Source organism: Anguilla anguilla, chromosome 14 (genome assembly GCF_013347855.1).
Source record: "Anguilla anguilla isolate fAngAng1 chromosome 14, fAngAng1.pri, whole genome shotgun sequence".
NCBI lineage: Eukaryota > Metazoa > Chordata > Actinopteri > Anguilliformes > Anguillidae > Anguilla > Anguilla anguilla.
This window is the reverse complement of record NC_049214.1, coordinates 14,769,575-14,981,832: the sequence shown is the minus strand read 5'-3', so window position 1 is coordinate 14,981,832 and position 212,258 is coordinate 14,769,575. Positions and strand designations below refer to the sequence as shown.

At 38.7% G+C, this 212,258-nt stretch overlaps 3 protein-coding genes and 1 non-coding gene across 7 annotated transcripts; all 4 read left to right on the top strand.

The window, feature by feature from the left end:
• Positions 1 to 64,048: 64,048 nt before the first annotated feature.
• On the top strand, positions 64,049 to 175,707 carry LOC118213465 (netrin receptor UNC5D-like). 4 transcript variants are annotated; one of them, XM_035392472.1, is made up of 17 exons: positions 64,049 to 64,410; positions 124,730 to 124,942; positions 129,741 to 129,884; positions 130,620 to 130,723; positions 137,979 to 138,159; positions 141,042 to 141,209; positions 143,151 to 143,315; positions 143,795 to 143,827; positions 146,275 to 146,379; positions 148,382 to 148,762; positions 151,089 to 151,173; positions 154,833 to 155,004; positions 157,038 to 157,265; positions 163,761 to 163,910; positions 165,242 to 165,406; positions 165,882 to 166,060; positions 168,013 to 175,707. In XM_035392472.1, the coding sequence occupies exons 1-17, from the start codon at positions 64,329 to 64,331 to the stop codon at positions 168,197 to 168,199; spliced, it is 2,742 nt and encodes a 913-aa protein (XP_035248363.1). In that variant the 5' UTR covers positions 64,049 to 64,328; the 3' UTR covers positions 168,200 to 175,707. The 4 variants fall into 4 exon arrangements, with proteins under 4 accessions (XP_035248363.1, XP_035248361.1, XP_035248364.1 ...); XM_035392470.1 differs by having other exon boundaries at positions 146,275 to 146,460; XM_035392473.1 differs by lacking the exon at positions 143,795 to 143,827.
• A 3,173-nt stretch (positions 175,708 to 178,880) lies between these two features.
• On the top strand, positions 178,881 to 195,501 carry LOC118213458 (tumor necrosis factor receptor superfamily member 10B-like). Its single transcript, XM_035392459.1, has 10 exons — positions 178,881 to 179,084; positions 186,499 to 186,661; positions 187,085 to 187,213; positions 188,119 to 188,230; positions 188,330 to 188,472; positions 188,811 to 188,903; positions 189,927 to 189,967; positions 191,842 to 192,108; positions 192,835 to 192,862; positions 193,406 to 195,501. The coding sequence occupies exons 1-10, from the start codon at positions 179,034 to 179,036 to the stop codon at positions 193,696 to 193,698; spliced, it is 1,320 nt and encodes a 439-aa protein (XP_035248350.1). The 5' UTR covers positions 178,881 to 179,033; the 3' UTR covers positions 193,699 to 195,501.
• Positions 195,502 to 206,356: 10,855 nt separating this feature from the next.
• Positions 206,357 to 210,459, top strand: LOC118212446 (cytochrome b ascorbate-dependent protein 3-like). The gene is made up of 6 exons (XM_035390310.1): positions 206,357 to 206,649; positions 207,783 to 207,981; positions 208,326 to 208,534; positions 208,851 to 209,005; positions 209,327 to 209,492; positions 209,889 to 210,459. The coding sequence occupies exons 2-6, from the start codon at positions 207,795 to 207,797 to the stop codon at positions 209,901 to 209,903; spliced, it is 732 nt and encodes a 243-aa protein (XP_035246201.1). The 5' UTR covers positions 206,357 to 206,649; positions 207,783 to 207,794; the 3' UTR covers positions 209,904 to 210,459.
• A 902-nt stretch (positions 210,460 to 211,361) lies between these two features.
• trnaa-ugc lies at positions 211,362 to 211,433 on the top strand. The gene has a single exon. It is a non-coding gene; the product is annotated as a tRNA-Ala (tRNA).
• The last annotated feature ends 825 nt before the right edge of the window (positions 211,434 to 212,258 follow it).

Here is a 212,258-nt window from a genome sequence, read left to right as displayed (position 1 = left end):
TGTCAAATGACATAAAACTGTCATACTTTTATTGTTTAATGTTATGGCAGTAACATCTGTCATAACATCTACCAATAACAGTGATGACTGTTTTATGCCATTTGACATAAACTGACATCATCTGTTTTACCATCTTGTGATAGCTGTTATGCCAGGTGTACAACAGTGTTATGTTATGCTCAAGTAAGGTATTACAAAACTTGTATTAAATGCTGGTCCGACTAAAATTACGCTCTTGTCCAGAGCAAGAAAACATTATTGTGATAATGCTCTTATTGAAAAAGTATCTTGTTATAAATATTTGGGAATCTGAATAAATTCACCTTTAAAGTCCACATTGACAATCTGGTAGAAGAGAAAAAGCTGCAGATAAATCTTGGCTTTGTCTATAGAAACAGTTTGCTTTCTCATGTTTATTAGAAAGAGGGTAGTCTTTCTTTCAGTTCTAGACTATGGTAATATAATTCGCAGGCATGAAGCTGTCACCACTGCTTAGCCAGTTGTCAACCATTTGGCTATTAGATTTATAACTGCTGATAACTATGGTACCCATCATAGTATCCTTCATAAAAACATTGGCTGGGCCTGTCTTTCCAGATAAAGACCTTTTATCTCACAGTCAGATTCCAAGAGGTTGATACATGCATTATTATAAACAGATTTGATTACTCCAATGCTCTGTTTGCTAGTCAATTGATGGACTATAGCTTATTAAAAATGCAGCTGCAAGAATACTGACCAGGACAAAAATGAGATCTTACAGTTGCACTGTCTGTGCTACCCTGCCTTGGCTACCTGCAGCATTTAGATTTGATTATACAGTTCTTTTACTTGTTTTTGTAGCACTAAATGGCTTCACACCTAAATATACTCTATGATTGTAGGGGCCAATGAAAGGCTGGTTGTAATGTAGAAAATGTTCACAGAGAAGAATTTGGGTTTTAGAAAGATGAGCTGTGGTGCAGGATGGAAAAAATAAAGGCAAGTCTACAGAGATGTTTCATTAAAAGGAAATCTTTACTTAAAGTGAGCTGCAGTAACGATGAAGTCCACGCTAGCATTATAACCCCACTGGCAGATGTGAGTGGGGAGGATAGGATCTGACAGAACATGCACAAAGTGTAGCCCTCTAATGCAATGACTGTGCTGCTCAGCTCTTGCACTGAAAATTGAAAAGTAGTACCATCTCACTGGAACCACAGCAAGAGACAGTACGAATTTTCCCAAAAGAGGATTCTACTGAGATAGAAGATGGACTCCCCAAATTGGGGAAGAGTAAAATAGGGAATAGAAATTGGCTCACAGAAAAAAGGCAAGCTGCATTTGTCATTTTTTGTCATATGTCAATTTCTCACTAGGTTTGATTTTCTCATCTGTATTTCCTCTACAGTGTTTCTGTGAATCTGTTGCATGCACTAAAAGTGGATTTGCAACTGAACTTGAAGTACTTTGATGGACCCATTGACAAAATGTCTCACTTTGTTTCACATTCATTAAAATCCATTATGGAAGCTGTACCTTGTCCATTCTTGTTATCGAATGGAAATGTTGCAATAGATGGGGGGTCAAATTGACTAGCTGCATGTCCTGATAGATTAGAAAACGCTAAGGGGTGTAAATCAATGGTGACATTTAAATAAATTGAGAAAAGGTGCTAAGAGTCTGGTCATACTGTACAGTACTTTCAGAGATATTACTGATACTGTGATGGGCTCAGGATCATTTCCTTCATATTCAAATACACAATAAATAAATAAATAAATAAATAATAATAATGATACAAACACTGGTAAACACTGAGATCAACCCTCCCTAAGATGAGCAAATATGTTTAGCCTTACGAACAGCTTCTGCATAGTCATGTATATGCAAAACCAGAACTTCTAATATGTTGAGTTTAAGAAATAAATAGTAGGCGGAAGTGTAGTATAATGGCTAAGTAGGTTGCAGGTTCAATTCCCTGGTAGGACACTGCCGTTGTATCCTTGACCAAGGTGCTTAACATGCATTGGTCCAGTATATATCCAGCTGTATAATTGGATGCAATGTAAGTTGCTCTGGATAAGAACGCCTGCTAAATGCCTGTAAACTGTAAACTATAGCTGTGTTACTACTGTGTTACTACTCTATCTACATTTCATCTTTCTGCTCAGGGCAGTGGTGTGCCTATGTATTGCGCAGCACCACTGTCTAACCCATGAATCACAACGCCTTTGGAATAACACAAATATATAACTACAGGAATTCTAACAGATAATAGTCAACAGCCTTGATTAAGCAACATCTAGACAAGCCTATTTGACAAAGCCAACAATTACTGAAGTGTCCATTGACACTTCGACCCTATTGCACTTTTTTGAACGTTTTCATTACACTAATTGCTTATACTTCCTTTGATAAACATTTCAAAAGAATTATGCGTTGCATCATTGTCTCATTCAAATTCATATTTAGTACAAAATAAAGACCAGTTTATGACAGTCTAGCCTGCCATAAAGGGTAGTGTCAGCATTTGAACAATGACAGTGTTAGTTATTTCCTCACAAAACGAGTTTGGAAGGTTAATCTTGGTGATTGCTAGACTTAAATTGTGATTGAAAGGAAAAACAAAACAAATAACAAAAAATAACACTTGCATTTTTTGATTGAATGAGAAACCTATATTGTTTTCAGGGAGCAAATGATGTAAAATGCTCACCCTTCATATTCATCGATGTCAGAGCATACAAGGTACTTCAACGCTAAACTTAAATTCAGATTATGCTACAGTGCTGCATGGAAAAATTAATAGCCAAAAAGGAAATACCAATGTGTCAAAAAGGGGTTTAGTTTGCCATTCAAAATAGTAAAAAAAAAAAAGGAAAAATGGCAAACAAGTGGGAGTCCAAGGCACTCTTAATGGTGAAGTTAAAGCCTTTATTTAAACATGGCGAGAAGAATTAGAACGTGCTGGACCTGTGCATTGCAGCCGCACACGGCCTTCGTCAGGGTGGGTAAAACTAAATTACATTTACTCGGGTAAAACCTATCCTCTGTGAATAGGGATATAGTCACGATTCATCTTTATTCTATTGAAAGTGTGATCAATACATATCTGAAAGTAAAATGTAATTCTGGGTCCCAAGTGTTTTCTAAAAGTTTGTCCTTATGTTTTACACATAATGCTGTTCACATTCTGTCATGGTTAGGATGCCTCTGCATTCAGTGTGTGTCTTTGGTCATAGTTCTTGCCACAATCTGAGCCATTTATTATCACTGTCATTTACAGCTTTCTGGCTGTGCTTTTCAGTTTCTGTTTTAAACACTGATATAGAGCCTAGCTGGCTGTTTTAAGTACTCTCATAGACTTGTATAACCCTGACAAATCTTGGGACTTTTTGATAAACGTTTGGCCTTTTCATTTCCCAGTGGTTGCAACCAGTCTCTCCAGTTGAGGAATCAGAACCACTGAAATGTATAATGTTTTCCTTTTTCCAAGAACACGCCATGACACAATGTGGCAAAAGTATGGGAGAGAACCCAGGAAATGGGTGAGCTGGCAGCCTTCAGTGGCACTGAGCCACTGCTACAGAAAGGGGCACATCCCAGGATACACTACTTCACACAGGTAGTAAATCAATAATGTTGACTAGTTTGCACTCAGCTACCAGGGGACACAGAAGCAGCTTGCTAGCAACTATGAGTGTGGAGTATCTTGGCAGACTGGATCCATACCCACTCACTTTGAAGGAGCACTTGGCCTCTCAGCTTTGCTGAAAAGTTGAAAAGTGAATGCAACAATCCCTTATTCCTACATTACATTACATTTATTTGGCAAAAAGTGACGTACAATAAGTGCATTGGAACAACTACAAAACGCAGGTCAGATAAGGTACAATACTCATTATGTAACAGTTATTCATAGCCACGAAGACATTAAGTCCAGTTGACACTGTAAGCAATGGCATATTTGTGCATAATATTTCATTACAAAAAAAAAAACAGAGGCAGCACCTTAGTACAAGATGACATTTCCTTCTTCGCTCAGACATCAGAACTCATATTTTCTCACTTTTGTGAACTGAGGTCTGCTTTTTAGGCCCCTATCCTTGACATCTGTATCGGGCATTTCTCAACTCAGACGAGAAGCTTTCTGATTTCTATTCCCTACGGTTTGAACTAATCAAACTTCCACGCTGACATTTCACGTCCACAGAGTGGAAAGTGCCTGACCTGTCTGTTCCCTCATCTCATCTTTTCAGTTATAGCTTCCAAAATATTACCAGTGTCTGGAAAACTCAAAATGCCCCTGAGACTCATAGCTCTGAAGTTTTTATTTTATTTTATGAAACTGTGAAATATGGAATAAGTCTGTTTTCCTGGGACAAATAAATGATATTCTTACATTTTAATGCGCATGCTTATTCTTAAGCATTCAAATATGAATAATGGTTTCTCACCTAGACATTCACTGAATGCACATTCAAATTTTGCATTTAAAATTGTGATTTTAGTATTATCCCATTAAGTCATATGCATTACTCATGTTGTTAGATGGCTAATGTTAGCCAGCTACTTGTCATTACCTTTATAATTAAAGAAATTATCCATTGGAAAGCTTTTTATCCAGTTTCATCCATTTGAACTGAGTGTTTTTCCACCACTGAGACAGCTTTAAAATATGAACTTTTTGCCGGTGTGAGACACCATTTCACACACTGATTAAATGAAGGTTACCATTACCATCTTCACACATACAAACCTCAGCTGCATGCATTTTTCCTCGTGTCTCAGTATGATGTAGCATTAAGCACATTTGGAAGAAAAGGAACAGGGGAAAATGGTAATGGTAAAATATTAACACATCAGTCATTTTTACTTCTTACTTGTAAGCATCCACTGGGACAGATTGTAAATAAGTATCGAGTAGAGGTTTTGCACTTGACATAGTTATATCAAAGGAAAGTTGATGAGTGATGATGAATTTATTTTAATATCATATTGTTAACATCTGTATTTGTAATAATCATTACATTTATGCATTTGAGTTATGGTACGGACATTGCTTATTATGGTGGTTATGCTGCCTGCCTATCTTTTTTTTTTAAGAACCTTCAGGAAGCAAGCATGCAGCTCAGACCCAGAAATGGACCACATTGGTTGAAATGTGTTGCTGCATACCACACTGATTGCAAGTATCTATGGCCATTGGTTGATAATTGTCCACCATGAAATATGGACAGTAATAAACATACATTTGGTTAGTGTTTACATGTACTGACCAACATGGGGGAATTGCAAAATGTGTTTTAATACAAGATATCCTGGCGATTAAGTTATGTCGCATGACAGTCTTTCCTTGAATGACTTATTTGTTCAATGTTTCAACACAGCAATACTATCAGACAAGCTTAAGCAGCCAGGCCAGCTAGCCAGTAACTTTCTACAATAAAGACAGTTTCCACATAATTTATATTGTGAGTTAAGAAGCTTAATATTTCCTGGGAGAATAGCTTGCCCTTGAAGATTTAAAGTATAATTTCAATTAGATATGTGTTAAATGATAACCTTAGGGCAATTACCAGTAGTATTTAAGAGAACAGCCCCAGGTGCCATAGAAATGTCTCTCTTAATGACAAATTGATCAAATTTAATTATGATAATCCTTCCCCTTACTTTCCTTAAAGCCTTAAAATGAACAAGAATTATTCCCCCCCAGCCATATAATACTGTGTGTGTGTGTGCTTTTCTATTATTATTATTATTATTATTTTATTTATTTATTTTATTTTATTCTAGTTATTATTATTACATACTATGTTGGTTTTACTGTCGCTATATTCTGTGATCTTTTATTATACTTTACATTATAGGCATTTTTTATAGGCAATACTTATTGTGTCTTAAATGTTTTTGTAATCTCGGCTACATTGAAAATGAGGGCCTGGCCCTCAATTGTACCTCCGAGAATTAAATAAAAGTTATGATGATCTTATGATGATGATGATGATGATGATAATAAATATTTATACACTTTGTATTCCATTATAAGTCTGTGGTAGAATTTTAGCTACATCTGAAGCTGTATATCGTGCACCATTGCCAGCTGCTTCTCTCACACCACAGACTACAGCTAAGCTTGCACAGAACAGTCAAGCAGTCCACGGTCACCCAGTCAACTAGCAGGGGTCACTAGATGGCAATGAAAACGGATCCCTAACCAACTGAATTCTCCCATCCCCCGGGACGATGCAGTTGCCAATTGCAGGTTACACTATGAACCACAACACACACCACACTCCGTGCCACACCCGGCACTGGCACGGTCCGGATTTGTTCCAACTTTCTAAGATTTTTATTAAATCACTTCAGTTTCCATTAAGGAAGTAACAGACAGGCAGCAGTCTTATACCAACCCCCACCCCCACCCCCACCCCCACCCCCCCCCCCCAACCCCCCCAACACTTTACTTTCTCTCACCTTCATTTACCATCAACCTTCTCTGAAGATTGATTTTCACTGATGGGCTAAATGTAACGGATGGAGACATGCTGAGAAGATAATTACATGCGCAAGTTCATGCCTCTGCCATATTCAATTTGTACTGTAATCAAGTCATTTTATTAAAAATAATGCCCTCTATGAAACATTTATGTGTAGGCAGTCCTGTGCTTTCTTTTAATAAGAACCTTCCAAGCGGGTTCATTGTTGCAATTTCACCATGTGTGTACTGGTACTTTCTCAAGATGATTACATTTGTGTCAAGCTAACCAGACACTCCCCCTGCTCCCAATACTGAAGTGTGTATTTTACACTGCTTATTTTACACTGTTTTTCATAGCTTTACGTTCACACAAGAAGATTTGAATTTAGACAAGGTTGAATTTAAAGTGAGAAATGATGTCAGCAATGTCTGAAAAAATGAAGACTTTGCATCTTCCTGTCTGTCAGAATGGGCAGAACCCTGCTAGGCTGCAAGAATGGTGTTTTTGTGAATAATTTTGTGTATTCTGTCAAGGTATGCCATTATCATTCAAAACAGCACCATGGATGGAAAATACATATTTTGGCAGTTTAAATATAAAAGCAAAAAACAACATCAACCAAAAATACTGAAATGGAGTAAACAAGGTCAGTGGCATCATTACAGTCAATGGCACTATTTTTAGAGAAATTTGGAGTGCAAACAATCTCAAATTTATAAATGAGACTGACATTGATTGACATGACACATGTGCCACAAACACAAATCTGACATTTAGAGATGAACTTGTGTGGTGACATATTAGATAACCCAAATACATAACCGCACAACTTCTAATATGCCATGCTGAAAGGTATAGTGATTTTTGGGATAAATTTAAATGAAATCTTCAATAAGCCTCAAACGAGCTGGGAAGCAACAACTAAATATTTCATTTTACAAGAACACACAACTGGATACCTCTGTCAAATCCAAGCTATTACTGAAAGCATTATTAAAAATCAATACACTAGGTCCATATCAATCGATAAACCTTTCCCACTGAAAACCTTTTTTTAAAGGCTTGAATTGAGTCTACACCTACTTTCTGAAAACTGTTGGAGCAGATGTTGTTTCAGATGTTTTTTTTTCCCCCTGATTACTTTGATTGACTTAATCAAGTATTTGCACTTAATATGTACGTATTTGCACTCATCATCAAAGCAACTATCTCCCTGCCAAACGGGTGTTACCTGTGGATTCATCATTTGAGCATATTATGACTAATCAGTTTCTTTATTTAACAGGTGATTTGCTGTAATCAAAAACTGACACACTACTGACACTGAGGGGCAGACTGAAGAACTTAAAAAAACAATGAAGTTATTTGGCACATTGAATATATCTTCAGGCAACTGGTAAAAAATAAGCTTTTTCTTTTTAAAAAATGTAATTATTAGTATTATATTTTGAGATTTTTTGGTGCATTTGATACGTGGGATGGTCTATTCTCTTAGTTTCACTAAAATGCTGAAACAAAACAAGAAAAGTTGGCCTAAAATATGAAAACCAGGACATTAAATTCAAAATGCAGTTAACATGTTTAACTTCCTTTAAGACAGCTTTGTACAAACCTAACCTCAAGTGGAATAAACCTAACCTTAATTCACTGTACTGCTAGTTAGCCAGTAAGCAAGCTTCAATGAGTTTGCCAAATACTGATTTAAACTATTGATTCCACATAAGTGTTAGGTTCAAATCGGCTAATGCTGTACTGGTTTACTGATCTCCCCCACTTGGAAATTCTCTGTTCTCCCCCTCCCTGACCTGTCTATATCCACTTTTGAATACCACCCTGTCTCTATCACCTACCCTACTAACCTCTATATTGTTGTTGTTTATCGTCCCCCAGGGCCCCTGGGAAGTTTCCTGGATGAGCTGGACACCCTGCTCAGCTCCTTCCCTGAGGACGGCACCCCGCTGATCCGCCTGGGAGATTTTAACATCCACCTAGAGGCCTCCCAGTCTGCTGCCTTCCTACCACTACTCCACTCCTTCGACCTCTCCCTACAACACTCTCCCCCAACCCACAAGGCAGGCAACCTCCTAGACCAGATCTTCCTGAGGAACTGCTCCAGCTCCAATCTCACGGTTACCCCGCTGCATACATCTGACCATCACTTCATCTCCTTCTCCCTCCCTCTCGCTCCCCATCCTCCCTCTCCTACTCCCACCCTTACTGCTTCCCTCCCCCCTCTTCAATCACTCTCCAAGCTCCCCACTAACTCTGCATCATCCACCCTAACTTCATCTCTCTCCTCAGCACTCGACTCCCTTTGTCCTCTTGTCCCTAGGCCAGCACGCTCATCCCCTCCTAGTCCATGGATGTCTGACATCCTACGCACCTCCAGGGCCAGCCTCTGCGCTGTTGAGAGGAAGTGGGGAAAATCCAGGGACCCATCCGACCTTTCAGCCTATCAGTCTCTCTCCTGACAGAGTTTTCGTCTGCTGTCACTGCCGCTAAAGCAAATTTCTATCAAACTAAAATTCATAACTCCATTTCTAACCCTCATCAACTGTTCTCTATTTTCTCCTCTCTCTTCAGCGTGCCACCTCCCCCACCCCAGTCTTCCTTCACTGCAGATGATTTTGCTCCTTTGCCCCCTCCGTGCCCTCCGCCCCCTGTTTCTCCACATTTTCTCTCCTCACAGACTCTGAAGTTTCCCAGCTCCTGCTCTCCCACCGCCCTACCACCTGCGCCCTAGACCTTAGCCCACACTAGACCCCTCAGTCATCCAGAACTCTCCTTCCTTTTCTATCCAAAACACTTGAATGAGCTGCATCTAACCAACTCTCTGCTTTCTTCTCTCAGAATAACCTGCTTGACCCCCACCAGTCCGGCTTCAGGCCAGGCCACTCGACACTCGAGACTGCACTCCTCTCGGTCAGTGAGTCACTCCATGCACGAGCAGCCTCCCTCTCCTCTGTCCTGATTCTTCTAGACCTCTCCGCTGCATTCGACACTGTGGAGCACTCAATCCTCCTGTCCTCCCTGGCAGCAACAGGGATCTGCGGCACAGTCCTTGACTGGATGAAGTCTTACCTCTCCGATCGTTCCTTCCAGGTTGCCTGGGCTGATAAAGTATCACTGCCCCATCCCCTCGCCACCGGAGTTCCCCAGGGCTCAGTCCTCGGTCCCCTTCTCTTCTCCTTATACACCAGATCCCTTGGCCCTGTAATCTCTGCCCATGGCTTGTTCTATCACTGTTATGCCGACGACACACAACTCTTTCACTCCTTCTCCCCATCGGACACACAGGTCCCTGCCCGCATCTCCGCTTGCCTGAGGGACATCCAGAGCTGGATGGACAATCACCACCTGAAGCTCAACCCGGGAAAGATGGAGCTTATCTTTATTCTTGCTCTAACCTCTCCCCTCCTCGATTTTTCCATTTCCCTAGGGGACACCTTAGTGACATCATCACCCTGTGCCAAGAATCTCGGAGTGGTGATGGACAACAGGTTGTCCCCCTCCAAGAACATTGCAGTGGTAAGCTGGGCGTGCAGATTTTTCCTGTATAACATGCGGAGAATCCGCCCCTTTCTCACCACCTACTCAACCCAGCTCCTGGTCCAAGCAATGGTACTATCCCGCCTGGACTACAGCAACTCTCTTCTGGCTGGACTCCCGGCATCTGCCATCAGACCCCTGCAACTCATTCAGAATGCTGCAGCTCGTCTGGTCTTCAACCTCCCCGGAAAACTCCCACGTCACTCCCCTGTTCACTACCCTCCACTGGCTGCCTGTTACTGCTCGCATCAAATTTAAAACATTGGTCCTAGCATACCAGGCAGTCAAGGGATCAGCCCCAGCATACCTCCACAAGATCTTCAAACCCTACATGCCAGCCAGACCCCTCCGTTCCGCTACCTCAGGACGCCTGGCACCTCCCCCTCTTCGCATCTGCGCTTCCCGAACACGTCTCCTGTCTGTTCTGGCCCCACAATGGTGGAATGACCTCCCCGTGGAGGTCAGAACAGCTGAGACAATGACCCACTTCAAGCGACAACTGAAGACTCACCTCTTCAGGCTGTACCTCTCCCCATCCCTCCCTACCTCCCTGTAATCTCTAAATTGACTGTAAGCTGAGGGTTGTAACTAGGTAGCTGTTTCGTAGGTGACTTAGTTAATGCACTCGTCTTAACTACTGCTTGTATTTTTGCATAGACTGTGTTGTTGCTGTTCTCGTTTGTGTTAATGTTAATCCGTTTAACCTACAGGGTCCAAGTTGAACTATGCGGTTGTTCCCTGCATTCTTGCAGAATTTCATGATGCCAGTACCCAGGAGCCATGTTCTCAAATATAAGCATATATAAGTTTACCTTTTCATTTCCCTTTTCTCTTCTTGATTAATTTAATGTCTTTGCCATGTCTGGAAGGCAGCCATGTAGAACAGATGTGGAAAGGTTATGTTTGCCACCAGCTATCAAGCAGAAAGATTATCCAGTTCCTTACATTTCATATGTTTAGGGACATTAAATTACTGAACAAAAGCAAAAGAAAGTCACATATAAATGGAATAATCCATTCAGTCTGTGGGTTATATAAATTACCTATCACAGTGGGCTCTGCAGTTACATTTCTCTACACCTAATTCTGTGTTCTTGTAAAATTTGCCAGATGGCAAGGTTCAGGATGGTGGTTGTCAATTAAGTTATAACTGGTCACGTGGCTTTCCTCCTGTTTGAATAAACTGAAATATGATCCATAAGCAAGACACACTTCCCACTGTACTTTTTTGGGGGATAAAAATGATATATCTGTGTGCCAAATATAACAAAATCCACCAAGCGGTTCTAGGGATTGTCATATATATACATAAACAAATATGAAACATCAATACAAAACTAATGCCTCTGAAATGCCCAATAGCTATTGACATTGCTGGATACAAGCTTACAAAATACAGTTTCAGTTTGTGTACAATATGAGCCGGAGCATCTGATTTAGAGATAAAAAGGAGCACAATCAAAATGTCTGTGAAGGCAATTGTTTTCCTCTTCTTTGCAATGATGTTGGCTGTCCACATTTGGCCAGTCGACATATTTTATTTTAAACCCTGTCATGTTTTATTGCACAATCACGGACCTGGTTGTTCTTCTGTGTCCTGTAGTTTTTCACCTCCAGGCAGGATTATAGATTGCATAATGCACTTTTGACATCTGCCCGCAAAGATGATTTATGTTTCTAAATCTATTGGTGATGCACAGTCACAACCACCCAAAGGGAGGGGGGGGGGATTTCAGATGTGTGGAGTTTGACACCAGACATCAAAATGGTGTGTGCAGTAAGGAAAACCACCCACTACTGGCACAAAAAGCCACTGTCCCCGGCATGAATTCTGAAAGTTTTTTTCAGAGGTAATGTTTTGAGCCTCGGTAACCATGCTGAGTCAGATATAGGGGATTGCATATTGCACATTGTACCTTGAAGCACCGTTGTATGTTCAAAAAGTAATTCACCTTAAGATGCTATTTTAAATCACTGTTGTACTCACTAGCCTATATGTATGACTGCTTTGCATCTCTTATTTACACACTAAAACAATTTAAATATCTTCAGTGCTCTTTAAACAGAATAAAAAGTATAGAAAACACATTCAATTGGCAATACATTTTATGTAACGGCATAGAGATTCTCAAAAGTGTTCATCTATTTATCTTATTTATTCATTGGGCCTCTACTGTTTTAATCTAGAAATAAATGCTTCTTCATCTTATTTGAATCAGTCCTTGGTTGCAACTATGTGTATGTTAGTGCATGTGTGTGCTGAAGGCTTAGCATTAGTCTCTTTATCAAATGATGAGATTTGTTGTTACTTTAAAATCTTGCTTCAACTGAAAGCTGAATATTATATCTTTGTTAGTTCTGTGATGGTCTGTCTACTAGTGTGTCACTTAACACCTTTCCAAAAATTCATGACATTGTTTTCTAAAAATGTGTATTGCTGTCATGAAACATTAAGGGATTGTTTAAAATAAAAGAACAGACATTAAGCTGAAAATTATGCAATGATATTTTATTGTAAATTAACATTGGGTATATCCCAAAGCAAAGATTGTGTGGTATAAGAGCGTACGCAAGACACAAAGGTGATTTTATAATAGCTCTCAACTAAAATATTTTAGACATCTGCAATTTATTATATGCATAGTTATGGAAAAAATGGCTGTCATATTGGGTTTCGTAATGAAACCATGTGACCTAGGTAAACTAATTTGTGGAGCCCAGTCAGATAGTGATAGAGAGTGATAGATTCTGGTAACATTGAACCTCAGAATGAGAGAAAATGGGTATGGTGTCAATTGACCTGCCATGGGCTACAACGCCCGGTGGTTGTTATTAGTGAAGCAGAATCAAGCACTGTAAGTGATCTGAATGTGGGGGCATGACTATAGTTGTGCATTTTCCCATTTTCCAACAGGCATTTTCACACACAATGAGGATTTTTTTCCCCTTTTAAGACTCTGTACTTCGGTATTGTACATTGTATATCTATATTGTATAACATGTGTTGTATACTGTGAACTTTGTGCATTCTGTATTGAGTCTTGTTCATCAAATGGGCATTTGAAATTAATTACTGTGTATTATTGTGCATCTGAAGCTGGGTCCCTACCAGCCCAGTTCATAGCTGCAAATTGCAAGTGTCACTGGACTGCTGTGGCACCTTAGTGCTTTATGACTCCTCAGAGACTGAAGCACCAAAGCTAATCTCTGAGTCCAGACTATATCAGGGAAGCTTGATGTCAGGTAAGGACGTCTTGATGCCTAAGTTAAAACACTCTGCTCTCCAACTGTGCCTGTGAACATGTCTATGCTGGTATGATGAAGTTTCAGTTAGTTGGTGTATGAAGTGCACTTTCGTATCAAAATGAGATCTTGAATAAGTATGAATGCTAAGTCATGTCTTTTTTAGGAGATCTACTCAATTCCGAGAAGCAACAGAGAAAGGGGAAAAGAGGGGTAACAGGGCATCAAATTTGGAAACTCAAAGTGCTTGTCATCCCCCAAGGCTGCACTAATGAGTTGAAGTCCTGCATATTTGCATACATTCTATCTTTATGTAAGCAAATAAACACAGACCCCCTGCTACTACTGTCAGGCAAATTGATGACACCAACTAGGGAAGGTCATGGGGGAGAAACAGACAGTTAAACCGCCATTTCTCATAGAATGCAGCATTTGTAATGCTTGAGCCTATTACCAAATCATCAGCATAGCTGTGATTTGGTCATAGGCACAAGGCTTGCAGCCAAAGATAATCACTAAGATCAGCATGACCTTGAGTGTGATATTGCTTTTGTTGAACAGTTCCACTTTTAATCAACCAATAATTAAGACAACAGATTATGGTTTTGTATTTATTTGGCCCCATCAACAAATATGGTTCCTTCAATTATAAATATTTATTCCTCACAAAGTACCAATTTGAATATAAAGTGGAATGATACATTACAGTAAAAAGTTCCAGTGTTGTTGTACTATATATTTCAGCACTCACGGAATGCTTTTTGTTCAATTAAATTACTGGATCTGAGCTAACTGTTGTATAATAATACATAAAAGCTCTATTCATTAAAAATAATAATAGATAATTTAGTAAAAAAAAGTTAAGGAAACCATTACCAAGACAATTTCTCTTATTTCATATAGTCCCCGCCCCCATTAATGTTAAGGTTGAGCTGAATTTGGGTTGGTTTAAATATTGCTATATGGCATGAATTGGAACCTCAGTCTCTCTGTCTGTATTTGTTCTGAAATGAATGTTCATTGTTGTGGAAACAAGAGGAAGCAACTTTGGGGATGGGAGAGCACATGACCTAAACAATAAGCCTCATGTGATATATATTTTAACTAAACTGATGATGATGATGATGATGATGATGAGAATAATAATAATAATAATAATAATAATAATAATATGAAATTCTCATCATGGAAAATGCATGTGCTCCTGAACAAAATCTTGTGCTCCAGAACAGAAGCTATTTCTGCCAGCTGTGTTACCTCTGCTAATTGTTGTGCTGCTATTTTGCAGTGGTGTGATTTTTCCTTTTATAAATACATGAAGAGCTGTCACATTCTGTGCTACCACCCCCATTTAAATGTTTCCAGAGTTGCCAGGAATTAAAGGAATTTAACACAATTTCCAATCATGAGTGGAGCTGTTTATCTTGAAAGACATGCATTTCTCTCAGCACATTGTTTCAACTTCTCTTTAAAATGATCAGCAGTTAACCTCACAATTATCCTTGATTGTGTCTGCTTTTTTGTCAGGTTTTCTTGGAAATTACAATATTTGAAAAAAAGAACCACAGGGGAAGTGTTCCTTTTGAAATATAACTAGGACACATTAACTAAATTGATCCTAACAACAATAATTTTCAATGCTTGTAATGTTTAAAAAATACTTTGTAGATCCCTGGTGCCATTTAAAAATCATTCAAAAATGTATTTATTTAACACATGCAAAGTCCTCGAGCCAAGTAGTTGCCTCCTGATCTGCTGTATGGAGGGTGACTAATCCTCCTTTTAGTCTTGGGAGAGGGCAAGCTTCAATGATGTGTTCCATTGTTTGCTCCTCTCCACATGCAAACGGTGGACTTGGGCTGCTGCCCCACCTGTGAAGGCTGGCCAAGCAGGGGCCGTGGCCAGTCCTGAATCTGTTGAGGGTTGACCACTGTCTCCTTGGGAGCTTGGTGCCAGGGACCTGTTGAGTGGGGTCTGACACCAGATGTTTGTTTGGGGCATCCTTGGACTCCCATTCCTTTTCCCAAGCAGATTGGGTGGTAAAGTCAGCAGGTGGGGTTTTCTTCCAAATTAGTCATCTAGATGGGAGACGGGCAGTAGGTGGATTGAAGATGTCTGCGTGGATTGGTAGATGGGGGGAATCTTTGACCTTTTGGAGCACCCTTTGAATAAGTGCGACTCGTCGGATATGTGGGGGGGGGTTATGTTGGATAGGACTGGGAGCCAGGGGAGTGGTGTTGTGCTAATAGTCCCGGTTATGATTTGCATGCTTGTGTTAAGTTGGGCGTCCACATGGTGTGTATGGGATGACCTGGACCAGACAGGGGCACAGTGTACTACTGCAGAGTATGCAAGGGCCAGTGCTGAGGTACCTTATTATTTTTTTATGATCAGGCAAAACATAAATAAAAAAAACCATTTCGTAACTACCTTCAATACAGAAAAATTAAAATGTTGCACCTAGGATGGGTTTCTTAAACTAATTGTCAGTAAGCCATGGTCATTATCTTATGTGTCTCTAATAAAAAATTAGTCATATAGCAACAAATACCTAAGTAAATGTTAATTAATTATTAATTAATTAATTAATTGTTTTTGATCAAAGAAAATGTAGTTTTGACTATGCTGTAAATGGGCTACCATAAGCAGCAGGAAAGGTCTGTCCACACACACACACACACACACACGCCACTCAGAAACACTGAGTGATTGATTGTTCATTCATTGATTTATGCACCACACACACATTTTATACCTTGCCTAATGACTTATACATGACCATAAGTCATTTATTTCTTGTCTCATTTGTGTATAGAATTATGCCTAACCAGGCATATAATGTAATGACCTTCAACTGACAATTGCTATAATACTGATATGTTTCTTAATTACTTTGTCAAAAGGGACACCTTTTGTTGAGGAATAAGCTTGAACTTGTGTAGAAACATAAAGATTAAAATATAAAACTGAAAAAGACTGATGAAATGAACTACATAGGTTATAGTAATTAAAACCTAATACATTAAACAATGCAGAAATTCACATTTTTGCTGGTCTCAGTGGCATGAAATAGCCATTATGCTTTTCCTCATGTGTGTAAATAGTGCCATAATACCATGCAGAAGAGTTTTGTTTTGAGAGGAGAATTTTTCTCGCAATAAAAAAATCTATTCAAAATGAAACGGTACCAAAATGTTTTGCATTGTAAACATGCATGTTCATTTTCATATTTAATTAATCTATTTAATTAATTGCATACTTATTCCATTCTTTTAAAATATTTATTATTAGAATGTTATTTGTCTATATATATATATATATATATATATATATATATATATATATATCTGAGACAACTTAATTATTGAACAATTAACTGACTCTAAACAACAGAAAAGCAATAACATAGTATAATTTTGTTGAAATTGCTCTCTTGCTATCTGCGGCATTTGGAATGGTGAAATTTATCTCCACACTCTACTCAGCAGTTAGTGACTAAAGCGCTACAGAGGGGCTATTAATCCCAGCCAAGCAATGGAAGTGACATGAATGGTCAACAACTGCACCATCAGTGAACCCTTGATGGCCCATGGACAAATTCTAACTGACATGGTTAGAACAAGAGTACTGAGAGAGGACGGCATTACAGTCTGGATTGGAACTGATAACAGCTAAAAGACATGCTGGTTCCCCAGTATATCTTGGTCATAGTAATCCAGAACTGACCATTGTAGTCATGATGGGTTTTATGCATGAGAAAATGGAAGTACTATCAGATAGTTAACTTGGAAACAAGTACTAACAGACAGGAAAGCTTTTCTAGTATGATTACATACTAAAGTATGATTCCTGTCATCTATAATCATATTTACCTGGGCATGATTTCAAGAAACAAATCTGTCTCATCCAATGTTCTATTCCTTACAGTGTTCAGACAGCAGTGCAAAGACAATGTTGGTTATCAGTGACCATCACTTTTATATTAATGTAAATGGTGAAAATCATTGGGGATATAATCAAATTGTATTTTTTCTTTAGAAAATTAATATAAAACATTTTATCTTTTTGATTTGAGCCCAGTTTGTATTTAAAGACTCAGTACTGCTTGGGACACCACGAGCCATATTACCTTCACAGTTGAATGTCTAAACTTTCGCAAAAAACATTTCACCAGACAGGGTTGTTGGGTGAAATTCCTAGGCCCGGGATAATAATATCTACCACAAGTTCATGGGCCACTGGGCCCCCCGTCCATTACATTACATTACATTACAGGCATTTGGCAGACGCTCTTATCCAGAGCGACGTACAACAAAGTGTATAACCATAACCAGGAACAAGTATGACGAAACCCCTAGAGAGAAGTACCGGTCCAAGTACAGGGAACAACCGCATAGTTCAACTTGGACCCTGATGGTTAAACTGATTAACACTAACAACGAGAACAGCAACAACACAGTCTATGGAAAAATACAAGCAGTGGTTAAGACAGGTGCATTAACTAAGTCACCACGAAACAGCTACCTAGTTACAACCCTAAGCTTACAAGTATGACGAAACCCCTAGAGAGATGTATGTTGTCCCCCCCAGGGCCCGGGACAACATACGGTGACGGTGGCCCTGTCACCAGATGGTTGTGAAACGTGATAAATGGACCGACAATACTTGTTGCCCTGGCACATCTCACTGCTCTCCTCTTCAGATGTTCAACACTGTTTAAAGATCCCATGACAAGAGTAGGGGGTTCCCCAGTGTCCTGGCTAAAATCCCAGATCTGGCTCTCGCCAAAACTTGCCACCTAATCATCCCCTGATTTAATTGGCTAAAAAATGTTCTCTCCCTCCAGTGGAGCTGCTCAGTGGCCAGCAATAGAGGATTGTGGTTGTTCTGGGCAGCTCCCAGGTGTGAATGTGTATGAGTGTGAAGCAGGGCGTTGCTGCAAAAGAGCATCTGTGCTCAGTGAACCTACCCTGGGTAAATAAAGGTTAAATAAATAAAATAAAAAAGATAAATAATCATAAAAAAATAATGATTTTCAATATTATAACAGTACCACTTCATTTTTCATTGCAGCCACCTACAATTACACATCTTTTAGACCAGGTACACGATTGCAATACAGCTATTATGGCTACCGTTAAACGGTTACGCGATCTTATGAGGTCCCTTAAATACATGACAAGCTAGGTACTTTAATGGCTAAAGACTGCTTATACAAATATCTCATTCCTACTTCTAGGAATACATTTCCTTAATCCTTAGTATTCATTCACTCTGGCAACTAAAATGAATCAATCCATGTATCAAGTATATGAGCCACTTCCTGTGACTGGTGAACGTGCATATATAAACATATCCACCTTTATAAACCCATAAAATTGAAAAAAGCGCACATTCCTGATGGGTAATGTAAATGTCTTTACAAATCCTGGATGAACTTATTCTTTACTTCTTTGTGCCATGTGAATGGTGCTAGAGAAAGTTAAGGGGTGTTCAGAGGGCAGCTGTAAATTCTCTGGGGTAACACAAGGCAGTGACCTTTCACTGACCCCTTTCTGTTCCACTCCCGTGTCATGTCACCTCAGAGTCACCCCCTTGGGCCACAAAGGCAAACATAAAAAGGCAGTTTCATGCTGAATGAGCTGGGCCCTTTCTCCATTTTATTTTTTTCCCCTTTTTGTCCAGTAAATCTAATGTTGAATGAATCATTATGGTGACCTTGATATTTGCTGTCAGCAAGGACTAGGATCAGCCATGATGTGATAACATTCAGCCATTGGCAAGAGAAATCATTGCATTTGTGTAACATATATTTATACTGTAAATCTTGCTCTGCAAGTCGCTTCGGATGAGAGTGTCAACCGAATAAAAAGATATGGGTCTGGAAAGCATTGGAATTTAATGTGCAGCAAGGAGGAAGCTGTTATTAAGTAGAAATAAGTCATAGAAAAAAGAGAAAAGGAGGATTGACACACATATACCATGAGATGTTTACCTGTGCTAGTATTTCATATTGTATGTGTGACAGCCTTAGAGATGGAATGTCAAATCTGGACTAAGCATTTTAACCATGTCCAATTTCTCCCCAAGCCTCACTTGGCATGCTGTTTTATATGTGACATTAATGTTTTGCATATAAATGAGGAAAGTATTGTGCATAAACTACATTTCCACTGTTTAAATAGCAAATAGCTAATTACACTAATTAGCTTACCCTAGGTTTTTTTTCTCATTGTTTGTAGTAATTAAGACACATTTATTGTGCTGAGAATGGTTTTACTGAGATGTGTGCAACTCTTTGATCCCTGTGCATACATAACTATGACTCCTTTAGTATACCTTGATTTTATAGTGAGGATCATTTAAATCATCCAAGTATGTGTTATATATGTACACTATATTTAAGGAAGAAAAGGTCATGGTTTTTATTTTACACTTAACATTACATATGTCACTACCTACTGGATTCTTATTGTCTCTGATGAATGAAATGCATTCAAAGGTTCTAAAATCAGGGCATCCAAGATAAAATAGGCATTGGAGACCCACATTAATCTTTTCACTCTGCATAAACAGCTTTATAAATCACAAGACAGTGGAAACCAAAAAATTACAAAAGCATTTTGACTTCGAATAAGGTAACACATGCATCTTACCTTTCACATGAAAACATTTGCTTGTAAACTTTGTAATGACATGCATAATAATACATAAATCATGCAGGAATTAATTCACAGTTATTCAATTAGGTCAGCGTCAGAACCAATTCCTCATATTTCTCTTTGTGAGGATAGTAAAAGACTATTTGGGTGATGTAAATTAGTAACAGCATGTTGACAGTTTTTGGATGCTAGTCTCAAAGGCAATTGCCATGAGAATATATCAAAGAAAAGTTTTTGCTTTCCACAGCAAAGTTGAGTACTTTTGCATTCAAATGGGTTTTCAATATCTATACCCTCAGTTGCTCTTAAGCCTGACTTGGCTAAAAATAAAAGCATGGGTATTCCACTTAAATAGAAGCAGAAAAGAATTATCATTTGTATCTCATTTCAGTAATTCAATGATTCAATTGTATGTGTTTCTTGCAGTCTTAGAGTGTATTTATTTTTCCAGGACTTTGAGAAAGGCATGTACTTACAGATGTAGGTGTTACAGCAGTACACCTTGAATCAGTGACCGATGAAAGCAATAATTTCAGAGAATACTATTTTTAGATGCCAGCGTCTACTTGGGACGATAACAAATTAACTATTTATTTACTTATTTTTTAATTTCTCATTGTAGGGTTACTGTGTAGCATTACATCATGCTAGGAAAACCACTTGGCATGCTTAGAGGTGCTGGGGGAGTATATCAGTGACAAGTGCTTGTCCTGAACTGTAAAGCCTTCTGGTCTCCCATATTGTTGAGGTTTTAAGTTCCCTAATCCATATCAAATCCATGGGCAAGGAAAGAAATGTGAATCACATTTTTATCATGTACCCTGCTGGCCTCTGAAATATAGACCAGATCTCTCTATCACTGAACCCTGAATAGATCATGTTATGTCTTTCAGCAGTCCTGTTTGTGCAACAAACTGAATGTCTTTTCAGGCAGCCTGCAGGTACGCCCCACTCTCCCATGCCCCAACGGCAGTTCAGTGCAAGAGGAGCATACACCATTCCCTCACCTCCATCTTACTTGGATTTCCTCTTTGTTGGAATTTTCTCCAGCCATAGCAGGCTTTACTGAAAAATCCCCAGTTATTCATTTACCTCCACAGTTATTAATTTAATAACTTGTTTGCATTATGTTTTTCCTTTTTCCCTTTTGTGTTGTATTTATTTTTTTATTTTGTTTGCGTTTTGGATGCTTTTACGTTTCATATCAGGGCTTTTCACCGGCACAAAATTTTTTATAACCATGTTCGATTTGTATTTCTCTGTGTGTGGTACTAGTTGCATGGTGATGACTTGACCACTTTCCTGAGAAGGCCACTCAGAACTTTAAAATGGTGTGATAACAAATTTGGTTTTCTACCTCTTTTCCTATTTTCACCAATAATTCTTCATTCATGCTGATATGCTATTGCACCTTATTTGAGTGCACTGTGAAGCTGCCAGTACTTGTAATCCCCAGTAATTGTATAAATTCGTTATGACAGGTCCATAAAAACAGATTACTTTCTCTGTGAAGATACTGATGGCTATGCCAGTACAGCAGAAGCATCTCATCATATTAGCTCTGAGAGGTTAGACAGATCTTCTTTTCTGCCTCAGTCACCAGTTCTTATTACTTATTTGAGTTTAGCTCTCCAGCAATCATTTAGCCAATTATTTATCCTACTAAGATGTTTCAGAAGAAAATAATATTATACTTCATGTTTCCCCCTATTGGGGATGACAAAGCCCATCAACAGAGAAATCAGCCCAGTCAGATGAAATTTGCTCTATTCTTTAATTGGCATGAATCCAAAGTATAGGTCTCAGCAGAATGGGATGTTCATGCATCCCATTCTTGAGTAAGGTTCATCACTCAGAAACAATTCTAGTTTGAGGAAAGACAGGTGGAGGCTGACAAATGACTCAGATTTTGTTCATTATTAGTGTACTGTGGCTGTTTAGTTTCTACAGAGTCCCTATGCACCGTAGGTAAAAAAATAAAAATAAAAAATTCAACGAGGAAATCCATAGTCTCGATTTTGCAATCCATGCACATGGTTTGAGTGAGATCACTCCGATTTGCAATGTTAAATCCATATATCACTGCTACAATTCACACTCGAGGAAATGAGATATTATTAAAGTGATAGGGTACAAGAACCCATGGTAGACTAATGAACATTGGCACGGCTAGGGAGCTGATGTCAGGCTTGACTCTAATTGGAGATCCCCGGCCGTGGCTATATGCATGGTATACCAAGGGTTTGAGTGCCATATTGCTTTTATAAAACGGTGTCTAAACTGTATATACAGTATGTTTTAATAATTCACCAGAGAAAGAAAACACAACAATTTTGAAAATATTTTTTTTTATAGATTGCATGCTGTGTCATTCTGCTGAATTCATTAGAGAATAAAGATAATTTCTTGTATGGACCTAACTTTAACTGGCTACATAGAAACTATGTTAGCTTTTTATCTATTTAATTGGATGCTGGCTATGTCATGGTTCCATATTCCGTTTGCTACTCGGCATCGTGATTTGTGCTAACCGACGCCTTTTTGTGCTAATCGACTACTCAGTATCCCTGTAGACGAAACTGAGTGCTTATTCAGGTAACTGAGTGTGGTAATCTTCAGGACTGCCTGAGGGTGCTCCGTGATTGCTTTTGATCACGACCGATTGTTTGCACCTGATTGAGAGAGCTTATATACGCTCACGTGAGATCTGTTCTTCACTTTAGTGTCTACTCTTGTTACACGAAAGCCAGTAACAGTGAAAAGCTCTCTTAGAGAAAAGTTTGGTAAGGAAAAAGGTACAGGATTTTGAATATAGCTTTTTGTTTCGACTATAAGACTTTGGTCCTACTAGTCACTTTTCTTTATTCCTTATTTTCCTTAATATGCCTTTTTGCCTTCCTCATTACGAGGCACTGCAGTCTTTACTAAAATTCTACTCACTCCTTACGTCTTAGTTTCGTTCTCATTTACATTGTGTTGGGATATTCTCCCTTGGGAGTTGAGTCATTTCTTTTCCTTACCCCCTCCTTAAGTCTCTTACTGAGACCTAGTGGTTTCCACTTTGGTGGTTAACTGAAAGAAACCCCCTTTTTGAATTCACTGTAGTTGCGTGTGGTCGTTAACACTTCCCCACCCTCACAGGCTAGGTCCTATTATAAAACCATGTGCACAGATTGCAAAACCGAATGCATGGATTGCAAAACAGAATGCTAGTATTGCAAAACAGAGAGTACAGATTTCCACTTATATTATCCACAAATATTTTTTCTCACTTCACAAGTTTTCAGTTATATAACATGGACTATTCAAAAACAGACCCAAACCTTACTTTGTGCATTTACTTCGAAACTAATTCAGGTTTATCTTGCATTGACAAAGTGTATTAATCAGATATTTAATGGTTTAGGGTTACCCAGTGACCTGTTAGACCATTGGATTATGTGAAGAGAGAACACAAGCTAGTATACTGAGCTCATAATAAAATTGGTTCTGGATGCTACCAGTTTAGTGCCAGTGTTCTCTTTAACAGCAAGTGCAAGCATCTGCATGCCTGACTACCAGTCAATCTTGAAATATCAGTGTACCTTTCTTCTGTGTGTGAACAGCCACCTCTAAACTTTTTTTGAAGGTCTCCTGTTTCTGTTCCCCTTTGATAAATCCTAGTACTCGAGGCTTACTCTGTATTCATGGCATAAATGCTTCTCATACCTAATGTTTCCACATTTCCCTACATGTTGGAAACTGTCAAAGTATGGCCTCATGTCAAAGGAACTGAGTTTGGACTTTTATTGATCTCCTGACCATGAGGGTAAAAGGAAGTACAAACAGACATGCAGTTATATATACTTGCAAAAACATGCTGAGTCAAATGTAGCCCTATGTCATAACATTTTGTACAGGGTTAAAATGATCTATCAATAAAATAAACATCACACCATCACACATTTCATTTATATTTTTAAAGCACACTTTTAATTTGAATGGAAAACTGTGTACAAATTTGAAAAAAGGTGATACATCACAGCATAATATGCTTGTGCTTATGGTAGTATAGTATGACTAAAACATTTTATCCTGTGGTGGGGGGTGGGTGGAGGGGCTATTGTGATAAGACTGATGGCTTAAGTTAGGTGATTTTCAAATAAATTTTTTGAAATATCCATGCTTGTCCTTTTCTACCCCAATTTGGAATGCCTAGTTACGTAAACAGCATATTATACTGTATATCTGAAAATAATACTCCAAACACAACACTACCAAAATCTGATATTGGTTCAGGAGTGTAGTCAAGTATGTGCTCTCCTGAGGAGCATTAACCTCCACTTCTTAACAGTACAGTTTGCAAGGCAGGCTTGCACAGGCATGAGCCTGTGACATTAGGAACACATCATGTGAGGATCACCATGCAGACTTCTGGACACCTGATCGACCAGCAGGGGCCTCTAGTGAGCAATGAGACACTCTAATCCCGGCAAGCTGAAACTCTCACATCCCTGGATGACACTAGAGCCGATTGTGCATTTCCCTGTTGGGCTGCCGGCCATAGATGGCACTGCCACAGTCCCGAATCAAAAACAGAGCACGTGGTCCATCTATCCACTAGAATGCTGCCTTAACAGAATGAGCTACCCAGCAGCCCCCAATTTATGCAAAAGTATGTCTATTAAGTGAATATTTAGTATTGGATTTAATTTGTTTTGGGTGATTTGCAACATGTGACATGGAAATAATTAATTGATTAAAAAGACTGAAGGAAACCATTCTTTGTCACTGGGAAGTGTGTAATATATTTTACATTTCTAGAAATGGAAATGTAAAGCACATAACAGAAGGTGGCAATCTAGTATTGATATCTGTATTCATACAGAATGAGTCACTGATCATATTGAATTTTAAACGCATAAAATAGGCAATCATCAGTGGTTATATATCACACACACTACACACACAAATGTGACAACAGACTATTGCATTCACAGGGCTTGTAATTTGCTGACTGGACCCCATTTAATTTTACAAGAAGCATACATGTATGGTGGATTAATTGAAAAATATTTAACATAAATATTCATTAAGGGACTTACTTACAGAATGTAGAAAAAGGACTGAGGACCTCTTTGTGAATTAAGACGCTTGAAGGAGGTGTGGGAGATTCTGCTGCTGCAGCTGGAGCACTCAAACATGCTGTGGTTAAGAATGTATTTGTCGTGTATATCCTATCTTCTGTGAAAACCTGAATCTTCGCCTCTGCCACTGTAGGTTTTCCATCATCACCACACATGTCAATCTCGCTTCAAGCAAGAGTGAGACTTTTGTGGGATCACTGTTATTATCAGTATCAACCATGTGTGTCAATTCACCAATAGCAGACTGAAGCCTCTGGTCACAATCCCATACTTCAATATCAACTTCAACCTCAATATCAGTACTGTTGCCCTGTTTACCACAGTTTCTCTAGTGAGACACACGGAGAATGGTTCAAATAAATTACATCCAGGAGAGTTGGCAACAGTGGAACTGGATGTTTGGTAAGGAGTAGCAGTGAACATGGATTGGCCCTGCAGCTAACAAAGCTCAGTGTTGGCTGTTCAATGTACAAGTACTCTGCATTCCCATTAGCTGGTTCTGTGCAACAGCTTGTGAAGATTATTCTAGCTTCAACCAAATTCTATTCAGAGGACCTATTCAGAGTATACAGACCACCACCACCTACCCATTCCTTTTGTCCACAAAAAGAGAATTACCATGCCAGTTAATTGTGCATCTTTCAGATGTTGAGTCAATAAAATGTTTTTTTAATTAAAAAATAAAAAATAAATGACTTAATAGAAGTACCTCCGCACTACATTAAATTTAGATTTAGGCTGTAATGAATCACCTGCTATTGTCTTGAGCACGTCACTTAAACAAAAAAGAATTATCCCTCATTTAGTAGGCCATATATCAACATGGGAGAATTAAATGAGCATTTACCCTTTTCTGTTTCCTTTTAGAAAGACTGAAGAAGTGTTCTAATGGAGAATGAAGATCCTAAATTGCTAGGCAGTCATGGCACGGAAGAAGTAGACAGAAGGCAGAAGATGAGGATGAAGAGCAATTGATGCTAAAGTACTGTGTTTGTCTATACTGGTGTGTGATTAATACCATAAATATCACTTGTGGAATGGAAACCATATAGCTGAATGATTAAAGGTGACCTATTTTAAATAAATTGAGCTATTAGCTAATGCTCTTCAAATAAAAATGTCATTCATTTTTTATTTAGTTCTGTATCAAATTGTAAATACAATCACTTCATTACTGTGACATAGCAGCAAGTAGCACATGTTCTGGTATTATTTTTCTCAGACTATGACCTTCAATTGTCCCTTATGTAGAGGCACATAACTATAAAACCCAATCATCAATACAGTGATCCATCCTACATTTTATGGTGGCATCAATATGGCCTATTCTTTACAGCTCAAATAACCTGAAATCAATATGTAGCTAGGAATCAGTCTGCTCTGTGCTTGTATAGACTCAAAGGTGAAGAGTCGAACATCCCCTGGGCCTTTTCCACCAGTCCTCATAAAAATGAAATAGATTTCCTGTAGGTTAATATTGGGAATGTCTTAATACAATAAAACTTTGTATTTTCTTCCAACACCAAACCTGTAAAATTGATGTTTTCAGCCTGCAATCCATGTATTCTCTCCTGGCACATCTAAAAAATAGGCTGATATCACAGAGACAAAATAGGGTCTTTTTCACGTGTACCTTTGATTGCTCCCCCCATGTGCCTACACTTCCGGGTCACATCTCCTGTATGTTCTGGCTCTCCCTGTGGTGGAATAAGCTTCCCACTGAGGTCAGGACAGTAGAAGCCCTACCCATCTTCCAGACAGAGACTGAAGACTTACCTCTTCAGACTACACCTTAGCTCATCTGAGCCTCTTTGACTATTCTCTTTCTTTCTTTTTTTAAATTTCATTTTGAGATGACGTTATAGGTGTAGCTATGTAAAGATATATTGTGGCATTTACTATGTTAGGCTACTTCATACAGTACTTTTCGGTGATATTGCACTTTTGTATTGCTGAGAGAAACACTGATGTTCTTCACTTTTGTAAGTAGCACTTACAAAAAATAAAATTAAAATGACCATAATCTTAAATACAGTTATCATATTTAGTACTTGGTTGTACAAATCCTTCTCATTCAATGACTGCCTGAAGTCTGTGGCCCATAGAGAAAAACCAAATGTATGTATGTATCTTCCCTGTTGATGCTCTTGCAGCCAGGCCTGTACAATAGCCATTTTCAGTACCAGATTGTTTCATGTGAATTATGCCTTCGGCAAGTGAAATGCATGAAAATTCAACTTTTTGGCTCTGAAAAACTCCTTGGTTGCTTTATGTTTGTGGTGATCGTCGTACTGCAGGTTGAAGCACCTATGAGTTTAAAGGCATGTGGTTGGATCAGGGCAGATAAAGGTGTTTCTGTACACTTCAGTATTCATCCTGCTGCTGCAGTCACATCATCAATGAAGACAATACTACATCCACCACGTTCAAAGATTGGGGGCGCTTTAGATGATGACCAGTTCTTTTCTCTCAGCACATTTTTCTTTCCATGACTTTGGTACAGGTTAATACTCATCTCATCAGTGCATAAGACTTTGTTCTGTTTTTCCCACGGTGCAGCAGGACTGCCACCACAGGCTATGCGCTGCAAATTGTGGTCACTCACTCACTCACCTACTCACTTACTCACTCACGGACAACCTTTGTAGGTGCATGCGCAGGATGTGCGCCGTGGGTTTGGACGGTTTCGTGCTTGTTCATGTACTTTTTTAGTAAACTGTGGATATGCCCCCAGCAGCTTCCCTAGGCTGGATTGTCTGTTCAAAGATCATGAAATGCTCTGGCGTACAGCATTAAGTATACAGTCAGTCTTAAATGTCTGAGATGAGTTACTGTTCAGCAACAGAGTCGATACCTTGCGTCAGCCTGTGAATTAACTCAGTTCATCACACGTAATGAAACCAAATCCTGACATCCTGTTGGTTTTTTGAAGTGAAAAATACTTCTATCCATCCCTTCTGATAATCCTGGATGATTATAATCATATTAGTTCATTAACTGAAGCTTTACAATTTTGAATCTGGACAACAAGAGTGATCTAAAAATTATTCTGTAATTTGAAAAATACTTAAACACATACTTTAAGCACAGTATATGTTTATTGGTTGTTGTTTCTCTTTTTTATTTACAAGCCTGCCAAGTCATTTTAGCATGCTGTGCACATTACAAATAATATTTCACTGTTGTTCATAAAACTGTAAACATATTCAGAGGAGGGTTTAGCCCCACAGTTATGTCCTGTCCTGTTCTTGCTCGAACAAACCGTCTTTGACAAACATGATAATACTGTAGTCACTTCAAATAAACAAGTAGCTTGATAAACTCCTGGACTCGACAGATTGTTTACTCCAGCAAAGAAACATACTAATTTTTGTAGCTTGGCATACCAAGCTGCAAATGGTACTGCCATTCTTCAGACAACGATCACACCATGAACCCCAACCAGACGTCTCCGTTAAACATCCTCTCGCCAGCTTTTTTAATCTAACAAAAACACTGAGTTATGTAGAAACATTTGGATGTAATTTGAATGTGCTCTGAGATATAATTTGGGTGAGGAGGACAGAGAGGAGGAGTGGCTGAGGCCAGAACGGCTGTGAGGAGCAGCTGCTGGGTGCTGACAGGGATGGGACAGCTAACCTCTCCCACTGTCTCGCACATACTGTACCTTGACAGTGACACTTACATGATTGTCACCATAACTATCTCAAGCTCTTAAGATGTGAATATATTCAGTGACTAAATAATAATTTATAGTACTAAAATCTCTTGTTTGAGAAGGTTCCGTGTTGGAAGATTACTTCTCCAATCTTGTCTATGTGTTAGAAAGGCTCAGGTGAAAAGCATGATGAAATGCATAACCTTTACAGAGTGACCATGTGAAGTTGTCAAGACAATATTGCCTGTTTCTTGAATAGATCAAGCTTTGCTTTTAAAGGTTTTGTATTATCTTTCATTTTGTTTGTTACATTAAGTGTTGGCCAAAAGCATTTTATAGATATTTATTTGCTTTATCTCTCTTCAATTGTATCCATTTTCAACCAGAACACATTTCTGACGGGCTTGGTGGGGCATAATTTATCCCACTACTGCAGGCGACATGTACTGGAACTGCTCAGATACGCTGGACAACATGAACGGTCATATGAGTAAATTCACCCCCCCCCCCCCCCCCCACCTGCCTATCTCAATGTGCTGTTGCAGTTAGTTGTGGAATAGTTCAAAGGAATAAAAACGAGGATAGTAATTTATGCATTCTATGGTATTTTTTAAACTTTATAAACCGCAATAACCGTGCTCTGTTTTACATATAAAAATAAGTCCCGATTTGACTGGTGATATGATTAGAATGATATCTATAATATCTGCAGTTGCTTAATTGAAATTATGACGTCACATATGGCTTTATGTTGTGGATGTGCTCTGTGTATTTACAATATTTAACATAGTTATAATATTACTTATAGTGTCATGACTCATTACTGTATGCTGAATATATTAAGGAACAAAACTGATGGCTGTTTTGAGAAAACCAGGGCTGGGATATTTATAGAACATACGGTTTAAAGCATTATATTTTTTTAATCATCAGTGATGATCTAGCTTTTAGGGAGTTCATAATCCACCTCTAACACTGAAGTGACCTCAGGAAAGCCACTCTTCCTCAAACCCAGACTTATGTAGGCTTTTAAAAAAAAAAATTTTTATAGTGGGACATTGGAATTTGAATATCATGATCATTATGTTAAACTATAGTAGTTCCTGCAAATCAGTTGAATGTAGATTATCTTAAAGCAAATATGTTTGCACATTAAGTGTATAGCCACAGTTCTCAATTCTTTTAGAACATAGGTGATACAAAATTTCTCTGTGAGCATGAAAGCCAGAGTTGACTGCTGCCTACTGTGCTACTTACAAATAAAGCACAAACACATACTCACTTTGCACTGTGTACAGAAGAATTGTATTGCAGCTTTTTAAAGAAAATGTACTTCCTTAATCTCAGACACATGGGGAAATAATTATAGAAACCTCAGAGCTTTATGGCCATATAATTAAAAAAGCATGAAATTGGCTGCAGATTTCATAGTGTCGACTGAACGTGATTTTCTAACAGAGGGAGCCAATTAGACAGCCTTGTATGAGCTTGATTATGTCAGTTTGTCAACTGTCAATAAAGCTCCTTAAAAGCATGTATAGCTCATTAACAATTAATCAGACTTCATCATTTATACTTAATGAATTGTATGCTAACCATGGAATGCGCATGCTAAGTATAGTTACTCAACCAAGACCACAACTAAATGAATGAATGAATATCAAGCAGCAATAATCGCATATTTATTAGAAACTATACTTCTGTACTCCTGTAGGTTCCAGTAAACATTTTGTCATTCTTTGAAATTCATTGTAATTGTTTTTTTTTTTTGCTTTACCCAATTCTGGAATAGTGGCATACTACATATCAGAAGTGGGCAAAATAGGCTGCATATTTTTCTGGTTTTCATGCCAGCTTCTGGCCTTAGTTAATTAATTAACCATAACATTTCCTCCATCTGACATTTTAACTAGATTTCTTGAAACGTGCATGAATGACAGCCAAAAAGGTCTTCTCTTGTGTCCCCATGTGAAACCTTTTACTGTGAACCAGTTATGTTTATTTTATTATTTTTTTTACAAACATAATCAATTGTGTAGTATAACATGCACATATGATATTTCTCATTGTACTCTTTGTTGGCTTCCACTGTCTCCTCCTCTTGGTCAGGTGTCTTGCATGTTTCCCCAGGTGTCCATCCTAATTGAACACACCAGGATTAATTATACCTGAGTGAAACCTATAAGAGTCTATCATGTAGTGTGTTTGCTATTTGTCTTTCTTGCCTGATATGGTGCTACTTTTACTGGCACTAGAACTGGTTATTCTGGCCTATGGGGAAAGTTGTAGGGCTTATCCTCCTCTCTTTACTTTCTTTTGTTGTGCTTTGAGTGCACTTTAGCTGGCTACGCTCACCCTGGTTGTGGTGAAGGGTATGGGAGCTGAATACGCAGCAACCCTGATCCATTCTGGGAAGTGAGGTCGGTTTGCCAACTTTATAGATTCATCAATTACTTATTGATGCATTGTTCACAAGACAATACCTCCACCCTCCTCTGTCTTCCCCCATGCTGGTAAACAAGGAGTTTGATCTTCATGCCTTTGTTGCTGATCCTACTTAAAAATTGATTAATTACTGGGGTAAACGTCATGCCGGAAGGCTGAGCATTATAAGCATGAAAAGGCTAAGTTTGCTTGCAAATTAAAGTTTTCAGTTGCCATTTTTGCTATGGTTCCATTCAAAGTGCTTCCTGTGCCTGAGTCTACCTCTTGTTCATTTTTTTTTTTTCTCCAAATTGGCTGCATCTGTGGCTGCTCGTCAGGCTGCCACAGGAATGCAATAGGATGCTTGCATTAAAATAGAGCTTGAGCTCAAATGAAGGTCTAATCTGCAGATTTGAAATGAAGTTCAATTCAATTCAATTGTTAAGCTTGCGATTTGACCAAGAGACTCAGCTTCTAAATAGACAGGCGGTAAGACCAGGGTGAATGCACGTGAGCTGCAAAGCAAATGCATATCTCCTCTGTTTATGACATGCACTAATGCCACCTTTCACCTTCAGTGGAAAAGGTTGACCATTTCTCATTGATTGGATTTCTAATTCATTGCACTGGCCTAAAGATGTGGGCATTGTTGTTGCATAGTCACTGTGAAACTCAGCTGGTTAATACTCTGGCAGTCCAATTTTCTGACTTAAAAGCTTGCAAACTGGTCCTTGGAGCTTTTCAGACGTTTAGTGTATAAAAGAAGCATGTGGGATAAATGCCTTTTTTTCCCAAAGATCTTGACTATGTCCCTTCAATGACTTTGTGCTGGAGGAGAATGTATGTATGCGTGGTTGCCTAAAACTAGCAACAGCGCATTCTGCACACATAGTAATTTACATATAGTGCAGGGGACATAAGACATACATTGGACAGAGATTGGTGTTGGAGGGCATGTTATTATAGAAGATCATAAATGTAAATGAATGAATTTGGATGTAGCATGTTCTACAGCATATCTACCAAATTACCCACCCAGACATAACTTTTGTTTAACAATGTACATTAGTAAGCTTTCTCATAAAATGCCAATAGTACACATGTACTGATGTTGTCAGCTGAAAGGTCACTTAGCGTACAAAAGAGATGGTACAGTAGAATGGGCACATCCAATTTGGTCAGGTACAGGGCATACAAAAATATGTACAATAAAAAGAAAATGTCAAAATTGGCTTCACAAATGGATGACTGCTTAAGTTTTGGGGGAAAAGGTTGTGTACACAATCATCCAAATTTCACAAATCATCCTACACATTTTGATGTGTGAAATTATTCCTCATTCTCAAAATACATATGTAGTGTGGATGATAGTTTCCCACTTAGCTGTTGTAGGCTTTAATTCATTCATAATCTATTTGTGGTGTGCTGCACATTTGACCCTACCATAGGAATAAATGGAAATCTTGGACATGCTATGCTACATTGATCTTGTCTAAATGTGACTAGTCCAAAAATTTACACACCAGTTCCACCAGTCATTTGACACACACTCTTGGCCACCAATCTCATTTGATGTGCAATTCAAAAAAAGTAGTCATTTTCTGCAGTAGAATAATTGTGAAATTTGTCAACCATGGTGTCCTTTTGGTCTTGGGGAATGCTATGGGATGCCAGTCTTATGCTCAGCAGGGAGTCCACCTTATTTCCTTTTTCATTGCTTTAAGTTGCAATTATTTCAAACAGTCAGGGCTTTTAAAAATAGAGAATGCAGCTTTCTTTCATGGCACCTTCACTCACCCGAAACAAAACATTTTTTAGCTAAAAAGTTTTAGCTAAAAATTTCGGGTCTGGTTCAGGTTTCAAATTTGGCAGCACCATTCGAGCTTGGTCTGGTCGGGTCTACAGGGATCGGGTTCGAGCTTCAATTTCATGCCTGTGCAGACCTCTAGAGCGGGAATAAGGTGTTGCATTTTGAAACTTTTCATGGGCTTCAGTGCATCACGCCTTTAAAGCTTGAGCCAATGCACTAGACACTGCATGTGCCTGAAATGCACTATGTATGGAAATGTATATGAAGACAGCTGCGCAATGAATCTCAGCAAAGCTCCTGTTCACAAGCTATTGATTGAGACCGCACTGAAGAAGCTTCACTATAGAGGGCATAAGTTGTGATAATGTTGGCCCAGGCAGGGAGTAACAATATGTCAACCAATATATACAGATTTACATTCCCATATGAGCATGTTTTTAATAGCTGGTTGTGGTTCACGGGATTCCTTTAACTACCTGGATAGTACCAACTGGCAGTTTATATATCATCAAAATGTCTAGTAAATTGCAGTTAAGCACTTCAGTTAAGCACGAGTAGATAATCCTACAGTCTTGTTTCCACATCAAAGATGGTTTTAAAGTAGTCCTGATACTGGTTGTCCTGTTCAGAAACTTGCAAAATAGTCTTAAAAAGGCAAAAGGCAGGAAAAAAAGTTTATTATTATATATGGCTAAATATATTTAGTATTATATTTTAGCCATATCACCTACCCATACTATACACATGATCTCTCAGTATTTCATTTCAAACTGAACAACTTATTGAACAAACTGCATTTGTGGTATTATGTCTACTTAAATGAAGCAAGACACTTGTACAATTTACATTAATCTCATCTAAGTTAGAATTGTAAGCAATTTTCAGAGTTTTTGATGCTCACATCTGGAGTTATAAAGTACCCTCACCCCCCAAATGGGTGAGGGTTGCCCAGATTTTATATCTGTGCAAAGGGGTTAAATAAATTGACCAGAAATGCATGTGTCACCACTTCCACCCCTAAATAAGCATAATCAGAACATGCACTAACAATTCAGTAATTAGATATGACTGGAACATCTTCACTGTTCTGGCAGGTCCACAGCAGCATTGCCATAAAGATGTAATTTATTCTGGAGCTTCCTAATCAGCAGCTGGCCTTTTGATAGAAGGACATTCAGGAAGTTGAGTTTACAATGAAATAATTAACATTAGTAGATATGCAAGGGGCAATCTGCTTAGAAGGGGGTACAGTTTCAAGGGGGAAAAAATCATATTAAATTTAAGCTATACTAGTTCCCAAGTTTTTTTTTTTTCCTTTCTATTAATTATGCCACGCATATTTGAATTGAGTTGAAATTGTTAAGCCTAAGGTTAACAAAAAACTATGAATTTGCAGTGATGTGTATCTCTGGGGTACTGATAGCCATGTCATTATTCCAAAGCATAATGATAACTCTCCCTGAGTTCCTGGAGAGTTGTTAATATTCTTTGTCTTTTGTTCAGCCAACCAGCAAGCAGTTTCAGACAACCGGACTTTCATACATCAATAAAAGTTGTAACCTTACTCTGTGATGGGGGATGGGAGGGGAAATGGGGTCAGACACATACTCTGTAATCGGAGACAGTGGGAATGTTCACTTTTCCATGGCTTAGACCACATCCTATTTGCTCTCATTCTGAAAATGAAATTCCTGGAAAACGAGAGGTATAGTAGGCTGCATAGCTAGATATGTTGGCTAGACATGTCTTTTCATCGCTGTGTACCATAATGTAACACACACTTTGTGAGGCAAAATAAACATACATTTCCCGATTTGTGCCGAACGTGGCTAGGCATCTTCCATGACAACATCTTGTGGTTGATCAGGCTCATTGGCTGCATACATACACTACATGACCAAAAGTATGTGAACACCCAATCTAATTAGTGGGTTTAGCTACTTCAGTCATACCCGTTGCTAACAGGTGCATAAAATCAATCATACAGCCATGCAATCTCCATAGACAAATATTGGCAGTAGAATGTGGCAGTAGAATGGGTCGTACTGAAGAGCTCAGTGACTTTCAACGTGGCACTATCATAGGATGCCACCTTTCCAACATGCCAGTCTGTCAAATTTCTACTCTTCTAGAGCTGCCTCCGTCAACTAAGTGCTGTTATTATGAAGTGGAAACATCTAGGAGCAACAACAGCTCAGCCACGAAGCAGTAGGCTATACAAGCTCACAGAACAGGATCACAAAGAACTGAAGCGTGTAGCGCATAAAAATAGTCTGTCCTTGTTTGCAGCACCCACTGTCGAGTTCTAGACTGCCTCTGGAAGCAATGTCAGCACAAGAACTGTTTGTCGGGAGCTTCATGAAGTGCATATTTCAACAGATTGTCCAAGACAATAAATGACCGCTAAATCTTGAAAGGGATGCGTAAACCAATGGTAGGATTGTGTATTTATTCCATATTTTGTAGTTGATATTGATAGTAAAATTATGTGGTTCAATTACACTAGAATTTCACAAGTTTATTTCACTATTTAATGAGTAGTGTTATTCACTGCTGTTTTGGCAAACTGATGGCCTATCGTTTGCTTTCTTATTGCTGTGATGGAATACACATTTTTGGTGGTGAAAGAATTATGAGCAACCCTTCTCCAAATTCAAACTCCATAACAGCATGTGAAAATGAACCCAAAAAGTGGTAACTTGAAAGTAAACTGCCTGAACATTTACCTTTCACTGATAAAACATAAGTTGCATGAAAGCAGAAGGTAACTGTTAGTTGTCATCTGGGAGCAGTTCCCTTAACCTCTTTGTTCAGGAATCTCTTGGGCATGCCTGCATTCAGACATCTAACTGCACTCTCTACAGCAGGCACTGGGCCTACTCAGCAGGACCCCTCAGATCTCTCCAGACAGCTGCAGACTAATTGTGTGGGCTCTCTTTGGCCTTCCTCATATTGCTGCTTTGTCCTCTTTCAAGTGGCCCTTCAGTGTAGTGCCTAGGCAACCTAAACTAACAGACAGACAAGAATGAAGTGGAACCCTTTGCAAATTCAGCTTAATCTGTCATCATAATGCAACAGAATTGAGCAAATGGTTTGATTGGAAACAGAGTGAAATTTGCTAAACATGACATTCTAAGGTTCAATTTTGACTGTCCCTGGATGTTGATCAACCCATTACCTGCACTCCAGTGGAGTCATAAAGATCAGAAGGCTGTAAACACTGCTGAAAAGACAATTGTTCCACAGCCTGGAGACTGCCATGGGGGTGTCTTGTGACCTTTTATCCCACCACTCCTGGCCTGGAGGAACAAATGAACAGGACATGGTCTAGTTTCGTGGAATAAAAAGCTCCCACAGGCACCGCTTGGACCTGGGTTGACCATGACCAACATTATGGACTAAGAAGTATGTGCATGCAAATAAATGGAGATGATATGATAAATGTGGTGGACTGTGAATAACATGAAAGCACCTGTCATCTATTGTCTGGTTGTCATCTATTTTTCTCATTTTGTCATTTATTTTTCTCATTTTAACAATGCAGTTATTCTAAGCCAAAATATTCAGGAAAGCTCTGGAAGGAGGAGGATATAGCAGTTATGGCATTGGAGTAATTTTTATTCTAAAGTCCCCAAACCCTGATGGCATCGCTCTGGCCAATCTAGTGTTAGGGGAACCTCACACTCTCTGTCTCTCTGCAGGTGTGTGTGAGTGTCTGAGAAAGTTAGTATTGACTTCTGAGCAAATTGCATCAACGAGGTGGGGAAAAAAAGATCAGAATCGAATAATAGTGGCCAAATTGTTGTCCTACATCGTGGCGTATTTATGCAGGTTGTCCATTTGCCCAGTTAACTTCTCCGCCGAAGCTAGGTTTGTTACAGTATTATTGACCTTAAAATGCTCATGCATGAACAGCTGTCAGGACGACAGCCCAGACACAAATCTTTGAATTATTATCCTCAGTTCTTTTCCATTATGTGCTAAACATTACTTTAAATATATCTTGATAGAACTAATATGTTCATTTGATTATTTGTTTGTTCTTTGCTTCTTTCCTTTTCTCCTTCCTTCCAGTGTCTCCCTGATTAAACTGTAAATCAGACTGTCACATCAGAACCAGCCTCAAGTGCTCTCCACAGGGGCCACTGGCTCAGTATTCTCGCTACTAGAAGCACTGTCAACCACAGACTTCACTCATTGTGCAATCCCAGCCTTAGTCTTCTTTTAAATCTGTGTTGCATGCATTTCTTATATGCACATACTTTTCTCATGCAAAGCTTTTCCCACTTCAGACATAATGTAAATTGTACACTGTCACCATCAATAATTTAGAGAGAAACTTAAAGTGCAACATTTTGATTAAGAATCATGGATGTTTTTCTACTGCATGACATGTTTTAATCTAGGGTGATTTGCAGCCAAGAATCACTTGTCATCTCAGTCATCTCACTATAGCACCTTAACACAGTATTTTAGCAATTGAATGACCAGTGCTTTGATACAAATTTCCAGATAGAGCGCTATCAAAGCTAATTTTTCGCACAAATTTATCACACAAAATTCATTCACTGTAATTGAGATGAAGTTGAAGTTTTTTTTTAGAGTGGGGATAAATAATTGTGGATGCTGTAGTAATAGGCTTAGAACTCTGCAGAGATTTTTGCCACCAACATATTTTCGGGTTTTCATTGCAACTGAACAGAATAGCTACACAACTGCGTGAAATATAACCGATTTGTGTGCATGCCTGTTATGGCTGTATAACATAGATAATTGTTTGTTAAATACAGCTTTAAAAAGCAAATGACCTGTTTAACTGGATTATTATTGATGTCATTGTAAAACCATGACTTTAATGTTTTAATATCTCAACAATTGGAGTGCCTGTGATTTATAATTGTCTGTGGACTTCCAAAACACAGAAAAAATACATGCTACAAAATAAGGAACCATTGGCGCTAAAACATTGGCATGGTAAAGTAGTTTATAGAGAGAACCATGAGTTTTAACAATTTCAAATGGTGTATTGTATCATGTGACCAGACTGACTGAAAATTTCACAGAAGGAAAAATGGAATGAATGCAAATCAACCGGGGCTGGTGCAATTAAGCGGTTAATAATTTTAGAGTGTGCCATTACAGAAATGTCGCTGAATATTGCTCAAAAATGAGAATATACACAATGGTTTGGCTTGAGCTAAATGTGATGCATTCAGATTAAATCATACCTCTCCAAGTTATGTTTAAATCTAGGTTCTTGCATATGACGAGCAGTTGTGAAATGCATTGCCTGTATTCCCAAGGGCATACATGTGAGGCTTGAATATAACTGAAGTACATTGTCTTTGAGCATAGAGCAGTCAGGAGAAAATGGTAAATGTATTAGACCTGAGAGGCATGGGTTCATATACAGTACAAAGCAATAGTGTAATACTGCTCTCTGTATTGGGCTGTCTAGTCAGCTTTCATATCCGACTGGATTAACATTTTCTTAGATTTCCTATGCATCTAGATTCACATGCTTACAGCAAATTAAATTTCTGTTCTTACTTGACCTACCGGGTTAAATAAAGGGTAAAACAAAAATTGTCATTTTAGAAGGCAATGTACCTCAGTTGTTCAAAGAAATTCTAAGCCCTAAAGATCATTTCAATTCATACATGTCAGTTTTTAGGTACAAGTCAGCGTGAATATTGGATATGGCTATGGAAATATGCTAGACACTGCTTTCAAAAATGAAGAATGAGGTAGGAAGAAACTAGGCAACAATCACACAAATAAAGTTCAAATTGTCATATTCAGGTATAGGCTGTGTTTCCCTCAACAAATTACGAACATCTTGTTTCTCTCCATAGCTTCTCACGTTAACTGTGCAATTATTTAATTTGTCAATTGACATCAATCACAGGGCAAAAGCTACAGCAGACTGACAGTTCAGCAGTCATTAAGTGGTATTACACTTTATAGATCCATTAATCTAAATCAAACAAATGGTTGCCCTGAGGGGCAAAGACCTCCACTTATCCTAGTCATGAATCTGAGCCCTTTCTCCTGTGCTAAATCAATCAGTGAGTACATAGTATGTGAGGGAAAATGAACAAAGGCTGGACAAAATAGACAGTGACAAGTACAAATTGACAGCACACATGCTTCTATAGGTTCCTTTCAATTTAGAGGTTAGCGTTAGGTTGTGCATTTGAAGATTATTGTGCATGTTGCAGTACTAAATAAAATTCTCATTTTATAATTTGTGATCCCTTCAGTTTTAGCATAAAAAACATTGAATCTGTCTGTGCTTTATAGTTAATGCAAAATATACAAACTGTATAGGTTTCACATCCATGTCCCATTTTCTTCATATGGATACACATGCATTTCAATGTCACCACTTCAATAGAAAGCTACTGTACATCACTTTTATAATACAATTTGATAATTGGCACAGGGCTGGATAGTCCCGATGATGCAGTTGTTTTATCATGCATTTCCTTACATTATACAGATAGCATCTGTATTGAGTTCAGGTCAGGACTTTGATTAGGCCCCTCCAAACTTTAATTTTGTTTCATTTCACCCATTCAGATATGAACTTGCTTTTGTGTTTTGGATCATCGTCTTGCTGAAAAACCAAATTATGCTTCAGCTTCAGATCACGGACAGATGATCGGATACAACCTCCTAATGAATTTTCTGGTACAGAGCAGAATTCATGGTTCCTTCAATAATGCCAGATCTTCCAGGTCCTGAGGTAGCAAAGCATCCCCACGCCATTATACTACCACCACCATGTTTGACTGTTGGTATGATGTTCTTACTGTGAAATGCTGAATTTGCTTTACGCCAGACGTAATGGGTCCCACATCATCCAAAAGTTCCCATTTTCATTCCTCTGTCTGGAGAACATTATCCCAAAGGGCTTTGAGATCATTCAGGTGCTTCCTTGCAAATGTGAGACAAGCATTGATGTTTATCTTGGTTATCAGTGGTTTCTGCCTTGCCACTCTTCCATGAATCCCATTTCTGCACAGTCTTTCTTATTGTGGAGTCATGCGCACACATCATAGGGTGGTTTCATTCACTGTTACAATTCTGCACCTCTGTAACAATCATACTGACTGGGTATTATGAATGTAACGTCAGACTGCGTGTAATTTGGTTTTAATTGTATCTGACTCGATTTAAGTTATAAATGGACTGTAATAGAGGCGGCTATTGAGTACTGACATGCCAAAGCTGTGTGAAGTAAAATCCAAAAACTGTTAATTTATGGTGACTCTACCCTATTTAAATATATTCTGACATTTTTTAAAAAATTGTTTCCACACTGAGAGCACTATAAAATCCAATGGTACTATTCTCCATCTCTGTCTGATGTAGAAACAATCAAAAATAATTGCCACTTTTTGAAGAATCCATAAAGCACATTCATATCACTCACTCAATATAGCAGGTTGCATACATTGTACTGCAGATAAGGACCTGAACAAAGCAGCAATTGGTTTCTTTCATGGTGTATTAGTTGTAGGCTTCAAGTGTAAACAGCATTACAGACCTGCAGTACAATGGAAAATGGTCCCCTTAAGTCCCCTCAGTTTTGCTCTTGGCTTCTCAGAGTATTTTCAGAATGTAAATGAAGAGCAGAACTGGCAGATGAGTTTGCCCTATATAGGTTGAGGTAGTCAATGAATACGATTCATCTGAATAAAAATAAATCATAGAAGTCATACATTTTCATGGTTTACAAAGCACCTAACTTCCATTGTGTCCAAATGTTTACTAATAGTAAAGCAAGAGTGTGTGATGCAGACCCACTAGATAACCTTCCTGATGGCCTCTAGCAAAAGAGCCTTTAGTATTTGTCAAGTTTTGAATAGATGTGTATTTTCCTCTGACACTATGTTCAAAAGTACACATGAACAACATAAAGGGCCCTATTTTGGTGACAACGGTTGGGCAACATGAATGCTAATTTAATTACTAATCTTGTCCTGCACGAATGGAATATTTCTAACCTCTGCCCAGTTTGGTAATTTTGATCTCCTGTAAAGGTATCTGCATCAACATGGCATGGCTGGTGCATTAGGGGTATGTTGATTTAAAACATTTGACACTGTGCTAATTGGGTGTAGCATAATTCACTTGAATTTTAGCTCACCCAACTCAACGCAAACACAGAAGTTGTATTAATTTCCAGAGTTGATACTAGAAAGGAGAATTGAGTTTAGAGTTGACCTTACAGAGGTCAAAGAAAGGTTTAAAAAAAATTAATTCAACGTGACGGTGTGGCATGGCAACCTATGTGTGAAGAGAAGAAGCCTACTGGTTGCAGTTGTAAACACAGCAGGTGAAGACAGCTGAAACTGCTTGGTGACCTTTTTAAATAGTTTTTTTTTTTTTTTTTTCCCCCAATTGCTCAAGCCATCATTGAGGATTCCTCAACACTTTCAATTTCAAAAGCCCCTTCAGCTTACTGTGGTTGTCCATAGTACAAGTCATTCATCCTATATGCTACAAATGTACTAAATGGTAAAATGCAATATGAATAAAACATGTTTAAAAAAATAAATTAATTAATTAAAAAAAACTTTTTTGACTGCCATAAAACTTGTTTTGCACTATTTCATTCAGAACATTTTTTTGTTCCTTTTTATCTCTTATGTGGTTGAGTGAAATATCATTTTGCATGAAAGGAACAGTGTTGCCTTTTGGCAGTAAATCTGACTTTGCAGAATGTCAACACTTTTTTGCTTCCGAAAAGCTCCTATTTTAACTTTTCATTCGGAACCATTTTAAAAACCATGTTTCATGGCTCTCAAAGGCCAGATGCTGTGCTACTATAATTGTTTTTCTAACTGCCCACAGAAAACCATGGCAAAAGGATAACTGCCACAGTATTTCATTTGTAATTGGAACAATGCATGCATGTGTAAGTGCCATGACTTGTCCAACAAAACATAATGGCTCTTTGACAGTGCACATTCACATGATCACTAATCAACACTTGGCAAGGTGCAATTTACAACAAAATACAAGTGTTCTCAGTCCATCCAGTAGTTTATTTTATTTTGTTTTTGGATCCACATTATGGTCAAATAAAATTGCACAATTGAATATTGACACAATTAACAGACATTAAATAAGCCTAAATCTTGTGATTTCTCCTAAAAGTAATGAAATCATAAGGACAGCAAGCCTACAGATTGTAAGAGGGCTGAAGGACATTCTGAATTTTTTAATTCATCTATTGGGTGTGGTTTGGCTTCAGTGGTGCAAATCAAATTTACTGAAGCAGTACAGGCTTTAGAGCAGGGGTGGCAAACTCCAATCCTGGAGGGCCACAGTGCCTACTGGTTTTCAGTGTGTTTCAGTATGAATGATTAAATCATTAAACGGCTAAAGTCCACACACCTTATTAAAGGCCTTCATTGGCTGCTGATTGAAATCAAACTGCAAACACTGGCAGACAATGTGGTCCTCCAGGACAGGAGTTTGACACCCTTGTTTTAGAGGGAGGTGATGCAGATTAACATTATTCCCACAGCATCAGGACATAATCATTTAGGATAATTTTTGATCAAAAGGAATTCTGAGACCCTTTCATTTTTACACTCAGAATTCCTCACAGATGTGTTTCCTATAATTCACCAAGGTTATCTCATATTCTTGCCTCTGAAATCCAGGCTTTTCATTGTACAGGAATCCAATTATTCATGACAGATGTGCCACTATTTTTATCTTTGTTTTGATAAACGCAGAGGATGCAGAGATCACATGAAAATGTGCATACCAGCTAACTGTACCACTGCATATTATGCAGGGAAGCAACTGAAGCATCGTTTATATGGATTTTGCTATGTGAACAAATGTTTTACAGCCAACCATTAATGATTGTTTTAAATGTGAGTGGTTGCTACTTTTAGACAATATCATTGATATTTTGTTGTAAAATACCAGATACTGACACTTTCTGAAGCCTTTTTTGTACAGCCTGACAGCTTTTTTTAATTGTCTCTGCACATCTAAGCCTAACTCTTCCTCCTTTGCCATATTTCTTGCAACTTTAGTGCCTATTTTACTTGCATTACATGCCAATGATTTTAGGCTCTCGTTTATAAAAAATAAAAGAATAAATAAAACTTAGGGTAGATAAGATTTCAATCAATTTAACTACCCCCCACCTCCCTCTCACCCCTGCACCTCCCACTTTGCAAAATGATTGGATAGACTTCCAATAATTTGTTTAATTCTAATTAAAGCCAAAAGAGGCTTTTTTGAAGGAAAGTCATGTCTAGGATTATTTTTAAGTAAAACACATCTTTTTGAGTTATTGTAGATAAATTGGGGGAAAAAATGTTTGTTATGCAATGAATGCACATAAATTAACTGAATTCTTCTGAAGGTTCTAAATTTATATATAACTAAATTTGTAGATGTTTCTTTGTGCTATCCAAGCAGAGGATGGTTACTAAATATAACTCTGACATAGTAGTTTTTTTACTGACAAGATACATTGTGTACATGGGTGCCAGTCAGTGCGGTGAATCACGTGTTCTTTATTGAACACTACTTACCCTACCTGCCACAATCCCCCATTCAAGCAGTCAATCATCACTTGCAGGTGAAGTTCACAATTATCAGCACCATTTATGCCTAAACTGTCTTCCTTGAGATATCTAATGGTGACCTGTGTCACAATCTATCACGTTAGCTTATATGTCCGGGTAAAGGGGCAAGGTGAGTCAGTCATAGGAAAGAGCCAGTAGAGCTCATTGTTATTTCTTCCCATTCATCTTCATTTTGTCACTTCTCATGCACTGCACCGGCAACGTGGTGTTTAATAATCTTGTGATGTAAGAGATTTTCAAGGAAGAAAATTCTATGGTGAAATGATTATAAATTGGAATATTATGGCCTCTGCATCTTCAACCTATTGTTTCTATAAAAGGGTCAACTTTTAAAATTCATAAATATGCATGTCCAGATTCCATTGTGGACCACAGACCACTAAATATTCAGTCTAAGTGCATGGATCAAATCTGTGTTTAAGGGACACCGCTTAAAAAGAGAGAATTTGAGTATAAAACCGAGCCAGCTAACTGGCCTCAGAAGAACCAATGTGTCTAACGAGCTGGTAAAAGACTTTCACAAGCAGAGGTGGAACCTTGCCTAGATATTCCTTTTGCTCTTGTGAGTGTGCCTTAAAAACAAAAAAGGTAAAAGTTAAATACACTTCCATAGGGTCATCTGTAATGTCATTTGCCCCCAATTTGTTTCATAATGTCCCTCAGTGCTGTAGGAGATGCTGTCTTTCAGATGAGACATTAAACCGAGGGCCTGACTCACTGTGGTCATTAAAGATCCCATGACACTATTCGCAAAGAGTAGGGGTTTTCCCGGTGTCCTGGCTAAAAATCCCAGATCTGGCTCTTGCAAAAACTTGCCACCTAATCATCCCCTGATTTATGCCTAAAAAATGTTCTCTCCCTCCAGTGGAGCTGCTCAGTTGCCGACAATAGAGGATTGTGGTTGTACTGGGCAGCTCCCAGGTGTGAATGTGAAGCAGGGAGTTCCTGCAAAAGAGCATCCATGCTCACTGAACCTACCCTGAGTAAATTAAGGTTAAATAAAAATAAAATAAACATAATGTCCAAAGGGGATTTAAGGTAAATGAACTTAAATTAGCACCGTTTCAATTAATATTTTCTCTCAATGTTTTTCTGTCTCAGTCCAAGCTGAAAGTACTCCAGCATCATCTTTTTTTAAAATCAGAGAACAGACATTTGACACAATGTGAAATACAAGTGTCCACAGGGAGGTTACTCAATAAGGAAGGGAAAATGCATGACACATCATTTTATTGTTGTTGTTTTTTTTCTTCCTTATGCATTTTCAGGGCATTCAGGGCTCCCGCAAAATAATTCCTATTCAGCAGTACAATTCTCTGAAAATGATTTATGAATTTATCCCAGGCTGAAAACCAAATGGAGTAATATCCGATTACTGTATTCTAGAATTTTGACATTACTATAGAACAGTGGTTCTTAACCTTGTTGGAGGCACCGAACCCCACCAGTTTCATATGCTCATTCACCGAACCCTTCTTTAGTAAAAAAACTAACTAACTGCAGACTAGACTGAGGGGTGGACCTCTGCGGCGGAGGCTCCACCGAACCCCTGAGACCGACTCACCGAACCCCTAGGGTTCGACCGAACCCAGGTTAAGAACCACTGCTATAGAAACTGTTAATATCACTTACTATAAGTATTATTTCCTTTCCTGTGTTGCCTCGCATGAACAAATTACATGGACTAATTACATTAATATGATTGACTTCCAATAGCAGTTTGCTTGTCTTGATTCCTTTAAGCTTTTATGATCAAAATGATTTTTCAGTTTTTTTTATCCACTATAATCAAACATAGGTCTTACATTATAAAGTTTTTAGAATCAAAATACATCTCTGTATCACAGCTCAGTGTCAATGACGCACATGCCATTTTTCTCCTTTATTTTCCTTCTTTGCCAAATGCTTCCGTTTTGCATTGGATACAAATCTAGTGTTATAGCTGGATTACCAGGCAGAGGAAGGCTGAACACGTGGTTCCCAGTAAACTGTTTGGGAATCAATGAAGCAAGGAGGCAACTCAGCCTATGTGCATTTCACAGTGCCCTTTTGTGTTAAGAATGCTGTAATGTCAATACCAAAAAGGCTGCTTAAGTGCTGCTCCCTGGAGTCTTATTACTGCCCTAGCAGCTGTCATTGCATGATGTGGTGTCGGGGTCTGGATCTGTGTGAGAAGTCTCCAAGGAAGAACTGAAATATGCCCTGCAGCCCTGCTTTATGAAATTCCCATAATTGCCTTAAAAAGCATCTGTCGTGTGAGAGCATCACTTGAACCATATTCACTGTAGAATTGTAGCTGCTTGCAAATTAGAAACACACTTCCCAGAGTATGTCCATGTCCACTCGTCTCCTTCAGGTGACCTGCATCAAATTTTAGATGCTAGCACAGGTTTACTGGGAATTAAGGAGACAGTTTAAGCATGGCAACTGCCATTATTTCAGTATGTGAATGGTATGCATGAATGAATTTAAGTATTTCCAAAGGATGTAGTATTTATTACCAAGAAAATTTGATTTCAGGTGTTACAGTGGAAAATAATTGTTTTTCAATATGAACACTGAACATTTGTAAACAATAACTCAGATAATATGAACTGACAGATTTTTTTTCACCAATCTGTGGAAATGTTTCTGAATTAGCTTATGTGAGATACAAAGAACTAGCAATAAAATGTAGGCTGTCACAGTATATAGCTATAGTATATGAGGCGAATTAGTGCTCTGTATGTTCAGACACTGGGCAAATCAGGATTCTGGAATTACAGTAAATTGTATACAAAGATGTTTGCTTTGATTTAATGTTGCTGATAACATACGAATTAGTGTCTCAATGTAAACCACAATGTGCGGTTCATGTTTGTTTGTTCATGTTTGTCAGTTTCAAGCTTGATTTGGGGGCTCCTGGTTGATAGGTGACACTTGGTCACCCTTACAAGTTATTTTGCAGCTTTAAATGGGCTGACCACGTGTAAGACCTGTGATTGGCTATGGGCCTCTTTGTGGTCTCTTATGGCAGGGCTACTTCATCAATAATTGACATCAACTTTTATGATAGAGAAGCAGATAAGCTGTCTGAATTTTCTTGTCTCTTCATTCTCTCTCTTCCTTCACTCATCTGCTCCCCTCCTTTCCTCCACGTACTTCCAAGTAGGAGACAAGTGGAGTGGAGGGACACACCCAGAGAAGCTTGGAGCAAAATGTGACTCAGATATGTACCGTTTGAATTCACCTGGCCTACAAGTTCTCAGTAAATACAAAGTGACATTAGAGTGGCATGGTGCTTTTACTAAAATGTCCCTATTTTTCAGATATTAAACTCTTAGCTACTAAAATGTTTCAGTTTTGGATATGTTGGATCATGCAGTCATTCAGCTCTCTTCATGACTAAACGAGAACAAGCTCTGTGAGTACCGTATTTAATTAACTTAATTAATTTACCATCTAGGGTACATAAACTGCATTGATAACCATGGCTCAGACACATCATGCAGTACATTAAGACTATGGTATGTTTTGAAAAGAAAAATGTTTTGAATCATGGTTCTGATCATGTTTGAAGTGGGAAGAAAATGAGCAAAAATGTGCATGAGTTCAGTTCTGGGTTGGTGAAATATACATGCATCTTTCATCATTTAGTTTAGTGAACAAGACATTCTGAATTTAAAAAAAATAAAACTCTGGAAATATTGCACTGTGGTACATTTTGGCATATCATAAAGTAAACAGGTGGCTGCAGATGTAAAATTGTTGACTAAAAAGGAGAAAGGAAGATGGAAAAGACACTTTGAAACTACATTTGGGCTCAAACAATCACGACTGCAGGCCTGCTCAGTGCCTGTTGTCTGCTCCTTTGCTGATAAACACTTTCACAGACAGTGCTCCTATATTTTTTTAACATTAGATTATGTAGCTGGCGGTGATGCATGTTTGCATATGAATGCAGTGTTAAAAAGGTTTTTGTCTGGCTTTAGGTTTATATATTGTGTGTGGCAATAGAGAATTGATAACAAAAATACATTTTGACAGTTTTTAGTCTACAAATAAAATAGTCTCAATACTTTTAGCTATTGTGTATAGCATGTTAACCTACTGCTTCATCAGAATTGACTGAAGATTAAAAAAAAATGTTCTATTTGTTTTACCAATTTGAAGTACAGAAGCTCAAATCTTGACTACTTCATTTGGGCAGTTTTCTAGAGTCTTCAGGTGATTGATTCAGGTTGTAAACAGATGTACTTGTAATGCATAGAGGGTGAATTTGGGTGAGGACACACAGACATGCCTTGCATCCAGTCCCAAGGCCATCATTTTTCCAAACTGGCAGCAACTAATGTCCCGGAAACCATAGCAATGAATCCATGGTTTTCTAGATGCCAGTGGTGACTCATTCACATGTGGCAGCATGGTAATATGCTATAATCAGTGTGCTACATCACTTTACCTGGACAGCAATGGACTTTAAGACCCAAAGACGCAAAACATTTTTATACATATTCAGGAAAAATGTTAAGATTTTGATATTGATCAATTAAACCATATGCAGTGCATATGGTAGCATATTTACTGAAAAGTTTCATGAATTAACGCTTGCCACATTTTAATTGACCCGTGTCTGCAAGAAAAAAAAAATTGAAGTTATGTAAATGTAGGACAGAAGTTAAACCATTGAAATGGTGGGTTTCATTGTGCTTTAATCTTGCTATCTTTTGATAAACAAATCAACAGAAAATGAATATTTTGTTACCAGCATGCAAACATAACATGCCTGTTTGAAATTAGGCTCTCTAAAGTCTGGAAGATGAAAACATCTTGAAAAAAATCATAATTTACAAGTCAAGCTTTAATATGTTTCTTCTGGGTTTTTACCACAAGCCATGCATGTTATCCATTTATGTTTATCTGTTTTACTGTCAAGTGAGGAAACTGGTGGACATTGATAGTTTACATGTAAATTGATGGAAATGAGGCTAACCTTTCTTATTTAAAATGTCAAGTTCAGTTGATGGAAGCATGAGACATCACCGGCCTATATACAAGGCACAAAATGACTTCTGAAGTGTACTTTCTTTGTATACAGTGCTTATAGCTGGGTCTTTCTACAGGAAACTATGGTACAGCAAACTGTTTCTAATGGTTGCATCATATTTTTGAGTAATTACCTGACCTTACCTCTGTACACAGGTTTATTTGCCACCACAGATAGAATACTGTAAGAATACTATCGATACAGAATACTATTGATAACATAGAGAAATAAGGTCAATTTAAATCTTTCAATTATTTAGATCCTATTTTGATTCTCCAAAAATATTCGATAAACATAAAGAACTACAGATCAGCAAAAAGAATTTTAATGGTTTATGACAATTGGCTTTCCTTTTACACAGCTTAGTTATTTCTGCATTTTGAGATCCTTTGTTCAATACTGAACAAATATGGTTTCATAAAACATCAACTGTGTTTGCCTGGTACGTGATTTTCTCAGTTAAGTTATGATATTATTTTGCAAAGCTTTTTTTAGATGTTGATGCATGTTATCCAGCTAGTGATAATCATAAAGTTGCAGCCATCTTTATAATTATGGACCAATCGTACATTTGTCATGAAATGCAAATTATTTTTAATGGAAAATTATTTTCTGAAACTACATCACATTGATCATATATACAATTCATAATATACCTGTGCAATAAACTTCCTTTTATGTAATTAAATCAGATGATCAAAAACCTTTCTAGAGATGTGTAGTGTTGTGGATATTGCCCATTGCACTATAGACAATCACTTTAATACTCCAGTACAATGTGAGCAATTACAAGAGATAAGAGGAAGAACATTACAAAAAAATCAATTGAATACCAGCCTAAATTTTTATGGGAGATGGAATTGTATTGGTTTCTAAAGTCACAATCAGTAAATAAATGTCAGCAGGACAATTGGGTATTGATGGAAATAGGTTAGAGGTAAATTCCTCAGTGCTGCATTGAAGTATGTATACATTTCTCAGTGTGTGGAAAAGCTTGTCAGGTCGTGTTGTCAACGCAGAGATTCTTGGGGTGTTCTAACTCTGAAGCTGCAAGGTTCAGTGAATGTGCCAATGTAATCACACAACTAAAATCTGCTAATCATGTGAAGGAGCATTATTGCCATTTCAGAATGGCTTCTTCAAAAAACCAATGGCTTTCTTTCTCTGCTTTGTCACCGTTGACAACAGCAAAAAGACAAATGATGTAGTCACTTAATACTGACAGTGGTGGCTGGGAACCTAACAAATGGTGGCGCTTAATGTGGGAAGTGACTTTCCTCCCCACAGTTCAGTGTCACTAAGAAAGGCTACCCATCATTTTGGGGTTGATTTTACAGTAGAGTAACAGTAGATTTCTAGCACAGTGCTAATTTTACAGTGCTATTGATTGCCTGTTTAAATTATCAGCAGCATGATTAGTGATACTGTACATTGTCAAACCCCAAGGTCAGTAAGTATTTCGGATGTCTCTGGTGGCATTTTATTGCAGTAAAAAAAGTTTACTACCATGCACATTTGGTAACACATTGGTTAAAGTAGCATAATTCAATGGAAAATAAAGAAATTCTGAAGCATTATTGCAATAAATTACATAAAATGATGGAATTTTTATGGTTGCTTATCTGGAGCAGGAATGTCGGTAGGAGATATGAGGAGTGCTCATGCCATTCCTGGTTATTTAAACTTTTACTGTTAATCAATGCAGAGCATGGGGCAAGAAACTCACTGGATTTATTTTTTTTAATTTTTTAAAATGTATTACAATATGTTTTTCATTAAAAACCTAATCAGCATGCTTGGTAGACCTTGTGGAAAAATATAAGATTGCTAACAAATAGTTCAATAGGGGACCATCAAAATTAGCAATAAGAAATTTCCCCAGGCCTGGTAGATCTCCTGATGCAGACATTGTGGTGCCAGAAGAGCAGCATTGGAGAAACCAGAACTGGCTCATCAGAAACCCCAATTGGAGGTTGCCACATGGAGTCCTGTCACAAACCTCATGTAGTGATGGGAAATATTTTTATTTTACCATTAAAAGTTGGCCATTTCATAATATAATTCAGTGGAAGAAAAGTGGAGCAAAAGTTATACTTAGAAATTTGACATCTGCCCAAGCAAATACTACCTTGCTGTAATTTGCTTGTATAGGGAGTAATGGCCCATCTCTAGGTAATATAGAAATGTGTGCTTAACCAAAGCCCTCCTGTCCTGAAGCAAAATGCAACATGGAAAGAATGTGTCAATTAGCTGGGTACTCTATGATAATATCTGTGATTCTCCTCCCTTTGAATGGAAGTCATGATCAAATCTCCAATGAAATCACAATTCTGTGTGCAGTGCTTTTCTACAGTGCAGGTTGTTTAACTGCAGAGGCTCAGTTACAAGGCACTGGAAATGATTTTTATAGTGTGACACCAGTCTTGTGAATATTCTGCAAAGTCACTGCCATGAAATGTTACAATGGTGTACACATGAATAGATTTGTGGGCAAACAGTGCATTATAGTGTCATAAAATGGCACACACTTTAATACTTGTGCATGTGCATCATTCATTTTGATTTAATGGTAGTAACATTCACCATGCTACCATGAGACAGTTAGTCTATCTACAAATCAGTGAGAAAATAGCAATGCTCAGCTATACTTGTTTGTTTGTGAGACTTGTGAAACAGGAACAAAACTTGAAATAATGTAATTCAAGTTGATTCAAACACGGGTGCTGTTGTTGTGAAAATTATTTATGTAGGCATCCAAACCCATTACCCTGCTTAAACATTGAAAGATGTATTGCATTGATTTGTGTTACTGCCTTCTGTGACCTTTAGGTGTCAAGATAACCTTTAACGATCATGTGCCGTTGTCAATTGCACGGCATGCTACTTCAGGTAATAATAGTTTGTGGAGAAATAAATGAAGAAACGTGAATGGATGTATTAATTTCAGCAATGGAAATTCTGAATCTACAGTTCATCTACAATTACACGCAGTGTTGTGGTAAATGGTTTGGGATTCTCTTGACAATTAGGCTACAATATTGTTCATGATTCCTTGTTTTTATCCTACTGGCAAATGCCTAATTGGTACCTTTCTGCTAATGCCATTCAGTGAGAATATCAGTGCGCATGCAATAACAAAATGACTGGTTTGTCTCTTGAATCTACATTTTTGCATTTAGGAGGTGCTCTTATTCAGGGTGACTTACATATGTCTCGCATCCTTTAGGTCTCTAATGTCCAATATGTTGTTTCAGTAAAAAATACAAATGCACATTATATTTTTCTGTCATACACAGGGTTTGAATGGTAATACGTTCAGTAAAACTAGCTTTGAAATAAATAAGTTGTTTAATTAGCACTGTTAATTTGGGAAATGAGCAATGTTCCGAATTCAAAGATGTACTAATTAAAATGTCACCAGTGTGAATATGATTTGCTAATGGAACATCTAATAAACCATGTTGTCTAGATAAGAAAATAACTTTCAGAGGGAAAACATCCATGGGTAAAAATACAAATTGCAGTTAAATGTGATTACTTCTGCTTCATTTAACACCGATGAAATCAGTTCCCTGTTCACTGTATATCCAGTAAATGGCCTGACAAAATAATTCTCACTATGTATTTATTTGCTTGATTACAATGAATCACTAATGGATATAGAAACAATAAACAATGCAGCAATGCATTTTGAAAGTACGCACAACAATATCTCCTATTATTTTTAGTCAGCGTAAATAATAACCTGCTTGTGTCTGGCATCTGATCTGGTTGCTGCACAGATGTGTCCCTGACATACAGGGTAAATACACCCAACACATTACCACACTACTCTGCAGTTTTGGGCTGAAGCTTGGATGGGAGACTTGCCAAAAATTTGAATGGAAGACCTTTGAAAAATGAATTTGCTGGTGGGCCATTTGGGGAAACTCCCCTCTACTTCAAATCCAGTGCCATAGAACACTGATGGGGATACTGTATTGTAGAATGTCCTCAGTCACTGTTTTCGTTAAAGATGCAATATTATTGAAAAAGCAGGGATGCTAACATCAGTGTCTTAGTTCCCACCTAATCAATCCCTACAAAAAATGAGAGGCTACTCTATTCCTGGCATTACCTTCCCTTTATATTCCTCTGGTCATCACTGAAAATGAGCACCTATAATGCAAAAACTGAACTGGTTTGAACCAGAGCATGCAAGCTGAAAAAACTGGGGAGTGTAGAGCAGCTGCATTTTTCATGTAGCACAGAGCACATCAGGCGCATATTGGTGTCGATATTCTCTCTTAGAGCTCCCCACCACTTTAGCCCCACAAGTACAGAACCACCTCTAAAAAGGCATGCAGGCAGCTGAACTATGCATCCATTGCGCATATGGACTGCATCTGTTATGTAGCCGGCTGAGTTAAGCTGAAGTTTGCTGATGAATTAATGGAGCTGCTATTGCAAGATAAGGCAAAGGGTACTCTGCCTTTCAAAACTTTCGTCCCCAGGCCAACAGTAGTTCTACCATGCTAGTAGCTTCCTTCGGTCAATAGTAAACTAAAGTTTTATATATTTCACACTTCGGTAACTAGGTACTGTACCACTAAGTTTTATTTCTTATCCTGAGTATATCAGTGTGAGAGGCTTGGTGCATATTTCACACCACACACCTCTAAAGTCCAAATAGATGTTTGTTTCTCAAAATAGCCCATTAATGTAGCAGCTGGGGAGAATGTTCATCTTTGCCTGATGCCTACCTCAGGGGAAAAAAATAAATTGTTCAATGTCTATATCAGTTCTCAGAATACTAAACTGTTATTATGCTCTTTGTTAGTATTCAGTCTGTATAGTCATTTTTTTATTTTGTTCATTTCTTTACCTCGAGCCTTCTCATTTTACTGGCACTCTGACTAGGCCAAGTAACGGTTTGTTCTGTTTTTATGATTTAAGCTCCAAATTAGATGCAAGGCTCCAATAGGGCAAGCAGAATCAGGAGAAGCAGGTCACCAAAAAAGCAGCAAACAAGCGGCCAGCTATAGTGTTTTAATGTTCGACTAACCAGCCGGTGCTTCCCGAACACACTGTTAATATAGAGGCTGCCGCTTGTAGCCAGCAGGGGGCCCCCAAGTCCCTGGGGCCCCAAGCATTGCATGGTTTGCATGGTGCCAAATTCCGCTTCTGCAGGTTATTTTCACATTTTACCAGTGCAGACCTCTAGTACGGCACCTTAGTAAATATGGACAAATTATATTTGTCTCATTAGTGTCCATAAAAACCCAGCAAATCCATATTAAATAAGGCTCTCATTTTCGGAAAATGCATGTCCGTAATTGAGAACTGTAAATGAGCACAGCTACACAAATCAGAACCACATTTATAACTATTCCTTCATGAAAATGCACTCGGATGTGTGAGTGTTTAAGTCAGGATCTTGTCAAATAATTTTGAATCTTACTTTATTTTCCCAATGTATAAGGATTGACATTTTTTAATGAATATGAATACATATGATACATACATGCTCATACTAGCTGAACAACAGCATTTGAAAAACTTAGGGTAATCAGCCTGACAAGGCTGATTACCCTAAGCAGGAAATAGGCCTAATAATCCTGATTCAGGTCTCAAAATCAATTGGTATACATAACCTTTTTATGAGAAACGACTTCAGTTCCAGGCCAGTGAGTTAGATGGCTGTATATTGCATTTTTGGGAAACAAATGGCTGTTATATTGCAATGGATAATGTTACCCTTAAGTGCAACTGCCCTGTTCGCAGAAGGACCAATTATAAGATGTATATGCAAAGGGGAATTTTTCATAGGGTGATCCCACTGAAAGTACATTTTAAAGTTTGGTGTAGCATTGCCTTTACTGGAACATTGTATACTACTAATTATTGCTGGTCCCAAATGCTCCGCATGCATTCTTCTATTGTTCTGATGATTCTCTTGAGAAATTTGGGACTAACGTATATAAATTTATATCAGCAGAGCAGCAACTGATAAGCACAAAAATTTCAAAATTAATGCACAATATCTTTGTATAAACATGTGCATTACACTCACTTAGGCAGAGTGTATATAGCCGGAAATGGACAGGAGTGGAGTGGGTATGTATAAAACTCATAGTGTGTCGAACCTAAGTAAGTCATTTTCTTTTACTAAACCTAGTTCTATTCCTTGACCAAGCTCAAATGAATAAATTTGATTTAATGTCGAAAAAAGGCTGAATAAAATCTAATGTTGTAAAACATGCCAACCTGAAATATAACTTTCGTTTTTACAAACTTGCAATTCCATAAACGTTTCAGTAAGCTAGCTCAGTGGCCAGTCCTGGTCCTGGTGACCCTATTTTTATGGGTCACCAGGAGAAATTACTGACCAATGACTGAGTAATCATTTGCAGTAATTTCTTTGAAGTAAGTGCCAAGTAATGATGAAAAATAGCATACCCTATGATCCTTCAGTATCACCACTTGCTACCCTGCTATTAAACCCCGCAAAACGAGTGTGTGTTTATTGGAGGTGAAGGCGGAGGATCACACTGATGTGGTCTACATGTCACAGCCTTCTCAAGCACCAGACCTCAAACCCAATCAAAAATGTATGAGATATTCTAGAATAACGCCTGAACCCACATTTCCCACTACATTGACTAAGTATGAATTGACTTCCATTCTGCAGAATTTCATATGCTGGTAGTCTATGCTATTGTACACATAGGCCATATAGACCATATGTGATGGCCCAACACAATTAAAGTTTCTATTTATTAATCCACGGCCTGTGTGTGTAGGCATTAAACCACAAAAATAGAAGACAGTGCATCTGCACTTTGCCCAATCATGCTAAAAAATTGATTGTCAGGTACACTTAATGTAACACACAGCATGACACACACATACACACACACACAAAGAACTTAAAAATAAGAAGCCATTTTCTATACTATTCCTTGACAGAAACATTGCTTCGGGGTTATAAATGCTGATATCATCAGAATTATAGGTCTGCAGAGGCACTGAGTCACACACAGTGTGCAGACCAACTAGGCCTGGAATTATTGAGAAACTCTGCAGTGTTGCAAAGACCAGAAGTTAACACAGTAGCTGTTGCTAGGTACCAAACACAGCTTTATGCAAGCTTGGTGTTTACCCTCTGTGCTTTGTGTACCAAGAGGCCTCTGACAAACTGCTGTTACTGCTCATGCAGAGTGACAGAGGAATTAACTATCCAGGGCTGTCTCTGGACTTTGAAGATATCTATATTACATATTGTATATACCTGGGGCTTCTGGTCTTTTCATAACTATGGACACCCTCATGGGCCTATGACGATGAAGAGATACTTTGTTCTTTTAATGCAGCTGTAATTTTTTTTTTTGTTGAATAATAGAGTATCTGAAACATGAACCTACTGTATGATTAATAGACGGGCCAGTCAACCAAAAAGGGTATGAACCCCGCAATAATTCATGAAATTAAGCCTTATAAAATTCCTTTATTATAAAATGCACAAGATTACCTTTGTAACCAAAAAAGAAAAAAAAACTTTAGTGTTAAGTGGGAATAAGTCACACTTTATATAGATAAAAAGTGAAAATTCAGTCCCTCTTTATATCTCTGTTTTGGGTTCCATGTAAAATCTATAAGCTTGAGGGGAGCAAGAGTCCAATACATAATGAATGGGTAACAATTTACAATAAGGTTGCATGAATTTGCAAATGTATAGATAATCATGTAACTAATACATTAGTTCATGTGTTTAACTACTAACCAAATTCCATGCATAATTAATGTATTTGTACATCCTAATTCATGTTAACAGCTACATTTAGTTTATGCCAGTTCATGTGACCTTATTGTAAATTGTTACCAGTGAATGGTCTTTGCATGAATTCTGCTGAAATTAATCATTGGAGCAGTAGGGAATGACATGAATTACCTCTACTGTAACAGCTGGAGAGTAGCCTATGTTAAAGCTAGCTTGTGACAACAAAAGCAATCATATCTTTCAAAAAATGCCTTTTAAGATTTCAAAGTTCTGCAATTTCTAATATCAAGTCATTGCCAATATTTTAACATGCATTTTAAAATGTGTTCAGAAATGTGTGCATAAGTATGTTACTATTTCAGTTTTGTCATTACTTGTTACTTTAAATTGGTCCACATAAAATTACATTTTAGATTTTTATTAGGCAGATACTGTGACAGTACGGGTGCTGGGACCCAGGCGCAGAGTGGGGGAAAAAAAAAAAAAAACACGAAACTCAAAAAGGGAAAATTAACAAGGATTTTACTCACACAAAAAAGGCAAACACAAACAGGGAACAGGCAAGGCCACAAAGGGCAAAACAACAAACTCAAAACATTCTTAAGAACAAAACACCGAACAGAACACAGGCAGGCAGGCAGGGTACAGGCAGGTGGAACACAGGCAAACACATAAAAGAAACACCAGAAAATACATACGGGTCAGGAACAAAACACAAACGGGTAACAAACGCAGGCAGGTACAATGGGTCTCAACAAACGCTAGTCGGGAACAAACACAAGGAAGAACAAACGCAAGGAACCAGCACCCGAGTCAAGGGAACAGAGAACTTAAATAGACAAGGGGTAACAAGACACAGGTGAACTCAAAAAACAATCAAACCAGAAGGAGGGGATAACAAGACACAGGTGGGAACAATGATGGGATAACGAGACAATGAAACAATCATACAATTAACAGGGAGGGAGCAGGACACAAAACAGAAGTGCCGCCATCTGGCGGCCCAACAGGGGAAACACAGACAGGAACACCGGAACATGACAGTACCCCCCCCCCCCAAGGGACGGCTCCTGACGTCCCAGGAGGCCGACCCGGGGAGGGAGTCAACAGAGGGTGGGGGCTGGAGACAGGACAAGACAAGAACAGGGACAGAACGCGGGAACAGGACTCTGACAGGAACAGGGACTGGACACAGAGCAGGAACAGGACTGGGGCAGGAACAAGACAAGAACAAGACTCGGGGCTGGAGGGGAACTCGGGGCTGGACGGGAACTCGGGGCAGAAACAGGACTGGACAGGAACAGGACGGGACTCGGGACTGGAACGGGACGCAGGACTCGGGACTGGACTCGGACGGGGGAACAGGACTCGGGACTGGGCAGGACCCGGGCAACACGGGGAGACTCAGGGCTGGGCAGGACCCGGGCGACACGGGGAGACTCAGGGCTGGGCAGGACTCGGGCGACACGGGGAGACTCAGGGCTGGGCAGGACTCGGGGAAACTCAGGGCCCGCACATCGGGCTACACGGGGAAATTCAGGGCCCGCACATTGGGCGACATGGGGGAAACTCAGGGCCCGCACATCGGGCGACACGGGGGAGACTCGGGGCCCGCACATCGGGCTACACGGGGAAATTCAGGGCCCGCACATTGGGCGACATGGGGGAAACTCAGGGCCCGCACATCGGGCGACTCGGGGGAAACTCAGGGCCCGCACATCGGGCGACTCGGGGGACTCAGGAAACCAGGGGGAACTCAGAAAACCAGGGGGGACTTGGACAGGGGCAAGGCAGACATACAGGACTGGACTGGGGCGAGGTGGACACAGGACAGCAACGAGACGGGGCACGACAACACTGGACTGGGTTGGACAAGACTGAGGGGGAAACAGACTGCCAGATACTGGCACAATCGGGAGACCTACAAGGACAGACACAGGGACAAGCAGGCGGGGAGGCACACGGCGACACCGACGGACACACAAAGGGACAGGCAGACAGGGAAGGCGAGGGGGGAGCCCAACAACTGACATAGGGACTGACACACAGGCAAACAAGACAAAACACACGCGGACTGGCACACTGACAGACAGGCAGACAGGCGGGCAAACACGTTGGCCGATGGGCTGACGGCTTGGGGGGCAGACAAACAGGCCAACAAACTGGCTGACACACATACGGGTAGACCAACAGACAAACAGGCGGGCAGACAATTAGACAGGGGGGCCGGGGAACACACGGACACACGGTTGGGAGGACGAACACCAAAGGGAGAATGGACACCAGGGGGAGTGACGAGACCGGGGGAGGGACGACCACTGGGGGGAGGACGGACTCCGGGGAAGAGACGATCACTGGGGGAAGGACCGACACCGGGGGAGAGACTACCACTGGGGGGAGCGACGAGACCGGGGGAGGGACGACCACTGGGGGGAGGACAGACTCCGGGGAAGAGGCGACCACTGGGGGAAGCGACGACACCGGGGGAGGGGCAACCACTGGGGGAAGCGACGACACCGGGGGAGAGACGATCACTGGGGGAAGGGCGAACACTAGGGGGAGCGAGAACACTAGGGGAAGCACGAATGCCAGGGGAAGCACGAATGCCAGGGGGCAAGGTGTGGACACTAGGGGGAGCGAGGACACTAGGGAAAGAACGGACACTGGGGGGCGTGTGAACACTAGGGGAAGCACAAACGCCAGGGGAAGCACGAACGCCAGGGGAAGCACGAACGCCAGGGGGCAAGGTGTGGACACTAGGGGGAGCAAGAACACTAGGGGAAGAACGGACACTGGGGGGCGCGAGAACACTAGGGGGAGCACGAACGCTAGGGGGAGCACGAACGCCAGGGGGAGCACGAACGCCAGGGGGAGCACGAACGCCAGGGGGAGCACGAACGCTAGGGGGCAAGGCAGGCGGCTTAGCCTGCGGGGCGGCCAGAGCAGTCTGCGGCGGCCCCTGCGGGACAACAGATGGGACCGTTGTCCTCTCCGGGGCTCTGGACGGCTCTGGAGGCCTCTCCGGAGCTCTGGACGGCTCCGGAGGCCCCCCCGGGACTCGAGGCGGCTGCGGAGGCTCCCCTGGGGCTTGAGGCGGCTCCGGAGGCCCCCCCGGGGCTCGAGGCACAAGTACAGCCCGAAACTTGGGTGTAGCAGGCGGCCTCCGCGGAAGGGTCAGAGCAGGCGAGGCCTCCGGGGCTCGAGGCGGCTCTGGGGGCCTCTCCGGGGCTCGAGGCGGCTCTGGGGGCCTCTCCGGGGCTCGAGGCGGCTCTGGGGGCCTCTCCGGGGCTCGAGGCGGCTCTGGGGGCCTCTCCGGGGCTCGAGGCGGCTCTGGGGGCCTCTCCGGGGCTCGAGGCGGCTCTGGGGGCCTCTCCGGGGCTCGAGGCGGATCCGGGAGCCTCTCCGGGGCTCGAGGCGGATCCGGGAGCCTCTCCGGGGCTCGAGGCGGATCCGGGAGCCTCTCCGGGGCTCCAGGTGGCTCTGGGGGCCCCTCCGGGACTTGAGGCAGAGCAGGCCGTGATGGCCGCTCCGGGACTTGAGGCAGAGCAGGCCGTGAAGGCCGCTCCGGGACTTGAGGCAGAGCAGGCCGTGAAGGCCGCTCCGGGACTTGAGGCAGAGCAGGCCGTGAAGGCCGCTCCGGGACTTGAGGCAGAGCAGGCCGTGAAGGCCGCTCCGGGACTTGAGGCAGAGCAGGCCGTGAAGGCCGCTCCGGCACTCGGGGCAGAGCAGGCCGTGAAGGTCCCTCCGGCACTCGGGGCAGAGCAGGCCGTGAAGGTCCCTCCGGCACTCGGGGCAGAGCAGGCCGAGGGCCCTGCCATCTGGGCTGGGCAGGGGACAGGAACACAGACCACAGCTGTAGGGAACCCGGCTGGGCAGCCGGACGGGACCGGCGGGACCCCCGCGGGCCGGACCCTGGGAAGATCGCAAGCCGAGACCCCTCAAAAGGGTCAGGATCCGCCGGCTGATCAGCTGGAGGTCTGGCCGACCGGGAGGCAGCCCGACCACGGCGCCTCCGCGACCGCCCGCCCCGGGCACTGGGAGGTTCAAGCTCCCACCACCCTGATGGCATTTTAAACAAAAAAAAAAAAAAAAACAAACCTCTGCTGGGTCCCAAACTGGCTGGTTCCTTCTGTGACAGTACGGGTGCTGGGACCCAGGCGCAGAGTGGGGGAAAAAAAAAAAAAAACACGAAACTCAAAAAGGGAAAATTAACAAGGATTTTACTCACACAAAAAAGGCAAACACAAACAGGGAACAGGCAAGGCCACAAAGGGCAAAACAACAAACTCAAAACATTCTTAAGAACAAAACACCGAACAGAACACAGGCAGGCAGGCAGGGTACAGGCAGGTGGAACACAGGCAAACACATAAAAGAAACACCAGAAAATACATACGGGTCAGGAACAAAACACAAACGGGTAACAAACGCAGGCAGGTACAATGGGTCTCAACAAACGCTAGTCGGGAACAAACACAAGGAAGAACAAACGCAAGGAACCAGCACCCGAGTCAAGGGAACAGAGAACTTAAATAGACAAGGGGTAACAAGACACAGGTGAACTCAAAAAACAATCAAACCAGAAGGAGGGGATAACAAGACACAGGTGGGAACAATGATGGGATAACGAGACAATGAAACAATCATACAATTAACAGGGAGGGAGCAGGACACAAAACAGAAGTGCCGCCATCTGGCGGCCCAACAGGGGAAACACAGACAGGAACACCGGAACATGACAAGATACTGAATAAAGCATGGCATAGCTATTAGACTTAAATAAGAAATTGACAATCCATGCCTACATCGCATTTAAAAAATATATAATGAGATGTGTACACATTGTAACACACTGTATTGGCAGTAGTCAGGAAACACTCATTAGGTCTCAGCTGTAGTACATACTAAACCTACCCATTCATTTTCAAAGAGAGAGCAATTATGAGTTAATGCCTTCCATGTGTGAATACACAGGCATTCATCCTTAAAAATGAGTGCACAAGAGATATGCAGTCTATATTAATTATAGGAAGACATATTTTACTGCAGTTTCCTTATTTCAAATGACAAGGACATGGATCAATGATTGGTCTTTTCATCAGCTGGCTGTGGAGAAAAATCAACAAAAGGATCCATTTCTAACCGACCAAAAATGCTTTTTTTATACCAACCTTTTTTTATATCCTTCCATATACCCATATATATATATATGGGTGTCTGTGCTAGCGTCTGATTCTGTTTCCAAGGGAACCATTTAGGATACATATTCGGCACATGTGAAAGAGAAGATCTGTGTGCGAATGCAATCCTTCATTAACCGAAATTGAGATTTTATTTGCATTGTTTAGTCAGAAAATAATTGCCTATTATTTGAATAATCTTATAAACATTATTGGATTGCCAAGCAACAGAAATACTGGTATGGTCCCTTAAAATTGATATCACTAATCCTCCTTTTCGCTTTTATGCTATCCATATTCTTAATAAAGGCAATTTAATGAGTCCCATGATCTATTTTCAGGCTGCAAACCCAATACAGTTTGTATTTTAAAATCTTTGTACATGTTTAGGCAAAATATTTGAACTCCAGGAGCAAGAATCATTTGAATTGAAACAGAAACTCACTTGTATCACATTTGTTTCATTTCAGATGAGAATTGCATTGTTTCTCAGGAGAAACAATGCTTGTAGTATCTACTGCATATCTGGCAGCGGCACGGTGGTTTGAGGCCCATTTGATACCTTGGACCCTTGATGAATTAAAGCCATTTAGCCAACAAATGTGTTCCATACTGTATCAGCATAATTTACAGCTGAATCTAGTCCCACCCCCATCCAGACTCTGATGTTGATGGGTCACAGACATCAGGAAGTCATGGCATGCAAAGGAAATGCAACCAAAATATATATAAATAATTTTAAAATGTATCATACCAAAAAGTCATCCTCAAATTACCGTCTGCAAAAGTAATTGAATTAGCCTGATGTGGACTGTCAATTTATTTACAGTGCCACTGTGGATGCTCTACCTTAACATCTATTAACTCTGTCTAATATTGAGTAATGCATTAAAGCTGCAGTTAAACATAATTTAAATGTCTTCCAAAGAACTTTCACAGTGCATAATTAAGAAGAGTGTACATAATGTATACAAACTGTACATACAAAATCACTTGACAGAAAATCATAGCTTACCACACTTACAGAACAATACTCTAATACAATGGCCTGATCCTTATTCCTTTGGTGCCCTCTACTTAAGGCACAAAGAGGTTTATGCACAGTTTGTCTGTCATTAAATATGTTTTTAATTTTGAGCTCTTGTTCTAACTCAATCCAGTCATATGTTTATTGACTTGGACAGTAAAGCAGTATTGACTTGGACAGTAAACTTAAGTACAACTGTTATAATTATGTAGGAAAGGATTAACCAATGTGATGTGAATACTAATATAGATTGGGGTCAGGTGCTGTAACTGGAATGACAGAATGTTTTCCTCTTCTATGACTGGCACCCTATTTTGTTTGCTATTCTACAAAGTTAACCAATGTATAGTTCACTCACTGATTCCCTGACCTATTAAATCAGGGCTCTCATACCATTAATTAACATGTTCTGCATTTTGTCTGCTGTGCAGTATGTGAATTAATAAATTAATTAATAGACCAGCACATGCATCTTTTATAATAGTTTGAAGGAAAATGGATATCCGCACACTGGATTACAGCTCGCAATGTTTTATTGACTAAAAGACAAAGCAACGTTTCAACCCAACAGGGTCTTCATCATCAACAGGGTCTTCATCATTTGCCTGAATAAAATATCCGGAGCTGTAATCCAGTGCGCGGATATCCATTTTCCTTCAATCTTCACATGTACGTTTATCCTGCACCTGGCCAAATAACTGGTTGGATGTGCACACAGCTACTCTACTGTGCTATCTTTTATAATAGTGCCAACAGGTGTGCTTTGCATGCCTAGGATTTTCACGTGCACCATGGTGAACCTGCTCTACTCTAATCTCTCCCATGCCCTTGTCATAAGGACTACAATTGGTTCAAGTAATAGGCTATATAGCTATGTCCGCAATTTCGGCATACAAGAAAGCAATCAGTTAGGAAATTATTTTATTTTAAGTAGCCTAAATGTATTTCGAGTTCCTTCTAACCATGCATGTAGAGGTGTTTTAAACAACGATTATTAGTGTAACAAGATGAACTACAACTTTCATATTCGGAAGTGTTTGTCTTCATGCCCAAGGGCACAGGGAAATGTGTCTAGTTGTTCATTTTTAAGCGTCTCTGAGAAAAAGGACGCATGCTGTTGCAGATATTCGATATCTTAAAAGAACAGGCTACTCGTCCAGTGGAAAACACACCAAACCATATTCTTCAAGCTCTCGCCATAAGACCGTATGCTGTATAAACAACGTTAACGAAGTCCTATATTGTGACTTAACGTAAGATGCGCTTTGCACGCACAACGGCATTGCGATAATTGTCAGTTTGAGCTTATTTCAGTTCGACGAATGAACTTATTTTAACATTTACAAAATGCCTTATGACTGGGTCTAACTGGTCTACCCATTCCCCAGCTACCGAACACCCTGATTAAACTACACATAACGCAAGGCTATGTATACAAAATCGTCCATCCCCGCCCACCAGTGTGCCATTGGTTAGCAGCGCTGGTTAAATTATTTCGCTCCACGGTACTTCCACAACCATGTTAGTAATTCAGCACAGAATTAGCCTAGAGAACGTACAGTGCCTCTGAATTGGCAACGACGTGGTAGAGAAAAAAGGCAAATGTTGATTCAGCTATTAGGTTGATCCAAGAAAGTGTAAAAGGCTGACCTGTGCAGAAAAACAATAAATAACAACAGAACAACTTGTGATTGTCATTGGGTCAATGATGGTAAATGTGTGAATCAGGGGGACACTCGCCCCCACTTTAGTTGGGAAAGAAGATACGAACAGCCATGGGACGGTTTTCAAAAGGACGTTCCTTCTGTTTGGTTGTTACATTTCTTGCATTCGGTACTATACCTAAGACAACTAAAGGTAGGGAACCGAAACGGACTCTTCATATGTTCTTGTTTTATGTAACCTCTATGTACATCTACGTCTGTGTGGCTGTAGTTATTTGGCTTTTCATCACATCTGTTTTCACCGTAATCTGTTATCGATTTAATTTAATCCAAGGCATAGCCTACACTATCAAACACACGTATCGACCGTACCTTAATAGCCTGCTGTAAGCGACCGCTTTCGGTGTAACAATTGCCCCAAAAGTTGCTGCAGTGCGTGTTTGTCGTGACAGATGTAGGATGTGAGGATAAAGGTGATCTGTACCAGATTCCTTCCATTCCTAATGAGTCCCATGAACTGCTTTCTCACATATAAAACACATTTCTGTTAGATTTACGTCAAGTCCGTAGGCTAAAAAATTATATAAAGGAGCATTGGGACATTATTATTATTCAAGTTTTTTTTTTCTTTCGTTGACAATGATTTTTTTATAATGGACCGATATGCATTAACTGCAGTGAGACTGTAGGCTCGAATGCGAAGGAACAGTCCACACTATCCGAGGCTGTTTCCCAAGAAAGAATGTCCCTCTCGTTGGATAATCTGAGACTAGTTATGTGTTTATGGTATAGCCTAGTTTATGGTGTTGTTTTAACCGAGTGTAAATCTATTTTTAAAGAGAAAATTGAAGCGTGTTTTAACATTCCCTGCATGGAAGTGTTTGTGATTTGATGGAAAGAGCATTGCTGTAATATGATTTCATTCCGACTGTTTTATGTGAAATGTGAGATGCAACAGGCTCCTATACGCAATGCATGCGGGATTCGGTGTTTCTGTTCTCTATGTTGTATATGGTTCCATGCAGCTTAAATATATATATAAAACGCATTAAAATCCTCTTGACTTCATACATGTATGGAGAGCATGAATTCCCGGTTCTTATGTGATAAATTGCCCCATATCCCAGGCTACATACTCCGTCATCTGTTGCGTTTATTTGCGCCAAATCTGCAGTTATTCTGTGTTTTAGGAACAGGTCACAAAAACATTTCTTTGACATTTAGCCAGATTGATCTTGGAGTGTGCGTGCTAATAATAACTCACTGCATCGATATCATCTTGGGCGAAGATCTTCAGCCTTTTGGGTCGTTCTACTGCTCGGCCGGTTAAGGGAGGAACAGGCAGGAATTCTCTAGCACAGTAAATTTGAGCCCGCCTAACTTGAACTGGCGGGGATGGGATATAATTGCCTTGCACAGGCGGCTAGTGAAGCGAAAGACCCATGACTTATTTAACGAACAGTATGCATCAGTGGAATGCTAACAGGCTTCTTTCATAAAACATTTTTAAAATGTTTGTGTCATTAATACATAAAAAATAAAAATGATACTACTGATATGCATAATAATAATAATAATAATAATAATAATATTTCTTCCCATGTCAGAAACCATCAAGGTGGTGTTATGACATACTAAAGCGCATGTTTCTTTCATAGCGTCAGTCCCATTCTCTTAGTTAGATTGGATAGTACCCCGTAGAGACATGATGTAGTTTATATATCAGAACAAAAAGCTTAAAGGTTTCATTTTTGCTTATTGGCTATAGGCCTACAGATTTTTTTTTCCCCCACTTCAACATTCCTTATATCCATGATTCATTTTGAATAGTATCAGAAAATGACCCGGAAATCTGTGGAATGTAGTATGTTATTGGTACCATTGAAATAAACGTATCATTTATATAAAATAAGAATTATTCAGTTTTTGCTCTCCATTATTTGTTATGTCAACATTTACTGTTCATTGAATGCCACCAGTCCGCAAACTGCACGTATTGCCTTTGCTGTCTTCATTCCATTTACATTACAGTCAATTGGCAGATGTTGTACAGTAGTGGAGAACATCAGTGTTACTCACAGGGATGGAAAAATGCTGTGTATCCAAGAGGGCACAGAGGTCTACAAGTTAGTGTAATGTTAACCAAACGGATAACAATTTATATTGTAACAAGGTCCTATCTTTACACAGCTATAACTATCATATTATCCAAAAGGAAATCCGAAGAATAAAATTCAGAAAAAAAAAAAAAACTATCATATGCACAACAGACAATGGGGTGTTTCCTCCTGTACACAGCTGTTGTAGTGAACAATCTTGTCTCTGATAATGTATTTTCTGTTATGGTTTGATTTATGGCTGGGGGCAATGGACCACATATGAATATTAAAGGTGTGACTATACACCCTAGGGTTTAATTTTAAAAAATGAAAACATCTTGAATTATGTAAGATAAAGCATGCGGTGGAGGTTTGCTTATACTGTTGTTCACCCACACAACTGCATTTTTAATTGTCTGCTATAGTTTTGAAACACATCTTGCACTCTACACAACAGGTGACACAATTACAGGTCAATGCTAAAGACTTAAGATGCCCAGCCGGGAAAACTAAGTGCTTTTGCGTTGCTTCTCCAAGGGTGATGTCACATTCTGTTGCAGGTGTTCACATGCTAACTCATATCTCTGAGCGCCTCTACATTTTCCCCTTCTAAACCCCTGCAGCAGCTTCAGCTGGCCGACTGATATTCCTCGCGTGATTTCAGTCACTAGCACCAAGCTAATAGGCATAGGTCTGCTGGGGGTTCAAACCACGCCCTCACCACCTGATCTGCCCACCTAGAGATACAATTACCCTGCTGAGCTAAATACAAAGATCTCCAGCTAAGAGAGCTAATTGCACTCTTATTGCTTCTCCGGGGTAATGTCACAATCTATGTTGGCGTTTCATTTGATATCTCATGCATCTGAACTCCACTGCACATGTTTTCGCAGGAAGGTTTTGTTAAATGAAAATGGCAACATTTCATAGAGCTAGTATCTTTATATTTTCATGTTTAGCTACCCACATCTATGGTGGTTGACTGATTTGGTAAAGGGCCTGTCTGTTGTCAGCTAGTTGACCTAGCTACTAAAACATAATCCTAGTTTGCTACAGTCATCATCAAAGCAAGGTGTTGTTATCAAAGTGACAGAAAATGATCACAAATGCAGACAACCTGTAAAGTATTTCTTTTACAGTGTTTCTTTTTAAAAAAAATTCTATTACACAAACTATTGGCTGACTGACAGACTTGAAAATTGTAATGACTGGTAGCAGAATTTATGGGGTGCTCAAATAGGTTACATTCTTTTAATGTATTTGGAATAATATGAAATAAATAAAATCACATTCAGTCTTAAAAAAAAAAAATGAAAGAAAAATGCTCTAATTCTGTTCCATTCCGAGTGATTACAATGTTTGCTATATTATTTTGTAAAAACTATTTCACTTTCCTTGTTAGTATTTTCACAGGAGAAATTTCAGCAGTAGCTAATTATAAGGTTGGAACTTTGTCACAGAAGGCACAGGTATTAAGATTTTGTGATTTTTGCCATTTTATGGCAGTTCCTTATCTTTTCCCATTGTTTTTGCCATTTCCGCGATTTCCTCCATTTTTAGTGCTTTCTGTGATTTTCTGGCAGTTTAGGGCGAGCTGTCTACCTTCACGTAGTCAACAGTGTTATTTGTATAGGCATTTGCTTTTTAACAATATTGCCAAATGTTGGGAGAAACAAAGTGTGACAATGTATACAGATGGGATACGCTGGTATCAAGATTCCCGACCGTGTCAGTTGTTGCAATCGAGCTGACTAAGTGTTGTATAATGTACTTTTGAACTGCGCTTACTTACAATTTGGTTATGTACTGTGAATCTGTCATTAATATGGCAGAGATAGCATTTGCAGCTGTTTAAACTTTAGCATGAACTGTGCACTGTATTATTTCTTAGTGGATCCCATACTTGTCTTTCTTCGGTGCTTAAATTAAGGCACATTAGCAGGTAGAATTGTGTGATGCCTACAAATCAGAACATTGCCTAAAATGGCTATTTTTACTTCCTGCATTAAAACTCTGCCTTATAAGTCAGAATTATTGGGAACTGGAACATAGCCATTGTCATGTAAACAACCTTTTTCTGAATAATCCTCCTGGAAAGAAACACACCTGTTTTATTTAGTTCATACTTAACCTGCTAGCTAGCCATCATGTTGAATCTGAAAAATTTTTCGTATCAGTAAACTTGTCTCGATCTAGGTAATAAATACTTGAAAATATTTACTCGCAGAAGAACTAGAACAGCAGTGTCTTTTGAAATGATGGGAAGATCATTTGATATTCATGGTAAGATGTTGGTATTGCGAATTATTGTAAATAATTATTGTTTGCAGTAAGTTATTTTGTGATTAATATAAGCTAATAAGAGCAAATGCAACATGACCATGCAAAGGTGAGCATCTCTACAAAGCTATATAGCTAGCTGCAAAATCCATGCATGTCCTACAGGGATAGTCTATATAAGGCTATTACCAGGTATACAGGATTAACAGCAACCATCGTATTTCATATTGCTTGTAAATAGCTTACTGAAAATATGACTGTAATCAGGACCATTATACAGAATATTATATGTAGGTAAATGCAGTCACTGTTGGTGTGAAAACAGAATGCTGATTCAAGAAATGTATAGTTAAGCAATCCACTTTCACTTTTCTATCATTTAGCTGACACTTATCCTGAGTGACTTACAATGCAAACACAAGGGCAAAGATAGGGGATCAAGGCACCGTAATTCAGGCATTCCAAGGTTCTGGTACAAAGAGTCTGGTTGGTGTGTACATTCTAGCGATCTTCTGAAGGTATAAAGGGAAAAATCCCTTTAGTAGCCCAGCTAGCATCAAGGCTTTACATTTGATGCAGCAGTTAAGGGTAGTCAGTTGAGGACAGGGGTTGAGAGGGTGATATGGAAATGTTCTCTGCGGTTGTAGACCAGGTGAGCAGCAGCATTCTGGATAAGGCCTAAGGCAAGGAGGTCAGTAAGAGACCGTTGGAGTAAACCAGGTGGGAGAGGACAGGAATCTAAACCAGAATCGGGGTTTAGTAACTGGTGAGGAATGAGCAGATTCTCTTAATGTTGTGGATTCTCTTAAGGAAGAATCTGCATGCACAGCTCACCACCACAGTGTTCGCAGTGATGTTAAGTTTGTCACAGGACCACTCGGAGGTCTTGGCACCGAAAGAAGCCAACAATGGTATCACCCAGAGGGCGGATATCACATAGGGGGTAAGACACGGCAGAGTGATTCGATGAATGGCATGGTGATTTTCTGTCCAGCACAAGATGTCAATCAGATTTTTCATCATTATCATTAAGGGGGATTCCTCTTCATTGAAAATATGTTTCAGTAACCAACTAATGATTTAATATCATGACAGCAGTGGCAAATTCAGTGAAGAGGACATGGATAGTTTGAACTGAGGAAAGGAAGGCTGTCTGGGCAGAATGGAGGGGTCCTCACTGAAAAGGATATGCACAGCTTCTTTGGAGTATCCTGCTCAGAAGCCCGACTGTTGGGGATCGAGCAGGTTGTTCCGTATGAGGAAAGTAGAGAGTTGAGTAGAGAACTGAATATTTCTTGAGTAGTTTTGAAAGTCAGGAGTCTCAAAATGTATTGAATTGTGTGTCGCATGACACGCACATGCTACTAGGTACCAAACATATTATGTGGATAAAGAATATACTTTGGAATGTGAGAATGTATGAATATGAAATAAAACTGTTCTTCATATAAAAAGAATACCCTTCCTTAAATTGAAGAGATTAATCCAAAAGGGCCGTCTTGATAATGATGCGCTTAGTCAAGCTCAAAAATGGACATCTGCATGACATGAATATGGATGGATGTCTGTCAGAGGATAATTTGCACAAAAATATGCACATTTGCCTTGCCCAGCATTTGATAGGATACTAATCAATTTAGCAGGAGAATCTATGTGTTTTTAATGGATGGATCAAAATCTAATGCCGAGGCTTTATTGGAACGGCTGCCCATATTGAAATGAGGGGCATAATTTGGCAGGGTGGCAGGTCTTGAATGGATTTTGATTTGTTGAGCTCTCCTTGGCATAGTAATGGACTTTCAATCTAGTTACAGACAAGACTGAGATTGGGATGACAGGTACCAAATTAAGAGTTGGCAGGGAATACCCCATACCTATACAGTACCAAACGTTTGGCACTTGAGTGTTTCTCACAGAAATAAGTGCTACTATAACTTTTTTTTTTTTAAACAAAAAAAATTAGAGATCACATTTGCATCTCTCACTTGAAACATTTAGCTAAATTGGCTAATGACTGAAAAACTAATGTTCTATTGCTTGGAGAAGTATAAATTCAGCAGCCAACAACATTTTTTTTTCCTAAAATTATACTTCCCGCACACACACACACACACACACACACACACACACTATATGACCAAAATTATCTGGAATCTGAATACTCCTTTGTCTGGGGCTGTTTTTGCATGGTTTGGGCTAGGCCTCTTTGTCCTAGTGAAGGCAAATCTTAATGCTATAGCATACAGGGTGTAGATACATGTAATGCGTGGATGGATGTATGTGCAGAGTATGCCGTGTATCATGTAAATTAAGACAATATTGAGATATTGTCCTTCAAACCATGTCTTATATTAGAAATACTGAATGGTCTTATATTAGAAGTACTGAATGGGAACTGAATTTTTTGCCATGGAATTCATTGGCTTCTTCTATGAAGGGTTCAGTCAGAACAAGCCAAAGTGACCTCTTCTGTCTGAGTGCTAAATCATGTACAATGCACTGCACTTTAGTATGTCACCCTGTAAATCACCAGGTTCTTACAGTCATTCAACAACTGCCCTTTATTCTAGAGGTTTAAAGGGATCATAGACTTGTAGTATTGTACCATGGGTCATACTGTAACTTCAGTCAAACCACTTTGACAGTAAGTTGGATGGAAACAGTGTTAATTACCATGTTTGTATCACAGCCTGAAACATTTCACAGTATGTGTTGATATTTAATGTAAGGCAATGAAAAGTAAGTAGGTCTTGGGTCTACTGCAGTGGATACATTTTAAGCCACTTTGAGCTTAAAGAGCTCCAGCAAAGAGGTGCTAAAGTGATGTATTTTAAAAGTAGTACTACAAATTAATTGAATGTAGTTGCTCTTAATTTGATTTAGGAAACAAGAGCAAAATCACACTGTACCTTTTTTAAAATCCACCTATAATATTACCTTTTAATGTCAGCTCCTATTACTCCTATTTTAAACACTGCCCATTGATCATTTAAATGCTTTAAAAAAGTTTGGCAAGATGACCAAGTTCCAAATGTAAGTTGACAAACTGAATAAAAACATGATTTGAATTTGTCAGTAAAAATAAAACCAGGCCAGTCTAACGCACACATGCCCCTCTTTGTATGCTTAGCTAGTGTCTTATTGTGTGAAGACTGAATATCTCATTCATATTTTTGCCTGGGCCACTAATTTTGCCTCCTTAATAAATTATCTGTGTTCTGTTCTTATAAACATTGCAAGGATTCTAAAGTAGAAGAGCCATTTTATATACACTACTGCTTGTTCTCACCATGGTCAAGCAGCCACACATTTATAAAATTCTAGTCAAGTGTGTGACTTAGTTAAACAGAAATAGAAAATAAAAATGGATATAATTCTACTAGTGTTCCGTGTGTTATGTACCAAGCACTGAATGCCCAGATTGCAGTTAAATAGCTTGTTTCCTTTGTCCTGAAGCTAAATGCCAAACAATTGTTGCAATCCTCACCCCTTGTATTACTGGCTTAGAACAGTGCTCTGTACAATCAATGTGGCAAAACTACCACATTCTACTTTGAAATAATAGGTCAGATTTTAAAATCCCCAATTCCTTGTTTAACTGGAAATGTTCTCAAGTTAAATCGGTAGCACTGTGATTTTGCAAAAATTAGCTCCTAGAAAATTTAACAGGAATGTTCACTTACCCACTCAATCTGAGCATCTCTTTTGTATTTTAGCATGTCATACGTAAAGCCCCTATTCATAATAGCTCCTATCAAAAGGTACTCTATTAAACCAGTGTTTCCAAGCATATCTAATGTAAACCAGATTGACTTCACTACTGTAGATTAGAGCATTGGGCATCATGGGGATTTTACTTTTTGAAAGCAGAAAATATAGCTAAATGACAGAGTATTTTCTTTTCCTTTTCTGAATGTCAAAACCACTGTTTTTAAAAGGTTAAATCATAAGTGTCTCAATAGTTCAATCAGCCTTATAGGTATAATTTATTCAGAATTCAAAACTGAAGTCTCCAGGTCACAGACTGTCCCCTGCCCCATTTGCTCTGATGTTAAAACATATGTCTCTTGTATATCAGCAGTACTAAATACACAATTCTCTGATAAAGACTGATTAAAAAATATATAAATAAAACTTTTCTTGCATTTGCTTGATTCCTCTTCTGTTTCTCTTCTTTATCTTCAGATTATACAAATACCATTGAAGGTGATTGCTATGTTTGGGAGAAAAAGTAATAGTGCATGAAAATTGTTGTAGAACCGATACCACAGAGGACACTAGGGTAATCATCCTTCTCAGCAGTATTTTTTTCCAGCACTAAGGGACTAATTACACCACAGTGAGTCCTGAACTACTGCTGCTTGAAGCCATCTTCAACTATAAAATTTATTAATATTCTGTCATTACTCTATGAGCTTCTCGATAGCCTGCTGTAATTCAAGTGCCATGAAATATTTTATTGATTTCATAAAATACCAATTTATGTATAGATTTCATGTTATAATGACTAACTATCACATTTCTTTCCATGAATTATTGTATCATGCTAATGTATCATTAGCCTTCCTTGAGTAAGCAAATGTGCCTGAGAAACCACTGCTCAGCTGCCTACTATACACCAGTCACAAGTTCACTCACAACCACATTGGAGAGGCTAATTGACCTTTCAAAGAGTTTTCATAATTGGTTGCCTTGTAGGGATTTTATTTATTTATTTTTTATGTTGTGCTACATGTACTGATTTGAATATTACAGTGTTTAAGATGACCCTCTTACTTAAGATAGTGACCTGACTGACTGCTGATATTTTGGCTTATTAGTGGAATATTCCCCTGTGAGCAATAATCCAGCAGTGTACTATTGCCCTCCCCCCTACTCAGGCAGAGGGGCCATGGACAAGTAGTGTGGATAATCTCATTGCTGTAATTGACTTTTGCCCTTTACCCCTTGTTTACACCATTTCCACGTGTTGCAGCATTACGGGTGAGTCAACGTAAGTGCTTACCCTGGGGAGAGTCTATGCTGCCAGTGGCTGACAAGGGAGAATTGGCTGTAATACGATAACTGCACAATGACCACGATCCATCAGTGAGGTTGGAGAGAAGGCAAGAGGCTGTCGCTCTGCTTGCACACTAATGGGGAATTATGTGTGCATAAGCAGGCATACGATGGCCATGGGTCCCATTTCTCCTAATTCTGCATTATATTAATGGGCTCCATTCTGATTTTCTGGCATGGTATATCGGAAGCAAGCAATGACTTCATAATGAAAAAGTAATGACATGCCACACAGCCTAAAATATGTAATTATTTGCTAATGAGTTCCTGCTGATTGCTGAAATAAGTGGCACAACTGGGCTTTGAGTGACTAAGCGGAATAAATTATGCTTGAAATAAAGTCCATCTCAATATGTACAGAAAAAATCTGTCTTGGAAAGTTTTTTTAGATTCTCTGTTTACCTGCTGAGCAGGTAAAAAGCCTACGGTTTAAGGAAAGGTTGGTGCCAAAAGAAAGTAGGTATAATTAGTAAAATTGTTCCAGCACTGGCCATAAAGCAAAAATTGTTGCTTGAAAATACAAGGGATTGTGATAATTGTGTTGCTTAGGAGAAAATAGATTGTCACTTATTAGCACTTTATTGAAATCATGAATATTAACTAAAATCATTATTTAAGTGTATATGATTGTAAATGTATATGAAAAATACTGACCGTATATTTTTATGCCTCTACGACAGAATAGCCGTGGCCGGAGGCATTATGTTTTCAGGTTGTCCATCCGTCCGTCCGTCTGTCCTTCCATCCCATTTTCCTGAACGCGATATCTCAGGAACGCCGTGAGGGAATTTATTCAAATTTGGCACAAACGTACACTTGGACTTAAGGATGAACTGATTATATTTTGGTGGTCAAGGGTCAAGGTCACTGTGACCTCACAAAACACACTCGTCCTCCTCTCCGCCACTGCCTCAACACTGTCCAGTTCCAACCTGATCACCTAGCTGGCCTTCCTTAACAGCTTGTTGAGACTGCTGACCTCCAAGTCTTGATACCACCACCCCAGCACATCACCGCGAAAAAAAGAGCACTGGCTACTGGTTGGTGGAGGCATACAACCGCGAGGCGGTATTTGAAGTTTTTTGTTTTTAGAATTGTTTGCATAAAATGAGTGTAACAATCAACTGCGTAAATAGTGTAATCTGGGATCGTTATTCATGGCCATAATTATCTTTATTCGTTATCTTTTTTCTTCCAGTTGAACAGCTAAAATGTGATCTGGGATTGTAAATCGGTTGTAAAAGCGGGGGAAAAAACTTACTGTTTCTAATACTAATCGGATTTGACTCTTGGTCTAGGCATATTTATTGAATTTGTGCGTACAGGTGATCAAATTTATTTCACCAACTCTGTGAAAAACAGTGGGAGAGCCTACAACACTATTGTCGATTTTCCATTTCAGTTTTACATGATGCCCCATTCAAGGCCAAATCTTCCTCACCGAGGCAGAAAGTGGTTAGCGAGATGCAGTTTTTGTATCATATCCATTTCATAAAGAAAGAAATTACAGTACTACCATATTCATCGAGCTAGAGGTTCTTTCTGTGTAACATTGCTATCCCAGAAGCTCTTCATTAAAGAGGCTAGGTTACCTGATATTTCATTGGCTGAGGAAAACACTAGTAAGTTTTAAGATTTAAGGAAAATGGTGAAGTATCAAATATATATTTACTCACATTTCTGTCACATTTCTACTACACATGCCTGTACTGAAAAGACAAATGGGAAAACAGTAATGGCATTATGTGTCCCAACAGAAAATTGATATTTTACTGTAATCAGATGATTCTGCCAGATGAATAAATAATTGTCACTAGCCTCAATTATAGACAATATTGGTGGAAAGTGAAATTGAAATGGAAACCAATCCCTTATAGGCCATTGAAGCCAATGAAGGACCTATTCTTCTATAGTGCCCCAATACTTTAAATCATCTGCCAAAATATAGATGTTTGGATGCAGACATGTTCTATGGCCTTTGGGGGCCCATTTCAGAATTATATCATAAGGCCCTTTCCTCTCCTTTCACCACTGCCCCACCAGACACTTGCCTATATGGGCCTAACACTGGAATTTCAACACCACCAAAAGCTTAAGAAGTTGCCAAACACTGAACCTCATACTTAAAAAAAGAAAAAAAACTGAAAGTTTAGTTTGTTCTTTCAAGAATTCACAACTGGAATTTTTAAAAGCTGTTTCCAAAAACAAACATAAGTCCATTGTGTGTAGGCTATGCATTTCCATACCTTTTGGGAAAGGCAAGACACTCTGAGGAACATGTAAAATATTTTAATTAGTTTAAAAACAAGCTTAAAGAAATTTAGTGTGCATCTAGAAAGAAGTGGTACAAATGTAATTTAAAATAAGAATGCCCATTATAACATTTTAACATAGGATGCATCCAAAACATATAACCCCTTAATACATAACATACATACAAATAAATTGTTGTACAGTGGTTGCACGCGATATTGCGTAGCCTATATGTGACTTCAGCTGATTAAGTTGAAGACGTCACACATACTTAATATTGTGTTAAACCATGTTCATTACTTTATAACCCAATTTTGTTTAACCCAGTTTTATGAAGGCAATGAGTTATTTCTTGATAATACTATTGTATGCAACCACTGTCCAACAATTTTTTTGTATATTTTATTTATCTTATGCGTGCCATCTAGGCTAGCTAGCTACGACAGGTGAATGTAGAAATTGCCCTTGACTGATACGGTGGTGCAATGGGGAAGGGCAAGCCTACATATGCAGTGTGCAATTCTTCTGCAGGTAGGGTCACATTAACCTTTTGCCATGATTCTGAAACTAATCTTGGAGTTTGTTCTCAGCAGTACTGTACCTTGCCTCTGGTTCTCCCCTCTGAACCCTGCAGACAGACCCAGGACGGGAGCTCTCTGGAGAGGCCACCTTTGATCTGCTGGGGCGCTCTGCAGCCTCCCAGCCATAACAGGACCTTTGAAGAAACTGGAGCACACAGAGAGGGAGGGGTACACCATTAGCCTGTGAAAGCACAGCATAATTGCTGCAATAGGCTTTCGCCCACAAAGCTAACTTCAGCAAAATTGCCCCACACCATATTTAGAAAATAAGCGATATCTTAAGAAAGCAAATGACAAAAGAACAAAGCTGGGCTCCCTACACGTCAAGCTGTTTGTTCACAGATTAAAGTGCTTTTGAGAAGGCTCTGTGTGGAACTTACTACTCAGGCTAATTAAGCCCTTGAGAAATTTGAAACTATTTATATTGCATTTTCCGTCCAATGCTAACCTTTCTGTGCACACAAACTTTTTATAGATGCTATAACAATAATGTATAGGCAATAAAACTTTGAATAGCCCAGGAGTAGTGATAAAGCAAATACATTTAAGGTTAACGGTGCAAGAGCCATTTCTCAGGCTCCAGCTGTTTTATCATAAATGAATGAGGTTTTGCTCTAAATCGTTTGGGAATACTTAATGGTTAAAACAAATTCCATACATTATGTAATTAGAACAAAATGGCATTACTGCATCCATTTATTTGTAGTAGCCTGTGAATTCCAGAGCTCACAGTAAATAACTGTTAACAGGTGATGCAGTGAGATGAATTCAGTAATTGTGAGTGGCCACACTTATCACAATATACTGTAAGTGAAAGCAGAAATTTGAAATCGGAGCCAACCAATTATATATGCAATAAAGCCAATGAATGAACTACTCAAGTATAGTGTGCCAATGCTGTAAATATGTCCCAAAATGTAGATGTCTGTAATGCCATCCTTTGGCAACTATATAGATTGGGAGGGAAAAAATATTGAATCTTAAAGTGAGAATATTAATAGTGGTTATTGTGATTTTTATTTTTTCAGTGTTGATATGTATTTCACAGAGAGAATTATGTCTTAAACTCAATTTTCTCAAATTATATACAGTACAATGCAGCCATGGTTCAAAGCATGGAATAAAGAGGACATTTGTACCAATATGACCAATACCACCTGAGCCTATGAAAGTCTCACTCTGTAAACATACAGGGCGTTTATTCTGAAAAACAACAAATAAATCCAAAAATCATTTTGTATTTCCTTTATTCTGGAGTGATTATATGTACTTCTGATATTGGGGAAACCAGATTTATTTTTCCAAACCTACCCCAGGATGTAAACAACACCCGGAAAAAGCTCAGATGTCTGAAATAATTTGTTAGAACACCAAACCTAAGTTGAATGCTTGAACAATGGCATTGAATCTTAAAATTATGTACTTACCAGCTAGTGTATGTACATATTCATGAATTTATTAATGAATTACTTACTCATTCACTTACACATTCAAGAGACTACATGTTAATTCAAACTAGTATTTGAAACCAGAGACAAATATAGACTCATTGTTCATTGTTTTTATAGTTGTGCACATACCCATATTCAATTTCTCACATTTTTTTCATCTTCACATTAAAATTAAGTAATTATTTAAATTACGAGTAAAGTAATTGGGCAGTGCTTGCTGCAGAATCAGATTTTCAGCTGTGATCACCTCGTGACATTCGTTAGTTCAGTTTGGTCTAAGGAAGTGCCAGAGGGGACTGTCACCTGTGATTACTCACAGACAGGTTTTTAACATGCTTCCCATTATCATATGGATTCTGCTGATTTCAACTACAGAATAATACTATATTCTCACTGCTGTCCTGAAGGCATCCTTTGGCTGCTATCTCTCTTTTCTGCACTTTTTCTGCTGATACAGTGTCAGAGATTATAGATGGTGGGCCCTCTGTGGTTTCTGCCCAACACCTTTATTCTGAGCATGCTGTGTTCATTTCAGACTCCCAGAGCCCAGAGTAACAAGGTGCTTCTTTGATTTTTATTTTTTTATTTTCCCCACATTTATGCCGCAGGTCAACTGATCCTTGCTGTTTGAAGCCTCATTTGCAAGTCACAAAGTTGGAAAAAGAAAGGATGGGAAAATGTATAACAGGATGACTTCTGAAAGCTCTTTGCCAAACCCCAAGTAAATAAACACAGGATAACAGTATATAACAAAATTGAGTTCCTAACCTCAGAATACAAGTGAATTATTTTAGTTTAAACCAGCCTGAACTGGGAAAGATGGTTTAAGCTATATTTTCGTCAAAGCTGGTTAACCCAGCTGTTCACCAACTGACCTGCCTACATAGTCAGCTAGTCCACCAGTTTGACCACATGCTTACTACTGTACCAGCTTATATAAACAGTGACAGCAGTTATCATAGAGGGGGGAGACATCATGATACTCGTCATGGCTTCAAAATGTGTGTTCAGTGACACTCCACGCAAGTGGAGAGTGGATTGGAAAGCAAGTGAGAACGATTGCAGCGCCAAACAAATTGAAAAACAATGGTTTTGTTAAGAAGCATGAATGTCGACCACAGTTAGTTGCATATGTCGCGTAAGCCAACACAGGCATAGTAATACTCGTATTGCAATTTAAAAATAAAGTAAAAGTAATACAATTAATAAAAGTGCACCAGTAGAGCTCCAACATTGACATTATTAAATGAATATAAGCACATTATATTTGCATAATGCTCAATACCATCAGGTAGGCTATAGTTAGTTATCCTCAGCTGCCTGTAGGCAAGTAATAAAATAATTTTAATTTGCATCACAACATTATTTAAAACTGTGGATGCATCTAGTATTAATTCTCCACACTGACACTCGGGGGGGGGGATTCATGGGAAAGATCACACACATGCAGTTTACACAGGTTGCATAGCTGTAATTATTTCTGTTCAAATAAAATGTTATACCCAAACAAATGCATGCAGTTACATTGTCTAATTACCTATATTTATTAAGTTAGGAATGCATTTTAGTCAAAACGCCAAGACCATGACTAAATCAAAGACTGGTGGCAAAACCAACACTTATATCATCCTCAGATTTTGCTCACCTTAGGTCAATGAGTTTTTGATCCAGGAAATGAATAGTTGTACCTGTTTTTACATTTGTGGATTTCAGTATGTCATTGAAAATAGGAACAGATTCATTTTTGCCTTTTTATTTGTATTCGTGGCACTTCATTTGTACCTAAATTATGGAAATACTATGAAAATAAACTCAGCCTAGTTAGTATTGTAAATGGTAATATTGTCTTGCTTCATTTAAGCCATTTTCCAAGTCGCTGTGTTATAAAGCCTTAAATAGAACACCCCCTAAACGGGTGAGGATTAGCCAAATTTGGCATCTACACGAAGAGGTTATTTAAGATACGTCAACATTTCTGTTTCTTAACATTTCTGAACTTAAGTCTAAAAAGGAAAAGAGGGACTTCAGTCACTGATTTTTGTCAGTAAAGGTCTAATGGATGCTAGGCAAAGCCCTCCAGCTGGTGGTATGAGTTCTGAAATCCCATGGAGTGGGGGGGGAAATCTGTTGAATTTATCAGTGTCAAACTTTGGCAAAGCTTCTATGTCATGGTGGTGTAGTGAGGGAGGGGAGAAGGCAGGTGTATGCATGTTGGCCTAGTGGGCTGCCCTGTGGCTGTTCACTGCTGGTGTGGATTTTATCATGTGCCGATATGTTTTTAAGGGAAAATTCTGCTCATCCTAGAAAGAGCCATTGGTGTATATAATTGTACATATTGCAAACATTTGGAAAGGACCGGTAGGTTAAACAGATGACAATTAAACACAACAACTCTAGAGGCACAATTAAAACTGTTTGCTGAAGGATAAAATTGCTTGGCAACTAGTATAGCATTGAGGCATTAGGTAATTAAGTGAAAAAAGTCAACAAATCTAAAAGTGAAATTGAACCCACTGGGAGAAAGGCTGACATTTTTTGCAAAAAGTTGTATTAACAGATTTGTTCAACGTACTGTTGTGTTTAATTTCAGAAAGGCCCATTCAGTGTCACCACAAACTGTGTTTCTGTTATATAAATTTCCACCTTCGTTCTAGAAGCCTGAGCGCGCTGTGAAGTTAGAAGTGAGGGTGAAAGCCATGGAGGGCATATGGATTTAATCAGAGATGACAGGAAACACTGAATTCAGTGCAGGGCATTTTGTGAAATGCTAAGATGAAGTGAATCTCAGTTACCAGCCAGTTTGACAAATTCAAAGTGATAAATAACAAGTCCAGGTCAAAACCTAGTATATGGCTGGACCGGCTGACCAATGGTGTGACGTCATAACTCGGCTGACCAATGGTGTAACTTCATCACTCACTCAGTCACAGATATTTGCGTTTGTAGGGCTGGCCCCGCTGTTGCAGTCCAGTCAATAATAGTGTGTGTGTGTGTGTGTCTCTCCATTTCTCTCATTTCTCTCAGTGCTTTGTGGATTAACATGTACCTTGGAAACACAGATGAGTCACATTGTCTGGAAGCTGGCTGAGGGTAGATCGTTCTGGGCTCAGGTTTTTCCACACTTTTTCTCTCTCGCACTGAACATACATTATAATAAAACAGAAATAATGGTACACTGAACACAACAAGGTTATATAAATTATATGAGCGCTGATTATCCGATTTTCTGTATGTACATACTGAACATGAAATGTTGAACAATAGACTGCACCTTCCACATTGGTCTAAAATTATCGATGTACATTTGTTTTATTTGAACTAACAAAATTAGCCTAAACAAAATAAATTATACCTTCATAGCCATGAGGCTACTTTTGTGTTGGTTATTTGTAGTATTGGGCTCACCAATAATATATATATATATATATATATATATATAGTATAAGAGATATTGCACGGACAGACAAACATTAAAGCCATTGGCATCATTTTATGGAAATATGTTACACAAAATCTTTGATTTTCCTTTCGGATTTGCGGCCATTGCTCAACTCTAATTTTAGTACTACAGTGCTTTCTTAGACCCCATGCAAAATAGGGATATACATTCTTTTAATCTCCATGCAAAAGAAGCTTTCCTAAGAATGTTAAAACCTTTCGGAAGTTTAAAGCATTTTTACAAAGCAGTGCAATTTCCATTGGTCTCCCATGCCTAGTTTGTTGCTTAAAGTTATTTAAAAAATAGCTGGTGCCAGCATTTAAATGCACAGGAAGTATCATTGAAATGACTTTATTTTGTTTGGTATGTCAACGTGTGGTGAATTGAATAAACATGTATGATCTCGGATGATGGATGTGTTTATAATTGTGTAATATCCTTTCTATCTCTTTCTTTTGGATAATGTTATAGGTATAGCTGTGTAAAGATAGTCTAGTGGTACTGTCTTCTCTCACAACACAAATTGTTGTTTGTTAGATTAAAAAATGGGCCTCTGTGGGCCTTCTTGATGATAATGCATTCTTGCATTCCTGAGAGTAAAACTAATGTTCTCTCTTACTGTGCCTCCCTCTGGATAAGAGCCACTGCTAAGTGATTGTAATGTAATGTAATGTTGACCTACCTGCCTCCTATCAAGAAAGCTTTACTGAGTCAGAACACAAAGATTTAATTTTCATGCTGCCCCTGGGAATTCTGGAATCTGAATTTAAAGGGACTATGAAGGTAAATCCATGAGTGGCTTCAGACTACATTGTATCTGTTTATTATGGTATGTATTAAGCAATTGTATTGCAATATCAAATTATATCAGTCTAAACATTTCCTTCAGTTCCTATGTGCAGATTGTGTATTACCGTGCTCCGAGCTGTTAAGTCCAGGTCCTTCATGATGTCATGAAGGACCTGCGGTAATGGCCAATAAATGTTTCAGTCTCATTGCATATAGTTTGAGGCAAATTAAAGTATTCTGTCCTGCTAAGACTTCGGTAGACTATATGTAGGGGCTCATATTTCCCGTTTTGCAGAAATCATGACAGAATCACATAGTCTGGGTTAAACGGCGTAATTTACACAAACCGGAATGCAACAGAATTGTGAGATCTTTGTGTAAATTTAGCATTTTGTGCTGTTTAGCATTGGGGTTCGTGTATATCTGATGTGTGTTTGTTTACTTGTGGGTGGCGCCGTTTAGGAGGAGTTCAGTGGGGTGGTGGGGCGCTCCCGACCACACCCATACAATCCCAGGGTTTTTTAATATGGATTTTATGCCTGATTTGAAACAAGTATTATTACAGTTATTGACATTACATTGAAAGGATAGTGGATACATTCCTCTGTGCTAATTCATGGTTATTTTCAGCCACTTTACAGTCCCTTTCATTATTAATGACTGTTTTGTCTTTTGACTGGTTTGTCTGGTTTTGTCCAGTGGTAGCTTCCATTTGTAAAAATGACTTTATCCTCCTTGACAAAACAACCGGAACACATTTTGCCTTTTCTCATTTTCGCTATTAAAGTTTGTGATTAAAGTGTGTGGCATATATTGAATTCATTTAGAGGGAGTTTAGTTTTGATAATATGGTATTTTAGTGGGCACAACTGCCTCACACAAATATTATGGTATGTGTATCTCCTTTTGTCAGTAAATGGTCATGCAAACAAGGTACATGAGACTCTTATTGTAATTTGTTTTGATTTATTATTATTATTATTATTATTATTATTATTATTATTATTATTATCAAACAATATTCAAATATTTTACCAAATCCTTATTGCAAACAATGTGCGTGGTGACACAGGTTGCATAATGTGGTTTGCCAGGCAGTTCAGCTGGGAGGGACCCAAGCTCACAGTGATTGAATGTCTTGCACTCAGTGGAGGAACACACACTGAGATAAGAGTCTTCTCTTTGATAGCTGTCCCAGAGCAGTCATTTCATCGCCCCAGTACATGTAAAAGCCATGGCCACTCTGAGACCATGGACCATGTCTCTGGAAACAGGGATTCTTCTGAGATTTAGAGATTCACCTCCACTTTTTGGCATTACCTGAATTATATTCAGTGAATGCATTGCATGTCACCCAGGTAAGTAAATTGAAGCCATTTGTAAAATATATTAAAAAGATCCATGAATATTCAGATAGTTAGACATATTTATAATGGGGAGGACTAAATTAGTGTACCGTGTGCCTGCCCTTCAGACCAATTAATTATATGACTAAACTAGAACTGATTGCGAAGGAACAGTCAGGGAAAAAAAGCATAATAGATTTAATTCAAGTGCCTCTTTCTGGACTTCAGTAGACAAACATGCAAGCCATTTCGCAAGCCAAATGGCTGATTCACATTAGTGTTAACATGCAGAAAATCAAAGATTTTTGTCAGGAAAGTTGATTGGTGTTACCATTTATACTAGTCTCAGACAACAGAACTTTGGTTTGTAATATTTGTACAAACCCAGAAACCTATCCTAATCAATTTTTTTGTCAAAATGTATTACTTGTTAGAATGTCCCAAAGGATTATATTCTCTGTAGGGCACTACAGTGGTGCAGTGGGTAGCACTGTCGCCTCACAGCAAGAAGGTCATGGGTTCGAATCTCGGCTTGGGGCATTTCTGTGTGGAGTTTGCATGTTCTCCCCGTGTCCACGTGGGTTTCCTCTGGGTACTCCAGTTTCCTCCCACAGTCCAAAGACATGCAGGTAGGCCGATTGGAGACCCTAAAATTGCCCATAGGTATGAGTGTGTGAGTGAATGGTGTGTGTGCCCTGCGATAGATTGGTGGCCTGTCCAGGGTGTATTCCTGCCTCTCGCCCAATGCACGCTGGGATAGGCTCCAGCACCCCCCGTGACCCTGCTCAGCATAAGCGGGTATAGATAATGGATGGATATTCTCTGTACAATAGGAGAAAGTGGGTGAGTGGGGTCGATTTAATTATTCATTTTCATTATGCAAAGTGAATGTTGTAATAGCTTTTTAACTTACTCATTCCTTACAGATATACAATGTTACAAAGAGCAATTAAGAATGGCATAAGCTCCATCTTTAGATTTTTCAAATTGCATCTGTCCTAATGTCAGTCTGTAAATTCATCTTTCCCATTTTAACTGTAGAGCTCATGTATTCTCATCAGAATTTTATAGGGTGGAAAGATGTGGGAAAACCCATGTTGTTGCCTTCTGTAATTATAAAAATTGATTCCACTACCAGAGGAATAGTCTTTTTGAAACTACTTTATTTTAAGATGGCCTTAAAGTACAAATACCCTGAAATAAAATAAAAATAAAAAGATCCCTGCTCCTGATTAGGAAATCTCCTCAGACATGGAAACCTGCTCAGAAATGGAAGAATACTGCTCCAAATAGGGGAATGCAAGATTAAGAGTCAAAATGCTGACGCTTATTCCTCCTTTAGCTAAGAGGTTCCTGCACATGCTCCTTCACATATGTGTAGGAACACCCTTGGGGCTAATAGTACTGCTGGTTTTCATTCCTCCCAGGGACTGATTTAAACATGATTCACCAGGCGAGTGTGATCTCTAACCAATCAGTGAAATTACCAGACAATGGGCTATCAGGCAGAAGAAAACCTGTACTACTGACATAGAGAGCCAGACTTGAGTATCCTTGCCTCAGCTGAAGGACCCCTTCTCTTTGTTACCCATGGTGCTAATTCAATGGTATGTTAAATTGGCAATAGTCTGTAAGAATCAGCATGATGCAGTTTCATTTTCATATTTTTATAATGCCCCACCTCCTTATCAGGCATTAAGTAATTAACATTAAGTAATTCAGCAAGGAGGCAGTCTGGTAATTGTCAGCTAATTACATAACAAAAAATTTTCTTCATGAATATATTGGCCGCTGCTTCAGCACTCGCTATTTGAGAATTTGAGCAAAACTCCATTAACAGTGAGGGGAGATGGTAAATTTGATTTACAGCCATTTGCTTTACAGTAATGGCCACAGGGATTGATCTAAAATGCATCACCGATCATAATCCATACTGATCCCTCTATGCAATTAGTAGGTCTATATACATTAAGGGTATTCTGGTTTATTGAAGCCACAAAGCCTCAAAATCATTTGATGCAATTTACACTTCCAGGCTGAAGTACTAACATTCACACATTGAATTGTGCCTTACATAATACTACTGGGGGAAAAAGAGGCTGTACAACTCCCCTCCTCAACAACATCATCAAATTCTATCATATTTTGGTAATTTATCCATAGTGACTATCTTGTGTACCTAGTTGTGTTTTGGGCCATCAGTAGGATATTATTACTAAATATTTGTAACAGTAGAGCTGCAACAGTTCTAGACTCTTAAACCTTGCTAAAGTAAATCCAATAACCGACATTTGAAAGTTTCAGCTCCTGTATTCTAAGAAAGTTCAATAACTGCTTCTACATGGTTAACGCTGCAATTCAGTATTGTATATGTGCTAGTAAATGCAGTTTTTAAAAGATAATTTGCAACAGTGCATCACATTAATAAGCATGGCTTTGGACATTCAGACATCAGGAAGAGATCAGCTGGTCACGGCCCTTATTCTGTCACAAGACAGAGCAAGCATCAGTTCATTTTGTGATGTTTGTTTTCTCTCTTTGTTTTCTTCTCTTCTCTCTAACCTGAAAATGGCCGAAGATTTATAAGGGCTCAAATTTTGGTGCATGCATGTATTTTTTGTTTGTATTTAAGACAGGAGGGAGCAGAGCCTTGTTCTCAGTTTTGCCACACAAATTGCTCTTTTGTTACCAGTGTTCTGCTGGCCAGATCAATAAGGTAGAATGAGAATAACCACCTTTCATCCTGACAAAAATAGATCAACTTCATGCTTGGCTCTTCTAGACTCTTAAAAGCTATGCCTTGCTACTTCAAAAACCCAAGAGCTATTCTGCTCCTGAGACCTTTAAATAAGCCTAGGTTGCTTTAGAACAATGGCAATGGCAATGCCAATCGATAACAGCTAATACACAAGACTGTGTGTGATGAGCCAAGCAATGAGTAGATGGGAGATCCTGTTAGCTTCAGCTAACAGTACGGAAGAAGGCTGCTTTCTGTACTAGACAGGGTATGAAGAAATAATTGCTGGTTTAATTAAAATACACAGTCCTCTTAGATAAAAACAGTCTGCTGGTTTACTGGATTCAAAACAGACAGCTGATCTTACCTAATTACTAAACCTCTGTTTGCAATGCAAGCTTTAGAATGTATTTGGGATTCTGGGCTGAATAATGTGGTAGATTTTCACAACCACAGTGGCATATATTTTGCATTTTATCCATCTATAGTTCTGATGGAAATATGGAAAATAATACATTTGTCTTGTTCCCAAGAGTCAGAGAAGTCACATTTTCCACATTACTCGGGGTAATTCTGCTTTTTCAGTACCTGCAGGGTATATTCACCATATAGGGCTCTTATGTGATTCCTATTAATGTCAAGAAAGGACAAATCAAGGTGGCTTTCTGTTCTCTTACGGAAATGATATGTGGCAATGTTCCAGAGTAGATACGGAACAACCAATAGTTTTTTAGCATAGTTTTTTTTTTTTTGGTATCAAGCTGAAAGATTGTGATAACAAATGTGCATTCTCTACCTATATGGAAGCATTTACCTGGTGTTGATCCTAGGTTAACATGATCATGTTCAGAGGCACTAAAGTGGATAAAGATGGAGTGAAACAATGCCTTCCCCTTAGCATTTAGCGCATTGTGATCAAGATATTCTCTGCAGGGTGACTGGCAGGGGGCAACCACACAGTTTGAAAGTGCCTGATGATTTATTCACATTGTGAATTTGCCTGTCAGTTAAACACTAGGGGAAAGTGTTGCTCTCAAATAAATAAACTGGGGAAAAGGCACATCTGCTCAGACTGTTCATCTTTTTTGTAGCCGTATGTCACTTTTATTGTGCTGCTCTGGCTTGCTGCATCCCCATAATTGCAGTGGGTGCTTGGCTCTGGTGACTGTCTGTGCCAGAGGTGTGCATGAGGCTCCATGACTGGAAAGTGTAGATCAGTTGCTAATTAAATCTCTACTTCAAAATGATAGGCTCTTGTCAGCATGTGGTAGTGTGCTGCAGCTAATAGAGAAAGAACTGAGCTTGGTGCTTGAAGAAACGAGTTTCACTCCTGGGAGGGGCTCTGCGGCTGTTTCCTTGAATGTAAGGTTCTTAACGTTAATGTGCCTTATTAAAACACTTATTTGCAATATGGTGTGCAGGCTGTTTGCTATTAGTATTTATTTAAAAAATGTATGGTATATATGTTTAATCTAAAGTATCATACTGGATGCATGACATTGGTCTCCACTAACTGCAAAATACATTATTGGGGTTTTCAAAGCATTGTCTTTTTGAGGCACCAAAAATAGTTGTTTTCTCCATCTCTTAATCCATCACAATTGCTTCAGTGTAACCTTTTGTTATACTGCAGTCACAGAAATGGTATAACCCTTATTTTCTAGACCATTGACATGCAGATGAAACCAAACTGGCTTAATGTTAAATAAATTCTGCTGGTCTTCAATTTTATATAAGCTTCTCAGTTTAAGATGTGGTGTCTCAAATTGACTACTTTTTTCCTCTGAGAGGAATGTCATGGCACAAACTACAACTACTAATGGTGAAATACACTCCAATCCACTGTAACTACGGATAGTTTTCATTGTTATGAGAAATGTAAGCGCAACCAAATGAGATTCTGATGCTGGACCGAAAGGGTACGGGACCAAAGTAATACTAATCAGCAATACCACAGGGGAGAACAAAGTGCAGTGATTACATTAATTTCTACTAGCTCAGTGCAGCAGGTCCTGGGGGGGTGGGGGCTCTGTTTCTGTAGTCAGTCCACCAGCCTTAAAAATGGCTTGCGTTCCCTCTTTATTCATGCCATTTCTGAAAACAGATCGCTCTGCTGCCATCCTGTGGGAAAATGTTTGCTGATACCTGCTGAACTCATCTGCTGAAGGGCTTTTTTCTTACTTTAATTTTGTAAGGGAAATAAGATCCGCTGCATCCTGAGCCACTCAGGCCATGTGAAAGGCAAACTCTAAAAATCCTGACAGAACAGTTCAAGCTGTCACCCCCCACAATCTGAGCATCTCAGTTTTCCTCTGGTCAATGTCTTTGCTATCTTGGTGTTCTTCCTCTCATCCTGATAGGTACTTCACTGTTTATATTTGTTCAGAATGTATTCATAAAGTTAATTAAGTAAACTAATGCAACAATCTGCAATCATATTGTATAGAGCAGGAAGACTAGTGCAGTATTCTGTGTTTTATTATGGAAATATGAAAAAAAAAATAGATTTTGTGTTGCTTTCTGAAAAGGGAAGTATATTGATTGTGACATTAACTTCAGTCCCGAGTTGGAAGATGTCAGCATTGATTTGCGATACCTGCAGTATTGTTCTGAGTGCATAGTCAGGTGGGAAAAAGATGGGTTGAAAAGACAATTCAAAATGCATAAAAAACATGGCATGTCCAAACCATCCGCAAGAACAGCAACAGAGTTGACTGGTGAGCTAATTTCAAGTTGCCAACTTTTTGGTAAGCAAGCATTGTAAACAAAACAAGTAGGTTACACCTTATCAGATGAAAGCTGAGCATTCTGGCAGTACCATGTGGTTAATCTTATGCATTTGACACCTATAAAAGAGTTAGCCATGATAGTCTACTCATTAGTCAATACTTGGCGCGCTAAGCTACACAAGTTTAGTGTAGGTGTAACTTGGTTAGCTTGCCAAGTAATCACTAATAAGTACGCTACCATGGCTCTTGTAGAGGTGTCAAATACATAAGGTATGAAACTACCTCATATTACTTGTGTGAATAAGATGGGTGTTGCCCTCAGGCAGCGGTTAACTGTCTAAATAAAGCTAACAAGATATGATAGTTAGCTGAGTAGGTAGTTCATATACTGACATTGATCAACACAACGCTAGAAAACTAGCCAGTTTGTTAATTGTTTAGTGTGATATTACTGAGGAAAGAATAATTTGATTGCATGTTAGAAGAAACATTTAAAAGAAACCATATGGACTAGTTTTCTCAGGGCTTCAGTTTTAAAAATTAAAGCTACAAAGCTACACACACAAACACACACACACACACACACCCAAACTGTAGGCTACTATGCCTTCTTAAATAGTGCTAGAGAAATTTTACAGTACGTATATACCTAGCAGGCTCTAGCTCATTAGGCTAATATATATATATAATAATTTTCTCGCATGTCTGATTTACCACCTACTTTTTATCAAAAAGAAATTTCATGAGCAAGTGTTTATTATGAACCTTTACATCATATTGCCATTTTGTACACATTTGGATAAAGGGAATGCTCTTTTTGGATCTTTTTACAACTGAGGTAATTTGGAGCAATCACCAGTCTGTTACCTGTTAAACAAGATCTTCAGTCAGTTTTATTCACGGCCTGATTGTGCATTCACAGGGAAACTAATGCTGAGCAGAAAGCTTTGGAGTGTTGGTTGTTAGAGAAAGTGTACATAATGAAGAGGGCAGGAGCAGGGTAGGGACCAGTTCTTTTCAGACAATCTGTGTGGGCAATGGGGAACCTACATCTCACAGGAATCAAACCTGGTAACAATTCAGGCTACCAAATTCAGCTTATGCTCCCACAGCATTCTGCAATCATTGCTTCTTTCTCTGTGAAAGTGAAGTATTTTTTTTTATCATTCATTCAGTATCATTCATTTCTCATTCTGGCTGCAGCTTAACGAGGCAATGTAGTCATTAAGCCAGTAAATTCCCACCAGATTACTTTATAAATGTTTTTTGGTCTGCTTATTTTGTAGCGATCCTAATTATTTCCTCTGTCTTAATACTCACCCTCTGCACATGGGAGATGAGGTTGTTGCTGTGAAATGGCTGTCTAAATTGTTCAAGAACTAAGAAAGGAGAAGGCTGCAATTAATTTGCAGCATTAATCTTGGACATCATTTGCTGCAACCACGATGACAAGAATCTGTAAATACTGTCATGCTGCATTAACCCCATATTGGAACCTGCAGAGAGGTATTGGTAAGTCATTCATATGAATAACGAAAGAGACTCATTCAGACTTGATACCACATGCTGTTTTGGTTTGCAACTCCACTGTCAAGGAAGTAGAGGGAGCAGCAAGAATGGACTTTAGTTTTTTTGGTTGACCACAGTGCACATTTAATTCATTCATAAGTCAATGCTCTTGTCAGTAAATACATGAGAGAGCCCAGTGTAAGAACATCCATTTTTAGTCACAATGGCAGCATATCAGTTTGGCAGGCAGTGTTTTGAAAAGAGATTCTGTGAGACTTGCCATTCTGTGTTTTCATATTTCCCCAGCTATTGGCAACAGTCAGTCATTTGCTTTGTTATTCACAAGTAAGAAACAGGGCACGGGGAAGGCATAATGTGGGAACTGTTTTTTCAAAGAAATGATAGTATTTCTAGCATTGTGTGTATGTGTGTGTGTGTGTGTGTGTGTGTGACGCACGCCTGCCTCTCTGTTGCTGTACAGTATATTTATTCCTTTCTGTCTTATGTTTTGTTCTGTCTCTAAGCCTGGTCTTTTTGTAGACCTTCTTAAAAATAATTTAGTGACGAATTTGGATTTTTGGATTTTCGAGCATATAATGCCATAATGCTGAATTTTCCTGAGCTCAGCATATCTCAGTTGTTGTTTAGAGTTATCCTCTTGAGTGCAAATATATGCATTGACACTGGTATTAATTCATGCCATGATCATGTTAGGGAAGAGACCTACCTGATATAAGCTACTGAATGTGGCTGTAATTAAGGGACCCAAGGGGATCTCGAATGTCTGGTGGAGTGGCTAGATGCTGACATCAGTGTCAAGGATTGAGAGATTGGGGAGGTTCATTTCTTCGAGCATGTGTATCCTCCCACTTGTGCTTAACAAGAGCCCTTACATACTGATGGGGATATCATTTTAGCCGAGTGGTATTTACATCTCGGACTTTGAATTTCTGAATTCCCTGGGTACATTTTCCTGTATTCGCAGTCCCCTGAATAAATGTTTAATGTTTATAATGGGAGGGTATGTACACTTGGGAAACGATCACCATGTGCAATAAAGCACATGTTCAAATGAACTGAACTGGTTCACTTGCAACTTGTATACCGTAACATTCATTTCTGTCCTCCCTGACGCTCAGATGAAACTTTTGTAGTGTACCATTCTGTCCCATGTTGCGTATTTATGGTACTTGATATTCTAGCCACACTTGCAAGATGAGTTTTTAATAGTCTTAATATTGTGAAATTCTCAGATGGGAATCATTGTTGAAAGTTACGCCACCCATCCATCCCCTTCTCCATTAATGTAGCCTTCCAGTGGAGTTCTTAAATGGAGTTCCTGCTCATCCTGAAATTGATAGTTTTTCATTCTGTGAAGTTAGGTAGTGTGAAATGTAACTTTTATGATGGCTGGCATTAATGTTCTTGCCTCCCATATTATTTGCCTGGTTGTCTGACAGTGAATTGACAGTGAATCCCTTGGATGGGAAGGTATTGAGTCAAAACACAGTTGCCCCGGGTTATGTTTTAACAGCCCAGTGACGTATGCTGTTTGAGTGCGAGGGAAGTGGAATGGCAAATGACTGATGGAAGGCTGTTATTCATATTTAATCGCTTGGCCAAAGCTATTGTTCCAGGAGGCTTGTAGGAGCTTCTGTGTAAATGTAATGCTCCAAGTATACATGTCAAGCAGGCAATAGGATTCAGTGTAATAAGATTATTAAAGCAACATATAGTTTTCTCATTTATTACAAATAAGTCTCTTCCTTTATCACTATTTTATGAAAAATTATTTTTTCAGCCACGAACATTGAACTCCTACCCACTACTCCACATTGATACGCTGACAGAGGAATAATTAATGCAAAGGCAAAGAAAAAATTGATTTGATAAAGAATACAGAATTGATAAAGCCATTCTGTTTTGCACTGTTGATGGTCAGTTCACATTTGGAATGCTTTCCCTTTGAGAGTATGACCAGCATGCCAGCTACCATCACAAATATGCATTGAAATAATGGTGCTGAATAGAAACTGTTTCTGCACTCTGTTTTGAAGAGGAAGGTTTGTGGCAATTAATTAGAATCAAAGGTGTTACAAAGTGCTGACTGACAGTGTGCCCAAACTTTCCCACTCAATATATACTGACTTTAACACCTTTAAATGTCTTTCTATTGTTGCTATAGGATTTCCCCCCCCCCCCACTCTACCTTGCAGAAACCTTCTAGTTCAGAAAAATTCTTACTTCTTCTTGCATGCACTGCATGATGGAAATCTTTCGACCCATTTAAAAAAATATTCAAGTCTGGGAATGGCCATTCCAAAAACTTAATATTGCATTCCTTTAGTAGCTCATGGTTGATTTTGTGGTATGTTTTGGATCATTGTCTTCTTGAAACCCTTCTCAGCTTCAATTTCTTCACTGAATCTGGGATATTAGCTTCTATGATTTGTTGATATTTGGTTGAATCGGTCCTTCCTTCCACCAGCACAATATGTCCTGTGCCACTGGCTGCCACACAAGCCCAAAGCATAATTGATCTGCCCATGCTCAGTGGTTGGCAAGGCGTTCTTTGTTTCAAATCCAAATGTACCTTTGGTGACTGTGGCCAAAGGGTTTTTTGTTTCATCAGTACATAACACTCTGTTCCTTGTCTCTGGCTTATTTAAATTTTGTGTTGCATACTCCAGACATTAACTTTTGTGATGAGACTGCAGGAAAGGTTTCCTTCCGACAGCTCTTCAGATTATTTTTATGTAACTTTTGTGTACAGACGGCCGGTAAACCAGTGTCAGTTAACCTTTCCGCACGTCCTTGTAGTGATATGTGGGATTTGCTTTGCTTACCTGACCAGTCTATGAGGAGTTATATCAGAGATTTATCTTGGTTTTCCAGATCTTCCTTTGACTTTAACAGTTTTCCTTAACTTCCATTTCATTCTGACAGTGGAAATTTTGAGATGGAAGTATATATCATCTTGTAGCCTCCCCTTGTTTTGAAAGAGCCGATTATTTTAAGTCTTCATTCAGCTGCTTAGAGGAGCTCATGTCAGTTAAGAATTGTTGTAATGTGGCTTAATTTACAGCCTAATGAGTCAAACTATAAGATTTTAAAATGTAACAAAGAGGATAGAGACCTACACAGCAACCTGGATGCAGGTTGGTTCCTAATAAAGTAACCATTATTTCACCAGCGATTCTTCAGCAGGGTTCCAGTTGATATATTTTTAATTGAGCTATACCGGTATCTTTATAGCTTTATTGTCATACACCTACATTTGAAGCAAAGGCCTATTTATCCAGAACTTCTTTCTTCTTTTATTATAAACATGTTGTGTTTTGATTTAATGTTGCTTTGGAAACTAGCTTTGAGTACCAGTGGTGGAACACAGGATATAGAGTCTGAGGAGTCATAGTTTACAGGAACCTGACAGGAGATTTCCACATTGTGATGGGTGTACAAGATACTTGATTTCCATTTAGATTAGCCACCATTCCACAGATGTGTGAGTAGTGCAATTGCCTTAATTTGTCATTGCCTACATAATCTTTGACCTGGGTCAAAAAACGAATAATATTTTTACCACTTTTCTGCTACCATTGGAGCACTTCATGTTGTTCTTGCTGTGCGGCTTCTAACTATAACTGAAGAGCTCATTAACTCCTCTCTGAAGTTAAAATGTCTAAACCCTTTTGGCAGGATAAACATCTCTGAAGATTTCAGTAATAGCCACACAACGGATGAATGAGTGAACATACAATCTTTGTAATCAGATCGTCTTTAATATGGAGATAGCTTGGGATTTTCAAGAATTTGAAATGCTGCCAAATACATTTTCATAAACTTTGGAGTAAAATTATAGTGTTTTTCTAGGTTGAAAATTTATAACACACACACACACACACTATGTATGCACTGTGTCAAACTAAGGACATCTATGGGCACTTCCATAATATATAGGTGGTGGATATTGTGACAGGAAATGCAGCAGAGCAACCTGATGCACTGTAATGTTGTAGACCCTGCCACACGTGAAAAAAAGAAATGTACGCCACACTGTATTTATTAAATTCTAATAATGTAATTTCATAAAACGTATTTGTTTGTAAGTGTCAGCTATTTTCCAAAGGAAAATTGTGTAAAGTAATAAGGTGTTTGCATGTGGTCTGTCGCTTTGGTGTCTTAAACAGATGAAGTGGGATATCTCAGACACCTTTGTCCATCCAAGTTAAAGTCACAGCAGTAGTATTTATCATAGGGGAAAGGCAGCCTCTTGGCTATGTTGAAGGCATACAACTGCTGAGTGATGGAGCATAACCGCTTCTGTGGTCCCCTTAATTTCACCCCTGCTGTGGTAATCGATAGGAGGGTACTCAGGTTCTTGTTAAAAACTGTGTCAACATTGCTCAGTCTCAAATGAAGCTGCCCAAGGCTTCCTCGGAAGGAAACACAGGATCACTCAAATGTTCCACCCTTATGGCCATAACTACTGGTGAGGAAATTACCCCAGAACTTTGGTCTGGTTACCCCCCACCCCCCTCCCCAATCTGTAAATACTGCAAAACGTATACTGTACATGGATTGCACATAAAAAACGACATACAGGATGTGTTATAACAAGCTCAAGCTAATTTGTTACTCCATTTTTTCCCCCAGATTTTCCTTTACCACAACCGACACACAAACATGCTCTGCAACACATCTACCAGGTCTATGTGAGGAGCTGTCAGATTTGTGTCCTCGCTGTTATTTGCTGTAACTAAATGGCTTAATCTGTGGCTAAGTGTTTTATGAATGCTGTAGACCAGAAGATGCATTGGAATTATTTGAGAAATAAATGTTCAACTGCAAACTCAATTTGGAGGCTAGCACTCTCCAGCAGTATTTTTTCTCCACATAAGTACATTTTTTTTTAAACTTTAGTCAACATAAAATGTCCTCTTCTGTCCACCAACCTGCTCAAAACTGAAAACAACACATTGTTTAACGACTGTATAAATCAGAATTTGTCCGATGATAATGCAATAAAAGTTTAGCATAAAAACGAAAGTCTCACAAATAAGAAGGAATACTGTTTTCTGAGGATCTAATAACTTGCTTAAAAACTGAATTGCTGACACCGGTACTGACACACTGTTTTTCAAATATGAAATTACTTTAACTCTAGCCATAGGCACAGAACCCCCAAATCAAATGAGTTTCACCTACAGTGCCAAGTCATATTTTGCCATGAGTGGGTATGAAGCTCAAACCACACTGAAGGGACTGGCTGGATTGTCTCTGAAGTTCTGCATTTCAGCGTCCTTAAGCAAAAGCTGTTGCACTGTTGTGCATTGTGCAATTACTTTATACTCCTAAAAAAGCCTGTTACCATCCCAGATTTTATATATTTTATATTATATAAAATGGCATCCACATTAATGTGCAGACATGTGGATTTTGTGTTATTTGTTTGTTTTAATGAATATCTCCATGCTTACATGGGTCTCCAATAGCTGTTCGGTGTGAAGTCAGTAAATTACTTGAGGATGGGGCTACATATTAAGTACGAGCACATTGAAATCATGAGCATTTTCGTTCCTGAACGATGTCCTAGACTGATGGCTTGATGGATTGACAGGTTAATTGGAATAAAGCTCAATCTGTCCTCTGCTAGATGTAGAGTTACAAATGAAATGTAATCGCCTGGTGACCATGCCAGCCAGCCACCCACTTGACTATAGAATCAGCCTTCTGAGGAGAGCTGAAAATGATGCCATCTGCAGAAGGTCATTGCAGTAATTTACCAATCTGCTCCATTAGGCTTCATCAGCTAGATATGCATTTTGTTAAATTTTTCAAATGCTCTACCTCACTTCAGCTTTATTCTTTTGTCAGTGTGTGTTATGCACTAAAATTAGTCAATGGCCTCTCGAAATAGATATATGTATTGAGCTGTTACCTGCCCACCAGAACCAAAAGCAAATACGTTTGGTTTACACAAACCATAATAAATGTAGGATTCAGGTATCATTCCATGTACAATATTTGCTGGAGGTAATTTACACCACACTTCCTAGGATGTATGGTATGGTGAAGTGTTTTAAATACTCAACACTCTACTGCAGAGACATTGATAATCCTCAGTCATATATATATGACTAAGGACTATCTACACTAAGGACTATATACACACGCATGGTGATTATGATGCCAAACTGCAGTCAGGTCAAGACCATGAGGATGACGAGCACAGAGATGAGCTGAGATGGTTTCTGACGGTGTGTGCAGAAATTCTTTGGTTGTGCAAACCAGCTGTTCTAGTGGCTGGTCTCAGGTGATCCCCCAGGGGAAGAAGCTAGATGTGGAGGTCCTGGGTGGCGTAGTTGCACGTGGTCTTGCTGTTGTAAGGCTGGTTAGACGTACTGCCAAAATCGCAGAAATAACGTTGGAGGCAGCTTACAGTGAAATGAACAGTAAATTCTCTGGCAACAGCTTTGGTGGACAATCCTGCAATCAGCATGGCAATTGCATGCTCCCTCAAAAGGGGTGGCCTTTTATTGTCCCCAGGACAAGGTGCACCTTCATATGTCACAACTGTCAGGTGGATGGATTATCTTGGCAAAGGAGAAATGCTCACTAAGAGGGGAATAAGCTTTTTGTACACATGGAAAATAAAGAGAAATAAGCTTTTTATGCATATGGAAAGTGTACATTTCTGAAGGAACAGAGTCAGTGTAAATGAGGTGACATGTCCTACTGATCATTTCTAATAATCCCTGTCCCCAAATTAAATAAAATAATTATATTTTACATGTTGGAAAAGTGAGGTGTTTTAACTGATGATGCACTCCTGTTCGGTATTCAGAGTGCCGGACGTCAAACGAGGATTAACCTTTCTGACAGACATAAGTCCTTATGGGAGAGCATAACAGTCCTTTCAACACATGTTTTGTTTAACACCTGGCATGTGATTAAATGTTGAATTCACAGAACAGGTCTAGTGTTGAATTACTGCTGAACTGCTTTTTGTAGCCATGGGCTGTGTTGTGCTGTGAGTTCCAGGAACTTGTCTGGCAACTAGGAACCTGCACATTTAAAGCTGGGTATATTCTACAGTTAAATGGAAAGATGAAGGTACCATTCATTGGTTTGTCTGAACTGGGTCATTTATATCTGGAGACTTTGATAGCTGCTTCTAAGAATGTTCATTAAAGTTATTTTCTCATATTTTTAGCAGCAGGCAGTTCAAACCATCTTCAAACCAGTTCAAGCCATTTTCTCTGATTTGATGTTCAGCAGAGAATTAGCTTGCAAGCTTCAGCTAAAGGGAAAACGAATGAGCAAAGGCTGGTGGAAAAATAGTAATTTTCATCTGTCAGCATTCAGCAATCAATATATTTTTTTCTGCTTGATAGCATATTAGATTTCTTGGAGAAATGTATGATTTCACAGAAATTTTTTTTATTAGAATTTAGAAAGTTGTTTTGATTAACAGATTGTATGCAGTTAATTGCACAGCATTTACAGAACATACATATTACATATTTAGCGAATACAACATAAATAGGCTGACAAATATTTTAATAACAGAAAATAAATGTGAAATCTACAGCTGTATACAGAAATGAAAGAGGAGGTATCTCCAGATATTTGGTATACGTGAATGTGTGTTTGTAGCAGAGGCAGTGCATACTGGCTCCTCTGGATGTTGAATGGGTCCTGTGAGGATTGTGTCGATGGCCAAGCTGGCAGTTCATTAATCCCAGCAAATCCCTCCAAAGTTACTGAAGTGTGGATTCCATTTTCAAAATTCTCATTAGTTCCTCTTTGCGCATTAAATACTGGTGTTCACAAGCGAAAACCCTAGCTTGATGGATGTAATGGGGTTGTAATGGATTTTGGTTGCCTTTGCCACCCCGATTTAAATAGATTCAAAAAGGCTTGCATCAAAATCATTTCCATTTGTACATTTTGGCCTTTTTTCATCTCTGTATTCAATTTGTATCCTCTTAACAAACTCACAACCTTCTCATGGTTTCCAGATTAAATATATCAGAGGTGTCATACAGGCACAAGGCCTCCCTTAAAGCCTTGTTTAAATAAAAACTCATAGGATATTATTCTTATTGTATGTGTGCAAAGCAAAACACACAACATAAATTTTTCAGTTTTATTTTTCTATATTGCTAAATATATTACAAACATGCATTTTTGTGGTTTTTATGACAACTGATTTGATCATTTAAATGTCTAGTCAGATGCCATGTCATGCCAAGTTCTTCAGATTGTTTCATGAATTGGTTACTACAGATTTATTTCATAAACTGTTTAATTCCCATGTGGTGTACTGTTTTTAGAGGACTGGAATTGTTATAAATGGGGAGGCACATTTTTTGTGTAGCCACTCAGATTGACAACACATGATTCCAGAAGTAAATTCCACATATTTTTTGTCCCGTTTAGCCTTCCATACGAGGAAAGAAGGCAAGGGAAGGAAGCAAGGAGGTAAAAAAGTAGTTGGAACGTACCCTCTGAGATCTCAGGATGTTGGCATCCTGCCCACAAGGGGGTTTGCACAAAGGGGTTAAACGTGTATGTTGAGCTAGCCATGCATTAAAGTGTTAATGTATTTGAAGCTTTGAAATTTTCCCAGGTTAGATTCAAATCAAATCAGCAAATGTGCAGTATTCACTCACTGTCCACTAGCAGCACTGTGTCAGCACAGCTGTTGTGTTGCTAGCATTTTGCAAATCATCACTATAGTAGTCCAGGTGTGGACAGTCAAGATGGAGATCAACTGTTAAAGGAATGCTAAAAAATCTGCGAGGTAAATAGTTCTGTCACCAGCAGACTGCTGTAGTGGCAATTTGTGAAACCATGGTAGGCTGAAAGTAGTCCAATAGGTGCTCGCTACTGTCTAATGTCTAATACTGTCTAATGCTAATGTCTCTCCACTCCTACAATATGACAGCATGGGCATAAACCTGACTAATGGGCCAATGTAAATACCCTAATGAGAATACACAGTAATGCCTCATTTATACTTCTACAGCTGATTGCCCACAGTAAAATGAACAAGTCAATTATGAAAAGCGAATGTAGACCCATTTATTCATTCATTTTGAACATGAATATGGAAATGAATCCATTAGGTCAACTGAATAAGGCTTGTCCAACAAACAATCCAAATGTTCCTTTTGTCCTTTGTGGATTGGAATTTGGACATCCACTCAATCCACCATATTAACAATTGTGAAGCAATGTGGCTATTCTCTTGTGACATCCTTGCGTCTGTGAGTGGTTGTTATGAATTGCTGTGGGATTGAAACACAAGTTCAAACCTGTGAAAAATACATTAAGTTGTTTAAAGTCATGGTTTCATTTTTAGGTGCACTGACCTGCCAGTGAACCAATATGAATGCCTCGAACAGCATCAAAAGGCTTCCTTGTACCTCATGGTGTCTGGTCACTTTTAGATACATACAGTACATCATTTGGCTTCTGTGCACTGAACGGGCCAATTTTCCTTTGATTTAAAAAGGGTCAAATCAACCACACCCTTTATGGGTGGGTAGTGTGTATTTCAACATGACATTGCTTGATTTTCATTGCAGTTTCTAGTTATAATTATGAGTCCCTGTATGTACCTTTGTATGACGTCGAAAAGATTTTTTCCCCCCTCCATTAATAACTTTTTGTAATGGGGCTTTGAAATCCTTTTCCACAGAAATGAAATAAATGAGATTATTAGTCTTCTCTATTCATTTAGATATGCTGATTAACATATTCTAATTAGTTATGGACAATTGGGCTCCAAGATATTTCATTAAAAAGTATTACATTGGTACCTCATTAGCAAATGAATATAAGGGGTTTCTGTCAGGCCTGGTTAGCCCTGATGAATTAGAATTCAACTCGAACGGGGCTATTAAAGCCTCCAGCCGTCCTGTAGCAGAATATGTGCTGTGCAAAGTCGGGTGTTTCAACTGACTGTTTCAAGACCAGGACTCCTATAAAATGATGTCTTTTGAAACAGTAACCAGCTGTCAATGCTACGCAGCCATTCTCTACCCTTTTCTGGTGTTCTTGATGTTTATTTGCTGACGGGTGCATTCATCATTGAGACACAGATACATTTATATGTCAGTAAAGCTGCTGACTTCTGCCTGTTCTCCAGATCTATATCTGTTCATATGTCACAATAATAAATGATAAATTACCTTTTTTTAAGAGCATGACACACACTGATTTGAAGCACAAATTTAGTGAACACCTGAACTCTGGTGTTAATTTCTAAAACCTGGCTATGAACCTTTTGGTGTCTTAAAATAGCCACTTCCAAAACACTAATATATAAATAATGTATACGGCTCAACCATTGTATAATTGTGCTTGTAGGTACATTGAAAAAATATTCTTTGCATCTGTATATTTATGGAGAATGCAGTTTAATTAAAATACATTACCCATTTTCCACAGAAATCAGTTGTACCATTTACAATACTAAGAATACTAGATTTTAGATCGTATTCATAATTTAGGTAGAAATTAATTGCCACAAATGTAATTATCTTTTGGCAAAAATGAAGATTGAAATTAAATGCTGAGAGTGGCATCTCCCACATGTTTATTAATTGTATCATTATAAACCTTTAATATACTTAAAGTTTTCTGGTGGTCAGATTCAGCTGGTGGTTCCTCACGAATCACTGCTTGACAGTGATGCATGTGCCAGTAGTGTATGGGTCACAGAACTAAATAATGTCTTTAATGGTGTTAGATACTCTTCTGAAGTTAATGTTAGGAGTTGTGTATTTCCTGGGACTGTAGACAGACATTTGGCAGATTTTTTTTTGCCTCCTCTAAGTCTTACTGTGACCTTTGATCACAGTTTGTCTAGCACCACATCTTTAGACTGCCAGACCATTCCTTCACACAAAATGGAGGAAGAAAATAACTGTAAGCTGATCTCGGCCCACTTATGAGAGGATATTAATTAAACATCAGCAAGGGACATTTAACAGCTCCATCTCTGCTAATGGAGAGCAGAGAAACAGTTTTAATTAATGGCAATAGCAGAAAGTGGAAGATGGAGAGAGATAAACCTGGCGATGGCAGTCTATCTTTCAAAACAGTTTTAGTTTTTTTTTTTTTAATAATGTGTATAAGAAGCTTGCTTCAGATGCATGTTTTTCTCTTTTTAAAAATTATTGAATAAAATCAATGGCATATTATGTTACAGGAGAGGACAGTGTGACTACAGTAATTCACAGGCTTCAGTTGTAGCTGAAATCAATCAATCAATCAAAAAGGAAATGGATACAGTCCATACAGCCTACAGCGGTGTGAATCCACACAGCATTTCTGTGTTTTGAATTCAGTCTGCTGATTAGTTGTCTTATTTCATCAGAGATTAAATTAAGATGTCCTGATCTGTGAGCGTGGAAGGTGAGGAGCTTGACGTTACTCTGTCTGATGTTTCAGGGTCAGAGGGGGTACAGTTACAGTAACACAGGGGAAATCAAAACAAGAACAAAAACATGGACCAAAGGCTAGTGTCCATAAAATTACTGAGAGCAAGTGATTTTTTAAAACTTATTTATCAGGAATCCTGAATTGCTTTTGTAATGTGTAAGGAATCCCCGATGGGGTTTATTGCTGTGAGTTTCTCTTTGAGCTTGTCAATGTTTTTTTATGCATCTTTTAGTATTAGCAATTAAGCCAGCTATATCATGCAAACACATTACCACCTGGATGTCCAAAGAGTTTTGGGTGCTACCAGGAGAACTTACAAAGGGTGGTGGTAATCGGAAAATATTCTCCTTCCAGTGCCTATTCTCCCTATTCATCCTGCAATGCAATCACCCTCATAAATAAAACATTTTAACATTTTTTTAAATGTAATAATCCAATGAGTTTTGTAGTCTCTGAAAATACTGAAGAAGTTTGTGTCACAACGCTTTAATCAAAAGCATTATTCAAAGGGCAAATCACATTTCTGTTTCAAAGCTCATGAAACTGAAATCATAAGACATCAGGTAAACTTTACCAATGAGTTGCTAATGGCAATGAAAGCTTCCACTTGTGGACAGAGGCAATAAGCATGCAACTGTGCATGTGTGGAGTAGCTTATCCGGAATTTGTTAATTAGACATTATAAGGAGGAGTTTCTCACTGACTTAGATTTTCATTTGCATTTTGTGTATGCACACCACACCATAACGGACCCTGCAGAGAATGAGAAAGTGAATTTTATGCCAAGTAAGAGGGGGTGACTGCTGCACTGCAGGGCACAGGGGCCCTACTTTATGTTGAGTGAAAATCTACCATTTTGTATAATTCCCAGGTGATTACAGCTGCTACCTTGAGTGGACTAGTGGTTCTACAGTGGCGATCATGGTTACCATTATACAAAAGATAAGACTGTCAGTAATTGTGATGCACTTTCCTTTCCTCCTGAGACAAACATCTTTTTTTAGCACTACATCATCTGTAAAAAAAACAAAAGAAAAATGTTGGGCATGCAGAATGCCTAGTGAAAACAAAATTGAAAATAGCTCATTAAAAGTGAACTCAGCTTAAGAGAAGCATAGTCATACATAATTAATTTAGACTGGCTTAATAGAACACTTGATCATGCACGCCTGAGCATTTACTTTATTAATTTTGCGAGGCACATTTTCAACCCCTACAAACTGTGATGGTTATGTAATGAAAAAACGAACAATGATATTAATAGGGTCTATGAATACACAATGAAGTGGCGCATGGTTGCACAAACAGCAGTGATGGAAGTGCCATAAGCTCCCTCCCTGAACAAAGAATTTGCACTCAGAAAGGATAATTACTCTGGGCAGCGTTGGGGTGGAGTCATGATTAGCCTGGCCGAGTCATTCACCCTCACCACATTGAAACTTGCTGAGTGTGCACTTATCCCTCCTCCAAAGCCCCTCCACCTCCCCCACATATAGCCCCCAAACAAACCTTTCAAAGGATGCAATACAAAACAGGGGTGAGAATCTCTAAACAGCAAGTGATGCTGACACAAGCACCAAGGAGGGAAAAGACCTATAAATGAAGAGCGTGGGACATATCATTTCAGAGAAATATACCTGGTTGAAGAAAAGAATTACCTAATTATGTGTGTTTGTGTAACAGTACATTTTGCTTTGCCGTGAGACAGAAATGAAGCAGAACCTTTAGGGCTTTTAAACAACATTTCCCCTGCTCTCTCCTCTTGATTTGTGGGGCTACTTTTATCGTGCTGATAGATCAAGCTGCATTGATCCAAAGACCCTGACCTATGGGTAAAGGGGAGAAAATGGAACCTTGTATGTCACTGTGTCTTATGGGAGTGGTGGTGTGGTGTAGAGGTGAAGGAGCTGAGCTTTGTCATACATAGCCTGAAGGTTCAGAGCCCAGGTGAATGAGTCTTATACGGTGTAATCATAGTACATTTACTATGTCTATGACTTGTCTAGCCACTCTGTTGGGGAAAAAAGACATTTTATGTCCTTCTATAAACCATAGACTTTCTTCAGCCCAATAGCCCAATAGGCAGCCACACTAATTATTGTCATATACAGAAATACCATTCTAATGCATATAATTCATTGACAAAGGAGATTGAAGGAAATATTGAGGGAATTATAAGACTTTATAAAGTGTTTGAAAACTGTAATAATTTTTTTTCTACTGCTTCTGCTTCTGACAACAAGAGGTGATATTTGTAGACAAATAATTGCTGAAGCAAGCCAGTTGTACTCTCCAACTTCAGGCAATATATTTTCTATGTAACAAAACCATTTGCACTGCGTTGGTTTCCGCTTGAAGCTGATATGGTTTCCTTATGTAGATTTCAACGATCAAGCCTCAAGAACCATCATTGATATGGACCTTAAGATTTTCATTCAATGATTTCAATTAAATGTCACATATTGCATTCAAACTTAAAGGGAGATGGTCTTTTGTGCCTGCTTTAGCCACGCTGAATATGGATGAAGGCAATAAATTAATAAAACTTTCCAGGGAGAGCAAACCCCAGGACATGTTTACTTTGTTTTGAAAAAAGAAGCAGAAGCATAATGAAAATAAGATCCAGTGTCTATGTATCATCACTCTTTGAAAAGATAATTAGAAGTGGCTGGAAAACATTTCAACTAATGTAGCAGATTAATAGACAGGAAAGCGAAAGTATGGAGGTATGAGTGTGGCAGAAATAAATTAAAATGTTCTATTACTGTAGACAAAATTCTTTATATTGTTTATTTATGTTTGTCAGTGCTAGTGGGTATGTGCAAAGTGTTATCTTTCTGTTGCAGGTTAGGTTCAGAATAATGGATATGACATACTATGTTACAGGAGAGGACAGTGTGACTACAGTAATTCACAGGCTTCAGTTGTAGCTGAAATTTTTAAATGTTTGGTGAACAAAATACATTTAACTTTCTATTGGGACTTTTTTTTTTTTTACATTTTCAGGAAACATTTTCCTATCATGCAGGGTACCAGCCTGCATGGGGTACCAGACTAGTATGAAAAGTGCTATAGTTTCTACATGGTGAAACCAACACGCATAAAAGCACTAAAATAAAAGCTGAGGATCTGCAAATTGATCACATGTGAAACCTTGCTAACAATATAGTGTATATACAGTGTATATGTATATCTGTACAAAGAATTTCAATTCTAAATCTTTATGCATTTGTGACATGACAATTCATGTTTAGTTCTGAGAAGCTGACACCTACATAAGGTTAAATTTAGTTTAAGACCGACTATGAGACATCAGTTGAGCACAGTTTGTGACAGGACTGGCTCATGTGTGTTAGATTAGCAGAGTGGCTTATTGTGGCATCAAATGGGAATATTGAAGAGATGAGCTGAGGCTTGAATGCTGTAATGCTCAACATATGGAACCCTCTTTCAGGGAGGCCCTCCACTTGTTTCACTGCACATTTTTCATACTTGAAATTTATTTGAAAACATGTCATGTTGTGCTAGAGGTTTTTCTAATTCCTTTTCCATATGTCCACTTGTACCTTGTACCCCGAACTGTATGTGTGTGTGTGTGTGTGTGTGTGTGTCAGTGTGAATGCATTTATTTGTGAATATTCTTACTTCCTTGGAATGAAAGCATGTTACACGAACCAGTGAATAAGTATGGGATTTGTGCTATTTCATAGTTTTTCTTGTCATATTGCTTTTATAACACTCTGCTTATGGGGACAGTGTGCTCTAACAAGTGATGTTGTCTTTCTTTTGGCCTTAAAAAGGGTGTCTTTCCCTGGGACCCTCAGAAATATGTTCATGCAGTAAAATGTCACACTGGCAAATGTAACAAGTAAATTGCCTTAGGAAAGCAGAGCAAAGGGGGGATTTGATTGCTTGCTCCCATTGCATGGAATACTAAAACGTGGCTGTGAGATGAAAGATTTTTTTTTTGAAAGGCACCAACCCGCAGGTTTATATGTTTGAAATCCATACACATGCATATGGTTTAATTGAATTCCTTTGCCTCTACCATTTAGCACCATTTGAGATGGAAGAGTTATTTAAAATTTATTTATAATTAACTCGTGCAAGGGAAATTGTCATGAACCAACACATAGCTTTGACATTTCGCTGACCACCAATTTAAGTTTTTTTTAAAATTCTTTCCCCCTAAAGTTTTATTATGATTACATTTATATACATATGTGTTTTTGCATGTGTTCTCTAACATGCATTTGTTTAATTAAAAAAGGCTGCTTCTCATCCTAGAGTGAGATAAACTTATGCAAATTTGAAAATGGTTTTACATAAGAACATCTGATGCCAGCCATTTTAATGACTGTAGAAAGTACAATTTAGCCCAGAGCTTTTGGACCGTTTATGCTTGCAGAGTAAGGACCCTAATGAACTGCACTGCATTTCATCTGTTTAGTCACCTTGAATTTGCTTCTACAAACTCAGTAGGAGGACTGGAGAGTTAAATTTATGTTTTATGGATTTTTCTTTATTTGTGGAAATTTAGCCAACGTCTGGTCTTCAAGGAAGTGCATTACTCTGTATCAGGTGAATATGTACAGAGTTTAGGTTTTAAAGAAACAATTTAAAGTTTTAAATGCTGTGCCCAGAACCATATTGTGGCTGTGATTATGTAGCTCTTATAATGTTTTGTCATGTATTAATATAATCAATTACATATCACGCGTAATGTGAAAAAGGCATGGTTAGAGAAAGGAGGCCAAATTATATTTACATTATTCCACAGAAGATTCTATTTTTACGATGGATAGATCCCATTCTGGATGCTTATCAAGCTGACTTCCAAGCAGTGCTGATATTTATGATATAGCACAGCTCAATGTTCATCATTTATGTTAATATTGTTGTGCCTTCCACTACCATAAGCATCCTACACATTGAAACACGGAGAGTAATAAACCGTGATAACAAATTGTTAACATCTCATTAAGGCTTCTCTTTCCAGATCCTCAAAGTAGGTTGTCTGGTGGAAAATAGAAAATACTCACATTCAAAGCAAAAGTAAAGGGGGAACTGAATCAGATTCAGTGTGAATGCTATCTATATATCAAGTGCTTATTGACTGAACAACTGCTGCTTGTGGATGGAAACACCTTATGGTTTGTGTCAAGTTTTCCGTGTATATTTTCTTTCCATACTTTTCAGAGCATATAAGGATATCTGGATGACTCCACTTTATAAATTGACAGGGAACTCGAATCCATGCTGTATCATGAATATCTGCACAGATGAGTGGTTACTGACACTCATCTTTGCACCATGCCTAATAGCACCATTTAGCCTTGCTTATATTCATGGTAAAACGTGGGTTCTTATACTGTAATACTTTACTATTTTGGTTCAATTTGAATATGTTCCTTTCCAGAGTGACTTACAAAAGTGATTTAGAAAAGGTTAGAGCAAAGATCACAGATGTCACAACTAGGGCTGCCCCCTAATAGTCGACCAACCGGTTAGTCGATTAGAAGAGTCTTAGTCGACCAAGTTTTCATTGGTCGGTTAGTCGCAGGAAAAAAAAAACCCCTCAAACTCCATTCGGGAGCTGTGCCTTGTTGTTAAAAAGTTATTAGACTATAAAAATACCATAACCTGAATTAGTACAAAAGGTGGGAGTGCTACAGGATGAGGAAAGGAGGTGGGTCTTCAGCCTGCTTAGGGAGATGGTTGCTGTTTATGCTGTCCTGAGCACTTTAGAAGGTTTGCTTCACCACTGTGGAGCCAGTGCAGATAATACAGGCATCATGGCTGGGAGAAGGTACCACTCAGGGAATGGAGAGAGAGTCACCTGGGGAGCTCAGAATTATAGAGACAAAGCTTCAGCATCAGAGACACATCAAAGGAAAGGGTTTTGCAAAGCTGTATACCACTATTGGCAGGCTCAAAGCTTTTAAGGTTTAGCCGAGAGATTATTTTGAGATTTTATGGTTTTATTCTAACAGTACCTCTGACCTGATGTTTTAGGTTGCTCCAAGAACATACAGGAGTTAACAAATGTCCATTCTTATTGGTCCAATTCATAGTATGGTGGCACCTTTTGATCTTGGGGAAACGAGAAACACCTTCCACATAGTGCCAATGACAAAAAACACATTAGGAGCTTATTTGCATGTCCTCACATAACAGCATCATTTTATTATATAAATTAAATGTATTATTAATTATGTTATGGTAATTGGACCCTTACTATAAATGTTTCCTGTTCTATTAATAGATTGTAGCTAGACATCTGACTCTCATATGCACATTATCACTAATTATAATTACAGTTAATAGAATTTATTGGCTTTTTAAGAAGAAAAATCCAGTTTCTCACTCAAGTGACTTGCAACAAGGATTCATATGAGACAGAATTACCTGCATCATGCAACAATGTATAGTTCATCTTGAATAACACAGCATATATCAATGTTTTTGGCAGCATTAATGTACATGGTAAACTGCCTGGCTCTGGCATCTGGCAATGCAAATTCTATGATGCAAAGAAGTGTGTACTCATTTTTTCTGATTAAGCTGTGTACACTCATTAAGGTCAAAAAGTAGGTAGTATATCGGCTTTCTGCTTAATTGGTAATAAAACACATTTTAATACTTTGATGACATTTGTTTTGTGATCTTCATGGATTTCTTTGTTCTACATAATGTTACTAACAAATCTGTCATATTTACTTTGAATGCCTGATGCAGGTACATTAGTGAATGTGTAATTTGTGTATGTATTTACTTATTTTGCTTTATGGAGATCATATAATAGATGTGGATGAATTAATGCATTACCCTGTAGTTATATTTCAGTAAGCTAATAAGCCCTTGAACAAACCCCTCTGGTTTCAATGTACAGCTTTTCTGTGGGATCATTTCAGAATGCTTAACAATTTCAACAAAGTAACAATAAATAAACCAAAGTATTCATCACTAATTTAACCCTTTTTAAAAATAATTATCCTCCATTCTCCATTCTCCAACTGCTGCCCTTGATATAAATATCACATGCCTTCTACAACAGTTGTAACAGCTTAGGGGAAAGAAGTGAGTCACGTATATTTTGTTTTCTTTTTCCTGTTCAAATGTGGGACTTTGGGAAGGCCTTTGGCAAATGCAGCAGTGCACCATTTGTCTGGTCTTTCTCAGCTAATGAGGCAAATGTCAGGTAGGCTGGCAGAGCTCTCCCTCTGTGGACTGAAAATGGAACTCAGCCTGTCAATATAAATGGCAAAGGCACCTGACATGTCAGACATGCTGACATTCATTACACTTAATAATGCAACTCCAACTCCCAGCTCTGTTTCCTTTACTCCACAGACGTGATCCAGTTTCTCCCTGATGTCATTAGCTTTCAAACGTGGGGGTCAACCTTGTCTCTCAGATATTGTCAGTTGGACAGTGATGACCACTGACCATGCACTGTGCAACAGTGCTCAGAGCACCTCAGACATTAACTGTCATATTATTGGCAGTTTATATCCTGCATTTCAAAATGTACGTGCCCCCCCCCCCCCCCATTGCTGAACATTTGGAGACAGTAACATCAGCTGCTGCTCAATTATTAAGTGATTATACTTAATAAGTACATTGTTACTGTGTCTGCAATATGAATGAAGGAACATCTGTTCTGTAGCTGTAGGGCACTGAAATATTTTGATACATCAACATGTCTCGACAATTTTGTTAAAGCCACATTATGGAGCCATCACCCTAAGATTCAGGAATGTTATGATTTCTCAAGTGACACCCTTCATACCACTCACCCAGATTTCTTAGAGTTTCATGCAAGCAAAGAAATCCCTAAGCACCTTCATTGTACAGAAAGAAACTGGCCAGCAAATGGATCCTCCGCAGTGTTGGTTATGAGAAGCTGAGGTGAGGATGCCAGCACCCATTAGGGCTAATGAAAGTTTGGCGTCCAATCATCGCTGTTCCCAGATGTCACGCCCGCTACTCGTGGGGCGCAGCACCTGGCCTGCCAATCAGGTGTCTGTCTGAGGCTACCCGCTGCTCTTCCGGCAGGACCACTCGATGGGAACGTGGTGCAGGCTCAAACCGTGCCCGTGTCTCTCAGCGGCATCTGCCAACCTGTCATCCTCAATCAGGGCCAGGTGCTTCAGTGGTTCCATGCAGGTGGGATCTACATTTTAGGAATGTTCTACACCTCCAGCGGGTGCTGGTGGTTCTTGAGGAAGGGAACATTCTGCGAGTGAGAGACAGGCTGTGATCTCATTCCACAGTTTGTGATGGGGAATTAAAAAGAAGCAGAGAAAGTGTAGAGAATTTCTCCGAGTTGTTTACTGCACTGTGTCAGTCTCTGCCACTGCAGCAGAACTTTAAAAATCTGATATGCACTATGTTTATTTTTTAGTTTATACTGCCTGTCCCTGCAGAATATGACCCCCAGTTCTACAGTGCAAACGAGTTGCTAAGCCTTTAATATGTCTGTGATAATGCTAATGTCATGCTTATACCATTTGGGGCTTCTATGACATTGTGAATGTGTCATAGCTACATTTCTGTACTTTAAAAGACAACAATATATAATCTAGTATTTGAAAACTGTGGATGAGCGATGTATTATTTTAAAAACGCAGCTAGTGGAAATTCTATTGGCTGATTTGCTTTAGGAAGAAGGCTTTGATTACTCAACGCAGTTTGATTTATCTCACTAGCACGTGATGCTCTATTATTAATGGTGATTAAATGTTACTTATTGTCTCGTTTCCATTTCATCTTTTACCTCATAACTTTTAGTGTGATCAGTATTTTATATAAAAATATGAGAGTTACAGAAATAGATTTTATAGACTGGGTGTGCAAGGGAAGAAGTGGGAGAAGGATTGGAATAAAATTATACCATAACATATATTCAGATAATAGCAATCAAAGCTTTAACAAATGTAGCTATAGTTAAGGAAACAATCAAAGGCAAAGGGAAAGAAGCATTTGAAGGGGTGGTGTGCATTGCATTAGATAAGGGGGCATTTTACGAGTTCGCTACTTTTTAAATTAAACATGTTATTTTCCCTGTCATTTAGACTGATGTATCTGCTGTAAATATATTAATTTGAGAGCAGGCAGAGAAATGTCCTCTGTGTTTGATAATATTGTGTAAATCTGTTTGGTTCATGATAAATTGAATCCATTTATTTCAATCTGAGCAGTTTCTCAATGGTTATATCTTAAATCCCTTTTTTATTTATTGTATAATTTGCATTTATTTTTCAAGGATAAATAATGAAAATAATCTATCACAGGGAAATGATGTAAACGTAGCAGAGGGAAATTATCATGTTTAAAAAAATGTTATTTTCAGAACAACATCAAACTGCCTGAATGTCAAACCATTTTGAACGGAGAAGACCGCTGTCTTGAGAGAGATGTGATATTATCCCTTATTATTTTCTGTATAGTCGCTGACCACTGTTTCTCTTTCACCGTGTTGAGATAAGAGCTGTAAAGTGGACAGGGGAAGTTTATAATTAGTTCCCTGCAGGCTGTCAATGCAGACTTATGACTCTGCAAAGAGAATGAAATCATGGACACGCAGAGGTAGGATTATTCGAAATAGGGAGTGCAGAGCAATTTTTGAAAATACATGTTGACTAAACCTACCCAATGGATCAATGTTTACCCTTGTAGCATTTTGTTAAAAGTCCCCTTTGAAGACTCAAGTGGAAATGTGTTATTTGTTACTACAGTACTTGTACAATGGGAATGTGCAGCTAGTGGTACAGTGGGATGTATCTTGCATCTCAGTGCACTGGTTTTACTGCAGATGGGAACAATCTAATACCAGGTACTGCTGAGCTCTCCAATTAGTTCCATGAGGTTAATGCTGGTTCAGAAGATGAAAGAGTAATCCTTAAAGTACATTTCCCTTCTGTGCGTTTGAAGAAATAAAGCTCAGTGCTCCTTTGCAGTATTGCAATGAGGAAGTAACAGATTTCCTTTCCTTTTGTAATGCTGCAGTTTGCATACTTTAAAGCAGTGGTGGTTCCGTCAACTAACATTAACTAAAGCCTTAGTTACATGAGCAAATGACTTATTACATGAACAAATATGTTAATGATGTATGGTTTGGTTAATTAGAGAGTCTACATTGCCCCTTGGAATGAGCGTGTGAGTGAATGGTGTGTGCCCCCGGTGATGGCCTGTCGGACTGTGTGTTCCTTCCTCTCACCCAATGCATGCTGGGATAGGCTCCAGCCCCTCCCGTGACCCTGACGAGGAATAAGCGGGTTTAGACAATGGATGGGTAGATGGATAACACTTTTCGATTAACTAATATTAAATAATGCCCCAATTACTGTGAACACATTATTTACTAGTATTTTATCAGTGCATAATATGCCTGTCTAACTTCCCTTCTCCATTGTATTATAACCCCAACAATATTGGGGTTGTGCTGATAACCAATAATTATTGACTGCTTATCTCAAATTACACTCTAGTACAGATGGGATTTCTATTTCAAGTGGTAAAATCACAATATTTTCTGACACTGCACCAGTAAATGTACACATTAGCCACACTTCAGGGACTTATAACTATTCTGTGACCATAACACGCATTTCATGAATGAGAAATGTTGGACAGCCATGAAATAAAATGATAATTACCATCAAGCCACTGTATAAATTTTAACCCAAACCATGCCAACCAAACATCAGAATATCACTGGAGTTTCCAATACTTATTTAATGAAGCATAAACTTGGCTGGTGATATAACAACAATGTATAACTCCCCTTTAGCAATATCCTAATTTACATCAGCATCCTGATCAGCATATGCAGCTGATAAAGCTCTTCCCTTCAAAAGTTTCATTTATTCTGACATTCTCTTGGCAGTCCTGGATAAGTGTTCAAAACCAAACTGCTGACTGTAGGCCACTCTTTTCCTGTGTCTTATTGGGAGGCAGGCAAGATGTCTTAATTTTCAAACAAAGGGATTGCAGCGGCTTCAGAAGAACAAAAATAACATATTGTGCAACAATAGACTTGAAAAAAATCTTCTGAATTCTCCATAAAACAAATCACAAGATTATTACCATCCAATCCGCTGATGTTCTTTTTGTTTATATAAAATACAAAATTGCTGCAAAAGCATTTTTAAAAGGAATATGGAGTTAAAAAGAAAGTCAAAGCTGTAACAAGTCAAACCTGGTTCACTTTGCTCCAAATAGAGCTTTTTTTCAAGATTACAGAAAAGACTGGAGACATTGTACCACATTGTTATAAAATGCAGCTGTCAGTGTTTCTCTCACCAAGTGGTCTGAAGCCTTTTATGGAGAGCCGGTGTTACTGTGGCAGAATTTACCTGAAGTAGGGATAAATACGATCACTTGTGAAGGGGCCCTTGTTAAATGTCTGGTGAAATTCCTGTCACATGAACTAACAGCTCACCAGGGTAAAGAGACTATACAGCTCCACAAAAGAACATGGGGTGTTTTGGTTCTCACAGACAGCTTGAGCCCTGACATCAGGCCCAGTTCAGGAAGAAATACAATGCCACTGTTTCTGACAAAAAAATTTTTTAAAAATGGGACTGCTGGATGACTCATCCTGTTAAGCCCCACAGTGGGCCCCACAGTCTGGTATTGAATCCAAACTTTGCCGGTGCTGATTGGGCAGGCAACCCCAGAGGGCAACACACGATTGGCTGTAGTTATCCAGGGGTGATGGAATCTCACTCGAGCAGGATAACAGTACCTAATCACACACCAGCGACCCTCGCTGGCTGATCAGGCACCTGCAACGCATGCTGAGATTACTAGTTGTCATATAATGTGTAGTGAACCTGAGCTGGCTTATAGATTACAATGGAAAATTTTGCTTCTAAACATCCCAATGTGAGAAGCATAACAATGTTATTCATTATTTTTCTCTGCTGGAAAGCATGACCATAGTAATGTGAAAAGATGTTCTTAGCATGTTGTATTTTCGGGGCAAAAGCAATATCTTTAAATCTAGGGATGGAAGCATATGTAATGATTATGAATTATAATGACACAATGGGGCTTGTCATTGACAACATCTATCTCAGTGAAATTGCCCATAAAATATTATGTATCTCTGTATGAGTTATGTGCACTGTTGTGCATACGGCTTATAAGAAAAGACTTCTCGACTCTCCCAGATGAAAGAGGTCAGTCAATTTACATAACAATCACACATCCTCCTACAAGTTGTACTCTGGAATTTCTTTGGCATTGAATTGTGTGTGGCGTTTCTGTCTCATTGGCCCATGTTACATGCAGAGTTTCTCAAGGAAGGTCTCGTTCTTCCCCGATGATCCCAAGCTCTCATATTGTTGGGTGTGATCACATTTCACTTCAACAATTGAAAAGACGTGTTATTATTGTGTGACTCATTGAGAAGACTACATTTGTACATGTCAGCCATTAGTACAGAGATAGCCTTGAGTGTTTAGGTCAAGACTGAACCCAGAGGAAGCAAATGGGAGAGGCTGCCAGAGTTGAGCCGAGGATAAGTGCGCCTCTCTCCAAACCTTCCTTAACGAGTTTTAATCTTCTCCTGCTTCACAAGCACGGCTGGCAGCAGATGTACCAGTACAGTGGGCTGTACTTTGGTGCTCATCAGTTGATGCCTGGAGGTTGATGAGTTTGAGGTGTGTTGCATTTATGAAGGGTAAAGCTTTTATTTATTTATTTATTTATTTATTTATTTATTCGTTGATTTTGTACGGACAGAAAAGTTAAAATTTTCTTCCACCTGAAAGACAAGGTAGGAAAAGACATGTTCACTTGGCTTGACAGTTATATCTTGTTTTCAGTGGTAGTCATTAGGTAAATGAATCAAAACATATCGGTTAAAGTAAATTTTTCCAATAGCCATATTTAACAGAACCTTAAAAAAGCTGATTTTGACTGCTGATATGAAATCAGAAAGTGCTAGGTCATAGAAGTTGTTTTACATGTAGATGCAAACATTACAAGCCCTAGCCTTCCACATGTTATGATAGTCAATATATATTCAATTCCGCGTAAATAATAGTGCATTTTCTGGCAGAAAGAAAATTCTGTGAGCACCACTTCTACCCGTAATTTAACTGGTCGTCAGTTTTAACATTGTGGTAACTAAACAGGTTGTTTTACTACAAAATGTCAGTCTTCTTCAAAATGTAATGTTGTATTTTAGATTGATTATTGAGCTGTACTTCTGAAATTGCTTAAAGGCTTGCACCAGCATTGCAGTTTGGCTTTTTATTTCTCCACAGTGATGTTCTTATCGACAGCAGAGCTAAATCTTTTTCAGTTCAGTTTTATGAGGCATGAGAAAATGATATAGTCCATTTCCTTATTACTGTGCAATTCCAGGAAAATGCATCAGCTAAAAATGCATTACGTTTGAAGTAGCTGTATGTGAAGGTTAAATTAACCATACAGTACATTAAAGAATAATCAAGTTCATTTGAAAATTACAATTTTATTTGCCTGGGAGATGTCCAAAGTTCTCATATGTGCACACAAGCTTTTAGTATATCCCTGCATAATGATGTGATTCAATGAATCCTTCCTTAAGGAATAGCTGCTGATGTGGCTGACTGTTTGGGTTGCTCCTGCTAAGACATCCATTTGAATATCTTCAAGCTGTCCTAGCTCTCTGCAGGACAGAATGAAATAAGAGTTATCCTAGTCAGCCTCACCTGCGGCATATAGGCCATTTCCTCAGAATTTTACCCCAGGCATTCAATATCACCCAATCACACACTTTGTAAATAAATCAGCCACAACCACAAGGCCTCCCTCTTTGAGTATTTAATTTACTTCAGTATTGCTGAGCCACTGCAGGTTATTTTCACACACAGGGGGAAAAGGTACCGAGTTAAGCATCTGAGCACCAGAATGGCAGATAGAGAAAAAAGAGGGGTAAATGAAAAATTTTGTTTTAAAAATTTAGGAAAGAGATGTTTTGCCAAGCCATTCAATGAACTGGCATTGATTAATCAGGTTCTATCCTTGACCAGAGTATGCCAGTATAAAATTGAACTCCCTGGCATTCCTTTAATGGACCAATATCCGTGTTTATATTTATTTTTTATTGCTACTGTTGTTTTTATAATGTGGTGCCTCAGTGAACCACTGACTTTTTTGTATATTGAAAAGGCAGACGCTACATTAACAACTCGGTTTCCAACCGGAAATAGTGCAGGTTTCTTGTCCAGAAGTGTCAAATCAGGGAGAAGCAGCGGCACTGACGTAATTTGACGCTTGAAAACAATATGCCGACGGTGTAACTAGGCCTACGTAACTACTGGCAATAATTGATGTGAAGGAAAATTAATTTGGCCGAAATCTAAACGTTTTATATAAATGAAGCAGTTGTGTGATGGGAAGTAATGAATGGGGCGACATGGCTCAGGAGGTAAGAACAATTGTCTGGCAGTCGGAGGGTTGCCGGTTCAAACCCCGGCCTGGGCGTGTCAAAGTGTCCTTGAGCAAGAAACCTAACCCCTAACTGCTCTGGCAAATGAGAGGCATCAATTGTAAAGCGCATTGGATAAAAGCGCTATATAAATGCAGTCCATTTAAGCTCATCTGAGTGTACCAGTTTAGCCAAAGATGGACTAAAAAGGACATTATTCAGCACTCAAGAATAAATAACTTAAATAGAATAAAACAAGAACAATTTGCTTGTGTTTATATTTACTTTATTAATTTACATATTTTAATATATCTAAAATAGTGAATTGTTGACAATTGATCATGTGCACATTGTGCATCACTGTTACTATAAAGACTGTTTACCTTTCTGCTGAGGAAAATTGCTGTCATTCCCTTGAACAACAACATTTTACATCACCAGTCACTGCACAAAGGAAGTTGAGGCTTGACATAGCCTATGACATTGGTTTTGCTTCAGTTGTTGCTTTTAAAGTAATATCAATAAATGGGTTAATAGTGTTTGAGTGTGGTATATACTGTATAACTAATTAAAGCAGTATACCTGAACAATTTAATCATTTCGCTTCATCTTTACATAAAATGTTGTTTGTAGATAAATGTTGTTGTTTGAAAATCGGTGTTTCAGGGTTATATAAATGACAATGTCTGCTCATTGCAGATCTTTATCATAAATATTCTCCAAGTGTCAATGTACAGAACAAATATTGCATTCACAATTTTAAATAATGTCAATAAAATATGCACAATTTTGCAACGCAAAATAAATAAATAAATAAATAAAATGGCTCATCTATAGCCTAATGGAGGACAACAGGCTATATCTGATAGCATTGTGAATATAGGCTAATTTGCTTATATTAATTGAATAACATCAGCATTGAAGCAGTGCAGATGCACTTTTATTTATTTATTTTACTTTATTTTTAGATTGCAATTAGAGTACAAAATACCTGTATTGTTGGTGTAGAGCAGGGGTGCACAGACTTTTTCAGCTGTTTAGCAAGCATGTTAGTTTCCAAGTTATTGTGTTATTAATCATTTATAATGCAAATGAATCCAGTTAAGAAAACGAATTAAATGAGGGAGCAAGGGAACAGACAGACATCTACTTAGTGAATGCCCGATATTTCACTCCGCTCCTACCAATAACAAAATAGTGCTTTGCCTTGCAATGATTTCTTGGCATAGGGGATTCAGAATGTAGCCTACTAATATTTGCATGCAAACCAGGATTGCTGCAGTATCATTATCTTTATAATCTCACCAATTTGTGTCAATCCTAATCACGACCCATCTGTCTTGTAATCAAACTTTAATAATAGTCACCCAAATATGATTGTACTTCAGTGTCATCTTTTACTGTTTAATTGCTTCAATGCCACGACTATCATATAGAGTTCACCGCTCAGCTGTTTCGTTCTTTAGCATTTTCGACATGGAAGTGCTGGGCTTTGTTGTGATTACTTCCTGGGAACGAGTTCTATTGAAACACACTTCTATGTCAATGATGCCCCCACAATCTGGTGGGCTTTGGGTCACAGTACCTTACCAAAATGGAGACATCATCATGCTCCATCTTCTTGATGTTCTCAGCAGCAGTCCCAATGTATCACAAAGGCATGGCTCATGCTTATTTGTGTTTTTCACTCCTAACTAGTTTTGCTAAAAACCAGCCAAGATCTGGTGCAGGCTATGTTACAGAGTATTATTGGCAGGAGCCCATAAAGGTCAATGTTCAGAAAATCAATTCACACATGCCCTTGCAACTACTGTTATGCTTGTGGGTGGTTTTTCTTTCTGTTACACCACAAGAAAACATATTTGCTTTTTTATTTCCTCTGAGTGTGGTTATTGTGGATTGAATAAGTTAGCAATAATTAAGTTATAAAAACACTGAAATGGTTAATGGAGCTTATACTGATGAGGTGTGCTATGTGTAAGCACAGAGGGCTTCAAGGGAAGTCTGTGGAACTTGTAAATAAGGCAGTATACTTAATAGAATGCACTGTGAAAATGTGGTCAGTTTTGTATGTCCAAGCTCTTCATTTAAATTTGAAGATGTTTTTGATAAGCATAAGCATTTTCAGTTCATAAGATCAGCAGTTCATTAGCATAAAAGTATTTAGAGGCAAGTGCGTTCCATTGTTCTGCTTTAGTAATAATTTGAAAGTAAAATATACTGGCATTATCATGCTATCAGTAGATACATTCTGCATAATGAAACAGAAAGATACCTATATTGAATGCAGGATCATATGCACCTTGTAATCTTTAATTCATGAAACAAGACATTTAACCTGTTGTCCCCTGGACTGACTGACTATTTACTATGTATACAATGTCCTACATATTTGAAGCCATGATTGAAGGCTCAAAGCTTTATAGTAAATATATCACTTTCAACAGTATGTTCACAATCACATCTGTCATTTCTCTCAGTATCTTTCAACTGCTGGGAAATTAAATTTACCCAAAGGATAATGGTTTTCATGTCTTTTGTGGGATTCTTCATCTAAGCTGTTGGTTTATTCATCAGGAGATTTTGCATTTAGCTTTCTGGTGTGGTGCCATATACTGGCCTCCTAGGTCACTTTACAAGGGCATTCAAAGTCATTTTAGTAATTATTTTCTTGGATGTGGAAGGTAGATAGGAGGTCATGCTTTTCTCTGCACAACTGCAGACTCTCTGTGCCATCTCTCTTGGTGGACTGATTGCTGTGTTCTTTGAGAAAAGTAGGGGAAAATATCTGTTTGTGGTGGTGAGAGAGTGGAGCAAAGTTCTCTGTTCAATCGCAGGAGCCAATCCGTGGACTAATGTTACTGATAAGAGGTGATGGCACTCCTAATGAAAACTCACAAACAAGGGGAATACATCAGTATGGAGAGGAGTAGATTAGGAAGCTGGTGATGTGAGCAGGGCCTTGTCTCAGAGTGATCAGTCAGGATGAAGAGTCTCATCATACTAAACACCACCTTCCCTTTTCATCTATTGCTCTCTGAGGGGTGTTTGGGATGAATGATGGGTCCTTCAGTACTGAAAAGATGTTCACCTAGTGGACAATTCTGAACTAAGCCTCTCACCCATTTTGAAAACTATCTCTTGCATGTCCTCCTGACAGATACAGAATGTTATTGAACATTCTTCAGATGTGGAGAATATTCAATAAGTCAATCAGTAAAGGCAGATATTCTGGGATCAGTAGATGTAAGCTGCAGCTGATCTGGATTTGTGACGAGCAATGGCACACATACTGTAGCTTTTTATATATAGAATCCTTGACGGCACCCCAGCAGGCCTGAGTGGGGGAAAATTAAACGTGTATGTGATTGTGGGTAAAAGGTGGCAGTGAAATGTTACTATGCTGTAGTTCAGTGAGTGAGGCTATGGTCTGTGAAGGGAAGTGGCTCAAAGTTGCTTTGTCAGGTTGACATCCAGGTAACCCACTTCTGTTGGATTGCTTTTCCTTTGATTGCAGGGGGCTGAAGAATCAGAACTCCTACAGTAAGCGGGAGTTGGGGGTGGCAAACTGCCAAACAATGAGGAACAAGGAGATTCAGCCTCCGCTACAGGCAGGTTGTTTTCCAAATTGAGCTACACTAATAGAGCAGGTACTGTTTTCAGACAAAGTGCAGGAGCCGTACTTTGAGTACTTTTTACTCTATTATTCCCATTGCCTAGGAGACAGAAAGTGTCTTACATTGTGCTTTGGCCATGCAAGCGTATGTATCTCATTCAAAGAGAATACGAGAGTTCCTGTCAAGAGCCATGACAGGAAAACATGTTCTTTGCCCTGGTTTAGGTGTCTAGCTAGAAAGGCATGAAAGGTTTGGCGGTTTCACTGCATCTGCTCAGTTCCTATTGTAAATTGAGGGCTGCTGATTTTCCACTGTCCTAACCATCTAACCATCTACTAACCATCTGATGAGGAAATGAGTGACTTACTACCGCAGTGCTTGTCATCCACTCTGAGACTCATATTTACAAGAACCTATTCTGAAGGCCGCTCCCCAGAGTGGAGTTTACGAAGTGTGGAGTGTCACCATTTTCCAATTACCCATTACCTCTGACTGCCGTAAGTGCACACACAGCATGCAAAGGACTGATTATTACTGTTTAATGTGGAGTGAATTGAATTTTAACTCTGACCCAACTGTTGGAATCTTTTAGCAAAGTTGTTTTTTCTTTGTTTAGCCCAGTGATTTCAGAGGAGCCACAGGGAGCACGCAGCACAAAGAGGTGTCAGGTTGTTACCACTGCCAGCTACTTGTAGTCAATACTTCTCTAGTGTTAAAAATAAACAAGGTGTCTAACAATGCAAATTTGCTAGACACAGTAAAAAATTACTTAAAAATATTATTTTAAAATGTATTATTGTGAAATGCTGCAGTAAAGTATAAGGTATAACAAGATTTTAAAAATAGACAAGTACAAAAAATAGAGTTTTGTGAGTCATAATTTCAATTTTGAAATTGCATACTGGAGTGTTTTATTCTATTTATTTTATTTATTTATCTATATATTTAATGCCTGAACACATACATTTTATTCCATTATAACACAACATGTAGGCTGTATTTTGAATATTGTCATTTTTCCTGAACTAGTGTAGCTTGGTCAATTACCTGTATATTATGCATTTAACTGATTATTACACATGGAATTTGAAACTTGCTTTATCCTGTCTCCTTGGATTTACGTGTGTTGTTAATTAATATGCCACTCATTTTTATACCTAAAACCAAGCCTGATGGCCAGCCTTCTGCTGGGCTCCTGCATCTCCCTGACCTTGTTAAGCTTTCCATTAGAGCCTCTGTTCCAGAAATCTGCTTCGTTATTTCCCTTCTGTGTGACCATGTGGAAATGTTAATGTTATGTCAAAGAGTTAATTGCTGCTCTCATCAAAGTTGACCGTTTTAATGAAGGCACTTCTGGGTGAGCAGCTCCATGTACTGATCCCAGACAAAGCAAAGTTCTGTCAGGTATGGCGCTTTTCCTTTCAGTGCTCAGAATTTTCTGTCGAAAGCACAATGTTTATTTCCTAAGATACACAGGGAACAGTGCATTTTTATGCAACCCCTGTCTTTATTGTGGCAATTGACAAAGCCCAGTGTTGTACTTGCTTGAAAAATGGTAGGAAACCTCTAGACAGACATTCAGCTAAATCCACATGCACTTAACCAGTTTAAGGCAATATGCGATTCAATAAAGAGGACTTAAACTGTTTTGGATTCAATCAAACTAGACATAAAAGCTCATTAAGACTGAAAAAAGACAAGAAAAAAGTGTGTACTGAAAATTGTGGAACTTGAGCCAGTGGTTTTTTCTTACTGTTTGTTATTAAGAGCAGCAACTGATGTTTTTTCCCCCATTTATTCTCATGCTCATTACTGATGGTTGATTATTTTACAACTCCCTCGAACAGTATAACTGCCATGAATTATGTTTGGCAATAAAGCCAGGTCACTGTGAATACATAAAGTGTGTTCAAGCTCCAAAGAGGTGGAGCTAAGATAAACTTTCTTCTTTTTAGCTTATTGTTGCGAGAACTACCAGGAGCAGAGCAGTTGTTGAGTGTGTTAACTTAGGGGTGGGTTGGGGTTCAAAGTCTGCTTCCATGGACAGTCATGCTAAATCACTGGGGGAAGACAGTATCAATTTCATTCAATTTAATTTCTCAGTATGTAAATACATAAAGCTACAGTGCTGGGGCCCATTGCAAAAGTGAAGCCATGTTACTATAACAAGGGAGGGAAACACTGCTGAGACATCAATTGTAGGGAAATTAAAGATCTGTCAAGTGTCATTTCAGAAAGTCATGGCAGTATTGCTACCCTGCTACAGCAGGACTGTGCTTAATAAATGGTTCAGTATATTTCATAGACATTTAACATGCTATATTCATTGTCTTGTTTTGGCCTCCATTAGAGAAACACTTAAATTAATTTTCTTAATTATCAGCCAGGCCCTTTCATCTTTTAAATGGCAGAATCTGAACAAATCTAAGGGCTTGCATTTACTACATCACGTACTTCCCCAAACAGCTGGCAATTAGCACTCAGCATGCTATTAGAGCTCCTCGCTCATGTGTTGTTTAAAATGTAACCTCTCCAAATGAACAGACCCTCCCATACTCCCAAGGCATTTATCATGGGCTTCATCTATGCCATTTGTCTGATTCTATCGGGGAAGTGGTGCATTAAATCCTCTGTAAAGCATTCGAAATGTATGCTTTACAGAGGAAAATGTGTGTTTTTTTGTGATTTTTTTTTGTAAACTACAGCGGATTCACTCAAGTGTCATGTGAAAGATCCACCTAAAGAGCGGACACATGACAAATTCAGGCAGTACGTGCCATTGAGATGCAAGAGGGCTTATCTAATCGATGTGTGGAAGGAACAATCAGTCACAACGTGATCCACAGAGTTCTCGTTTCCACATAAACAGGAGATATATTCACCCATACGTTATTACCATAAAGACTAATTGCTCATTGCTCACCACCATGCACCATGTTGTCTGACAGGTAGAGCCGTGTACAGAGTCATCTCTGTCGAGTCTCCCCCTTGCTAACAGATGGTGCATTTCCTGGAGGTGTTAAAGACATATTTTTTTACAGCCCCCATCCCAAAATAAAAAGACAACAGATTATCAATGCCTTTCCTTAAAGTCTTTATTTTGTTTTGGTTTACAAGGGCACTGTCCTAGGTGTGGCTGTGTTTAATTCATATGTAAGGCCCCTGGGAGATTAAATTTATAAGTGAACAGGTCAAGTCACAGGTCTCCAATGTGTGAGAGCACCACAAATTAATGGGAAACCGAATGTGACAAAATTAAATAAATTAACTGACAATGAAATAAACAATGAAATAAATTGATAATTAAATTAATAAATAATTACTAAAATAAATAATCTGATAATGAAATAAATAAATGAGCAATTAAATAAATGATATGTCTGTGTGTGTGTGTATCAGTGTGTGTGTGAGAGAGGGAGAGAGAGAGAGAGAGAGAGAGAGAGAGAGAGAAACCCAGGTTGTGTGTTGGAAGATTTTCCCAGTGACTCTCCCAAGAATAAAACACAATGACACATAACCAATCCCATGAAATGGAAACAGTTTGAACATAAATGAAACATACCATCAATCCGATGCCATTCTATAGTATTAGACATGTGTTAAATAGTAGACAATGGTCAATAGAGCTACAGGTGTGTGAATGGATAATAGTCCCGTATGCACACCATGTTATTTTTAACATGTAAATATTTTTTGCTTGGGAAGGCAAACTCTCTCATACAGAAGCTAAAGTTGATGTCTTTGGAGAATCTATTGGACAATTCTAATCAAATAATATTATGTACTCAGCAGCATCTTGTGTGGGTACATTTTTTTCTCCTGCTTTCTCTGTTCTGAAGGGCCAGTCTAAGCTGACTACATTTTAGCACATACAATCAGATTCCATTTGTTAGACACACCAGTGTTCGGGGGCTTTGCAGTACCACATTGTTTACAGAGAATCTCGGTGGATATGAGGTTTTATTCCCACATGAAACCCAGAGATGAAGAGAGTGTAACCTTTATATTTTTCCATCAAAAAAATAGCTTTCACCTCATATCCATGTAGAGCAATCCTCTGCTGAAAATGAAAAATACAGATTTTTAAAGAACAAAATCACATTATCCAGTTGCTAAAATGATTTGGCACATTGTACCCTACAATAAGTTTTCTTTTTCTTTCTTTTTTTGGTTATTCCGTGCAACAGCAACAAAACTTGCTTGTGTATTCATTTCACATACTTAAGTATTCTTTCACTATGTCCCCTTCAATATTATACTGTACCAGAGGCCCAGCTAATGACACCCCAAATACAAGATTTGTACCTTTGTGTATACATACAGTATTCCAGGAAAATGCTTCAGAGCAGATGAGCTGCTGCTTTCCTATGGCTGTTCTGGGTGTTGTTTTGAGTCCACCATTTGAAGTAGACTACAATATAGAAAACACGGGTCCAAACTATTTTGTTTGCCATTCACTGGTTTATTTGCATCACTGCCTTTGATAAGAAATCATTATTTAATCAAATGTACAATCCTGTTTTTAGACAAAGGAAGGCATTCAGTGGAGCTCATCATTTAGTGTTGATGTAATGTGTTTTCATATGGATTACGGATAGTACGCATTATTATTTTGTTCTCCAAATGTTTTGATTAGATTGGTAATTGAGAATTTTATTTTAAGTTTATTATTAAGTGTCTGCAGTTTGATATATGATCTTTGACATTTCTGATGACGTGCTTTGCTCTGGGATTTGCAGGAGTCAGCAGCGAGACATTGCCAGACTCACAGCCTTCAGTTCCTGGTACACTCCCTCACTTCCTGCAGGAGCCTGAAGATGCCTACATCATCAAGAGCAATCCCATCAAGCTTCACTGTAGGGCTGCACCTGCCCTGCAGATCTTCTTCAAGTGTAATGGGGAGTGGGTCCACCAGAACCAGCACATGTCCCAAGAGTACATGGATGCAACAGGTAAGAGACCTGGTTTCAATATGTCCAGATTCCTTAACACTAAATGCATAGATATGAACACTAGGTTTGGGCTGATATCCTAAAATAACATATACGACTGTATATATAGAAATATCAATGGTGTTTCTACCGTACCATTCTAGCATTTTTCTGGGTTGATTACCTGCATAAATTAATTATTTTCTTTCCAAACATGAGTTGTGCCAAATCTGTAGAATTTTATTATTGTGCATTTCCCATTCCACAATTTTCAATCTAGACACAGTCTACAAGACACTATTTGAACTCACTGCGTTCTTAAGCAAATGTAACATTTTCCTGAATGTGATCACTTCTTAGAGCAGACACTGAATGGGTTTGATATAAGCAAAGGTATTGTGGCTGCAGGACACAGGACAAAGGGCATGTCCTGTTTTACAAAGTTTAACAGCCATCCTCCACTCACTTACTGAGATATCTGGGATTTTAGGGGTAGCTATGTTGAAAGTTCCAGCCTCTGCCCCTATGAATTTACTTGGTAATGAATTTGCATGGTGTGTAATATATTTGTGTTTTCGAGTGTATTTACCTTATTAATGGCTGTTAAAAGTGGTCTTACAATAGCCTGTTGTTGATGTGTTAAGTATCCAAGACTACAGATGCTACAGATAGTATTGGTAATCAGCCGAGGAGTATGCTGTACCTTTACTTGGCCTTGATGGACACAGCTGCTGAGTCATTTAGCAATCCATATGTTCTCAGCTTAGACATGAAGATTTGTTATTGTGCTAGGATATTGTATTTTGTATTTTCACCATTTTATTTCCTCTTCGGTTTACACCTCATTAAATTGAGTAAAATACTTTCTGACTGTCTGGAGTCTGTGTGTAAATCCAGTTCAATATGTACAGTGATTACACATGGCACCATGCTACACAGAACTGACAGAAAAAAATTTGGAAATGAGGAAATTCCTAATCTTGTTATAGTGAGAAAATGTAATGTTTTTAAGAGAGGGTGATGTGTTGATCACTTATCAAAAGGTGCACTTTATTGACATCTCCAGGTTATATTGTACAGCCCAAGAACACCCTCTCCTGGGATTGCAGATATATACTGTATTCTCACACTGAAATATAAATTATGATAGATACTGCTATTAATATACATAGCCTATCATAAATTATACACAGATTGGTTCAGCAAAGGCCAATAACTCAGAGGGTCAGACCAATTCTTTGTTCTCTACATTGTAGAATTATTCTTAGTGTATGTATGCTTATCACAATACCATCTAAGGTGATGAAGGATAGCAGAATCTCACCATGTCTCAACTTACAGTAACACTTGCACAAAAGTCATGAACATAAGCCATTCTCCAAGTTATTGGCATACATAAGCAAGTATGTTGGTATAACGAGAAAATGATCTCATTTTAACAAGTTACGCTTCTCATTATAATTATAGTGGCAGCAATACACCGCTATAATATTCCACAGTAAAAATGTCGAACTATTTTTAGATTTTCAATTTAAAATATTAAAAAGTGTGGAGTACTTCATCCCAGGGAAAGAAGCATACAACTGCATGCTTTTCTGTATATATATATATATATGGTTTGTTTTACATTTTCATGACTTGAGGAAATGTTCAGGCTCAAGTGCAACGGGGTTCCAGTCAATATCCCTTGTGCAGATATTGGAGGAAAAGTATGAAGATACTTGTTCCTCAAAACAGTTGTCGGAGGGAAATAAACCAGATTGGTTTGTTTTGTGGATGGTGGCAGGCAACTCTGTCTTAGTGATCAGATAAGATGTGGATTGGGATGCACGGCGATGTCTGTTGAAAGATCATTTTTACTACCACGTTTAATGTTTAATCATATTAAATTCCTGCCCAAACTGGTGCCTAATAGATCAAGCAGTGAGTTCATTGCAGGGTCAAAAGACAGACACTTAATTATGCCTTGGTTTACCAGAAAGGTTAATTGTGAATGTGACTCAGCAGAGGGTCAGTCCCATGGTCTGGAAGTCGGAGTCCACAAATGTCTCTGTGTATTGTTATAATTCCTACCAGAGGCTGGTGATTATTTTGGCTTTTGTGTCTGAGCTCTGCACCAAGAAAAATTGATGAATTAATGAAAATGATGAATAAAAACACACACTACAGCCATGTAACCATGAAGTGGATGGAATATGTGTACTTATTTTCAAATGCATTTTGAATGAATATGTTGAACAGCTTGAATTTGTTAATTTTGGAAAAGCTTGCTTAATCACAGAGCCTTTTATGGTCCTCACCATATAATTTCATTTCAGTATGCATGAGTACCGCAACACAGGGAGCTGAAGCCCAGAAAATGAGGGCTTAATTCAATGTGGCAGCAATGCACTAGCACTACTCTGCTCTTAAAGGCTGTTGCGTTATGATGAGAAAGTGGCTGACTATGGTTTAAACCAGCCTTAAACTCTTCTTGACTTTACTGAGCTGAAAGTAAAAATGTAAGGGGTTGAGCTTTAGATTGACTTGAAACTTGCTATCAGACAAAAAAAAAAAGAACGTTTTAATATTCTGAACATTTCCATTAATTTGAATGATGTTCATGCACTGCACTGGATAAGTACAGTCATTTTGATTGCAAGCTTGAGCAAGTAAGAAAGTACATCTTCAAATTGGGCCAAGTCATTATTTTGTAGGAATTCTGTGTAATACAGTAATTGCTAAAACCTCACTTCTCAAGGCAACACAATATAGCAGAGGAAAATAAATAAATAAATAAATAAATAAATAAATAAATTCCTGTCATGCAAGTTTTAATATATGCACACAAATATGTGACCTGTTCCTATGGTGAGCACATGAAGCTACTCTAAAGGTGATATTTCTCCGCTATTTCCACTACTTCAAACTTAAAAACCACTACTGGTACATACAGGCCAAAAATAATGGGGTGTATAGGCTATGTCCATAACTCCACACACTGCAGTTGTTGCCACACTTTAATTAGCCATTTCAGTCTTCCTTCTATGACTGTTATAGCGACATGCCCCTTTAGGCCATAGATCTTTCCCCTTCTTTGTGTGTTGTATTGTCAGGCACAGTGTTCTGTGCCACCACAGAATGCCAATGCCCCAGCAACGGCAGAATGCCATGTGGATAGTGCGAGAACCTGCAGAGAAAAAATGTGGATCAGAAATCGGTTTTATTACAGTGGCCTCTCTCCCTGTCCCTCCTGCAGACCTCAGTGGGGGAGAGAGAGTCCTGTAATGTGCATTAGGCTCACTGCTGGCCTGCAGTGCAAAGCCATCCACCTACAGTCTCAGGTTGGCAAGCGTGGCCAATACCCCATAAGAGACAGGCTACTGTTTTTGCTGGTGAACAAAATGAAACAGGCTGAGCAAGCTCGAGTGAGGCACAGTGCGGAAATCAAGCCTTTTGAAAGATGCAGGAAAGTTACACAATTCCCACAATAAAAGCAGTTGTATTGATAAGGTAACCACTCAGCCCAACAGGCTGGCTGCCTGATTTATTGATGCCTTTATTTACGATGGCATGCCACATTTGTATACAAAGCAGGGTTTCAAATATGCATGGCTGTCAGGCATCATTTGTTGGTTTTGCTTGTATTCTAGTGTAGTACAGCTCAGCAATTCATGTGTACCTTCTCTAATCACTAATCCCTGAAAAGTGCATCTAATACCATTTTGCTGCATGCCCGTCAAAGAATAATACATGTGGGGCACAACGCAAACATCCACTTGTCCATGGATTGGAAATCAGTGCGAGTGTATGCATGCACAGTCCTCATGGTGCTTTCTCATTCTAAGTGCACAGGCAGTGCTATAGCCTGACAACGGATAAGGCCCTCAGATTTCTATTTGGCTCGTTAGCCTTAGCCCTTTTGCTTCCAGGGTTTTACAGTCTCTTTTCCTGCTTTTTGTAACTGGGCTTTTTGCATGCCAATTTTTTTTTTTGAGAGTCTTGCCTAGCTACATGAAAGAGAGAGGGAGGAGGCAAATGAACAGGTTTATTTTTTTAAGGCCTGTCACTGCCGCTAAGCCTGTAAACAAATAGGGATGACAGATGAGGTAACAACATTGCCCACCATATTCTATTCAGTATACTGTCTGAGTCTGACAATTTGTGCTCATACCTTTCACTGGTGAGATGAAGGCTCTCCTCTGTACCACATGAATCGTGTATTCATTTTTAGGGGGTGTTATTTCCACTCATTAGTTGAGATTTCCTTTTATTGCATCTTTTCCCACATATTGGGTTTCCAAACTAAAACTCAGTTTTTGAAAAGTATAGACAGACAACCGGAGTTCTAATTAGTTTACTGTGCCTGTGTATTGTGTATTCAGATGAACTATGTTTTGATTTTTTAGCAAACACAATTTCTTACAATCACTACTGTATATGCTCACCAGGTAGTCCACAAGCTTTTGAGAGGAATGCCATAAGCATATACACTAAAAAAATGTTTGTAGGCTTGCTAGCACCATTTGTCTCCAGATAACAGCTCTCTGAATGTTTAACTTTTATGTGGTAAATTTACTCATGGTAATTTTTTTTAACGATGTATACTCTTCTGCTATGACGTTGTTCACACTAAATGGTCAGTTGAATAATTAGCCATGATCTTTCGCTTGGTATACTTTGTATTTTAATGGAGTGGGCTAAAAAGGAACAAATATTTATTTTCAAGTACTTAAAGGAATTTGTTAATTTTGTTTGATCTCATCAGCCCTTTTTGGATGATTCTAGGAATCCTTAGTGTGGATAATGCAGTGTAATGATTAATGCTTCTGGTCTGCAGGCTTGAAGGTCCGGGAGGTGATGATCAATGTATCTCGGCAACAGGTGGAGGACTTCCATGGCCCCGAGGACTACTGGTGTCTCTGTGTGGCCTGGAGTCATCTTGGCACCTCAAAAAGCCGCAAGGCCACTGTCCGCATTGCATGTGAGTACTGTTTTAGACTATTTTGTTTCGTATAGATACAATTTTATTCAATAAAATTATAGACATTCGCTTTCATTTCACAAAATGCATTAATTAATATAGATACACACATATGATACAATTTCAAACATAATCTGAAAGAAAATTTAAAATGCGGTAATTACTCAGACTGCATACTGTTGAGGTGTTTTATAAGTAATCAGTGTTAATGAATATATGAATATATTATCATGGAATGTGATTGAAGTATTTAAATTTTAAATTCATGTTCTCATTTTTTTTTTTTTAATTTGAATTGCACTGAAGAAATTGTTTTCAAAAGGTATTTTTACTGCTCCTGCAGATATCATTCAACACTGTTATTTCTGACTATATTGTGTTCCCGTAATAATAACAGTAACAATATTGGTATCTACACTGTATGGTTTCAGAATGTCTAAGATATAAAACTGAAGACAGTGGCCCCGTAGAAGGCAGCCTCTACTAACAATTATTTAATGGAAATAATTATCAGACATTTTGTCATCGTAACTAAAGCCACTTCAGCCCAATAAAACTGGAGATGGTCTGCTAACTGTGGTGCTAAAACACTAGTCAATGTTTGAGCAAAGGAAAGAATTACGAACCTTGCTGCTCGGGATTTCACAGCTGGTGCTGATGTTTGTGGAGGCTGATGGTGAGAGAAAGGGCAGAATAAAATTGCCTGACGTGACAGTTTCTTATCTCCACTGACAGACCTGCGGAAGAACTTTGAGCAGGACCCCCAGGGAAAAGAAGTGCCAATAAAGGGCATGATTGTGCTGCACTGTCGCCCCCCAGAGGGAGTCCCAGCAGCAGAGGTAAAACCTGCACTCCCTCCTCTGCAGTGCCACCTGTTGGTTGGAGGTCCCCTGTGGGTATTCACTTGCGGAAAACATTTCTGGATTGGCTTTTCTGTTTTAATGGCTATTTTTGTGAATTTTTTCAACTGAAAGTGTATTCAGCCGACAGATGGTGTGTTAAAAGCCCATTCTCTCAATGTCAGTGTTTGTCCTGCTGAATCTGCGGAGTGCTTTTTGTACTGCAGTGTACACAATCACATCCAAGGACTACACATTAATGATTTATTTAAATGCCATAGATAAAATTGATGTGCTCACATCTCATGTAATGTCATTTGAAATTTGAATCTCAAGTATGCATCATGAAAGGGTTCTCAGGCATGTGTGGTTTTAGAGGATTTACACTTGGCAGCCAGTGAATAATGAATGACTCAGCTATAAATGGAAGATTTGTGTAGCAGTGATCTCACTCCTTGCACTGTGGCCATCAAAAAAGTAATACTTCATAAATTATTATATCAGCCTAGAAAAAGAGACATTGTGAATAACATAAAAGTAAACTCTAGCTCAGTCATTATAGCACATAAGTCAAATGAAATATTCAAACCCCAGCTGGGAAAGTGGTGAACTTTCAGTGAGTCTCTGGAAAGGCTTGAGAACTGGTGCTTACTATCAAATGAAACAGAGCACGACTGGATGTCTTTGATATACCTTTTAGGAATCCTTTAAATAGACTTCCAGCTAATTCAATGATACTGGGTGGTTGCACACAAACTGTCAGCTTAGGCAGTTGCATTTTTGTCTGCCATTGTTTATTTAGCAAATGCCTCTGCCACTGCATTGCAGAATGCATTAAACTACATAAAACATTAAAATGTTTTATAGCACAGCAAATTAGCATTTCTTGTTCAATACTAACTTTTATATTAATCTCATCTGTGTGTCTTGTATCTATAAATCTAGGAATGATCAATTGTGCAATACTTTTTGAAGTATGAAGAGTGAAATTGGCATTGACAGATACATGACATAAAATGCAATTTTGTTTTTAACCAGTAAGCCGTAATCATGCACTTTTACCAAAATGATTATTTTGATTATTTATTATGATGATTTTTTTAAATGGTGTATTAAATGCATTAAAGACAGTTCTTAATGTGTGCAATACAGTAGTCGCTTTACAGTCACTTTATGCATAGGAAATACACACATGTGCCGATATACAGCCGATGGATGGCAAGTGTTTTTTTGTTGTTTTTTTTAAAATCTATTGTACCAACTTCCAGATAAAAGTAGTTGGCTAGCTTATGTCAGTAACTGACCCTTTGGCTGGTGGCTGGCAGTTGGGCAACACTCTGAAAAGTTGTTATTGTGAAGTGTAACCCTCAGTCACTAGAGAACGAAGCTTAAAAATGATTTATTTTGATGCAAAAAATGATTGTATTATGACATTATAAAAGGTTGCAGACATCTGAAGAACATTTTTATCAGAAAGTGCTATTGAGTGATCCCACTAATAAGTATGCTCACTGATTTGGATAACAGATGACACGTTTATTTATTTATTTTTGAATCATGTAGTTTATCAAATAAATTTTATCAAAGAAAAGGGAGAATATTGCCGATGAAGTTGCTATAGCTGTAGCGCATGGACATATTGTGAAAGAGCTTGCATGGTGCATATTGTTTGCTTTGTGAGAAACTAAACTGAGCTCCATAGCTGCTTTTTGTATTTTCCTTACAGCAGCTGGGTTTGATGGCACACTGTGCAGGCAGAATGGACTCAACTTTCACAAAAAATGCTGAGATAGTGGAAGTCAAATCATACGGGTTGGGCTACAGATAAATTCTTTGCCTCCCCACACTTCTGCATCAGCTCTGTTTTAAATTCACCAATGGTCTTAGGACTTCAAAATCCATAATCTGTGAATCTGTGTAAAAAAAAAAAAAACTTATGTTTAAGTAAAACTTGGATATTATATAACTGTTAACATCAAACAGAAGGAAGATCAAAAAACAAAGTGTGATAAAAACTGGTTCTAAAAGAAATTCTCCAAGGTGGAAATAAATAAATAATCTGACAACTCTGAAAAAGCCTTTCACCATTATGCATTTTTATGATGAGTAATTATTCAAAACATGTGAAGATATAAAGTCATTTGAGTGTTTGAGCATAATTATTCTGATTCATATAATTGAGAGGATGCTAAAAGGTTTAACTGCCTTTGTGTCTGAAATGTGTCTGTCAAGATCTACCTTACGAGACATAATTTCTTGAAAGTCGTTCTGTTAGAATAGTTAATATAACTGAGGCAATACAAAACAGAGACATTAATAAAATCGCAAATTAATTTAATTCAATTAAACAAATTTGGAAATTGCACCTCACTTTGTTTTAATTGTTTTATTGTCACTTTAATTTTTTCATACTGTAAATTAATGATTTTCTTCATACTGCCGTTAACTGAAAATATAAGTTTATATACCTGATTTCTACTGATTGTAATAACCTCTATTAAACACATTTTGCTGCAAAAAGGTTGGAAGTTTTGCAGTGATGCATGCATGTAAACGAATACTGTGTAAAACTTTTATTTATGATTGATTAAATAATTGATTAATTGATTGAATTTATTTGATAATCATCATAAAATACCAGAGGAAGTTCAAGCAGGAAAAGTTATGATCTAAAAATCAAGGATAACACAAGAAAGTTGAAAAGCTTATTTCCATTGTGGTTCTTAAGGTGTGGGTGGGTTGAAAATTGGGAGCATATGGTAATTTGACGTGCAATGCCATATTTTACTATTGGTCAATCTCAAAATACACATGATTGTAATTTAGTGGGACCTGCCACAGCAGCACAATACAATAAAAATCAACAAAATACAGATCTGTAAGAAACTAAAAGACAGTAAAGAAATTCAACAATAGCGTAATATAAAAATCAGCTATTTCATTTCATGAACCACACCCCTGCTGAGCCATCTTTTTAGGAAGGACTTGAACCTGATTGCAACACTGATTTCTTTTATGCTTGCTGGAAGTTCATTGCACAAAAAGGCAGCAGAGTAGAGAAGGGTCTCCTTGCCCATACAGGATTTAAATCTGAAAGGTATAAGGATGCCAGTCTTGTGCAATTCTTTTCATTGGTTGTCGGCCCAAATTTAATTAATTAACTGATAAGCTTAAAATCTACTATTTGGGTTATAAATAAATGACTCAAAATAGGCCTACCAATTAATTAGTTGTATATATCATTGAGATTTAAGATTTAGATTGTCCGAACAATCATTAGAATAGGAGTTTGCATTGTGCATTATAGCCTTAGATGCAAAAAAAATAATAATAATAATTATACAAACACAGATTCACGGCCTAAGAAATATGTGCAGGAGAGAAGGACCACTGACAATTTTATTACAGGCTGGCTGAACTGACACCGGAATGGAGACAAAAGGTAGTGATTGCTTATTATGCTGCTTATTAGGCTAATGCTTAACTTTGTAATAAACAAATAAACAGCTTGATGTGTTTCTTGTTGTCTTTCTGACAGCACTTGTGGCCGCTAACGTGGTATTATAATAAAAAAAAGTAAACGTCGATCTCTTCCGAAGGGAAATTTGTATTCTATAGCGCAAGTGGCAGACTTCGTTCAGCAAAATAGTAGCAAGTTCACTTTGTAAAGTAGTCATCGTGATGTGCAGCAAACAAAAAAAGGTAAGGCCTAAAATAAGTGCCGTGAGACCCCCAATAAAAGAGCACCAAAAGCGCTAAAACCGTGGCTTGGCATGGCTCTTAGAGAAAAGAGGTCTTTTGATTAGCTATTAATAGAGCCGGCTGGACCACACCCAATGATAATATATTCAGTATAACTCAGCGCTGTTTCTAGTTGTGCCACACATTTTGCAGTGTGCCAACATTCCAACCAACATTCGCTAGCCACAGCCAGCACGCCCGTGTGCCACACCATTGATAGCACCCTGTGACATTGATTCTGGAATATAGAGCCCTGAGACTGTGTGGGTGTGTGGGTGTGTGTGTGTGTGTGTGTGTGTGTTTGTGTTTCGGGGGGTCGGTGAAACAGAAAAGATAGGAGAAGATGGGGTTGGGGTGTTTTAAAGGGCAGTAGACCAGATGTAAACATTTGGAGGCAGTGAGCTTAACCACTGGACCACCCTTGGCCACCACAGGCATGATACTTGGCATTAATTAGATGAAATCAAACATAAAGATAGTAATTTGGCATGTTATTACATTAACAGTTGAAGTATTACATTATTCATCAAAAAAGTTGTAACCCCCAGTTAATGTAATAACTACCTATTAATGTAAGAACTTATTACATTAACCACAAAAGTTATTACATTAACCTTTTTTATCAGATTTTTATCATACTAATCAACAATAATTACATTAACTGGCAGTTATTACTAAAATAACTGAACAATAAGAGGAAAAGTTATTACATTAACTGTTTTTATTATATTAACCATTTTTAGTACATTATTCATTGTTTACCGATGGGAGCACAAACAATAGAAAAATAGCACGAACACAGCTTGAGGGTTAAGACAATGTTGCATCTTGAGTGCATAGATGTTGATGTGCATGTCTACTAGTGTCCATATATATCCAGGGGTTACTCAGTGTAGCGGACAGCAGCTGTGCACTATAGTGGCTACCTAGAATATTATATTTTGCTCATTGAAATGTCTTGCAGTATGGAGTACTTTTTTAAATTGTTGCCATGTTGTCCTGGACAAAGGAAATGTCTAAACGTATAATTTAAATTGCATAATATAGAGTAACGTGTGCCTCCAGGCGAATTTGTGTAACGCTGCATTGCAAAGCACTGTCCCAAGGGGTTGTATCAGGGATGCACTGTGGGGGTGAGGGATTTGGTGGAATTATGAATTTGGAATTTACTATTTGTGTTAATAAAATAGAGCCTTTAGTACAAAGCCATGATACCTATCATTATGAAAATATATAGTGTAAATCACAGTCAGATTTGTGCATTACTGCTTGTGGACAAGGAATCCATCGATTTCACTCAGTTTTTTTTTCTGTTCAGAGAGCATTGAGTCTGTTTTTTTGCTTGTGTCTATTTTGGCTGAATCTTTCATATCATCAAATCCAACTTCGACAGAGATGTTAGTGCATTTCCCTGTAGACTTTTTAAAAAATTACTATTACAGTATCAGAATTCTGTAGAAAGGAAATTAGAGTCCGTTGTTAGTACAGTATGTGAAATGCCTACGTGAAGCTTGGCATTGACAGCTTGATTTTAATTCAAACAAAAGCGCTAATTTGGCTAATTTAATTTTCACATCCTCAGGCACACACTTGTTTTCATCATGCAGTAGATGGCTCACGGTTTTCTCTGTGGGAGATCCAGCAGCTGCACATAGGGCTGATTACACTGCCTAATATGTATTGTTTTTCATCTTTAGTGTCATATTAAACTGAAAGGAATAAAGAGAGAAGGAATAAAACAAATACATGCTATCCAGTCCATGGTTGCCCAGTCTATAGTATAGCCTTTATTTTGAGTATTTTATAGTACTATGTACAGTAAGGATAAGCTTGGGATTGCACTTGCTTTCTGCACATTTGTGCTTTTATCTTTTGTTCCCTTTTTCTAACTGCTTATTTGTTTTCACCAATAATTTTTTGTTCAGTTCTATTTTCTTAATTCATTGTGCCACTGTACCAGCGTGATGCAGTTGAGCAGTTGTCTTTTGAAGTCTTCTCTCCCACCAGCAGCAACTCAAGACATATTGATAGTTTATGATAGTTTACATTGAATTACTGCTCGACATATCATAAAATACAAATATTCTGTTCTTATATGTTTACCATTTGTAAACTATCTGGCTTATGTTGGCAAGATACTAGATTGCCTGCCTGTTGACTTGAGGCTGATTTCTTAATAGAATGTAAAATTATAGGGCATTTAAAAAATAAAAAAAGTTTATGCAAAATAAAAATCTGTTGTTACTCATATTCTTAGAGTAATGTACGACCTCATATAGCCTACTAACCATCACAGTAATTAAATCTACTTTTTATAGGACACAGGGTCATTTCATGGGGGGCACAAATGAAATAAAATAGGTTGTTTTTTTTTGTTTTGTTTTTCATTTATAGATTACAGCTGCCTCAGTGGCATAGTCCCCAAGCTTCTGTCCATCCAGATCCAAATTGGAGGTAGCAGTATTAGCCTAGAGGTATATTTTCAGAGTGAAATACAGTGGCTATCTCATTCTGACATTAAATAGCCAGAGAGGAAGTATTCCATGATATTTCAGTGTGAAAGAGAGAGCAGACAGACGGCCCATTGCTGGCGGGAGCAGGAAGTTAGCTGGAGGACCTTTTTTTCAGTTCTTGTGACATCTGCAGAATGATTGATTCAGATGAGGCTTTCTCAATAGAGGTACTTCAGCAAGAAAAGCACTTTAGTTATGAACACAATTTTATTTTGCTGCAAGCTATTGTCTAATATTGTATTTTGTAAATAAGACACGTAAACATATATGGCCTTTAGCGTTACAGATTAGTCTGTGCTAAAACATGAATGCATGTATGTTTAGGATTGTTTTATGCAAAAACTGTTGAAGTATTGACACAACAACACTGCAGAAGAAAAATCCATGAAGGCAGGGTCTTGCAGTCCCAGTTCTGTGAAATAACAACAATAATGGGGTCATTGAGCATAATGATAAAAATAAACACAAATTAGCCACAAGGGATGAACAACTTTTAATTGCCTGGTAAAGTTGAGAGGCCAGAAGTATGGTTTTAAAAGCAATCAGGCAGAAAACAGCAGCATATTAAACTAGTAGCGCAAAATATATGTGTTCTCTGCTATGGGGAGAAGAAAAAATCTAACAGCGTGAAGCCTGATTTATCGATTTCCCAACAACTTATTCCTCTGGGGTATAAATTTGGATCAAAAAGCAATCTACAACATATAACTCTTAAAGTATTCTCAAGGTTGACTGACGCACACACAAAGTTCCCTGGTGTATCTGCATGAATCAGTCATCCCCATCATCCTGTCTACCGAGGACAAATACGAAATATGACCTACCACCCAATAAACTGAAATTCACCAGATGAGTGATGTGGCATTGTTAGTGGGGTGAGAGTAGGAAACTGTAACTTTGTAATTAAGACCTAATTTAGCTTTTAGCCCCAGGGATGGCAGTAATTGGGGCAGGCGTGTATTGACCAGCGAGGATTTTGCTGATAGGTTGTATGTTGGCAGGTGGAATGGCTGAAGAATGAAGAGCCAGTGGTCTCCCTCAGCGATGACAATATTGATACTCGAGCTGACCACAACCTCATCATAAACCAGGCCCGCTTGTCAGATTCAGGAAACTACACTTGCCTGGCCAGCAACATTGTGGCTAAGCGGCGCAGCACTACTGCCACAGTGGTGGTTTATGGTAAGTTTCTGTGAAATTTAGAGTTTGAGCCTGTTAGAGTTTGGGAGGCCAATGCAAGCAATGCATGCGAGCCTTATTGATATATTAATGTGCCAGAAAGATCAGCAAAAAACATAATATTTTATTTTATTTGCGGAGGGGGGTGGGGTTGGGTGCTGGGGAATGTGACCTTTTTTTGGGGGGGGGTGGGGGGTGTGACCTCCTCAGACTAATATCTAGCTATTGTCATGGTATGGTTATTTCTTTGTATTTTTTTCCTTCGATGATGTTATGCCTTCATTACACAGCTAAACCTCCTTTTTATTTTCACCAGATAGAAGCTCATTTTATAGCCTCCCATAAAACAAATCTCTTTGGATTTGTTTGGATGAATCAGTTACTTCCTCTCAATATCTTTTACAGTGCTGTTTTTAACATGAACAAACTGCCATTCTTCATTATACATATGGCTGATATATTTTGCAAGCCTATAAAGTATTCAAATACAATTTTTCAGGATTATCTGAGTAGCCTTAAGTAATGCTGCACCTTAATGTTGCTCCAGTTAACCCCATAAAACCCACCTAAAACCCAGGGAGTTTCGTAAGAATCCCCCCAGATTTAGACCCCATTACAGGCATGGTTCAAAGCTTGAAATGAAGAGCACATTTTTTTACCAAAATGACCAAGTGTCCTGGTCTTGCTCAGGAAACATACAGAACATATTTATTACGATAAACAACAAAGAAATCTAAAAATCGTTTAGCATTCTTTTTATTCTGTTGTGATTACATATACTTATGATACTGGACAATACCAGATTTTTTTTTCCAGTCAAACCCCAGGATGTCTACAACACCAAGATAAAAGTCTGGAGTGGATTGCTCAAAGCAGTAAAATTTGACGTGTTTTCCAAAAGGTGGGCCCAAGTGTCCTCTCCAAATGGCACCAAGCCTCTCCAAATTTGAATATTGTTTGTATCTTTTTGCCCAGCGATATTCCAATTCCAGAAGCCAATTCCACTAAGGGTAGTACCCTCTGGAACCCCACAAAACAAATATTATTTATTGACCCATTCTCTCTTTTTGACTAAGCTCCATGTTTCAGTCAAAATGTGTCCTTTAGGAGAGCTTGTATGTTCAACATGTGTGCATTGTATCACACTCTAAATTCACTTAGAAACAATCAAACCACTTGGTTTTACCTTGCTGTGCACTCTGAGCTCAGATAATAGGCTGATGAAAGTCAGGCGTTCATGTAGCAAGTGTACTGCTGTAATTTACATAAACAAACAGTGGTTATATGAAATGGCATAGGCTCCCAGCAGCCCTTCTATTAGTTATCAAAGCTTACAAAAGTGCAGGAACTCATGTCTTTCACCAACAGCCTCACAAACAGACACACATAGTGTACACACACACACATATGTGAGCAAGCACTGCTCTCTACAATAGCAGTTGATTTGACTTTGCTGACCTCTCACTTTAGATTTGTCCAGTGTGGTAAAAACCTGCCAGGAGTTTCCTTCCACTGGTGTAGCTCATACTGTAAAATCAAGGAGGTACACAAGCCTCCTGATTGCAACAGGCTGAGAGCCTGCCAGGAGGAAAATCTGAACTATTTGCAAAAATATAACATGAAATCATAAACAAATTACAATAATATGGTGCGCTTTATCAGTATCGCAGTGTCCTTTATGCAAGCATTTTCCAATAAACGAACAAAGCTTGGATAAACAATCAAAGAAGTGCGTGCTGAGCTGACACTCATGCGCTATGTGAAGACAGAGAGTGAAAGTAACTTGATACCCAACATAATAGCTAAGCCACAATTTCAACTTGAAGGCCTCAAACTAACTTAAAAAGCTGAGTAAATGAGCTTAATGAACACAAGACTGTAAGGTTACTGTAACATATATGGGGTTTCCCAGCAGGGGTACAAGTCACATTGGGTAGATCATAGAGAGGGCCCATTTTTTTCAGGTATTAGCTTGATTTCAGGTACTTTACTTGGTGCTGGAATGTCTAATTGAGATTTTTTTCACTGTTTGTAAGAAGTAAAGACGTTGCTTTTTTAGAAAAATGGCACTTTTCACATTCCAAAAAATGTTCATTTTTAAGTGCTCCAGAAAACACTTTCCGCTCAATGGCAACAATACATAAGTAAATAATGACTTTTCCTAGCCTATGTACATCAGTACAATGACAGCACTTTTTACCTTGTGTGTAAATTGCACTATTAGCTTCACAAACTTCAACAGGCAAATGCTGTGTACTCGATTTCAGTTTTAGTCCATATCGTATAATGCATTTTCATTTGGGAATTTGGGCAATCAAGGTATAGAAGCCAGACCCCTTTGCTGCTGACTAGTTCACAACTAGTCACCCCATGCATTGTAGAACTGAATAATGTGTTTTTATAAACGATGAAAGATTAGTAGATTATGTGAGACAAGCTAATTTAATTACTCTGCATAGGTCATTCATTTTGGAGTCAAGCAGTTGGGTGTCTCTAGTGGGGATACACATACCCCAGATGTGCGTAAGTCCCATGCAGCGGGGAGTAAGTAAGATGAACTCAAGTCAGGATAAGGTCCAAAACTATCAGGTTTGTTTATATATGTCAAAATAAATGCATGTTTACTCACTCACAGGACTTACAAAAATTATCCAATTATATAATTATATTTTTTCCTGAAGTCCAAAAAAACTATAGGATTGCTGATAAGTATGTTCATGCTATGCATGTGAAGTGAAATTGGTAACATTTTCACGAGAGACTATTGACAAATAAATGTCAGGAAGACTTTGTATAATTAGTACAATTATTGCTATGTTTTGAATCCCTTTGCTAAATCCCTCTTTGTTCCTTTGTCCCATTCATTTTTCTGGGTTTGATTTCAGTGAACGGAGGCTGGTCATTATGGACAGAATGGTCTCCCTGCAATGTGCCCTGTGGAAGGGGAGTCCAGAAGCGCTCACGCACTTGCACCAACCCTGCACCACTTAACGGGGGCTCTTTCTGTGAGGGCATGTCCATGCAGAAAATCACCTGCAGTGCGCTCTGTCCAGGTGAGCTTGCCTAACCCCCCTGATCATACAGGTGACTGAGGTAGCATGCCACCACATCAACGTTGGTTAGAATAAAATATAATATCAGCTATTATCCTTGTTGTGTCAGTTTGAGCTAGTTGATGTACAGCACCACTAAACTGGTCTGCACTTTATATCCATATCAGTCCATTTCAAACTCGTCTGTGCATATCTTTATTAAAGCTTTATTTAGACCCATGTAACTTACATAAAATTCCTACAATACATCACTTTCACACTTTCTAGAATCATGAAAAAAATGTATAATGTAACAAAAACACAACTTCAATTCAGTTCAGCTTTCTTCACTATGTTCATCCTGGCTTGGGTAACTTTGAAGCAATGAAAACAAATATGTTAAAATATATTCCACACATTAATATACAAATAAATCAATGTATGGAATGCGGTTTGGCAAAAATAAGAATAGGAAATGGATTAAGATTGCCTGAGAGAGAAAAAAATCATTTTTTTGTCTGGAACAAAAGGTAGAATGACATGGATTGCTTTCATTGTCTCTTTTAGGGACTATGGTGTTTCAGTTAAAACATACTTGAATTTTAAAAAACATTTTAAAAAACATTGCATACATTGTCCCCCATGTATTCAGTACTACCAATCTGCAGTTAACTGTGGAACCAGCACAAGACAAAATGGGAATTTTTGATGAGTCATATCAACAGCTTTGGAAGAAAGGGGAATTGTAATGAAACTGTCTGAAACAGCTATGGACTTATTTTTGTGTAGAAGCACTATTCATTGCTTTAATGAAAAGCTCAAACAAGGTGTACTATCAGTTTAAATGACCATTGCCCATATCACATTGTGATTGTGATGTGTTAGAAATGATTCTTCAATAAACTGGAATGAATGTGTATTCAGACTGTTTCCTGAAGGTTATTTTGGAGAGTTACTGTAATTTATTTTTATGCATAATAGTTTCTACATAAAAATGCATTCACTGTCACAGAACAAATGGTTATTGTTCCTGCACCTCTACCACATATTTAGTTAAAAAATCTTTCGGTCCCATATACTAGTGCTGCCCATGCAAACAAAGACAGAAGTATAATTTCTTTACACTTCAGATTTCCATTAACTGCCTGAATTTTTCTGGCACAAGATACTTTCCTCATTCTTAGGAGGACCAAAATGAAAATGTGATGCAGAGAATTTCTGTGGAATTTAGTTATTCTATGTCAGTGGATTGATGACTATGTCTGAAATCTTTGGGGTTTACTGTTAAGTTGTCTGTTCTTGTTGGGGTAATGGGCCTTACATGGTTTGTAAATGCATTAAATAATACCCATTTCTTTCAGGATCAGAAATCGAATGCTGCACCCCTTGGTAAAAATCTGCTGTTTAAATGTGACTTTACACCAAAAGGTTTTGGCTGTGCAGTCAGTCAATCTTAGGAAAAGCACTTGTCATAGAGGGAAAAAATATTTTGTGAAAGCAATGCATGGACAGAGACATAATCTACACCCTCAAGCCACTTTCTGGACTTCTCTGTATTGGCCTCAATGTGTAAACACATCATTTGCATTTATATTAGGAGGCAGGAACCTTTAAGAAGCTGTGGAGACATTATTTCGCTGGCTCAATTGAACAAACCAAAATAAATATTTTTTCTAAGCCTGCACAGAATTTAGGTCTTATTTCCTGGCAGAAAAGACAGGAAGTAGCCCAACAGCACTCTGTTAGAGTTGTGGGTTCATCCCTTTAGGGTACAGTACCCCAGGTTCTAATGTAAGAAGGAAGAAAGTGACAGCAAGCTGTCTTTGCCATTGGGGATGGAAGCCCTTCTAAATGAAGGGCTTTTTGTGTCAAAGAAAAAAAAACAGTACAATGCCAGCATACACTCGGCGGTCTGGATGTGGATAGCAGTAGTGGACCTTCACTGATGCCATGTTTCTGCAGTGGACGGTGGCTGGGAGGAATGGAGCGAGTGGACGGCGTGCGGCGCAGAGTGTGAACGACAGCGCAGGAGAGAGTGCAATGCGCCGCCACCTAAACATGGAGGGAGAGTGTGTGAGGGGGCTCTACAGGACACCGAGAACTGCACTGGGGAGCTGTGCACCCAGAGTGAGTCCCCATGCGTTTAAATCTCCCTTCATCGCGAGCCACACCTTCATCATCATTGTCATAACCATTGTCAGCCAAAAATTCCATTGTGAACAAAAACACAAGACAAAATCCTAGAGTGGTGCAGGCAAATGCACACACGTCATTGGATGAAGCAGAAGTATGAATGGGCAGCAATCCATGTCAGCTGAACCATAAAACAGCCACTTGGAATTTCAATCCCAGTAGTCAGAGTAATTGCTGTTCCCCCTTTCATGTTTTCTAGGTGCCCTATTTGACAGTCCCAGAGTCTCTCCTAAAAGGAGAAAATCCAAACCAATCCATTTCCAGGCAATTCAGTCTTTGTATGCAGGACTGATGATTATGGTATAAATCACTATCACAAATGTGCCTGGCTTAAAGTATCCCCACATGCATTGACAGAATTCTTCTTAGCCACATGGGGTGTAACCTCTCACTCTATGTTTCTGTTTTTGCAGATCGAAAGCTGATATATGACGTAAAACCTCAAAGTGAGTCAACCAATTTGTTTTGTATTTGTCACATCCCCTTCAACCCGTAAAAAATAATTACTGTTGTAAAAGCCATTTGCCCACATTTTTAATACACTGTCACTACAGAGAGCACAATGTTCAAAACAGCCTGACAGGTGCCTTTTCCTGATGGTTCCTTAGGAAAAATGTCTAAAGGCTAATTACCCCTTAAAACTTAACTACCCTTGCTTCTGTCTTCATAGCCTTGTGTATTTGGTCTATGCATTTGCTGAAGTCAAGTCTTTATCTTGATTTTACAGAACTAGTGGTCTTCTGCTCAGAGAAGATTCCTTCCACACACAAACGCACACTCTCATATAAAAATATATACATTTATTTTTGGAAATCTACCTAAGGCAGGCATATGTGGTTACCATTGTACAACCAAGGACTGTTTTCTGGGCAGCATTCAGTTTCATTAGAACTATTTGCCAAAATTTCAGTACAAAAAAACTATCACAATGCTAACTGTGCTGTTATCATGAACTATGCAGCCTGGCTGAGCTGTTTTGGAAATGTAAAATTTGTATGAACAGGACTGAATTAACTGCCAGTAAAACTGCATGTAATCTCCTTTTATTACATTTTTACTGTGATGCGAACACCTCAGTCAGGAAGAGAGAAATGCAAACCTCTAAATGTGTTCATTTGAGACACTGTCATAAAATCCTCCAAAATTACTTATGGGTCCCTCTAAAATCGTCAGGAACAAATATTTGTCCTAAAGTTCATCAAACTCATTTCCATTGGTCAATATTCATTATCATTACTGGATTAAATTAATTTGGATTCTGGTAGGATTGTGTTGTATTTTATAGTCTGGGGTGCAAAAGACTTATTTCTTTTCAAAGAGAGTTGGAGAGAATTCTCAGTTGTGGCATTTTTATTTACAGCAAATGCCTTGCAAGACCATGTGTTGTTTCACATGAGATTTTAAGAATGAATGTTCAGGATAATTTAAGTAATGATTTGTTGTTGCTGTATATTACCCATGAATTGTGCACACCTTTCAGTTCTTTTCCTTAAAACATATTATGTGATGTTCAGGTGCTAAGCTGGAGTACAAACATATTTATTTACAGGAACTTAATTGGCAACCACCACTCTTCTGAATGAAATTGCAAAACACACTCAACACACTGCAACCAGAGTACCCTGAACATGCAATCTCCACGCAGAATGCCCTGGCCAGGATTTTAACCAAGGACCTACCTACTATGAGGCAACAGCGCTACCCATAGCACAACCGTGTTCGCTCACATGTTTGCTTACACCTTAATGGGAGGGATATTCAAATCACCAACTTCACCTGTTCATGCCATTGTTCATTCTGCCATGCTGCTGCTGCTAGTCTTGCTCGACTTGCTCTGCTTACTCCTGCCTTTCAGAAGGTTTGTGTGCCCCCACCACCACCCCAGCATTCACCAGTGGTCTCTGCTTTTCATCGCCATGGTGGGGGGGGGGGGTTTGTAGTGGTCACTCCCTGCTATCATTTTGATTGGCTTATAAACAGGGAGCAGGGCTTTGATGCAAAGCAGAGCATTGATGCAAAAGTTGCATTCATATTAAACATCAATAATTATTTCTGAATTCAAATTGTGAGTCGTCTGATTGAAGTAAGACAAAAAGACAATGAGGTGAGACAGTTTGACTCATTTCAAGATTTGTCAATGGGGTAAGACAATTTGACTGTCAAGCAAAAAGTAACTTAAAACGGTTAAAAACTTTAAATTCTCATTACAAGATTAAAACATTTGCTTAGACAGATCTTTTTGCAGTGCATTTTTTTAGAACAAAATGTCACATTTCATAGTGCAATTAGACAGTAGCAAACATAAGCAATACTGAGAAAAAAATCAAAGCAGACTACATTGAAATATGGCTCCAAATTTATCCTGTAACGTTTGTTTTGGTTTGATTGAATTGCATATGTCCTTAAAGAGTTTATGTGAATTTTATTAAGTCCTACTATCTACTAAATTCCGTAATGAATGGAATCACTTCCTCACAGCTCATAAAGTACAAAGACTGTAAGCTTCATGAACTTGGTCTGTGATACTTGGACCTATCTGGAGCCTGAACAGAGTGGTTCTATTTTCAGAGGAGGAAATAAATTGCTGAAGTTGTTGGCTTAGTTCTGCCATAAATCCTTGACCCGAGGATTATGAAAAGCATCTTTTCTGGAGGCATTCCAGGAAAATGCTTCTTTAATACTCAGAGGAAGAAATTGGGAACGGATATTGAGGCCCTATGATTCAACTTGCTTGTGTAGCTGTATTGATCTCAGCCTCAAAGCATGAAGTCTCTCAGACTTGCATCTTGCTGAAGTCTCAGTTACAGTTTGCTTCAGATTCTCAAAGCTCTTATTTAAACATGCTGCCTGTCCTTTGTACATAATAGACTATTTTCTGTTTTTTGTCTTGTAGGTATGGACAGCACCAGTGATGTGGCCCTGTACTCTGGGCTGGCTGCTGGGATCATTGCCATGGCTGTCCTCATTGTGGCTGTCATGCTGTACAGGAAGAACCAGAGTGAGTACGGGGTGGACGTCATTGATTCCTCCACACTCACAGGGGGATTCCAGTCTTTCAGCTTCAAGGCAGCCAGGCAAGGTGAGCACAGGGGTCCGTGGGGAAATGTGGTGGAGCTTGACTTAGGCCCAGTATATTATTGAAGCCCAACACTCAATGAACCAGCTAGAAGTTTTCTCCTGCTAAAATCATGGGAAATATGAACCAACCTAATCAATTTATCTATAATATTCCTGAGGTAATGCATCCCCAAAAGTTTGTAACAAACAGCAATGTGAACTGCCATGAAAGAAAGGAAATTACTGAACATTTTAACCAATGAGCATAGGACAGGCATCTCATTATTTTCTTTTATAAGACTGGGAGGACAGTTGGAACCAAAAGAATATCATACAGTACATGGCGTTACAAATGACAACACGTCTAGCTTTTGCTCTGAACATTATTTATTTATGTATTTATTTATTTATCTGAGGACCTTCAGTACCACTGCAATTTATGAGTAAAGGGTAACTAATTATTGGCAGTAGATGCTGGTAAACAACAAGGCATGGAACTGACCAATATATTATTAAAGGTAATTATCTTGAAAGCATTTGCTCTTGTTTCACATAACTGACAAATGCGTCAGTTTAAAAAAGGCTTTCCTAGAATCTGATTGATTTGCTTTCACTGTATTACATTTAATAGCATGGCCTTCATAGAATAATCTTAGTCATAGCTAACATTTTAAAAAGCAGTTCTTCAAACTGTGATCTTGTTAGTCTGAATATATATATATATATATATTCTTTTAAACTTCCTGGTCTTTTAAACTTCCTGGTAAGGCAAGTAAGGGCTGCGTGTTGTTAATAACGCAGTGCGTGTCAAATCAAAGAAACAAAATATAAACAAAACGTGTATTATAATGTATTATAACTCAAAAAACATCAAAGGTATCAAATGTCGGTAAAGTAGCAAGTCATGGTCGGACAAAAGTCCTTGCAAAACGTGTCAAGTGCATCTTGGAAATTGTGGGAGGTGATGATTTACTTTTGTTTTTAGTGCATTTGTACTTCTTCTGTTTTGTCTTTGTGATTGTTCTGGGTCCTGGGAATCCAATCTTTACTGACAGGCACAGTGAGTATCACTGGTACATGAGGACTAAGGCAGAACCTGAACTAAGGCAGTATTGGACACTTGGCTCCACTGCCGATTTAGCCCATGTCTGGAGCTGCAGGACTGTGCTCTTTACTTACAGCAAGGGTATGAGAATCCATCTTGTCCTAATGACCACTTCTTTTAAAGAAGCACCCCTTGTCCTCCAAGTGAGCCTTGCTTAAAGAAAAGAACAAGCTCCCTTAAACCACTGCCCTTTTGCTAGGATGGGCTACTGGGAAACTGCTCACTGAATCAATCAGTGGGAGACATAAGAATGACCAGGGCTGCTTTTTCCAGTAACTATATCTGCAACATTATTTGTATGAAGTGCACGTTCATACAAATAAGGAACACATGATATTTAACTGAGAGATGCCATATCCTTTGTGATTTTTTCTTTGCATACTCTGTTCTCCATCTGCGATCTTGTTTGATGTGTTTACTATAGCTCTACAGGCTACCTCAGAGCAATGTACTTTCTGATTGTATTTATCATGGCATACATAAATCAGAAGGAACTTCCGTATTCAATTTGTCAAGGTCCAAATAAACATTCAAACTGTATTTTTCAATAAAAGTTAAGATAAATGAAATTGAATATGTGACCAAGAAGCATGAGTGTGGGTTTGAATAGGAGTGTTAACCAAGGGACATGTTCGATGAATGATGGTGACATGCTGATCTTTATCAGCATAATGCTGGACAATCATGTGGAGACCAGATAGATGGACAGATGTGCACAGTTTGCGCTTATATTTATAATGCAATAGGCAATTTTGTCCCTGAAAGGGATGTGCAGTTCATTCATTCTTTTTCCTGTTCCTGTGAGGATGACAACTGATATTTTCCTCTCTCACCCTAGGAAACCCTCTGCTGATCAGCTCTTCCATGGCACCTGATCTGTCGGTGGGCCGTGCCTACAGCAGCCCTATCTGTTTCCAGGACTCCATGGACAAGGAGCTGATAAGCGAGTCCTCTCTCTTCGACCCCTTGCCAGACATCAAGGTCAAAGTTCCAAGCTCCTTCATGGTGTCGCTAGGAGTAGCAGATCGGGCGGAGTACCACGCAAAAGCCGTCCCCGAGACTCTCCCTAGGGGACTTTGCCATGGAAACTATAGCATCACAGAGAATCATGAGAAGAGCCTTCTTACTACCAACCTATTGAACAAACCCTCCAAGGCTCCGGTAAAGGCGTTTGGCGTGTTTGGCCATGCAGGTGGACGACTTGCGGTCCCAAACACAGGTGAGTTTCACACAAAAAAGAAGGTGCTGTGCATGAGATCAATAGTGTTTGAATGTAACATTCTCAGTATTTTGTGTAGAAGGGTGACATGCATTACACCTACCAACACAGTAAATGTTTCCCTTTGTGACTCCCTTTCTACTTTGTGTATAGAGAGTCCGCAGACTCCCACAGGATTCCTTTTATATCAATCTTTCATTGTCAGCCTTTTTCATACATGCTTTTCTGCAATATATGGACACAGACAAGTGCTTGAACTTCATGCCATTTTGGCATATACTGCTTTTCTGGCACAGAGTGCCGTACTTTAGTCTGGCATTTAAAAGAAACAAATCAGATACTGTAGAAAGACTTCTAACACCACTCAGTGCTTTCATACTAACAGTGGTAGAAAAACATAATTTCTGGCAAGAGCAGTGAAAGAAATCTGCTTTTGTGTCGTCTCTAGCTCTTAACCTTGCACTCTTTAGTGGCCTTCTGATGTGAATCCCAGAGATCTAAAACAATTCTGTAGTCAGCTTTGCAAAGACAATCTCTGCTGTTGCTGTGGATAGTCAATCAGCACCAGCGCCACAAAAACTGATATATTGTTACAGGTGGTGTCCAGAATTCATATCATCATATGAAAATGCTGCAGTATTAAGGTACACAGTTTTAATAGTAACAACGCTGGTAAATTATTATGTTTGTTGTTCTACCAACTGTTCATAATGGCTGTGGGGGGTGTGGGATGGTGCCAGTGGTACAGTACAATGATTTTGCACCGTACCAAATTTGCTTTTAAACATTTATTTTGTTGTTGCTTGGCAAAATGAGCAGGATGATAAACTTGCAAGTGTGTATTATGATTCATCACCAAAGGTCAGAGGTCCTAATTTAAATATTTTGGTTATCCTTTATAATGCATTATAAAGCCAAAGTACTGCCACACTGGAGTTTTGGCAATCTCGGAACCCATTAGTCAAATTAGAATTAAAATTATGATTTAGCCTCTGGAGGTGAAGCGATAGTCTCACGAAGTACCCCCTCAACAACAGTGGATGTCAGCATACCATAACCACCCGAGGAGCAGAAGTCCTGCCATGTTTATAGACTTCAAACAAGAATGCGGGAAAAGCGGAATGAATGCAAATAAACCCACTCCGGATCTATGCTTATGGATTTCTGCACTCCAGAAATGGTGAACTAATGGTTGGGACAGTATTGATATACTGTATACGGTACCTTTATATACCACAGAATACTGCTTTACCAGATAATGCCCTAAAGCTATTAAAAGATCTTGTGGATGAATGGCTGTGTGTGCAGTAAAATCTATCATTCCCATAAAGGATCTGAAATGTATATGGTTTGTGGCTTACTTGGATGGTTTTGTCATGATCACACTTGGATTCATAGGATGAGCCTCCACGTCTTTGGTGCAGAAGCACAAGCCAGGACTACTGTGTGTGACAACCCAGAATATTATGTTCTGTCAAACTTTTCTTAGAATCGCAGTTGGCAGGAAAGGAAGGAAAGAGCAGCAAGATGTGATTAGATATGCCACTCATCTCCCAAAAGCACCAGCGAAGTCACTTTTGCATGGTGACACATGCACATACAGACATACATATGTGCACTTACAAATACACACACTTGCATGCATATGTACATGCATGCACATGTGCACATTCACACAAATCCACCCCCACCATGTTTCCGTCTGGTACCTCTCTGGGCTGGCAGACTAGACTGGCGCACTGGAAGATAATGTTTTGGGACACTGTCAGTACGAAAGTGAAGATTCACGCTGCTCTCTCTGTCACCTGCTGTAACAGCCCTGACAGGTAGAATGTGTTTTCTGTTATTGTCGCTACTTTTGTTTTGTTTTTGTGTGAAATATAACTGTTTGACTGGCTCATTGGAGGGGAAAGAAAGCATGAATCCTCTCAGTGTATGCTCCAATGGAAACACAGTGAGCAGAACTTTCCCTGATGCTCTCATCTCCCCATTGCCTCTCTTCTTGATGGGCAAGTTCATATTGAGGTTGCAGGCAGGCTGTTTATGCCTTTATTACATATGTCATGTGTCATGTACCTGCAACCATCATGTTTCCTTTTTCCTTATTAAGATAGTTTGTGCAAGAAAATGATAACTAGTCTTTATACCGAAAAGCTGCCGAGAATTGCTTGTAATAACGTAATATAAATTGCTCTGGCATTCTTTAGTTATTTGTTTGCCATAATTTCAGCATTTTTACAACAGTAGCCGTGTTCTAAATGTTGTATGTCTGCGATAACAGATGCTGCTCATGCTCTCAACCCAGGTAGCCTGTGTCTTTCCACAGGAGTCAGCCTGCTGGTACCACATGGGGCAATCAATGAGGACACAACATGGGAGATGTACATGCTCATCAATCAGGATGACTGCAGGTGAGTATAGAGGTAGCACAGCAAGGGTATATATTCTCTTTCTGTCTCTCTGAACCTGTACCAATGTGTAATTATCTGCAGTAGTACTTTTATTTTATTTTAATAAATATTCAACTCCACTGAAAATTATAATTAAAAAAGTGGAAAATCTGCAATTTAATTGTTCAAATAAAGATGCAGTAATGTAATTAAGTGAATAAAGCATTAGGTTGAAGGAGAGTACTATATGTCTTAATGTTGTGGTTTGTGTAAGAATGTCTTTGCACTTAAAATGCAGTCAATTATTTAAATTATTCAATTATTTAAATGCTGAAAACCTTTTGAAAACGAATGGACTGCATCTATAGTTACAACCAACTGCAGGATTTAAGAGTGTGAATATGTTCCAGCATCACAAACATTGCTTCAGAAAAATGAAATGCATCATCACATTGCTCAGCATTGCTATTGATGGCTGTTTAACAAAAGATGTGTGATAACATGTATGTGTGAAAGGAAACCTTCTCATGATCAATTATCTTTTTAGTTGAAGAATTTGTATGTGAAAAGTTTGTATTGATTGCTATCGTTATTTCTCTCTTATTAAACTGAAGTGTAATACTGAATTTGTGTTATTTGTAAAAACATAAAATATAGGCTATTGAATGATTAATTTATTTGAAGCGCAATGACCAACATTCATTGATACACACCTATTACAAACTGTATGACAGTCTGTTACAGAGTAGATCTCTTATGAATAGAGTATCCCAATGACACCTACTGTATTGCCTTTCTGCTTGAGACTATTTTAAATACGTCAATGTATGTTATATAGAGTACTGTTGCAATGGCCATGGGACATCTGGCTGATTTATTGAGTTTATTTAATAAATTAAAATACAATACAAAGATATGCATTAAAAGCTATCCTTAATTCCCTGATTCCCCAATTTTTCAACTGTTTCTTGAAACTGTTCAAAGCATGAGCAGATTTAATTTGCTTTGAGATTTTTTGGCTGCTTCACATAAGAATTATTTTAGGTATTAGCCAAAGACGCTTATCTAGAGCAGTTTACAGAGCTTACATTGTTTTACATCCATGTATACAGCTGTATATTTACTGAAGCAATTGAGGTTAAGTACCTCGATCTGAGGTATATCAGCAGTGCATTTCCTGGGAATCGAACCAACAACCGTGTAAGTATTAGCTCAGTTCCCTAACCATCCAGTACCATTCATTTGGATGTGCTTAAGGCACCCAAGAACAGCAGACACAATCCTGAAAGGACTCTTTGTTCAGAGCACTTTTGTTTCCTTCATTCATTTAAAATATCCTGTGAAAATTGCTCTATGGAATTTCTGTAATAATCAAAATGCCTTTGAGCCTTCAAATCAATCAAATCCTTGAGCAAAACCTGTATCAGTCAGCATGCAATCGGACCAAGATTAATCTGGCCAAGATTCACATTCCAGCATAGCAATGACCTGAAGCACATGGCAAAATCTATAGAGTTATGGATTAAAGACAAGACTGTCAGTATTCTGGAATAGCTGAGCTGAAGCCCTCATTGATATTCTGTGGTATGAACTGAAAATTGGTGTCCACCATCACTGTCAGAGATCGGAACTATAATTGATGCCAAAGTTCGATCTACATAGTATTGACTCTGGGTCTAGGAGGCTCAAGGTGAATACTTTCTGAAGGCATTGTGCATACATTGAGGGCGTATTTGTATCTATCATTGCTGTATAACTTTCACAATTGAATGAAATGAAATGAAACTTTTTTCAATATTAGAATGATGACCTCTGAATGTTTGAAATTCATACTATGATTGTGGGAAAAATTGCATGAACTTTAAAAAAATTGTCTATAGGGGCTTAATCGTATGTTGTAATAGAATGCAACACTTATACAAATACTTTTTTTTAAAATACAGTTTTACAGTTGTAAGAAATATGCGCTGTTGAGAACATGCACAGTAGTTATACTATGCCTACCACTGGTGTTAGGATGATTTAGAATAAAGTGGAACCACAAGCATGCATGGTCCTTTTCAGTTTTTTTTTTCATACTATTTGCTATTTGAAGAAATAAAGTGCAGAACAATGGTAATCTTCCTTTCTTCCATAGATACACGTATGTTTATAAAATAATGGGGGTAGTGTTTGACAAGGGCAAACTCCATTTACTGTCACCTGATATCAAATGAAGAAACATTCAGTTGTATACCCTGGATTAAAGAAAAAAAATATATATTAAATAAGAATGAAAAAACATTCAGACGCTTCTCTGGTAGACATAGCTTGAATGCTGTGTGTTGGATAAGTCGTGAAGCTTAAGCAGTTCAGAAATGGACAGTCTGTGCAAAGCTTAATCTCAGTCAGCCTATACCTTTGGACTGCTGTTTTTCCCTGATAGGCATAATACTGTTTACTCCCAGCACCCGTCTATAGTGCTTCTGGGGATGTGAAGCAGAAAGCTGTCAATCATGGTCTATCTTTGACAGCTATAGAGGCTTATGGCGAATTGAATCCATTCTTCTTCCTCAACCAGACCATCTAAATTGGACAGTACTCACTATGGCAGAATAGAAATCAATTTGATACAGTAATTTGGCTTCAGGCCGAAAGAGTTTTACTTACATTTTGGCCAGTAGCCATACCACTTTCTTATACTGTCTTACCAAATGGCTGAAGCTAAGCACAGCTCAGCACGATAGGAATTGCATGGGAGACCTCCACTGAGCAGCAGATTGCTACTGGAACAACATGTTGGACAGTAGGTGCAAGGCTTCTGCTTCAAGATCAAGTTGAATATGAATGCTTTGGAGCAGATGAGGGGTCATTATGTTGTTTGAGTTTGAGTTTGAGTTGACCTGTTTTTGAGTAGCATATAAAACTAATAATGTCTTCACTCAGTAGAAATCTGTCTCAGACACACTTGCAAGCTTTCTTAACCTGTCTCCGGCACTATTCCCTATTGTTAACAGGCTATTCAATCCCTAGTTTTCTTTGTGTGATCCTGTCAAAACTCTACTGAGAAGTTTATTTGTGTGAAAGGGAACTGCATGTCTCTAATGGAGAATCGATTTTGTAGTCAAATATAAATATCCGTGAGTAACACTTAGCAAGTGCAGTAGGAAATAACATACATTACAGCATGCCAGCTTAAGCTTTGCAATTTTTTACCCTACAAAATTCACCTTGGTGTTCGTGTGTGAACAAAGATCTTTAATGGGTGAAGATCTGTGAAAGTAGTTTCATTTGATTTAAAAGTGACAGTTACAGTTGTTGGCCATGGTCATGATGGATGTTTTTAGAACACCTCAAACTGTGTTATTGGAATGAAAGCTGCCAAAGTAAATGGATGGATAGCTTTTTGGTTCATTGGCATTGTCCATCAGACTTGCAGTTCCATTGTCGACAGCTTACAAGAAATGTGTCCCTAGCTTGTGCCTCTAATCCTCCCTTCACTCTCCAGCAGTCTCTAGATGTTAGTTGTTGTGCTTAGTACAACCTCGGCGAAGAAGTAACATCTATTACTTTAAGTGGCACTGTATGTCCTTTAAATCTGTTGTCATTTTTATCAAAGAGCACTTGCCGGATAACATCTCTCTGCTTATTACATAGGATCCCCCCTGCAGCACTTTCACTTCAAGTGTCTGTGTTTTCAGTGCTCAGACCAATGAAGGCTGTGAAATACTACTCAGCCCAGCAGTAACTTATGGCCCACCTGGGCTTGACCTTTCCTGCCCGGTTGCCATGACGATAGCCCACTGTGCTGAGGCCAACGCGGAAAACTGGAGCATACGGCTCAAGAGACTAACATGCGAAAAGAAGTGGGAGGTAAGATCATGTCATCTTTTACTATTGCTCTGGCAGAAGTGCTAAAATTCATTTAATTCAATACACTTTATGCCTGAATCGGTTTCTTACACCAGATAATTTGGGATTGTATGGGATCACAGAAGTATTGGACATAATTGTATGATTGTGCATCTTGAAAAGTTTTGTGCATTTTGTTTTTTTTTGTGTTGCCCATATGTTGGTTTAGTCCTATGTATTGGTATTCAATGTATTTCAATAAACAGGTCTAATCCATCCCTCCTCATTCTTCCATTCAGCCTACTGTGGTGTACTATGTGCTTCATTCCAGTGTCAGTGTTAGTTTGAGCTCTGTGTGCAAAGCCTGAAAACAGGGACTTGACTAGTGGACACTTTCCCACACTCATAGTGAGGGGCTGAGGGACTTTACGAGAAGCTTAGGAGAAAACAGTCCTGCTTCCGCTCAGCCGCAACAAGATGACACTGCGAGAAATGAAAGCCTCACAGCGTGTGACAGCAGGGCACATGGCGCATGCTTGTCAGATGGGGGTAATGACAGAAAACGTGTATCCAGTGGATTAGGTAAGGCAGGGACAAATGAACACAGACACAAAGAGGGAAACCAGTGGAAAATCACTGAAATGTTAGTTTTTTGGATAGTATTAAATGACTTCAGGTTTATGTATGTCAGTAGAATTATTACCCGGGTAGAGACACATTTTCTTAGCACATTTAATAACCTCTAGGAATGCGCAGCAATGGTGAGATATAGGGCTCATTTCAGAAGCAGACCTACAGCTTATGTATCCGAATCTGTTATCTGTTCAGTCATTTTCCCCCCATGTTTTTATGATAAGCCTTGGAACTTGGCGTGGTATCCTGTGGTCTAATTCATCCAAACCTCTGGGCCTTGCTTCCTGTCCCAGTAATGTTTTTACAACCGATTTAAGCTGCGAAGCAAGTCCTGGGTACGGTAATTACACCTAGGGGGCAGGGACCTATGCATGCACCATAAGCTGAAAAGAAGCTGTGGCAGAGATTCGTATCATGTCTGGAGGTTGCTCTCCTGTTGCCCAGAGCACAAAAACACAGCAGCACTATGCTGCAGTTGCATATCTCTTAATATTTTCAAAAATCTCACCTGCTATCTCGCACATATGGTGTGTACTGCTCGGGCAAATAAATCCAGCCAGCCTCTACATAAAGTCAGTAGGGAGATATTTGGCTAAAACTAAAAGTTTTATGTTTTTCTTTTAAAGACATGGCCTCTCCCATTAGCTAACACAGTTACCTTTGTTAATTCAAAAGAAAATTTAAAGGAAATGTATGCACTTTGTGTCTGAATTCGATATTTGATTAACATCATCAAGGCAGGGGTGAAGTAACCCCAGGGATGCTGTGCTGTGATGACAGCAAGCTCCCTAAAGCTTGTTCTCTTCAAAGGAATAGCCAAGTTGCAGGTGCAGGCTCATGGGATAATATCTCTCTCGCAAAATGGGAAAAGCCAACATGAATCCTGCAGGTACTTTGAAATAATGAGTCTTTTAAGGAATGAATGACTAGGGATGTCATAGCAGTTTCTTCTGGAAAAAAACATAAATGACTTTTTTTTTAAATTGAGTTTATTTGCTTCGAATCTTGTGCATTGGTGCTTGACTATTTTTCTTCAGCTGCTAAAGGAGTTTTACAATAAAGAAATCCTGTCTACTGTGCTAGTACTAATGACTCAGGCTGATGCTGCCACTGGCCTCTGAATTAAACATCCCAGCTTTGAATCGCATTGACTCTCAGCACCAAGTCAGTCCTCTGAAGTTGTAATTCTACAGTGTGACTTGGTCTTTACCTTCATTCACACCCACCATCTAATACTAACATTCTCTTTCATACAAGCCAGGAGACAGTTATACCTATGTGAGTATCTGAAATAAAAGCATTAAGCAGACAACTCCAGAACACAAGGTAACTTGTGTCATGAGTACAACCACTCTTCCTTATGTTTGGAATAATCTTTCAGATATTTCCTTACACAGCATGTGTGGTAATGTATCTTGCAGGATGTGATGTCAGTGGAGGATGAGACCACTTCCTGTTACTGCCTGATGGACTCCCACAGTTGCCACCTGCTACTGGACCGACCTGGCTGCTACGCTCTGGTTGGGGAGCCCTTTACCGAGGGTGCTGTGAAGAGGTTAAAGCTGGCTGTGTTTGGGAGCACTGGTGCCAACTCCATGGACTACAGCCTGCGGGTGTACTGTGTAGACGATACCCCCAACGCCTTCCAGGTGCTAAATCGGGCTTTCAGACATGCCTTTTTACAATGTGTTGTGCTTTGACATCAAAAAAAAAGAGCTCTTTCTTCACTGTTTTGGACAGATTTTACCGTCCATTGGGAATCATGTACGGACTGTTAACCACTGAAGCAAGAATGGTCACTATTTATTCATTATTCTCTCTCTCATCCCAGACCAGTGAAATAATTACATGCCTGCTTTTGAAGGGTGTTCTAGATGCCTGAGGGTTTGCAGCTTGCTTTTACATTAGCATGTACTTACACCATAGTTCCAATGGCAACAGGTGGGGTTCAACACGTACATAGACACTAAGTTGCTTTAAGACAGCTCACGTGAGGACTGTTGTTATTGTGCCCCAGAGAAGATTATCTGGGCCAGTCATGCAAATACGCAGAACATTTAATGGCAATTACATGGCAAGGGGATTTTAGATTACAACAGGAAAAGGGGCTGCAAGGTTGCTTCCTTTCATCTTGTGCTTAATTGAATAATTTTGCCATTCATTAAATGTGATTTAGCATTGTATTGTGTGTGACAAGCAGAGTGATTCAATTTCCAGGGGGAAGTATCCAAAGCATTACATGATATGCCTTTTTTTCCTGAACTGCTTTCATTATGTGGTGATCAGTAGGTGGTCAAGCAGCTGGTATTGTACACATGAAATTTGTAGAACACAAGCAACTAAAAAATCAAAGTGGAATTTTACTATATCTTTTCATAATAAATTCTCTTCCTGGGCATGCTAAATTGCTGACATTTTATTCATTTATTGACTCAACTGGTTGTTTCCTATATGCATTATGGTAAAGCACCTTGCTCAAGGGAACAGCAGCAGTACCACCCACTGTGGCATTATGATCAGTTCCCTAAAGTGCCCTTAGATTGTAGTGAATGTTCTCTAAGATTATACAGAAACACACTACAGACTAGGGCGGACTGGGTATTGCGGAATTGAGGAAAACAATAGTGAAAATTTGAAAACTTTTAACTGACCAAAAATCAGAAAAGTTATTGAAGAAAATAAGTGCATATATTTCTGAAGTATAATTATGTGAAAACAGAGCAGTGCTGAAAGCAGGAGCTGGGTCCTCACCCCAGGCCGTTCCATATTCATGTGCTGGAGTGCTTCATGGTGAGTCAGCTCTGATCAAGCCCTCAGGTCTGCTTTATCCACAGTAATCAACAGCAGAGCTGATCACACAGCGTGGACTTTGCCTCTGATGAAAACATTGGATTCCGGCTCCCTGTTGCTTCCCTCTGCTTTCATGTTTGCTGTTGTTTTTGAGCTGTTGTTGTCCTACTGTGAGGTGGCTGAGGCCAAATTAATAGTGTGTCATGGAGACAAATGCGTTCTTGTTATTTTTGTTATTGTTATTGTGTGAGTAAGTTTCTAAGAACATAGTTTGTTCACCTGTGACTTTAGAATGGTCTCTGAGTCTTACCTCTCCTGCAAGTGGGTTTGATTCAGACATATTTATCCCTCTCTTCTCTCCCATACATCTTCATATACCATTCTGTGGGTTGCTCTACTCTCTATGAATTAGCTGACAGTTGTCCAATATCTCTGTCCTTGCTGTGTCTTCCCATTGCTGCAAATGTAGCAATGTTGTGGTAGCTTCTCTGGATACAGAGACCCATATTAACCTTTACCAGACCTGTACTCGCTCTCCTCCGGTCATGGGTAGATGACTAAACAAAGTGGCCTAGCCATCAGTGGCTTGACTTATACAGTGAGCTCAGTAATGTAGCACGGAGTGTAGCACAGTGGGTAAGGAACTGGGCTTGTAACCGAAAGGTCGCAGGTTCGATTCCCGGGTAAGGACACTGCTGTTGTACCCTTGAGCAAGGTACTTAACCTGCATTGCTTCAGTATATATCCAGCTGTATAAATGGATACAATGTAAAATGCTATGTAAAAAAAAAGTTGTGTAAGTCGCTCTGGATAAGAGCGTCTGCTAAATGCCTGTAATGTAATGTTTCAAACAAAGACATATTTTTTTGGATTTGGCTCTGTACTCCACAATTTTAGATTCGCAATCAGACTTTCACGGAATACACATGTGGTTAAAGTGCAGATTTGCAGCTTTTATTAAAGGGTAATGAAGTTTGGTTTCACCACGTAGAAATAACAGCACTTTTTATACATACTTTTTATATAGTCCTCCCATTTCAGGGCACCGTAATGTTTGGGACAAATGGCTTCACATGTGTTTCTGATTAGTCAGATGTGTTCAATTGCTTCCTGCAGTTTTCAGTACCTAGTCTTGATTCTAGACTATTTATTGCCTTTGAAGTCTGTTATTGGTGTTTGTCGACATTTGTTAACAGAGTTAGTCAAGTCAAGTCATGTATTTGTATAGCACATTTAAAAAGTACAAAGTACTTCCCAGAAAAGAATTTCAACAAACAAAACATATAAAAGGACACAGATACATAAAGGATAGAATAATAAAATGAGTAAACTTTAAAACAACAAAGACATAGAAAAAGTTATGCCAGTAAAAGCCAAGGAAGCCATTATGAGGCTAAGAAATGAGAAAAAAAGAGACATAGACCAAACCTTAGGCATAGTATAGTCATCTTTTTGGAACATCATTAAGAAGAAATATAGCATTGGTGGGCGCAGTAATCGTAAAGGGCCTGGCAGGCTAAGGACCTCAAGTTGATGAATGAAGAATTATCACCATAATGAATCCCCAAACACTCTGTCTAACAGATCAGAAATACTATTCAGAAGGCTGGTATGTATGTATCAGTGACTACTGTCTGCAGAATGGACAGAACTACAGAGGCTACACTGCAAGACGCAAACCTCTAGTGAACTGCAAAAACGGAATAGCCAGGTTACAGTTGCTACAAAGTACCTAAAGGAGCCTGCAGAGTTCTGCAAAAAGGTTTTGTGGGCAGATGAGACCACAATTCCTTTGTATCAGAGTGATGGCAAGAGCGAAGTGTGGAGGCCAAATGGCACTTCCCAAGATCCAAAGCACCCCCTCTCATCTGTGAAAAACAGTGGTGGGGCTGTTATGGTTTTGGAATGTATGGCTGTGATAGGTACTAGCTCACTTGTCTTCAGTGATAGTGTAACTGCTGATGGTGGCAAAATGATTTTTGAAGTCTCCAGAATCCTCTTATCTGCTCAAGTTCTACCAAATGCCCCCAAATGTATTGGGTGGTGGTCCATCCAAGTTAAAGGTGCCTGCAGTACAAGCCTGGCAGAGCATCACCAGAGATAACTCAGTACCTGATGATGTCTATGGGTCACAGGCTTCAAGCAGTTATTACATGCAGAGGATATGTGACAAAGTACTAAACAGGACTACTTTCATTTACATAACATTAATATATCCCAAATATTGTGGTGGTGTGAAATGGGGGGCATGTATAAAAATTGCTGTAATTTCTACATGGTAAAACATGTATAAAAATATCCTTAAATAAAAGCTTAGAAACTGCACTTTAACCACACATGAATTGTTTTCTAATAAATAAAAAATAGTACAGAGAGAATTAAAAAATATATGTCTTTGTCCCAAACATTACTGGTTAAGATACCAAGCATTCATACCAAAGAAAATTTAAGTTGATAGATGCCAACAAGCAATGTAATGTAGTATAGGTGTCATGGTTTTGGCTGATACCACCATTTCTTTTCCTTCTGCGCCTTTTCTTCAGTTATTACGGCCATTGGTTTATTTATGCGCCTTTTCTTTAGTTATTACGGCCATTGAGTTCTCATTTTGTTGATTGAATTATACACATGCAAATTTCTTTTTACAATTTGCACCTGTTGGCGTTCTATTTAAACCTCGAGCAAGCCGATAAGCTTTGCTTCAGTGTCACTTACGTTGCACGAGAGCCGGTAATCTATCAAGCGAGGTAAAGGTATAGGATTGAGAGTTGCAGTATTGGATTGTTGTGGCTATAAAATTAGCACAACAGTCTTTAGCTAATAGGTTGTTGGTAACAAGTTAGTGCCACAACCTAAACTCTTTTCTTTGAGTTGCTCCGTTTTCTGCTCAGGCAGTTTTATTTTCAGAAAGTTCATACTGAAGTTTTAGTTTTTTACCCAGTACGTGGGTTGTTTTGAGCTTTTCTTTGGGATACTCTCCCTTTAGGAGTGTTTTCCTTTCCGTTATTTTTCCGCTGTCCTTGTCTCGAGACTTTGTGGTTATTCTACCTTTGGTGAATAGCTTAAAGAACCCCCCTGTTCAGTCGCGGTTGGTCTCCCAAAACCCCCACTCCCTCACAATAGGTATGTAGGTATCTAGAACCTAAATGGGTTTTTTTATTTTTTTCTTTTTTTTATTTTCTTTCTGAGAACTTGTTAATTCTGCTGTTCAGCCAGCGGCAAGAAGACAAGACTGACTTGTAAAGGATATGGGCTGTTACAAACAAGACTACAACTATTTCCTGACGGCGAACTGCACAACCAGAGATTTATAGGTGTTTTTTTGTTATGCATATTCTTTTAGCTAGCTGGAAGAGGTGAATAGCTATGTGGCTAATTGCCTTAAACGTTACAAGAACTCATACTTGTGATCAGACCTATGTCTCTTTACACAGCAGAGATTAACCATGTAATTTTCTTCTAACCTCATTTTAAATACATAGTAAGAATTCAGCCAATTCCAGACCATTCTTAGTGCTTAAAGCCATATACATTGCTGGTTCATATTAAAAGGTCTTCATTTGTTTGGAATATGGGAAAACCTGTATTTGATTCTTCCTGTTCTGACGCTCAACTGCACAACACGATATTCTTTCTGGGTGCTTTGTAGTTTTCTCAGCTCATCACATGTATAACAGGCATTCATGTTTTGTAATGAGTTTTTTTTTTTTTTTTAACGTGCATCTTCTCGTGGGATATGAATTGTGAACTGCAAATGGGTCTGTTAAAAGTATACTTGTACACTCGGGTCTCAATATGCCATGTCCCCTTAAAAATACTAGAGCCAGTCATTGAAGCGCACAACTAAAAATGGCTGTCTTTTCCACCATGAACCAGTGCATTCCCTAAATCTGGAAAGAAATTAAATCTTTATCCTTAGATCAATTCATTCTTGTTTCAATATTGTGGTTGGCACCAAACAACTGAAAATGGGAAAATGGTGGCTGCAGCTGTTGTGTTTAGGGACAAACAATGAATCCCAACAGAGGTTGATTTTTCTTTATGACCGCAGGTGTTTGAATTTAGGATCACCTGATTTAAGTTTGGTTTTTAAACATCAGGGAAGGTACCAAGCTAAGAGGGATGTGCATGGCAAAATGGCCCCTCTCCAGGGTTGGCTGAAATTCAATTTCCCCAAGCCACCTTGGAAAAACAAAAGAAATTTCATTTAGGCATGCTGCTTGTATCTTTATTTTCTATTTTGCTACCCCAACAACCCATTTCAGAATGAATCTTTGTAATCCCAGCCTCTGTCCATTTCCTCACAATTTTCTCTGATTGGAAGGACAGGGAAAATGGCTTATGCATTTCCCCCTGAGAACCAATGAACAATACTAAAAGATGAATGAATACTGGAGAGTGAAGATAAAAAGGCCTTCTGTTTGCTTTTACTAGGCCTACTCCTCTTCATACATTACTGTGAAAGTTCCTATGTTCTGTATGATGATTTATACTTAATTTTTTATTTAAAATTTGAGAACCTGTGCCTTGCCTATTAGCTATAATGTGTTTATACATTTTTATATTTTACCCCAGTTTTTAAATAATGGGATAAATTGCAGTATATCTACCATCTAAGTTTGGTTTTGCCTATAAGTTTAGCTCCATTAAAGAGTAAGGGCTGGATTCACCAGTGTTTTGTAAATGCTCGTACAGTCACAATCATAGCTGTCCACTCGGTAGCCTTTTGGGGGAATCAATGTAACTGGGCTGTATTTTAACGATCGAAGCGCACAGTCTAAAGCGCATGGTGCAAGTGCATTTTGGGGCGTGTCCAAATCCACTTTTGCTAGTTTAACGGCGGATAATCTGAGCGCAAAGTAAGGCGCATGGTTCAAAGGGGTTGTACTTCGTCTCTTAATTAATCATAGGTGTGTTTTGGGTGTAACATGAAATAAACCAATCAGAGTGTCATCTCCCATTCCCTTTAAAAGCCAGGTGCCACTTGCACCTTGGCGGATTGTTATTATAATGGTGGATTTGCCAAGTAGCAGGAAAGAACGCTTCTCTGCAGAGGAAATAACAGTAAAATACTGCGCCATTGACTTAAGACCAGGTTTTTGTTGGTCAATCGCGCAATTGCTTTCCGCTGCCTCAAGATAGCAATGCGCCAACAATGTGCCTGACCACACCTCATTTTAAGACCAACACACCCATGGGCGCTCAGATGGGTGCAAGTACATTTGCTATTTAAACAACGTGGGCGCTGGACGGGAAAATAACTGCATTGGTCTGAAACTAGCAAAGACACTTGCGCTGCGCTTGGCTCCGCTTTGCGCCGAGTGTAAGAGAGCCCTGTGTCTCTGAATCTGCAGAGGGTGGTTGCTATGGAGAAGGGCAAGGGCGGACAACTCCTGGAGGAGCAGAAGACATTACTTTTTAAAGCGAACACCTCCAGCCTCCAAGTCTCCATCCAGGACATCCCACAGTTTCTGTGGAACATAAAGCCTTTCACCACCTGTCAGGTACAGTACAGTATGTGAGCACCTCTCCAGTACTTACACCAAATAAAATTTAATGGAAAGGGATTCAGTTCCACAGGAAAGGAAGTTATGCTGCATGTCTCCCTTGATCCCACAAATCAGTGCCCAGTGAAAAAATGCACATTTCACTGTGCAGGCTTTAGTAACCGTGGAAACATTTTTTCTGAAGTCCCTTCAGAAAACAAGAGGTATACCCTTTTTTCTTAGATTATTTACCGTAACCGTACACTAAATCTTTGAGCTTCCATACACCATGTAAGGAAACCCAGGTACCTGGCAAAGACATTCCTTTTTCACAGTGCCTAGATAGTTAAGTATTAAAGGGTGGTATTTCATTAAATTCTTTTAATTTTTCAAAAAATATTGAATGTACATTGTGTCTACTTGTGTGGCAATCCAATTCTCACAAAGAAGGGATTGAGGGAGACTGTTTAATATGGTCCATGATGGATGTGACTGTTAAAGGTGAATGGGGCTTCCAGTAAGATTGCAGTCTTGTTAAATCCATGTCTTTGGTCAGAATTCGGTTCAGACAGCAGTGCTCGTCCTTATATCATATTGAGTGATTTGTGTTTGCTGCACCAAGGTTGCCTCAGCCTCGGAGGCTTAGGTTGGTGGACTCTTGGAGTGATTTTCACGAATGACCGCAACCACGTTCTTAATCAGGCAAATGATTTCTGTCGAACAACTGTCAGACAACAGATTATTAACCAGCCTTTAATGAGCATGAAAAGCTTCCTAATTTGCAAATGTTTTCTTACAGCTCCATTGTCGGTGGTGTGTCACGTTAGGTGACTTCAGCCATTCTGGTGTTCATGCACATCTTTTCACCGGATCCCCTTTAGCTGGCAGAACGGGTCACCTGCGTAGAGATTAATTACCAGTCAATGAAATACATGCATCTTGACCTTCATAAATTAGTCATTTAAGGCAATCCATCTCTTTCCCTCACTAGTCCCAGCAGTGTGTTACATTCACCCTGTGACTAACAGTAGTCACCAAGAGCAGAAATATCCTGTATTTATAATCCAGAATATCAATGAAGCTCAGCTTTCTAAGGATGAATGCGCTTCAGAAGACTGAAATGCTTCTCTGTGACAGCAGTTTCTGGAAACTTCTTTTTATACCTGCAACCTCAAACACTCCCATTTTGGCTTTTTCATTGTGTGCGCTTGTTTGTTTTGGCTTTGCCCAAAGCATAGAGTGAAGGGGTATCATTTTTGCAAAGAATTTGTTAGGTTTTTTTTTTTTTTTTTAAAGCTGTGTTCATTCAGGTTTGGCTGTCCACCTCACTCCCCCTGCAACCTCCATAGGAATTCTCCTTTTCTCAAGTGTGGTGCAGCAACCAGAAGCCCCTGCACTGTGCCTTCTGCTTGGAGCGATATAGTCCTGCCACAACCCAGCTCTCCTGCAAGATCAGTGTACGGCAGGTCAAAGGTCATGAGCAAATCCTACAGATCTTCACATCCATTGCAGAGGTGAGGCCTTAGTGTATTTCAGTGAATCTTTGCAGTGAACATTATTGGCAGGATGTACTGGCTTCATTACTTTATAGAATTTCTATTAGTATTACATATCTGATAGGGCACCCTGTCTTCAAAGGAGCTTTATTAATGCTTAATGTGTTGGTTGAGTGCTGTTGCCATAGTCAAAGATTTGTAACAGATTCTGGAAAATGTAAGGGAAAGGTAATAGATATGAGTTTTCATATTCCAACAGAACATATTTTCCCTTATGAAGAAGTAATATTTATTCATTATATTTTCCATGTGCTATACATGTACCATTCATCTATATGTTCTACAATAGTATGTTGTACGTGAAAATTATTCAGTGTACCACTATTCAACGTGAGTTATTTTCTTGTGGACTGTAAATTGTGTAACTGTGTAAGGTCTTGAGTACGCATGGGATTCTCAGCACAGTTCATATTAGCCTCACTTTGTTTCCCAGAGGCAAAAGGAGTCAGTCCCATCCGTTACTCAGATGGATTGCTCTGTCACATCTCTGTACGGCCCCAAGGCCTTCAAAATTCCCCTCTCCATTCGCCAGAGGATCTGTGCAACCTTTGACACTGCCAATGCCAAAGGCAAGGACTGGCAGCTTTTGGCACAGAAGCTTCACATTGAGAGGTGAGACCCCACTGCTTGTTTTGAAGAGTTTACCCAAAGGTTTACAGAGTGTTCATCAAATTTCTAAATATTTTCAATATTGAACCTTCAAGATACAACCGGTTATTGAGGTTGTTTGGAACCCCGAAAACTTTGAGGTGAAAATAGACTCACTTTTATGGATTTGACTCATTTATAGAATAATTTTGTATATATAAAGATGAGATGCACCAGGTGCTATTGCATCGTAAAGATTGAATTGTATGTTGTAAATCCTGTTTGTATTTTCTATCTCTCCTGGCCTACAATGAAACTGGCCTTTGGGGATGAATGAAGTAATAGTGCAATGATACTGCAAATATCACTGTTACAGAACAGGTGACTGGAGAAACCAAAAGGGTGCCCTTTCACTTTGGGCATATGTAAATACTGTATATACTGTATACAACAGGTACCACTGAATATATTGTATTGGAAATAACCAGCATATCAAGCTTTGTCCAGACTTTAAGCTAAGGGGACCTTTTGATATCCTCCAGGAGCAAGCTCTTAACTTGCAATCATAGAACTTCAGGACAGCAGCAGAGCAGGGTTCACTTTATCTAGGATAATACTGCAGTCATATCTCCTGTCATAATTCATGGTCAATGATGCATTCCTTGTGGATGCTGTCCGTCAGTGCTACAGTGTAGATTTAATTATAGATCTTAACATCTATACATCTATGAGCTTGGTTTTATTATGTGTGAATTTTAGTTATGGGGCCCCTGTTTTTTCATGATCAGTTTTGAACAAGCAATCAAGTCATCTTTAACTGAAGGAATTTTGAGATTTTGCAGACTAGCATTGCTCATGCAGCTTACTTGGGAGAGACATGCGGAACAGTGAATATGTACTGTAAATTCATTTTCTAGATTACAACATGACTCAGGCCTTAACCTGTTGTGTTTGCGACTGTATGACGTTTAACTTTCATTGAGAGAAGCATCATAATGGGGGCTGCTTGGATGGCTCATCCAGTTAAGGCTCCATGCAATCTGAATGTGAATTCGTATCCACTTTAATACATTCCTTTTCCTTGCTCTCTTCCCTCAAGTGAGCTATCTAGCGACTGAATTTGTGACATACAACAAATTATCTTAACAGGTGCTCTGAAAGGGAGGACAGAAAAGGAACAAACTAAAACGGAATTGAATGGAATCCTTTCTTCACATGGAGCATTGCATTGTGGGATTCCCTTTTTTATGGAAGCTTGCAGTTTATATCATTGGTGGGAGGGAGGAAAAATGAAAGAGCAAGAGAATGTAATTGCCCCCTCCTCTTTCATAAATTTGAACCAAACCCCATTTGGTGTGGCTGCTATATTTCATCTGGGCATTTCAAGAACCCCCCCCCCCCCAAAGCATTCAGTTATGAGAGCTGACATAGGATTAACAGAAAAGGGGAGGTGGGGAAGGAATGTCAGCATTTCTCCATTATTCTCTCCTGTTGGTTTTGTGGCAGTGGATAATGTGTATCACTCTCAGTACTATGCACTCGTTTTTTTTGGATTGCAGGGATTTATAGCAGATTTCAACCAAGTCGAACCTGCTGCTTTCACATAATGAGTGTCTCAGCCTTGTTAAGCAGATTTAGAATTCATTTCCTTGGCTCTGAAGGTGCTTTAGAAATAAATAAGGAAACAATATGTGTGACTTGGCTAAATATATATGATAGTGTAAAACTGCCCTCTGCTGGATATGAGTACTAATACTACCTACTGTTATCGTGGTTCTGAAGAAATGTTTTATTGTTGTATATTTATCTCACTATTATTCAAAACACAATTCTGTCATGTGATATCTGCCTGAGTATTTGCCAGGGCATTGAGCATGCAATGATTATGTTCTCTCTACATTTAGAAAATCTAACACTGGTGACCCGTGCCTTTTGTGACAGTTGAGCTGAAGTTGCCCTTTTTTTTGGCTGTGCAGGAACCTGTCCTATTTTGCCAAGCAGCAGAGTCCCTCAGCAGTGATACTGAACCTCTGGGAAGCCCGTCACCAAGACAACGGGGATCTGGACTCACTAGCCAGTGCGTTGGAAGAAATCGGCAAAGTCCACTCCAAAAGCCCAGCGAATGGCAACAGCACAGATGAAGCTAGCTCCGACTTCACTTAACAGAGGACAGAATCAAAGCAGCCAGAGAACAGAGGAAAGAGTTCAAGCTACGACTAGCGGGGGATCAGCACAGGTAGAGAGAGTACAGAGGTGTCGGACTAATACTTCACACAGAAGTTCCAGTCCAGGTAATCAAGGTGTGCGGGGTGGTGTTGACAGCAGTGGTGGGAAACCAAATCCACAGGCTGCGGTGCATCAAAGAATGCTTCCTCCTCCTGTTCTTTGATAAGGGAGGGGGGTGGAGGGAATGTGTACACAGAGAGAAACCTAACATTTTCAATCAAGCTAAACACACAAGCCAATATAATTAGAAAAGTATGTTCATCGACCGTCAAATCGAATGAAAACTCAGCGGCTGCACATTTTAGACATGCCCCTTTGAAGCTGCCAAAGAGACTCGGCTCTGGTCTGCATCATTACAGGAATGGGGTGTTGCCAAGCGACAACAACAGAAGCGAAGACTCTACCGCCTTCTCATATACAAAAGCATAAAGATTCTTTTTTTCTTTATTTTCATTGTTTCCTCAACTAAATTGCTTTAAATCCGATTGATTTGACTGAATATTGTTTTTTTCTGATTTTGATATTGCCTTAATACTAATAATAATAAAGAAAAATATGCCTTGTTACAAATTTTGGGCCCTATTTGCATAGCCATATTGGAAATGTCTCAGTGTAGTCTCCCAGGGAAAGTGGGATAAGATATAAAAGGATTGATGCGGTTAGATTTTATTCGTTGCATGTTTTTCACACTATAATGTCCTACTGGTGTTGTAGTACTGTCTCATATAATCCAATATGAGCCATCACTCAATACTAGGGGTGGGCAATTTCGGTCCTGGATGGCCAGTGTGTATGCAGGTTTGTGTTTCCACCAATTAACCTGGCTAAATGAGCTAATTAGCTCAATACACAAACACCAGCTCATTCAAAAATTTGATCACAGTAAAACGTTTCATATAGGGACACAAGAACAGTCTTCGGCTGACATTCATGGACTTATCAAGAAATGTTATGGCTAATTAAATAATTGAAGTCAGAAGGCATGAAAACCAGACACAGATACAGCCCTCTTTGCCTACCTCTGCTCTATGCTCTATTACACAGATGTTTCAATCAAAGCTGAGAGCAGCCACACATCCCCATCAAATGTTTACATATGCCGTATGTTTATAGTCTATTAAATAAGGATCAAATCTCAGAAAACAGTGTATAAACTGTTTGAAAATGCGAAAGACATTTTCAGGCTGCATTGCAGTAGGAGTCGTGGGATCCCAAAATAGTCTTTTTAACAAAGTAGAAAGCAGACTGGCCGGTAACTTGGTACCAGCAGAGAAGATCTCTCCAGCCAGCTGTGTGAGGCACTTATCTGCCTCAGCAAATTTGCACAGATCAGTCTTGCAAACAATGGAGGAACATGGATTGGCAGTCAGAACCAGATGCAATTAAAGGAAGACAAAGCTGGCGAGGAAATTCTAAAGTCTAGGTCTGCAGGGATGCGGCATGATATGTTTCTACCCATGTTAAACAAATTATTCACTTAATTTATTTGTGTGCTTATTGGCGTGTGCAATTTGAAGGAGCCCACTGAGGGCCATTTTGAAGATATTTGAGTCGTTGGGTAGTTTTCTAAAGACAGTGCAATTATACTGCTTTAGCAGTTGGACTTACTGTCAGGGAGTCACTTTTGCACAGCAAAAGTTGTATTAATAGCACTCAAACCTTGAGTCCAGCCAATGACCTGTGAACGTAAAAAAGTCAATCCAGGTTCACTCCTCACTGTTGAAAAACATTTTCAAAATTAGCGTGACATTTTGTCAAGAATATTGGAGGTATGTTGGCATGCAGTGGTTTGAACTTATAAATTGGTATGGTAGAAATTGAGAAATGGTATTGAGAAATATGTCACACAGCTTTAGGATATATTTTTCATTGATGATACACTTCATTTAGGTTCTTCAGTTATATTGATGCAATTATTTTGTAGTAAGGTGTCAGCTAACTTACTGTACTGTGAATACTACATTGAACTGAACTGGCTTAGTGTTGGTCATATCCAAGTGACAAAGCCTTTTATATTCAATGTGAATATAAATATAGGGGCGACATATCTTAGGAGGTAAGAATGGTTGTCTGGCAGTCGGAGGGTTGCCAGTTCAAACCCCCACCCTGGGTGTGTCAAAGTGTCCCTGAGCAAGACACCTAACCCCTAATTGCTCTGGTGAATGAGAGGCATCAATTGTCAAGTGCTTTGGATAAAAGCGCTATATAAATGCAGTCCTTTTTATGTTTTAAGCTTTTAATTAACTTATATGTGACCCATCCAGTATTATGTCCATTATAACAGCACACAGTTCCCCCCTCAAGGTCCTGACAGCTTTTGCAGTGAGCAGTGAAAATGACATGTTGCTGTAAAAAGAAAAGATAAAAAGCTACAAATATGGTGGTTTGTGATTTCAGTTTGAGTTCCTTCTGCGTCTTTTGTAACAGCCAGCCTAGTAATCGTATTCAAGAGGTTCTGTATATCTCGTATATTTCTTGCAAGCTACTATCTCTGAATAAATATAATTTTGCAAACAATTCAACAATGTTGATCTGAATAAAGTGTTATCCATTTGCAGAGGCCTCGCCAAAGCCTTTACCATTTAGCAGACCAAAAGGTTTCCTTTTGCCGTTTTTCTCTGCTCCATTTCTGCATTCTGAGAAGAATGTTTCTTCAGAGTTGAATCTCTTTACAAAGTTCTGGAAAGTGCTTTCATTTGCATTTAAGATGTGACCAATAACAAAACGGCAGCAGGAGATATGTTCATTATTAATAATAATAATAATATCACAGACCCTGCAGGTTATACAACACCACAGGTGAGAGAGAGCACCAAATTATAAGATTCATGTATTAATATATAATGCTTTTTAAAAGCAAATCTTTCACTTTTCATATCTTTCTGTATCACTGATCCTGAAAACTGGCTGGGCTTTCCATTATGCAGCCTATTAAATCTAGAATGCTCATGCAGTCATTGTATTGCTGTTATGACCATGTTGGTTATAAATTGTAGTCACTGCATAATGACATGACTGAATTGCACTGGATCAAATGGTCTGAACTTTTGACTCATTGTCAGTTCCCAGTAAAAAGAATGAATAACTCAATGACCATAACTACTGTATTGTTTTCTTAAGTGTTCCCTTCAGCCAAATACCAGCATTGACAATCAGATGCAGCACTCCAATTCCCTAAATTAAATAGTTCAAATAAAATCTAATTAATTTGGCTGTATTGTAGCATGTGGTTTCATTTTAAATTTGTGTGCACAATAAAAATGACTTCTGCTCTTTAATCTCTTGATAATAAAAACAAGATTTTATATCTTATCATATTTATATAATTTGATATTTAAGAATGATGCTTGCTTTAATTGTTGCATGATTCTAATTTTTACTTTGCTCAGGTTCAAAAGATTTCAGTTTTATTATTTTACATTTTGATTTCATATTTTGAAGGTTTTACCCCCACACTTTTGAAAGAAAAAATGCTGCAGTATTTCAAGGAACCCTGTCAGACTGAATCCCACTTCTACAGTCCTACTCCTGGCAGGACCATATGTTTTTGAAATATATTAAGGATATATGTTTTTAATTTCTTTATAAATGCTTGGTCATTGCATAAGTGTGTACACCAAAACTTTTTTCCCCTTTCCTCATGTCCTAATCTAATCATTCGAGAGATGAGACAGCTTGTAGGATATTTGAAAAGCTGCTGGTGTAACATTTGCTGTCTGCCAAGCTAAATTATAGCTTATTTTAAAATATGTGACATCATAAAATATACTTTGCATCAGAGAAAATAAGAAGCTCACCTTGTGCTGTTGCTGACAGGGTTATTTGCAGGGTTGGCATCTCAATATACCCATACTGCTTCCAAATTCCTGTTGGATCTGGCAGATTGGCCATGGCCTATGGTTTCACTTTGATTCATTCTGTGACAACTTCTCATGCAAGATTGTATAATTCTAGAAAGTCTGCAAAACTATTCTCATAAATGGTAATACAGTATGTTTGCTATCTGTGTAGTGTAGATGCATAAAGTCATGACACTGAGCGTCAGGGATTACTGTGTTCCTATGGACATACAGCTGTTGTACATATCTAATCAAGTCACTGTGGGAAGGGCTGCTGACTGCCTCTGGTTTGAAATGTAGAATGAACTAAATGAATCTGCTCCTTCACCACGTCTAAGTCTGTCTTCTGGCTTGGTACAGGACAGCACATCTTTCTTGTCCAAAACCAAAGCACACACTCGGAAGAATAAGTCAACCATTTTTAAAATGGGAAACAAATGTAACATACTTCTTTGTAAGATTTAGTGTATTTCTCCTTTTTTTTTTTTGTATTTTGCTCATTGCCTTGGATTCACAATTTCTGTGCCTTGTACAGTATAGCTGCTGTGAATTGTGAATGCGGTGCATATGGGGTTAATAGACAAGACAATGGACATATACTGTATATGGACACATCCTTGCCATTATCATGGGAACTGAGAGATATTGTGATTGAAATTATGGGCATTTTGGAATCTTCATAGTTTAGTTTGTAAACTTCATATACAGCCTGTTAATACTATGTACAGGAGAAAATATCCACACATTTTCTGAGTATGTTCTTTTAAGTTGGTTTTTATCCAGCACCAGTTCAATCAGTCCAACAATTTCAAACCTCCAAGGTGCTGTATATTTATGGCCAGAAGGTGGCGGTATTATGTCTATTGTTGTATACTAGTCTTAAATGTCAATAAAAAAAATATATAGTTGCTCAGATTGCAGTTATGTTTTATCAGTTATTTAGTTAATCCGGCTCTGTGTTGGTTTCTGCATTTTCAACAGATAAATAAATAAATCAGCACACATTCAAAGAGAGGTAAGAATGTCCATACTTCATTCCTATATATAAAAAAAGCCTTGAAATGTAAGTGGTGGAACTGGAACTCATATGGGTACCTTACTGACAGTGCCCACTGTCTATAAAGGATCCACATATAGATAATTCTCTGTAGAAAATCAGACCCTTTTGAGCTCAATTTGTGCCGCTGTACTGTAACACGCTGTGTGCACCAGATGTCCTGACTGTCTGCAGCCCAGTCAGAAGGAATGATCTCAGCTCAGAATCTGGTCAAAACCGGTTGAGACAGAGTCCCCACCCTTCCTCAACTTCCATGTAAATTCAGCCTGCTTTCTTTGATACTCTTCCATTGCCTGGACAACTGCATTCACTCAGACACTTGTAAGATGTCACATCCGTGGCCTCCCCGCCACCCACTCTCCCTGCATACCATTCAATCCAGAACACACAGGAAGTCTGTGTGCTGTGCAGAGAGGGAGGGGGGAGGGGGCAAAGTGCAGAGACTAATAATGAGAGTCATGTGAAGCGCATGGGAAGAGTGGAGGTTGCCTCCTTAATGTAGGAGTATTAGCAAGGTCTTCATTATCTCAAATAGATTTTTTTTAAAACCCTTGCTTGTGTATTAGTTCTAGAAAATAAGGAATTTGTACACACAAATCTTTCCTTTATATTCATCCTTGTGTTTTTGCTAAACATACCCAAAAACTCTCCGTATCTCCCAGGTATATTATTATATGAATTTTCTTGACTATGGAGAAGAGCTGCTGTCTCCTGTCTGTTGTTCCAATGCTTTTAACTGGTGAGCATTATGATTTTTTATATGTACTTTGTGGCTCACAAAGTGGAAAATATCAGTGTTACCATCATGAATACAAATGTGCAGTACTACCACCGAGGGCACAATAGCCACATTCATAACCAACATTCATAGCATTCTCAATTGAAAAATGTGCAATACAGTACTACACTATTAGTCTGATACCACCAGCATTAAAAATAAAAGCAATACACGTTACAGGTGGATAGCTAAAGAGGGTTGTGGTGGGTGTTCAGTCTGTTGTTTTAACAACATGTCACTTTTAGTGTAGTCCCAATTCATGCTCAATAACTAAATCTAATTTATACCTAGATAATGTGATATATCATTAAATGTCCAGGTCACATTTACTTGTTACCTAAGCACAGCTGGACAATTTTTACAAAAAAAGAAATTATCTGTTTGGAATCTGTGGAGAGGTGATTGTTTTATTGTTTAGATAGCCAACATAGCTGCTTAACATGTTCAGTGAAGCAATAATCTCAGACTGCAGCTCTTTTCCACGAAGTGTTACTTTTGAGATAAGAATGTCAGTTGTTGACTGGTTTTAGTGAACTGGTTCCAAAATGGCACCTTAGCAACAGAAGAATACTGGAAAGTACCATGAAGAGAACGGATCACTTAACCTGAATTTGGTTTAAAAACATGCAATTATCTCTCCACATAAAAAAACCTGTGAGTTACTCTGTGCATTTATAATCCTCTGTGTGAATAAATACTTCATAATATCAGCGTGAAATTTGCTTTTAATTCCTGCCTGTGCCCTTTGGCTATGTTCATAGAACTTAGCTTGACAGTTTAGCAGTCCACCTTATTATTCCCTTCTGAAATGTTAAATACTTCAATTAAATCCTACAGAATTTATTTTGCTAAGACCAAATGGATTAAGATCAAGTCTCTTCACATATATTATCTGTTCAAGACCTGGACACTGTGTTTGGGGATTCACTGCACTGAATGCTGTGAATAATTTAAAAAAGACAATTACATGTGTCACAGTAAATATTTGAAGTGGAAAATATGAAATTATAGACTTTCATTGGCACTGAGCCTCATGTTGACAAACGCCAATAACAGACTCCAAAGGCAATCAAAAGGCTGGAATCAAAACGAGATACTGAAAACTCTCTTATACCTGCACGAAGGAACCAATTGAACACACCTGACGAATCAGAAACACCTGTGAGGTCATTTGTCTCAAACCTTATGACGCCTTGAAATGGGGGGGCTATTCATAAAAAGTGCTGTAATTTCTACATAGTGAAACAAAATGTATAAATGCCCTTAAATAAAAGCTGAGTGTGCACTACAACATGTGAATTGTTTGATTACACATCTAAAAATTGTAAGGAGCCAAATTTGAATGGGGTTAAATCATGTTTTTGAACATGTTTTCAAGTCAATGCTCTCAGGTATCGCAGGCTGCTATATAATGGTTTGTGTTTTAAGAGTGTAGCCATAAAGGTCAGGGGTCAAATGATCTGCACAAATCCAAGTATGTGTGTTGGTTACAGATTGATTACTATTGTTATTATCTATTTCAGTATTCATTGGCTAGCTGTTTCCGGGGGGTCTTGTATGACATAAATATGTAATGGAGAGGAAAAACAACAAGTAGCTAATCACACTATATCACAACAAATTCAATTGTGTGTTACACACAGTCCCCTAAAGAAATCTTTGTGTACTTACATAATGGGGTGGAGAATAAGAAACATGCAGCACTAATGTCTCACATTTCCTGTGTAATGTATATGATCTTGTAAGTTTGGAGTAAACACCCTATGGAAAATGCTGTTGTCCATTTCATTATTATAAGACACACCCTAGTGGCCCTGATCCGGAAAAAACCAGCCAGGAAACTTTGCCAACACTCCAACTGTTATAATCTGCAGCAACTGGATGAGTCATTCTCCATTCATGCAGCAGAGGAAGGGGGGGTGGGGTTAAAGCTGATCTGCTAAGCCTCAACCTCTTCTGCGCTCTCGCCTGCCTATTTCCTTGAACAGTAATTACAGCAGCTGATATACACCTCAGTTTGTCAGACGTCAGACGTGAGCAATCAGATTTTTCCTGACCGAGGAAAGAAATGTCATTTACAATTGTAAATACCGCGCTCCAAACATCCCTGATTTTTAGATTATAATTTTCATTAGATTACAAGAAACTGAAATAAACTTTAGAGTGAAAAGTAGGCTCAGGTCAGAACAGTGTATTTTGCAGCACCATTTTCCAGACTGTACTTTATTTCGGAAAATATAATGTGCGATTGTTAAACTGAACTCAGTGAGTGTATAGATTATTTAATCACAGAGTTGCTATCCAACTTTATGTTTTGGGAAACATATGAAACGCTTTTATACCTTTCCTATATTACCCTGGGGTGTCCAGTGTGGATCGGAGCTTTGTCAATGCTTTCTTTATTAAAGAATGAAATTTGTTTACCATTGACAGTTACCCCTGTGCTATGAGTCCTACATACTTTATTCAATCTTCAATCTGCATTGAGGCACATTGTGGCTAATACATGTGCATTTATTACATGAGGAAAATAACCAATTACAGCACACAAATCCTGCAAACAAGTGTAATTGAAATGCTGTAACAGTCTTTAGGAGTTACTTGGCATCTACAGTACATGCATACTGCAAAGTCATTTGTATGCTTTCACTGGGGGCACCAGCAGTTTAGTGCTGGCAATTCAAATTACAAATAAAAGAACACATTGTGTAATCGCAAATATACAAATAGATGACATTCCAGTTAACAGAGATTTTTATTTTTTATTTATTTTTTTTTATTTTTTTTGTAAAAAATTGTGTAATTTGTGTTGATTTATGTTGGCCAGAGACTAAGTCAGTGTTTCTCAACTCTGGTCCTGGTGAGCTGCAGGTATACTGGTTTTGGTTTTTACTTTAAAATCAGCAATCGGTTTTGACCTAAAAAACCAGGTGGGGTAAGTTAACTGAAATCAACTACCACACTCGATCAATTGAATACAGAGGGGGGGGAAAAAACACATTGAACATTGTACCCTGAGGCTCACCAAGAGTTGTGTAACAGAGCTGAGAACCCCTGGTCTAAGTGGTCCATCCACACAAATATTTTCATGATGACTTTGCACCATTCCCTTACGACAACTCAACGGGCTACGCCTTGTTTTTTTAGTCCTTTAATCATTTTGTCTGAGAAAAAGGTGATCTAGGTTGACCCTGTTGTTCCGTCAGATAAATTAAATGGGTTTCTTGGGAATTCTTGGTATATATATGTGTGTGTGTGTGCGTGTACGTATAGTTTACTTCAAATTGAAACACCATTCATAAAATTGTCATAATTATTTCTCATTTAATCTTTCTCATGAACCTTTTACTTCAATAATGCATCCGAATATTGCTTGTGAATTGATGTTTTGAAGTTACTTTGTTCTTTTAACAAAATAATTATAACCTTTTTCAGAAAATGCAAGTTTTTAGATATGATCGTGACATTCCTGACACCCCCTTAGTTGCTACCCGCCACCACCACCACCAGTCATATGACTGAATCACTCAACTGCTAATCCTGGCAATATAGCAAGATAATGGGAAATTGCACACCTGTAATCATGTTTCAGAGGTCACAATGGCTATCTGACCTGAAGTTTTTATTGTATAAAGTGTTGTATTTAGTTTGTCAGTGGAGATCTTGTATTCAAATTTGGGTGATTTCGCCTGCAGGGCCAGTGCTTGGCATAGGCAACCAGGGACATCACCTAGGTTGCCATCTGTCTGGGGGGCACCATGATAGTGGGCGGTATGAGAGTCGGCAGTGGTCTAGTACCCCAGGCTCAGCACACAGTCACACAATCATCTGACCAAGAAAACTGATCAGTTCTATTAGGACATAAACATCCACACTGGCATGGGGATCAGGGAGTCCATAGGATGCTATAAAATACAACATACAAAACTATGTGAAAGGGCTACTGAGAGCTACTCCTCACTATCACACTTCACACCAGAGTGGAAAGAGAATAAGACCTACCCAGCCTCTTTAATGAGAACAGTTCACTACAAGTCCTCAAGACAGCTACAAAGGTGCAGCCCCAGAATTCTGGCTTTGCTTCCTTCCGGCTCTGCCTTTTTTAATTTTTTCCAGAGTCCAAACAAAGCAGGCACAGGTGAGTAACTGGTTCAATATTTAGTGTTGTCATCAGTGGGCCAGCAGCCACAGTCCAGACTACCTCACCCCTTCACCAGTCATAATATAAATTAATAAATGCATTTCCCGGAAAATGTGAGGCTTTTCAGGTTCTTTTGTGGAATCAATTTTGGGCATGAATCCTCAGTACAAGAAGCAGAGACTTCACCAAATTACAGTGCTGCTAGTGCAGTGCAGAATTACAGCACAACTTTTTTGAGTGACCCTGTTTGTGTGTGTGTGTGTGGCCATGTATTACTATCTTTGTGAGAACCAAATGTCCCCACAAGGATAGAAAAATGAGGAAAAGTGTGTGTACTTGTTCAGATAGGACAACCACCTAGGCAATGATGAGTACATCCAAATTTAAACCAAAACCCTATGCTTCCACATTACAATACCTGGGACTAACTATGATGCACAGTATCCAGAATCCTGTGTTTCCTAGTTCCCCAAAATGGACTATCGTCTTGTGTAGCGTACAAAAGTAATAATAATGGTTTTGAATATAGTACGTATTCCCTGTGTGGCTATATGTAGGCTATACAATCTGCCTAGATTATATGCAGTCCACTGAACGAAGCTCCACGCCACGAACTTCCCAAACAAGTTCACCACCCAACTCTTATTGGTGTAAAACTTCCGTGTAGGATAATCGAATCCAATCACAGACAAGTCTGGTTTCCTGCGATGAGAAAAACAACTTTATTTTCGATGCATTTGTTGGATTTTTCATCGAGTTTACGTCAGGGGGTGTAACACTCATACTTGGGGGAAAAAAAAAAGTCTGGTCGATGACTAAGTTATACTATTCGCTGAAGAGAGCTGGAGTACGCTACTGTGCGCTAGTAATTATAGCTCGCAAGGAAAAGTTTGTTGGAAGTCAGAGACAAATCTGGATATATTTTCTGAAAACATTTATATATTCTTTCTTGATTCATGTCACGTTGGAATTGGGGACCTCATTTTAAAATGAACTTTAAAATGACGGTAAGTCTCGAAGCGATGCCATCCTATTCCCTCTCAAACGTTTAGCTTGAATGGTAGGCTAGTGTTTACAGTATGGAATCACAGTTTGATTGAGATATGCCTAAAATGGGCTTGTTCTTTGGGTACTGTTGTATACGTCTGCCTTTGACCGTCCCATAACTGCAAGTTCTAGACAGAAATAAAAATAGTAGAGTAAATGAATCTAGGGTACTATTAAATTAGCGAGATGTAAAATGCTGCTATCGCGTAAACTTGTCAATAAGGACGCAAATCTCTACATTTGCCAGTTCTAGTTATTTGTGCTTTTCCCTACAACCTTTATGAAATAGTATTTAACAGCAAAACGTGAAACTGTCGCGGAATGTCTTGGTAGGTTAACCATGAACTTCGTACCGGCAAGTGGTCGTAGTAGGATGAACTGCTACTGTAACTTTTCTGATTAACTTTCCATAACGCGTTCCGGGTAAAGTGGGATTTTGCGGATTGATAGGCTATTCGTTTTTGCCTACCAAAACCATTTTAACACTAATGTGTACACGTCTATCGCTAGCTGTACGTGGTTTAAACACAAAACTAGGTTAAGTCTATAAGCTAACTGCTAATTTGCAGCTAAATTCGATTGATGTCACGGTTTCCGGAGGAAGACCATAAATGGTCAAAACGAGTGTGCGCGCCTGTATTAAGAAATTATCATGTTAATAGCTACTAGTTATACGTTATAACTTTGTATTCATTTTTTATTTATTGTTCTTCTGGAGTAGCCCTTGCCTCTTAAAGAAATATGTAGTTCCCAGTACTCGATATGCATGGCTTAATTTTATTTCTTGTTAGCCTACTATTTTAACATTCGTGTTAAACTCTGCCAACAACTCTGTCGTTAGATTAGTACATATTTTGTTGTTGCGTTTTCTCCAGTGTCTATTATGAATTGAGGAATTTCACACAATTTTTCATGCAACATCCTCCTGGATACCTGCTGCCAACATGCAGGCCAATTCTTCATATCACGTGGACGTCGTGAAAAGTACTGTAGACTGAATATATCCAGATTTTGACCATTGTATCTATGGCCTGTGTTTACAGGGGGTACTTGAAGGTTTGGAGTCCCTCGCCAGGCTTAATACGCAATGACAATAGATTTTGCGAAAATGTTTCGAAATTTGAACCTTTTTTAAATTGCAATATGCCACTGACCATTTTTGTATTGTCAGTGGTATGGTAGGCCCGGCCTACTTCTTTTCTTATTTTTATCACTTAAATGCAAATACAAGACCTTGTTTAAATGTAAAGATGAAAAATGATGTCATTCATTTAATCCATTTTCAAATCCATCCAATGCCCCCAGATTTTAGATTGCAGGAGCAAAGTTTGCCCTCTCCTAAAATGTAATAGCCTATTTTCTACACTGACATAATGCCATTAAACAGTTAAGTTAATTAATGATATAACGCTAATAACAGTAATTCAAAAGGCGGTGTATTAATTAAGTATTGTGCATTGAAATTGTTACCAATCAGCGCTCTCATCAATTGACCAATGAAATCGATTTTGAACGTTCATTGCAACTACAGGGCATGGTTTGCACTGAAGTGGTTTGGGTATCGAAATTATGCGTGGGAACACAACAAAAATCAGCAGACACTACAGCCCTCCAGGTTTTGTATTTGTTATCCCTGCCATATACTATATGATGTAAATTTCAGAATGAAAACTTTTTGTAGTAAATTAGACATAGAAGGGCTTACTAAATCCAGGAATTATACCTGTGAATTGCCGCATTTTTACTGTTTGTCTGAAAAATTACATTTATCAGGCACATTTATACAATGACTGCTACCTGGAATTGTTTCCTTACCAAATGTGCAATAGCACTATGACATGCATTTACACTCAAACTCATGTTGTATTGATCAGAAGGTAAATTTTTGAGGTTGTAGATGGGATTTTCACACTCTAGAGGCCTTACTGATAAACAGTTAGTATAACCATAGGAAGTCTCATCATTTCTCAGTGTTTGTTTCCTTGAGTTAAAAATAACTTCCACACACGCATCCATGAATTCCTGTTCATGGAACCTTCATTGTTTCTGAACATCCTGTGTTCCTACAAAGGCGGTTCCGAGATCTGACTTTTTAGTTTTTCTGACTCAACCTGTTATAACCTATTTAACCTGTTATTTTTGTGTTTTATTGACCTATATGAACTGTCTTCCCAAATCATGCAATATTTAAGGGATCCATTTTTGGTCATGCTTACATTAACTTTTGACAGTCTAGTTCAGCAGTCTTGTTTAGAATTTTGTGTATTGCTGGAAATTCACATAGACTTATAAAAAGAAGGTTTAAGGCATTTTCTTACTGAAAGCCTGTGCACAGTTGTGTGAGGTAGCCTATACCTCAACAGAAAATTGCAAGAATGAAAGCTTGATGCAGGGGACCTCCATTTTGGAATTATTGAGCAATGAGGAGTAGCATGCTTTTCTTTATCTGACAGCTTTTGATTGAAATCATCTGTCACAAATTAAAAGGTGGTTTTTTGGACTCAGTTTCTTAAAATAAAGAAGCTTACTGTACTTGAAAACATAATTCAATAAATATTTTGGGGGACTGGCTAACTAGATAAGGCCTTATAATTGAGAGCAACTGCTGAGTGAATATGGCTTCTTCAGTTTGCCAAGCACCAATTTAAACGCCTGAAACAAAATAGGAAGAGATTACTGTAAAGCACTGTAATGTTGTAGACTGCAGTCTGCAGCATATTGAGTGAGATCTCACAGCTCAGAAGACTAGCATTGTGTCATGGTAAAGAGCCAGCTCTGAGTGATTGTGGGTTTGAAGAATTGCTTTCACTGAGGTTATGGTTACAACTTTCAGTCTTTCATGTCCACTTCATGGAGGAAATCCATACCACATTGTGGTTGTTGATGAAAAAGGTTTTTGTGTGTATATACGTGCCCAGCCATCTGTCCAGTCAGTCAGTCTTTAATATTCTTTACAGTGTATAGGCCTACAGTGAGTTCTGCTCTTTCCTCTAAGCAGTAGCCTTGATGTTTCTTTGTTAGTCACAAATTGAGAACTTGGCCTAGCGTATATGCTTGTAAGGGAGACCCAGTGGGAAAAGGTAATGTTAGCAGTGTGTTGACTTCAAAAAGAAATGACCAACAAAGAGGAAAAAGAAGGCTGCACCCTGAAATTTATATTTTGACAAAAAAAGCAGTGTTGAGTGTTGACAAAGAAGGCAAAAGGCCTTTGTCAGCCCAGTCAGCTTGCTACAGAATTTCTGTAGAATTCTGTTTAGTCACTTCAGTTCACTCTGAAGTCATTGTAAAACTCACTCTGAGTTTTACTTTTTCAGAGGTTTACTTTTTATTTTTTGCCAGATTATTTTTTTCCTGATTAGAATTTAGTGCGTGCACCTGCTTTCAGAACTTGAAGAACAGGTTTCCTAAAATGGGTGCGTCAGGGAATCATGTGAATCAGAGGCAGCATAAGAGGACCGGATGTGATGTCACTTCACAGCCCCTGTTTGGATCCTGTGGGAAAGGGGGGGAAAGCCAGGCTTATAAGCATGAAGGCAGGACAGCAGAGCTGGCTTCATGGTGGTGAAGTAGAAAACACCGTGATATAGACTGGTGTCACATTTATGCTAAAACTTTCAAAAACAGTATGTGTCCATTTTGCTTATAAAAATGCCTTGTGAGGTCTTTTAAAAATGTTTTAATATTTCTGGAGGAGCTGATTTCTGGCTATATGCTCTGGTGTTTCTGTGCTCTTGTTATTAATGAATTGTGGTGCTGCCTTTTTATGTAGAAATAGGGTAAATGACAGTAAGCAGTTTTCAGAATCAGGGGCTAAAGAGCATGGTTGATATGAAATTACACATACAGTAACTGCAATTAAGCTGTGTGCTGTAGTTTTCTCATACAGTGTACTGACTATACCTAATGTGTGACTAATTGTTCACAAATTAGAAATGAGTGAGAAAATGTTACTGATTACTGGACTTACTCAGTACAAACAGCCTAATTACAACAAGGCTAATGATTGTGTTTCTATAATGCTATAGCCTAATATGATCAGTCACGGGTTTAATCCTAAAGTGCGATTGTTTGAGAATTAGCCTACTTATTGAGTGCAAGATATCAATCTACAGTACATTCTCAGGGCTGTGTCCAATTTTTCTTGTGGTGGATCTGAACAAAAATTAAAAAGGTGGTATTCCTCTTGGTGTAGCCTATGCCTGGCCGAAAGAACATTTCCTAAATTGTTTGTGAAAGGCTTTTTGTATTTTTGTAGCAAATGAAAGCCACCCACCCCGAGGGTGTTTTTTTAGGTATGGCACCAGCCAGAACCACAAGTCTTAACATTATTTAGATGAGCAAATCTAATAATCTGTGCACAGTGTTGGAAGTTAGGCCTGCAAGCAAGAAATTGACATGGCTCAGGAAGGAGAAATTTCAAATAAATTTGGATTAAAGGAAAGTAAAATGCTTTTACTTCTGCAAGGAGATACCATGTCACATGGACGACATTCAGGTCAGGGTGATTTGATACAGTATGGGTATAATCTTTCACACCTCGCATTTAACCTAAGAAAGAGAAGAGCACAATGGACTATGTGATCTTGGCCTAAAATCATAATGGCTATTGTAGGGGAAAATACTGATATTGCATCTGAGAAAGGGCTTAGGTGCCATGTGGTAGAGAAAAAGAATAATAAGCTTATTCAGCCGCCATTTATAAAAATAGGAGAGTTTATTTTTTCCTTTACAAAAGCCTTTTCATTTTCATTTGATGCTGTCTTATGTCTGGATAACAGATACTTCTTATTAGCTACAGGAAGAAAAAAGCTCTGCCTGGTCCCTTAAGCAGCCCACGCAAGCACCCTCATTGGCTGCCGCTACTTGGGAAATAAAATATCCATGAGTCTGGAGCCTTGTGTTGAGCTGCTTCCAATGTCCCAAGAAAGGAAATGAGCTTTTTTCTCTCTCTCTTCCCCTCTGAGTTGCTAGCGCTCGCAGATTATTTGGATAGATCAGAATGGTGCGATTGTAAGTGCAACCTCATTGGTCCCTCAACTAAAGCGAGCCTGTGGAAATTCTGACGTCTGCCGAGAGCCGAGCATGGCGTTTCTGTCTAGGAAACTCCCTTACAATAACAAGGCATGGCTGCATTCCAGAGCATGCCGCTGGAGTCACGGCGCTAATAGGGCTGCAGTGCCGGCAAGCCTTTTATGCTGAGAACTGCGCCATTAAAACGAGGCCTAATTCTTCGTCTTTTGAAGTGTGCTGTGAGTCACTGCATCACGTCGTCCGGGAGTGAACAGTACTGGCAGCCCTTACAGAACAACACCCTTACAGGAAAAATGCTAAATTAACACACAAACAGTAACAGGACAGCTCAGGCCTACACTAATGGCCTGCACTCGGTTGTTTGTAACATGTGGGTTGTAACACAAGATGGAAGATGGAAGCCTTTTCAATTCAGAATGTAGGATAGATTACTTGTGGCTCTAACCTGATAAAGCGCTAAGACAAGCCAATGTTAATGATAGTCCATAGCCTCTTGTGCCTCATTAATATCCTATAGACTAATACACTGTCTAACTTGTAAGTCTTACAAGTTCAGTGTGCATGCAGAATGGGTCGCAAACTGGTTTGGCTGGAATTTCAAGTTTTCAAGCTGGAATATACCATAAACATATAGCCTATTGTCTTTACCAGAGTCTGTCTTTGGGAGGCCTAGGTATAGGCCTAGGCCTAAGTCTAAATATATGTACAATATATAGGTTATTTAGATCTGTCTTCTCAAGTGTTCTCTTGCTTCTGAGGTCTTCTGTTCACCTTTTTCAAGCTGCATTTGAGGAATGTTTTCTGCTATTAAAATAGTTTGAATTGAGTCATTATTAATAATGCGCTTGCTAACTTGTTCACACTACCAGTAAACATGGATGGAGTGGTGTTAGACCGGAAAATTGATATCATTAGCTGGAGATGTTAAAAGCAGTCTGGCCCCTTTAATAAAGCCGGTCAATATATTCCCCGCCTCAGTTCATTTGTGTGGCCAAGAAGATAACTGTGAACTGTGAACTGTGTGCTTTCTGCTCAGAAGTGATGCCAGTGTGCGCATAGCCTCATGTGCTGGCCAAAATCCCTGCCACATAACTTCCAGATTACAGGGTAACTACACGAATGGATTTTTTTTTTTTTTTTTTTTTTTTAAGATCACTCTGTTCATTTTGTGAAACAACTCTGGATTGAGCTCAGTTTATCTAATATTATATTTTGTCTAAAGATTTGAAACCATTAAGTGTGGCAAATATGCAATAGAGGAAATCAGGAAATGGCAAATACTTTTTCACGGCGCTGTAGAAAAGAAAACAAGCAAAACACATTATTTTAGTTTGAAAGCTGTTAAAATGGCGCCATTTGTCTCTTCAGCTCTATCATGTGAAATAATTGAGTGGATTGTACCAGTTCGGATAATAGGCTATATGGTGATATCATGCAAACTTTGGAAAAGTGAAAAATCTTGTTTTGCATGAGCCTCAAGATATAATTTTAGAACCAGTTACCTAGGCTACATGGTTCATACAGCAGTTTATTTAATGCTTCCTATTTAGTCATTTCAGAATGCAATTTTGAAGATGTCCTATAACAATTTGTAAATATTTGGTTTTCAATAGAATTAAGCCCAATGAGAATGCAGTCATAGTACCTGGCTATATAGCATGGATGAAATACGGAAATGCTGCCTTTTTCATTTCCCTTGCATACAATTGTGCATTTCACTTTCAGTGTTTTTTATAGATGGTTGCTATTTTTATTAGTAGTTATAAGTTATTTTATGAATGTAACACTATTGTATTATTTCTGTTGTATTATTGAGCTCATTATTATTATTATTATTATTATCCAAAACTACTAATGACATTGGTTTCCATTTTTGTTTGGGTGATGATGGTGTTAACCTAAATTAGGCTACTGCATGTTATATGGGTTCCTATTGTATTAAAAATGTAGGTTCTTCATATTTTTCTTTGATAACAGCAAACGTTCCTTTACTTTCTTTTTTCTTCCCTGAGTGGATAGCTTCCCTTGTTCATGAGGAATCTTTTGTTGGCTGAGTGACTAACAGAAGACTTTGGCAAATTCTTACTGATCACTTACCTGTATATTGGCCGTCATGTCTTTCACTAAATAATTATGGCTGTGGTGTGCCATTTGAAATCTGCATCGAGCCAAGCACTAAACTATGCTCTCTTTATCCTTTTTCTCGCTTTTCTTGATTTGCTTTCCTACTGATGCGCAGATCAGATGCTTCAGATTAAGCGAGTGATTGCTCCCTCACGGTTTGTTATAAGAGTACCGAGTTCCTATTCGCTGGTAATGGAGACTGTGACTCCTCTGTCCTAGGTTATAATCGCGTGCCTAATCCTCCCCGTGGCTGCGGAGGTTGCGGACCAGGGGCTGAATCGGCCACGGAATGAGGAATGGAACAAGACTGCCCCGCAGATCCAGTGTATTGAAAACCGACAGTATGCGCATGACGGCCGCTGCTGCAACAACTGCGAAGCTGGTGAGAAAATGAAATGCGCATACATGCAGAATGTGTGATGTCACAGCGCGCAACATGATCCCATGTTCTGCATGCGTGGAGGCAATATGCCCCAGGCGCAATATCAAGGCCCCTACAGAATCTGGCTGGATTTTTCAGTCCAAATAAATAAATTGTTCTTTTGTATTAATGAATTGCTTTATTATACTGAAATTTTCAAAAAAAATTTCTATGGCCCATAGGACAATTTGTAAGGTAAAATCAACATTTTTTCCTTGTTAGACTCATATAACTGTTAGAGTTAGACTCATGTAACTGTTAGAGTTAATTTAACAGTGGGGATTTTGCTGTGCTTGGTATGATATGATATCCATTTCATTTGAGAGCAGTGTAGATATTGTAGACCACCTGGGTAAGCAGTGATGCATGCGTGCCTTGTCACAGGTACCTATGTGAAAACGCCCTGTGAGAAGGCCTCGGAAGTAGGCGTCTGCGCTCCCTGTGAACCCAGAACGTACACAGAACACGCGACTGGGATGGATCGCTGCCTGACCTGCACACCGTGCCACAGGGGTGAGTGCGTCTGCGTCACGCACCTGACCCTTTCAGCGCTCCGATTCACAGGAGCGTACGCCTGGGTTTATATTTATAGCATGATTATATTTTCTAGTTTATATTGCTAGATAATCAAAATATTCTTCTTATATACTGTAAGATATTCCTTTACCGATTTTGCCACATTGACAAAATAAAAAGGCCCTAACAATGAGCAGCTTTCAGAATACAAAATAAACACGAAACCAAAAGACCAAAGACGAATCAGATCACTTTCACAAACTTGTAGTGGAAAAATATGAGTGCAACATAAAATAATAAATCTATTTTTAAAGCACATTTTATGATCCTTAGAAAAATATAGAGCAGAATAAAAAGGAGTAAGCAAAGGAGTAAAATTATTCCTGGTATGGAAACTTCAAGTTGATCTTGATCCAGAAATGCTAATTGTGTGCTGGGTGTATTAAAAGAAATATGATGTATTAGCTATTTGTTGGAATTCCCCTTAAGAGTTCTTGCCATGAACACTGTAAATGGTTGTAAAGCCCTAACCCTCGGGCATATTGAGTAAATGTTTCTCAAGCAGGATAACCATGGCGACGCCCAAAGGTGCCCATCAGCTTTTTACCAGCTCAGCTAGATTCTGTTTAAAGCTGCTTTAAATGCTAAACTCTGCTAAATACCAAGTAATAAATCTTTAACTTCATATTAGTGCTTTGTGTCTGTATGCTTTAAATAGGCTTTCTGTAGATGGCCTTACATTGTGCCAGTTCAGATTAACAAAAAGAAAGAAAAGACCTTCACAAATGCAGTACTACTAAGCGGTATCTGTAGCAAGAGCCGTATGTAATTGAGTTAATCCCAGAAGAAGGTATACCGTACTTACAGAAGTACTCTTTGAACAAGTGACTGTCTCTCTACAGATCAAGAGGAGATAGTGCCCTGCACCGCGACTCAGAACGCGCAGTGTCAGTGCAAACGTGGCTCCTTCTGTGAGATGGACAAACCATGTGAGGTGTGCAAAAAGTGTGCCAAGTAAGTTCCCTTTCCATGCTCTCTTCTGGTCACAAACTCATATTGTTGCACAGCTATTGAGACCTGGATTTATGCATTTGCTCATCACCTGTTTTTCAGGTGTAAAGAGGATGAGGAGAAGGTTCAGAACTGCACCCGCACCTTGAACACCGTGTGTAGAAAAAAGCAATCCCCCATCTCTCCTATCCCCACTGACCCTGTGACCCCCACTATAAGCTCCCCCACTGATGCCACTGTTCCAGGTATAGCGCACAGTCTGGCTATGTGACTTGCTTTGCTGTGTCTTGTCCTTTAGATGGATTGAAGTTTCAGCAAAATATTTTATCTGTGGATAAAAGCAAAAAACGTATTCTTGCTTTTAAATCACAAAATTAGCATTTGGGGTTTAGATGGGTCTTATCGCATCCATGATTTGCTAGACTATTCAGTTTTACAGGACAGTGATGTTGCAAATTACTTTAGTAATCTATTCTTTCACTCTGTCGTAGAAAAAAACATAGTCTAGTATCTACACTTTGTTACAGATTATATTTGATAATTGATAACAGTATGAAAATTTATATTTCTTTTATTCAAACAGCGGTTATCTTCGTGATGTGTGTACTGGTTCTCATTGGAATTGCTGCTGCTGTCTTGTGGTGTTGGCGGAGAAGGCGGTCTGGTGAAAGGACAGGTGAGAGAGGACGGTTATAGCAGGGATTTCAAACTCAAACCATGAAGGCCAGCATTGTCTGTTGATTTATGGTGTCTTTCAGCACTTAAGTGCTTCATCTAAGTCGGTGATTGGCTAAAGAGTCCACAAAACCTTTTCCCCAAGTCCTCAAATGTGGGGAAAACACCTTTTGCCCAAGTGCCTAAAATTAAATATTTATTCATAACTAATCCACAAAGGCATTGCTTCTGCGACTCATAATGTGTTAACAAAAAAACACTTTAAAGCCACATCGTATTGAAGTTGAAGAAGGGCTGTAGTTATCATCCAACCGCTGATTACAAGGATAGCCAAAATTTAGTTAGGATAAACTCCCACAACATACAGTAATACCTAGGAGTTCAAAATATAAACGCACACCAGAAACATCTACATGATGTTTATTTTTGCTGACATTTTTACAAATAGGACATTACATATTTTGACTTCATTTGGAGTCTGAACATATTTCCCATTTAGTTGTATATTGTTGGTAATGTTGTTTTTGGCTGGACCGCAACAGCGGTTCCAGCCCTACAAACTCGAATGTCTGTGACTGCGTGACTGAGTGAGTGGTGAAGCTACACCATTGGTTGGCCTGATCACGTGTGTTAGGTCCAGCCATATACTAGGTTTTAACCTGGTCTTGTTTCCTTTTATTAAATCTGTCCTTGTTGTGTTTGCATTTAATTTCTAAATTAAATTTTCAGGGTATTGTACAAGTGTACAGACTTTACTACAGTGGCCAAATCTCTTTCTGTGCTTGTGTGCACAATATATTTAATTTGATCTTACTTGCAAATACACACTTGGTTAAAATTATGCAACATACTGTGTATTTAATATGACTGATTTCATTATATGTACTTGCCAACGCTTCGTAATAGAAATGTTAGGTCATTGCGATTTTATGATTGGTCTTTTTTTATGAGATTTTTTTAGACTGTACATGCTGGAACATGGGTCAAAACAACATGTGTTAAAGTCTGCTTCCTTGTGTTATAGAAACCCCAAGTGATCCGAGTGAAGAGGTGAAGATCAATATGGTAAGCAATCTGGATTCCTTACTATTTTTTAAATCTTTTTTTCATTTTTTATATATTTTATTTTTTACATCTGCAGAAAGGTTCAGCCCACCAGTATATTTTAGGGCTGGATGTAGCAGATCACAGAATACATTTGGCCAAGTTCTTTAAAAGCCCTGATAACATCCTGATTGTTTCTTGTAAACATGTGAACCTGAGAATGGCGACACCATTATCAACACAGATTTGCTACTTTAGCTCTGTCTTTCTTTGTGCTTGTAATTTGATAGCCGAGGTTCTCATCTTTCAAATATGCGTGGCTTTGTACTGAGAGACACACCCAATTCATGTATTTAGAGCGAGGCTGATCGCCTTTTATTTGAAGCAGCAGTGTGAATAACTAGAAAGGTAACAAGGTGTCTGCTTACGATCTAAAATTGTTTTGTCTTTTTTACCAAAATAGGTAACATGAAACATGGCGTTTAGGTTCTGTTACTCCTAGTGCATTTCATTTCTGTCCTCATTGCCATTATCTAACAAGACTGAGGGCTGGCTTTACAAAACACAGGTCGTGCTCAGATTAAAGGCACGTAAACCAATGACTAACACGCTCTTCAGAATTTGAAGGAATTGGAAGCATGAAATAGTGTACTGGTGTTATAGTTGGCGGTGGTTACTGAATTGCGGCAGTCGGTGACTGCTTTATCGTGTTCTGGGCTGAGGGTGGTGGAGCCATTTCCTTAGTTAGTTAGTTGGTATCATTGAGCACAGCTGGTTTGATTGGAGCCACCTGTCGCTAATCAGCCACAGGGTTTATAAGCTTGCTTTCTGTTCAGGCTCAGAGGGCTGGGGATGGTGTGAAGTGAGGGGGCTTATGGCCGTACCAGTTTGTGATTATGCGTCCCAAAAGCAGATCGTAGGAAAGACAAGTTTTGCAGAAGTTGTTCTTGTAAAAGCATGAAATTAGTTATTTAAGTTGAAAGGTCTTATGTCCTCTGAAACTATTCACAGAAACACTACGAGTTTACAGTATGTGTTTGACATAACAGATCAAAGTGTCAGATTTAAGTTGAAGAAAATGGCGATATGAATGATATGTCCTAAATTTAAGCTACGGTAAAAAAAAATACACAAGTATGGTCTTATCTTCTTTCTTTCCCTTTTTTATTTTGAGTTTTTGGTCTCATTTAGTCTAAAGTCTCCATTTAGTGGACATCAGCACATTGTCTTTGAGATCCACCTTTCCCGACACAAACTCAGTTGTTTGTTTCCAGCAGGGCCGTGGTTCTCAATCTTTGTCCTGGGGACTCCTGTATATGCTGGTTTTTGCAACTGCCAGTCTCTCTATTAAGGTTGTTGAACCCTTGTGTGCAAGTTCTTGCATAAATTCATCCTTAAACCTGTTAGAACAATGCAGGTTCTCATTATCATTTGTGTTGTCTTTGAATTCTACCATTTGTTAGTTTCCGTGGCCAGGTGTCCACACTTTTACCAAATAATGAGCCCATTTGTTCACCTCAGTCTGTAATTTGATGAGTTAAACATTTTTGAGACCTTGTGATCGCTTGCAATATAGCGCAGTTGGCACTGTATGGATATGGGACTTCTTCATGGCATGCGTAGTTATTCTGACATGACGTGGTTTAACAGGTTAAATAATCCCTCTAAACATGAAAAGCACCTAATTAAGAAAAATGAACAGCTTGTTAAAATGCTGGTATTGCAGTTGTGGTTGGAATGAATAGCAGCATACAGAGTGGTACTCCAGTACCAAGGTTGAGAACCACTGCGACAGAGAGTGACATGGGATTTGTATGAGACCTGCTGTAACATGCAAACACACAGCTCCACAGCTCCACTCCTGCCTGACGCGCTCCTGTCCTTGGCTCCGCCAGGTCGACCAGTGCCACGGCGCGCCGGAGGAGGCGCGGGACGGCCGGAGCGCGGGGGAGCCGCGGCAGGAGTCGCAGCCACTGCTGCAGGAGACGCAGGTCGTGCACGCCAAGTCCGTGCCCGTGGAGGACGAGGACAGGGGGCTGGGCGACAGCCTGCCCAACACCACCAACTCCTCCCAGACCAGCCTGTCTGCCCCGCCCACCGTGCCGTCCTGCGGCAGCTCGCCTCGCCACAGCCCCGCCCCTAACAGGCTGCCTGTCTGTCAGGTGAGCCACCCTGTCCACTGCCCATCAATGAGAAAAATAAGCCTCAGAATAACATTCTAAACATGAAATTGTTGGGGTTTTGATTGGGGGGTAAGTCCAGAACTTGCTGGAACATTGATTTCAATACAGATTAAAATCTGTCAAATATTCAGGCAATGCTTCTATTTATCGATGGTCAACAGCAGTAATGGAATAGTCTGCTGTACGGTTTTTTGGTCCTTGAATTTGGGGAAGGAGGACTTTGAAAATTCCTTGAGTTTGATGACGTAAGTAAGTGTAGAAAAGCTCCATTGTGCACAGTCCTTCAGCTTTTCTTCTTTATGTCCAAATAAAGCCATGAACAGATGAGGACACTACAGAAACTTTTGCTTTATCTACTATGTAGTGAATAGCATAACTAATGGCTGATATTTATATGGGATGATAAGAAAATAATGCTGTTCTGTGATTGCAAAAATAGTGTTTTTGGGAGTTAAGGAAAAACTTTTCCTAATTATCCACTTTATGTATTACATTGCCTTGCTCTCGCATGGGTAAAAGTCTTCAATTAGAAGGGTGTTTGCATGTTTATTTAAAATACATGACTTCTCAAATCATATGAAAATGTACTATGCAAGCAATGGTTGAGTTATGCCGTTTATTTCTTTCAGGATCATGAGAGCGACATAAAAATACATATTAGAGCGGTGTTCTTGCAAAATGTTGAAATTTTGCTTGTTTTTGCAGGGGGAGAGAAGAATCATTTCTTTGAGTGGTAAGACACCAATGTCCTTTATTATAAATCTGGTGGAACAGGAAATGCAGTGTGTTCACTGACTTTTGTCAGCAGTTTTGCATTAAGGTTGCTTTTGCCTAATTATATTAAAAGCAGCTGTTCCTCCATCACGTACACAGTGGCCCAAGGAGATTCTCAGCCACAGTCATCCACATACAAATGGCTTGATGGCAGGAAAAAATTGTTTTGCCCCTGTCCACCTTCTGTCGTCTATCTTGATTTTACACCTTAATTTAATTTTTTTTTAAAACAATAAATTGTATTAATTTTGGTCTCTGTTCACTTACATTGGCTTACATTTTATGGTATGATGATGAAGTTAATGTTTGTTTTTTTTATTGTATTGAATTAATGTTAAATTCAGTGATAAATTAATAAATATAGTTGATGTATTGTTTTTAAAATAGCTTTTTGTATAAAAACCTGTATAGTATTTAATAACATTCTAGTAATACAATTTACAGCATAGTAACCTGTTGTAAAAGCTGGCTGTAATAAGTTTTGCTCCGTTTTTCTTTTCAGGTGATGACTCACTAAAGAAGAGTTTTGACATTTTTGAAGAATTTTTGGAGCTAAAAATTCACAAAAGGTTTTTCAGGGCTATTGGTCTGAGCGACAACATGATCGAGAACGCTCGCGCTGAAGATAAAGTGTACGAGCTCCTGAAGGCCTGGATGCAGAAGCAGGGCCGCGAAGCCGACATTAACGACCTCCTCAATACGCTGCGTGACTTGGATCAGAAGCTTTCCGCTGAAAACATAAGTTTAAGGGCAGTTGAAAAGGGGTATTACAGATATGAAGACGAGAGCAATTAATTGTCCTTGAAGATCAAAAAAAAAGAACACGATGGAATGTGAGGTGTAAGAGAAGGGCCTTGTACAAGAACTGCAGTGTTGTTTGTGCAGGGTCCTGTGCCATGGAAAATGACCAATGGTCAAAGTTTCCTAATGGGTAAATTACCTCTGACAGGGGAAGCATGCTCTCTCTCCTACTCTACATGGACCCTGTGCGCTGCACCGTGCTGATTGGTGCGGGTGAAGTGTACGGGGGGTGGGTATACACTGGCTCTGAGGGAGCGTCATGATGCCTCCACACTGCTGTTTACCCTGGATATACTTGACACATTGGTATTCTAACTGCATTAGCCATTTTGAAATGGCGGAAAATGCAGATGTTTTGCGCATAGCTGTAGTTACTTCAGCGATGTTTGGACTGCGCACATTTTTCAGTTTGTTTAATGTCTGGTGTCTCAGTGCACTCGTGGGAAATAGCAAAGAACAACAGATGAGTTTTCAGACAAGAATACATCCTTAGAGCAACAGTGGCCATGGTCTGTATGGGATCACAGGTTTTCAGCCATGGACAGGATGTATTTAGCTGTCATAACAGTCTGTTTAACCAGTCTCTCTTAACTTTAAGGATATATTTCTGTTATTTATTATGAAGTATTTATTTGTAATAATTGGCTATCCAATGAAAGTTAATTCCGTTTTGAGCACCATACTGAAAGTGTTGAAGTGTTTAGTACACCGATGCTTTCTGTATGATACCTTAGCAAATGGTAGTGTACTTTGGCATTAAGTGATCAAAAAAGTAGGTCGTGTCATTAGGCGTACTCTGCCGGCTGTATCGATCACTCAGCAGTTGCAGAACAGATTGTCTGGATTGATATTAGTTCTGCACAGGAATAGCAGACTGGTATGTTGTCGGTGGTCAACACATAAATAGCAGGTAGTTTTTACTGAAATCAGGCCCGTGGCGTGTTGATAACTGACATGCTATTGACAATCTAACAAGCACTTGTGGATCTCTCCAAATTGCCTTCAATGAGGAGGACTGGATTCATCCTACCACGAAGGAACAAAACTAAATATGTTTTATGTATCATTTAGTTTTGATTTTAATTCAGTGGATGTAACTGACTCTAAAAATGGAGCGGGACTGGAAACACACATTCAGCCTGTCAAAACTTTTTCACCTAGTGTCTTTTGCAGTGGAATTGTGCTTCCATATGCTGCTTCATATGATAATATATGAGACAATGCACTTAACTGGTGTATTTAGTTCTTTTTTCAGAATAATATTTTGTCCAACTGGATCACATAGAGTAGCGCAGTGCAGGAGAATGTTGGAGCAGTGTCGAGGCTGTCTGGAAGATGCAGGTACTGCCACCTGTTGGACTGAATTATATGCCTTTCTCTCTATTGTGAAACAAAAATACAGCCTGCAGGGCTTTGAAGGGTGGTTCTTTTTTATTGTGACAAATTATTTGTTCTGCAAATGTTATTTATTTTTAAGGATATCTTTTGCTTTACATTTTGAGAAACCTTATATGTTTGATGTCATATAATTTATCTTTTGTCAAATTCAAATAAAGATTTGATAGCCAGCTAACAATTAGTCTTGCAGGTTTTTCTAGATGATGCTTAGATTTTTCTAACCAATTTCAAATGTTTTTTTTAAATATGAATTTAAAAAAGAAGAAAATAATGCATTTGTTAGTATTCTAACCATTTTGACAGTTGTCTGCCATTGTGTACACAAACCTGAGGAAATGATGTATTTGTAAAGAGAGTTGGTACTGCCTATTCAAAATAAAAATTGTATATGAATGTACTTTGTGCAATTTTTATTTCTCATCATTTGTTTGCAGTTTCAATGTGTGTGCTAGCATTGAGTGGTTATCCGAGCCACAGAAATGCTTATATCATTACTATGGAAAAGAAATCCCATTTTCTTTCCATTTCTCATTATCATAATATTATTCGTTCTGAATGCTGACTAAACAAGAATGTGGAGTTAAGTGAATCAGCCTTCCATATTGCATCATTATTCTGTGTTGATGGGAAGAAATGTTACATATTAACATATTGTATGTACAAAAATGAGTAGATTTGTCTGGGGAAATCCAAAATGTTGTGTTGTCAGATAGGAGGGGCTCAGAAAGTAGCCATGGATGTTCGTAGGGGGAAATTTTTGATGTTTTTCTGTACAGGAGCAGCCTCCTTGTAAACCCATTATCTCCCGGCTCCCTTGAGAAAAGGCACAGAAAATGAGGAATAAATACAGGAAGTGAGATTTGTAAAATGAAAATGCCTAAACCAGCTCAAGTCTGGAAAACAAGCTACCGGAAGTGCCTGTTGATCTTTAAGATTGAATTTGATAGGCAGCCTCATAATGGCCTGCTTTACTGGCATTGACACATCTTTGGTCCACATGTTTAGAGACAACAGCCACAGACTCCAAGTGTGAAAGACATACTTAGAATCAACTCTTGAACTTTTGTTAGTATTTTTTGCAAAAACTAATGGTACAGTGACACACAACTGGCCAAGAAGCAGCTGAGCAGCCAATGTCCAATAATTTCTGGCCCCCTAAAATGGAAGCGTGTATAGAAAGGGCTGCAGTTCCTGCACTGTACTTCCAGCGCTACAAAATTGCATACAAGGTGCAAAGCAATTACTAGGATAAAACACTTGGAGGATATGAGGAGTGTGCCAGTTTGGGAAAACATCAAAACCCGATTAAGGACATTCCAACACAATCTTTTAACACTGAGTTTTATGAAGGCATATTTCATAATTAGACATGCCATACAGTCACAATGGAATAAAGGGTCACATAGTTAATTATTTGTTGTCCTCATTCAGACCAACAAATATTATTGAATGGTTGTGTTTATAAACGCATAAGCCTGATGTGAAACCACTCCACGTACCTGTATCTGTATACCTCCTCAAATCTTTTTTTTTTTCAAAATATTTTTTGGTGTGGTCCTATTCACACTGTTCCTCCTTTTGGTAGAAGCCCTGGCCTTCTGTCTCTTTTCTAACAGTGCTGAGGCAGGGTTTCAGTTGTCTGAACACTGGAGTGGAGGAGGGTCAGTAACATACAGTACTGTGTAGCAGGGGGCTGCTGTCTCTCTTTGGAGCATGCCATGAACAGGTGCACTGGGATTAAGGAGGTTGAAGTGGCCGGCGCCAACTCCGATTCCCAGGCAACCCTATTCCACTCGTTCAGCTCCGTTTGTGAAAGGACTTCACTGATGTTCCCTTCCTCATATCTATTCAGATTAAAATTTGGTTGGATTTTATGGAGTTGTTGTCACTGAATTTGTAGTGATGAAAGTAATCAGCATTTCATTAAAATCATAGCTACATGTGTGAAGACATCCTTGCAGTACTGATGAAAAGTGAAGTATGTGTGTAATTATGTTATGTTATATATATATATATGTATTAGTCTGACAGTACAGACCAGATCAGAGAACCCCAGCATCAAACCTACACCCAATCGGAGCACTACAGTACTCATCATTATTAGTGTGGCTCTTGTTTCTAGGGGGAAAAAATAAACAATGCACATCAGTACACAGGCTTCCTTCGTCATTCCTAAAGTATTTAACAAAATCACCAAATTAATATCCGAGGGTTTTAACAAATGAACTGTTTTAGCACCTCAAAGCAGCTGTTCATGTAGCACATCTTTTGTATTAAGTGTTAATGAAAGACCATTGTATTGAATGTTTTGAGAAACATGTTGGGACATGTCCCATCTTTTTGATAACAATCAATGGTAAACTGTTTTGAAAGCTCCTGCAGTTAAATAGTCATAATCTTGGCAGTCTGTCAATAATTCACCTTCCTTCCTGGTAGGTATGTGTCTCAAGCAGCCATTTAAATGTGCTTTTGCTTGCTGTAACATTTTTCTCCTATACTAGCCTGTAGATGAGTAGATATATGTTGCCTTCTCTTATTATTTTTGGAGGTTGTACTGTATACTCTGTATGCATTTGTTCAATAAGGACTTTTAAGTACTGGAGAGTTTGAAGTGTCTGTGAAACGTGGAGTACTTGGAGGAGCTAATTTTTTTAATTTATTTTGGTGGTGTGATGGTGTGCTTTATACATTCATCATAAGCAATACACCCTTGATTCTGGCTGATGAAGGAGACCTCTGCAGACACACATTTTCAGTACCTGGAATGATGCTGCTCATTTAGTAGGGAGTTTGTATTTCATCCCTCAGAGTGGTAAATGGTACCATCCCATCTTATCCAAAACTCTGTTCCTCTTGTAAGACTCGGTTTATGGAATTTAAATTGAGTTCCTCTCCCGTTTCAAGTTTTGAAATGCCTTCTTTAGTCAGACCAAGTTATAATTGTGTTACTGTTTCAAATGTGTGTTTTTGCCTGCTGATCTTGTGGTTGTCTCATCTCTGCAAGACCAATGGCATGATTCTGTTTTTTAAACAAATTATTTATGTGAGCTGATGAGTCTTTTGGTGTTCAAGAGAGGACATCTGCATTTACAATTCATCATCCTTACTTTGTGGATTTGTTTCTTTTACAATTTCCACAGAACTATCAATTTACTGCACAGTTGACCCACAGTCTCCCCAGTTATGCATAAGTCCCACACAGGGATGGTGTGTTTTTTTCACTTCCACATCCAAATTATGACTTGATCCCTTTATTTTCCCATCAATATAATAGAAATGGCTATTCTTCTCTTCCTCCACAGAATTGTGAGAAACTGTGTCAAATGATGTGGGTTGGTCCTCATTGAGCTCTGCTCTTTTCAGGATTTTGTCCTCATTTTGCATACTCCATGCTACAGTTCCCTCTTGTGGCCCAAAATGGTCTAACTGTGGTTGTCCAGTCTTTGTTTCCATGAACTCTTTTCCTCCTGAGTTATCAACGGTGTTTTCATTGTGTGATTCCTCTGTCCCACTTGTTTTCTCTGAATACTTTTTCTCAGGTTTGTTGCCCTTTCCATCCTTGGAAGGATCTCTACCATGACTGCACTCTTTATTGTTATCAAATGATATTAAATTATCATCATCCCCCAAGCTCGCTGTTCTACTGTCATCTTCCTTTGTTTCATGTTTGGTCTGTTCACCTTCTCCATTTTTATCTTGGTCCAGAGTTTCTGTTTTTTGTTTACGTTCCAAATTTGTACCAGTGTACTCATGATTTTCTGTTGGAGGTGCCTTTCCAGTGTTGTTGTAATTATGCAATTGCAGTGCAGAAATCCTTTCTAAACCTTGTCTTAAGCCAGCTGCCATGCGATTAATTAAACCCACAGAATTGTGTCCTTCTGAGATAGAATTGATTTTATTTGTTTTAACATCTTCATTTAGGACCCCATCTGAATCTTGATTTTTATCAGATGCAGTAATTTCTTTAATCGTGGTAAAACCGTTTTTGCCAATGTCTTTCATTGGTAGATTCTCACTCCCAAGTGTAAGGAGCTCCCTGTGGGCTGTGGTATTCATATGGGATGTAGGGTTATAATCTATTACTTGCATTTTAGTACTTCCATCTGCCTCTTTTTTAGTTAAAGTTACTAATGTTGAGTCTTCCTCTTTAAGAGACTTTGCAATGTCTTGGTATGGTATGGCAGCCAACTCTTGATTTAGTTCTTTCATGTGCCTGCCTTTGTCGTCCCAAAGTGTATTTTTTGGAGTTGCCTTCTCCTTATCATCAGGAGTCATGCCTACTTCAGAAGTTGTGGGATTAAGTTTGTGATTTACTTTGTTCATAAAATAAATTTGTTGATATTCTTTGTTTATGTCTTCACTGTTTTCAGGTTCTGGCATTTCTTGAAGCGTTGTAATTTCAGGTTCTAGCTTGTCTTCTTTAATTTCATCCTTTTCAAAAAATTCTTTACTTAATGAATCGTCAACTGATTTATTTTTAATCAGAAGTTTTAGCCATTCTATTGGATGAATGATGTCAGGTTCTTGTTTTTTGTCTGACTCACCATTTTTGTATATGTGTTTTATTTGCGTATCTGTATATGTATCTTTGTTTTCCTCATTCTCAGGTTGTTGTATTTCTATAAGTGGCAGGGAATACACATCTCCTTTTACTTCAATATGATTTGTCAGCATAGTTTCTATTGTTCCTTTATCTTCTGCTCCCTGCTCTGCTTTTATTATTGTTTTCCAATGGTAGATTTTTTCAGCGTCATTTTTAGGTTTAATGCTGTCTTCTAAAGCTGTTGAATTAAGTAGTTTCTCTTCTGATTGCATTTTGCTGTTTTCTTCTTTTGTTGGTCGATTTTCCTTGATTATTCCTTCGTCATTTTGAAGTTTTTTACTTTTTTCAAGGAGTAAAATATTCATTTCTTGATTTTCTTCAATGACTGAATTTTCTTTCATTTTTAAAGTTTCAATATCTGTCTCTTCATCATCCTCAAAGGGTAACATTTCCCTGAGTGTGTAATATGGTATTGGATAGTCTCCTTTGTTATATCTATTGTTATCTAGCTTGTCCTTTGATCTTTGTGAATATCCTTTAGCTGACTGCTCATAAGTCACATGTTTTGGTCTTTCTTTAATTATCATTGTGTTGGGTTTGTTATATCTTTTTGGGGAATAATTTGATTCTCTGTCAGTCTCACCCTGGTTTTCCTGGATAGAAGGTTTCATGTTTGCTTCTATAAAATTGGAGAAAAATATCACAGGCCTGGCAGTCACATATTTTTCTGTCAGAATCTGTGCAAGTTGCTCAATTTTTATTGATTTCCACTCATTTCCTTTCTGGTGTTTTTGTAAAAGGGCACCTTCAAATGTTTTACTACCACTCTTACAATGGTAGACAGTCCAGGAGATCCTGGGGATATCGGGCTGTTTTGCCAGGTCTTCAATGTTCGAGCTAGTGTCATCTGAAAGAGCTACTCCGCTAATTATGTAGGTTACGGCACTGTCTTGTGGGTTTGCTTTCCTTGTTATGAAGCTTTTTTCCTTCTTTGTCATGGCACGTATATCCTAAGCAAAAAAAGAGATATGGTATTTGAGTAAATATTTCAGTTACACCACAGATCACTGAACAAAGGGTTACGTAAAACCTTTTAAAAATATAACTGCTTTAATATTAAAGAATTAATTTAGTTGTTTAAATTAATTAAATACAGTATGTTTCAATTATGATATTTAGAAGTAATGGATATTATTGAAACATATATAAGAATAATTAAGGTGAATGCTTGAAGGTTTAAGAATTGTGCATTCAGTGGAGAATATCATAATCTTGATAATGAATTTTTTCCAAAAGAACACATTATTTGCAGTTAAACTTCAATGTATTTTTTCCTCATATAAAGAACCATTGCATTGCATGATTACTGACATTTTTTTTTCCATCTGTGCCTACGATAACACAAAAAGATGAGTTTAACTAAAAAAATCATCTTAGACTTGACTTTTCTCAAATTTGCCACCTGTGGCTTTAATTACAATTAAACAAATTATTGGAAGTCTATCCAATCATTTTGCAAAGTGGGAGGTGAAGGGATGGGAGAGAGGTGGAGGGGTAATTAAGGCAAATCAAGTTATTTTTAAACCACAGAAGCCTAACACATTTAGCCAGCAGTACATGTACAATAGGCACTACAGTTGCAAGAAATATGACAAAGTAAAAGCAGTTTAGGCTTAGATGTGTCTTGCCAAGCAAAGATATTGTGGCAATAATGTTATTCCCTGTGAGAAATTGCAAAGAAGCTTAAGATTTCCAGGTGCAGCATTGAGTACACACTCTGCAGGGTCCAACTGATGGACAGTAATGTTAATGGGAGAAGATCAAGGGGCAGAAGACAAATATATTTTGTTGTGTAAGACCAAGATTCACTTCCATCAGAATGATGGCAAGAACAAAGTGTGGAGACCAATGGGAACCGCCCAAGATCTAAAACCTAAGGCTTAACTTATGTCTCTGACTGTTTTTCTTATTTCTCAGCCTCATAATGGCTTCCTTGACATTCATTGGTGCAATTCTGGTCCTCATGTGGACAAACAGGCAGTAACACATTCCAAAGGCAATCAAAAGGCTAAAATCAAAACTACTGAAAACTCTTGTATGCCTGCACTAAGGAAGCAATTAAACACACCTGACTAAATAAAAACCATCTGTGATGCAATTTGTCCCAAACATTATGATGCCCTGAAATTGGGGGGAATGTTTATAAAAATGCTGTCATTTCGACACAGTGAAACCAAAATACAAAACATAAAATTACCCTTAAATAAAAGCTGAGAATGTGCACTTTAACCACATGTCAATTGTTTGATTACAAATTTGAAATAGTGCAGTAGCCAAAAATATATGTATGAAAAAAATATATAAACAACCAAGCTTACCATTGGACCAATGTACCACTCATTGATTCTGCTTGCAAAATCCTTATTGGAATAACTGGCCCTCCATTCCATGTGGATACTGTACGCCCAGTAAATCGGTATATTCCTGTTTTTACTGAGCACAGACACGTAAATACAAGCACTTTCGAAGCACTGGCAGATGTGATCCATAGGAATTTCCGTTTCAGCTAAACCATTTGGTTCTTTTCCTTTGAAGAATATCTTATTGCAGGAACTCATGTCTGAGAATTCATTGAGCCATTGCCCTACCCCCCCACTCAGCACTAAAGGGGGGAAGGTAGCAATAGAGAAAACTAGCCACCACGGTCTCATGATACCTGTGGACCAACGATCAAGTGGTGTAGGCACAAAGAGACTACATTGAGTCCTTATCTTTGTTTAATGTTCGCCCTTTAACTTTGAATACACACACACATTGCATCTGAGGTAATTGTGATAATAATTGTCTATTCACAGGCTATGACAGTATTAGGATATAGAATACAAGGTATTTGTTCTGAATTCATATTTCTTTTCTTTGTGAGATTAAAATGTCATTTTATAGATCTATTCTTGTACAAGGTTCGCTGAGGTCATTCACACAGATAAAAAAGTTACTACCTTATCTGTGTAAATGGAGATTTGCATCCTTATAAATGGCTTGCAGCTTTCACTTTGTGAAAGAGGACTGTTATGTACCTTTCATAATAAGTTGTTTAAGCCATGCATAATGTTTTTTTAATGCTTTGGCATCCATGTATTGTAAAATGGTGCCAGCTAGGCATGGCATATAATATGGGGGCATTGCTCCCAGTGCCCCAAGTGTAGTTGTAATTTTTTTAATTTCAAAAGGAATGTCTGAACTGAATGTCTGCCTGTTAGGTGAGGAGATGAATCCCCTAAAAAGCCGCTCAGACATTAATTTAGAAATAATTCATTTAGACGATAATTACAAACCTACACCAGATACAATGTCATTATACACACTTTGTTAGTGGAAAAACGACTTTTAACAGCACACACACCTTTGACTATTGCTCCAAGTCCAGTAAGCTGTTTTAGCGTTTTATTGGAAGTGTGTGCATGAATCCATCCAGTAGGTGTGTTCACATTTGCATGTTCCCCATTCGCTCTGTATAGTATGTCTGGTTGCTTTGAATTTATATTGCAAATATACGTATGAGTATATTCCTTTAGGCACATATTTCCAGCTTGGTACTAAAGGTAAGCACAATGCTATTCCATTGAAGTATCCCTTCTGTTCATTTTAAGAATTAAAAAACAATGTACATGCAAATAGTTTATACATTTAGTGTTATATGTCTTACTGATAATTATTAGTTAAAAACAGTATTATGTCCTGGGAAAGTATATGCTGGCAGTATTTCTGTTACTTTATGAAATGTTCAGCCTCACAATTAAATGGATATGATCTGGATTACAATTATTTTTTAAATTATTTTTTTTTTAATTCTTTAACCAGACATTTTGTACCTAATAACCATAATGGTGTGTATCATTAATGTCCTAATGAAGGAAATGACCTGAGAAATCTGATAATGTGACAAACTGAAACATTCTTTGGAAGTAATCAATTATAAAAAGAATAAGACATAAAACAAAATAAACAAAACAAAAAAAACATAATGTGTTCAGAACTTGAATTGTGTTTCAGGTCACATTGAATCTAACGACAGCAACACCATGGGAAACACAAGTGGCAAAAGACAGTTGTGCAACTATAGCAAAAGGAACATCCGTGCTTTTCTCTCTGATGACAAGCAGGTCCTTGAGGACTTCCTGCGAGTCACACAACCAACGGAAAGCACACAGCAGCCTAACACTAGCAAAAGGTTCATTTTCAGAAAAGATGTGAAGTTTACTCGTGTGCTAACCGGAGACATTAAAGACTTTGACTCAGAGAATCCACAATACATTTCTATCTTCGTGGAAGATGACGATGAAGAAAATGTCTGTGCCCACAAAATTTGCCTGAACATGAACATAGCTCTTCCTTTGTCTATTGTTTTATACGATATCTAGTAGACACTGTTCCATCACCAAAACAGCCGATTGTGCTAGGTATGTTTGAAAGGTTCCAATGTAAAATGTATTATCAGGAAGTGTGTTGTTTTTAATCGTTTTAACACTTGAGAGGGGACTCTATAAATATAGTAGGATATTCATGGGTTCAATGGAAACAATAGTATGTCTTAAAATGTTGGTGTTCAAATTTTCAGGATTAAAAATAGTAATTATTTCTTGTTAATTTCACTCATTTGTTTTCATTTTTTACTCAGTCTATTGGTTATAAATATAACTATGCTCTGAAATAATCTGATTTGATTCAATTTCTTAAGCTCACTTTTAGTACATATGTTTGACAGTCTCATCATTTTATGAAATCAATTATGTTAGTTTTCGTTTTGATTTCAGTGAAAATGTGCACTGTAGTTCTGAACTAACATTCCTCTCTTACGTTTAGAGAAGAAATGATTTAATTAATTAAATAAAATACATTTGTATTATGGGCAGCATGGCACGCCTCACAGCAAGAAGGTCGAGGGTTGGGATCCAGGCTTGGGCCTTTCTATGTGGTTAGCATGTTCTCCCTGTGCCCGCATTGGTTTCCTCCCATATTCCAAAGATATGCAGGTAGGCTAACTGGAGATTCTAAAATTGCCCATAGGCATGAGTGTGTGAGTGAATGGTGCGTGTGTCCTGCAATAGATGGGCTGTATATTGGCGGCCTGCAATAGATTGGTGTATTTCTGCCTCTCGCCCAATGCACGCTGGGATAGGTTCCAGCAGCCCCCTGCAGGGCTCCACAGTGCTCCCATTTTAGGAGCATTTGCTCCTGAAAATTGACATTTGCTAACTGGAAAAATGATTTAGGAGCACATCTACTAATTTAGATGCATTAGTGTGCTCCTAAATTTTTCAACTTGGGAGCCCCTGTGCCCCTTAGATAAACTGTTTGCGTAGAGACCTGCCCTGTGACCCTGACCAGGAATAAGTGGGTATAGATAACGAATGGATGGTTGGACATTTGTATTATGTAAAAGCAGTTGAGCATGATTATCACAAGCAGTCACATCTGAAATGTAAATCAGCAGAACTAATGTCAATGTAATAGGACAGAATTATTATTTTTTAAAGTAATATTAATACAGCTAGGAAATAGTTTATAGAATATATCGGATGTTTACCATATTTTATCATACAAGCAAGCAACAAATAAATAAATAAATAAAAAACTTAACAGCACAACAGGCTACTGTATGAAATTAAACATGGATTTTGTCACAGGGACAGCCTTAACAAATCCAAGGCATGCAAGCACAGATATACTAAAGAATTTCAATGACTTGTTTAGGCTTGACCAGGTAATTACAGTATATAATCTGGAGTTTTATTTACATGCACAAAAGGATCTACTCAAGTTCAATTCAGTGCTAAATACAGATTTTATTAATATTGTATTAAAGTCATGTTGATTGTTTAGTTCATGCTTGTGTCCTCTGTATGTTCTTGTTGCCTGTTCCCTGTGACGGACTAGCCTGCCGTGGAGTTCCATGTGAATTGAGAGACGTGCTAGAAGCACAGTGTGGCATTTGTTATGCTGCAAGGGCTGCATGACTCATTACAAACCAGGCAAGATGGCTTGACAAAGACAAATTCATTTTTGTTGACGTTAGAAAAAAGGGCAAGACATACATACACAGGCCCAGCTATTAATGTGACTGTGCTGTTCTGGGCCAATGAAGAAGTTGAGACAAGCTCTGCTGAATTGGATTTGTACCTGGACCTAGGTATAGTGCTTGCATGAAAAAATTAAAAAAGGTACAAAAAGCTTGCGAAGTAAATGAAATATGGAAATATGGAATGCATAGCTGAAATGCTGCACATTATGCAATTCTAGCTTGGTGATACAGACTCCTCCAGGTCCAATGCAAGTACAATATGTATTTTGCACTAATTAGAACTGGATAAAATATAATTATACTCATTATGTTGCAGTTTATAATACATCATTTATCACAGTTTGAAAATGTGGGGTATTGTTTTGTATTAACAAGGTTGTTATTATTGTATTATTTAGTCAATAATAATAGGTTCAGCAACAAGGTTGTATTGTCCCAGGAGGATTGTTTAATGCTGGGTGGGTAACGGCTCCCATTCCCAAATTAGCCATGTCACACCGACATGTGGCTCAGAGAAAAAGAGGAAGCAGACTGCTGCTGTATCTCCCTTACAGTTATCAGCCTCATCTGTAGCTGCTGGGCACTGTGTCAAGCTGAACATTGACACATACGTAGCAAGTTCACACTTAACTACTGTAACGCAGCCGTCATTAGGGCTACCAACAGTGGAGACCAACTGTGGATTAAAACAGCTCATGTAAATTCATAAAAGAATGGAATCAAACAGAAAAGAAATCATTTGAAAAGAACACCAAAGAGAGGAGGGAAAAATTGTGAGCCTAAAATAGCAGCAGACACCATGAGGAGGAAAGGAGATTGAAAACAAGGATACTTGATAAACAGTGAAGTCTTCTAAAGGAAAGAGCGAAGCCGTCTAAACAAGACTGTGTGAAGATTCACGTGATAGAAACAGGGTGTCAGGGTGAGTGTAAACAATGTTTACTTTCTCTCTCTGAAGGACAGTTTTTTTAAAATAGAATTTACATTCCACTGTTAGTTATTCAGTTTATTCACGCTCACTGATCCTTTTCGCTGAAGATTGTTGTTCTGTGAAGTGATTTATTTAAGTCTCAAATGTCTGGAATTTTTTAGAAACCCACTGAAGCTCAATACATGTTTCTTTGTGCTAGGATGCCAATTTTTTCTTTTTGTATTTGCATCAGACAAATAAACAATATAAATTTACATAGCATTGCTTAGAAAGATGGCTCTAGAAATTATTATTTCTTTTGTTTGTTTTGGCAGATTCTCTGCCTTTGATCTTCAGTGGGACTGTAAAGTATACTGATTGCATGTAACAATGACAAGAATGATAATCAAAAATAACAACATAACAACAATCCCATTAATACTACTAATAACAATAAGAACAATAGTAATTATTATTAATTTAAAGCATTAATAATGAAAAAGCTTTGAGATGACTATTCACTTTAGCTCTGGCAAGCAGCACATTGTGTGGTCAAATATATATTTAAGCAATAGCTCATGACAGGCCGTGGTATATGGTTATTATATCACAGCTAAGGGGCAACAACGCCCCTTAGCTGTGATATAATAACCATATACCACGGTCTGAAGTGAGCTATTGCTTTTATAAAACGGTCACCAAGTATGGCAATATGAAAGTAATAGACATACTCCAATTTAAACAATTTTAACGTTTTTTTTTTCTTTCTCAGATGCGGAGTGATACTGAATTGTGCAAAGGAATTAGACGTCATAGCCATGTTATATGGTTAATATACTACGGCTATGAACCAATCAGATTTCTTGATTTGAGATTCCCGTTTTAAATTATTATTTAAATTATTATTATTATTACTATTATTGTTATTATTTATTTCTGACATTTGGTGAAGAAGTGTAGCTCTGTTTTGATCCTCTGTTAGTGTGAATGAAATTTGCCAGCGCCAACCAGTTTTTATAGACTGTACCTCTTTTTTTTTTTTACTCTGGTCTGCATTTACGTTTAAATGCCAGAAAGCTTTTCTTTTCTTTTCCCAGTGGTTTCCCAGTGCGTAATGTAGTTTTGTTTTTCTCATTCTCTCACAGAGTGCTTAAACGATGAAGCCAGTGGTGCACTTCTATGTAACATATTTGCTCTGCCTGATCTTCGGAGTCATCTGTGTGATATGTGTGGTACATTGGAACTCCAAGTGGCGGGGGGGCTTTGCCTGGGATGGTTCTGCTCTTCAGTTCAACTGCCATCCAGTAATGATGGTGACAGGGCTGGTGGTTCTCTATGGAAATGGTAGGTGACAGAACAGGGGTATGAACATATCTTGGCCAAGGTCAAGATATCATTCAGAGCAGCAAAATGGAAATGCACCCATCAACATCAAAAGATTTTTTGGTGTTCATAATGTTTACGTTGGGAAGAGCTATTCAGGGCAAAATATTTGTAAAAATAATTTTTTTTGTTCCCCGAACTCCAGTGGGTATTGTGTATTGAATCAAAAAGATGGCAAGGCTTTTCAGATGCTTGACAGTTGTTAATTAGTAGAGGTGATCTTATGAGGCAGTTGTGCACCTTGGTACGGGCTCTCTCCCTGAGTGAATGACCATGCACCTTGATTCTCTCTGTCTGTGCCATAGCTGCAGTGTTATATCGAATTCCCTGGACCTGGGCTCAGGAGAAGCAGTCCTGGAAACTACTGCATGCTGCTTTGTTGTTCTTCGCAATGATAATGTGTATCCTGGGTCTCTGTGCCGCCTTCAACTTCCACAACACAAACCACATCCCAAACCTGTACTCACTGCACAGTTGGGTGGGCATCTCCACTGCAACCCTCTTCATTTTGCAGGTATATTTATTCATACACATACATACGTACGCATGTACGCACACACACACACACACACACACCACACACTCACTCGCTCGCACGCACTGCGCGCACGCACTGCGCGCACGCACACACACACACACACACACAAACACACACACACACACACGCACACGTACACACACACACACATACACACACAAAGATCTAAAATATTTACTTCACCAGATACAATATAAAATAATGTATTCTTAAAGCACATAAATACTATATAAAACAATATATTTCTAAAGCACATCAAGTATTTCCCCACTCTCCTTGCATGGATTTTCAGTGGCTGCTGGGTCTGGCCATCTTCATACTCCCATGCTCCCCAGCGGCTTGCCGCAAGCTTCTGAAGCCTGTGCACATCTGGATGGGCAGCATGATTTTTATCATGGCCATCGCATCCTGCCTCACCGGCATCAATGAGAAGCTCATCTTCATTTCGTAAGGGTCCGGTTACCTCTACCTCGCAATAATTTTTATGTTAGCTGCATATCCCAACAGACAATCTTTGAGTTCATGGGTTCTTTTCTAATTAATTTTGCTCAGCATATTTTGTGCATTTTTAGCCGTCCAACAGACGCCCTATTTACAGTCCTGCAAAAAGATTTTAAACAAAAACGTTTTGTAACAAAAAAACATCTATTTTAAAGTCAGTCAAAAAGCTCCTGCCATACAATTTACAACCATTTAGGAGTCTATTTGTTCAAATGCATAGATTAGGTAAAGCCATGAGTCAATATAACCTTCTGGTTCTCCATCCAGTCAAGGAAAGACCAACGCAACACAGCGCTATTCTGCGCTGCCTTCAGAAGCTGTATTTGCCAATACGCTGGGAGTGTTGATCACAGCCTTTGGACTGTTAGTCCTGAAAATCCTGTTCAGTCAGAGATGGCAGCGGCCAGAGGACGATTGCAATGAAAACACTCCAGTAAGTAGCAGCATGCCTAAATGGGTATGAATGAATCTCTACACAAACGAACATGGCACCTTTGTGTGAATCTAGAATGTGCATACCGCTATTGGACATGAAAAACATTAAAATTAAGATTTTTTCCATGAATATAGTTACTCTGTTATTCATTTATAACTGTAAGGTTGAAATAAGAGTGTAATCCGATTATATTTATATACCTTCATTTGTTTATACATAACTTCATATTTAGCCTATATAAGTCTTCGAGTCCCAAAAACAAGGAAACTGAACTCATTTTGCATGTTTTTAGTTTATTTACTACTTACTACTTTATTTTATCTTAATAGCAAAACAAAGCTATGATGTGTTTTATGGGTTTTATTTTGAGCTTTGATTTGTCCTCATTTCCAGCTACTACCTCCATAGCGGTCTTGAAGATAGGACACACAGCGACTGCATAATTACACTGAAAGGAAACCAAAAATAAAGAAGGACCTGTAACCAGTAACAAACATCTTGTGTATATTTGGGACAAGTAACAGAAACCAATCAAGTATTTATTTATTTTTTAATCACTGCTCTCCAATAACATTCTGTTTACCATTGTTTAAACATTGTTTAATGTTCAGAGATATTGAAACAATGTGCTGTCTGATATCAAATAATTATCTCTCAAGGGCTCTGAGGACCAAGATGCTGTGTCAATAAGCGGCAATAATAAATCTGCAAGGACAAACCGTGGCAATAGCCTAATAAATCTGTAAGGACAAACTTCACAAGTGACACGTTTTAATCAGAAATGATTTCCCAGTTGATTTACCAAGCAATTAACTACAGGCTTAAAAGTTTTAAAAGATGGTAAAAGACGCTGATGTCCTCATAAATCTTAAAATGGACCCTGTAAACTACCAGGACAGCAAGGAAGTTTTGTGCTTGCTCCACCATTGTTGTATTTCTTGGCCACTCTCTTGGCTTTTTCATGTGTGTATCAGGTGTGCTAAAAACGAAGTACCGACAATTTAAGATGAGCGAAGCAAGAATATCTTTCTTTTCTATACTTTTTTTTTTCCAACTCTGCATATCTTGCTATCTTGTCAGTTAACGACTACAACATTCTTGCAACATGGAGTTTCTCTGGCCCTCCAGGACTCCTGCTATAACCTGGGAAGGTTGCTCCACCATTGCGAGATGAAGTTGCATGTTTTATTAGAAACGTGCACTTAGCTACAAGTGCAATAGATTATTTTAACTAATAAAATCAATTTAAATCAATATTTTGTCTCAAATTATTGTTCAGTTTCATTCATAAGAAAATTGTCCATGTAAGCAGGATAATCCACTTCCATTTAGCATCGGGGGTTCTTCCCCAGTGCATTGCTGGTAATTATTTTTCGACAGCAGACCACTGTCACTGCAAAACCTGTTGCCCTCTGAAAAAACGATCGCCGTCCACTTCCGGTCAGTTCCAATCAACCCCTTAAGCACCTGAAAAATCTGATGGAGAAACGAATGGCTTTTTCTACAAACGAAGGGGTTTGCAGTCATATTTTCAACCCAGTTATAGCCTACCCACTATATATATACAAGAATATGACACGACTCGATAACGAAGTTATGAAAAATATCTTCGCATTCGTCAGTAGCCTATTTCTATTCTGATTATCTAAGCATTCATTTGGCTAATACCAACGAGGCGGATATAAATTACGGAGGCCTATGTCTTGAAGGATATAGGACTATTTAGAATGACACACTTCAGATTTGGGGATCAATCGAAAGACACCGCGTGTTTTCATTTGCTTTATTTTATTTTTTACTTTTTTATTAGTTATTTTTATTTTACTAATACGACAAGAGCCTACATTTTGAAACTTGTTCCATCAAGGGGATGTAGCTCAGTGGTAGAGCGCATGCTTTGCATGTATGAGGCCCCGGGTTCAATCCCCGGCATCTCCATGGTTTGGTATTTTGGAAGTTAAGGTTACTTTTGGGCTTTTAATGTCTTCGTGTGTGTTTTTTTATTTGCGTTATCCGCGTAATCATATTTGTACATGGGCCAAACGTTTATGTCGAAGAAGATAGAACTGTAGCCCATATGAAAAACTTTAGAGCTTACGCTTGGTGATATCACTAATGTAGCTTTGTCCTCCAAATTTCTTTCTAGTTGTTATATTTCTAGCGTATAATTTAAAAACGAACAAATGTGCACCCAATGCGGGGCTAGATATACCTAATTTCCACACTAATATAGGATGTCCAATCGCAACCTCGTTCATGGACGAACCCGTCTGCACGGAACACAAAATCTAGGACTGTCGTTAAAAATATTGATATCAAAATGAGAAGTTACAACAAGCATTATTGACTGTACAGCTTACAAGCTCTATTCCAAAGCATTGCTACCCAATGTTTCCAAAATTATTTAATATAACTTGAGTCTTACAATATCCTAAATATCCAATGGGGAGTATCATTTATTGTGGTACTGGAGCCTTTGTGATATAATCAGCAGGAAAAAAGAAGAAGAATGCAAAATCACCTAGGTTTGTGGCTTTATTGTGTGGACGTGTGAAGTTTGTGAGTTCTGTCTGTTTACATGAAATCAAAAGGTCCAGCAGTTAAAGTTCTTAAGGGCTGAGAATCCTTGTGGGTATTTCTGTAAGAAATGTCAAATTCTCATGCTGTATAGGTATGGGGCATGCCGCCCCACCAAGCAGTACCTTGGCGGGATGGCATACCTACCAACCCAATATTTTACTTAAGAAATTGTTTATTTCTGGC

What these genes read in the sequence shown, in the direction of transcription:
- LOC118213465 (XM_035392470.1), top strand. Translation starts at nt 64,329, where the DNA reads ATGGGACGGTTTTCAAAAGGACGTTCCTTCTGTTTGGTTGTTACATTT. An exon ending in GGCCACTGTCCGCATTGCAT is followed by an intron (nt 129,885 to 130,619) that starts GTGAGTACTGTT and finishes CTCCACTGACAG; the next exon opens with ACCTGCGGAAGAACTTTGAG. An exon ending in TCTTCACATCCATTGCAGAG is followed by an intron (nt 165,407 to 165,881) that starts GTGAGGCCTTAG and finishes TTTGTTTCCCAG; the next exon opens with AGGCAAAAGGAGTCAGTCCC.
- LOC118213458 (XM_035392459.1), top strand. Translation starts at nt 179,034, where the DNA reads ATGTCACGTTGGAATTGGGGACCTCATTTTAAAATGAACTTTAAAATG. An exon ending in GCGGTCTGGTGAAAGGACAG is followed by an intron (nt 188,904 to 189,926) that starts GTGAGAGAGGAC and finishes CTTGTGTTATAG; the next exon opens with AAACCCCAAGTGATCCGAGT. An exon ending in AAGAATCATTTCTTTGAGTG is followed by an intron (nt 192,863 to 193,405) that starts GTAAGACACCAA and finishes TTTTCTTTTCAG; the next exon opens with GTGATGACTCACTAAAGAAG.
- LOC118212446 (XM_035390310.1), top strand. Translation starts at nt 207,795, where the DNA reads ATGAAGCCAGTGGTGCACTTCTATGTAACATATTTGCTCTGCCTGATC. An exon ending in GGTGGTTCTCTATGGAAATG is followed by an intron (nt 207,982 to 208,325) that starts GTAGGTGACAGA and finishes TCTGTGCCATAG; the next exon opens with CTGCAGTGTTATATCGAATT. An exon ending in CAACCCTCTTCATTTTGCAG is followed by an intron (nt 208,535 to 208,850) that starts GTATATTTATTC and finishes ATGGATTTTCAG; the next exon opens with TGGCTGCTGGGTCTGGCCAT.